The sequence below is a fragment of the Aquila chrysaetos genome, chromosome Z (genome assembly GCF_900496995.4).
Source record: "Aquila chrysaetos chrysaetos chromosome Z, bAquChr1.4, whole genome shotgun sequence".
NCBI classification, from domain to species: domain Eukaryota; kingdom Metazoa; phylum Chordata; class Aves; order Accipitriformes; family Accipitridae; genus Aquila; species Aquila chrysaetos.
This window is the reverse complement of record NC_044030.1, coordinates 17360794-17626648: the sequence shown is the minus strand read 5'-3', so window position 1 is coordinate 17626648 and position 265855 is coordinate 17360794. Positions and strand designations below refer to the sequence as shown.

The window sequence follows — 265855 nt, the reverse complement described above, 5'->3', positions numbered from 1 at the left end:
TTCTACAGCAGGGAATATTTGCACCTGAAAGCTCCTCACAGGAAAAAAATGTAGGCAATCAGGAAAAGCATGGGCCGTTCAGTTCATTTTACTGCCAGCAGGATGGCAACACACAAGGCTGATTTTGCATGAAAGGGGGTGCCAGAATAAAGTGCCAGAACAGTAATGCATTGACACTAGGAACAACACAGCGGTCCAGCTGATGGCCAGAGTAATTTCTGGGATGCAATTCCAGATCATTCTTCTGTAACAGAATTAGCAGGATTACTCTGTGCTCTGTCCCAGGGCTGGACATGGATTCTTGCTCCCTAAAGCTTGCTTATGAAGCTTGTTTAAAGCAATGTGGAGGACCCCAAGTGGTAGTCTTTTCTACCCCACTGCACTGAGGCAGGATCAAGCAAACCTAACCCATTCTTGATGGCTGATTGTCTAACCTCTCCTTGTAAGAAGAAGCAGAAGTCACCCAAGGGATCAACATCAAGCATTTCAGAGTGTCTAAAGAAAATAATAAGCTAAGAAAGTGGGTTGGACTGGCTTAGTTAAGGCCAGTTTTCTATTTATCCAATTAAAGTTAATTTCCCAGAAGTATGGCACCTGCTCCAACCAACAAGTGTTAGAGAAACACATTGTGTGTGTAATATTCATATGCTTCCTGCTGATGCGTGTGTCTGCTAATGAGTCTCTAAGCAGTCTTTTTATTACTTTTTTCCCTTTTTTTTGAAGAGTGGAGATACTTTTCTTTTCAGAATAAGTACTAAGACCATCATCACATGCCTTGTGCAGGAGAACGATGATGTGTTAGACTTCTTTGTATGAATAGAAACAGGTAAATAGTCATCTATCCCCTGACTTTGTAATTTAAACAGTGTAAGTCAGTAGGGAAAGGCTATAATTGGAGTTAGAGTAAGCGAGGTGAAAATTGCTAGGTGGCAGTACCATCTGCATCTTGTTTTAATTAGCCAAGTTTATCATCAGAATATAAAACTTTCTGCTATTCAAGTCCTTGGCTTATTTCAACCATCAGGCCGAAGCGATTGCCACATGTCTAGGTAAGCACAATTACTGATCAGCAAAGGAGAATTATCCTCCCCACTGATCTGGCTAACAGTTACTGGGAGTAGGGACAAAAATATGACTAACCAAGATCATTGTCACATCTGCTTAGTGTTTCATGACAAACTCTATTAAGGCTAACAGCACCACTGTTAATTCAATTAGATCAGTGTTTTTCTTTGCTGGCCATGATGCATTTGGAAGATCAGCAACTGTATGCAGAGTGTGGCTGGCAGTCCGCTGCAAGGAATAATAGCATCATAAATAATATATTAAGACGAAGACAAATCTAGCAGGCTGCAGTCAGAGCACATCAGCCATATAGCTGAACCCTGCAATATCGCAAGGGGGGAGGAAAAAAGTAGCTATGACAGGAAATTATGACAACTATAAATGACAGGGACTACAGGAGGGAACAAAACTCATTAGGTGAGCTCTTTAAGCAAAGTGCAGGGGAAACACGGGCCAGCCTGCCGGCAGCAGTGCAGGCACTGCGTGCCCTCACATTCATCCTCCTTAAGATGAAATATCAGACGTCTAGTGCTGGTTTTAAAGGAAGATGTTAAATAAAAAAAGGTAGCTGGCAAAGAGCTGGGTGGAAGCCCAGCTCTTTCTCTGGCCTGCAAGCTCTGCCCTAGCATTCAGCCTCATGGAGGACTTTCCCCCGCCTGCAGCCCGGGACCAAGACGGCGGATCTGCCCCTTTTTGGGGAAGCACCTTGCACAGCCAAGGGGCTCAGCCTGCAGGAGGGAATGGCACAGATAATTCAGGGCAGACGAGTCCTTTGTTCCAACCTGCTGGATTTGGGCTAGCAGGTGGCACGGATCAGCACGTGGACACAGCCACACAACTGCTAACACCAGGGAGTAAGAGCCCTGCTTGCGGAAATCCTGTTCCACCCTCTTCTGTGGTCAAAGGGGAAAAAAACCAAAATGCATCTTTGCCTCAGCCAACATGCTAGTAAAAAGGTGCTGATAAGAGCTTCCCAAAACAATTTCTGCCTTTTTTTTTTTAATACTGCCTTGCTTTGTAGAGAAATGCACTCCATATCAGAAAAGAAAAAAAAAAAGAAAACAAGAAGGTTTTATTTCTCTGACTTTTAGAAATGATGACATAATCTTATCAATTCTCAACAAATACAATCCAAAGTATTCAGGCTGCTGATAAAGGTGCAGCAAACTGCAGATTGAGCTTTTTTTAATGCTGCATAAATTGCCTGTGAAGCAACCTTTTATGAGACATGGTGGTTCAAACAGTTTTGCAAAGAGCAGGAGACAAAGAGTTCCTTTTACACTAAAATGGTTTCCTAGGAAACACTGCAAAAATGTAACGTGATACCTCTTTGTGGAAGTTCAAGGACTTGTATGTGCGAGCGCCTGTGTTTCTCCTGACCCTCTTTTTTTTTTTTTTTTTTTTGGTGTGGTGTATGGTATCACTGGCCAATTTTACCTTTTGATGGTATCACACGAATAGAACAAGCCTGTACCCCAGCAACCCACAATCTGAAGGATGCTTTTCTCTTTGATAATCAAATGAGTTCTCTAAACAGAAAAGAAAAATTTTGATCAAAACCAAGTCTTTTCATCTGTAGCACCATGGTTTCAGAATAAGGAAAAAACAATGACTGAAAATTCTCAGAGCCAAATTTCAGGTTTCAGACAGTCCTTGTGCCTGACCCAGCATATTTTCTCATCTGTATGGAGCCTATACTAGACAACATAAATTGATAGACCTAAAGCATAAACCAATACCCTGCAATGCTAATCAGAGATCTGGACATATGTGTTACAGGAAGATCAGACACATGTCCAGATCTTCCTTTTAATTAAAGCCTAATAATCTGCCCATCTGAGAGAAGCACTTTGCCCTTCCCTATGTACAAGCAGTGTGTCCCCAGAAACACAAAGTTTCTGACTGGGACAACTCAGCTGTATCCAAACAAGAGGTAACTATGTCTGAATTTACCTGACTGCATGCCTCTTTCATTAGCTGTACTACTCTCACGGATGATAATAGTGACACAGCATTAGATGCATTTCCTATGCATATTAAAAGACTGCAGAAATACTGATGTATAAAAGCCTTTCCCCCAATCCTGACTATTCCCAAGACCTTGATACTCTGACGTCCTTTGGTAGACAATACATGACCCTATGCAGTGCTCTTAACGTGTCCTTCATCCTCCCAGCTGTGACCTGGGCACCCAGACCCATGCAGTTCTGCCCAGCATTATGGCCAATTTAAAAAGCATGCTGGCCCAGCTGCAGAAGCACTACAACAGTGCATACAAGGCAACAGAGCCAGACTGACAGGGCCCAAGCCTCAGCATGGCTAGCGGTGAGGGCACGCCTCATTTCTTGCAAGATATTTTACAAGAAGTTGCTTTGCAATAGACCATAACTGTATAAAAGATTTGAAGCGAGCTGGGGATAGGAACTGGATCTTAGGACTGGTTTGGAGAAAGGGCAAGCCAGTATTTCAGAAATAATAGCATTTAGTTTAAGCAGAGCGTCATTCATAGATGACAGAGACAGTCTCAGTCAGTGAACCTCCCTGAGTTAACTGGACTGTGTCTTTGAGAAGCACACACGCAATATGTGCTGATCCCTAGTGCTGCCTTCCCACCCCAATTGCTAAATTTCACCACCTTGTTGCAGTGGATGGTCCTTCATGCCTCGAGCAGAGCCTGGGACAGCAGCAAGCTGGAGTGTGCATGGTGATGTGTCCAGATCTGGTCCTGGGAAATGTCTCTAGAGTGTTTCTATGCTGCAGGTAACTGACAAACAAGGGCAAAAAGTCACAGAACAAAGTCCTGAGATGTTAGCTCATCTTTATAAGCACAGCAGAGCCCAAGCAGCAGGTGGATTAAGGGCTGATGTTTACTGTCAGTGCGGAAATGTGAACTTTGGGGAACTACTGAATTCGGCAGCGTGACCATGGAGTAAAGGAGAGAGCAGTGTTTGGATCCAGATGTGCACCCTGGAAGAGCTGGAGCGCATTCCTGCTGGAAACATAGGTGCTGACCCAGTGAAACACTTAACTGTAAGCATGATTTCACCTAGTGACGTCCAGGTTTTAAAACTGGGCCCGAAAGACCACTTTTCTGGGCAGCGGCCCTCCTGAAGAAAACATGCTAACCACATTAGAAACGGTGCTGAACTTCTTCCAAACCAACCCAGAGCAGACAGCCATGCATCCTCCATAGGAAAAACTGCCCTTCAAGTCAGGAAACCTGAAATAGTTACCTGACAGAGCTGAGCGGGTGTAAAGCAGTGCCGTGCCAGTGAAGGTAAATTGCAGACTCAGGACTTGCTTCCACGCTCCTTGCTCATGTCCCACTAACTCCATGTGGATGTATTGGTTACCCTGTGTGGTACTCACTGGCTGTCCTTGTGGGAATGTCTGAAGCACCAAGGATACAGGATAGGGCTTGGCTGTTGCAATCTGTAACACTTGTTTTGTTCACCCTCTGCTCTACCGGCTCTGCTGTACTAATAGGACTAAAATTCATTTCAATGAGATTTCATCTTTAAGATCAGCAGGTAATCAAGCCCACAGAGATGCACTATGGTTATATAAACACTTTCTGAGTAGTCATACATCCCACTTCCCCACTGTCCTAAACTGTTTATTCTGGGTGCCCAGTTACTGAAGTTTTAAATAATTCATGTCTGCATTCAAACAGCTCTCCTTAACTTGCACATTTAAGTAGCTCCTAACTGCAGTACATCTGCCATTTAGAGATTAAAAACCCTGTATAGACAAACACATTTACCGAAATGAGTAATTCATACTAAATACTAGTCAATGCAGGGAAACCTGACTTTCAGGCAGGGGCTTTCTGAGACGGAGAAGAGCCATCAGTTAGTCAGCCTGTGATGCTGGGGCTTTGGTTTTGTCTCCCAGTGTAACCAGCTCACCACACAGTTTATTGAGACTGTCCAGAAGGCAGTAACACCCCTAATCACAGATGATACAAGATCTTCTCTGATACTCAAATACAGAATATGGAATGCATTAGGCTGACTGGCAGAAAACTAAATAGTCTCCAGAGTATTTGCTTTTAAATGAACATGCCATTTTGTATAACAAATGCAACTCAGTAGGTTTTTTTCTTCATCTTGATTTTTCAATGAAAGTGAGAAAAACAAGTCTACCTGAAGACTGAACTACTAGCTGCTACAATGCTGGGAATGACTTTACTCATAATTAGAGTTGGCCTAAAAGCAGTAAAGAATGATGTATCATCTTTGGATTCTGTGACTACATCATATAAGAGAAAGGATAAATTACCCCCTGGTCTAGATAAAGATGTATGTGGGCTTTCCGCATTGCTTTAAAAATGGAAATGAAAAGATGTCCCATTAGCACTGATCACCCAGGCAGTGCTCTAGTGTGACGTCCTTCCTGACTTCTATGCATTGCCAGAACTGCAGTCATGACCAACAGGATTTAGCATGTCTGTGGGTCCTTCGCCCCATGGGACAGGGAAGGCCTAAGAGTCACTGCTGCTCCTGTGGCTGGCACTGCAAAACACGGGTGCTGTGAGTGCTGCAGGGAGGGGGATGGCTGTGGGTGCAAGGATCAGCTGCCGGCAAGGATGCTTGCAGTCCTCTGCAGTGGTTGCACAGAAGTGGCTCTTGCTCCCTTCCAGCCTGGAAGTCTGTGGGCATGCACAGGTGATTTCAACCTGATTTGGAGAATGCAGGGAAACTTCATGTAGTTCAAAAGGGGTTTTGAATCAGGCTGTTCCTTTTTAAATCCTTCTTCTCTCTCCTCTCCCCCTTATCATGCTACCTGCCCAACAGGGACTGCTTTGATGCAGAATGGGCTGGATGACCCATTTTATGAGAAGACAAAGTAGGGACTGAAGCCGGTTTGTCCCAGGCTACCTGCAAACCAGCAGCAGAGAAAAGGGGCAGTCACAAGGTCCCAGGTCGCTCTCATCCACATTCCTCTCCGAATTGCCTGGTTTAACTGGCAGCTTTGAGGAAAGGCACAGCTCCAGAGCCTGCAGAGTCAGGTGGCAGAAACAGACAAAAAAGGAAGGGGGTTTGAAAGGAAAAGAATTCTCTTTTGTCAAAAATTTCCATATAAAGCAGGCACACGGGAACTCCTGTCTCAAGCAAAAGGAGCCAGGAACAAAAAATGTCCCTTCCTGCAGGATGGAAGAAAAATAAAAAGGGAAGCTGCGAGTGTGAGAGCAGGGAAGGAAAGCAGTGTGCTGCCCTGGGGTGCAAGGGCCGCGGGTAGCTCAGGCTTGGGTGGGGGGGTCTCCACAGAGCACTTCCCTGCCTTGAGTGGAGAGGTGCAGGTGATGGGCTGGGCAGCAGCTGAACCAGCGGCTCGCACCAGCCGCCATGTACCCCACAGCTCCTGCCCTGCCCGGATGCTCACAGCACGGCCAGCTGCCAAGGGACTGGCAGGCAAAGGGGATGCCTCCAGCATCGTGGGATTTCTGCTGTCAGAAACTGTCCTGCAGCAATTTGACCGTAAAACTTCAACTTTACTGACATACATATATATATATATATATAAAATGTATATATAAAAAATACTTATATAATTTACATATATGATATATAAGATACATTATTATATATTACATATACTTCATATATAAAAAACCCCAATACTCAGCTTGATAGTATACAACAAATTAACTGCTTATATTCAGTTCTTGGTACAGCAACTTGTTCACAGCAGTGGCAATTTGTGAAGTTTATTTTTCAAGAGCTGACGATCACCAGTCCTTTCTCCCTCCTCTCCCAGTCCCTTCAAAAGTGAGGTTTGCTAGCTGTAGAATATCTGACAGAAAGTAATCCTTTGCACCTTTTTTAGCTCCACATGGCTTTACCAGGAAAGCAAAGTGCTGCCTGGGGGTGCAGCAGGGAGCTGCCCCAGTGCTGCAGCCTGGGGGTAGGGGGTGCAAGGAGGGGGCTTCCTCCCCATGGAGCAGCATTGCCGCTGGGGTGAGGCACAGGAAGGTGCCCAGGGGGTCTCGGAGACCTCACCTCTCCCTCAGAAATGCAGGGTGAAGGTCATGGTCACGGAAGGAAGCAATGTCAGGGGGGCACAGTAGCAGGCTATTCCACGAGGAGGGTAGGAGTAGATGGGGCTGAAAAACCTGCTAGCTTCCCACAAAAGAAATAACCTTATGAGGCTAGAATTTAAGTCATTTAAGAGAGGTGGTGTGGTCTTACTCATGCAGCTAATTAAAGGTTGTCTCACGTAAAGGAAAAAAAAAAAAAAAGTAACATTTACAGCAATAAAAATGATGAGCGATTTGTTTCCAAATTGTGCCAAAGACAAAAAACCCACAGAGCCAGCAAAGTTTTTTCCGCTTCTCCTCTGGGGTATGAGGACTGCAGGCAGCCAGCTGCCTCCTGCCCAGGGGGCTGGCATTGGCCAGGAGCAATTAAAGACTAGATTATAATTGGGCTTCAGTGAGCTACCTCTCTAATCAGTCATCAGCTGTACCGCTGCTGTCAAAGTAGCTTGGACAGTCTTCACTTAGCCTTTCTCTCTGTTTATTTATGGGGGGGTTGTATGGGTTTATTTTTTTTTACATAGAAGCTAGTGCCAGAGTTGAAGGGCTACCTACCATGCACAGCTATTTCGGCTGCTGTCCTTTTCCCAGGGCTGTTCTGTGCTCCCAGCTAGAGTGGGCTGGGAAGGTCCCGCAGATGAAGTGCCAGCCGGCTGTCTGCATGACCAGCATGATGCACGTGCCAATGCAGTTCTTTTCCTGCTCTCCTCTGCTGCTGTGCATGATGGTGAGCCTCATGCCTCGGCGCCGGGGCAGGGGAGGAGGCTGCCTGCCATCCCTGACCAGCAGCTCTGCCAAGGAGGCTTGGAAGATCTTCAGTCGCAGCAACTTGGAGCTGGACCACATCCTTTTCCTCCTTCCTCTCGTCTCAGGATGGTTTTGGTCCCCTCTGTGACCTTGGCTGTGCCAGAGAGGAAGCGCTGGAGAGCTGTAACACCCCCACACAGGCTGGGCAAGCTCTGCTGGGCAGCAGCGTGGGCTGGAGGAGATAAGCCCGGGTCCCCTGACCACTTCATGAAGTCATAATTTTTAAATGTATATTTGTGCATATTACAGAATCCGGATGTATTCACAGGCTCACAGAACAGCTGAGGCTGGCAGGAACCTCCAGAGGCCACCCCGTCCAACCCCCCCTGCTCAGGCAGTGTCAGCTAGAGCAGGGTGCCCAGGACCATGTCCGCTTGGGTTTTGAGTATCTCCACAGATGGAGACACCACAGCCTCTCTCAGCAACTTGTTACAGCGTTAGATCACCTCCATAGCACAAAAAGGGTTTTCTTACGTTTAAACAGAATTTCCTGTATTTCAGTGTGTGCCTATTGCTGCTTGTCCTGTCACTGCATACCACTGAGAAAAGACTGGCTCCCTCCCATCAGGTATTTGTGTATTTATATGTATTTTTTTAATACCCTACGTTTAATAGAAAAATAAAAGAGGGTTTCTGTAACTGAAGCAAGAACTGAGCCAAGTAACACATAAAGGAAGAGAGGCAAACTGCCAGGAAAGCAAAAGTAGAATGCAAAGCTACATGGTAAAATACATAGTTAGCTTGTCTGTCCGCATATGAGAGCATCAAGAAGATTTGTTGTCAGAGGCTAACAAGCTTCCTCGGATCATATATTTACATATCTCCTAAAGTATGTGTTTCCATCAGAGTGAAAAGGACTTTCACTGGGCTAACACCACCCTAATCCCCCACTACATCGCAAAAGCTTGCGCTATTGCAAAGCACATTTGAAACTTCAAAATGAGAAGGCATTAGAGGCTTTCAGATGGGGCAGGGAGAAGCTGCCTCACTGCAGCTGCACAAACCACAGCCCTTGGCGCTTCAGAAGCAACATCCATTTGAAACACCCACCTGGCTGAGGCCCCTGTGTTCCTGCTGGGCAAAGCCTAGTTATATTGCAAAGAGCGGCTAACAGCTTCTTGCAGTGGAAAATATTGGACAGCCTTAAGTACAAGTACACATTCACCCACATCCTACCATGTCCATTAATGCAGGTAATGTTACTGCAATTAAAAACCATGCATTTTCCAAGAAACCACAGTTAACCCATCTGTTTAGAATAGCTTATCAGTATAACATCTCAGATGCCACTATGCGGTAGGCACTGGCATATAACAATATTTTTATTGGTAAGTACTGCATGTAACATTCTCACTTGAAGACCTTTGTACATTAAGGAATTTTCCTTCTGAATAGTTCCATTTAATTTCTGCATTTTCATTTAATTCGATGTGCAGTAGAAATATGCACAAGCCAGAGTCAGGTGTTTTTATTGTCCTCTGCTTAGTGTAAAGGATTACAGTAGAACAGTCTCAAAATCTCACTGAAGGCCATTTTGATTTTTCTGAACCCACCTCCATAGCTACATCTGCCACATTGCCACTTCATGAACTGCTTGCCGTCAGTCAAAGGACATTTCTATAGGATACAGCAGCACCAAGTGAATGAGACCAGTTGCTCTGGGTAGTGCATGCTGCTGAGCAGTACCATGCACTGAGCCTCAGCCTTGCTCCTTCTGTGTTGCTTTATGCCCTATTAAAGCTTAAACTCTTGTCTGTAAGTTGAAAAACCTGTTGGAAATTTTGTCTTCAAAACCTCAGACACTTGCCCATATATACTTTAGATGATGGAGGGAAATAATGCAAACTTTAAAACAAACTGAAACTCCAAGGGAGACTGAGGTTATGGTGGCTCTGATTTTCACAGCCATCCATCACCTGTTTTGTATTTGTGGGAAAAAGACTTTACAGACAATATCTTATTTGTTGGTAATATGTAAAAGAAAATATTTGCAGATGAGCCTAATCACAGAGACAGAGGCTTTGCATTGCTGCTTTATACAGAGGTAAAACCCTTTCTGCTGGCAGGCTACCAAACAGGAGGGCAAACATCCACCATGTGTAGGAGGCCTTACAAGTGCCATGGATAATGAATGCCAGTCAAGCAGGTATTTTTGGTAAAGTATGAAATAATTCTTCTGCCTAAAGCTATGAATTTCCTCAAAAAGTTTACAAGGAAGAGATGGAAACTAAGATTTCTGCTTTTATGTCCCACTTTCTTACAGACTCTCTTTTTTGATTATAGATAAAACAATTCATCTTGCTGGGAATGCATTTTCTTCCTGTTTATGGACATGCAAAATGGCTTTATTATAATAAGACATTATTATGTTTGTATCATTTATTGACATCTCTGAAGTCTTTCAAGAACCATGGATGAAAGGTGCTATACAAGTGCCAAGTACATCATAAATTATTAAATGTTTCTTCAAAATCTGCTTGCTTGGTCTTCGTTTTATCTACTGATACCAGATTTCAGAGTGAGATACACAAAAGGCCTTTATGAAACTTTCCCCTCTTCGCCATCATGCCCATGCTGCGCAGGACGAGGCAGAATCAGAATAAATCAGGATAGACACCGTTTTCGGCAAGGCGCAGCAACGACACTTCTCAAGCGACCTGAAGCCACCCTGTACCTAAGAAAATTTACAGGCATCTCAGTTCTCTTAAATTCAAACAAAGAAAAAAGAAAAAAAAAATGAAAGAAATGTGTAAGTTGATTATTTGCAGTTACACCATTTGAGTTTGTGTCTTTCAGAGCATCCCTGCAAGGAAGGGATCCTGAGGGCAACGAAGCTAAAAGTAAGCCGCAGCTGTATACAGCCCTGCCGTGCCACTGTGAACAGCCGTGCCTAAGTAAAGCAAATTATGCAGCTGCTGCTGGGCATTTAAAATGTATATGAACAAGCTGTCAGTCCAAGATCTAAAACTTATTCAGTTATTCAAACTAATTCAATTCCATCACCCAGCTCTGACACCCCTGGCACTTGCTGCAGACCATTTTAATGGGAAGTGATATGTAAGTGCAAACACCTGGGAGGCGGGCGGCACAGGGATTTTTCTAATACAACAGTCATCACTGTGGTTGTTAACAGCACTGGCATTTATGTGATCCTAATTATGGTGTAAGCGTAAGACAGGCGAGGAAGGTTCACATTGCTCTTCCTGCACTGCGCTCACACCGTCTGCAGGCTCCCACCACCCCCTGCATCCCTCCCGCCCCGTATGTCCCCCTGCTGACCTGTACGTCCCACACAGCCTCCGCTGACCCTCACAGCCGGCTGTGCTGCCTCATTCACCCTGTCTACAGACACAGGCAACACATTTTGTGTCTTCAATGTCCCTGGTAGGGCTTACATCAGTATCGTTCAAGCCTTCAGCATCTCTTAGGTCAGACGAACATACCAAAGAGTAGCCTGAAAGAAAACAGTTGTTTGCAAGAAAATGTTAGAAGCAGTGAACTTTCCCCTCTGTTAGTTAGCCTTTGTTTAACCACAGCACAGATGATTGTGACTGTTAGCAGATCTGATAACGGCTGCCCGCTGTATTTGCATTCACATATCTTGGTGAGAGCAGTAAGAGCATGAAAGGAGGTTTTGCCTTGAGACCAAGTTCTGATTTATGCTGAGTTCCCATCTGCAGATGTCCTCCAGGATTTTCAAACACCACTAAAGTCTAGACATGGACTTTTTGATTCCAAAACAATATTGCATTAATTGTGCATGAAGATAAATTACAAACTGGCTCTCTGGTAGATCCTAAAGTATGGTTATTAATGGGGCTAGATCCAGCAGGGTTCTCACAGGACTGAGTTTTGGGCCAACGTTATTTAATTTGTTTTTAATCAATATTCCAAAAGATGATATAAAATCTTCAGCGGCAGTGTCTGCAGATCCTGTACTGGTTGCCCAGCACTGAGCAGTGAGCAGTATGTGTTGTGGCTGCTCACTGAGCTGAGCTGAATGCCACATTTCAACGATTTTTCCGGTATTTGGGAACCTACCTCTCCAGTGGGATAATTCAGGTGGGGTGCAGGGAAAGGCTGGCTACCACATGCCATACAGGCTCAGTCTGCACCCCACCTCGAAGGGAGGTAGTGGGACCCACGTCTCCATAGGAAAACACAGCAGTGGTCACAGTCAGTGCATGCGTGAGATGATGGGTGATGATCATGCAGGGTGATTTTTGGCCTTGCCAAAAGACATGGTCCAGCTGCCAGAGATGTCACAGCACCATCCCAACACCTCTGTATTGTGCAAAGCCTGGGCTGTGTGCTGTTTGGCTGCTGGGTTGTGGCCTTTGGGGTGTGAGATGGCTCAGCCTGGCTAAAATCTCTGCCTGCAGGATGTGCAGGGGGGCCAGCAGACAACTTAATAGCCTGTGATTTACCAGGGGCTAGGCTGAGATTACTCATGCTCATTACTTGAACTCTGCGGGGCTCTGCTGAGATGCTGTTGCTTATATCAAAGCTGCACCCAGTAAGGTCAGAAGTCCAAGGAGGTGGAAGGCAAAATAGAGATGAATGGACTTAGTTCAGGTTTTATATCCCATTGATGGCCAAGCCAAGAGCAAAACCCGCTTCTCCTGCCCCCAGCCTTGCACCCAGGCTGAGTCTTTGACCTTGCTCTTGCAGCAGCAGCTTTGGAACAGAAAACCAGCTTTTAATGAAGTTCATGTGATCAAGTGGGTTTCTTAAATACAGTGGGAGTTTTCAGCAACTTGAAAAGCAATTCTTCATTTGCTAGTCAAGGTTACCTTTGCTGTTAAAAGGGTTGTTGTTGATATTTTCTTTTCTTTTTTTTTTTTTTTTTTTTTTTTATATATACAGAAAGCTTTAAATTCACAGCTGGTTTGTCCACACAGGCCTACTATGCCAGCTCATTTAAAATAAGGTGGAGACGCAGCCTTCTGTCTTGGACAGGAGGGGCTCCACCAAACACAGAAAGCTGCAGCTCCAGTCCCCTGCTGCAGCAGCAGTGCCTGCCAAAGGGTCCAGGAGTGCACCAGGGCATTTCAGACCCAAAGGAGCCATGTTATTCATGTTCCCCCTTCCCAAAACATGCAGCTGAAAAAGAACTGAAAGGGGAAAAAAAAAAAAAAAAGAAAAAAATGTCATCCTTCAGAAGATATTTTTGACAGCACTAATATACAGGTTAACCCTGGGCTTTGTTTCATCACAGGAACATGAAGCAATAAATTGCACAACGATGCAAACACCAGGCTCCTCTGCTTTCGCCACGCAGGCTTTCCTCTACAGTGAACAATGCCAAGGGGATCACAGAGTGGGACAGCTGCATTCTTCTGACACAACAAACATTTTGTGGTGTGGACAAGCAATGCTATATGTCAGAGCAGTAGGCAAAAGTGCTCTTGACTTTATTTTGTATCATGCATGAGTATAAACAGTGATGGTGGTCAAAAGAGTAGATCCTGCAGATCCCTCAACAGGAATTTCCTGATGAAAAATTACTTTCTTTTGGCATTTGTTGTGCATCTCAAGTGATCCATTTATCAGAACAGAAAAAATGTTCCTGCTTGTTTTCAAATCAACAGTACTTTCACTTACTATTAACATCATGTAGCTGTGCAAAAAAAGCAATAAACATGACTGTGGGGCTTGTTCATTTTACCTTTCAGAGGTAAAACCTATATGTATCTAAAATATTCTCAGGTTCCTTTTCCAGACTCACTGAAAAGAGCACTGTTCATTTCAAATGTTGATGTAATTATAATTTTCTCACATTAAAGGGCTTTATTTGCTTAGGTCTTTTTGAATGATTGTATTGCATGTAATAGGAAGAATAAGCATCATTAATTCATTATCTTATTACTATTTAACATGTAAATTGCAGTAGGGCATGAAGGACCTTCTAATGCAAACATTGGTCCTTCAGAAATGCAAAACATACAATCAGCGCGTGATTCCCAGCACAGGGACACTGGGGACCACCAGAGCAAGGGGGAACTACCCAAGGAGAGGAGGATATGGCCCCAGCAGTCTCCTAGCTGGTTTCTTTCTTCTTTCCACGCCTTTGCATACTGGGAGCAAACACCTATGGCCTGAATATCCCAGGGACAGATATGAGGGAGAGGTGTCCCTATGGCTTTTCTCCCCAGCCAGACTGCATAGATGGCCTTGAATTTAATTAGTGCTCAACAGAGTGCTGCACACTGATGCAAGCCAAACTAAGCAGCGTAGGACCAATTTGGAAACAATAATCTCTCTTTCTTAGTATGTATATAGATGAGGAAATAAATCCAAGGTTTGGGTTTCAGGCCACTTTGGGGAAGGGAGGGAAAATGCAGGTTGTGATCACATCTGGTTTTGCCTGCTTTCTCAGTAAATGAGGGGTATGAGTAGGAATAGCTGGTAACAGCCGAGTTTCACTTAAAATAGCAGTAGGTCACACTCACACGATGCTTTTCGAAGAGGGCAAGGTCTGGTGCTAGCTGTAAATGGGGAGAGCAGCATGTGGGAAGCAACTCAATTGACAGGCAAGGACCCGAGAGGTCATGTAATAGGGTTCAAAGTCTGTTTAACCATGCAAAGCCGAGCTGGGAAAGTGCCTAATAAAGCATCAGCTAGGTGAGGCACAGCTTTCTGCGTCAAATCACACTGTCTGGGCTAAATCACTGGAAAAGCAAAGCCCTCTGCACAGCGGCTGTGCTGTTAATGGGTCTCATCCCTGCACTGCCCCCCACCATCACACGCATGGGCAGGCACATACAGGCTCACAGACCCCCACCGCTCCTCTTCACATCCCCCTTTCCCCACGTCCCACAGCAAGGGGGGGAACGGCGAGAGCAGGCACCGGCAGCTGTGGCCAGGCTCCTAAGAAAACCTAGAGATTTATGTGGTTCTTGTAACCAGATCTCTGGTCCCTGGAGGTCTTGAATGCATTTTGCTGGGTGCATTTTGCCACCTGCCCGGACAGGCTTGCAGCCTGCCCTCTCTTTGCAGGCTGCACTGGAGGTAAAAGCTTTGTACAGCTGCTCGTTGTGACCACTGGAGGCATGGCAGAAGACCGGGGCTGCAAAGCATGCGGGGGACCTCCTGCCAGGCAGCTAGGGTCATGGGAAGGCTCATCATCTGCCTTTTGGGGTGTTCCAGTGTAAGGAGGAAAACGAAGCAGAAGATGGGTGGGAGGAGGATGTCTAAACACACACGGTGGTGGTGGTGGTCAAAGCCCGATGACATCAGCAGTGGCTTGTACAAAGTGCCGGGACACAGGCCTCTCCTGTCTTTGGGGATCCAAGGGCGGTGGGGACAGGGCCCAGGTCAAGGGGAAAGTCCAGTGCCTGGGTCCCACCAGATGATCTCACCAGCCCTCCTGGCTGGAAAGCTGCAAGGCATTTTTTCATCCACTAGGAGGGATTATTTAAAGGATAAAATACCTGAGGGACTTTGGGCTTGAGAGGACAGAAAACATTTGTTTAAACTTATTCCAGGGAAAATAATACATTTCCAGCACAGTGAGATGTGAAAGCAGACATCTTTTAACCTATAAAAGCACACAAACAAACCACGCAACAAGAGCAGTTCAAAGACATCTCATTTACTTAGAAGCAGAAACTGCATTCATTCAAAGACATGACAGTAAAAACCTAGGGGAAGGAGAGCTTTAAAAAGGGACATTTTAAACAATGTTTAACCTAGTCCTGAAATACTTCAGCCAACATTCAGATAAAAGTTGAAGAGAAGGAAGAAAAAAATACTAATTCCTTTGAAAACTTCCATGAAACAGCCCTACTTTTATTCCTAGTTTGTTACATTTCACAACTATCTTGAATCAGCTCTTTGTTAAATCAACTGTGTCTTTCCTGTTAGACCAAAACTATGCGTCAGATAGGAACTATCCACCCCTTTGTTTTACAAAACAGGCTATTTGCCAAATGCTGTTGTGTTTAGCAGTCTTAACTTTATTTCATCATATTATTTTATTTTGGCTGTTAAGCTTAGTCCAAATAAACCTCAGGTAACCTAGCTTTTAAAAAAATTAAAATGGTTATTATTTGAATTGCAGAAATTAATTCTTCAGTCTTCTGCAGTTCAATAGATGCTTCAGGGCTTGTGTGCATGATTTATGTGCATGTATACACACTCCCAGCACTGGCTCCAGTGTTCCCCAACCTTTGCAACTTGAGCTGCTGCATTCATGTCGCCCACTAAGCTGTTAGAGACCAGAGCAAGGAGACCAGAGTGAGCGATGGTCTTCTGGGGACCACTCACAACGAGACTGCACCTTGGGGAACGGAAAGACTCAGCAGGAGGAGGTTTTCTGCCCTAAACTGCATCTCTTATTCAAGGAATCTCTTTTGTTCTCTTTTATAAGTTGCTGTGCTCTGAAATCTCTTTAGCTGCTTCTGGTCCTGCGCAACCCCAGGACGTACAGTGTTGTGGGACGACTGCTTGCAGCATGGTTACAGCCAAGGACACCAGGTGGTTTTGATCCTCTGTAGCCTAAAGGAGAAATTCTAGTAACTGGTAAAATCCTTCTGGAGCACAAGTTCCTTTATGAAGATTAAAGAATACATTTACATGTCCCATTGACTCCCCATCTCTTTTCAAATCTCATCTGAAAACATATATTTTCTCATTCACCTGCACCTCTTAATTTCTCACTCACTTAGATATTATTTATCGCTCTGCTTTACAACTGCATTATTTAACTGTACAGAAATCTGTAATTGTAGTTTGCACAGAAGATTATACATAAAATAAACCAGAATTATATATGTTACCCTAGGGAACTATATTAAAGATGAGCACATAAAACACAGCTCCAAATGTACTACACAGCCAACTCACTTGTTGTGTTCTTAGTCCTTGTGAGGAGCAACATCTTGGGCTCCTGGAGTACAGGCAGGCTTGGCGAGCAGCTCAGGGGGGTGTGAAAAGCTGGGCCCAGGACTGAGGGGTAACTCCAGCTATGACCACTCTGCAGGTAAAAGGACTGTCTTCTGGTTCTCCACCAGGACACCTTTGGGACCAATTTCCCCATCCTTCCTTACAGTGAACTGATTACAGCCAAGTATGAACAGTGTGCTCTACAGTTGAAGAGCAGCTGAATTAGGCCTTCAGCAAACACAAGAGACAAAATATTAATGGGAAAAAAGGTAATTTTTAATTAAAGAAAAAGGTGGAGTGGCTAACTATCCAGGCACCCTGCTTTCCTTAGGGTTATACTTCATGAGTATTTGGCTCCCATAGTAATTTGGGAGCTATGTGTATGAAACTTCTGTAAACATTAATTATATACCAGGAGCTATACCCTTACACATCAGCCTACAGAAGTTAAGTTATAACTAACCCTCTGATACCCAGCAACAGCTTCCAATACATTCACATTAGATAATTAAATGGTTTCTTTCCTCATGATACCCAATCACTTTGTGATCCTTTTAATGGACTGACCCTTAACAACAGCTTTTGAGGCAGGAAAATGCTACGCCATTACATAGCCAGGGGAGTAAGCCGGGGAGAAACTGAAAGGAAGGGTGATGCTGGAGGGGGAGGTGAAGGCAAGACACAGGACCTAACCTGCCACCAGCTTCTCCTACCGCTGACAAAATCTGCTGAGCTCGCACAGGCATGGGGGACACAGCAGGATCTCACCCATGTGTGCATTAGCTAATTCAACCAGCGTAAATTGGCACACCTCTGCTGGCTTCAGCAGTGCTCTGACAGCCTACACCCACGGAGGCTCTTGGACCTATGTCTAAAAAGTATATATTTCATCTACCTTTGATAGTTCTTGTAATAAAATACTGTAAAGTGCATTGCTGGAACCAAATCTGCCCCAGCAGGACACCAGAGTGGAAAACCTAAGACTTCTTTCTGTCGCTCTGATAACTACTCTCACTCACAAACGTGGTAACATATACCAGCAAATGCTTTTTGCATACCTATGAATTTCTCTGAAGGACAGAAATATTTTGCAATTCATTTCTATTGCTACTATTCATTATGCTATTCAATTACATTAAGTGCCCTAATTACTTATTTACAAAGGGTTAGTAACTCTGTACTTTGTACCCGATGTATGTACTAAGCCTGGAGGTGACAAACACTTCTATGCATTCATCTCTTCCTAGTAGTCGTTTTCAATAGCCCTTTCTTTCCCACAAGGCACCAGGTCAGCAGAGTTTTAGAGGGAAGGCATGACTTTTGGCTGATGGTGAGCCCAGACCTGGGCAAGCCTGGATGGTTTGGTGCTTACCTGAACTAGTCTCGCTGCGGTCTGTACATTTCTGCTGGGGAAGGTAGGGACACCTGGCCTGTGTTTCCAGCAATGGCATGTGTAGACTGGGGGATGTGACCTTCTCAAGATGTCCACAGAGGACAATAGACTGGGAGGGATGTTGTGTGCCAGGGCCACTGCTGGGAGATGCCTGCCTGGCAGCACCAGCCCTGGGGCACTGGAGACCCCACCAGCACCATATGGGGGCTGGCAGCCTGCCCCATAGCTTCACTTGTCCTCCTGTTTCTGTTCCCTCTAAGATTTAGCCTTGTGGCAATCAAGTTCTTCCTGCCTGTCCAAGAATATCAAGTCCCTTCATCACAACTTGTTTGGGATTCAAGGCTACCCTATCTCCAGTTGGGCTTTTCTTTTCTGGCTAAAGAAGCAGAGTTTATCCAATTTTTTTCATGTTTTCTAGTCTACTGTACTACTCCCACTGTCCTCTTGGCTCTAATCAGGTAAAGTACCCTGGTTTTGAGGTGCAGTGTCCAAAACTGGACCCAGTAGTTCAAGGAACTATTTTCTGTGTGAAGCAGATATGTATCATGTGCCTTGCCTTCTTACAGTCCTGTTCATGTACTGTAGGCAGGTGGGTTGTCACTTAACACTATGTCTGCGTACTAATGTCTATTTCCATTGAAAGCCATATTTTCCCCCAGTGTTGTTTGTGCAGCTGGTTTATTCCTTATGTGTTATACCTTAGATTCATCCCTATTGAGTTATAACCTATTTTTTTCCATCCATATCTCTAATTTGTTGACATTATGTGAAATGCTAATCCAGACTTTCAACCTCCTCGCAGCAGCACTGATAAGCATGATCACTATTCCAATATTCAGGTAAACAGTGAATTACTGAATAGTCCCAGTGTTCAGAGCTGCTGAACAGGTAGCTCGACAGATGCAAGGCTGCTGCCGCTCTGTCTCCCCAGATCCACCCAGCAGCAAGGCTGAGCATGTATTCCCAATAGGCACAGAGCACTCATCTGAATGGGAAGCGTGCAGATGGCCTGATCATGGTCCTCCTCCCCTTCTAGTAAGTGACCTTAGACATGCAGTCTCTGCAGTAGCTGGTCCTGGATCCCCAGCTTCCCTGGCTGCCTTACAAGCCACAGCTCCACTCCAGCTACTGCTATTCAGAGCCCCTCCTGCGCAGACACACACAGACACACACAAATCCCCAAGGAAAGGTGCATACACTCTGGTCTCCCCAGGTGCCGGCACCCCAGTTGGGCAGGTGACCCCTTGGCCATGGTCTGACTCCCACAGCCAGCACTCACACCCCATGCATGTACATGCATGCAGAACAGAGTCATTTACCCAGGTAAAGTGCACTCACTGTTCCTGTTCTCACACAGTTGGCCCCTTTTATCCCTTCTTCCCTGTTTTCCCACACTCGTTCCTTCTCAATCCACCTTGATCCTCCCTTACTTTACTTCTGGTCTTTCCGCAATCATAAGGCTTGCACATCCCTGCAACCGCCCTACAAACACCCCATAGCAAGTGTTGCACTGTCCCCAGATTCCCTTCCCCAGCACCCCAGCACTGCCTGGCAGCGACCCCCGAGGCTGCTGAGAGCTCCAGGGAACCTCTCCCACCTACCCCACAGAGTCTTACCCCGCAGCCTGGGCCCATTGTTTGTCAGATGCTTTTCTGACTACCTTCTCATTTGCTCAACAGTAGAGAGCTGTGGACAGCTCACCAATGACAACTACTAGGTGACATAGCAAATACCATACGTACTGAGACACACTTGCAAAAGGAAAATGAGCCAGATAGATACATTCCTCAGATCAAACTACGATCCCTGCTGTGCTGAAGCTGGTGCAATTTTTGCCTTTACCCCATGGTGAACAAAATCTGGCCCTCAGCTCCCTGCATGGTAACTGGAGCCTCATATGGGCCCACGCACATCCCCAGGGATAGCCAAATAAGAGGGCATATATTCCCACAGCAAGGGTCTCCTATACGTTTCTAGCAGTTGGTGCGAGGCACAGGCATGAGATGTAGACACAAGCTGAGATTTCTGTGAGGCTTGGCTGCTCTGGGGCTGCCAGCCCAGGAAACTCACTGTTTCTGTCTCGGGGAGAGCCCCCGTGGTCAAGTGATGCCATGACAGGGGCATGGATGCACAGACCCAGCAGGAGCTGGAGGTGTGCCACAAAGTCTTCTGGGTACGACCCTCAGGGAGGGACTTTCTTCTCTCCTGAGCCCTGCTAACTTGAAGGGTACCAAGTCAAAGCCACATAGCGGGGAAATGGACACTTGCTGCTGTGTCCCAGTATGGACTTGGCAGCCCTTTGGTGGAAGACAGCTTGTTGTCCAATTACTCTCAACTCCCCCTTAAATCAAGCTGCGTTAATACAGAAACATTTAATCACAACCTTCAAAATAGATGGGACAGTTTATCCTTTTGAAGAGGTAGGTGAAGAAAGGAAGGGAAAATGTGCTTAACATACAGCTAGTAAAATATGAAAGGTCTCTCTGTTTCTTCCGCTTTTCTGGCTTTTCTCCAGAGCTGGCTGGAGAGCACCCAACCTTGGTAGAGCATGGGAGCTCCTACAGTTAATCTCTTCCAAGGGGATCTAACCTTCCTTTGATACATCTGTGCCTCTTTCCTCCTCCCTCTGACGTGGTCCTGAGATCGTTCTGCCATCCTCTAATCAAAACAAACATTGTTTAGCTCCTCGGAGATGCAAACACAGTTTTGCAATGCCAAGCATTGTCTCCTGGAATTGGCCAGTTAATCAGCTACTCCTGTAGGTAAAAAAGGAGACACCCTCCAGCCCCAAAAGCATTAACCTCTCAACTTGAGACAACTCTCCCTACTTGCACCTTAAAGTTGAAACTAGTCCATATATCCGCAAATGCACTCAAACATCAACATCCATATGGGACAGACATAGTGTACAGCACAATGCTGGCTTGCAGCCAGCCACAGCTGTAATCAGCTGCTCAGCAGCATGAGCTTACCCTCCCGCAGCAGATTTCTTTGGGCCAAACAAAGGCAAGAGGATGAATGAACATTTGTGCCTCTGTAGCATAAACATGCACAAGGCTCAAAGAGCTGGAAAGCCCCTTTCTTGCTGGACCACTGGATAAAATTTGGAGGGCAGAGCAGAAAGCGCCGGAGGGGAGAAGCCAGAGGCAGCAGAAAGCCCATCCTCATGCATGTGGTGAGAGTGCTGCTGTTTTCACATCTCTGTAAATATTGCTCTAAACAGAAAGTCAGTTTATTTCCACAAGCATAGGCTGTTTTGATGTTATTACCCAGCATGTGGTAGGTGAACCGAGAGTACAGATCCTCTTGTGACACATCTGTAAAGTTCCCTAAAACAATAACATGTTATTAGGAGGGTGGAAGTGAGAATATGGAAAATAAGGGCATGAAGTATGACACCTAAGCACCACAGAAATATTAAGGCATTCTAGAAATGCTAATGCTAATTTTAACATAGTTGTACTGAAACTGCCATTATTTCATTATGTGGTTTTGTGCTGTGAAGAGGATTTGATTGGCAAAAGAATTACTTTGAGATGTATTTAAACCCTGTATACAGAGTGAAGCAAATTAAGAACTATCCAAAGAGTAATACATTTAAATGAGAAGACGCCTTCCCCACTATGCACCCATGCATACCAAAGTGAACATCACCAGCTAGCAAAATCCTTCAAACTGCGTACATTTTACTTGCTGAAAATATATCCACACAAATGGACACAATGGCACACACCTAAATGTAACATATACCCAGCTAAGTTCTAAAATAAGTATCAATGGAATTCTAATTCACACACGACGCTACAGAAAATGTTAATTTGAGAAATGTCTGATACCAGATTAGAACATACTTAAAAGGTCTTTGCTTCAACATGCACTGGAGAGGTGTGGAAAATTCAGAGCAAACTGACAACATGTTTGATTTATTTTTCAGAAATCTCTGGAGCTCTGTCATCTTATCACAATTAATTCCAAATGCAAAAAGAGCTTAATATGTTGTGCAAGGAAAGAATTGGATGCCATCTCTGACTACCTTCTGACAGGAGAGAGAGAGAGAGACTATTTCATGCAACTGTTTGAGGTATTCCAGTTTCATTCCTCTGTTGTGACAGAGGAGCACAGAAACAGTATCTTGGGGTGGTGGGTTGGCTTGTTTTATACCACCAGCAAAGTGAAAAAGAAATTAGAAATATTTTTGACTTCTCATCATCAACAGTGACAGCTTAAGGAAAATAGGAGCTACTCCTCCAAAAGCTCTGTGCACCGTTAGTCCATCACGCTGGCAGGCTCACACACGTACAGATTCACAGCTCACTCATGCTGCACGAAACAGTCTTGCATTCTTGAATAATTTAGACAAAATATGTAGACACACTGGGCTCTTCACTGTAATTATTCAATGCTGATGTTATCCCTTGCAGAAATATCAGAAATGTTGGTGATGTACACTGGGAGTTTGGGTGAGGCAGAAATATCTAAATAAAGGAATTGGCCCAAAGAAGTTGCTCGTACTTGCATTACACAAATTGCCTGCATCCTTTGTGGCCGGAGGGCATCCTGGATGCATACAGTAAAGCAGTCAATAGATCTAGCTGGCCTGACTGGCACTCAGATAGCAAATCACTGCAGACCTTGACAGTATAACAGAGGTCATTAAGAAATAGAAGAAACAGAAAGAAAACTCTTTTCCAGTGTATTCATCCTAAGCAAGCACTTTCCTCAGAGCAGGTGGGTAGGTCAGCCTTTTCTGTTCTCATTTTGCATCAGGAGAAACACACCGCAAGCACAGCAGCAAGAGTTTCGGGATGCTGGTGCGCTGAGAATTCTCTTAGGACAAGCAGGGCAGTGAGGAAGTTCAGGGCATTGCTCCTGGCTCTCTTGAGCCTCTGGTACTCTAATGTTATAGATTGTGCTTCTTGTACTGTGCCACTGCTGTAGGAAGGATTGCTATTGATCATTTCCACCCTTACATGCAAAGATCCATATTATTATTTTGTTGGGTGTCTCCAGGGAGGGAAGTGGCACCAGGAGCAGATGGTAAGGGGGTAGCAGCTTTCTGAAAATCAAAGGTGGCAGTTTTGCATGACTAAACTGCTTAGAGAGATTTCTATCCTGCATCTCTCCCACAAATGCAAATTATTGCCATTGCTGGGCTGGCGTCTCTGTGGGTAAAGTGAATCCAGACAGCTGGGGGTGACAGCACCTGGCCCCTGCATGTATGGAGGCAAACAAAGCAAGCCTGTGGCCTTGGCCAGCTCTCTGCACTGAAAGGATTTGAGGAAAGTCCTCCGCTCTGGGCAATTGAGCACAATTAGCTCGAATCTCTCAGACTTCCTCTTGTGGAAGAGATTACCAGCAGGCCTCTCTGCTCAGCAGTGCTGGGCAGGGCAGGCAGAGAGATTCCTGCAAAGGGCGCATCTGCAGGGGTCTCCCCATACACACCCATCCCCTCCAGTGCCTGCTCCTGCACACATCTTGCTAAGAGCTGTGTACCCTTGGGATCAGCTCTGCTGCAGATTGAGCAGCAGGAGGGCTTGAAATGTTTCCTTTCCGTTCAAGAGCACTAACAAATTCAGATGGCCAGTTGGTAACCAGCTGCGCCTGGAGGAGCCACTCAGTGCTGAGCACCTCAACTAGGATGCTTCAAAACTTCTCTCAACACCCTCCTCCCTGCAGCACCTTGGGGGTCCTCTGCTCCCCCAGCTAAATGCCATCCAGCTTTGGCAGTGCTGTGGGACAGTTCCTGCCCCCCACATGGACACCACCGCCTCCCACCAGCTCAGAGGGTGGAGGGTCCTCAGCACCTTCCTCCACCCCACCAGCCCTGGCCCTGGTCCTGGCCCAGGCACTGCATCACCTACAAAGCCACCCTTCGCCCCTTCAAATGGGAAGCACTGGACACAGAGCCGTCATCCCCCCTCCTCCCCCTCCCCGACTGTTAGGCTCACAGACAGCTAACGCCCATATGTTTGTTTCCAAAAACCGACTTTGGAAACACAGTCCTGATAACACATCCCTCAGCAGCAGGAACACGCCCGCCTTGCCTTTGCTGCCTGCCTGTTTATGTAGCCGCCGTCTTCACAAAATATGGAACTGTGACTGCGCCACCAATGTCTGTCAAGATTATGTGATTACGCTAACCACCTTAATATGTATTTCTTTACATAACAGCTAAGCAAACACTTCACACCCCAGCAAGCATTCAGCAGAGACGAGGATCTTAACATCAACGCAGATTAAACCCAGAGCGCCATGGAAAAACATCTTGTAATTGGTGCAACTCAACCAGTTTCAATAGAAATTATCTCTGGCCTGTAAGATACAGAGAAGCTGTGAAATGGATTAGCTGAGACAAGGGAGGAGAGGCACAAAAACAGAGAGGAACAAACACTAGTGCAGACTAAACTAGGTAGGAGAGCTGAGACAGAGTACAGATGTGTTTTCAAGGGCGTTGAGTTGAGCATGCTCCAGCAGTAGTTCTTGCCTTTTCCCACAATAAGCTGTTATCTGCTTGGGAAAAAAACACAACAAAGCAGGCATAAATGTGCAGCTCCTGTTTGACACCAGAGCTGGTTATCAGCAGCGAGGCCCCATGTCCCACAGAGTACTTGTAAATTTACTGTCGGCTTTACCTGATGTGCAGATAGGTTCATTGTGCAGTTATCTAAGTAAAGACTGCCAGTGGTTTGGGGGCTTTATGGTATTGACTAAGGCTATGAAAATAAAATAAAGGGCCTGGGACTGAAAATATTAACCCTTTATGAGCCAGCAGCACCACTTCATGTTTCTGTAGAGGTTCTAGTGCAGAAGAAAAACAATGTGATCCATGCACAGGGATTAATTCACATAATGCAGCTAAAGGCCTGAGCCTGGAACATGGCAGGGACCTGGCTGCTTCCCACCCGGGATGGTGAGATGTATTAATATATGCAATTGGCGGTGGTTGTGCAATGAGCAGGATCAGCACTGTGAAACACCTAGACCCTGCTGCAGAGGCAGCTTCCCTGCGGTCTGGGCACAGCAGTTCCCACAGCTGAAAGCACCAGAGGTATTAAACGAGAGACAGAGGTATTAAATGCCACAATATCCATTGGAAAGAAACAGGGCTTCAGAGGAGACCCGTCACCTTCTCTGCTCCTCCCCTCGCACAGGAGCACAGAAGGAGCCAGCAGCAGGTTGACACCCTGAACTCCCCGTACTGCACAAGGACCAGGCAGTCCCTGAGCCCCTGAGCCAGCCTCCCTTCTCCAGGGCTGCCCAGCCCAGGGCTGCATCAGCTGCTCCTACTATGGGAGAGATGCTAAAATACCAGTGGGGGAATTCATGGAAGGGATGACATCAGGACAGAGACACCCCAGCAGTATCTTCAAAATGAAAAACAGAGTTTACTTAGCTTCAGAAGGAGTGTTTGCACATAATATAGCTGCAGAGAGAAGAAAACATTGAAATACATTCTTCCAACAGGCAAACCCCAGGCTATTGACAGCCTCTGGAAAATTAAAACATCCATAGAGGTTTTTCCCTCACAGAGTATTAATTTAAATTAAATACATAGAACACATCCTAATAAAAAGATATGTATTAGAATACAATGGAGAACATCACACAGTGTGGACATGTGCAAATGGTGTGATCTCATCGACCTTCTCAGGAGGAGAGGTACCAAAGTCAAGAGAGGGTTGTAAAAACAGGCTTTTTGTAGAAACATCCTTTTATCTCCATATTCTTTCCTAGGAAAAGAAGTACAATTTAAAAAAGGAAAGCTTGAAGAAGTCTACCATAAGTTACTAAGGAAATTGTCTTTAAGGTTTAGATTTGCATTTCATTTCAGTATTTTCTTAGTACTACCTGCAGAACTACTTTGATGATACCAGTTTATGTTAGAGGAATTACAGCTCTCTGAAAATGCCTCCCTGAGAAGCATCTGGACAGTGGACAATAAAGGTATAACAAAAAGGGAGGAGAAAAAGTGATCTTCCTATTGATCTGAAGTTACTGATCTGCCACAAGGGGCTACAACTTTGCAGGTGCCTAAAGTCATATAAGGCACGTGACATGGCAGCTCTACCTTTGTAAGAGTCTGGATACTTAATCAGTTGGGAAAATGTTATGCGCCAGCCACAGGAAACAAATGTAAAATTTCTATGGTGTGCTACATGCTATATATAAAACCTAGCTACTAAACAAAATAAGAATGCCTAGTAGAAGAAACTGAAAAAGTGGGTGAGGTGGAAGAATGACCTCTTCAGAATTTCAAAGCAATGTACAAGGAAGGTGGGCTGAGAGATGTGCTTTAGCTTACTGCTTAATGAAGCTTGTGGGAGAAGGACTGTTTGGGCAACGGGGCAGGGACATCCACAACTCAGTAACAGGCTTCATGGGGGACCTGCAGCAACTCTGACCCATGCTGAGCCCTCCAGTCATCGGACAGGGAATAAACACTTCCAGCTCTCACCAGGAAAATCTGGTGCAATGGTCTCTTTGGCGACGATCCCCATGAAAGCAAAGAACTGTCAGTCCTGCAAGTCCAATGAAAGGTTTACAACTCGTTTACAGATCTGTTCTGCTGTAAGGAAGGAAAACACTGCCCATAAAGGCTGACTTGCTAAAACAGTCATTAACAGCGGTGCAGCCTGCTATAAAGGCAGGCAAGTGGAGTCTAAGCACTCCTGACTCAGGCGAGCAAGCCATTTTCCTCTTTTTTCTTCAAACTTCCCAAGGAGGGACATTTACCAGCAGGCCCCAGCTCCCTGTGAGGCATCCTGCAGGGAAGGGGAGCAGCCACGGCTGCCCAGCAGTGCCAGAGTAAATGCAGATCTCCTGGGATTACTCACCAGCCTGTTCACAGTTTGATCCCACTTAGCGCAAGCAAATATCAAAATATTTTGTTTCTAAACAGAAGACTGAACACTGTTATGCAAATCATTCTTATCCTAATGCACAGGCAAATGATTGAATTAGAGCAATAGGATTAGATGCTAATTTGTCAATATGATAGTTCAATTTAGAATATATTAAAAAAAGAGAAAAGCTGACAGTGGAGTTTCTGGTGTACCAGTCAAACGTTTCAAGGGATGACGTCTTCTCTTTCTGGAGAAAATTCCCCTAGAGGAGGGTAATGGACTAATTAAGGCAATTAAAGACGAAGGCATCAGGGGCTTCCCTCCAAATCACGGTGATGAAGTCGCCAAGGCACTGAGCCCTCTTCTTCCCTGAGCCCACGTTGCCTGCAGCATCAGGGAGGGCCACGCTCCGGCCTTCTCTCCTTCCTGGGACCGGTTTTGCCCCAGCTGGGCAGACGGAGTTGTCGCCTCCCCCGCGCCTGCCTGTCTTGCAAGAAGATGCCCAGCCCCGGGCACCACGCTGTGCCAGAGGCGAGCCGGTGCAGCAGGGCTTACCCCCACTGCCATGCAGAGGGTATCTATGGCATTTACTCCAAGGCTACAGTCTGTGTTTCTAGTGAGGAGCCTCCTCTCACTCTTGTAGCCCTACAGAGGAAACAGCAACATTCTCCCGTGGTGTTACAGTCCCAGCACCATAAAACCTCTGCTTCTCCCTGTCTTGCCATGCAGTCCTTTCCCTTTCTATTGTCTCTGGCTGCAGAGCAAGCCCAGCCTGCTGTTTCACCTTCAGCAGAGAAAGATCAGTGGAAGTGCCTGATTGCTTAAAGTATGGTACAAGTAGCACTAGGCTCTGATATAGCAATTCCTGTCTGAGACAATTTAGCTTTTGATCTCTGGATGCAGTTAATTGCTAGCTATGCAGACTTCGTGGAGGAGAAAACAATCACAAGCAATTTTAGAAGTGAGATGCTTGATGCTTAATCTTGCACCTGTCCTAAGAACTGAAATGGGCTTTTCTTAGTCTGGATCTTGCTGCACAGAGCTGCAGATGAACCAAAGGCAAAACATTTCAAATGTCAAATAGATGCAAATCCTCTGCTCGCTCTCATGATAAAAAGAGAAAGTCACCAGGATAAAAACAATAAGCTGTTGCAACCAATATACTCTCATTAACAGTGTTATTCATGTCTTGAAAATAAGGCAATAAATCATATACAGAATAATTGGGAAAAGCAGCTACATTCATTGTTCATTTTGGTCTTTTTTTTCTTCATGTGGGTAATACAAGGGCAGCAGAGAGCCAAGTCTCACTTCTCCAGGGAGAAAAGCAATACTATTTTCAGATGGGGAAGGGAGGAAGATAAGACAGGACACCTGGGAGTGCACCTAATCCAGGTTCAAGACCCAGCATGTAAAACAAGTGCCAGCAAAAAAAAACCTCTGTCTAGAAGCTGGTTAGGTGTGTCTCACATTCCCTCAACCATAGCCACCCAGCTACAGGCATAAGCTGTGACAGACATCCCACTACCCATCACCATTTGTTTCTATTCTCCTGGGTGTAATAATGACACATCTCAAACCCTTGAAAGCCCGATAGTTTGGGATTGCCTTAAGAAATGTCACGCCAAAGCCCTGTTTAGGCCACAAACCACAGCCAGTTAAGGCTGGCAGTGAGGGCTTCAGAGGGGTATATGAAACAGGGCAAGCAACCTCTCCCTTGCTCCCATGCTGGCCCCAGTTTAGGACCTGGCTGTGCTGGAGGGTGTAGCCACACTGACCGGTTTGACTTGCCCCCTGCACGCACCCTCTTTTGGTTTACTTACCCCTCCCTGCATGTTGGTACTGCAGCATCCCCCATACACAGGAGCAACAGTGCAATTCTGTATCGCATGAAAAAAACACTTCCCTGTCTCTGCTTCAAATCTGATAACCAGCTTGCTCACTGAGCAGTGCTTGGATGCTTTTAGCAAACTCTCCACAATGACTCAAGCTGTCTTTAATTTTTTTCTGAGCTAAAAGATCATAATTTTGTATATGTAGTCACTTTTCCCCTGACAGCCCCAACACAGAATTTCATTTTAGTGCAATAAGCTATTTCAGCATCTTTTCAGAGTCAGCACTAGCTTTGGTTATCCTGAATAACATTTCATTGGTTGTAAACATTGTCACCATTTGCTTGTGCCACCTTCTCCAGCCTGTTTAGGAAGATGCTGCACATCAGGGCCAGGACTGGTGTCTGTAGGACCGCCTCCTGATGTACGAGGTCACCATTTCTTCCAACCCTCTCTTTTCTGAGGTTTAGTCCACAGGTAACCTCTGCTGGGTTAGCCCAGAGGGTAACCTCTCCTGTTCCACAATAAATGTCATTTGTTAGGAGCCTTTCTTGCTTCCCTAAGGCTGTGTTGAAAGCTACATAGCCCAGACAAGCACACTCTGTATGCTCATGAAATCCTCCCAAGAGCTCTTATGGCTGTCAGGCCTGATCTTCCTCTCAACACCCTTGTTTCTTCTCAAACCTCCAGCCAAATCTATGACCACTACAGATGAAAGCCTTGACTGACCGCTAACTCCCAGGATCACTCCTGCAGTCCCCTTCAAACCCTGGCATCATGTTCCCATTTCCATCCCTCTAAACCCAGAGCTGATTGTGGCGCCAGGTTACACACAGATAGTAATTCAGAAATTTCTTATTTGTGGTGTGTGTTTTTTCAGGACTCCTGGGTAAACACCATCTGGTGCTGAGAATTTGTTAATGTTTAGTTTATCAATTTGTTCTAACATGCCTTTTCCCAACACCTCCATTTGAGGTGGTTCCTCAGACTCCCTCCCCACTCACGGCGTCTCCATTGTAGTGAATGCCACTGCAAAGAATTTGCTCACTTTTTCTGCAATGCCCTCGCTCTCCGCCAGCAGATCTTTTCACATGGGGGTCATTTACTGGCCCCACCAGCTCCTGATCATCTCTATGGACTGTGGACTGGTGTTGTACAGCCAAACTGATCCTGTTAATATTTATACCTCAAGATAGATTTTAAATGCATTTGTACTTCAAATACATGCTGCTAAGTTTACTATGAAAATTTCAGATGGAAAACACCAAATGTGATCTTGGTACACATCCAAACACAAATGTCAATTCTTTTGAGTATTTCCAAAACTGGAGCAATTTGTATCTTAGGGATCTACCAAAACTAACTGATAACCAGCCCACAAGCACATTGTGTAGCCTCCAGTCACATCAAATGTTTGCTATTGATGGAGATGAATGGAGCCTGGAATAGCACCTTTCTTTGTGTTAAATGTTCCATTCAATCCCTGAAAGTACTCAACAGGAAAAAGAGAAACCAAATACAAGATGACCCTTGCCTCGCCAGGCACAGTGCTTTTGAAGCCCCTGTTTATCTGAAGAGTTAAGAAGATTTATGTGAAGTTGCTCATGAAAATTCATAACGAGTGTTTCAGTAGTGGAAGGTAAAATATTTATTAAAAACAGTGGATTGAAGAGAAAAGCTCATCCCTGTGATCAGTTTGTCATACATAAAATAAGCAATAAAGGTGACTGCCTAACATTTACTTACAATCCCAACTTAAGCCCTTAGAAAAAGAGAACCTGGAGATAAGGGGCAGGAGTTTCTACAGCACTGAAAGAGAAGAGAGCAGCTTTGGTGCAAATGAGAGGGAGATGAGGAGAATGATTTATAAGTGCAATGATTAATCTTTCACTTTATGTGGGAACAGACTTGGGCATTTGATTAAATATCCAAGGTAGGAGAACAACATCTAATAACATAAAATCTTGTTTTGCAACTGCTTCCAAGCTCTCACTCTTTCTTCCGTGAAAGTGATTTGAATTTCAGATTATTGAGGTTTTGATTTGGGTTTTTTTTTTCTAAATTAAAGCTGATGTCTTTGGAATAAATTTAAATGTAGAGGTGTGGAAAGGACAGGAAGAGTTTTATTTACTAACTAGCATAGTTTCTCCATCTTCTCCTCTTCTCCTGGTCCAGTAGGGAAGGAAAGCAATCATAACAATGAGGAACGTGCTCTTGGTTCCCGGGGCAAAAGACCATAGCAGGCAAATTAATTGGGATGCTGTTTAGAGCTGAAATATATCACTGTGTATTCATCAGCACTGGGCATGACGACACATAGGGAACATTACTCACATAGACGTGGTTAGGATAATAAACCAGCAACCCAAGTTTGGGAATATAAAGCAACACTTGCAAGTTCATCTGTCAGACTTCTCTGGTACTCGAGGTGAGGGGATAGGGGGAGGAACCCAGGAGAACCTGAAATAGCATACCTTCATGCGGTAAGATAATACCATCGCACAGCTCTGAACGGTGGAGACAGCTATTTAAAATTCTTTTTCATTAAAGAACATTTTTAGATGCTTAGCTATTGCTTTTCTCCTCTCTGTTTTCTGGGTATCATTTTAATGAATATGTATATTCCTGAATATTTTATTTATATACGTTCACTCCTTCTTCATCACAATTCTACCTTGTTACTAAGTGACGAGGCTGTGCTGTTGCTATGTTTTTTTCCCTCAATAATCCTGCTCATTTGGTGCTGCCATTCTTCCCCCTGTACAAACAGGCCTCAGCCAACACTGGAAGAAAGAGCTGGCTTTGTTTCAAGGTCCCAGATTTCACTTGTGTTGGTAATTGCACAAGCTATGCTGAGTTCACAGGTGCGTGGCCCTCTGAGACTTTCTTACTAATGCTGTACCGCAAGCTGCAGCTGCCGGACCTCCACCCTGCCAAAGGCAACCGAACCAAACCAAGGAACTGACTGATCTGCCAGCTCCAGCGGGACAATTCACCCAACCAGGAGACTTCACTCACAAGTACATCCATCTGCAGGCACACAGCCGTTAACGTGAGACCGTGTTGGAACCCAGGAATCCCACCAGAGCGCACCCGAAGTCTCACGCAGACAAACAACTTAGACGAGCAAAGAGATTACTCATTCAAAAATAACCCAGTTACAGATACCTATTGTGCTGGAAAAAACAGGTTAGTGCCTATGCATAAGGGTGTTTGCCCCAGGTGGGGTTGCAGCAGGAGCTGTCGGGCACTCGCAGCCGCTCCCACCTCACCGCCCGGCGGACCAGCCGTCGAGGCAGCGGGAGGAGAGGGGAGCTGCTCTGCACGACACAGCCTTGCCCGAGCCCCAGCCTGTCCTCTTGGGACTGCAGGGCTCTCTGCAAAGGAAGGGAAACTTCAGAAAAATGTGCATTTTAAGGCCAGAAGAGACTACCCATGTCATCTAGTGTAATCTGGGAGTAGCACTTCACCCAGTAATTCCTGCTCCAGGTTTATTTGGATGTTGTCAAACGATGTTGACCTTGATACTATATTGCAATCTGCATACCACAAGAAAAATACAGCTCCATATTTATAAAAGCTTACCCTGTAGTATCAATCAATTTATTTTTTACTAATACATTCACACTTCTTTCTCACATCTCAAATTCTAATTAACAACAATCAATGGTTTCATTTAAAATACAAGAAATATCCTGTGTTATGCAACTACAACTAAGAAAAAAACCCCAAAAGACCCAGAAAATAGGCCCATTTGTTTGCTCTCCTGCTGCAATTTGAAAAGCAGATGATCTGTTTTTTTACAGTTGCTTTAAGAGCATAGTTTTGTCAGCCAGACTCCCGATCTAAGCCAATTTTTCCAGTTGATTTGCAGACCCCTTAAAATGGGTGTTCCTAATCCTGTTGTAAACACAGACATGACAGATACCATCCTGGCAGATAACCTCTCTAGCAACAACATCCATTGCAGCTGTGAGAGGCGTGCTGGAGCAAGGCTCATCTCCCTCATCCCACAGCATAATCCCAGGTTTTCACACACAGTAAACTGTTTTGTATCCTAGCCCAATAGTCAGTTCACTAAAACACCAGACCTCATTTTCCTAAGCTCTCTTGCATTCCTATTATTTTTCCATCTCTGATAAAGGCTGGTTCACTGTTAGTTACCCTTCTCTCCCCCATCCCACTGCCCGGTTCCCTCACCAAGAACCACTGTTCAGGAGCTTTCAGGCCCTAATTGCTCTAGTTTAGCGTGGATAGCAATTAATTTTAGTAGGAAAAACAGGGAGCCAAAATGCACTGATGCAGACATAGAGATTTCCAGTGTGGAAACAATGAACTCGCCTTGTTCCCTTTGAAGCCTGATTCCTGGCATGTTTAATTTAAAACGAATATATCTCCTGCTGAGTGGATAGTCGGCTTGAAATTTGGACTGAAGTGGTGTCAAGCTGCTCGGTGGTAATAAGTGGCACATTTGCCTCAGCTTCCTTTCAAAAGGTATTTATTTTTGGTCTGAGAACTCTGAAGTTAATTTGGCTGCTAGTCCAACGAGATCTCAGTCACGTAAAGATTTTCATGCTTGAAAAACATGTAGAACATAGATATTTATGAATGAGGCAGCAATGGAGCTTAATCAGTATAGTACTTCAAATTGTGCAGCCTTTCACTTTTCTTTCAAGCTGAAGAATGCTTCACGTTTTGGTAGTTGTCCTCTTAAACACACCCTGTACTTTACTTCTTCACTAAGACATAACACACTGAGTTCAGCTGGCATTGTTTTTGAGAAGAGTACCAATTATTGTCCAGGATAAAGCAACAATTTTACAGCATTTTTAGCAAAGAAGAAAAAGCCTAATGAGCTATTTCTCAGCTTCCATCTTGACAATACATATATGACCTGTTTATTTCATATTTGCCAGGCTCTCCCACCAGGCTCATTATCGAGGTATAATAGCACCTAACAAGAATAATAAGAGCAAATATATAGTCTCATCAATTCAGACATAATATTCAGCCCCATAGAGATGCCTCAAATAAACTGCCAGGAAAATTACAATTATGTTTTGACAGAAGCATTTGCATGTAATATTTAATAAAAAAAAAAACCCAAACATTTACTAAACCTTAACACCTTTAACAATGACAAAGTGACAGTTAAAAGTGACCTAATGGTATGAATATTTAATTAGGCTTAATAAAATATACAGTCAAGACCAGTACCAGTAACTAATTCCAGGGACTGGCTTATTTTTTGTGTGCTTTAAAACCATTTTGCTTGATCACCAGGAGGAAAAAGAAAAATACCAGTGTTTTACAAATCACTGCTGAAAAGAAGTCGGAGCTGGCTGCCTCTCTTCGGGAAAGTCACACTACTATATCAGTACACAAACATATTTTTAAGGCGTTTTAAGATTTTTTTCCTGAGGAATAGTAAAATCACCAGGATAAACATAATTACTTTCCAAGAGGCAGCACTTTGAGCTACACAGAGGGAGGCAGAACGCCTTTTTTTCCAGTCGTCCTTACCAGCGGCCCTGCCCAGTCCTGCTTTGCAGCCTAATTTGGGAATTTTTCACAGGGCACCAGCCTGTGATTTCTTTTTTCCCGGAGTAACCCATGCCACTACAGAAATAATGGTATGTTTGTACCAGCCCCCGCAAATGATGCCAGCTGCTGCAGAATGGATGTTAGCAGGGGAAACCAGACCTCAGTTTTAAGTGAGAGAGGGGAGGGAGCCCACATTGCCACAGCTCAGGCTGGCGTCTGGTCCCCAAGGACTGAGCTAGGTGCTGCTGGTCAATGCCGCCGGGTCAGAAGACAGCCAGAGGTAACCCAGTGCGGGCGTCGCATCTCCACCTCTGCCTGTGGGTTATAAGCACTTTGGAGGCACTGCTCGCCCATCTCTTGTGACCCTTTTTGAGCCATATTCAGATGTGGTCACCTGGGAGCCGGAGCTCCCTAACTCCGACCCAGCTCTGCCCAAATTGCACTGAGGTTTCTTCTAATCGGGCTGGTGTATAAGTGCTGCGCACACTCCTGCTGCACAGTGGGCAAGTGTGTGCTGTCAGGCCTCAGCAGGCGGGCAGCCTGGTCGGAGACTCACCAGCAGCAAGGCACAGGGGAGGTGCAAACAGCCTGTGCTGGCTAGTTCTTGCCTGACAGGGTTAATGACTTTCTTGCCTCCCATAACTTCCATCTTGAGCAGTTCGATTCGTCACAGGGGTTGCCCAAGGGAGAGGGACTGCTGCAAGGAGCTGAAGCGTTACCAGAGCGAGCAAAGTGCTATCAGCACGTGAAGAGATGGAAGCAACTGGTGAGAAGAGCTGATTGCCTTAACAGAACACACAGTGTGAAAGATAGAAATAAAACATCCACCCTGTGGATGGAAAAATAGAAATAAAACATCCACTCTGTGGATGGAAGAAGTTGTAGAAGTTGCAGCAATACTTTTAACAGCAACCTGTGCTCTTCAGTGGGTGCACTGTCCAGGTGGGACCTGTCAGCATGGCCATACCATTTAGACCAAGGGAATGAGTCCAGCTTTTTTTCAACTTGTGATTCAGATGATCGTAGCTGCTCTTCCCCAAGACACCTTCCACCTTCCACTGTTTTGGGCTGCCCCAAAAGGACAGTCCTGGAGTTTCCTTCTTTGAACAACTGAGAAGATCCGCCATGCAAGCAAATTCATATCTGAGACAAAGCATGCAAGGAAGATGCAGGGTCTTCTTCCCCATCATGGGCATGCAGGAATGGGTGTTGATGGGGAAGAGGTTTTCAGTGTTCTGGTGACATCTGGCTTACAGCCTTCAGGGAATGCTTATACCAGAGACAATGTCTGCCTAGTGGAGACTGCCTGGCCATGCCTAGGGATTGAGTTCCAGTTTGGGAGGGTTAGCAAGTGGTAATTACTCCTTACCTACAAACCACCAGAGACTAGCCTCCAGGTCCTTGGCACTTATCTCCCCGTGTCTGGACAGCTGTTACTCCTGGGGAAGAAAATGCACGCCTTTGCTCCAAACAGTCATCTGTTCCTGGGTGTGAGAAATTTCAGTGAAGTTCTGCATTGAAAATTGACTGCAAACACAGCACCTTCTCACATAGCCACCCTGCTCACTCTGTGAATTGTCACATCTGCTGACTTCAGGTGACTGAAATAGATTCTTACTACCTACTGCTTGTTAGCTGCATAAAACCAACACCATTGAGAGAAAGAGAGAAAAAGATGGACTCTTCTCCCTATTTCATAAGTTTTCACAACAATTTTCTTTACCAGGGACAGTGCAGGACAATGAGAAGCCACAGCTTCACATACAGATCCCAAGTAATTATGAAACACAATAAATACGGACTCTTACAACAGATTTTTTCCAAGGTTATTTTTCAGAGAAGATCTGTACTGTAACATTTTATAGAATTACTTCCCAAAGACTGCATTTTTGCAGCAGTACAGTTATTTTTAGCATCGAAAGCAGACTCTGGAACCACCAACCTAAAAAAAGCCACGAGGTACACTGATACCAGCTCACCTGATACAGCAAATCTTGAGTCTGTAATTATGCTACCAAGGGGTCTTTTAATTTTTCTGATCATTCAGGGAATATCCCACACAAAGCATTCTAGTAGCATGGTTCCTCCAACAACATTCAGAAGTCTTGGATCAGAGCTAACATAGAAGGGAGAGAGCTATTTAATGAATAACAGGCACCACAGCAGCCAGATTTTACTTAGGGCCTTTCACACAAGAGAAGGAGTAATGAAGTCCTGGGGAAGGGAGGTCCAATGACGTCTTTGTCATCACATAGCCATGTCAAGTCACCGACTTGGTCTGTGTAGACGCTCCAGGCCCTGTGTATGTGCCCTGGCTGCAGAAATGGTACCGCTCTGTTTGCTGCTTTTCAGCGCAGGGTATTTGTATGATATAGACAGTTCTTCAGGCATAACAAGGGAAAGAGCAAGCAGATGACAGATGAAAATTTTGTGCTGTGCAAAGAAACATCGTGAACAAAGCCCAGTGAGTATATAAATCCCTGCCTGGTCAATTATGAAGTTACATCTTTATCTACCATTGTTACCCAGAGGAGGGAAACATCCAGATCTCTGGCAGTTTTGCTCCAGCACCAGCTGCAAGACATGTCAATAGCTCTAATTGCTGAAAACCTTGTCGAGGTGATGAAATCCACGCTTTCTCTTCACCCTCAGGGACAGCCAGGGATACTGATTTGAAGCCAGAGACTTTTTTTCTCATGGAGATATATGCCGCTGCAGTAAACCAACTTGCTTAATCAGCCCTCTGATTTATGTGGTCTCAGATCAGGTCCTCTGCAACTCTTCACACACCTGACACTCAAAGTGCAGATGCCTGTCATTTAAAGGCCTAAAAAACATCCAAAAACCATTACAGCTTTTTTTGCCAGACTCCTCACCTGGAGGAAATTATTTCCAAATCCCCAAACTAGGAATCGGCATAGTTGGTTAGGACTAGGAACTGGTACAGCAGGTCAAGCCAAACTGGCCCCTGCTCCCACCCATGTCGAGCTCTGCAGCAGCTGTGCCTGACGGGGATGATGCCAGTCCACTGCTGGCCAGCCTCCCCATGATGCCCTGGCACGCTTGGAGAGGTGGGGAGGGAGAAAGAGAAATAAATAATTTCATCTCGCTTCTGCTTTGTCCTCTCCTTACAATGGGGTGAGCCCTGCTCGAGGCACCCTGTGGAGCTGCTCTCCCACAGCCTCTGTGGGCTGCTCCTCTGCTCAGGGGCTTCAGGGAGGGCTTTGGGAGCTTCATGGGGAGGGAGAGGGATCTTCCTAACCATTTCTGGCTGGGAAGCAATCTACAGCTTCCAAAGCCGATGTTTTTTTCTCTAGCATTAGGTGGAACAGATTGCACCTCCACAGCACAGCCTCGCCTTGCCATCAGCAGAGCAATGTGTCCTCAGGCCCACATCCCAGGTCGAAGCAACCAAGAAGTGACCCATTACCTCCCAAGGACACTTCCCAAACATGATCAGTAACCAGCTGAGCTCCTGCAGAGCAAAACCCTGGTTTGGATGTTGTAGGATGAACTGCAAAGCCATGACCAGTCATGTTGACACCTAGTTCTCAGGATTTGGAAAAAACTGTTTCTATATTGTTTCTTCTGCCTAACACCTTGTCGGTTACTCAAGGGCATTTAAAATAAAACCAGATAGATTTTTCACTGGGAAGACTGACTTTTTTACCAAGAGTCAAATCTTCCGTGATGTTTATGAATTAATTTCTTTTTTTTTTTTTTTAGGATAATGAAGGTCATATCCCCAGGAGAGCACTTACTCTGCTCTCCTTTCATCTGCATGCAGACAGGAGGGAGAAGTAAGGTGCAGAAAGAAAAGGGTGAAAGGTGGTGCCGAAGCAACGCTGGAGAAGTAACGTAGTGAATGGTGTGAGGGGTTAGTTTGTCAATTTGTGCACGTCAACATCGGTGAAATGAAGTGAGTTGCATCCAGAGGGGAGCTGACCCCTTCACTGCAGAGACTTCCCGATTCTTGGCTGCCAAAAGGATGAAGCAGCAGGCTGGTTAAATACCCTTCTGGGTGACTGTTTCCAAATATTTCCAAACAATTTTAATGTTCCTTTCTTGCTTGTCAGGGTTACATATCCTTGAATAGGGTTTCTATAACAGGTTTCTAACATCTTTTCACATATCCTTAAAATGGCCTGTAATGTTACAGAGAGCTCTAATTTTGCATGGTTTAAACCAGTCATAACTACAGAGCTGTTACATCCTGTGCATCTTGCCTCAAGGCACAACGTAAATGAAAGTGGAGCTAAGAATAGGGCCTCGTGTCTCAGCTGAGGGGAGAAGCATGTGCCTGCCTACATAAAAAGAAGTAGGTTACGTTTGGAATAGCAAGAGATTCCCCCCCACCCTCCCAAGAAGAAAAAATAAAGTGTCAAAAGTATCAACTAAACAGAGCTGATCTATTCTCCTTGTCTCATTCCTAAGCAGGTAAACTATATATACAAGAAAAATGGACAGACAGAAAATTCCCAAAGGAGAATCTTCTCTTGTTTAAGACAATTAATTCAGTCTTCAGAGACCATGAAGTCTGAGTGTATTTAAGCTCCGTAATGTCAGTCAAATAATTATCTCACAAAGTGTGTTTGTGTAGGTGAGGTCCCTCTGGTTTAGTTGCTTTCCTGCTATGAAATACAAAGCTGCTAACCCCTTCGAAAAAAATACAGGGAAATCAGAGAACATCAAGTTTACATAAACACTGCTTTCCACTTGTATTCTTCATTTAAGTCTTGGTGTTAAAACACCTTAAAAATAATGCTTCTGTGTGACACCAACCTCTCTCCCAGTTATATGTGTAGACAACCAGAGTGAAACGTTAAAATAAAGAAAATTAAACACATTGCCAGACAGTTGAGTGTTAAACATGTCATTAACTGAAAATCTTACACTGAAGGAAAATACAGAAATTTCAGAAAAACACTCTAATCAAACACATTTGTTTTATTTTTGTTAAGTTAATTAAAAATAGAGTATTAATTCAGTTGCAAAGTGACTCTGTCATTAACTTGATTAGATATTTTCAGATGTAGAATATTTTACATTTAGGAGATAAAATCTGGCAGTGTGGCCCAGTGGATATGGAACTAGATTAAGAATTAATCCATTAATTGGCTGGGCAATTGGGCAAAGCACATAATCCCTCCGCATGCCTCATATTTCTTCCTCTTTAATACAGAGTTTTTATTCTCTCCAACTTTCACAAAGTGCTTTGATATACACAGATAAAAGGCTTATATTAATTATTATAGATGAATACTGAAATGCCATAAAAGCATTGCTTAATGAAATATTGATTTAAAAAAAATCAAGTGGGACTAACTCCTTGCCTTAGATATTGAGGCAATGCCTGTGAACTAGGGGTCTTAGATCGGTCTCCTCGGAGATGATTTGCTGCTCTGAACGGAGGAGGAGACAGAAAATAGAGGTATTGCATTGTTCAGTGGAAAAGACAAGCCCTGGGTCTCCTAAATGACCAACCAGGAGTGCCATTAACAGCCCAACCGCATACACCTAAGATGCCACCACTGCTTATGGGAAGATCCCTGGTGACTTCAGTGTCTTTGGGCTGGGTTTTTTTAAAGTGGAAATGAAACCTAGGGGAGTTGAAGATATAAATTCATCTCTTGCAAAAAGCTTCCAACTTCGTGCTCTGTCTCTTTCAGTGGAAAGTGGTCTGGACCTAGGCGTGGTGGTAGCATTTAAAGGTTAGTAGCTAATGAGGCTGTGTGGAGTCGGAGACACCAGGCGTGGGAGGAGGAGGAGGAGGCAGGAGTTTCTGCTAATGAAATGAGGGAGTCAACAGAAAGCTGTTCAAGCTTACATGCAAAGACATTTACAGGATCCCACAAACACCTACAGTTTAATGCACTGTGGGTATTTTAGGTGACAGTGGTATGCCGAAGCATTTCGGTAAGACAATAAGTTTCTTAACTGTAAGGGCAACCTGACAACAGCCTTCTAATCGGTGCTTTATCATTAGAAGTGCTTGAAAATAGGTTGGAAAGCTATCTGGAGCATCTGGGAGGTGGACAATCATGTGAGTAGCTTGTAATGGCTTAAACTAAACAATGTGATCCTTCTCCCTCACAGTTATGAAATGTGGCACCTTTCTTTTTATGTTCATATTAATGTCCTTCTCTGAATTCTGCTTTTTTTGTGTTACATTTTTCTCTTACCATTCCACATTTTTTTCCTAACGCATTTTTTCCCCCTCTTTCTTTATACCATTTCATGTACCAGATGGCACCGAGATAAAACTCACCACAACTGTGTTTCCTGAAGCTACAGTGAACACTGCCGAAAAGTTTACCAATCTCGTTTGGCTTTGCTTCCCTGCCAGAAAATCACTGGGAAGAGTGGCAGGGGATGAGTAGGGCCAACTCAGATCTCAAGCCCCGAGGCTGCGTCTGCCAGTGCACCACAGGTCACAGAGCCAGTGAGCCTGGCGGTGCTGCTTATCCACCAGAAAAAGAGGAGAGACACGTGCAAAGCCAAACTCTCACCTTTGTTTGTCTCCCAACCTAGATCTGTGGTTTCTGAAAGGAAATCTGGCTGCCAGAGAGGCTGGTGGCACAGCACAGCCATTAGCATTTGTACCACGCTTGGGCTGCAGAAGAGCCCCTGGGAACCATGGGGAGTTTGGGGCTGCATAAAGCCAGGCAAAGCTCTGACAATGCCCTGACTAGACTCCAGTGCAGCCAGGTATTTTATCACAGGTGTAATTTTAAGTGCATCCATAATTCCACCAAAATCTGCAGGGCTATTCACATCTCTCTGTTTAGGCATTTATCCATAAGTGCTTTGCTGAATCTGTCCCTGGGAGCTTATTGATTTTTTTTTTTTTTTAAACCATGTTTAGACTGCTTACCCCACACCACAGTTTGTCAAAGTCTAATTAACAACCCCACCACCACTTACGTGACCCAGAAGCACAGTTTAAAGCACAGATGGAAGTGAAGACAGATCAAGTGAAAAGGGGTAAATGTTCCCATAGGATGAAATTCAGATAACCTTGTATCAAATGCCTATGCCACGAGTAGTCCAGCTGGCTTCCACGAGACCCTTGCAGGAGTAAGGTGACATTCAGTGGGAACTGGGGTATTGGAGTTAGGCACTCCATAGCAGAGAGAGCACCCTGAGACATGAAAACACAAAATTAAGAAAACTGTAAGCAAGCAGTGAATGGCTGGCACAGCCCAGCCTGCAGAGCCCACCTGTGATACCTTTGAGGGGAGCCTGTAGAAAAGCAGGATGACTGAGCTTGTAACTTCCTGCACTGGGGGACACGTGCCCTGTGCTCAGCCTTCTGCAAGCCTCTGTGCGTGGTACATTAAGAAGAGCAATTCAATACAGCAGAAATAATAGAAGCCAACAAAAAACCCCACCACATTTACTGGTTTATGGCATGGGGGCCGGGGAAATCTTTCATCCATCTAATCTGCAGCAATGCATTTCTGGCTTTTTGTTGGTGTCAGTGAGAGAACTGCAGGCACAGAGGCTCAAGGCACACTAATTCATGTCCCTCTATCCTTTCAGGACACTCTGCGCTGAGTCCAAGAGCCACCATTAAAATGAAGTCAAGCCCAGCAGAGAGGAGCTTAGGGTTCAGTTTTGCCTTTTCTACTGGGAACAGGAGTACAGTCCTCTGTTTCCATGACCGGCCTGAGCCAGTCATTTTCTCAGGTTAGCTTGGTCTGTGCTTCCGCAACAGCAGACAATACAGTGGCACAAATCAAAAATATCTCCACAGAAATAATTTAAAGGGATGATCTAGAAATAGACTGAGTTCTCACCCAGGGCTTCAGTTTTGCCAGTGATGGTGGCTTTGATGTGCCTTCTTCAGACACCATGCTAAATTCATACATCCATCTCATTTTCAAGAGTGGGAAAATTAATCCTTATTTTAGCTCTGTCACTTCAGAGAACGTACACCAAGAAGGAATCAGCCCATTAAAATAGATTTGAACTCAAGTCAGAGAGGTGAAAGTCTAATGCTTTATGAGTATCCATTAAGTATCTAGTAAAAGTGCAGAATATTCCAGATTTTATCCATCTGATTTTATAGTTATCCAAATAATGGAGACAAATCTGAAAGCTGGATCTATTAAACTCTTCATATAAAAACAAAAGCTGGGAATCAGCAAAAAACTGGAAAGTGTGAAAAGTTTCACTTCAGTTCCCTTTTTTTTTCCCCACTGTAACTTCTCTCCTACTGTCACTTCAGTGATTCAAATTCTACTCCACCATCTGTTCTGAAAAGAAACAAATGGAGTGTGTCTAATTTCTGGAGATTCTGAAATAACCTGGGTAATCTGGTTCCAACAAAGAACCTAAGTAAGAGTCAACTTTCTGATCTTTCTGTTATACAAGAAAATGCAGCTGAGACTGGGCCAAAAGAATGCTTATAGAGCAGAATGCAAACATCGCAACAGTAAATATAGACCCAAAAATATATTTACTCCTTCACTGCATTGCTCCGCCTAATGTGCCTGTTACCTCAAGTGACAGGGTAGTGTCTCACGTCAGCTGCCAGACTGCGTAACAGTCCGAAGGACGTTCATAGCAAACTTACTCAAGAAAGTTCCCCTAAAGCTCTGGATTAAAAGCTGAAAGTTGACTACCAAATCTGTGATCTAACTTGGCAGATTTGAAACCATGTTTTTAACCTTGTCAGCTGCCCATGAGTTACACAGCATGAAAGGCATCCCTCCCCCTTGATGGCCAAGGCAACTGTACATCATCTTTTCACTGCGATGTGCGAGGGAGATGACAGATGAGCCACCTCCATGTTCCTGTTCAATGCTGAGAGATGCAATATTAATGACAATGCACAGCAGCCCCACTCCAAGAAAAAAAGTTTTTAAAAAAATACACTGAGGGAAAAAAAAATGCCTTTTAGAAGAACTCCTGCACTTTTTCATATGCATTCCTAACTTTGCTTCCTTCCACATAATAGCTTGTAGGTTTACACATAGCCAACAGTCAGATAAGAGTGAGAAGAAATAGAGCTGTTATTTCTCCCATTAAAGATAAGCATAAATAGTTACATGAGCACCCTATAAAGATTTCTGGTTAAATGTACAGTGACTAACTAGACATCACAGCATGGAGTCTTCGCTTCCAAACACCACATCTGCTGAACATCGCAGACTTACCTTATAACAGTTTATAAAACAGTCAGGCTATTAAAACAGGTAACTGCCTTTCAGATTCCCTCTGCAGAAGAGCTTGTTCTGTCAGCCCAGGAGGCTGGAAATGAACTTCTGGTGGGGGCTTTGATCACTTCTGCTGGAGATTTCTCTTTGGTCTTATAGGCTTTGGATAGGCGTTTTTTAAGTGACTATCTAGTGTGAGCAATATCTAGCATGCAGATATACAAACACAGACACTGGAAGTCTGAATCTCTGAACTCTGAAAGCTTTCTTCTTTAAGTACATCTGCAGATGTACTTAAGTCTTCCGACAGCCAACACACACCTTAGTTTTTCGTTGCTATGTGTACAGGATCCAGACAGAAATGACGACAGTGCTAGTTCTGGAGATTAATGGGTATAGGACTCACCTTAAGAGTGAGCTCTGTGGCAGTTCTTAGCACGACATTATCCTGATGAATGGCACCCAGCAGTCAGAGCCCTTGCTTCTGCCACTTTCCTCTGGGAAGCTTAGCAAATAAGAAAGCAGTCTCAGTGCAAAACAGAATTATTTCAGCATTGTTCACATGACAGTAGTACCCACAGGCCCCTTTCACCATCAGGACTTCCTTGCTCTGTCATTGTACAAGCAATCCTATCCCAAAAGTTAAAAAAACAAGTCCCATAAAAAGACTACGAGTCAGAAAAAATCAAGTGCAAATAAAAACTGCTGCACACAGCACCCTGAATCCTGCATGAGTGACAAGCTTAATAAGAAACAAAAATGGAAATTATTCTGAAGTTATTTTTAAAGTATTAGAGGGGGCTTATATATGCCTTAGAAGATGAAGCCAGCAGTGGGAGGGAGAAGAATATAAATAATTTTTGCAGAGTTGTAAATGATGAACCATTTGTCACCACTGGTCACCAAAAAATGGTGATCTTAAACCATTCTTTTGGCTAAAACATTATTCTTGTTTCAACAACAACATCTTCCAATCTGCCAAGACTAAATGAACTCTACATCATCACAGCACCGGAAATTATTTCACAAGAGGGTTTTATTAGGTTGCAATTAATGGATGACATCTTCATGGCCCACTGCAGGGCTATGCAGAGCTACCTTCACCTGCCTCTGTAGTGTTCCCATGTTGCTCAGTCTGTCTAAACAACTCTGCTGAGAAGCAAAATATATTAGCCAGGGTAGTGGGCTGCTCTTTTGTGGCTACTTCAGCACCTCAGCTAGCCCAGGTATCCCTACATACCACTGCTTGGATCTGCCTGTGTTCCCATTTTTCACTTTCATTTGCTGTGGAACACACATTGGGTATCCTTTCCTCATGAAATCTTTTGTGGCAGCACCCCAGGTTCCCTAATTAGGATAAGATTGGATGCAAATGACATAGCGAACACTAGACAAATAGATCCTTCTGCATTAATGAGCTCTACATAATAAATCTGGACTTAACTGAATTTAAGTACTGTGGTCTTAGGATTCATATTGTAACAACGTAAATTCTTAGGTATGATTATTTTTTTTTTTTAAATAGCATTAGCTACATTTATAGCATTCAATGAGAGGCATGATTTTAAAACAGAAGTCTTAGGAAGTTAGAGCTATTCTTTTCAGATATCAAGTCCACTATGCAGAAGCCAACCTGCTTGGTCAATTTCCCTTGAAAAGATTATCTGCATTGAGAAATATAACAAAGCAAACAAACATTTTATTTCCCTTTCAATTTAGGCTCCATTTTATCTAATGAGGCAGACACTGAAGCTATACTTTGCATATCTGGCTTTTATGGATCAAAGAATAAATACTGCCTTGCATGTGGATTTTATTGCTGTCAGGGAATAGTTCCTCTTGTTCTTTTTTGCTTATATTACTAGACACTACTGTCACACATACTGACTTTTAAGATTTTTACAATGTGTTAACATAGGTCCACAGATGAAGCTTGATGGAATTCAAAGTAGGAAATAATTTTTCATCTACTTCCTTCCTCTCCTGACCATTTGACTTTCTTGATCCAACAGGGGATGTGAGTACTACCTCTATTTAAGCTGATGTAATGCCTTTAAAATGGATCTTAACAGAGGCAGTAGACAAGATCCTGTAATAGTTTATTTCTCTGTCCAATTTATTAGCATTCTGTTACCATTTTAGAGATTGCCAGACTCCTGTAACACTATAATCCTTTTCTCTGCACTTTCTATATGTGACATTTGATAAATAATTTGATAGTGCCTCCTGAAAACTCCCCTCAAATAAAATTTCTCTATCCTCCCACCCCTGACCCCACCCCAACTCCAAATCAGCAACAGACCCTAAGGACTATGGTTATGAATACGTATTAATTTGAAAAGAAATAAACAGTTTAAGTAAGCACAGATAAGAAAATATCTGCCCTTGAACAACAGACAGAAACTTACATCTGCTCCAAAGCAATTTCAAACACTCTTTATGCATAAAAGTTATCCCACTTGGACATCCCACCAGATGGATGCTTCTTGGGTGTCTTCAAACTTCATCAACAAGGGCATTTTCTGTAGATCTGTCTGCAAGCTGTGAGTAACTATGTGGCTATAAATGCAAGTTTCAGCTTCATCCTTTGATCTTGCTTCAGGTTTTTGCAAGGAGAGGCAAAAATCTTTGGGACTGAAATTTGATGTGGCTTAGCTTCAGTTCAAGCAGCCTTTGGCCTTTCTTTTACGAGAAACTCCCTATCATTTTATATCCTTGCAAAAGTTTTCACAGCCTGAAGATGTCTCTCAGGAAAAAGGTGGATTAAGAGATATCTGTATCTTTAGTAGGCAGCACATTTAAAGCAATCCTTCTTTTATGGACCTCCAATATAACAGAGAGGTACTAGAGGAATAACTACAGTCTAACACCTGATACTTGGGTTCCTGCAAAAATAGAACAACCTTCCTAGCAATCAGATTAAAAGTTAAGAATAAAGGTTGTATAAATATTAATACTGAAAGCTGGTTAAAAAACCCCAACCAAACAAACCAAAAAACCCCTAAACAAACAAAAAAACCCAACACAAGAAACAAAAATGTTTCTGTAAAAATGTGCCAGTGTAGGCAATACGGAGTCAAAAGGAGTATGCCACCACACTGTTCAGCTGAGGTAACTGGCTGTGACACCCGAAGCACTAAAATTTGCTGGTTTCTCGGAGTTCAGATGTTCTGTATCCTGACAGTTATTAGGTTAATCTGCATTCAGTAAAAAGCATCAGAACAATGGCAAGCTGAGAATAAGACTTAAAACAGTACGTACGTGAAAATGAAGTATATGTGCACCTGAACTAGCTTCATAATGCAGGATACTAGACATCAAAGGACTCAAAGCCCAGCAATCGGAGTGTGCCACAAATTCACTGTAGAAAATTAAGCCATTCAAACTTCTAAGTGCCCCTCTTTGTTTCATTTAAAGCAGCAAGTATTTTCAGTTTTTAAATTGGGAGTACACACAGACCCTCTGGAATATGGGCAGAGGCTACTTGGTAGTCTGCTGTGCTGCTATCAGATCCTTCACAGCACACTCCATGAGAATATTTCAATTCAGTTCTGCATGTTTTTGGCAATACAGAATTATTTGTATCATAAATCTGAAGATGTTCTATGTTCTTATCATTTGCTGATAAGAAATGCATCAGTCTTGCAAGCTCAGCAGCTAGTATTTATGTATATCTCAGTTTTGATCATGAACCATATCTTTTAGCAGGAAATTAAAATCTCTTGTGGAATAGTATCAAATCCATGCTTACAAAACACATCAGTGAAAAGCATTGCTGATGTCTCTTCAGAGGATTTAACTTGACCGTGTCCCATTAATCACCTCTGAAGTAAAGGAATGACTCATAATTGTATTCCATTACCTTGTGTTTGCTTTTTCAGCATTGCAAAAATGCCTGGGCCAGGACCATGGATCATAAATCTCATCAGACCTGCAGACAACTCTCTGAGTGTTTTTTGCCATGCTATGTTACATGTTAGCCTTTTTTATCTGATTATAAAAATCTGTTTCAAATATAGGTACTTCTGAAGCATCGTGTTTTCAACCTTCTGTTCCTTTGAATACAATGCTCCTGTCAGTCCGTATAGATGGTAAAATTAATCTATAGGGCTGTTCCATATCCTCTAGGATACGCTCAGACCTATTTGCTTTTCAATGAAGTGACTGAAAACTACTGTGTACTAATACCCAAATAAACAGAATGTATTTGCAGCTAACAGAAACATCTTTTTACTAAAGCAACAAAACCTCTATAAAGAAAAAGTTTATGTGATCACTTAAGGAAGCAATGGAAACATCTGTTTCTTAGCAGGACTGATCTTCTAATAAAGGTGGATTAGAAATGTGCTTCAGGTGTCCAGAGATGTTTCTTTTTTCTTTTTTTTTTTTTTTAACAGGCTTTTCTTTATCTTACTGTTTCCTGATCTTCTCTGGTGTTTGGCTGGTTTATTTAGGCACTTCCCCATACCAGCAGTACTGACCTTGGGTGTCATCGTGATGAACAGTGCAATTTTACACAGAATAATCCATTTGAGAATGGTGTTTTACTGGCTTTAAGATCTGTACTGAGTCCTTCTAAAGTGCACACCAACAGAGGACTCTTGACAGAAAAAGAGCATCTCCTGATCCTTCTTTTGAAAAGCAGCTAGGGTACATATGTTACAAATAGGGAAAGAACATAGCAAAACATTAATTACAACCAAATAGTGTAGGGCAAATTGTGGGCAAAAACAGTTAGCTCAAGATGCACAGTGAGCCAGGGTAAAAACAGTAAAAGACAGAATCTGTCAGCAAAAAGGTCAAAGAAGAAACTAGTAAATTTGGAGGAAGGTTTTCACAAAATCAAAGGGAGCATCAGAACCCCAGTTCATGGTTTAGTGGGATGCATCATTCTTGCTGGGGCTTTAGAACTGTCCTCAGAGATCATGTTCATAAAATCTGATGGCTTAACAACTAGAGACTAGGGAAAGGTATCTGCGCTTTTCAGATTATGTGCTGTTAGTAAGATCCACACCAGCAGGATTTCAGCCAACTTGCAGCCAGGGAGAGGCATGGACAACCATTCCATTTCAAATCTATTAACCTAAATCTTTGGAAATCAATCTCTAATTGTTTTTTCTCCAAGCACACTTTTCCTTGAAGACAAAGTATTGTTACAGGTTGGTGCAGTTGTGTTTTCCTGTTCATGCTCACGCCCATTGAACAGTTACCAGTGGATTACCACAGCACCATATTCCCAGACTGGGAAAAGGATCAGATTTCAAATACGGGACAAATATGAGGAGAAAAGGGAGAAATAAGGAGAAAAGATTATGTAAAGAAATCTGTAGCATCTTTTCCTGGTCACTAAGTCATTGGAAAGATTCTGTCAAACCAAAGAAAATCATGAAATGCTTTTAACCAAAGCCAGTATCAAGTATTCACTGAAGTATTGACAGTCAAGAGGTAGAGCAGACCTTCATACAAGTGATATGAAGATCTCTTGCATCTATCTATACAAGAGATATGCCTACTTTATCTGGAGGATGATGGAGCTCTCAAGGGCTGGATTTTCAAGGGAGGAACTATTACTTTTGATGCAGAAGTTGGCTAACACAGCAGCTGAAGGCACTATCTGATATGAAACCATTGAAATCACTTGACTGAAGATAGCTATGACGAAGGGGCTACCCTGGCAAATAAGAAGTACAGTCATGTCTGCAGCCTGGGTTTGATTTAGGCAGAGCTATGAAATGCAGAATGGCGTTCCAAGTTCATACTTTGTGACCTTGCACGCTGGAATAAGGCTGATTAATAGGAAATTTCCTTTCTTCCAATACACTGAAATCATTATACCACAGGGATATGACCTTTTGCTCAGATACTCTTACACATTCATATCCAGGCCCTCTTGGAAGGAACTAAAGGGTAGATTTTATTCATCTAACATAGTAGTTAAACCATGAACTTTGCTCCAGGCACCCGAGTAAGCTCCACCTTTGGCTTCTCTTTCATATGGACCATTTCAACTAAATATTCATTTAAAACCCCTCTGTTCCCAGAGAGGAGACTGATCTCAAAAACTTACCGACTTCAGTGCTGAGAAAGAGACATTCACCAGTCCAAAATTTGGTTTTTCAACCCTGACAATCATAGCCTGTTCAGCCAGAAAGACATTAAAATTGCCCAAGGTGCTTTGCCTTCCCAGTTGGGTGCTGTTTGCGGAGGCAGGTAAGAGCAGCACTGCCAGCTGTGCGTGAGGTCATTCAGGGCCTTGTATCCTCTGTCCTGACATAGAAGGGCTTCAGGGCACTCCTTCTACTGAGTAGAGACAGAGAGGAGTCAAACAGTAGGCTCCCAAACAGACTTCTGATGGGCAGATGCAGGGGTGACATCTGACAGGGTATGGGAAGCTGTAGTTCAGTTGCAGAAGGACCTTAAAAGGACTCCAAGTCACTCACTGGGTGTTGCAAGGGGGAGTGCACACAGTCTGTGTTGCCCAAGTAAGAACTGAGAAAACTCCATTTCACTGCAAGTGTCGTCAGTGATATACTGCGTTTTCTTGCTTAAAGGAGACTCTGCTCTGCTCATTTTTTTCTTTTTGGCTCCTTATAACTTTTTTTTTTTTTTTAAGATTATGCTTTAAGAAATTATGCTTTTTATTTCCTAAGAAACTGAGACCACTGCTGTTGCCCGAAAACCAGATTCGTCCCCCAGTGTGCAATGAGCCAATAATCACACACTTGGGACAGACATTATTTATTTCATATTTGCACAAAGATGGGCGCGAGGTGGTAGTTCCACACAGCTAGCACACCCTGCAGTTAAACAAGCAAGCAATTCATACAGTTTTAGATTCACCCGCTTAGTTTCCAAAGTCCTTCCCCAGAATCATTATTGGCAGTGGCTTATGTGCCACCATTTCTTTTGGGCTAAGGTTTTCCCCGCTTCGAATTAAAGGTACAGTGTTCTCTTATTCTACAGCGCATGCTCAAGGTGGGGATGGTGGTGGTAAGTCTTTTAGGTCTTGAATTGAGTCAGTGGTTGCGATCCCCCCTGACGCCTTTACTTTTCCCCTAGTTCATGCTTCTTTGGCAATCATCTGGCCTTCGGTGCCTTCTGGGGCAGGATGTTCCCTTTTACCAGTCTTTAGCTCCCCTTCAAGGGCATAGCCTTAGCAAAGCCTGCATGGTTTACACAAACTAATGAGGCCTGCATAGTGAAGCCATTGAGTAATGGTCCTCCTTAAAGGACAATGCATCGTGTTTAACCCTAAATTGAGCAGTATCACCACAGTCAGGCCGTAACTCAAACTTATGACTACACTTCCCCCTCTGAGACTCGTACGAATCTTCTTCATATAAGTCTCATTCTAAATGTAGCAATTTAGAACTGTATTTAAAAGTGCATTGTATGATTACATAGATACAGACAAATACCATTACTACAACTGTTAAGATTGTTATCAATTTCTTAACCCATACTCTTAACTCAGGGAACCAGGAAGTTAACCATCTAAATACTTATTCCACTCCAGTGGAAGTGCCATCCTTTTGGGCTTCATGTAATATCTGGGTTTGTTTCCACAATTATTCCCAAAGGGAGGTTGTTTCCTCACAGACCATCGTTTCCCTCCTGGTTCCCTTGACTCACGTGATTAATGCAAGTGAGAAAAACTAACCACAACATACTTCTCATTACTAGGTTGTAAAAAGGTAGTAAACTTGTACAAACACAACAAAAATAATATTAAAATAATTCCTGTAAGACAGTAGAAAAACACTTCCCCTTGTGGACACTCTAAATGCAGGATGGACTTTATATTAATCCAAGTACAGTTCATGTATCTCTGTGTATTTTCAGCTTCAAAGGTCCAGTTTTCTCAACTTTCCACATTTTAGGAGATGCTGCTTTCATTCAGGTATAGTGAATCCATGATTCAATTCCCTGCAGCTTCACAGTGGTATTAACTGTCAGCAATACCAAATAAGGTCCTTTGCATTTTTTTGCTAGTGCCTCTTCTTTCCAAGTTTGCACATATATTTCATCTCCTGGTTTAAATGAATGCACAGGCGAATCCAAAGGTACAGGGTTCTTATTTGGATATACCTGTGGAGGGAAGAAAGAACTCTTGCCAAGGACAAGAGGTAACCACTAAGTATCTGGTCACCTTTTAGGCACATTTGATTGCCTTTTCCAGTTAAATTTTTTATCCAAGGTTTTCCATACAAGATCTCAAAAGGGCTAACCCCTTCTCTGACCCTTGGAGTAACTCTAATTCGTAATAATGCTAATAGTAAAACTTCAAGCCATTTTATGTGTGTTTCCTGACACAATTTACTAATTTGTCTCTTCATTGTTTGATTCATCCTTTCTACCTTCCCACTTGATTGTGGCCTCCATGGTGTATGCAAGTCTCATTTGATTTGTAAAATTTGGATACCCCTTGGACTATTTCTGCTACAAAGTGCGGTCCTCGATCTGAGGAGAATCCCTCTGGTACACCGAATCTCAGAAGGATTTCTTTCAATAAAATCTTTACGACTTCTCTTGCCCTTTTGATGCGATATAGGAAAGTTTCGGGCCATCCTGAAAAAGTATCCGCAAACACCACTAGATATTTATATCCCTTGCAACTAGGTAGCTCAGAAAAATCGATTTGCCAGTAATCTCCAGGTGTAGAACCTTTTCTTACCTCTCCTAGAGGGGGCCTTTTCTGAATTTTAGGATTATTCTTTAAACAAACGTCACATTTCTGTATAATCCTTTTAGCTATTAACAACATATTAATTCCCGTAGCATATCGTCTGGTTGCCTCAAGCAAAGCTTCAACTCCCATGTGGGTACTTTTATGTGTCCTTTCCATTAGCTCCTTCATTATAGGCAAAGTTACTATACACTGACCCGTCAAGGTTACCCACCATCCTTCCAGAGTCTTCTTACATTTTAGTAACTCTGCAAGTCTATTTTCCTTTTCAGTGTATACAGGTACTTCAATTTTCACAACTCTTTCTGGGATTAATGCTGCCACATTTATCGATAAAGCTGCCCTCTTTGTAGCCTCACTGGCCTTTTCATTTCCTTTAATCACATCAGTACATCCAGATTGATGGGCTTTGCAATGTGTAACTGCTATTTCTTTAAGCTTGTTAACTGCGTCAAGCAGTTCCATAATTTCTTTGACATATTTTACGGGATTTCTTTGTGAGGATAACAATCCTCTTTCTTTCCAAATCATAACATGAGCATCTATCACACCAAAGGCATATTTTGAATCAGTATACACATTAACTCATTTTCCTTCTGATAATTCCAAAGCTTGAGTTAAAGCAATCAGTTCAGCTTTCTGGGCAGATGTATTTACAGGCAACGGTTCCCCTTCTATTTCCTTCTCCAAAGTCACAAGAGCATACCCGGCCTTCCGCTCCCCTTTATTTACAAAGCTACTTCCATCAGTGAATAGCTCCCAATCAGGATGTTGTAAAGGGGAGTCCTTTAAATCTGGATGACTAGAATATACTTGCTCAATGGTCTGTAAACAATCATGTGCTAATCCTTCTTCTCAAGAGGGCAAAAATGACACTGGATTTAAAGTATTAGATATTTTCATTACCACTTCCTCTTGTTCAAGCAATACTGCTTGATACTGTACCATCCTGCTTGGAGACAGCCAATGATGTCCTTTTTGTTCCAAAACAGCTATAACTGCATGTGGCACATAAACAGTGATTCTCTGCCCCATTGTTAACTTTTGTGCCTCCTGTATTAACATCACTGCTGCAGCTACTGCTCTCAAGCATCCCAGCCATCCAGAGCTTACTTTATCCAGTCGTTTTGAAAAGTAAGCTATCAGTCTTTTCCAGTCCCCTAAAGTTTGCACAAGCACTCCCATCACTCAATGTCCTTGTTCATGCACATAAAGTTCAAAAGACTTTGTCAAATTGGGGAGGCCTAATGCAGGGGCCCTCATAAGAGCAACTTGTATATTGTCAACCCCTTTTTGACATTCTGGAGTCCATTCCAACACTTCTGGTCCCTTAAAAGCCTCATACAAAGGTTTAGCCATCAATCCAAAGTTAGATATCCAAAGGCAACATCACCCAGCCATTCCAAGAAATCCTCTTAACTCTGTTTTTGATTTGGGTGGGGCAATCTGACAAATCGCTTCTCTCTCTCAATCTCCAATTTTCTTTCTTGTTGAGAAATTTCAAAACCAAAATAGGCCAAATTTTTCTGTGCAATCTGCAACTTCTTCTGAGACACTTGATATCCAGCCAGCCCCAAAAAGTTCAAAAAACTAATAGTTGCTTCTTTACACTCCTCAACGGTATCTGCCCCCAACAGGATATCATCCGCATATTTTAGCAAGGTAATTAACGAGTTCTTACCTTGCCATTGTTTCAGCTCCTTCACCAGTACATTAGCAAAGATGGTGGGACTATTCTTAAATCCCTGGAGAAGTACTATCTAACATAGCTCCACCTTGCATCCCATTGTAGGACTCTCCCACTCAAAGGCAAACAGTTTTTGACTCTGATCTTCCAGAGGAACAAAGAAAAAGGCATCTTTTAGGTCTAGAACTGTAAAATAAACATTAGAATCAACTATCGCATTCAGCAGAGCGTACGGGTTTGGTACCACTGGATGGACATCAGTCACTATTTGATTAATAGCACTTAGATGTTGTACTAGATGATATTTCTGAGAGTACAGCTTTTTAACAGGTAGTCTTGTAGCAGTCCATGCCTCAAAAAGTTATTTATTGTAGGTTCCAGTCCTATGCAAGCTTCTAATTTCCTGGGACACTGTTTACATCTTATCAGCTCGCTCAGTGCTTTAATTCTACTTTCACTGGTTAGGCTGATTTAGGTCTTCCAGGCCTCTCTGTTGCCCACAGAAAGGGGACCACCACATTCACAGTTTCAGAGGGGATTTCAACTTGTTCATTCTCTATGTCCTTGATTTCGATTGATTCCTGTAACATATGAACTTGCGCTCCCCAGGCATTACTCTGAGGAATATGCACTTGAATTTTGTTTTTTTCAAAAGTTATCTGTGCTCCCAATTTATTTAGTAAGTCCCGGTTCCATTAGAGGTAATGGACATTCTGGTATATACAAAAATTCATGCATCAGTGTTTTATTTCCAATTTCACACACCATAGGTTGGAGAAAGGGCCTAACCTCTCGCTTTCCGCTGGCACCAAACACCGACACAGAAAACTTATACATAGGTCCCTTACAGCTATTTAACACAGAATAAGTTGCCCCTGTATCTACCAAAAATTTAACAATTCCATTCCCCAGCTTGACTGAAACCAGGGGCTCGGCTGGGGAATTAAACTTCTCAGCTCCCAGTCTCCATCAATCAGAACTCTCTGTACTGATCATTAGTAAATCAGCCTCAGGGATCAGGGCAGAAGGGGGAAACCAAGTCAGTCTTTTCTTACATTCATTTTTCCAATGTCCCCTTTCTTTACAAATGGCACATTGGTTGAACCCCACAGGGGTTCTATTCTCAATGCTTCCACCTTCTCCCCATTCTCTTCCACATCCCTGTCCTCCCGGGAAACCCCTTACCCTGGAGGATGTTTGCACTTGAGTGAATGCTGCTGCTAAAATAGCAGCCTTTTGCTTCTGATCTTTTAGTTTCTCCTTTTGCTTCTTTTTTTTTCTAACTCTTTTCGTTATTATATACCTTATAAGCAATCTCAATCAATTGAGATATTGTAATTCATTAACCTGTTTGAATCAGATACTGACAATTTGCATTTCTTTCTTGTTTCATAATCATTCCTTAAAGCAAAGAACATATCCACATATGGGATTTCATACCACTTATCTTGCCTTCTACAAAACAACATTAGCTGTAAAATAGTATTATAATTCAAAGTTCCCATTTCTGGCCATCTTTCTTCATCACCTAATTTATACACCGGCCACCACTGAGTACAGTACTTTTTAAATTTCTTTCCTGTTAGGGGATCCCCACCAAACTTGTTCCAATGTTTTAGGGCCTTGTATCCTAATGGAGAGCAAAGGGGACGCTCTGCAGACTGTCCTGCCCCTTGTCCTGCTCCCATACTGTTACCCCAAAAGAACGTTCTTATCCAAACTTTCATGCACTCCAGTCGTCACTGTCAAGCACGTACGAATTTTATAAAATACCTCTACATACCTTTATCATATACAGTAGTACCCCCCTTGCAATGTCTCTAATATGCGTGTTACACCTTTGTGTCGCTTACCAGCTCTGGAAGGGGAGAGTACTCGCGGAGTCCCTGAAACAGAAAGTTGGTGCGCGCTGGAGTCTGAAGAGCAGCTTCTCCCCATTGGTAGCCAGGAACTTGATCCGGGCAAGGTTTCACAGCTCTCCCATCTGGGGTGCCAAAACCTGTTGCCCGAAAACCAGATTCGTCCCCCAGTGTGCAATGAGCCAATAATCACACACTTGGGACAGACATTATTTATTTCATATTTGCACAAAGATGGGCGCGAGGTGGTAGTTCCACACAGCTAGCACACCCTGCAGTTAAACAAGCAAGCAATTCATACAGTTTTAGATTCACCCGCTTAGTTTCCAAAGTCCTTCCCCAGAATCATTATTGGCAGTGGCTTATGTGCCACCATTTCTTTTGGGCTAAGGTTTTCCCCGCTTCGAATTAAAGGTACAGTGTTCTCTTATTCTACAGCGCATGCTCAAGGTGGGGATGGTGGTGGTAAGTCTTTTAGGTCTTGAATTGAGTCAGTGGTTGCGATCCCCCCTGACGCCTTTACTTTTCCCCTAGTTCATGCTTCTTTGGCAATCATCTGGCCTTCGGTGCCTTCTGGGGCAGGATGTTCCCTTTTACCAGTCTTTAGCTCCCCTTCAAGGGCATAGCCTTAGCAAAGCCTGCATGGTTTACACAAACTAATGAGGCCTGCATAGTGAAGCCATTGAGTAATGGTCCTCCTTAAAGGACAATGCATCGTGTTTAACCCTAAATTGAGCAGTATCACCACAGTCAGGCCGTAACTCAAACTTATGACTACACTGCCATTCATCCTGTGAAAGACAGTGAGTGAACACAGCTCTGAAGGGATCAGCTCATGTTTATGGGCTTCTTTTTTCTACATTTATCTGATGTACTTCACTTCTGTTGCTCTAAATCAGATTCTGAGGATGATTTAGCTTGCTGCAGTCCATAAGGATGATGGGGAGAAACAGGGATGATTTTATTCATGTAAGGAGTTTGACTGCAAAAGAGAAACTGGATCACTCACAGGTTGGACTGAGAGTTTGCTCCACAAATGGCCAAATGGTAAATAATTCCCCTGTCTTGAAAGACTGGTGGTCTTGTTTTACCTCCCTTCCCACACAGACCTTTTCTGCTCTCTCTCAAAGTGAGTTTCAAACTTGGGGTGCTAGGACAACCTCCATGAAAGCTTTACCCTACCTGGAGATGTGCTGAATCCTGGCCTGAGGTAGAAGGTCCTCTTGGGAGCAGAGATGAAGCAGGGGAGGAGAAAGGTCCTTTTTTGTTCTCGAGGTCTGTGATGCCTATCTCCAGGCTGTGTATGAGCTGGAAGTGGCAGGAATGTGTTAGGAATTAGAAAAGATGGCAGAGCAGAGACGCACCATCACAAGGCATAGCTCCTGACTGAGACATCAGGGATTCTTCTGGGATGCAAAGCGCTGCTCCTCTGATGTCATTCCTCACATGGAGGAGATCTGGGCAAAAGTGCTGCATGTCATCAAGAAAATATTCTCACGCCTTCCAGATTGAAGAGCTAAGCTAACAACATTCAGTCTGGGCTTTGTTTTGCCCAATGCAGTCAGCTTCTCTGATCTTTTCCTGACTCACTGTTGTCCAGGAAAGACAAAGAGCTCACCTAACTGGCAGTCTGAGATGCAAACCAAGGCTTATAGCCTAAGCTGTACCCCAATGCTCAACAGGGAGCAGTGGGTGGAACAGGAAACATTGTCCTTTCCTCACTCCCCTGGGCTTCGCTCAGAATCATTCTCAGCTGCCTACAAGGATATTGGCTATGGCAAACACTTCAAAAGTAGAAAAAAATCCAAGAAAGCAAACCTTCTTTAAAATGCTTTAATGCATAATTTCTTAAATCAAATTGCTTTTGCCTTTTTTTTTTTTTAAACAAAGCTGCATTTCTTAACACTTGGAGGCAGAAAAACAAACAAGTGGGTGATGGAAAAAGCACAGTATTCTCATGCTGCCCATGAAATGCAATTTAGTTAAGTTGTCCTACTATTGAACCTGTGGATTGGAATGAGAAGAAACAAAGTCAGCTCACCTGTACACAGAGCCCTTCATATTAACCCTCGTGGTATGAACCTTCCAACACAGTGCAGATGCAAGGAGTCTCGGTAGCACTGACCAGGGAGTCCTGCTTCTCCTCCCTTCAGTTGTCCTGAATGACCAGAGGGTGAATTCCAAAAAACACAATCTGATGCTCCAGCATGTCCAATCCTATAACATACTCTACAGAAAAGTACTCTACAGCCATCTCAGAGACAGATACTATATTCGTCCATTGAATGTATGCTGTATATTACCATAAAGGGACAGTTAAGGTAACATTGATGACAAGAAATTAAAAGTGTCCCACTGGAAGAAGAATTTGCTCTAACAAAGTGATCATCTTATTTGAAGAGCCGGTCAAGACAGTTATATTTCCAACATGTGTAGAGCTCCACATTGCCTTTCTATGATTTCAGTAAATAGAGGAAACCTTGGAAAACCATGGAAGATACTTTGGCCTCAGTAGAGAAGGAACTGATCTTGTCAGTGAGAGGGACAAGTGCTTCCTGGATACATAGCTCAACACAACTGGACAGCATCTGATTTGTAACAGACCAATATTTTCCCCTATCTCTTGAAAAACTCAAGAAGGAATGAAGGGATCATCTAAACACTTTATTTCAGTTAAAATTACAGCATGTAATTGGGTCTGATCAACATGATTACAAAGGCCAAGGGAAAATCCAATAAAATTGATTCATTACTATGGAAATTAGAAATCACTTTATGCAAGAGTTGCAGATAAAAGCATCTTACTAGTTTATGAGACACCATGAACAGTGTATCAGACAGTAGCAGCGTAGTTCATCCACCTATATGAAATCACTGTTATTCAGAAGGCCAGTTTGGCTGCTCCATAGAAAAGGAACTTTCTCACACTGGCTGCAAATGTTGTTCATTTTCATTAGTCAAATAAGCTATACAACGCTCACAAAATGATACGATACTTATTCACTGGGCAATAGACATTATTAAGCTGCCATTTCTTTACCATAATGTGAGTGAATTCATAATCTTTGAAGATATGATATGCCAATAGAGCCAAACAGTGAAATGTTACTGATGCTGTTGGAAATCAGAGAATATGAGATGGAACAAGTGTGAAGGGGAACTTATACCATTTTATCACAATAAACACTTTTCTTCCTTTAACCAACGTAAGACTTAGCATTTCGGTAAATTCTTTATGCTTTGAAAGAACAAGACTTCAGAGTCTTTAAAATCAGACTGTAGGAAATGAAGCTGCAAGTCATAACTCAAAATTGATGTGTCAATAAACCCAGGAATTAAAGGGGAATTTGAAGGCCTCCTCTGTAGAGCCAAAGCAGGTTTGGCAATTAGTCAAAATTTGAGATAGTAAAGTTGTATTTGTCTATCTAGCTACGTATTTTAACAAAAAGAGAATGCAGAAACTTACACACATTTCATATTTTGTTGAGAAACAAGAAGTATATGCCTAAGGCTGAACTGGGCAAAGATAATCTAATGCATTTGTACTTAACAAGCACTAATGTGCTATTAGTGTTGCTAAGTGATGTACGAAAGGTTGCTGTTTACCAGTAAGTTGATATTTTTGAGGTAGTTCTCACACTGGTTTTCATTTTATGCCCAGAACTCCAAGTCTTCACATCAAAACAATACTGATGCTTGTTTACACCCAAACCGAAAGATCTCCTTCTTTTGCCAATAGTCCATTTGAGGCAGATTTTGATATTACAGCTTTGAGAGAAGTACAGTCATGGAAAATACTACCTTTAATGTCTGAACAAAGATGAATCAAATGTTTTTAAAATGCACTGAAAGATCTGAAAGTAGATTTACTAATTCTTACTCATTGAAATTTCCAGCTTTAGAGGTCAGTAAATCTCTGCAAATATTTTCCTTCAACATTATCAGAAGCCTTGGTAATTTCAGTTCTGGATCATGCCCAAGGGATATTACAGACCAATGGTCTGCTAGGACTCTGAACTGAAAAGAGCCTGGGACGTATCCCTTTCCTTTCCTGCAGTAAAAACTCCAAAATACCCACAAGACTCAGTCTTCAAAACTATGTTTCACCAGAATGCAAAACAAAAGCTTGAAGACCTTTGGCATGCACTCCCCTGCCTATGCTTCCACACCAACCTGGTGCATTCAGTTCTGAAGTGGCTACCTGCCTTCTTCCTCCCAGTAGTGTTTTTCTTTCCACTGCCTCTGAGGTACGGCATGGGTTCTAGTCCCTGCTGCAGGCAGATCTCCCATTCTCTCCAGGCATCCCCCAGTCTGTGCTGGTGCTTCTGTTTCTCTCGTTCCCTGACACTGCTGGGACACCAGGACTTTATCCAAATTAAGCAGGGGAAGCTGCTCTCAGGGTCAGACTAATCTTCCCCTCTCCAGGTCCACTCAGGCCCAGGGGAGCAGCAACCAGAATAAAAGCCTTCTTTTCTGAAAGACCTAACAAAACCCTCCTAAATAGTTCTGCTCTTGCATGGTCAATTTTCTCTCCTTATTCAGGAGCACTTAAATAAGTGACAATGTTCTTCCCTAAGATTGTTACCGAAAAGCTCGGAATGAAGAACTTATCAACACCAATTTAGTGTAGATAAGCAGACACTTCTTTATTGACGGCTGGGTGCGTGGGCGAGTCCTCTCACGAACCACGCACACCTGTCACCAAAACAATACACCTTATATTAAGACTTATTGATACATATTCATTAGATTTCCAAGAAAAGTTATACATATTCATTAAACTTCCGGGAAATCATTAGTATATGTAAATGTCCTTTACGCAGGCGCAGTGAAGGTCTCTCCGAGGCGTGGTAAGTCTTGGAGGCGGGTAGCTTTTGACCAGGAGGTGTGTTTTGGTATTATAATGAAGCAAAGTTCGTCTAGAGTTTATGATTTCTTCATCGATATTATGGCAACAGGTGCAATCCATCCTTTTTGACAGTAGCTATGCGGTTATCTCTAACGGCTCTAGCCAGGGACCTTCCAGGAGCCTTGTACTGCACATTCTATCTTTGGGGATCGGCCGCTGCGTTCCAAACAGGCCGTTGTCAGGTAACGTACTGACAAATCTTACACCACCCTGTTGTCAGGTATTTCTTTATCCTGTTCTCTAAGTTCTAAATGTTCCTACTAGATGATTTTAGCCAATTTCTCTGGCCTTGATACGGGGCTATACAGGGGATTTTGCAGCAGACACTGGTTGGTGGTTAAATATATAAAATACAACATACATATGATTTTGCTAAAATATTAAAACTAAATATGATTGATTCTAACTAATAACAAATTAATGACAAATCAGTAACAAGATGGTACTGGTTATGCCATTGCTATCTAATAATGTTCAACCCCAAAGCTTCCCATTACACACAGAAAAGTCTTTCTAAACTGTTTATTTCTGAGCGTTCCTTGACAAAAGATAACAACTGTACTTCCTACCGTGAGGTATACTATGGCTTTTATTATGGCTTCTGACAGTAAGACATTTGGTACATTTAGCAAAAAAGAAAAGGCAACCACTGCTGAAGAAATCATAAATCTCTTCATCCACCTGCAAACAAGGACAATCACTAAATAAATTTTACAGAATCCTTGCAATCTTAGGCTTAGTTTTTTCTGGCTTTCCTTTTAACATTATTTTACCACTTTTAAAATATTTCCTATTAAAGCTAGATTTAAAATGCTCTTTTTTGTTATCCCAAACTTTTCTTTGATTTTGGCCAAATTTGCACCAAGGCTGACACTTATGGGCTAGTTCAAAATACTAGATATAGTTACACAACTGGCCACAGTTTTCATAGTTAACTCTGGTTTACTTTGTTTCCCCAATTTTCTTCCCATTCCCCTAGTATATAAGGTTTTTCTCCCCCTTTGCCTAACATTTTCTTTGTATATATACTTTTGCCATCTTTTCCAGTGTTCTTCGTCTCCTCCTTATAGTTTTCCAACTCCCAAATTCCACCTTTGGGAGTATCCATCAGTGTGTTGTCTCCTTCCTTTTTCCCCCACCCAGTTTCTTCCTACTCTGTCTTTGACTTCTTTTTCTTCAGATGTGCCTGCTAATTTGTCCAATGCTTCTTGCACTCCAAACTAGTCCTGCCTTCACCCCCTCCTCCAGGATTCATCCACCACCGCCTAGATTCACAAAGATAACTTAACCCCTCTCTCACATTCGGACAACTGCCTTAGTATGTCCTGCATCCATACAGGAGAGTCTTCAATTCACTTCAGACCTGACTTCCAGAACTTAAGCTCTGGAAACACAGGGAAAACACTGAAAAGCAGTGTCCTAGCACACGACATAGTGTCCCACAGGACCAGTGGAGGAGCCACGACCTAACTGTCAAGAAGAAGGGGATTTTCCTAGCTGGGCTAACTATAAAGCACTGCTAATGCTGGCAGGCAGACGGAATGGTGGGTATGTGCTCACCTGCAGACACACAACAACCTCAGATGAGTGAGCCGTCAAGCTGCTGCTGAATAGCCAGACTGAAGATGTGATGTCTGTGGGTGGGAGTATTACATCCCCAGAAGATAAGGCATGTTTGCCACTGGTTTGAGGCAAGGCTTGATTTTGGCAGCAAGCCTCACAAGGTGTAGAGGGTAAGATTCTGCCCTGCAACAGTGACTCATTTCTTCTTTCCAACAGGGTAATAGTGTTACCTTACCAGAGTGGTACAGTATTGTCTGGCATTTCAGTTAAGAACTATGATAAATGTGTTTTTTCTCTTCAGTGCCCTTTACTCACACGTAGGCTGTTAACGACTTTATCTTCTAAATCTATTATCTCACAGCTTAGACAACTGGTGCAAACACCTTCAGTACAGCACAATCTGTAATAAAGCAACACAAAAAGCCCAAAACAACCCTCCAAAAGCAACAAAGCAAGAAATCTGGCACAAGAAGACCTAAACACATTCAAAACATACCTTTTGGCTATACTTACATCTACTATCATGAGCAAACAAACCTCAAAAGAAAACAGGCTGGTTGGATATTAACCATCCCTGGTTTAGGCATCTGGAAGAAAAAGCCTTGTTCAGGGAATCCCTTAAGGAGGAAGACAGACAAGCTAATGCCAAAGTTCTTTACTTCCTCTCACTTTTTATTAGCCTGGAGTAGAGAGTTGTATATTGTACCCATTATCAAGGTGCAGCAATGAAGTTGCCTGTCAATGAACAGCAACAAACAAGAACTAAGATGAGTGTCTTCTCATACTGCTCATGAATCTCCATTCATCTGGAATTAACATGTGAAAATACAAGTAACTTGGCCTTTAAGTCACTGTACTTTATTTCTTCCTGTTCGATGTAAAAATGGTGGTAGGATCAACAAATAGCTTTCAGAAATCTGATTGTCAGACTATTTCAGTGTTCTTTGTTATATACTCTGAGACTTCTTCCCCCAGTTATACACCATACTACTTAGATTCATTGGTATGCATGCAGTGCCAAGAAGCCATATCTATTCTCCGTGCCAAAAGTAAACACTGAAATCAGTGACATTGTTGATTATTTGGAAGAAAAAAAAACAAAACAAAAAAGAACAAAGATAATGAAATGAAGTTAAAAAAGCCCAAACTAAACCAATTCATTTTTAAATTGTGAATTTATTCTGACAAATTTGAAATAAGCATTATCAATCATATGAATAACAATTTAAAATGATAGAGATTTTATTAGCTGTGTATTTTTTTTACTACTTTTATATTCCTTTTATGTCTAAGAAATAGACTTGATTCTTGGTCCCTCACTAGTATGCAAATCTCTACCAGAATCAACTAACACACATAACACGACAAAAAAAAAATTAAAATTCTGAAGCATGGTAGCATTCTTTTTTCTTTCTGCAAGTAAAACTATTCTTCACAATTGCTCAGAAAACAAGACAAAGTCCATTAGAATCTTCAGACTCTTAAAAAAGGCTCTTGGCTAATGTTACGGGTTTAAAAAGGAGCTAAGCCATATAATTTTACAGGAAGCAACCCACTGAATCCTTCAGCAAACACAGCTTGGCAAACTATCTTCAATTCAAAATAATGAGGTGGCAGGAGTGTGATGGAGAAGTAAGTCTTCAAAAACATCACATAAGGGAATCCAGCTGTGCTTGTATAGTTTCCAGCTATTTAAAGGAACAAAAAAGAGAGAAAAAACTCCACTCATATAAAATGTTGTTTAGAAACATGCAAACAGAAAAAAACCACATTCCAATATCTTCAACTATGCATACTAAATCTATTCACATAGCAATAAAAAAAACCTGTACTCATGAATATTTGTTTTTACATGAAGCTATTAGAATTCATTGCTGCAGTCTAAATATTCAAATTTTAAAGAAACAGTTGTCTAAATACTGCCTTTTTTACATGCACAGATGTTTTTCTGTGAATTTCCAATGCATAATAACAAGAAAAAAAATAATAGAGTTCATTTTGACTGGATTATGAGCCTGGCATTTCAACTGAAGACGTAACACAAAGATGCTCTTTCCAGAGAGCTCCTCATTGTTAATCATCAGCTACTCCTCTCAATCTAACTGCCAGGTATGCTTACAATGACCCAAGCCCTGCCTATGCCAAATCTGAATGCACAGACTCTTCTTGAAAATGCTTTATGTGATCAAACAAATCCAACAGCCTTAATTAAAGTTGGATCCATTTTCGTTCCAGTTTCATTAGACTTAATTCATATAGGAAACACTTCCTGCTGAGCAGCATAAGGTGTTTACAAAGAAGCTATAGTATTGTAAAATCTACAGACCTTGTTATAGAACTCAAACAGCTCCTGATGACTAAATTCTACAAACACTTTCTTGAGGTTCTGTGAAGGAAAAAGGGAAAAAAAAGGAAGGAATAAGCATACTTTTTTTTCTTTTCTTTTTGGTATTAATTCCACTAATTCAGTATATGAGATTAAGCTACGTGAAAGGTAACGGTTGCAACAGTTAGTTTTCCCTCCATTCACTACAATGTCCCTCATACATACATAAGTCCACAGGCACATTTATTCTCCTGCTGCAAAGAATAATAATAAAATATTCTATGAAAATTATTTTGTTACCTTAAGTCAGACAAAAATGAAAGATTACATTCATCTTTCCCAGCAGTCCATCTAAGATCTGGTAAATACCATTACACAATGACAAAGTCAGTACTGTATTTGATTGAACTTGCACAGCTATTAATGTCTCACCAGCACAGAGCTCATACTTCCATTCATTAAACTAACAGCTATGATCTTAGCATGCTGACACTGCTATAAGCATCTATGCACAAATTCAGCCCAAGTTAAAAATTAACACAACAGCTTCAAAGCAGTGCTTAAACACTAAGAAAGCAAAGTAACACAACTGATGGAAACTACTGTGGATAAAACAGATGGTGGTAATAATTCTCTGCATGTATGTGCTGATGTCTGTAGAGATGGGGGTTAAATTAAAATTTCTGTCCTGCCTAATTCGCTTGCATGAAACAGGTACTTTAACGCCTGCTACTTTCAATCACAGTGCAGATCTGTCCAGACAATTTCTAGTCTTATTCCTTCCACTTCGCTTTGTCACTTTACTTCTTTTAAAATAAATTCCTAACTATTACTGCACATTCTCTGTGTTGTTGCTAGACTTTCCAAGGCTTGGAGATATTCCTGAGGATAACAGCTGCACTTCCATAAGCACTAACAAGGCTCTGTGAAAACTGAATCTCTGGACACCTCTACTCACAAAATATTATCAGCTGAAATAACGTACACATGATAATTTTGTTTAACTGGTACCAACTTCATGTACCACTTAAGTTAGTAGAAAAACACTTATTTATCAATTCAGCTTAAATGAACAGGGATACTTTTGCAAACAGACAAGGCTGCGGGCCAGATTCTGTGTACTCTTATACCAATGCAAGTCTCGATTTAAGTCAGATAATGCTGCTTAATTTGGCGCACCAACTGCACAAGAGCAGCAGAAGCCCTGGGAACTCAGGATAGGTACTGCCTGGTGCCTGCTCGTCAAAAGGAGCTGTAAGACACAGGAAAGGGATAAAATGACTGGGGCCAGCCTGTCTGGTGCAATTCCTCCTCCCCGCTCTGCAGAAAGAAGGATCCTTTCCAACAATTTCAGGAAGGCTACAAAAGCCTAGAAAAGGACCAGTGATTTGCATGAGAGACCAATCTTCCCCCTCTGGGAAGTAACAATGCAATTCTGGGAATCATATGGTGAATACAAAATAAAACTTCCAGGACAGCAGTTCTCTTTGCCATGACTCCAGCTGATCCTCCCTCCAAAGAGCATAATGCCATGTCAGGGAAGTAAAAGCATTTTTAAAGGCTTTCTAACAGCTAAGAAACAAAGAGAAAGCAAACAAGTGGTTTCTTCAGAAAAGAAAGGGGGTAGAGGAAAGAAAGATACACTAATAGCAAATGGATCTACCATTTCAGCCTGGATGTTTGTTTGGCATATGCCATTCCAGAAGGATTTTGGTGTTCGAATGGAAGGAAGTGAACTGAAAAGAGGAGGCTCAGAATGAAAGGAAGATATCATATATCTTAAAGTTTATCAGTCACAATGAATAGTCAGGGTCATCTCTTGCATGGTTTCTGGCAGAAAGCCTGCTGGATTTCGATACAACAGTTTTGCAATGCCTCCAGAGAGCGACAGTGGGCGCGTAGCACCCCCAAGCACCAGATCTCATTTCTCTGAGCATTATGTCTCATTCAAGATGGGCATCTTCTAGTACTACTTCCGATCAGCAAGCAACATCAACTTTTCACACACACACAAAAAAAGAAATTCAAACACTTGTCTTTCATATTTTCCTCTAACTATATTAATTACTGTAAGTTATAAGATATGCAAATGAAAAAAGTGTGGTACTTTTAATTCAGGTTCTTATTATACTAAAGAAAAAATCACTGTGCTTTATGAACAGGCTGAGACCTCTCTTCCCATTATTATTTAATAATCACAGCCTGATAAGTAAGACAAAATTTATGTTGCATTGTGGCAGGCAAATGTCTGCAGAGATCTAAAAGAAAGCATGCTGTGCCAGGCTGTGTTTCTGATCTGGGTGTGCAGGTGGGAGTGTCAATGGGAGAGAGGGTGTAACAACCTTTTATGAAACATGTTATCTATCTGCACTTAATCCTCTGCTAACACAGAATTGTTTCTGTGTATAAAAACCTGGTACATCTACTACACCACTTCAGCAGTGAGCAGTGTCACAAAAAAATGTGCAGAAGTGTGGCACCAGTTAAAAATGTTATTTTTACAATATTACATTTCTCACTAGTATAAGTCCCTTGAGAAAGGTGCCAAATGATCACTGTCATGTGATCAGGAGTTCCTGTAAAGACCACAAAAACATCATATCATAACTAGGTCCCAACAAGAAAAAGCTACATCTAAGCAGGCTGATGGCCCCCCATTTTTAGCTGAGTTATCCATTATTCACTTACTTGCTTTATTCTGTGTGAACACAAACAACTGTAATTAAAACAATGTGTCACAGGACTAGCTTACCATCTAGTTCTGTAATTACTCAGTAAAATAGTATTAAAAATTATTGTATAGATAGACTATTGATAGAGACTCCAGAGTAGGCAAACTCTAATCTACTTTATGGAATTTTGCTCAGATAAGGATACAAAATTACAAACTGCAATAATTTTTTAGCCATAACTAAAACATAGGGTAAAAAAAATCACTTTCAGCTTACTGACTTAATTAAATGTCACTGTGTGCAGATAGAGTCTCAGCCTATTTATGAAAAGTGCAGCTAAGCTGCCTTCTTTTATCTGCACATACAGGTTTTCAGATGTTGTCTCCAACCTAGTATGTTTTTCCCAGAAGGTAAATAAGAAAACAGTAATTTGCTGGATGTCTAACTTCTTTCTTCCTTCTATGAAGCATATCAGTCTCTTTTCTTCTTTCCTGATAAATCTCCTCCCATTCCTTGCTTTTGCTCTACTCGTTCCCTCATTTGTGGCATCTCATTTTCTCCTTGCTGTTATCATCTTCATGTGAAAGAAAACTAAACAGAGTAACCAGAAAACTAAACTGAATTTATTCCCATTGTCACACTCAGCCACTCTAATACTTTTTCTAATTACATCCTAAACTTTGTTGTTGTGGCAGTAAAAGTCCTAGCTCATACTTTTAAGAGTTTTAGCCTTGAGGGTGATAGTTTCACAGCATGAGAGAAACATAACTGAAGATGTTACTCTTATGAAGACAAAGAAATCTCTAAAATACCAAACATTCATTCTTTGGGCAGCTCTGAAAACTTGGAGACGGGCTTTTTGTCTGATTCAGTACCCATGAAGAGTGGCAGGGACAGCACTGGAGTGATATGCTCAGTGAGCATAGCTAAAGAGGTGATGTGCAGCATGTTCAGCTAAATGAAGTTGCTGTTAAGTTCAGTGTGCTCAACTCCTGTTAAACATGACAAAGCATTGCATTTACTACTGGAAAAGTCTGCATGAATTGCAGGTGTCGCCCAAGACAAATCTTTACATCACTCTGAATCCATCGTAAGGAATATGGTAATAAGTTTTCTGAAACGTACAGTTTAACATACTTGGCCACATATCACCACTGAAGGTATTTTTAAGTGTTAAAATTAAATTTTACTGCCTTTTTGCCTTTATAGATCTAGATGGAATCTGATTTCATTCTACCTCTTCTCTCACTCCAGGGTTGTATCAATTTACAATTTATAGCCTCCTGAGAACTGTGAAATTCTAATAAATTTAACTGATTAGGGTTGTTTTCTCCCCTTACCTATCTTCTCATTTATTGTCTGGTATAATTTTGAAAAATGTAACAGCTTCTGCAGTCTCTAAAACAGCTGTTCAAAACCAAATTTCCTTGGGGGGGGGGGGGGGGGGAGAGAGAAAGGAAAGGAAAATGAAAATAAAAACTTCCTGCTTCCAGTCAACATTAATATGCTATCCTATCCAAAACAGCCATTCTGAATGTATGGTTATTACAAAATAGCCACAACCATTTCATATACATTTAGCTTACAACCACCAGAAAACAATTAGGCAAATTTTTAGCTGAACGTGATCATCAGCATAAAATGATGAAGATTCAACTACACAAGATGTAAATAGAGTCTCCAATTTCCCATTGCCTCAGCTAATGATTTATTTTAAACATTAATACCTTCTTGCTGCAAAATTTTTCTGTGGAAACCACACAAAAAAATGTCTCCTTAAAATACTTTGGAAAGCAGAGGCAAATTCCTGGTTATAATCAAAGGAATTGGTTTTGGTTTGCTTTTTGCGGGGTTTGGGTTTTTTTAATCCAGTGCTCTAGATACTTCTTATTTTAATGTACTACTGCAAAAGGGTTTTTTACTAATGACAGAGTTTTGCAACCTTATTTATTGCCCAGCTGTATTCCACACATTTAACTCCCCCACCCCATGCATAAGCATAGAGCAAGGCACTAGGAGTTATAAATAAAAGGCAAACTTCTAGTTTTAAAGCTAACTTGAATATGAAAAATTGATATTGCTGTAATAGTTCTCAACTGCAAAGCTGTAACTACTTTTACGACGTTGCAAAATAAATGCCAAGTATTCTGAAGCAAGCAGATGGAGGGGCAGGCTGGTTTGTATATCTAAATGTCTACTGATAATGATAATGTTCTATGACTGAGCACATGTAAAAAATTACAGTATATTCAGTGAAGTTTGTTGACAGTAACTAGCTGAAGCAACACATATCCCAGTGTCCATATTTTAATACAGCCTTTAATACTATCTTGAGCCACATCTCAATTAGGTTTAAGAGAAGAATATTTTCACATTTGCTTTCCATTCTCCAATTTATTCCTATTAGATATCCTTAAAATCTCAGATGTAATGGAAGGATATGGATAATTAAACTAATCAGTTTATGGCCAAATTCAGATGCATTCCTAAACAGACCCCGGTTGATTCTTAGTAGCCTACATTTCCCACTGGACCTATCAGTTTCTGTGCTACATCAGTTCAGACTTCCTTTAAATTTCCTTGGAACCTGGAGAACTATGCATTCGCTTAGACACTTACAGATGGGAAGAGGGTCATAAGTTGTATCTCACAGAATTTATCAGCACGTTTAAGCTGCTTGGTCAGAAAGATTAATTGTAGCACGGTAAGAAAAGCAGATGTGTTAAAACAGACCACCATTACTTAAAAGCACACCTGTTCCTTAACTCTCTGTACATAAGAGACAGCAATTAAGACTTTTTTATATTCTTACAGCAGTAGATGGATGTAATTCAGCTCAGAGATCCAGCAGAACACAGGGAGTTAAATACTGACTTATATATTCCTAATTACACTTCTTTCACATCATCAGAAAATGTGACCTTCAAACTTCATTCTTCTTCCAAGCTTATTTCCATTTGCAATACCAAATAATTATTTTTGTAGAGAAAAAAATTTGTGCCTTATGACTGAATTACATGCATCTTCAAGTCTCAGTGTGCAACTGTTACAAAAGAGAACATCTTTCATAATAACCCCCTCTTTCCCTGATCGATACATTAACATTTAGCTTGCACATACACTGCATTCTACCTTTCAAATTTGCATTTCTTTTTCATATAAGCTTAAGAATTTCAAATTCCCTGTGGTATTTAGGGAGATCAAAATCAGCAACATACTGAGGATGTCTTTCCCTCCCTCTGCAATGTATTCATAAGCTCCCTATCCAAAGCTCTGTGTTGATTCCTGAGATCCAATCAGCATGTTACTGGAAATTGATGGTTTGGAGATACATACAGATAATCTTACTCCAGCAGATACAGGACCATCTAAGCATGTTTTCATGGAAAGTCCCTAGAATAAATTCATTGCCCAGTCCGACTGTGAGCCAACAAACTCTGCAGGAATTTGGAGACGTGCAGAAGACCTGACATGCTTCCAAACAGCAACAAAAACTGTCAGCCATTTCCATTTTCACTCCTCCTGTTCCCTTCCACCCTCATGAAAATATCCATTATTGGCTGGCTGAACTGGTGCAAAGCTACAGACAAGAAATGGGACACAACTACTAAAAAGACCACATAGGCTGGGAAGATTACAGTGCATTACAGGCAAACAGGCCCCTTTCTTCACAGTAGGGGAGAAAAAGGCTTTTAAAACTGAGACAATTGTCTGGAAACAAAGAACTACAGTTTTCACCTTAATACACCTAATCAGAGTAAACACCATCTTGCTAAAAAAAAGGGGAGATAGCAAGGCATTTTTTTTTTTTCCAAGAGTTGTATACAGGCACAGGGCTCCTTTGCCTTGAATGTGCTAGGAATTTACATACCTGTAAATAACATTAGGTTGGTTGGTCTCTTAATGATACTTTTGCATGGGAAACCTCCCCAAACCAGAAATCTAGAGTTATAGGGTTGTCACTTCTGTGCAAAGATTATGTTTAATACACTTTTACAAAACCACCACAAGGAACAAACAGGATTTTTGGGGAAGTAGGTGGTAAACGTGTATCAGTGCATGCCTATCACAAGAAATATTTAAAAGCAGGTCTTTTGTATTGATACCTCCCTGTATGTTCTACATACAGAAAATGGCTCACAGAAGATCTATTGAAAGGCTGACTCCCTTCTGTGCCTGTTCTGTATTTTGTATATGCCGTCACATGCCCTTCCCTTCTTTGAAGACAACTCTACACATTACAAGTTCATTAATGACTCCTCACTAGTCTCCACACAGGAGATCAGTCATTAACAGCATAAAGCATCCATCCACACAAATGTGACATTGTAATTTCAGGATTCAATAGGAAAACTTGCAGGTGTAATTGCCAAATACAGTATCCAGGAAAAGATGTGTTTGAAAATTGTTAGTTTCATTCACTAATAGGCTACCACACAATTACGAAGAATACTACCGATTAATCTAAGCAACACAGGTCCTAATAATGACAACTTTCCTATTTCATCTCTCACCTAGTTTTGTAAATTATACTGTACTCCTAATACTGTAGAAAGCTCTCTGAAGAAGCAACCTCACTAAAAGTTTAAAACAAATATACTGTTTCTTCCTATTGAATTTCACTGTATCACGTATGGAAAAAAGAGTCTCTGGGAAAGCACATACACACTAATTGTTGCATATTGCTTATACAGTGTACAGTCTGTAGCTGTCAGAATACAACTTTCTTCTTTAGTCAGAATGCTACTTTGATGACTAAATAATTTTACTCCCGAGAAGAAATTAAATTCTTTGATCTTCCATGTTTTGGTACAGCTCATTTGGCACAGAAATTATGATATAAAAAAAATCAAGTTCATGAACACTGCAAGGAAAAACAGGGAGTTACAACTCTGTGTTTCATTTATTTCAGCCAGGGTTATTATGTAAGTCTTCAAACACCATGAAGACCAGTGAGTTCACATTTCTATTCTAAAGATATCTCACATCAAGACTGACACAATAGTCTTACATTCACCTTGAATGATAAGGAATTCACTTTTCTTCTTATGCTTGTACTCACAGAGAACTACTGCTGAAGAAACAGAGCCCAGCAGTAAGCATGCTGGCTCCAGAAATGCTTTCAAGCTTTTCTGACCTCACATGTTCGCTGGATTTGATCACAGCCAAATTCATTTTTTACAAACTACACATGAACAAGATGTCACGTAGGCATGGTTATAAAATATTTCCATTATTGTACTCAGAAAATAATCCAGTTCTAGGAAGCTAAGAGAACTGAGTGTAAACTTTAAGGGCAACATTAGCCTAGCATTGGCATCAGAAAACTTAAGATTATGGACTCAAATGGCAAACACTGCAACTTAGATAAGTATCTTACGACAGTGAAGCTCAGCCCTACAGCATCGAAGGCAGACTGAGACAGATCTGTATGTAGATATACAACGGTCAAAACCTCCTACAGCAAGGAGAGCAGCTCAACAACATGCACAGAATGTTTCAGAGAGCTTCTCACACAGCTTGCTTGTAGCTGATGTGATTAACATGGAGTTGTAAATCCTTTACTTTCAAATCAGATAACTCATCTAATGTTGAGTCTGAAGAAAGCTGGACTTAGAGAAAGCTCAAGTTGTGATCCAAACTGCTCAGGAAGCCACCCTTTTGGTCTGAACTAAGAGCTAGACAAAACCTCCTCTGTCCAGGGGCAGAAACTTGGGTTATTGTAGTCTGCATCCACATCTGGAGCAACTGCTCCGACAGAAATTTTATATGATGTAGCCATGCAGATGTGTAACACTTTAAGAAGGTTTTAGAAGAATGGAGGAAGCTGGCATCTTTTTGTAGTGTTAGCTTCTGAGCCTACCTGGTTCAATAAGATGCTGCAACACTGCACTGTTTTACCACGGAAGGCCTTTCTTCACCACCAGAAAACCTGAAACTATCTACTGTTTCTACGGAGGCACAAGAAAAGAGGCTGGCTAAAAGATGCCAGCAGCGAGAGGAAAGATCTAAGGAAGCTCAGATCCACGTGAAATCAATGTAACTGATGTGAAAATACCCCTTCTAAAAAATCTGCACAAATATTTACAAAATGTCAAGCTCAGATAATTTGTAAATTAGTCCTTTTGTTTGGGATGGGTCACTCAGAGCATCACCAATTTGGATTTTGTTAGGCTGACAAGCAAAGATAAAATGTTTGGGTTTTTTTCTGTGCTAAAAGGGTGTCAGCAAGCATATCTCTGATCTCCAGCAGGCAAATTACTCCAGCAGCTAGCAACTGGGTGCTTGTACACAAATCTCAGCTGTTGAAAGAGACTGGAAAGCCATGTGGGAGTGAGGGGTGTTAACTAGCAGTCTAGTCTCCAGCAGGATCAAAGACAGAACTCTTATGGAATAAGACTGTAAAATAGCTTTCCTTTTTTTGTAAAAGTTGATTTTTTTGTAAAGTAGATTTCCTTTTTTTCTTTTTTTATTAGGAAGTCACCTACTATTTTTACTGTATTCTAAGAAATAGAACAGATGTACAGCTTTTGCTACAATACTCACAGTTTACAAATAAATGCCAGACTTCTAGCCAGTATCTCTTCCTCGCCAGAAGCAACTAGCAAGGCCTTGAACTTGGGCCACCTGTTCGGATCAAGGACATACTGATGTTGGAGTGTGATGAAAAAGACATCACCATGCTGACACAAGCAAACATCAACATTTCTCAGGCAACGTGGCACAGTGCAAAAGTGGAACAGGTCTTTAAAAGCAAAGTTTCTTAAATTACACAAAAAAGGTCTTCCTTTTTACAAGGATTGAAAAAAAAAAAAAAGACTGGGTGGTCTTTTCTGATTACACCTCTGCAAAATTAAGAAGAATGTGCAAACAACCACTTATTACGAAGCAATCCACCACCAACTTTTCTTTCTCAGTTTGTCGCTGAAGGTTACACAAGTTCTAATGATGCAAAAATTAGCTATTCTGGATTTTACACAGTGTAATTTCAGTGATCTTCTTGCTTTGTTACTTTTGCTGAAAAGTTATTTAAAGCTTGATGCAGTGGTGCAGAGTGGATTCTCACTGCTTACAAAGAAAACTGGACAGAGTGCTAAGGACAGAAAATACTACAAGTGTCGTGTAAGTGTTTTCACATACAGCGAAGATGAAATAAACCACTCACCCACAGTTTCCTTCAAAGCCAGAATATGAACATAAGTATACAGGTAATACCCTCTCAGGGAAGAAAAAAACCAACTTTTGGCTAACATAAGCAATTTGAAAGAAAGTATCAAATCCCTTTTTATTTTCTTCAAGTCTGTGTGCTATCTAATTACAGTTCATACAGGTTGCTTTAAAAGAGAGTGAGCAACGTGAAGGAACACACTACTAGATTTGGATTATTCTACAGATGGCTGGAGTACAATCCAGTACTCAGGCTGGCTGCAACGGTCTCAGTGAATATCAAAACAAAGATACTTTTTATGTTTTTCTCTCAAAATGAATCCATTTAGCTCCAAATTAATTACATTTTTCTCTTTCCAGCCAGCACTGCATGATGCAAACCTAAAATGCTAAAGCAAAGAATAAATAGTGGTATTATATGGTGTAATCTTTTCATAAAGATAGACATGAAATTAATATTGAACCTATGCTTAATGCTTTTCAGGTTTTTACCTGTTTAACATACATGTTCTTCAAAGGGAAAAAAGGAAAAATAAGGTGTTACAGGTCAGTTTGCAAATGCTATTTTTTCTGTATGAACAATTTTATAAACTGCTGTTTAAATCCATGTTAAAGATACTGAGTCACTTCTTCAAAAAAAATACTAAAAGCTTATGATTTGTTTAATGTCTTGTCTGCACTGATTATAACACAGGTTAAAAGTGTAATATATTGAGTTAGTCATTGATATTTAGATTTGCAGTCTAAGAAGTTTCAAAACTTTTAAAATAACCTAACATGCTTCTGGATTTTTCTTACATCTCCTCTTATACATGAAGAGAATGCTAAGAAGTATTTGCTGACTACCAAAGGTTTTTAAATTTAAAAGAAAAATAAATACAGGAAATGGTTTAAAATATTTTCTCTTGAAATAGTATTTATATGCTACTATGGAAAGGAATTTAACACAACTTTTCTCCTCATTTTAGTCACAAGAAGGTTTTCAACATGCATACTGTTCCCCACAACATTCTCATCTCTAAACAGGAGAGATACAGATTTGATGGATGGACTGGTAGATGGGTAAGGAATTGGCTGGATGGCAGCACCCAAAGAGTTACAATCAATGGCTGAAGGTCCAAGTGGAAACCACTAATGAGTGGTATCCCTCAAAGGTCTGCACTAGGACCACTATTATTTAACATCTTCATTATTGTCTTCATTAATGACACAAATAGTGGGATTGAGTGCACCCTCAGAAAGTTTGTGGATGACACCAAGCTCTGTGGTGCAGCTGATTAGCTAGAAGGAAGGGATGCCATTCAGAGGGACCTGGACAGGCTTGGGGAGTGGGCCCATGCAAACCTCATGAAGTTCAACAAGGCCAAGTGCAAGGTCCTGCTTCTGACTTGGGGCAATCCCCAGCATCAACACAGACTGGAGGATGAAGGGATTGAGAGCAGCCCTGTGAAGAAGGACTCGGGGATACTAGTGGATGAAAAATTGGATGCGACCCAGCAATGTGCACTTGCAGCCCAAAAAGCCAATTGCATCCTGTGCTGCATCAAAAGAAGTGTGGCCAGCAAGTTGAGATAGGGGGTTCTCCCACTCTACTGCGCTCTGGTGAGACCCCACCTGGAGTACATGTCCAGCTCTGGGGTCCCCAGTACACGAAAGACATGGACCTGTTGGAGCGGGTCCAGAGGAGGACCACAAAAATGATAGGAGGGATGGAACACCTCTCCTATGAGGAAAGGCTGAGAGAGTTGGGGTTGTTCAGCCTAGAGAAGAGAAGGCTCCAGTGAGACCTTACTGCAGCTGTTCAGTACTTAAAGGAGGCTTATATGAAAGATGGGGACAGACTTTTTAGTAGGGCCTGTAGCGATAGGACAAAGGGTAATGGTTTTAAACTAAAAGAAGGTAGATTTAGACTAGATAGAGGAAGAAATTTTTTACGGTGAGGGTGGTGAAATACTGGAACAGGTTGCCCAGGGAGGTTGTAGACACCCCATCCCTGGAAACATTCAAGGTCAGGTTGGACAGGGCTCTAAGCAATGCAATCTATTGACAGATGTCCCTCGCCACGGCAGAGGAGTTGGACTAGGTGATCTTTAAAGGTTCCTTCCAACCTAAACCATTCTATGATACAAAGACACATGTCTTAACATGGGACACTATTTTACAGACAAAAATACATTTTAGTACTTGTACTACAATACTCAGACAAATTAGAATGATGTCAGTTAATACTGAAATAGCTTGGTTTTAATACTGACTTCAAATATACTCAGGTCCAAAACAGCTCGATTTTCTCTTCTTAAGACATAAGTAATGAGGTGATGGTAAAGGGAACAATGAAGAATGATATACAGGTATGGTAGGTTATAAAAAAATCTGATTTCTGACCTGACATAATGACACATACAATGTTATACATATAAATGCAGTTTTTACATAGACTAGGGACCTTAGTTTAAACAGGGAAAGAAGAATATGATGGTGAAGAGTACTACCAGAGAGCTGTTAATAGCTGCTTCCCCACTGGCTAAATGGGGACTGTTAAGTCTGTCTTTCCTTTATACAACAGAAATATTTTCCAACAATTTCAGGGAAAACGTACCTATCACTGTACATTCTCCCATATTCTCAGTTGTTATACACCTTCAGGGTATGACTATCCATGTACAGTAAATTGCTTTGTCTTTAATCTTCATGATTCACCTATTCTTCTATCTAAAGCAAGATTCTGTGTTTTTTGCACTGTTTTCCTAAGAAAAATGAGGAAGTAAGGAGGACTAAACTATCTCAAGTTCAAATTAAGCATACATCAGAGACAAAATGGAGACTCTAGACTTCCTATTTCCTCCTATTTACTACCAAGCCAGTGCTCTAGTTGCATTCAACGCGTAAAACTGTGCACCAACTGGCAGCAAAATGAACTGGGAAAACAAATGCTTGACAGATGAACTGATGAACCAGAAAGATACCCTCATTAACCTGGTCAGGTAGTCAGCTGAGGCCTCAGGGTAACAGCAGTCTTATGAAAAAGCATATTACGAGTATCTGCGCTCTCTTACTGGTGAGTGACAGAATTAACAGTTGAACAGACACTAAAGGGAGATACCATTAGATTCCAGGCATGAGAAAAATTTTGTGACTGCTGAAAAGAGAGTAATTCCACAGCCCTATGCAGAGGAATGAACTACCGAAATTGCAAACCAGTTGTTTTAATGAGAACAAATAGTTGCTTTAATGAGAACAAATAGTCCAATATGCTTAGGACCATTATTCTAAAAGGATTAAATCACTACTGTGTAGGAGAATCAATTCTATTTGGATTGTTTTGTTTATCTTGGAGATAAACAGATAAACTTGTCTGCAACCATAAACTAGCCAGAACTCTGGTGGTCAGACAAAGGCAGTGTGGGATCAGAAGGTGTCTAAGGAATATGTAGATCCAACAGTTCATTTGACAGTTAGCAATCCAGTTCTCAAACTGATAAATGCAGTACTTGTTTTTTTGTGGCATTGGTTTTGCTAAAGATGCAGCCTACAGAGATATTAAAATCCAAAATGTTAGAACACAGCCCAAGATTGCAAGAGGAAGGACCAACTGAATAAACTGCATCTCCATATCAGCAAGAACTTCGGTAAATACACAAAGTCAGTTTTTTAATTTGAACTGTTTCTCCAGGAATTGTCCAGGTTTTCTGTGTGTTGGAAGTATTGAAATGTGAAAGTAAACACATGGAAGGTCAAAAACGGCAAGCCATTCAACAATAACCATGGTTGGTACAGCAACGAATGAAAACTTTTTGATACTGAAGATCCAGAAGATCCTCTATTGAAGATCCATTCCATTCCTTTTTTCTTTGGGAACTAAAACTTTTCCTTCTGAAATACATCCTTCGATAGTTCTACACGTAAGACAAGAGACTTCTTGTCTTAAAACATATCCCATTGTATGAGGAAGAGAAGAGAGCATTTATCTCTGTTAGCAAGAACACAGCCATCAGGCAGAGTCAAGTGATTCTCCTCTGCTCGACACTCGTGAGGCTTCATCTGAGACACTGCATCCAGTCTTGCACACCCCCAGTACTGGATAGATGTTAAGAAAGTGGAGGGAGTTCAGCATCATCTGGATGGTTATCATCTGGATGCACCACATGTGAGGAGATACTAGGACAAGTTCGGTTTGCTTAGTTTGAAACAGGGTTAAGAATGGGGAATCTAACTGCAATCCTATCTGTAACAGTTTTAGCATTAAATTGTATCTCTGTGACAGGTGATTTTAGTTTATGTTGTTAAAGATTACAGATCTTATCTGTTTAGAGACCCCACCTCATACAAAGAATGATTTTGGTAATAAATAACAACCATCCCTTAGCTGAAGAGTTGATAAGGAATGCAATTTCAATCCATCCATGAGGATTCAATTTCTCTGAATTTTTTTCACAGGGAGTCGACCCAAATGAAATCCCTAGAAGTTGGCAATCACACCTTTTAGATGGCCACTGTTCTTCACTCTTAGAAGACATGGAATGGGATGTACATCGAACAAGTAATCTCAACAGATATTGGCTGATCAGCAGTGACAGTAGGCAGAAAATGATCTAGATAATTTGGTAGTAGGCCAGTAAAATTCACAAGGGACAAGGCTGTTGAATGGTCAATCTTGGGATCGAAAGACTTTGCTGACCTCTTGCTTGTCTATCACCACCAGTTTAAAAGTGCTGCAACTGGAGTCTGATTAATGATTTTTAAACAATGCAAAAGTGTTCCAGCACAATCTCCAATAGCTCTGAAACTTTAAAAAGAGTATAAAACATCCATAAAGAGCAAGATAGGACTGAATACCCAAAGGGTTCGGAGCTCTTGGATAAAAAATTGCCGCTATTAGTCAGTTACGCCTCTCGATACTACCATTCAGAGCATCACCTAGCCAATAGGGCTCTTGGTGTAGAATCAAAATGCTATGGTCAGATAATACAAGGTGCTAGATTCACTTCAACAGTTAAAATGTGTTTAATAGAAAGTCAATAGGTTAATTTTGCATTAGTGGTTGCACAGCTCATTCTCTCAGAATAAAGACAGCATAAAAACACAAGGCTGGCATAAACTCTGTATTAGTTGCATATATTCTAGATAATGTGACAGAATGGCAATCATGTACCCAACAGTACAATTCTTCTGTGAGCAACCTGGTTAGTGCAGAGATACAGTACTAATGATTGTGAAATCATGCCTAGACTCCATGGCGTAAACTTAATTGTGAAACCATGGCATTAGACTTAATTTCTTCTCCAGGTACTGACTGGCTGTGAATTGAACTGAAGACGCTATTTACAGGCCAGTATGTGGCAAATTTCCAAGCAAACAAGAGAATGAAGAAGTGAAGATAACTATCAAAATGGGGCTGTAAATTACCATGCTGAAAGCTCCTACCCAAAAGCTCCCTGGAATTTTTCACTACTCTGAAGCCATACCTCAAGGAATCTCATAGGGCATTATTCAGATAATAATAATAATGATAATGGTTACTAGAAAATGCTGCATTTTCTACACTTCTGTTCAATGCAGCATGGCATCATCTCCTTAGTAGCTGCATTTTCCTATATAATGCATTTTGCTAACACTGTGTTTACAGAAACCAAGACACATTAAACACTGACAGAGATCCACATTCAAAACCTACACAAATTAATGAAATTTTAAGACAATTTACATTGGCTACCTCATAAAATCCCAGCATCCCACTGCTTCTAGCTGCTGACTACAAAAAGCTCCTAAATTCTCGCCAGTTGAATGACTACAGTTGAAAGCACAAAATAATGCAAGAATTTTAAAACAAAATATAGCTTTGCCACAAATCCTGTTTTCCACCCTGACCACAGGGGTTTAAACATGCAATGGTTTCATAGCCTAGAAAATGTGTGAGATAACTCTGACTGAGGATTACAAAGAAAGTAATTAGTTCACGCAGATCAATCCAGAAATCGACGTAGACATTGGAAAAGACTGACCTCAGGATCAAGAGACTGCAACAGCAGGTGCTGTCCAGCCCTGCCATGACTCTGTGTTCTAGGAGCCAGAAGGAAAAGATAGTCCTTCCTTCACCATCCCTGTAATTCCTAGTTAGGTGATACCTGGCCTTCGATAACAGCCTCTCCCTGTATTTCTAGACTACTACATTGGCAGCTGTGTGAAATGAGGTAGGGGGTCTCAGTCATAACCCACAGCATGCAGAAAAAAAGCAATCGAAGTTTGGATGTTTTATTGGTCTAAACACTTAACCAGTGAGAGATAAACTACTCACTCATCCGAAGAGGTAGCCAAGACAGAGTCTTAGTACAGGAAACAAACACCGTTCTTCCACATGCGTGTTTCAAGAGCAGGGCATAAAGAGAAGCGTAGTCTTGTTATGTATTAGGAACAACAGAACTGCAAAATAACAATGTATAATACAGGAAAGGCAGAACAGAGACCTTTCTTATAGCCAGAAAAGCTTACTGCTTTCCTTATTGCAAGGGCCTGACAACGGCAGATACCACCAGCAGAATTTTTCTACTCCTAAAAAGGAATTTTGATGGACTATGGTCATAGACCAACATAAAGTCCATATATTAAAAAAATATACCCACAATCAGCTTATTCCTACTGAATAAGTATTTGACCAGAGTGGTTCACTAGTACCATAGAGAAATGAAAAAAAAAAAAAAAAAAAAAAAAAAAAAAAAGAGGTATTTTCAAAAAAGTTAAATACAGATGTTATGTTTTGCAGTGATAAAAACTTTCTGCTCCATCAGTACAATAAATTTATTTAATGCCTTCAACTAAATAAACAAATTTTAAAATCCATAAATCTCTCGTTCACTTGATGTTAAAGTCTCAAAGTATGCCCAATATTTTGCCAGTATAGCTACTTTTCAGTGAACTGCAGTGAACACTGTATTATTTGGGCTTTTTTGTAGCTGCTTTTCAGTGAATTGCAGTGAACATAGTATTATTTGGGCTTTTTAATTTCTTTCTTTTTTGGTCCCCCATCAGGAAGCCTATTCATGCTATATCAGAAATGGTTCCTTCCACACTACTGTAATGTAGAAAATCTAATATCAAAGGAAAAAACTTGTTCTAAAACCTGTGGGTAAATATTAGGTGCATATATGTACCACTCGTTATTTAAAATCTTGTATTCTGTCCTTTTAAACATTTTTTCAATTCAAGCTCTTTTGAATAACAGGGAGGAAAAAGGCACCTGAAATAAGTAAATTTCAGAGATTTTTCTTTTTACCAAAAATGAAAGGTGCTCGTGGGTATACACACTTTATGTAAATGCTTAGCACCAAAGAACTTTATTATGGTTTAGATATATTTCAGTGGATGAAAGGGAGGAATGGAACAGGAGAAAAGTAAGAGCTTTTAATGTATGCATTGAATTAATCCTACATCAGTGTAGATTAAAAAAGCAACAGTGGTAAATGAAAGTTTGTAAAAATATATATATTTGAGCTTTCCAGCATCCCTGAGAATTACCAAATATATACTACCTTTGTTCACAGGTTTGCGTGTCATCTACAGCACAGCATGAGATTAGATTGGCTCTACAGCCTAATGCTTTCTTGATACATTTACCTAGCCACAGCTCTGATGTTCAGTTCTCGCTTCCGCTGAAAGATGAAATGGCTTGCACACGCTTCTGCTGACTTCATTTTCCTCTTGATCCTCAACACTAAAAGCTGAAGTTTTAAAAGTGGTACTTCTGAAAAAGCTTAGGAGACTGTAAGAGTGGTAACTTGCCTCATACATAATTTCGTAGCAGCAATTTATATTTTTTTATTAGGAGTAAAGTGCAGATTTGTATAAATGAGTGGTAAATTCAGTTCCCTCATGTTGCAGTGAAGAGCAGTAACAGCTTGACTCTTGAGATATTTTTATTTATTTTCAATCCAAGCTTGGACATGTTTTGCATGAGAGATGATTTGAATTTCTACACTACCTAGGTTCTACTTTCATACTCATATAGAAAATATATAAATCACACAAAGTAATGTTTTCTTGTGGCCCTCTATATATACTTCTACAAAAAAAAAAACCACACACCTACAATAGAAAAATGTTTCTATCAAAGAATTAAAAGTCTGAAATCTCATTTGAAAATTACTTGTTTTTCAAAAAATCCAATTAATTAACAAGCAGGTTTTAGGCAAATCCATCTGTCCATTCCAAAAGACAATTAATAGCTTTGCCCAGAATATTAAATCTTACATGACCACAGAAGTACTGACACTTAATTCAATACTGTACCATCTTGCTAGAGGGGAAGAGCAGCTCTTTTGTAAACCCTATTAAAAATGTATGAGATTTTTTTTATTTTGGAAAATTTAATTTTTTAATCCATAACCCTTAAATGTCATGCACATTAAAAACCAACATGCATTCTAAACAAAGCAGGTCAAAACCAGGCAGCATATATTAATAACAATGGGGCTATTAGCATGGAATCAGAATGCCAGTCTTAACATGAGTAGGTGACATGTCTGTACAGCGAGCTAACTGACAATATGAATTTTCTCAATATGCAAACCTTTTGCCCCAAACTACTTCTGTGGCAATTGTGACGCACGCATTTTATGCAGCCATGAGAAAACAAGTAAGTGGCATTATTTTTAAAATACATGCCTTTATTTGTTTTTGCCCAAGAAGAAGAAGAACTGGCAGAGGACAGAAAAATAAATTCAATAGGGAAAAAATTATGATTAAAGAAATCTAAGATACAAAATGCAATTTTTTCCTGTGTTAAAGATGACTTCATAAGAGACGTTAAAGCACATCATAGGAATATCTAGCATTGCCATGGAGGTCAGAGATACAAACTTGGAGAATGAAGCTATTTTCTGTTGCAATACCACAAAATCAAAGGATCTAGAAAACACAGGCATATTTAACGCTAGGCTCCACTCCTAATCCAAGGAGATCCCAAAGTCGCAGTCATACTCCCTTTAAAAACTTACTTCTCAAACTTGAAAGCACCTCAACACTCCAGAAAGAAGTACTTTTTGTCACACTCTGCTATCCATAACTTCAACTCCATATATATTCCATCAATTTCAATCGGTAACCTCTCGTCAGACTTTCTCTTCTCCCTTCATCTGTTTGGAGGTAAGTACTTCAAACACTTTGGGATTGTTGTCAAAGCTCCTTGAAACTGCTTCTTGAAACAGGGTGTCTGGCCTTCAGAAGTCATCAACCATTAATTCATTTTTAACAAATCTAACTACAGTATGGAAAGAACCCTTGCATGTGTTTCTGTTTAACTGACAAAATAAACTTAGAAATACACTCTTCATCACTGCAATTTTTGTTTAGCATTAAAGTAATAGACCCAGCTGTCCCTTCAGTTTATTTCTACCACAAAACACAAAGCCTGGTGAATTCTCAAGCAAGTCACACAATGGACGAAACACCAGTAATTATGGAACAAAGATGCAGAAAGAGAAAGGTAGCGGAAATGAGTAAGCAAAGCTTCCGTTAAAAGATAATTAGCTGTCCAGCTAAAAAAAAAAAAAAACCACCTCATTTTCAGATTTCTTCTGTTTCACTGTGAACAGTCTGAAACCAATGACTTTAGAGGTAGCAGTGTATGTACATCCCTATCAGACAACCTCCCAGACTCCAGCTGGATTTCTTGAGCCTCATGTGGGTTTATCTGTCTAATAATCCTCAGTAGACCTCTATTCAGAAGCTTGTCGCAATTTCCCTTAAGCCCAAGTAAAATGTTTGCAACCACATTTTTGGGCAAGGCTTTCCAAAGGACTATTGCTTCTTATGTAAATGAATCAACACTTCAGCTTTAATTAAAAAAAACCCACATCCTGACATATCAGCTCCTTTTATAAAGTTAGCATGAGTCAATGACAGTTGTATTGCTAATCTCAGTAAATGCCTTCCCTCCATCTGTTAATTGTCATACTATTGTCAAATTGAGGGGAATATATTAAGATGCTACTTAAAGGTTATACTACGTTTTATCCACTGAGCTTTAGAAAGACATATTTTATAATGCAGTAATAGGGGATTTGCTTCAACTCCCAAAGCACCTTATCCATTAGTTCAGTTTTTCTCCACCTTTAGTACAGCTTCTCTATACGGAAGAATCCAATTTTCTCTCTACACGTAGAACTCATGATTTGGGAGACTTTCAGTTCCTTTCAGAAAATAGAAGATGCTTAACTCCAAGAATAGGCAAAATATGACTTTGGAACAGAAATTAACTTTAGAAAAGCATGATTTCCTGCTTTTTAGTTGTAATCAATATACAATTATTAAAAGTAAGAATCACATGTTGATTCTGAAAAAAGAATTTTGAGGGTGTTATTATTATGAAATTATGTTGGTAATGAAACGGAATTACTGCTCACCATCAACCACCTTGCAAACACCCATTCTTTTCTTAATTATTTTTTTCAACACCTGGATAATTCCTTCAATTTTGCATTCCCATTCCTAAAGCCAAACCCCCTTTTTTGACAAAAAGGTTGTTGTCCCTTATAGTTAGGAATTTCAGAACATTACATTATTTTTAAGTAAACACAATTACAAAGTACAGTAACTGATTCAATTACAGTTTCTTCAGAGTAAATACGTATTATTTCTTTTACACTTACACTTTGCAAATGTATGAACCCAATAATTCCTTTTTCTATCAAATAATGGATAATAAATGTGTTAACTATTAATAAACATTACTTATTATTAAATTTACAGTAAAAATAATAAATTTAAGTAGCAGCAGGACTAACTACTAAAAATCATAGTGAGACTGCAAAAAGGATGTAATTATTTTTCTTGCTGCCAAAGCGCCAACTCTATCTCTAGATAGTAAAATATTCTTCCTTCCTCGTGCAAAACCCCTATGAAGGTTATCACTTCAATGCATCTGCTTAGTTTCTTATTTCATAAAAATGTAGCCTGTTGCCCTACTGTAGAAACCTCCCAGCAACATGCTACAAAAAACTAGACTCTGCCTAAACATAACATAACATAACATAACATAACATAACATAACATAACACAACACAACACATCTCGAGTTGGAAGGGACCCATAAGGATCATCAAGTCCAAGTCCCAAATTAATGTAATGTTGGCCAACTGCTACTGCATTGCCAGCTTGCTTCTGTCATAATACCCCTTGCAAGTTACCACTCCAATACACTTCAAAAGTTCGTATGTCTTTAGGTGACAGCCTATTAGATTAACATAAAAAGGATTTCTATCTAGCCAAATCTGGTAATGACTTGCAATAGTTGCCACTGTTTATCAGCTTATGTTAAAAGAACAGCTGATTTCTATGTATACACAACTGGTTAGAGCTGCACAATTCAAAACAGTTCAGCTGACATTTTTATCTGTAAAAGTAAACTGGGTAATGTGAGTAAACTTCTCAAATCCATGAAGAATGCAGACTTTTTGGTAGAATGTAGATGTTACATTCTCATAATAGCTTAGTGTCTTCTAATCACTACAAAGCTGATACACTACCACATGATAGGAAGTACTGTCACCTAGCCACCCTTAAATTGAACGTACCACAGATTGTTTTTCTTTCCTCTACCAAAACTTCAGAGAGAAATTTTTCAATAACAAAGCAAGTAAATTCATATTTATTGAAAGCAAAATAAAAGTATTTAATCCAAAATGTTGTTTATAGCACACAGAGCATTAGTACCCATTAACTTGCCTTATGTTTTTAACACAATCAAGGACACTATTACTGGGTTGAGGTTTCTTTGTTAGGTTTTTTCTTCTGTTTATTTCGGGACCTGAGCACCTAAAATTTTATCTAAAGGACAAATAAGCAGACTATTTAAGTTTCTTAAACTTCATTGGAGTTTATAGTAAGCTAAACAAGAATAATATTTAAGCATTCATACATGTTAACTTTTAAATCCAGATTTATTTACTTTCTAAGGTTGGATCTTTTTCCCGATCACAAGCAATGTCATGTGTATCATTAAGGCTATGTAAAAATTCTAATTAAGAACAAAGAAAATTTTTCATTGCCTTTAATAGAATTCTGTGATTTTAGCCTGCAACTGCATTAACATCACTCCAACTAACACCACTCCAACTAACACTAAACTATTTTAATAAGGGCATATACTTATGTCCCCTGTTCTTTTATAGAAATAAATAATAGGCAAGATTGTTATTCTCCTAATATGAAAAAAAAACCAAAGACAAGAACACTATAAAACCATAATTTGCTCTAACAACTTGATGAAACGAGTCATAAAATAACAATGTTTAAGTTTAATGTTCTGCAGGAAAGCATACTGTGTATGGCAGGAGAGAAAAGAGACACAAAAGAGGAAAAATTCTACATATAGGGAAATATTTAAAGATGCTGAAAGTGATTTTCTCTCCCTTAGTATCTGTCACAGCATTTTCAGAGTCTGTATCTATACTTATGCTATTGTTAATGTTAGCATAACAGTTCTCTGAATTTATTCTGGCTCATGCCTGTTATGCTTACAAAATTCAACACAACAGCAGCACAGTTCTAGTTGAAGATCTTGCTGTGTCTCCTCAGCTGTCTATGCAACAATCTCAAGCACAGGCTGCAAAAGCAATCTTTGCTCTTCGTTCAGCAAACTCTTCTTAACTGACAGCTTTGTGTTTTTCTTTTTGTCTTTGCAGTAACGAAGAAAACAAAGAACTTGCTGAATGTACATACTGCCTTAGACCTTGTGTACAGAAGTAGTTTAGTATTTGGTAACTCTGCAAATTTACTGGCATTTGTGTAATACAAAACAGCTCAACGTTTGGATGGCTTATGATTTCATAGTGCATCTGCAGAGTTCATACATAATACATATTTTTCTGAGGTTCATCCAAATAAAAGGAACTGAACAAACAGCAATCTGTGATGATGACATGGACGTCATCTTAGCTGGAAAATGTAGTGCTCCCTCAAAAGTAAAATAATTAATTTTACCACTGCATTGAATATCACTTTAGAATTACATTGCACTAGCTAGTTTGAATATTTAGAAAGCCCAAACCTCATGGATGGTCTTTGCAAATCTAGTGCCCATATATGCAGAGAAATACTATGTTTAGTCTTCTACACCGCCAAGCATAAAGCTGTGCAGGGCATCTAGAAAGAGAAAGGGAATACAGATCCTAAGGAGTACTAAACACTTCGTATTTAACACTGCATCACTGGTATAATCCTATATTACTAAAACTTGCATTGTGTACACACCAAAAGCAAAGAGGCGTGACAGGTGTAAAGGCAGAGACAAATCAAAAGTAATTAATCACTGAGATGCTTGAAGATGGTTTACATCAGCCCTCCAAATTCTTTTACACTGCAGGATTCCTTAAGTTTCTTACAGAGCATAAATACAACAGGAGTTTAAACACTATTGAAAGAGAAGGTTGTCAGGGTAAAAGAATACTGGAATGAAAACAAATTGACATAAATTAACAAAATATTCAGCTCAAATTCAAACGAAGGTTCTTAAACACTGTGACAGAGAAACCGAGAGGAGTCTTCCCATCAAAGTAATGGGACCAAAAATCAGAACTAATTTTATAATGAAGATCACAGAATTTATGAATGAGCTATATGACATAGCAATCTCATGAAAGCAAGGAAATAGTAGCACAAGGTATCACTTTAAGTAGCACAAGGTATCACTTTAAGTTCCAGATTCTTAAATTCTCATCCAAAGAGTGAAGCACCCAAAATCAGCAGTCACTTCTGAGCACTATATCACTGAATATATTGGAACAAAGCAACTTTCAAAAGTATTAGAGAATACTAGTTTCTCAAAGCATGCTAAATATTAACCCACATCAAAAATAAGCCAAAAATCCACTGTATATTGACAGCTAAGGTCAGCTAGTGCCACAAACCTCCCTTGAATCTTAAAATCATGAAGCTCAAGACTTAACAAGGAAGCAGCCTCCCACGTACCTTGCTCTCTGCCCATTGTTTGCAGTGTTGTTGATAATACTGCCCAACACAACATAAAGCTTTCAGTTCTACATCCAACACATCATAAATAGCAACATGTACCTTATCTTTATCAAACCTACAAAATCTCAGAAGCAGCTCTGAAGCGACAGAATAGTATATCAGATTGTCACACAGTCCATTTGTTTATTTTGCTTTAGTATTTGTGACAGCTGGTAAGATAAAAATCCACTCTGCCCAGACTCTCAGTTTAGTGTAGTATCCCTGGGATTAGTGGGTACTCTAACCATCATCTCTCCTACACATAATTTCCCATCAAACATCCTAAACCATGTTAGACTCAGTGATGTCAGAAATAGCTTCAGGGAATATTGTATATTGTCACTGTGAAACAGGCACAGCAGGTTACTCCAGAGAATAATCTCTTTCATTAAATTTTTAAGAAGTGAAATATCATTAGATGATTCATTCTCTGCAATCTGTATTGTTTTGTAAAATAACTGAAAAAAGAGTTCATTGATCCATGTTTTACATTTTTTCCTTTAATTATCTTGGGCACAGAGGAAAGACAAAGTCTTCAAAACTCTGAGAAGTAGTTTCAGTTTTATGCCTGGATTTGAGCTGAGCCCCAAAAGGGCCAATCTGTAGCTAAATGAACACAGGGAGAATATTTAATTTTGCTATCATCATAGGACTCATTTCCACACAACAGAAAGAAAACATTCTCAGTCAGCTCTTGTCCAAATTGAAAATCTCCAATCTTCGTATCTTTTTGCATAACACCTCATCTCTTACAGCCTACTGCTTCTGTACCAAAACCCCCCAAAGCTTTCTTTATTCAAATTTTTCTTTAAATGTAGTCTTCTGACGCTTGTTTCAGACGCACAACAGAAACTAATTTTAATTTTTTTCTTGTGCCTTCATTCTGCTAACGGATATATAAAGAACATTTAAACTGTATTACTGAATTTAGAAGATTTTGTAGAAGGATCCTTTCACACACACTTCAGTAATTGTATATAACTAAACAATCTGTACTTGACTGAAAACAGGCTTCACTGTTTTTAATGAAAGTTTCCTCAAATAGTAAGAAAAGTTTCCCATTCCTCAAAAATCGCTTTGCAAACTGAGGCACATTCTGATTTCTAAAAAGCAAACTTTTAAAAAACTGACGTGTAGTAGTATGTTTGGCATCTTTAGTTTTTTGGTTTAGAGAAAGAGGAGCTATAAATAAAACAATGACAAAGCTTGCCACAAATTTCTTGTCAGATGCCTGTTTGTATGAACAGACATGGAGTAAGTAGTAAATTCATGTATCGGGGGGATGAGCACTAAGAAAAATAAAATACAAGATACTATGCAAATTCAAGCTAAGCAGTTCATGGAAGCCACAGCTTAGGATCAAGCCTGAATAACTTACTTTAAAGGATGAAAAATAAAAGGCATGTGTGCTTTCAAAAATATTTGGAAAGGAGTAGTGTTCCTCAGCACAGGGCAAGAGCTAACACTGCACGGAACCACTAAAAGAAATGCCTAGCTTTACATGCTACTTACAAAGAGCTCTCTATTGAGAATAAGAGATGCAAAAGAAGCAACACGTAAAATACACATTATAGATATTGGTACAGAAGAAAAGAATAGTCCCAGCATGTGAGAACAATTCAGAGTTTCAAAAATCTGAACACATCTTGAAATGGTCAGGATGTTTAATTCTGTATTGTATACCATTTGCAGTTGCTGGTGAAAGATTTACAAGATTTTTTTTTTAAATTATTATTATTTTTACTTTTATATAGTTGACATTTCAATATTGTCCTCCATTCTAAATCAAAATTTACTGTATTCTTAATCCCTAGATGTGGATGTTTACATAATCACCTCAACTCACAGGACAATGAACTATGTAGTAGTAGACTCCAACATGTTCTTAGTACTAAAAAGTTACTGGACTTGCATAGAGACACACAATAAGGATGAAGTACAACAGGAAAGAGGGCCTCTGCTCTCTGGCCACCTGCCTTTTCCTCCTCTTTGGCTATCTTTCCTTCTTTGAATGATAAATCTGCTTTACCACAGAACAGCATTCACTTTTCAAAACACCCACTTTGGGATCTGGCATTTCCAATTAGAAATATCAATTCTAGGCAGACAGGGGAGGGGAAAGAAAAGGAGATATTCTAATGAGAGTAGCAATCCATTTGGGTTTTTATTTGTTCACTGTTGATATGCTTAGGGATATATCACTTAATTAATATAACACAAAGATAACAGTTGTGTTCAAGGTAATCCTTGTAAAAATTCAGTCAGGAACATGCGCAGTGATCACGGTTCAATTGCAAGTAGGTCTTGTCAAGCTTTACAACATATATGGAAACAGCACAAACTATTCTCCCCTTCTCTGGTATGGTAGTAATTAAAATACAAATAATTAATTAAGTTTTTATTATTAAACTCTGTAATTTTTACAAAACTTTAAACCAGCAGCTTAGAAGTCGAACAAATATTCAGGAATAAAAATGTAAGCATGAAAAATGTTTCGGATTTCAACTACAGAATACAGGCAAAACATCTCCGGTGGAACACCACTTTGCAAACCTCTGTTGTGATCTGATTAAAATGTGAAGAGGCTAAGAAATTATGCACAACATCATTTCTTTCTTCTCTCTCAAATTTGCAAAAAATCTTAAATGAACTGTGAAACTTTTTATACCATTTCAAGCTCCTTCTTGGCAACCAAACATGCAAACCCTTAATTTCTTCTGGATTTTCTGGTTGTTTCGGTTTTCTGACCTATTCTATATGTTACCGGAACAGTATCATAACCGCACAAATGCAAAGGAGGTATCACCAACTTCCAACCTCCTCAATTTTTTTTCTTCTGCAGGCTGAAAGAATGTAAGCTTTTAATAAGGCTGGTTAAGATTGCTCTATTATAGCAACTTCCTCCTATAAAATGCTGAATTTGACATGTTACTGCTGAAAAATTTAATTCTAATGAAAGCTTAGCTAGAAACCTGTCTGCTTTTCTGGCAGCTCCTCTGCCTGCCTCCCTGGGCCTGAAGACTGCCAAGGACACAAGGCTAATGAGGTTCTCACATCTTCCACCAATCTGTCCAGAGGGCTGCTGCAGAGTGAAAGTACCAGGACAGTGACAGTTTTGGACTTCCAAGCCAGTGCCATCCCTGGCTGTTGAATGACAAAGATATTGGGGTTTCTGAGCTCCAGGCCTAACAGCAGCACCATCAGGGGCTGCTGGAAGCTTTGGCTTCCAAAATCTTGCCAACAGGCTGCCTGGTGGCCAGCCAGACCCTCAAGGCTACCACTGCTTCTGGGTGGCAGCTGGCCAAACATCTGCTACTCTGTCATACAGGGTAGGGTACAAAGTCATCCAGGTTATCACAGTCTGATATGTTCCTTGGCAAGAAAGCAAGATCCTTTATCTCTATGTGATTTTCCCACACCTACTGTTAGACCTGAACAAGACTTTGTAGTTATTACGGTCCTCAGCCTGCTTGATAAAGACAACTGTCATTTGTTGCAAAGGCCAAAGCATGGTAAGTATCTGTTTTTCATTTGTGTTGCTGGTGGGTTTTGTAAGTTTAAAAAATAATATAAAAGAAGATGTAATAAGTTAATCTCTTTTTCTCCCTACCCCCTCATTAGGACTTGATTTCTTACTCTGCAGTGCTGTGGATTGACCCACAACTGTGGTATCACTCAAGGGAGCCAGTCTGACACCTAAAATTTGGTTTTGGACACAAAATCCAGGCTGTTTTTACTTACACTGCAGTTAAAACATTTAAATAGCAAAAGGCATTATATATACTATGACATGTTGTAACCAGAAATCCTAAGCTATTCTGTATGAAATATCCAGTAACCAAATCTGAAGGGTAAAATCTAGAGAATCAATGAATAAACAACTATTCATTAAATAACAGATTATGTTAGGTATTATCACATAAAATGGACCAGATAAGCAGGAAAAGAGCCTTATAGTCAAACATTGTATCTGTTGCAATGCGAGCAACATATAAATGGGTTTAAAAGAGTAGTAAAATCATCATTTTCTGAGTACAGCCAGTAAGCCAGGAAAAATAAAGTGGTTTCTTAAGTAAAATAAGCTTTGAAATGAAGTAGAAGTACACTGCACTGAAATGGATGAGAAGCTGGTGAGGTGTCCAGTAATGATGCATTTAAATAAGCAATTTGGCTAGAATTTGCAGTCATCTGTGAATAATTTATCAAGTTGAGTAAAGCAGCTCAAAAGCACACACTGGCTAAAAACTGCTGATTATTTTTGCTGTGTTAAAATCCAAAGTCTCCCTCAGTTTCAGTTCCTTTTCTTCTAAATCCATAAAATGGCTGAGAACACTTCTGTACACTGCCTAGGTGACAGCTGATCACAGAGTTTATTTCTCCTAAAAACATTCCTGAATAGAGACTGTAAAAATGGACAAAGTCTTTCTTCTTTCTCTAAGAAAACAAAAGGAACAATACAACTACTAAAGCATCATGCACGTTCACACTGACACAGCATGGTCTGCAGCCGTAGATTTCTACACACTCTACAAAGCACAATCGGTGCCTGAGACTCAGGTACACTTGCTTATCCCACAAGCCATACAGTCTCCTGCTCTCAGCAGCCTTTGCGGAGCCTGTATCATAAGACAGACTTCATACACTAACTACCCAGAATTAAAAAAAAAAAACACAATGGGACCAGTGGTCTCTTCACTGCTTGTCCCACCTTACACACTTCAGACACTGAAAAGGAACATTCAGACTGCTTTTGGAAGGAATTCAGATACTGGACCTCAGACTGATTTCTTTTTTGGTTTGACATTTGAATGTTTTCAATCCTAGCCTCACTGGAGAGAAGAAATGTTGCAGAAGAACAATGAATTCTACCTAGTTGTAAAAGAACTCACTCTGTAAGACAGGTGTGAAAAACTTTTGCACCATATCACTGTTCCTGTGATCAGGAATAGCATATTTATTATTTTGAACTTTAGAGTCCAGGGCCATCACGAAGAACCCTCTGCTTCTCTAATTACAACACACTTTTATTTATACCATAGGGATTCTTGTCCTTAGCAAGCATACTTACCTCAAATGTAGTGATGAAGAGCAACCTATCTCAAATATTTCAATATTGCATCCCTTCTTTTCTATCATAGTTCAGCCTTCATGAATCTGTTTTTGCCCATATACAAACAATCTACTTTCTGGTACCCTGCCTCTAATACGGTGTACCTTTTTGCTGTCCCTCACTAATGCTGCTCACCAAAAAAGTTTTATTCCCCCAGTTCCAACAAAAGCAGACTTCGCTCCAACTTGTAAAGCTCCCACCTTCCACCTACATTTCTCATATGTAGCTTCCAGAAAGGGAATCCCTTCATCCTTTTACTGTTTAGTCACCTCTTCTAATAATTCATCAAAAAAAATAAAAATTCAACCCTTAAAATTCAAGCATTCCACTTGCTTGAACCAAAAGCTTGATGCCATGCCCAACATGGAAATCCCCCCCAAAACTGTCTCTACTTTTGGCTGCCCTAGTTGCCATGCCCCTCCTCAAAGTACTGAACTTCAAGGAGAACAAAGAGCATACTGACACATTCAAAGTATTTAGCTTGACAAAGCCAAATGACTTCAACTAACAAATTTCTAGAATATTTCATTTATCAACAGAACAAAATAGCACTGCACAGTATTTCACAGGAGAAATGTGTTGTAAGATTAAGAAAAAAATAATTTTCCTAATTAAAAAAAACCCAGCAAAACCCACCCTTCTACTTTACAGCTTTGAGGACAGAATACTGAAAAGGTCCTAAAGCCTGTTAATTAAAATGCTTTGGTTCATTTTGTTGACGAAAGCATTCAGATTAGTGAATCCATGTAGAACTGATCATTATAATAATATTGAAGTTAGTGAGACAGAACTCACATTTGCACTAGGAAAAACAGTGTTTCCTGTGCATTTTTGTTTTTTTACATAACAACAGAAAAAAATCCGCCTGCTCAAGAAGAAAACATAGCATGTATTTCTTCACGGATCCCAGAACAAATTTGAAAGAACTTCTACTGACTTGACCCAGCTTGACAATATAGATCATTGCAATGATTTAAAAGAATGTATAAATATTACATGTTATGAAACACACATATGCTACTAAAAATAATATATTCAGACACTATTTCAAATAAAATAAGTTCTACTAATGCAATCTATATTGCAGCATTCAGAGAAAACAGAATAGGAGCATGATGTAGCACCCCCCAACAGCTGCTCTTAAAATGTTTTGGAAATGCAGCAAATGGAATAAAGAAGTGGAAGTTAACATAGTCTTAACTCATGAGTACATAGATCATGAGTTAATTCTATTAAAATGTGCATAGAATTGTGTCAAAATGAAGTATAATTCTGAACAAACTTCCTTCGTCGTTCTGGTTAAGTGAATTAAACTTTTCTTGATATATTCTCACTTGAGGCTCAAGAATCCATTACAAATGTCTAAACCAAGACTGGTTAACATATGTCTTGTGGCTTTTTCATATTATCATTTTAATTTTCAAAATATCTCAAGAGGTGAAAAAGCACTAAAGATGAAAATACTTCTATCAAAAGAAAAACAGAAAGAAAACCCACACAATTTAATTAGATGAGAAACCAGAGCTTTGTTAAAAGTTGTAAATATAATAAAGAAGATTATCACTCAGCCACAGAAAAATATCTCCCAGCATGCGTTTGAAGAAGGACATTTAAATTCACCAAAAGATCAATTACTGTTTGTAAGGATAACTATGAAAGTTAATAGAGAGCGTTGGCAAGCGTTGTTCTCATAATAAGCCAGCAAAGTACCATGGATAAAGTAATACAAAACATTAAAGCTTTAGAGACTATGGCTCTCCCAAAACACAGCTCAATCACATACAGAAAATGAACAGAGGAAGGGCATATTTGAGACTCTGGAAAAACGCAGTCCAGAAGTTAATATTCAAACCCTTGTGTTGGTATTACTGAGTACTCAAAACTCAAGTTCAACAAAAGTACTATTCCTCAATTGGCTGCTTTTAAGATTTCCCCTTAAGGCACCTCATGTGCTAACTCCTTCTTCCTAGATGCTTCTCCATCTGAATTACAGCCTGTAAGAACTTGCTGAGCCATGTACACAAGAATGAAGCAAGAGAACTTCAGCAATTTTACACCTGGACCTAAAAGCTTTATTTGAAGAATCCTAGTGCCCTCTTCCAGGTTTTCCTATGAAAAGTGAAGATGAAAAAATATATGGAAAAACCCCACTTTTTATATATTTTGAATGTCCCAAAGCTTAGTTAGCACAGTTCAAGTGGGCCAGTGGTGTCTCAGATCTTTTAGACTGTGCCTTAGGCAATGAAAAATAACGTACTTACCAGCCCCGCAACATGACCTTGGTTATGAAGTCAGGGAACTGCCAACAGTCCCTGGGAACGGTTCAGTGACAAGGGTTCACAGATAGGAAAACCTCTGCAATTAGTAGAGGTTGTCCATCTTTTGATTTCTTTGGAGCAAAAGGATGAACTCCTGAAGAAAGCTACCATCTGAGAAACCCATACAGGAAGGACAGCCAAGAGGCAGGACTAGATGATGGTTCTCAGGGGCCTGAAAATTGCTACAAGATACATGAATAGATATGTGAATGAACTAGAACAATGTGTTATTGTTTATGCTGTATTCACACATTTACATTCCGGCACATATTTGCAAACACTCCAGCTGCATTCACTATGTTAACGCTCAGTGTGGCAACCAGTGGAGTTGTTAGTGAGAGCAGCCTGGAAGAACTGCATCTTGTGATTTGAAAAGAGTATATATTTATCCCAAGGAATCAAGAATGCCTCCTTTCAGGGCTGAACTGAATTGATTGTGTGGGAATGATTCAGCTACAAAGGTTCCCTAGAGATGAACAAAAATGCCTTCATGTCATGGAATTACTAATAGCCTACTGGCATATATGACAATGAATCCTGAAAGTATAGTGAGGGGTAAGTGAAAGGAGCATCTCAGAATGAAACCCCAGGCAAGTCTGGTGTAATTTGTGAAGAGTAAGCCGGTGCTGGGAAAAGCCCCTACTTGCCATACCTATTTAAAAATCCAAATTTTGCCAGGAAAGAAGGACGTGTTAGGGCTTTGCCCTAGAGAGCTTAGGTGTTCTGTGCCCAGATCTGTCGGGGCACCTGCAGAGGCTGTGCACAAGCATGTGAAGATACAGTGAGGCATCATTCCAGAAAAGTAGAATTAAATCCCGCAGTGGAAGCTGAACACATTAAATCATCCACTTTCTAGTTTCTAGAGGCTTTGTATTAGCTATTCTCTACATCCTCAAAAACTACAGAGCACCAGTGAATAATCTTAACCCCATGTTAGTGAAGCTTTTATTCATTTATTTCCTTGGTCTTCAAAGCAACAAATTTCCTGGCAGGCCCTTAATTCACAGGCCTAATCCTTCTATCCATTTATGTGGATTCTTTGAGGAGATACTTCTGAATACAGAATGCTGTAATTACTCCTTTCATTGCCCTTACATCATCCTCCCATTTCTCTGTTGCTCAGCACAGTCTGGCTTACACTCCTGAGGTATCTTCCCAGAAAGGCAACCCTTAGTAAAGGTATGGGGAACTGAATATGGGGAGCAGAGGATGCGAAAACAGCAAAGGACCGGTTTGGAACAAGGCTGTATTTAAAAGGTTATGAAAGAGCAGGAACCAGCAGTACAAGAGGAAGATGGATAGAGGCAGGACTTAGGCCTTGGCAAATTCTGACTTCATATTCTGCTGTTACAAGTTTATTATGCAGTTTGGGACGAAGTGCTTAACACATACTCATGCTTAAAGTTAGACTGAGATTTGCCTGTATATAAGCCACTACCGTTAAAGTTCACAAGGAACTACAGAAATAACCCAGTCACTTTATCAAGGCTTGGACAAGGTCCAAACCATCCTGCATCACCCAGATCAATAAAGCCTTTATATTGACAAATATAACCTTCTTGCTGCTATCTTCCTTCTTTAAACCAAGAATTTCACCAGTAGTAATAACGGATATGTCTGTAGGACCTAAACTGCTAATGGCCAGTGCCTTCAGGTGGACATCTTTACACCAGAAAGGTCTGTCTAACCACACAGGCCTCGGGTACGAGCTGTACCTGAACAGGGTACACGAAAAGCAGAGGCTGAGTGCATGTTTATAAAATGCTGTTAGCCAAAACACAGAGCACTGCGTGTGAGCCCAGCTCTCCCCCTCGGTGTGGGGATTGTGCAACCAGCAGAAGGCAGGCTTTCTGCATTATGGGAGGGAGGTGCACGCTGATGGTGCTGGCTTCCGCCGCTGACATTTGTCCCTGTCCTTCAGAGAAAGGCACAGGCATATATGAGGGGAAGAAATGAATAAAGTCTCTTAAGAGCACAAAAATAAATCCTACTGGACGATTTCCACCAGACTAGTTAATGTCTATGCAGGAAATCTGGCAGACTGTTGATCACTCTTAGGAAGTGACCAGCTACGTGGAACCATCAAGTCTCAGAACTTAAAACCTCCAGAGGGGAACCAAACAGGTACTCTGGGGCTTTTTGCAAAAGCAAATGGGAAGTATTGTGGTACCTGTATATATTAGAAGCACAAAATACTGTTGCCACATTTCTCAACTTACTTTAAAAGTAAAAATATTGCAGACATCCTCACTTTAAAAAAAAAAAGTAAATGTGAACTGCCAGCACTATTTCACAACCACAAGTTTCATATTTTAGAACATTCAGGGTAACTGAAACAAAAAGTAGCTTAATTATAGCAAGTTAGTGTTCCAGAATATTAATTATTGTAACGAAATACAGATAAATGGATCAGGCAATGAGAACACAGGCACAAGGAAAATTATTCTTTCTTCAGCAATTTGTTATTGTTAGACTTCATCTCTTCTGACCTGCACAAATTGTATGTTCCTACTTTTGAGAGGACATTAAAAGAATGTTTCTCCCTTACTTTTCCTCCACAGCAGATAAAGCTTACACTTGAACAAGTGAAACAATTGGAATCAGTTCAAACAGTAGCTTGGGTTGCAAACAGAGAAAATGCAGCTTTTTATTACATTGAGCTATTCCTGTTCAATTTTAATAAATACTTTGATTAGGGGGAAAAAAAAATCTCAGCTACTGTATAAGGTTATTACACTCTTCCTGTTTTTTACAGTTTTACAGTATTTAGAAATCAATATGACTCAAGTAGCACACAAAGTACTGAAAATAGAAACACCCAATGGCTCAGCAGGATGCAGCATCCTTGAACTTTCAAATGAGATTTATAAGAAAGAATAATTCCTGTAAAACATGTAGTTTCATCCAAACTACAACTTTTGTAGAGTTTCCAGAAAACTTTTATAATTACCATTATAAAATGGCATTAGGGAAAGCAGTACTCTACTTGGACAGAACAAGGGGCAAAATTCTAGAAAAAAAATACACATATTGCTGCTTACTGAACCTCATCTCTCATGAAGATTACTGCCCTTTTGTAAGTCATACAAGCCACACTGATAAAAATAAAAAATTTCTCATCAAAACGTAATTCATTAAGGAAATGATTATTTTTCTTACTCCCTTGTTCTTTCATCCAATTTGGGGAAATTTTTCTGCTCCCAGAGTACTTCTCTTTTACTTGCATGACACCATCTTCCTAAGAAATAAGGAAAGTTGTCTATTTACGGCCACCCCTACTGTCCTGTCTACATTCTTATACCACTCAGTCTCCTGTCATCCTCAGGAGATTTGGTCATTCCATTCCTGTATGATAGTCATAGTCTAAAATTCACCTTTATTAAAAAGCTTCCATGCAAAAGGGTTTGGTTCATTGTTTACTACTCCAGTATATAGCAACACACAGCACCATGTGGCTTGGAGAAAGATGGAAAATCCCAGTGTGTGAGTTTACTCAGTGGAGGCTTGGGAGTTGCTGATTGGACAAGGAAGAGTAAGGATTTGTACAGAAGGGGACATTCAGGCTCACTGAGGCAGGAACAGCATTGTATTTATGACATACTGTCCCTCCTGTTTTATTCCATGAACTTGGACATTTTCCAAGGCAGTAGGATTGCAGCCAAAGGCTGCTGCCATCAGCCATGCACCTCTCCAGCTGCTCAGAAGAATTGCAAAGGGGATCCCAGAGGAATTCAGACTGAACAGGAAAAAGTATTTCCACTCTTGGGCATGGGACACTTTTAGTACTTCTTGTCTCTCCTCCATTTTCATTTTGTTAATCACAGTATCTATGGCCCTTCTCATAAAACATTCTTAGAAAATCCAGGGAAAAGTTACATTATAACAGACACCAATCATTCACACCATTCCTTCCACACATGCAAACTTCTTCGGATTTGCAACCCATTGTATCTTTCTCTTCAGAACCAAACAGGTAACTTTTTCAGGAACAAGTATGAATAGTACTTCATCTCATTAGTCTGCTTCAGCTTCTTATAACCTTACACAATAAAGTTAAATTATAGTTTTGCCTTCTAGCCTCAGTTCAGATTTAAATAAAACAAAATATCTCATAAGAATCATGGGACCTACAACATGCTGAAGAACAGAGTGAAAGCCAATTTTAGTGTTAGAATTAGGGAAAAAGTGATCTTGATTTGTATGGATATTAAACAAAGGCTTTATTCTTGAACGCAAGAGCTTCATAAAAGTAAGGTGAATTTGTGCTTCTCAATCCAGCTTTTAATATCTTTAATATCATTTAAATATACAAAATGCTAAGAATAAAGAATACAAAGGAATGTTGAGAATAAAAAATAAAACCATTTAGAGGACATCGTATGTATTTTTAAATCTAAAATAATTCTGGAACTGGGCTATACTTGTAGTCCACTTTCCCCTCAGTAAGACAGTAAGGCACAGATCTTGTGATACCATTATCACCATGGCAAATCTAAAACATTGATTTTACATTTATGCTTAAACATTCCCTAAGCATTACGATATCCATGAAAGACATATGAGCTAACATGTCTTAATGCTTATCTTGTAAGAGGAATTCTTGTAATACTATTGTTCACAAACTTCACTTCTGTAAAATTGCCAGCCTCAAGCACTGCTTGTTTTCCTAAGACCAAAAATAACTTCTTTTGTCTATTCTTCAAGGAAACAGTTTCAATCCCATTTCACTAAATAGCCTGACTTCTTTAATTAGACTGCTTTTCCAATATATTTAAAGTGGACTTTACATAGTGATCTATTTATTAGAGCAAAAGACAAAAAAAAAGCCCAAACAAAAAAGTCACCTGTATTGTTCATTCAGAAATTTCAGGGGGAAAAACTGAGTCTGTGTAGGGCTGGTGAGTCAATGCAGTCTCACACACAACTGGAAATTTGTGAAAAGAGATGTAACTCAGAGACAATTTTTTTTTAAATACAGCAAATGCTTAGTGTACTTTCAGAAGATCATCTTGAAAAGTGCCAGAATGTGCAAGGACTCAACAGATGCAGTTTCTGTTGCAGTAATACTATTGTATATTAACTACAGGTTTTAACAGTTCATCACTTCTAACAGAACAGCTAGTAAACTACATTTATCAAAGTATGTATCTGTTTAATATTGTCATTTGTTTAGACTAACAATTCAGCTGACCCTAAACTGTTTTGAAGCATATGCATTTAGCATCCAAGTCTCTCTTGCTTTCAGGTATAGAAGTAATATTACCATCCTAAATACCAACAAGAGTACCAAAAAAAACCCCCAAACAATCCAAACCAAAACCCAGAAAGTGTATGTCCTTATTCTCATTACTTCACTGACGTGATCAATGGATTAACTTTTGTCCATTTAAGAAAATGTAAAATGGGAACATAAATCCCCATGCAACTTTGAGGCAGATGCAATACTTTTTATCTTCTGATCCTGGTTGCTCCAATCCAATGGAGTGTACAAATTCAATCACTTTTAAATACCTGAGTACTACATGGAAGACAACAGAAGTATCACAGATGCAAAGTTAAGCACATGTAAACGGTCTGTTGGACTACAGCTCCCACACAGTAACATGTAAGATAAAAATAATGAAAACTTACTGAAGAGTTCAGGACTTCAATGGCAAGAACTTGACATTTCTTTAACACAGATCAGAAAAACAACCCAAATATTTGAAGAACTTGTATGGCAATCAAAGGAGGAAAACAGATCTTTCATACTGTTAAGTGAATAAGTAATTTTCTTGAAGAAGCAGAGAAACTAAAACTTGAAAAAATAATGTACTGATAATAATTAAGTATGGTTCTTAATGGAGTCTGTGCCTGTGTGCACACACTTGTGTGGTCCAGGTAAGACTGAGGCTTTCTTATATGGACTCTTTATGTCAGATACTATGTGACCTCATTCTGCAGCTTTTCATTTAGTCAAGGATTTACAGGGAGCAGTACGTCCTGCACTCAAAATAAGCAGGAAAGAAATTATCTTTGATACCTCTGCTCTTTTTTCCAAACTTAGAAGAAAACAAATAATAGGTTCAAATTGCTAGGGGATAGGAAGACAAACACTGACTACACAGATGATGCAAGTTTTCCTACTTTAGAGAGAAGGACTCATCAGGACAAGAGCAGGAACCCAGCTATTAAATTGCTGGAACACTTTGCAGGCCACAACACTGGGTACCAGTAAGACCTCACCAGAATTACTACATGCAAATCTGGTTGTCCATTTGCAAGAAATAGGATTCAAGTTGGCACAAGAAGAGGAAAAGGATGCTAGGAATTTCAGGGAATTGAAAGCTTTTTTATATTAGCAAAAAAACCAGCTTGGCTTACATAAGGATTGCAATACAATGAGAATTAGGGAGTCAGATTGCTCTTTAAATGTCAGAGGAAGCGTCATAAAAAACTCTTAGGATGAAAGATAACTCTTACACACACAAAAGAAAAAAAAAAAAAAGGAGGGTAGACTTCGAAAAGATACCAAATATTACAAGGTTCATTGTCCTCAGAGTAGAGATTCTGGTCAAACAGTCAGTAGCAACAGCAAAGGTAAACCACCTAACTAGAGTAAAGATGCACATAACTGTATCACACAGCTGGGAGATGTCTTTCAGATTCATTCTCCACCTTTTCATTTTTCCCTTCGGTGACACTTTGTTTTCAATATGCCGAAGTGTATCACATAATTAACATAAACATTCAAATATGTAGCCATAAAAGTTGTGGCAGTAAATACACTGAAGTACCGTGGCCTTAGTTTCTACAGTTTATTATTCTGCTATGAAAACAAGTAAATGCTATGCCACCAGCCCCCAGGATGAAAAGAAAATAATTTTTTTCAATATATGATTTAGCAACTCTTGAATCTGACTACTAAACAAGAATAAGAGTAACAAAAATAACAGGTATTGAATAACTTGGGGCAGGGGGGAGAAATCTGACTTTGGTAATTAATTTTAAAAAGTGTGTGGCTTTTTTTTTTAAACACAGAAAATGGGAAAAGGTTAGAGGACTCTACTAAGCAACCCCCAAAATATATATCAAAGTTTCCAGAAGATTCCCTTTCAGACTAGGTTCTGGAACATACACCCATTAGCAATGAGAAGAGTTACTCCAACATCTAAACTATTTTAGATCTAATGAATCAGCAGGAGTAATACATACAGTGTTGATATATCAGCCAACTCTTCTCCTCTGGGAATGGCACAGTTCGTACAAAAAGCTGAACAACTCCTTAAATATCCACTGTTGAGTAAAACTTTGAGAACCGAAAAATAAGGTATTGTTCAAAATGGCAAGGCTTCACAAAATGAAACCACAAGCATAGCAGCTGTCATAATAGAAATCCATATGAAATCTCTTTGCTGTTGGTTTCTGTGAAGAAATACAAACTTTCAAGGCCAAGATCTGGATAATAACCTTGTGGACCCTCTTAGGCATTCCTGTCCCTCCAATTCCTGTGTATATTTCCCTGCTCTGTAACAAAGGTATCGTGCTTTTTCTCACACTTGTGCACACAGTCGCTGGTAACGCAAATAATTTCCATAAACCACGAGTTTGAGTTGTCACCTGAATCATTCCATTATTGGGACCATCATACATGTTCTGAATTTGTAATATTCAGCAACTCCTAAAAAAGAGCTTATTTCAACTTGCTTTTGAAAGAGGTGAAAATCTTTGCAACACAATTACTAGTAAATGACTGAAATGCATGCAGATTTTCTGCTTTGTGTGTTTTTATTATTGGTTGAGTACTTAACCTATGTGCTGCCACTGGAAGTGATGCAAGGGACTGCGACAGCAACTACTGTAAATGAGAGCAAATATTCCTGCTTGCCAGTGGAAGCCAACTCACCAGGCAGCAGCAGCATTCCGGTGGCTGGCCTTGGCAAGGTACACAGCAAGGTCACGGTAACTTCACTGCCCACAGCAATCAACTGTCCCAGGCAGCGGCACTGAGTGAGACAGCCCCTCCTGAGGCATGAGCCTGTGCATTACTGATTCGGTGCAAGAACACTGTGTTTGCAGAAATAGTAATAGAAACTCTTGTGACAGTGGAACAGCAGGTTAAGATCTGACAATGAACTCGAGTTGAAAGAGGGGAATAAAGGACAACACTGTTCTTCAGACAAATGACTTTGATGACAAATAGGTAGAATAAAAAGAATCACGGAAAACAGAAAAAAAAATGGAGAAAAGCATTGCTTACCCCAGAAGTGAAAATTCCAGTCTGCTTCAGAATTAGCCTACCCTGCTGAACCAAGATGGATCCACAAATATTCTCCATTAAATATACTTAAGTAAAGAAATACAGTGTTTCTCCTCCACTTTGTAGGGAAAGCATTTAACTCCATCCTGATGGGATGTCCAACATCAGTGTGTCACCAAAGATAGAAAAGGATTAAAAAGACAAAGATCCAATTTTTAAAATAGATACTGCTTTCAGAGAGACACACTAGTGATACTCCATTTTGCGAATTAAAAATGCAGAATAGTACCATGAGGAAGAGACTGTTCACCATTGTTTTAAATATGTTCCATATGGTCTCTCAGGCTAGAGGTTTTCATAGCCTTTAATGAAAGAGCATGAAGATTGAAGAGAAAGAACACCTATTATTAACCTTCAAAAAACCAAAAATGCACCTTTCGGGGCATATGAAAATTCACATCCTGGCAGCTGTTACTAATGATAAAATATCAGTTATAAACCAGCATAGCTAGAGATTTTCTGGAAAAGAAGCTGCATTCAATCTGGAATTTTAGAACTCATCTGAAACTAAAAGTGTGCCAGAGGCATATGTCAGTTTGTTTGTTTGCTTTATATTTTAATTAATTAATTTACTTATTTTAAATCTGTTTTGCATGTGGGCAAAAGCCGGGGGGTGGGGGGTAAGGGGTGGGGATGGGGGACAGGGGACAGGGACAGGACAGAATTTCCTGTAACCAGGTTTGTTTTTGCAATAAATACTATGTTGATCCTTAACAGAATTCTACTCTCATAAGAACAACAATGCCATTGTTTCCTTATCCTCCCCTAAACACTAGTCTGTAAAGTGATTATAGCTGGATAACAAGCTTTAAAGGATAGGAAATTCAAAATGTTTGTAAGAGGGAAACAAAAATAAGGCTACTTGGGCATTCAGTAAAAGGCCTGCATTCAGACACTTTTTTCATGTAAAAAATGAGCATTTTTATATCCTCACACAATCCTGTGCTCATGGCCACAGAGAAGGCAACAAGCTAAATAATAGGTGTACCATCTTATTGTGAGTTTAATGAAAACTCCAAACACAATTACATTTCATTTTTTTCTGGACTAAGTTAACCACTACTTACCATTGTGCTTTATTCATCCAAAATGGGTTCTAAAGTGATCTTTTTTCATCAGAAGCTTCTGATGAGGACCCAGACAGAGTAATACTTAACACTGACATGTTTCAGCCACTTGGTTGGTACAAATGCGAGTGGCTAAAAATGAGATATGCCTTGTAGCCACTCTTTCATGAATATCAGTCCTCCATGGAAAAGCATCTTGGAAAGTTAATACAATGATGCACACAAGTAAAATCAATTGCATGTAGCTTTTACTGGGGCTAACAAATCTGTATCACTGCTTTTACATTAGAGTTATATTGCATTTGAAGTGCAATCCAGACAAGACGCTCAGACTAGCAATTTCCATCCTCCCTCCTTTTTCCCCTCTCTCATGCAGTATCCATATAACATACACACATTTTATCACTTTTATTTTTCCAAGGTTCCTGCCATAGAAGATCATTTACTCACAGTAGATGAAATCTGCAAGAGATGCAGAAAATACTAGATGCTCTGGAAACTGTTGAGGTGGCTCAGCTTACTATTTTTAATGACAATTTCTTATAAATGTGGTAGATTTACATGTAGATGTATTCCTTCCTTTTCATATGTTTCTTTGGGAAATATGATCTGAAACAGAATCCAAGGATTAGATTCAAATGCTCCTAGAAAAAAATAAAAAAAAGCTGTATTCTCCTCCATAAACTCTGACCCCAAGACTAAAGAGCCATCCTTGCTCCCATAAAATGAACGAAGAATTCTCTGATCTTCCTAAGCTGGGTTTTGTTCTTTTCAGAGACTTTCCAGTGGAAAGATTTGCATTATGGCACTCTTTCCTGAAACTCTTTTTCATTTTCTCCTTGGAAAAAAACCCCCAAGTCTTAGAATTATTTTCTCTATAGAAGAGTGACCTCTGCAGTCAGTCTCTGCAGAGCTCTTATGCTGCTGCTTAATCTTTTCTATTTCAGTGTCACAGATTTGGGGAGGTGGGGGCAATGGGGGATGGAGAAGAGAGGAAACAGGATGAAAAACAAAAGAAAATTATCAACCTCTCAGAAGTCTGATATCAAGTATTTCAAATGTAGATAGTTTCCCTCTCCCTTTCCTTTGCTACAGAATGAAAATGGTTCCAGACTTGAGGAAACAAAACCCAAAATCATCACCAACAAAGAAACCATAACACTATGCCTTCTTCTGCAGCACTGAAAGAAATTTAATCCTGAAATGTTCACTCAAGAGGTGACCTCTCTGAATCTGTAGAAAAGGATTCTGAACCTACTGCTGACCACAAGCTGAATCAACAGTGGGATGATGCTGCCCTCTCTAGTACATTAACAGGACTGTTGTATAGAAGACACATGAAGATTTTTTGGTTTGGGTTTGTTTTTTTTTTTTTTTGTAGAAGTAAGACATCAGCTATGTCCAATTTCAGTTACTTCAATTCAAATGTAGACAAACTGAAAAGAGCATGAAGTAACATTCAGAGAATGTGATTTACTAAAAAACTGAAAAAATTTATTTGTTTAGAATAAAAGAAATTATCAAGGGCATATACTTCACATCTTGATATATTCAGAAGACTGTTATAAAAGAGATCTGTACTCCACGGCCACTTCACATGGTAAAAGCTAGTAAACAGACCAATTTGCAGTAAGGGAGATTTAGTGTCAGTATCTATATAGCTGGAAAGATTCCCTTCCAGCTATATGAATAATTTGCCCCAGTAGAAAGTATGTAAGAAACTTAAAGAATCTCTGCCACTGGGAAATTGTAAAGAACAGTTAAGAACTATCTCCTGGGGAAGGGTTAAGCACAACATATCTTTGCATCAATTTGCTTTTGCTTTCCAGCCTGTCACTTACAATGCAAGTTCAAAAGGACGAACACAGGTAATGAGACCAGAGACTCCTTCCTACTTGCCACCTTCTCTATTTGCATTGAGAGCAGTGTGAGAATACAGGGTACCACAGCCAGCTTCCAGTACGACTGGGACAGTTAGAATAGGTATTTTTATATCTTTACAAAGACTCTACCTTGCTCCTTGTAGGATCGTTGCAGCACTTCAGGCCAGCCCACTACACATAGCACCCAAAATGCCTGCAGCCACCTATACCTGTATCTAGAGAAACGATCATGAGAAAACCTTCTGCAGTAATGCAGAATAAATGCAAATCCAGAATACTGAGCAGGATCCCGTTTTGCAGGTTCTTACGCTTTTTCATCTAAGCAGGCAATACAACAAGCCTTCACAGAGTCACAGAGTGGGTGAGGATGGAAGAGGCCTCTGGAGACTATACATTCCAACCTCCCTGCTCAAAGCTTCTCCCTTCCACCTGTCAAAAATGGATTGATCTGAGTGTTCAACAAGTTCGACCACTCCCAGCCTGTTTCAAATGAAGGTCTGGATCTGTCATCAAGGAGGAGCAAACAAGAGTTTGCTGAATAAATGAAGGATTTGATTAATAAATTAGAAATTATTTATTAACATGCCCTATGAAGAATTAAGAGTCACTATGAGAAATTTCTTCCTTCTCCCCAAATTAATGTATATTTTCATATGTGCCATAATTTCAGGCTACATTTGATTAAATGGAAAATGAGTAGCTAAAAAAAAAATAACATACTGTCATGACTACGTAGTAAAAGAAAAAAACTAAACAATATATTCCTTTTATATTCCAACAAAATGCAGTAAGAAGCAGCACTAGAAACAGTCCTCTTCACAAACTCTTTTTCAACATCAATTCAAAAACATAATAACCATCTAATCTAATGCAGCCCATTTTGCAAATACAAAAAGGTGCAATGCATGGGATGATGGTAAAATAAGTGTTAACTAGGCATTTGTTCAAGATCACGTTTACCATACATGGTACACAAGCCACAGAATTTAGTACAGAATAAAGAAAAAAAAAATCCTAAAGGCTTTTCTACTTGTAACTGAGTGTAAGTAGAAAAGCTGCCTTTGACTTTCAATATTTTTTGTCCAAAAAGTGTTGTATCTTTCTGATATACAACATCCTGTCCTAAACAAAGGAGACTCTGCTCCTGGAGAGAAAAACCTTAATTTTGAAAGAACAGGTTACAAAGCAATAATCAAGAAAGTCTAAGCCTAATGTTTTGTAAATCTACTCAGGACAAAGACATTGCAAAGACAATGGACTGCATCAATTAGAACTTAAGAGATCAAAAACATAGCTTGCATTTCTATAAAATCACCATACAAATTGTATTGTGGCCAAGCTTCCTCTTCATTTACTCAGCTTCTATTTTTTGCTCTCCTGTAATACTCTGCTACCTAGGGATCTCCCCTTATATTTTCCTCTCTCTCCTATAATGTATCTTTCTATGTCCCATTATCTAGCTGCTGACATTATGAGACTTTTAGTCTAAACTACCCTCCAATTTACCCATTCTTCTGTAAGTTATTTAAATACCTGAATACTGCCTCTAGACATGTAAGAGCTGTATGGTCACACCAATAAGACCCCTGCAGTCAGGCATCACTACTAGTTTCATTACATATATAAGAAACCCTATTTTTTTGTCTGACACTATAAACGTGTATTGAATTTGATTAGTCAACCTATATTCTGGGTATATCTATAAGTGAAATAAAATTGCAAAATTATGATAAGTAATGTCATACGACTTGCGTCTAAGCACTGGTCTCAAATCCCAAATAAAAAAGGCAGGGCAGCTGAAAATGCCCATATACAGATTATAAAGGTATCACTAATTTTGTTCTACTCAATATATTATCTATAATTTATTAGGGTTTTCAATTCTGTAGGGAGAGACTTTCACTATTTTTTAAACTTAGTTTTTTTCTAAAACAATGTAACAAATGGTGTAGTCAAAACAAATATCACAAAAAAGAAGAGTGAAGAGGACAAGAATAAAGATTAAATTATCTTAAAATATGCAGAGAAAGATTTTTAGAGGAAGATCTCTCCTCAGTAATAAACTTTTTGTTATTTATTGTTCCATGAAAGTCATAAACATGAATGATGCAATAGTTATGAAATAAACAAATGAAAGGCAGCTATATTTATAGGTGTGTATCTATTAAGAAGTGTTTTAATAATCAGGCAATATTTTATTACTATCAACTTCAAATCTATTCTAGACTCGTACTTAAAATGCATACTCGACAACTACCACATGAAAATCCCACGTCTCACAAATTACAATGCAAACTAAAACCTCTTCTCTAAGTCAATTCACAAAACCTGAGACTCTGTTTAGTGCTCACCACTATTTCTGTGTGAGCACAAAAAAAGAAAACAAAGTAAAAGATGTCCCAATCAGTTTTTTTTTAAAATCCTGCCCTTCTAAAAAGAAAAGAAAAATAAAACATAATTGCAGCTTCAAACTAGGAGCCTTGTGGGGTTGGCGGGGGGGGGGGGGGGGCGTTTAAACCATGTTTGAGGTGGTAAAACCAGGATGTAAATATTTCTAAAACTTTTTGTAAAGCTGTTTAGAAGTGCCATAAATTTAGTCACTAGCTACAAAGCATTGAATCTCAGCAGAACATGATGCATTGTCCCCAAAAAGTAACAGCTTCTCTCTCTAAACTGCATATTTGGTCAAACTACAGTAAACCTTAGAGAAGTATCCAATAAGTTCTTCCAGAAAGCTTTTTGCTTGTGATATATACAAGGTTCAAATGAGTAATAAGAGTTAAGGGGCAGGATGCTTGCTGGGGTTTGCACTCAGAACAGAGAATGTTGATGTCAGTTTTTCATACTTCCCTACCTTTCACCTCAGGGTTTGGTGGTTCCTGAAATGTATTTATAGTCTAGAAATGACATTCATTGTTAGCTTGCAGATTTTATTTTATGGGTGAATTTTGAGAAAAGTGTAAACAACAAAGAACATATTAAAATGGATAGTTTCCAAAAAGACAGAACTGTACTTAAAATTCTGAATTTTTATTTTTAGAGAGAGGGAGAGAGACAGAAGGTAGCTTGATTTTCAAAAGTTCTGAGTCACCAATTATTGCCGTCCGTACAAATAAAATTCTTAAAGTAGAAGTATTTAGATATTAACTAACACAGAAATCATCAGAGTGACATACACATAGACAACACTGTAAACTCAAGAGGAATGGACCAGCATGTAACACAGTTTCTTTCTAAGATTTAAGGTCTTACATACAATTTAAAATAAACTTAGATCTACTGACCTTTGAAATAAATAAATCAACTTCCTGTGAGATTACATACCATACATTCAAGCTACCTATACGTCATGTCTCCATATACTCTGCGTCAATTCATCCAATCCCAGTTTTCACAAGAATATACAAATAATTTTATTTGGGTTTGTTTTGGTTTTTTTTTTTTTCTAAGGAGAGTTTTGGCAACACTGCCAAAAAGAATAATACTTAGGCTAAAATTTTCCATGCAGGTGACTGCCTCAGACTTTGCTTTTAAATTTACTTAATCAATTTTTGGCAAAAATGATCTAGCTTTTTCCAAGAATTCTCAAGCAACATCCTAATTTCTTTGTCACAAGACTGTTAATTTCTCTTTCTGCTACCTTTTGACTCATTCACTGTACAGCTTCTACAACAAAAGAGAGAAATGCTATGAAAAACCAGCTATTGTCCTGTAGTCAAAGAATGTAGTATGATGATAGTTACAAGCAGACACATCCTCTTAACTTCTGTGCTTGAAACTGCAGCTTTAGCTCAATAATGCTATATAAGTAATTAATTCTGGATCATTTATTAAGCATGCATCGATTCTATAGACTGCTCCTCCATCAATCTACAATTAGATATTAATTGAAATGACAGCTGAATCTTCCTTCTTACAACACCAGCACTTCAAACGAGTGCACTAACTCTCAAGGTTGAGCATCTGTGGTGAAAAAACTACAGTCATTGTTACCTATAGCAGCTTCTCATATACGTGCATCTTGCATGTGGCATTTTACTTTCCCTTTCTCTTGGTGACATTTATAAAAGATCAAATTAGCATGGTGAAAAAGTACCTTGAGTTTCCTAAGTGATTCTGCCCCAGCATAATATCTGGTTCCTATTGGTTTGCAAATAATGATGAATCTGGATTATAACAACTAAGTTTTACTTTTTCTGGGGTTTTTTTGCTGGGAGTGAGGGGATGGTATTAAAGAAATCTGATACTGCAAAATGAAAAGTCTGTTTTTCTGAACTGAAAAACTGATGGTAGCAGGGAAGCCTACACATCACTGATCAGGTTATTGAAACATATAATAAATATACATAATGCTGCAGCAAATGTCACAGGTGAGACCACAAAATACAGGACAAATTAGTTTACATACATTCATTTGAAATTATAAGTCTCTTACACCTTTAGGCCAGTCACATCTTCTGTTGATAAACAGTCTATTATCCTTGAACCTAGACCCTGTTTTGACTGTAAAGCTACGTATCTAGAGATGCAATTAAGAACAAAATCTGCTGGTGCTCTCCAAAAGATAATTTATCAATATTTTTGTACTCAGAAGTAAAAAAAAGGAAACAAAAATAAATGATAGCCATAAAAAAAAAAGTTATTCTTCTTCCAGTGTTACATACAGGTGATGCATAAAGATACTTGTCTTATTCATGAATAACATAGAGAAAATTTTTAAAATTTGGAAGTAGTTTTTAAAGTCTTGAAGGTTTAAAGCAAATCTTTCAGGTAGATTTTTTTAAAGGAATACTTCAATAAAAGACAATAGCAAGGAAACAATCAGACTGGAGCAGTACTTCTAGCTTCTGCCAACCATGGGTAAGATGACATGAGCTTCTAATTGCTACATGAAAACAACATACCACATCAGTGTAATTTGACTCAGGATAACTCAGTCCTCAAGTAACTAACACATGAACTTTCAAATTAGTGAATTAAAATAAAACTTTAAAAAGTAGGTACTTCCCTGCAATTAAACTAGGAGCTCTTTTCAGCTATATGAAGCAATGAACTCAATTAAAATAATTAGTTGCATCTGATTCCATGACAGAAAGATGAAATTACATCACTGCTAGCAGCAGCAACCAAATGGCAGACAGTAAGCATGACACGAACTTTACAGTACATTGCAGGATCAGCAAGTAACACATAAGTAGATTAATTTCAATAATTTACTGAGCGACTTGGAAGCTAGTCTTTTTTTTCTGTCTACATTTACAATATATGAATGTTTATATAGGAATGTTTAACAGTGTCTACAAGTACCAAGTGTTTAAATATCTAAAGTACTAATGAATGCTTGAGCCATATGGTCAGCCCAGAATACATACACAAAGTATACCTATAATACTTATCTAAAAATGAATACATTGCTGCTAGACCGATTCTTATTAACTCTTTTAAATGGGGACTTCTTTCATCTGCACATTAAATTTATAGTAAATTAGACTTAGATTAATCCAAAACCATACAAACCTACACTTATAAGCTACCTGTAAGTCTCCTAACTTTAAATGCTATATTTCAGCAATATCACTGAAATATATTTCTCTTTACCAAATATTTGTGTAAAGGATATACTAAATATCAACTGCAAGGATGACTGGAAAATAAGACCAAGGACAATACTGATCCCGGGACCTGCCAAATTAGGAATAAAAATGTAAGTACACACTGAACTGGGTATTTTGGTGGGTTTTATGAAAATAGCTATGATGGTCAATATTTTAAATGCTATGGTCTTCTGTCTAGGATTAGAGAGAAATATAATTCCATCTTCCCTAGCTACATAAAGAGTGATAGAACTTAGGTTTTCCAATCAGTCCTTCATCTCGCAGAAAAACACAACTGGCCTCCTCTTCTGAGTTACAACAGCATAAATTTCTCACAACAGTAACTCCAGTAAGTTAGTTGTGTTCTGTAATCTCAAGCTTTCAGGGGAATTAAAATACCTCTCACACTTCTTTGATGTCCAAACTAACCTCTTGAGTTTTGCAAACTACCCATTGAGTTACATTCTTCCAAAGCATATGGGGTTTGAGTAGAAGCACATCTTGCAGTTCTCCACACCCATTTCCCTCCTACTCATGAGATAGCTTTATCCTTTATGCATCCACCTCTTTCACTCCTGAGCTCTCTTAATTTAATTTCCTTTTTCTTCATTATCCAAGATTGTCCTGAGTTTCACTTTATGATCTAGGTGTAACTTACCAGGATTCAAGGTGCTACTGTATTAAAAAGGCATATACAGTCACTTCTGTTGTCACTGCAAACAGTGGTAGCTACCAAATGCGATGAACTAAGGTCTTGTTGCTCAAGCATATCTGAATACTACTACTACTACTACTACCACCACCAATTAATAATAAATCACCTTCAAGCACATCACAACAAAAAATAAAACAATCTCTTAATGTAAGAGATAGTTGGGTGTTAGGTCTAATGGAATTACTGGCTTTTCAGGTGGAAAAACAAAAGAGACAGAAACAGAGATAGACATCAGGTTTCACAACTTAAAAAAAATCCCAAACACAAAATAAAAAAACCCAAAGAAACCCAAAAAAGAACCTCATATTTACACCTTTGTGCATAAACTTCCCATGCTTCTGAAATACTAAAAATAGAGGCTCTCTATGCCTATAAAAGACAGAGACAACTCACTGAAAACACGGCTTCATGAAACTCCCTTTTTTATCTCATGTTTCTGACAACACAGGGGCATTTTTGTGGGGCAGGACCACACAATTACTTAAATGCCCATGACAGTCTGCAGCCTAGATATACAAGGCTTAGATACACCACTTTGAGAGGGTTATTAAGGTGCAGCATCTGCAAAAGTTTATCAGCATAAATATTTTCAACCTAAGTTATATTATAGTTCTGCATTTTTTCTATTAAATGAAATTTCAGGTTGAGTAGATTTCCAAATTAATCTATTAACATTCAATTCCAGTGGCTAAAACAAACTTGTCTGAAGATACGGTTGGCCAGGCTCACTCCCTGCTACACTTGGGAGTATTTTCACAAAAGCAGGGTTACTGTTGGAGGTTAAATTGAGCTTGAATGCCCCAGAAGTTTGTTTGGCATCACTGTAATGACTTCCCCATTGTGCTTTGGGTCCTATCTCCCATGAGAAAATGTACAAGTTTTCTTCTTTTATCTTCTCCCTCTTCAGTCTGCATTTCATAATTGCTAACACAGCACTGAAGCATCACAACTTGCCCTGCCTGAGTAGAAGAATTCTCAATACAGAGGTGCAGGGACACACAGCTACTTAAAGACCCTCTGATGCCACAAGAAAACAGCATATTTGCTTGAGGGAGAGGAGGAACATACATAGATTGTATTTATATCCATAGCTTGGAGTGATACACATGCATTTTTTTAGTGTTTCTTTCTCAGAACTGTCCTGTTTTTAAACACTCCCGTCCATGCCCGCCCAAGCTCCACAAAGACCTTAGACTTACCATATTGCACTTGCACCCCTCTGATGGTATCAAGCTGAAAATACATCTTTTAAAATAGCTTTAGTTACTAAAAAATACAACCCCCCTGTCATGGTTTAACCCCAGCCAGCAACTAAGCACCACACAGCCGCTCACTCACTTTTTCCCCCACCCAGTAGGATGGGGGAGAGAATTGGAAAAAAAGTAAAACTGGTGAGCTGACATAAGAACAGTTTAATAGGACAGAAAGGAAGAAAATAATAATGATAATAATCACAATAATAAAATTACAATAATCATAATAATAAAAGAATTGGAATATACAAAACAAGTGATGCACAATGCAATTGCTCACCACTTGTGGACTGATGCCCAGTTAGTTCCCAAGCAGCGATATGCCCTCCCAGCCCCACTCCCCCCAGTTTATATACTGGGCAAGATGTCACATGATATGGAATATCCCTTTGGCCAGTTTGGGTCAGGTGTCCTGGCTGTGTCCCCTCCCAACTTCTTGTGCCCCTCCAGCCTTCTTGCTGGCTGGGCATCGGAAGCTGAAAAATCCTTGACTTAATCTAAACACTACTTAGCAACAACTGAAAACATCTGTGTGTTATCAACATTATTCTCATACTAAATCCAAAACACGGCACTATACCAGCTACTAGAAAGAAAATTAACTCTATCCCAGCCAAAATCAGGACAACCCTGCATTACTTTTTTGCAATATAGAGAATTCAAAATATTAATGAGGTTTATGTGTAAGTTTATCAACAGTTTATCTGTTTCTTCCCTTTGATCATAAGCTGCTACTAATACCATGTTAAATCACAGCATTCTTCCCCCACAAAAAAAATTGTGGAATCATAAAAAACATCAATTACATTAAGTGAAGAAATTACAGTAAGGTTGACTAGAGACAGAGAGTAATTAGAAGTGTTATTTCCAGTGTTAAAAAATAAGAGTGAGGAATCATGGGAGAGGACAAAGCATGCACTTTGTTTTCTTTGGATAGGATCAATACAGTATATGGAAGGAAGAGGTATTTTCATGCCCCTAAGAAGTCCTACTCCTGTTCCCCTTAAATAATACTCAATCCTAACAAAATGTGAGTCTTACTTAGCACAACTCCTATCCCACCAATTTCTGTTGAATAATCACTGAAATGGCTGTTTCATAGATGCATCTACGTTCCCCAAAGCAAAGAAAGTGTTCTTCACTGCTGCTTAGCATCACACGTTGTCAATGGTGTCAGTGCCACTAAACACTAAGATAGAAACAGGAGAAAAACACTCACAGCCATCTATAACCAGCAACCTTTCACTCCATCCTTACGTGTGATAGAGCAAAAACATACTCCATCACGTATGCCTGACCTCCACCTTGAATTATTTAAATCATTGTGGTGAAAAACAAATGTGAGCACATTAACAAAAATCCAGTTCATATATACTTGAGCCTAGAAAGCCTAAATGATGGGATGGTCATCACCCATTGCTCTGGCGTAGGTTTTTCTGTGTTCTGAGCACAACTCTAAGCATCTTCCAGTACCCAGTGTTTCCTACAGCACCAAAGGAGTCATCTCCCTACCCACTGCTCACTGCTCTGTCACCACAACAGCTACACTCCTCTGCACCAGCAAAACTGCCAAACAATAAAAAGTACTGAAACGAAGACTTTCATGTGACTGACAAGAGACTACAGTGAGCACTCCTGCAAGAAGAACAATGGATCTTAACCACATTCAGAATGGGAGCCTCAACCCTTCAATTTAGCTTTTCCCCTAAATGTCTCACACTTTCAACTATGAACTAATCAAGCTAAAAAGGCAGAGGGAGAAAGATTGTCATTTCTGTTTTTAAATACAAAGGAGACAGTCAGGTACTATCAAGATGAAGGCTAGCAAGATTGACACAGGTAGGATTTATGTCTAACCATCATGTTGGTTAAGGAAGGCACACACCACTACAGACCTTTTCCAGCAGATTTGCAGAGTATGTCTCTGTGCAAGAAAAACAGGCTTGAATACTGTATTTCATTAAGATGTTCTGTAATCCTGTGGCTGGCCTGTTAGAGGAATATTAGTGCATTTTTTTGTAATATTTGAAATTCTTTTTCATCATAAAGAGGAAAACAGCGTCTCACAAAAACTTTTATAAAATCTGCCTCTTCCTCACAGCATGCAGCAAGCAGCAAGCAGAACTCAATGTAGTCCTGAGTCTATCTATACATTAATTTTTAGAATCCAAACATGAAGTATCACTAGGGTTCCCAATTACTTGCATAATACATTTTTGAAAAGTAGGCCTAGACAGTTTTATAAATAAAGGCCTTATAAAAAGGCCTAGACAAGCTTATAAACAAGCATATTTTACATTCAGAAAAGTTCATAAGCTATTCAGAGAGACTGCTAAGAGTCACTTGTGCTTCTTTTGACACTGAAGAACCTCATTTTCTTCATTTGGCATTTTCATCAAGTCATGTTGTGTTTTAGTGGACAGATTCTCACCCAAACAAAGAATTCAGATATGGTCACACTCAGAAGCAGATAGTCCAGGCTAACCTCCTATATTGTGGAGGTAACTAAAATTCTAGATCACTGAAATGAATGTCTTAAAAATAGGTACCTCAGTAAGTCCTACAATGCTAAACTGTACGGACACCAGTAAATAAGACAGAAAAAGACAAATTGAATGCAAAACTGCAAGGGCTTTACTAAGAAAAAGTAAGGCTACAATGTGGAAGGAAGTTATTGGACTAGAATGAGATTAAGAGTGATGTTCCTTACAAACCATTCTGAGAACTGACCTTACAGCAAAAAAAAGGAATAAAAAAATTGGATCACAATAATGACACTTGATGATGGTTAAAAAAAAAAAAAAATTAAAAATTAGAACTACTATTTCTGCAGAGGAAGACCATCACATTGACAGAACTGAATAGCCTTCAAGGACCTAGTGATAGTAATGACACAATGCAATAGCACAAAGTCAAGGTCAAGCACTCTGGGAACAGGAAGAACTTCTACTGTAAGCTAGAGGATCATCAGCTGGAATAACAGAGAAGGAAAATGACTTGGATGCATTCATCAATCGGGATGAATACAAACTGTCAGAGATGAATACAAACTGTCAGAGAGATACAGTTGCAAAAAAAGGCAACTGCAGTCTGACTCTATCAAGGGAGAAATTTTCAGCAGAGATGGGGACGTATTAAAGCCATTTTACAAGAAACTGGTAAGATCTCAGCTGGAACTCTGTGAAAATTTCTGGTCACCTGCCTTAAAAAAACCATGATTTAAGCTGAAGCATGTGCAGAGAAAAGCTATGAGAATAACCAGGGAAGCAAGGAGAGGATAGTACAAAGACCATACTAACAGAGCCTGGTTTAATTAGACTAGTAAAATGAAGGCTGAGAGGCAATGAGAGTGCTCTCTATAAACAAAGCAGAGATGTAAGAAATGGGAAGGAGAAAAACTCTAAAGCTATAGACAACACTGGCACATAAGAAGTGGCTATTAACAAGCAGAGCTGGGAACTGGAAGCCCTTGTCATCAGGTGAACAACATTCTGAACAGTTTTTACTAGTAGTTAATAGGGGCAAGAAACATCACAGGAGTGAGAGGCATTTTTGTATGGTTATACACAACACTACTGTTGTTGAAGACCAGAAGATCCCGGCAGTCCTCTTTTCTACAGACCTGTGCATTACCCATACTCCAAGCTCGGACGCCACTTTTTTGACTGTCATTCCTTCCACGTTTTCTCTTTTCCTACATATAGTGCAGAAGCACAAGGCTATTTGCATGCACTTCCCTATAAAACCTCCTCACTCTGAGGTATTCCTAAGCTCAAGGGCTCTAGCCCGAAGACTAAAACACTAGCATTTTCTGACTTAACCACTAGTATACCTAAAGGTGTAAAAGAAATTTTGTCAGGCTCTCCCTTAAACAAAAACCCAGCATATTTTTAATGTCTGCAATACATCCCAAATACAGCAGCACCAGACAGTAACTTTATAGATCATGCTGTTCTGCATAATTAACCAGTCTGCCAGTTCTAGCCTTTTCTCCCCATTCTTATATTGTAATTCCACAGAAAGCTGGTAATAAACTAACATCTGTTCCATGCTGCATTGTAGAACAAACTAAATCAACTAGTCAACCACTCTAACCATGCTATTTAATGTAAGCAAGCTGCTGGCATCCTGGGCAACTTACGTAAAGATTTCAGTCTTTAAAGAAACACATAACTTTGTCATGTGACATGGCACTAAATAGAAACACAAAAACCATATCATACCAATAATAAATTTTAGTATTTAAATGCTAAAAAGCTAATGCATTTTAAAAATAAGGTTCCAATTTGAAGGTAAATAAATAAATAAGGGTGCTTAAAAGTAGTAACACCAGAAAAGAGTTCTCTTCAATTTGCTTAGTAAATTTTCACCACTAATTAGAACCAGCTAACACCGTGTACCTGAACAGAGACCAGACAATAGCTTGATATGAGCTGTTGCAATCTATCTCATACCTAAATCTTTCCAATCTTCTCTATACACTACACCTGTAATACTTAAATGAACCTACAGTTAGCAGCCTCTCAGGGAAGCTATTATTTTCAAACATGGGGGCACTGGACTCTCAAAACACTGCCTGTCCTACCCAGAAGTTGGACATTATCCTAAGGAAGAGCATTATGCTATGAAAAGCCATGTTATGAAAGATCCACAGCCAGAAATCCAGAGCAGGCTAGCAATAGCCTTCCTCAGCAATGACCCCAAGTATCTAGCACACTAGTTATTTACATTAGTCTGGCTAGATTATGAACGTGCATCCAGCTAAGCAGACGTGTAGGCACATCCCAAATCCCTTGTGTCCAGACCCTTCATGATTCCTACCCAGTCAGCTGTAGGAAAACACATACATATCCTAAAACTGTGGAGATGCTGGTGGAAGACTACACTACTTAAACCTGGCTGCAGATTCAGAGGGCAAGCTAGTATGCATTTTGTATTTTAAAAGTGGATGGTACTAGAATTTGGACATATCTAAACACAAAAGTGCATGCTTAGTTAAAAATGTGAACTATATGGACCACTGATACAATCACAAGCCTCTTCTTTAGGTACTGTCCATGGCAGACAGGAAAGGCGATGAGCTCTTCATCTAAGGATGGGGAGGCATCTTCATTCAGTATGAAAATAGGACAGATATACTTAACATCTAATCTTTTATTACTCCTAAATGTCACTTAAACTGCATAATTTTTTTTCCCCAATTTCAACCACTGTTGTATTGACCATACAACAGTTAGGAAGTACTTTTCCCTGCAGCTCGCTAGGGCTTGCACTTGCAAATACTGTGCTAACACACTGATCCTAATTACTGCTGTTATTGAAAACTCAGTGCCAGTTTTCGTAGGCACTTGAAGCCACATTTGGCTTGGGCAATTATGGCTTCTGTATGTTATTCCCTTGCTAGCTAGGTTTATTCCCTTTCAGTTAACTTCAGTCTCTGCATCACCATACTCTTACCTCTAATGAAAAGATCTTAAGCAGGGCATATGTCATTCATTTATAATAAAATGTAACTGTCTCCATCTAACATGCAGTCCAGCCTGATGCATGCATACAGTAAAGAGAAAAAAAACATTAAGGAGGGTAGCATGGTGATCAGGGAGAGAAAATTGACTGTAAATACTGAGTTGGTATGAGAGAGAAGGTAACTTGGAAGGGAAGGTGCACCTTGCTGCTTCAAGAGCTATATTCCTGGAGAGAAATAGTGAGCTGCTGCTCATTCAGGATGAGGTATACTTAGAAGTCTCTCTGCATGGACAATATTGATTTGGAGGCATTCCTTATGTAATGACCATCTGTAACGTTATAATTAGACTGAGCAGCATACGTGCTGGATTCCTTTTCAACTCTGCGGGCACACAGCCCTTCACCTGTAACCGGCATATTAAGTGTCTTTGGCAATGACCTTTCACTGTGTGATTTGTCCTTGCAGGCTAAATAGCATTCTCTACTTAAACTTATTTAGTCTTCTTTGGAAGTATACAATAATCTCAGTAGGCACCAGTATTTTCACTGGTTCTCTAAAAATCACTCATTTAACAAGAATTATATGATGATTGAATTTACTTGATTCACTAATTAACATTACAAAGGATTCCATGACAAGAAATAAAGAAGATATAATGCTAATATAAATGAACATATTTTTTTCTAAAAATTGCCACTTTAAAAAACAGTACACCACTGATTTTCTGTTTCACTGTAATCTTTCCTCCTGCTGCTGACCTCAGGAAAATGTTCTTGTTGGTGTGAGAGCTACAAAAAGACAGTATGTTATTTTCCTAATGTAGGGTTTGCTCATTAGTTTGAAACAGATCAAAAGAAGAGTTTTTATTTTAATGGCAGTCTTTGAAAAAAGAAGAAAGATTGAGGAAAATAGCTAAAATAATATAGCTAAATCAAATGTGACATTGAAAAACTAATAATTCTTTGTGTAGCTCTTTCTTTAAATTCCAAGAGAATAGCAGGCATTTCTGGAGAGAAAACAAAAAGATACTAATACAAGTGAATACATTTTTAAAAATTAGTATTTACACAAGAAGAAGAACCACAAGGTTAAAAACACAGGCTATCTCGGTGCTCTGCCCCATGGAAATCCAATTAGGCATTTACAAGGATTTAAATCACAGTATGGATCTGCAGAGGATCAGGTGTGAGCTCCACCCTCTGGTGGTTTCTTCCATTTGCCTCAATTTCTCACTGACATGAGAACTTGGGGGTGTTGGTTGACAAGAAGCTCAACATGACCTGGCAATGTGTGCTTGCAGCCCAGAAAGCCAACCATATTGGGGCTGCATCAAAAGAAGTGTGGCCAGCAGGTTGAGGGAGGTGATTCTGCCCCTCTGCTCCGCTCTGGTGAGACCCCACCTGGAGTACTGCATCCAGCTCTGGGGTCCTCAGCACAGGAAAGCCACGGACCTGTTGGAGCAGGTCCAGAGGAGGGCCATGAAAACGATCAGAAGGCTGGAACACCTCTCCTATGAAGAAAGGCTGAGAGTTGGGGTTGTTTAGCCTGGAGAAGAGAAAGCTCCGGGGAGACTTTATAGCAGCCTTCCAGTATTTAAAGGGGGCCTACAGGAAAGCCCAAGAGGGACTTTTTACAAGGGCATGCAGTGATAGGACAAGGGGTAATGGCTTTAAACTGAAAGAGGGTAGATTTAGATTGGATGTAAGGAGGAAGTTCTTGACTGTGAAGGTGGTGAGGGACTGGAACAGGTTGCCCAGAGAGGCTGTGGATGCCCCATCCCTGGAAGTGTTCAAGTTGGTTGGATGGGGCTTTGAGCAACCTGGTCTACTGGAAGGTGTCCCCGCCCATGGCAGAGGGGTTGGAACCAGATGGTCTTTAAGGTCGCTTCCAACCCAAACCATTCTATGATTTTATGATTCTCTAACCATGCAACGCAACCACAAGACAGCTTTACCTCATCGCAGTATCTGTTAATGTCTGAGTTGATAATATCCACCAACTACTGGTGGCTATGTAAAGCACAATCTCAGACTAGTTCCCTAAAAATGTGTATCTGCATCCCAAGATGACAGCCTTCCAAAAGATTGCCTTTTTTGTTCTCTTTTCTAAATGTAATTTATTCTGTCCAAAACACAGGTTTGAAGCACGCCAGCAAGAAGTTGTGAGAAACTGCCCATTGCATACATCTCCACTGTAATTTTCAAGTTTCAATGCCTTCCTCTAGGTCCCTGATCACGTACCACCTTATGTATACCACTTCAATACTCAGCTTAAGTAAAATATATTACTTACTTTCAGATGAAGCTATGGCACAGATAAAATGATAGTTTGTTACAAGCAGTAGAAATGCACAGCAAAGTGCCATGCTCTCCTGCTATTCTACCCAAAGGAATTTTTCAATAACTTCAGCACACCACATGACCAGAAAAAATTCATAATGTCCTTTTTCTGCAAGACCAACATGACTACCTGTGGTAAAGCTAAAGTCTCAATTACTCTGAAGATCATGGTTCAATATTTAGCCTGAAGTAAAACATACATTAATGCTGTTCTTCCTTTGTAATACTCCTTCTTCTCAAGATGGAATATAAAAGGAATAAAACTCATCCCAGAAGCAGAAAAGCTGCTGCAGATACCACCGGCTCAAAGCACAGAAAACAACTAGCCAGAGGAAGCCTTGAAGGCATCACCTGAACCACAGGAAGCACCGGCAAAGCAACCTCACTGGGATCAGGCAGCTGACTGGACAGCATGATGCATCCTACAATGTCTGACTAGGACTACCCCTCTGATGTAAAGGCTTGTGGGATGCTTTTGAGATAGCAGAGAATGGAGATCAACAGTGTGTTGCAAACAGCACCCAGACCAGTAATCCTAAACCATAACCCTTTGTGAATATGACAGCTGTTTGATAATACCTCAGCACAAAGGTGCATTGCACAATACAAACAACAATACAAAACAAATATATTCAATACCCCCTGATTTCTAGATGCCATTAAGAAAGGCTTCCCTCCTAGGATTCTTCCTTTTGAAAACATAAACACCATAATGATCTTTCCTCCCTACACTTAATATGAAATTTAACTTGGAAGCCATGAAATTTGACTAGGAGCACCAAGCTGCTCCTTAGATGGAAAAAAAAAAAAAAAAAAACAAACCCCAAAAAAACCCTCCCCTAAAACCAAAAGTATGTTTACGCTGCTGATATATTTCCTACAAAAAAATATGGTATGGAATTAAATTCCAACAAATACATCATTAATTGGAAGCTGAGCTGGAATAAGATGCACAGTAAGAACACTATAAAACTAAAATTAAAATCAGTGTTGTATTGAACACTGGATGTTATCGCTGTTTTTCAGAAAAATATATTATTATTCAATGTTAATAAGAGTACTGTGGAAGTCAAAAAAAGTATAATCCTGAAAAGCACACATGAAACAAACAACCAGCCAAAACACCCTTTCTCCTATCATTATTCAGCCTATAAAATATTCCTAATACTTTATTTTTGTTGCAAAATTTCATGAAGCGCTTCCTTTCCTACTCTTTATATACTGTGAAAACTGCAAAGCAATGTGAAAGCTTCAATGGACATGAAATATAGTTGTGTTCTTTTAAACAGAGTTCTGAAACTAATTAAGCTGAAATACTGCAGAAGATGCTATAATAGGAAAAAGCTGATGAACCCATAACTGCATTTCAACTGGGCACACTGTGGGAGAATATTTTTTTTCATATAGCAGCCAATGCTTATGGGCATTTAGAAAATTGTTAAAGTAATTGGAAGAAGTAAGTAGGCCACAACTGTACGCATTTGTGAAAGGTGGACACCCAGATAAGAAGCTTAGGTGTGTTGATAAACCTGCCTGAAAGTGGCTTTGCTTCCTATATTGCTTTTTTTCTGGAGTCGGTTTTATTTTCTGTGCACTGAAGCCTTACACTTTGATTAGAAACCAACTTTTAATTGTGCTGAACTTATTTTAAACAGGAGCATTTTAAATGCACCATTCTCTCCTTCCTATATTTAGTGGCTCTAGATGATAAAGTTCATTTTCTACCACTCCACCACCTGTAGGGTAGTGACAGTAATGGCTCAAACAAGGAGAACAAACGCCTGGCCGAAACAGGCATTAATGAAACAGCAGACAGTTCTCTGATGCACAAAGGTGCAGGTGTGAATACCAGTTCTCCACACTAAAACTGCCCCCTGCATCTGCAAGTAATTAGCTGCATTGAAGCAGTTGTACATGCAGTTTTCTTTATGTATTGTTCAGTATTTCCCACTGAAAATGCAGTTCATGCAGTTTCATGCAGTTCAAACTTAGAGCACCTAAGAAGTCCCTTAGACCTAAACCACAGTTTTACCCTTCACAAGATTAAACCTAATTAAACGCAAAATACAAGAAGGTAGAAGAAACTCTAATATGTACAAAAAAACAGAGCATGGATGCTTGTTGGATTATGAAAGCTACATGTGCCATGTATCCTTACTTTGATGAGAACATTCGCATTTTTTAAGCTTTTGTTTGTTTTCACTTTTTTAAAAATGCTACTAATCAGTGATTTATTATTTATTTTTCAATTCAGGGGGTTGGAGGCTATTTTTTCAATACAATCTTGACAGATTACAATAAATGTATTTCTTTAAAAAAAGACTACATTATCCAGTGGAACAGATTTTCACGTGTAGATTATTTGTACTTTAAAATACAACCACCTCAAATTGTAAATGAAAATAAAAGTTGTATCAACCCGTGCTGGACCTGCACAAAAGAACGTTTGAATAGCTGTTCAGCTCTGTTTCAGTAAATATTTTATCCAACTTCCAGACAACACAATGCTCAAATCATCAAAGAGTTATTAACATACTTTACAAACACATTCTAATAACCTCCTTCTTTCTTGAAGCAAATCAGACATAACATGCAAACAGAATACCTGACCTGAAAGCTTCAAATTTTTAAGAGCTGGAATAAATCCTGACCTAAATTTTACTTTTTTTTTTTTACCCACCATTCTCTTCATACAGGAAAAGATTCACTATTTTCCAACAAAGAATTGCTCCTTATGAGGAATCCAGTAACAGCAACGTGGATGTCAGTTTTCAAAAGAAACAATGCAAACAAGTACGCAAGTTCTAATATTTCTATCTGGTAACCATGGTGAAGCCTGTCCTTTTGGACAACAGGGAGAGGCACTTGGGCCTCAGTTCAGAAAGAGCTCATTCTTCTTCAGAAGAAATGAAATCTAGGATTCTCACATGAAACCTGGGAGAAAAAGGCAAATTGAAAAATTCATGTTAAAAATACCGAAGCCTGCAGCACTGTAAGCACTTAATGCAAGTGTTGCATTGGTCTCCGAAAGCACATCCACTCACATTGAGTTGTACATGCAAGCACGGCAAGGTAAACTTGCTCCGAGCACAAATCTCAAATTAGGGGAAAATGTTCCAAGATTCTCTGATATGATGATGTTTTTCAGAAATGTCTCCAAACCCAGATGGAAGTAAAAGGCCACAAATACAAATGTTACCTTGGTCATCAGTGTTCAACTATTCTTCAGGGGGTTGTTTTTTGGTTTTTTTTTTTAAAAAGTGCTCCCATGCTCCAATATTCCAGCAAATTGTGAAAGAAATCTTATTTATATCTTGTAAAAACATGAAGTACTTCGAGCTCAGCATAACAAATTCATAAGAGAGACCAAGTCAATCATAGCTGAACATGAAGACAACCTTTTTGCCTTCATTTTTAAGCTTTACTTCATGATTATTTTATTCTGTGAGTTTATATGAAAGCAAGTTTTAGTACTCACAGTAAAATTTGGCAACTGTGAGAAACCACTTGTATTCTTGTTCGTCTTACCTTACAATTCTTTCCTCCTACAGGCTGAGTTAATTAAAGCCAAAACACTTCTAAAACATGCACAGTGGATACATTTGAAGTTTATGATGAAGGAAAGTGGTAGAGTGTTTACATCTTATGACCTAAAAAGTTGGTGTTCAATAATGAATGGGCTTCTACAACTCGGCTTTGGTGCTACCAGATCTGCAGACTACCAGTGCAATGTTAATAAGATATCAGCTTATACTTTTTTTTTTTTAAACCTCCAGTGGTAATTAAAACAACCCCTGATTTAGAGTTTAATTAAGAAATAAGATAATGGGATAATAAAAGTCCTATTTAAACTGCTTAACTTTTTCAGCCTGATATCTCAAGTCAATTAGCAGACTGTACTGTGTGTCTTTTAAAGCAGCACTGTCTTATTATTGGCTCCCCACATATTTGTTTAAATAGGTTCCTTTCCTGGTACAGAAGTGGGAATAATAGATTGTGTTGGGTCTGGCTGAGAGGGAGTTAATTCTCCCCATAGCAGCCCTTATAGTGCTGTGCTCTGTATTGGTAGCTAGAAAGGTGTTGATAACACACCAGTGTTTTGGCTACTGCTGAGCAGTGCTCCCACCGCATCAAGGCTGTCTCTCCAACATTTCCCCCCCTCACTGGCAGGCTGGGGCAAGATCTTGGGAGGGGACACAGCCAGGACAACTGACCCAAACTGACCAAAGGGATATTCCATATCATATGACATCTGCTCAGCAATAAAAGCTAAGTAAAAGGAGGAGGAAGGGGGAGCATTTGGTATTTACTTTTGTCTTCCAGAGCAACTCCTCTGTGTACTGAAGCCCTGCTTCCCGGGAAGTGGAAGCAGACATCGCCTGCTGATGGGAAGTAGAGAATAAAATCTTTTGTTTTCCTTTGCTTTCAATCAGGACCTTCGCTTTTGCTTTATTAAACTGTCCTTATCTCAACCCAGGAGCCTTTTGTTCTATTTTCTCTCCCCTGTCCAGTTGAGGAGGGGGAGTGATAGAGCAGCTTTGGTGGGCACCTGGCATCCAGCCAGGGTCAACCCACCACACTGATTTATTTTTTTTAACCTCTTGAAGCAAGGAAATAAAAATAATCCAGAAATTTGGCTGTGGGTTTGGTTCTAGTTTGTTGGGTTTTTTTAATTTTCTTAAGAAATATGGCTGACTATTTGCCAGCTCTAAAAAGGTAAGTTATGGGACTAAGTCACACATTATGCAAATGTCATCCAGTATTTTAACATGAGAACCTTTGTGGGTCATCTTCTATTCAAAACTCTTGCTCTCTTTTGCTCTGCACAGTCATTGTCCACTTCCACTGTAGCCACTGCAGCACTGGGGTGCTGCATGAGTACTCCAAGTTATCACTGCATCAGTCAGCACATATGGTACAGACATACCTATATGCTTTATGGAATTTGCCCCAAACAAGGAGCCGGCCTCAGTAATGTCTTTGACATGGTAACAGTAACTATTTTCTGTACATACTCAACACTTTCTTCAAAATCACAACAAAAATTGTCCTGTTTTTTCTTGTTGCAGCACGAGAATACAATCAGCCTCTGCAGCTTCATTAGTGCTAATGCAGAAGCTGCATTTATGTCTACTTAACTAATTACATTAACCAATCGCTCGCTAAAGTGAACTCTGTGGATCCTGACAGGAAATCATGCAGGAAGAATCCCAAAACACAGCAGAAGGGAATTCCCAGTGGTTTCCTTTTAGATTAATTCAATGTAGAACTGGGGAAACGGATTACATATCGAATCATGGCTCAGCTTGGTACACAAAGACCAATTTCAGCATTTTCAATTCAAATATTTCAGTATTTTCAATTCAGTATTTTCAATATTTCAGATTTGTGTTGGAAAAAGAAGTTGAAATGGCAAGAGATTCAGGGCAAGATTTATGAAGCCAGAACAAGGGAGGAAATGTCAGACAAGGAAATGTCAAATTTTCAAACATTATTTTATAAAAAGGCCATAACTGAACCTGACAACCTAGACACCACTTATGAAATCACAACCTAAATTTAAACTGATAAGTAGGTTAAAATAACAAAAAAAACCAAATAAAGGAATAGTGAAAATCCGTGACAATAATTCACGATTACTTTCTGGAAAAGATCTTCTATGGTGTCTTTGTCCCACTTTGCCTGAAAGACAGAAACAATCAGAATTGTAGAGCTCCAATTTTCAAGTGCAAGATTATTTCAGTGTATTCTACAGCAGTGCATTCTGGAATACTTTCAGGCAATATTATAGCAGTAATCTGTATGCTCCCCATTTTACACCGAAGGCAGCTGGCTGGAAGTTCCATCAGTATGTAAATTAAGTAGTAATGCAGGTCTTCATTTGTTTGCAATGAGTGAAGGACCAAAGAAAGGCTCCAGAACTTATTCTCCTTATAGGACAAGAGGAAAAAAAAAAGTAATTACATATTTATCCTCTGCTTTACAAACTATCTATCCTCAATGCAATGTAAAAATAGTATAAACAACAGCAGGTTATCTCCTCCCCTGCCAAGTGCAGTCCACAATCTGTGGGGTCACATTGTATGCCTATTGAAATGGCAAATTTTTTCGGCACATTTTTTCTGCAAATGCATCACCTCAACGATTGCTGAACTTCCAGTGAAATCTGAACTCACAAGCAAAATAATAAGTTCTCAGTAAGACACAAGCTCAGTTAACATCACCAACACCACAGTCTTTAGCCATAAACTGTGGTCTACACCCACCCACAATAGAGAAACCACACTTTTCAAATCCGTATACATGCTAAGGATTCACAACCACTCACTGCAGAGATCAAGTTTTGTTCTTACTGACTTGTGGGCTTCTTCCAAGGCCACAGAAGTGTTTTCCAGCGGTAAAATGGTTTGCCCAGAGAGCACATCTTCTCTTTCCCTGTCCACCCTTCACCTCCTTTACTTCAACTTTTTGTCTGGTCTGCTGCTTGCAGAAAGAAAACTGAAGCTAGGGTAATACAAACATTGATTCTATTTGCCTTTTAACTAATAAGATACCATGTGCCAAACCACTATTGTAGGTGAATGGTTTTTTTTCCTTTTTCTTTTTTTTTTTTTTGTTGGAGAGAAGGCAGGGAGAAAGGAGGAAATGTGTTTACTTTTTTGCATTTACAACTCTTGAAAACCAGAAAACACAGGGGAAATCACAAACTCCATAACCACAAGAAAACATTTTCTATTGCAAGTCATTTTGTTATGTGAGGAGGAATATCAGACTACTGCTCCCTTACCCTTAAAGCACAAAGATGCAGGTTAGTCAGCCAGTCTTTAAAGGACTTTTGAGACATTAATGTTCTCTGCAAAATAGCACGCAGGTTATTTTAAGTGTCACTACAGTTTAACTGTTGCCACTAGAGAAAGCAGAAACACTTTGTTCCACTTTCTTCCTCTAGTGTGGTTTTGCTGAAAAAAACCCAAAAAACTAAGTTTTATTTCTAGTTTAACCTTCTATGATAAGCATAGCTTAACCTTTTCTCCCCCGTCTCCAACTCATGCTTCACTCATCTGAAAAAGCTCCATTTTCTTGACTTAGGTCCTTCTGCGCTTTTTCCTCTCTTTAGACCCATTTGGAGCTGTGAAGATGTCCCTTCCCCCATTTAAGCCTTTTATTTTATAGCACTTATCTATTTTTAAGACTTAAATGTTTCAGTCAATATGAGGCATTAGGGTAGAAAATAATTGTTGTGATCTGTTCCTCTGTGTTGCTTAATGAAGTAAAAAGGAAAGTTGTATAGCTGTTTGGCAGTCTTACTTGCTGTGAAGTGTCATTAAGTAAGAGATGGCAAGTTTTATCATGCACCTCTGACTACTAAATTCACAAAACAAACAGAAGGTTTACCATGGGAGGTAGAGAGAGATCAGGCAATATCCTCAAGTCACTCTTCCAGTAAAACAGCGTGTGGTTACTGAAATTGCTATGGGAACATGGGAGTTCATCAGAAACATACAGTTCTAGGTGAAAATGTTCCTTAACCTTTTACATTACCACTACTACAGAAAACCCAAGGTGTAGAAAGGCTGGTGCTCATATACCAGGAAAAACTAAAACATTAAATTTGAAACAGTGTCACATTTATTTTTTTTTATGCAGTCTTTGATGTTAAGCAGTAGTATTTGATTAAGGAAAGAAAGTCTCCACATGTGTCCTCCAGTAATGCACTTCACTTGATTTTAACACATTCTTTAACTGTAGCTGAAAAGAAGAGGCCACAGGGAAGGGGTAAAGAAGAGACAACCGTTTTCTTCTGAGCCAGTGCTGGATGCAATTCTGCTCAATGGATGACTCATATAATTTTGGAGAGAAGTAAAGTTATATTTGGGTATCTGCATTGTGCACACAAATTCTGCTCCGATTTCCTTCCATGTCTTATGGTTCCTTGATAATGAAAGTGTATTTAAAAAAAAAAAACCAGTCCTTCAGCCAAAAAAACTGCTAAATTCACCAGAATTTAAGCAACTGTCTGCCACATTATTCATAGTTCCTCTTAACCACATATCCTGTTTCCAAATATTCACAGTTTGTGAAACAAGGGCTTACTCCCTCTAAACACCAATTAAGAAGTATCTTTCAGGACAAAGTAAAACAGTATTCCTCAACAGATAGCTATCACACCACCTCCACAAATATATTCAGATTTTGTACCAGGCTCATAATAATTGTTGCACTGAGGAAACCTTAGTTCTCTGATTTCTGCAAAGGGGCCAAAATGTGGTCTGGAAATGAATATAAATGTCAATTATTAAAACAAATCTTCCAAATGCAGAATTCAGCTTACCCAGGTTATTTGAATTACAAAACCTGGCTTCTCAAAATACAAATGAAGTCTTCTAAACTAAATAGAACACCAAGAAGAAAAAAAAACACCAAACAATTTTAATTATCCATGTAGCATATTTCTTTCTGCTTCCTGTCTTTTACCCCATTAGGACAGTCCTTTAAAGTGACATGGAAGAACAGCAGAGGGCATTTGAAATTTTTATGACTTTTCCAAGGTCATGGGTATCATGGATGTGACTTAATAAACCAGTAGAGTTAGGCTGATAGAGCACAAGGAATGAATTAGTCCCTTGCTCATTAAAAAAATTCATCAAGAAAAAAAAAACCCAACATACACAAGCTTTTTGCTTTCAACAAGCAAGCTATCTATCAGATGATGAGGTTAAAAAAATTACTAGCAGAAATACAGAAAACTGCTTACACTGGTAACTCAATGTATCTGGAATATGACAGGTATTCAATCTGGCCACAGGGCCTTGGCAAACATGAAAATGACCAAACCAAGAATATAAGACTATTAGTAATGCAAAAAGATTCCCATTACACAGGGAATCTTTCTCCATAAGACATATTTTCTATAGCCTTGATATCCTCATGAGGTTGTATATAATAAATTATTCAAATAATAATGAGGATGTTTGGGATCCAAAGACCTGAAAGACAGGTTTATGTATTTGGTTAAATCTACTCTAAAAATTACACCCAGTTGTTCATTTCTGTCAGAAGGCACAGCACTCCTACACCACAAGAAGCTCCAAAACATCTCCTGCACGTTTGCCACACTGATGTAGGAACAAATGTGAAAGCAGCTCTTAGAGAAAGCAAGGTGACACACCCCAGCAATTTTAGGACTAGCCCAGCTCCATCCTCTACCCACCTCTTCCCTCACTGCTCCTGATTCTCTACTTCTATAAAACCTCATTTTACAAAATATAGCCATACTGAGACGCAAATCTGAAGTTTCACTTACACTGTTTTTAACTAAGCCATAAACATCATAATTGACAAAACCCACTCATCCACTCACCCACCAGTCTGCTGTGTATGCCATACTTGTATTGCCAAAAGTAAAACATAGAGGAGTAAACAATAATACAGTCCAGACTTGCAAATGGTTACTGCACAAAATTAAAGACAATAAAAGAACGTGTGAACTTCTCACTTGGAAGCATTGGCCGTGTCTCAGACATACTTATTTATTACTTCAGAGTATCTGACAGTGTAAGGATAATTCAGATTGCGTCAACTGTTACAACACATTATGAATATCCTTGTTCCCCTCTGTTCACAAGAGCCAGAATTAAGACATGCTGCTTCCCAGTAGACAGTGCTTGGGTTCTATTCCCAAACTTACCATCAATGCGTGGCGTAACCTTCTGCTAATATTTTACCTGTGTGTTCATTAGCCTGTTTCAGATTAAAGAATTTAAATACGTTTTTGTTGTAAAGCTTTTAACAATTTACAAACAGAAATCATATTGAAAACAATATGCCAGAATTCCAACAGACTTTATTCAAAAAAATATTCTTTTAAAAATGTAATTCCACTCCTAATTCACAATTGCCTACTACTGTTTAAGTTGTTACACCTAAAAGGTCCATCTTGTCTTTAAGAGCATTAACAGAGGGAAAAAAAAAATACCTAGATCCCTATTTTACTGCAAAGACTCTGTTTCATTATGATAAAGAAAGGGTTAATTTTGCATTTCCAAAACTTTTCGGAAGTATAATTTAAGAATTGAATCAATAAAATACACAAGACCCCAAGGGGAAGGGGGCACATATTAGAAGCAAATGGTAGAATGTTTCAGTGCGTGATTATTTTTCCTTTAAACAAAGCATAATTTTTAGATTAAATAAGTGAGAAAGGCAACAGTGTTACTACTACTCCTGCTATGTTCTGTAACAAGCACAACATACTTTTATCACCAGTGAACACTGCAGGTTAGTATGCAGTTTCATGTGAAATTTGAGCAGTACCTTCCACTGACAGAATAACCACTGTTAAAAAGTGTCCCAGCAAAATCCTGCTTCCAGGCTTAGCCTAACAATAATTAATAGGTTATATTTTATAATATGCTTTCTGTAAACTTTTTCAATTTATTAAATATAGCAATATAACATTTTACAACCATCCTTCTGTCCCTTACAGCTTATGAAAACTAAATGTGAATTCAGTCCAATAATTGGCTTGTACATTTCGGTTTTACAAACCATCATCTTCTAATAGGTTTAAAAAGAACCATACATACACAAGACAGCAATGCCACAGAAATGCAGCCACCCACTACCCTGCTTTCCCTAGCAAGCTGTCCAGGTTCTCCATCCTCATTCACCATTCTCATGCTCGTGTTTGCAGCGGACTGAAAGAAGGTAAGTGCTTTGACTGCACCTTGAAGGGAAACCACATCAACACCACCCCTTATGCCTGAATCGCTTGTAGAGGCATTACAAACATACAGGCACAGCCTCAGGTGCCACGTGATGGCACACCTCAAAGTACTGGGGACTGTGCATCCTAATTGTGGCTTATCACACCAACCTGCTGCCTGCAGACCCGTCTACAAAGCAGTATTGAGCCAGCAATGGACCACAGGTTTATGGTCATTCCTGTGTCACACACCAACTTGGGTGTAGGTGGAACTAGGTACACAGCTTGTCACACTGAATTGCAACATGCAATTTTAGCAGACGGTGTATTAAAATAAAGAATATTATGGTTTGTTACTTGTGAACAGGACGGGCAAAGCTACACAGAATCCAAATTTTCCACAGTGCTTCCACAGCTTTTTCTACAGAGCATTAGCACTGTATTAAAATTAGTATCTAAAGAAAGCACTGCAGAATTACAAGGCAAATCAGTTAGCAAGTCAAAACACTGATATGAGGAAATATGAAAGTCCTAGACTAAAATCAAGAACTGCATTTAGCAATAGTCTGAAGGAACATTTTCCAATTATGGCAAAAATCTGCTGTTTTTAAGTATAGGAAAAACGGATCCTGGCTGCAAGGAATTTATAAATGCACATCTTATTCAGACACAAAGCAACAAGTTAAAAAAAACTACTAATTTCAGACCTTCTTAAGCAAATTAAACATAAAAGTTACCTATCACAATAACATACTTTCTCAATGCAGAGCACTGCAGATTTCAGAAAGAAGTCTGCAGCAAATTAAGGTCAGCATTTAAAATGTTGAAGCTTTTCAGAGATGCACCATTACTTAATTTTAGCATATAATCTTCATGTCCCATTCACCAAATCCTACACTGTAAAATGTGGACTCAGAATACAGATTCATAGAAGAAATAGAAAAAAAAGTTTCCTTGAAATGCTACTCTGCTTATTGGTCCTAAACAAGCTTAAATCACTACTATTACTCTTAAAATTAAATAAGTCAATAATCATAAAGAGTGCAAAGACATCAGATTGCAGGTCCCCAGTTGTTTGTCTCCTGCACTACAAGTTCAGCCCAGAGTAAGTGCAACCACAAATGTATGCCCAAATGCTATTTTAATATAATATTAAATATGGAATACCACAAAATTTGCCCTCCAAGCACAGAGTTACTATTGCTTCTGGTCCTTTATCCTGTATATTGTTTTTACCTCATTTCAGTGCTTTCGTTCTCATCAAACAGCTCCTTACTGTGCATGTTTCGCATAAGTAATATAATGCCAGGTTATGCTAACTATAGTAATACTGGTTAGTGCTTGACATAGGTCCCAAGTCTGCCAGGTTATGAGCAACTCATTCTTTTCCATTATCTAGTAGAGACTGAGTGATTTTAATGAGAATCAATTTCATTGAAGAACTCATCTGCAATGCTATAGCACTTTTGTACATCTCCTGTTGAGTAGCATTTCTAACAAAAATACACTTGGACATCTTAACATAATACCCAGAATGGAAAATGTGACAAACTGACTAGAATTGTGTGGGTTTTAGAAAGAGCAAAAACAAATTAGGAACGTTTCACAAAAGCTAAGTACAATTCTGCCTAGGAAAGAGACCCTTTGATTTGTGAATTTAATGTCTCTGTTTCCTTCCTCCTCCAAAAGGGTGGTCCCACCTTTTATCCTCACTGGAATCTGGGCACTCTTGCTTACTTTTCTTGTGTAAACAGAACAGAGCAGATTAAATACTAAACTAGTCATGACCCTATTCAGCTGCTTTTTCAGTATTTTGCTTTACAGTGAATTTTCAACATATAGCTTCTCCAGAAATGTCCACTTCTGACATCTTACTCAAGGACACCACTTTTGTGAAAACTTAAATCTCTTTTAAACTTTCCAGCTACAGAACCACATAAATTGTTCCTTCCAAATTTAATTTAGCCACTTTCAGTGATGTTCTTGATTTTCTCCCCTCCAGCTTGAAAATCTTATTTAAAATACTAATTGAATACACTGAAATCCTTTTGATAATATTCACTATCATCTTAGACAAGAATCTCTGAGTTTGAGTTGTGGTTGCCTTAATCACTGTATTCCTTTTTATCTTTTCTTCATGACTTTATAATTTTTTGCTTTTTGTATCACTGCACATGTTACAAGCAACATCCTTTATTTCTATGATTTCCTTAGCTAGCTACACATCAATTATTAGTTGAGAAAACAAAGTGGTAGGCTAATTCCTGCAGCTCAAAGAGTGTTTTCCTCCTCAGCCATTCATTTCCTGCCTCAGTCAATTCCAGACATTCCATGCCACTCTTGATCCTTTAAGTGAATCTGTTTTGGCAATTTTATCTTATCTGTTACTAATGTGCACTATATCTACTCTAAATGTGTTCCATATTGACGTTTCCATAATTTCCATTCTTCTCCCCCTCCTATTTTCTCTTTCATAATGCATGTTGATTACAATCAGGTAACTTTCTTATCATTGCTATTTCATACCTGTACATTTTAGTTATATGCACTTTACTTACAAATCAAATTCTTCTTATTGTATTCTTTGGTTTATGTTTGGACACAAGAAAAAATTATTTTTAAACAGCTTCAGTAGCATTAGATAAGCTCACCATCTGTAAAACTTTATATGCAAACTTTATACATAAAGCTCTTTCAGACTGAATTGCTTGGGGTAAAAACTACATTATTTTAAGACTGAGCATATGAATGACACTACTAAGAAAAAGAATCTAATCAAATGGCACTTCAGTCAAACATACAAACACGATTACAAAAACAAAAATGCTTAGCAACGTCCTGCTTTTTAAATTTGTAGGAATTCTTGAAATATTTAATTGTCTCTCCATCTCACTGATTTCATTAACAAGAAACACCAATGCATCAACCTTAAGAAATTCCATGCAAGTCATTTCTCTCTCCTGCCTCTGAAAACAGTAAGTTTTATGAGCTTACCAAAAATCTTCCTGATCTTTGTATCAGTAGCAATACTAAAGGCACAAACATACATGCAGAAGCGTCTCACTTCTACCTACATCTGTAAAGCAAAATGCAAGTCTGAAGATGTCTGCTAAAATCTGGGACACAACTGCGATTTTGGAAAGCACGAGTCCAGCAATCATGAAAAAGAAGTGTAATAGTTAAGAACAGGGCATAGTTTAAAGTTGCATTTTCTTCACCACGTCACACCCTTCCTCATGCTAACAACTCACAACCACCTGAAAACCACAGTCTATTTCCTTTTGTCAGTGCAATTTTTTTGTAGGGCCCACTGGTAACTTAAGCACTCACGATTTCTGGAAACCTCCAGGACATTGGCTTTGTTTCATTTTCTAATTCATTTCAGGGATCCATTTTGCAGTGTAGTTTTACAAACATACCGACACAACAGAGAGTGGTGAACTTCATTCACCAGCCTTTCTTCCACCTACTACAGAAGAAAACACACAGTTGGGTTTCGATGGATTTAGAGGGAGAATGAATACACTTCTCAACAGCCAGCAGGATGAAGGGGTTTTGTTTTGTTTTGCTTTTATTTCCAAGGTTCATCTCTGCAGCCACAGTTTGTTCTACTGCTTTTATGTTTGCTTTGAAGGACGCTTCACAACTGTTGACATCGGTATCTGTTCACATGCAAAAAAATGCCATTTAATTTAAGCAACATTAAGGTCTACAGTCTGTATCAGTAACTTCAGGATAAAAACATGTTCAACATTCTAACATGGACAGCCAAGGAAATTCAATCCCATGCTGTGCTGTTCCCCGTGATGCCTGTTCCAAGGGTAACCTTCTCCTCCTTCTTGGTCAAGGATTTCCTCCCCCCTTTCCAAATTGGTTTCCAGGCTTCGTCCAGCCCACAGAGTAATGTAATTGTAAGCAAAATAGATTTTACTGTCACCCACACGTCTGCAGTCCCTCACTATATATATATATATATACACACACACATATATATATGTATATATATGTATATATATTTTTTAGATTTACAAGTTTAAATAGGGATTTTTATCACAATCAAAAAAATAATTGGAAAAATCCTTTTGGTCACCTCACCCATCTTTCTGCTCGTACACGAGTGTATTCTATCTTACACTCTCTGGAAATGGTTTCTTCTGTTTTCTGTAGAGCATTCATCTACCTGGGGGAGATCAGTCACCTTCTACATTATTTTATACGCCACCTTCAGAAAGTGGAGAGTATACTGCTGATTCCCTGTACTATATTAAAGATTAGAAGGAAGCCTAGCCAAGCACTCTCCTCCCAGGTGCATTATTTCAGCACCTGGACTGTGTGCTCTCCACAGTGCTCAAAAGTGTTATGTGCTTGGTGTTTAATGACAGCAAAGTCTGACCTTAAATCAGAATGCTCATAATCAGTTAGTGTTTGGGCGAAAATCCAGGACTTCCATGAGAAACAATCAGCAAAAATGAAATGGTAATTTTTACAGTTTAAGTCAATTAAACTTGAAAGGGATTTTGTGGGACAAACTAAAAGATACTCTTCTAGCCCAAAGGCTTTCTCCTTGACATATTCCAAACGCTTTTACACTCAGTAAAGATGTTAGCATCCTTTAACCGAAAAAAAAAAAAAAACCAACAACAACAACAAAAAAAAAAACCAAACTGCAAAGAGTTTTTAATGGAAGTGTAAGAATTAGATACAAATGGTAAAGAAATGGTGACTCCATGTAACTAGATCTATTTTTTTTAAAACTTTTACTTCCACAAAGCCATAGAATAATTTAATTTTCTCCATCTCTAAGGTAATATGAAGATATTAACATATGCCATACATGTACAATGGCAGATAAATTTTGCACCTGTTCCAGATCTGTTGGTAGAACAGCACATTACTGGATATTGTTTCCAGTGGCAATAATAACCTGCAGCCTTCCTAACATTCACACTCTCCCTACTCCTGCAATTTTTTGTGAAAGAATTAAACACATGCCAATTCCACCGAACTCTGAAAATGGGAAATGCTTATTTTTATTTGAAGACACATACTAAAGTAATAGTATTTTGGTTTCCAGCTACAAAGCTCTTCCTGCAGTTTTATAGGCTGACTCATGTTTGGTCCACAATTCTTATTTCCTTCTTCAATTAAAAAAAAGCTAATGCTGAAAGCACATTACTGAAGTGCTTCAGAAAACAGTGGAAAAACAGAATGCTGATTTTTTTTTCCATTGTCTGAAGCCACATTGCTATAAAAAGCCAGTAGTCTCTCAATTCTGCAACTGTTGAGCATCTTAAAAATAGTCAGATTAACGAAAACATTCAAGTTACTTCAACAAATTCAAAGCTGGGTTATGTTGAATTGGAATGTTTTGAAAACAATTTTATTGCAAAGAAGGGAGGACAGGATTTAGAACAAGTATCCACAACTTAATGTCTCACTGTGGTTCTTAAGTTACAGCACTGCACCTCTCACGCTCAGCTCTGACAAATATGTTTCATCTTTCTATCTATAAAGAACAGATACACTAGATGCCTTATTGGGTTTGGTTTGGAGGGGGTTTTGTGCTTGTTACATCATTCCTCTGCCTTACTATTTCCACACATCTTTGAAAGACCTGCTGTTGGTCTGTGGGTCACCCTTGGATCGCACTCCCTCAGTTACAGATGTGTCAAGGTCGTCAAAAAGCAGTAAACACAACAAGTGTACTCTGTCCTAGACAGGCATCACAGGCCTCAACCTTAAAGTCAAGGATGGCTCCAAGTTCTTTGTGACTCCCTCAAGGCCACAGGAGCGTACAATTGCTGTTTGAAATGGTAATGTGAATTTTAATGCAACTCCACTAAAAAAATAAATTCAAATTATGCTACACTTGAATTTTCAAGAGCTTTTCAGAATGACTTTTCAGATACCAGGTTGAGAACAAAGCACTGCATCATGTGGCATAACGCTTCTCACAATGCATCGCTTCCCTGCATGTTAATCATCCTCAGCCTTACCCAGACAAAGCTGTACAGGTTCACCTCAACTTCAGTTAGCTCTCAATGAACAACACTTCCTTGCTCCTCTGTTGCTGTTAATTGCGCTTACTGCCTCCACCTCCCCACAGTTGTTTCATGCACTTCTGTTCTATGTTATACCATTCTCAAACATCACTGTGCCAGCTTACCTGAGTCTGCCTGGTTACAGCACCCTTGGCAAATCAATGCACTCCAACAGAGAAGCTCCTTGCTGCTGCAGCAAAGCAGTTCTCCTGAAAAGGTTTAGTATTAAACGTTTCCTCCTATATTTTGTCTCAAATACAGCTACATTTAGAAAGAAATCAAATAGTACCAATTTCAATACTAAAAACTGGCTATTCTTGATCTCAACCATATTATCTACAAACCACTTTGGTCCTCGTCAGAAAGACTTTCATTTTCACTCAACGTGATACAAACTTAGAAAGAGTAAACTAAAATGCTCACTCAAGAACTTGTTAAATGTTAGCCTCCAAAAGTACAGATAGGAATAGACTGCCATCCAGGAACTCTGAAACTGTCTAAACACTGCCTAAACATCTGTCTTGCATTTATATCATTCCATGCTATCCCTTTAGGAGCAGAAGATACCCTACAGCACAAGAAGGGCTTTAAGGACTGAAGAACAAAGGAAACCAATCTAATAAAGCATTATAACGATACATTCTTTAATTAACTTTTGTTCAAAAAGAAAAGAAACAGAAGCAACAATGAAAAAAAAATACTAATTATATGATGGCAGCACTTGAAAGCGTGTAGAATAACTTCTTAGATATAGCACCAACCCCAGGAATTCTGTCCCACTTTGATGGCAACTCTGCTGTTAGAGGAATTTCAAAGATATTTTGGAATCTGTAGCATTTCTTTGATAGGAGCACAATCTGTTTGCTCCTATGAAGATGGGATGACGGAAAGGAAGAATGAATGGCAATGTGAAGAGGAAAAGTGATCTAGAAATGACAACAAGAAAAAACAGCTCAGGAACTCTGTTTCTCAGCTGTCACAAGGACTCTCCTGAATCTACAGGTACCTTTCTTCCTAACTTTAAATTGCAACTTCAAATGAACCTTCTCCTCCTGACTACTCTTAGGATCCCCTAATAAAACACACTTCCTTTCCAGTAATAGCTTCAGGTATTTGCAGGCAGTATTTGTAACGTTTATGCACTTGTTCTTGAACAAAGATAAGTCTTTATTTTCAAGTGTGTACAGTTAGATTTTGAAATTCCTTTATTTAGGATTCAGAATGGGAGAAAAGGAAAGACAACATGAATTTGAACTTCCTGTGCAGTTAATGAATCTTATACTCGGTTCCAGGCTCTAAAACCCTCCGGGACTACTAGGTATGACAGCACTCCTAAGCCACCAGTGGGCAGGCCCCTAAGGTATAGCGTCAGTACTTCTCCAGAAAGCTTCAGCCTGCTACTCTCCTATGCCAACACAGTGGATAATACATTTCTCCATCTCATGAAGGAGACAAGTGCACCCTTTGGTGTTGAAGTACCTAATCAAAGAAATATACATCGACCAGAGCTGCCTACAAATCTGGCCCTTGGCAACTTGTTTTGCTGTAAAATTCCCAATCTCATAACATGACTTATTCCCAAGCATAAGCACCTCCTAGCTCCTCATTTCTGTTGATGTTGGAAAAGAGGACAGATAAATAATGTAGCATTTTCAGCCTTCTTTAAAACTCTGCTGCCTACCTGCTGCACCAGAAGTAATCCAAAAAGCCTCGAACCAGGCATTACTGAAAAACTCAGTGCCTAATGCTGATGTTGTTGAGGAAGGAAAGCATTTACAAACACCACTTACAAAGCAATTTGCATAATATTTTGATTACATGCACAGCAGAAATTGTGATCCCCTTACACTGAGACACCTATAAACTCACCAAGAAAGCATCACAGTGCAGTTTTCTCTTCCATTTGACCCACTGGTGTGGTTCCATCTCATGGGCTGGCTGGACAACTTAGTTTCTGACTACCTACATGCAAGTACAAAAATGTTGCTCAAGGGGTCAAAAAAAGCAGCAGCTTTTCCTCACGTACAAATTTCAAGATAGACAAGCATTTTCACTAGCTTTGGCTCTATTTTTGGTTTTGTATTGCCCTTTCATTAGTACAAGGCTTCAAAATGTATTCTTAGTAACAAGATCTGTCTCAATATGGAAAAAAAAAAGCATTTTCCTCTCCCCCTTGAAATCTCTTTCTATTACTGCCTTGCCAGTGAGTGTGCATTCCTAGAAATATGTATTTGTTATTTCATTAGTAGTGATGTTATACAATCATACTGAACAAAATTTGCTCAGGGGATACAGGCCACACTGTGGGTTGTGGTTTTCCTGTAAAAGAGGTCATATTTCACGTATTTTAACCAGTGGAAAAGGTCACTTGTCATAGCAGCTTTTAAAGTTTGCTAAATGTTCATACAAGCCAAGTGGCACAAATTAGATGCCTCACAGTTCCAGATACCAGACTCCTGTCATTTGTAAACAACAGGAAACGAGATGAGTGAAAATTGCCACCTTTGCATATAATTGAGGTGATGACCCACCCTCTTCCACCTGAAGCATGGCTGGAAAGGGTGTCACAGCACTGTTACAGATGCCTGTTCAGTGTCAAATGCACAGTGTTGATACTGTTTGACAGCATGTATTGTATATTTATTGCCTTAAGCAGGACAGATGTTAGTGACGCAGGAGATGCTCACTTTGTACTCCTTCAAGAATATACATACTACTTCTCCAGGAAGCCAGATTTGGCAATTTCATTAGTTTGCTCGTTGACAAAAAAATTAGCAAAAGTAACAGGAACGTAAGCCCAGCAATTCTGCGAAGTGGACAGAAAATACAGAACAATCCAATTGCTTTTAAATTCAAAAACATGCTGTTAACCCACAAAGCAGCTTGGTTGGAAACTCATAATCACCGAGAGGATTACTTTTTCTTGGCAGTACCATTTTGTAGCATAATTCATGAAATAATGCATTTAAAGAACTGACATATGAAAAGCAGAGCACGGGGAGAATCACAACGATGGTGAACACAAATGTAAACTGAATGCAAATGAAGAAGCACGAGGTCCTTCTGTACTACTTGGAGCAGACCTGGCGAGATGCTTGTCACATAAAATACCTAATTAGTTTGTAACAGTCTAACTAATACAAAGCTGCTGGCAAGGTATGAACCAACAGGGTAACTGGATATGATTCTCCTCACCATAATGTTTTCTAAAGGTGCATGAGACAAAAGCAAGGTACAACCTGCACAGTATGTGAATTGGTCTGGCAGCTGCTCCTTGCCATCCTTTCACACCCGAACAATCTCTCCTGATATAAGTGTTGGGTTAGAAAGGAAAGGTATGCATGTGTGTCGTTCAACAAGACACGTGACAGGTTGTGTATAATGACAACAGAGAGGGCGGAAACACGACTGGGTGCAGGATGCACAGCCCAGAAGTGGTCCCATAGTAAGGGACCTGATCCTGGCAAGACGCAAATGCTCTGACACAGATCAGCTTCTCTCCTTTGGGCTGCACTGTAAAAATACTGTAATAGAATCTGTAATTTCCTAATCTAAATTAAAGTTTCCCATGTGATGGCCTCACTTTTTAGCATTACAAAAGAGACACCATGTTCAAATGTTTCAAACAGTTCATTTTTTCATTTCTGTGGCTAGCTCTACTCTTGAAAGGATTACAGGGAAAGTCTGAAAGGAAAATACTGCCAAGCACTCATATTTTGAAGCAGAATCTCACAATTGTTCACCTTCATACTTAGAAGAGTACTTATGGCACTGTAGAGTTAAAGCTCCTGTAAATTTACCAAACCATCCCTCTGCCCTCAGACACTCAGCAGTGCTTCTTCTGGAAGAAAGGTAGACTGCCCCATTACATGAATTTAAAGGATATCACCCAGTCTCTCAAGTCCTGTGCAGCTACTTTGACTGGAAACCTCTACCCTCACTCAACCAATACCTCTGTCCCTTCCAGTGCAGAAGATGGAGTTATGACCGCTGCAGTCAAGATGCTGAAGGGAAAGTAGGCAGCTGTTCCCAGAGCAGCTCCCTGGCTTGCTCTCTCCCAGGATGGGGACCTCGCTGCTACCTCTCTAACAGGTCAGCACACACTTCAGCAGCAGGAGATGGCTCATCTGAAGCTCCCCACTCCAGCAGTGCGCTTCTGACTCTCAAGCTGGTGCTGATCTTCCTGCATGCAAACATACTAGCTACTCAAACGCAGCTCTGTGTGCCCGTTCCAGAGCACATCCGCTGGTAAGGGAGTTGAAAAGTTTGTTGGAGAGGACAAAACAAATTAGAAATGAATTTTTAAAAAAATCCTGAGATTTGACATGTAAGAAGTTAAGGAACAATGGAAGTTAACTTTGCTAAATATTCCCAGATTTTAGAAGTTATTTAAATGTGAATTACCTACAAGATTTTTAATCCACTTGGCCCAACCTCCTTTTTGCACTTCAGAAACTTAAAAAGGCAAAATCATACTTGTTATGTAATTTATTTTCAGCTCTTCTGTCTATTATAAAGACAGACATCTTCAAGCATCTAAGGGCACTCGCACAGATTTTAAAAGCGTGTAATTACACTCAGGCTTGCAATGAAATGCTTACAAATACGCAATGGACTTTTATAAGTTTATATATCAATTCCAGCCTGTACAAGACAGATATTATACACAACTTTAGTGTCAGAACTGCCTTAGAAATGGAAATGTCTTAACTGGATTTGATGTTGAAGCTGACCTTATTTTGTCAGGACACACAGCGTAACTATACAACTATAAATAGGCAAAAGAAAAAACTTTACAAATACAAGAACTGGAATAACTAGGTCTGCTGCAACTGAAGATCAGGCGAGTGATTTGATACTGTAGGGAGAAAAAACAGAACTAGAGACTGATTAAAATTACTCGTTTGATGTGCAAAAAGATGTAACACAGCAGAAGTTATTTAGGCAGCATGACACTCAGCAAGAAAACAAATACCCCAAATATTATGGTACTTTAAAAAAAATGTTCGTTTATATAACATTCTTATCAATTTTTCCTATAAAAACCTGCCCTACAGCAATAATTAAGCAAAATGGATTGAAAATACTACATTGTACAAATCAGAAATTAGCTATAGTGGACTTGTAGTCTACGAGATTTTTTTATGAAGGTAACAAAGACTTATCACAGGAGAACAGTGAGATCAGTGTCTGACTTGGGTTAAAATATGTCAGCCTGCAGCTAGGCTTTTCAGAAGCTGCAGAGAGAATCAACATAAGTAAGACAGTAACAGGCTGAGTGACTACTCCGTGCCTCTTATACCTTTCCTGCTTATCCTCCTTCCCCTTAGAGTATCTTTCATATAATTTAAACAGCAACATAATATCACAGTTTCCAAGCTAATCCATCCACTTAACTTTCAAAGGTGAAAAATGCACATCTCAGGACAAAATAATCAAGTACATCTTAAAAAAGAAGTTGAGAAGTTTGTTCAGGTATGCTTTTTTGTGCACCATTAAAAGAAAAGGCAGGTGAAATATTGGGAAAAACAAGGACTAAAACTCCTGCCAGTGTTCCTCAAAAGCTCAAGTTCAACAAAGTCAGTATCATTATTTCTTCTATGAAAAAAATGGAATAAAAAGTTATACAAATTACTAAAGAACTGCTTAGGGTGGACAGTAAGAACCCATTTCATTGGTATTTGTATTAGATTTGTTCTTCTGTTTCTCCACAGAATTTTGTTTCTTCTGCTTACAAGACAAGAGTTCCATTTCTATCCATGCCCATCGCAGAGCTTTCTGAGCAGTGTTTCAGTAAACAGCATGTTTAACACAGGAATAGAAGGCAGAAAGTTTCCTGTATTTTCTGACCATCCTGCCACAGCTGCAGAAGTACAATGCAGTGGTGAGAAAAGAAATACTAACCAACCACAGTAAGCCTGAAAAAAACGGGAAATTATGCAGAGAAAAGGTGGAGTGCTGCAGTCAGTCTAGGAAGGTGTGGACACCATATTCTCTCTCTTCTACAAGACTGCCATTTTTAACAAATAGGCTGCATAAGACTTAAAGCTTTCTTTGAACACTCCATACTGTTCTTTCTGGATACCCTAAGCAAGGTCATTAACCTACCTCTTTTTGGAGTGTCTCCAAAAAATGCTTTCTCCGGTGCAGCTACAAAAGTTAGAGGCATTTATAGGTAAGTTCACAAATTCCATTAAAACATTCTGTATATATTTAGATCTTGCTTTTAACTCCCTCTTTTTCATATTTGCTTCTCTCCAACTAAAGATCTCATATTCAGAGAGTGCCTCCAACACAGTACACACTACCAGAAGACAAGGCATTAAGAAGAGTGCACCTCTCCCATTCCAACTCAAGAAGTGAACAGCAAAGCACAGTCTGCTCCTAAGCTCCCGCTACAGTAATGAGGAACAAGGCAACTGCTTCTGAAGCGTCAGTATAAATGAAAAACAGGCAGTAATCATGACTGTAGAAGACAATCCTACCTCTTCCAACAAGCTCTGAAGGTATCCCTTAGATGGGAACCAGCTACAGGAAAATAAAACACTGTTGGATCTTAAAGATGTGAAGTATTTTGAAGCATGAGTCTACTGAGAAAAAACACATGGAAATTCCTTTTTTAAAATTCCACATCTCTCTTAACTTTCCTCATTTAGAACCCCTCAAAGGAAAAATAAAGGATTAATAGATAACAAAACCTTCCACAAGCAAGCCTCTCCAAGTTGCAACTGCTGAGCAGTAACAAGTTCAACATTTTACAGATGGAAGAACTGAGAAGCTGAAAATGGAAAACTGAGAAGCATTTCCAATGGTACTCAAAAAACATACAGACACATGTTTATAGGTAGATCTGCACAGCTTCCCCAACACCAAGGCTTTCCATATGTAGAAAGTTAATCTCCTACTTTTATAAAAAATATATTCCACCTCTTCTCTGCTTGCTACTAATTGTCAAATAATGCAAGAGACAACCACTCATACCTGATTTAAGCATTCATACCCAATTTAAATGCCATGAAATGCTACTCACTTGATATACCTAAAGGCTTTATGACCCTCTGAATTTTATACCTTATAACATTCAGCAGAAATTTTTATGTATCCCTACATAGAAGAACTATCTGTTTTTAAACATCCACGTTAGAAAGCTGCTAACTTGGAGATTACACATTGACTTCCACTGCCTCTGCCTCCAATTCTCAAAGGCAGCAGTCAACTTCGTTGTAACAGAGGACACATCCAAAAGAGCTATGTTGGTAAGACTGAGCCTTGCTCTTAGAGAAGGTTCAACTTTTATGTTCACCTCTCCCTAATCTCACCCATTTCTTACACCACCTTATCTTTCTACCTTAGAGTCAGGTAGAAACAGACATGGGAGAGATGCCAGTTTTTAACACATTTATGAAGGGACCACAGAGCTTATTGCCTAAGTAAAAGCAGGGGGATTGGTACTGCCTGGAAGTACTGCAAAAGCATAGCAAAAGTACTGAAAAAAACAGGGTTATTTTCTATTGCTACACACAAATGAAGACAACAGTTCATTTGCTAAAGCACTGCATAGTTTATGAGAATAGCAGGCAGGAAAATATATAGATGTCTGAGAATTTGCAATGAATTCCATGAATGTTTTTTCTTCATCTGAAAAGACTGAAGGACCAAGCCTACAAAACCGGTTTGAGGCAAACAGGAAACAAATTTTGTAAGAAAAAAGGTGGCATACACAACTGCATTAAATGAGGAAAAACTCACCAGAACTCACCACTGTTTTTCAACTGCCCTCAAGGCCTTAAAGTTTAACTCTGCCTGGCAATGAAATGGGTCGCCAAGTCTAAACTTAACTTTTAAGTATTTCAGCTACTTTTCTTCTGCTTATTTGGACTGATAGTGGTAAATTTACATATTATGGACAATTCAATTTAGTCCTGTACAAAACAAGAGTTTCAGTACTAACTATAGGCTGAGGTTGCCCAAGGCTGCAACCAACTGTACACAGTCAACTGGGACCTTTTTCCTCTTTAATTCCATGACACAAAGACACATGGACAAAGTCATAAGTGTTTTAGCAGGAACAGAGCACGTGCAGAGGCTGTAGCCAGTTACACGGTTTGTAAATTCATGTGTTACAGACTGTATTCATAAATTGTGTATATAGCCAGGTGAAACAAAAGAATTCTGTAAAGAGAGCACTGTAAAGAGATCCTCACTATAAGCTGGGTAATTAAATCATGTAAGATCACAAATGGAGCCAGATAATTAACTACACCCTGCAGTACAACTGCCTGAGGTGAGTGCATACTCCTGGAGTCACACCATCTGGTAAATGGTTTTTAAGTAAAATGTCAAACTACTTACAACTTACAGGACATGGGTTGCTCTGCCATCCATTTCTACGCTCGTAAGAAAACAAAAGTCCTCTCAGCATCTTGAAAATTCTGGACTGCAGCTTCATTTCTTCCTCTAATCAGATGGATTTAATCAGAGATAATAGATATGATAGATCCAAAACAGTCTAATGCAAGAATTGCTGTGCACTGCAAGTCCAGAATTTCTGTCTCTCATGGTTGAGCAATGAAATTTCTGACAGCTTTCTGTAGCAATGTGACAGCCTGGAAGCAAATTACAAATTTCAGGTTCATTCTTCTGAGCTGCTCTGTAGTCACTTGTTTGAGTTACAGCCTAACTGTGGTGATACTGCTCAATTTAGGGTTAAACACGATGCATTGTCCTTTAAGGAGGACCATTACTCAATGGCTTCACTATGCAGGCCTCATTAGTTTGTGTAAACCATGCAGGCTTTGCTAAGGCTATGCCCTTGAAGGGGAGCTAAAGACTGGTAAAAGGGAACATCCTGCCCCAGAAGGCACCGAAGGCCAGATGATTGCCAAAGAAGCATGAACTAGGGGAAAAGTAAAGGCGTCAGGGGGGATCGCAACCACTGACTCAATTCAAGACCTAAAAGACTTACCACCACCATCCCCACCTTGAGCATGCGCTGTAGAATAAGAGAACACTGTACCTTTAATTCGAAGCGGGGAAAACCTTAGCCCAAAAGAAATGGTGGCACATAAGCCACTGCCAATAATGATTCTGGGGAAGGACTTTGGAAACTAAGCGGGTGAATCTAAAACTGTATGAATTGCTTGCTTGTTTAACTGCAGGGTGTGCTAGCTGTGTGGAACTACCACCTCGCGCCCATCTTTGTGCAAATATGAAATAAATAATGTCTGTCCCAAGTGTGTGATTATTGGCTCATTGCACACCGGGTGATGAATCCACTTTTCAGGCAAAAGTTTCACACACTCAAGATTATGCAGTCATTCTTAATACAGCTCCTACAAATATGAGGACTTTTCTCAACATTCTGAAACATCCTCTCAGGGAAGTTTCTGCTTCCTTAACAGCAGCAGTACTTACTAGATTTTAGTTCTCTGAACAAAACTGGTTTTATGATGTACCTTGCCAAAAGCAGCAAACTTGCTTCTATACCGAAGTTCAGAAAGACCTCAAACCAGGACTGTGCTTCTGAGGCTACCCAGGCCTCCAATTACCTCCTCCAAATAGGAATGAAAAAACCTCTTCTCTCAATCTCATCCTTAAACATTTTTGCATTCACCCAAGGCCACTTACTTTTTGCAATCGCTAGAGACTTACAAATCTGCTTGACAAGAAGAATAAACTCAGTTCAAGAGCATACATGCAGCTTGTTTGTGTTCTGAGAAGGAAATGGGTGATATCCTCATCAGAACAGAAAGTGATAGAGAAGTAGCTGATGAATTCAAGAAGCAATTTACAATTATTTAGTCTTTGCACCTCATCACAGTTCCTCCAGCATCATGTCTTTTAATTGTCCTCTTTCTTTGAGGCCCTACAGATGCAAACTACTCCTCTATTTTGAAAAAACTGGCACCTAAATGCATCACCCCAAAAGCTGAGGACTGAGGAGGCAAATGAAGGGGGTACATCACTGTATAGATGCCCAACCCTGCCACCTCCTACCTCTCTGCAGTGGGAACATATCACTAGCATCCACTAGTTCTCACTGTTATGCCACTCCACAAATAGAACTTCATTTCAGAAGGAAACAAAGGGCTAAACTGAGAGGGAAGGAAAAGCACAACCGTATTTCCTTAAATATCCATCCAAGTGCATGTCCTGCCTGCATGCCATACAGGCAGCACAGAATCTACAGCCTGAATTGAGTGATTGATCTAGCTCCGCTAGAAGAAAAGCTTTGTTTCTCTTCTACTCTGCTTTACTGTTAAAGCTGGGGGAAGTATTCATAATGGCAAACTCAGAAAGCAGAATGGCATACTTATTGAAGTAAACAGAGCAAAATACCTAAGGTCTAGATTTGTTCGCAGTCCAGAAATGTATAGAAAGTCTGTAAAAGCCAGGAGTAAAAAAAAAAGAAAGCCATGTCCTGTTATTTTAACAAGTAAAAAATAATCATTTAAGATTTCCAGGCTTCTATTTACTCTGTAGGATGATGAATATGTATTACAATCTCAGCTTCAAATGCAGTCAGACCCCATTTTGATTTTGAACAAATGGTTGCAGAAAAAAATAGTTTAATATATTTCCATTGTTATATTCCGCTTTTAAAGCACCTAGAAATTAGGGCAAATGAATTAAAAGGAAATAAAATTAAATTAGTATCGTAACATTTTAATATTATCTGTCTTTTGTCAAAAGCATTACATTAGCAGGCTTAACAAACCAGCATATTTATCAGTTACTCTTTGTCTTGCGTTGGCAGACAAAATCCTGTAACAAAATTCTTCAAATACATGTATAAAGAAGGAACAAAATAAACAAAGTATTGAATTCTCACAAAGAATCTATACATAGCATTCACACTGAAAAAAAAAGAGCTCCCCCAAGAAGTCCTTAATGGTTAAGAATGAAATCGTAGATGAAATAAAGAGAAGGAAAAACAAGAAAAGAGCAAAGTCCTCCATAGGACAAATTGTAATTAGATAACTGAATCTAATGAAACCTGTGGAATGAATTTACAGAAAAAAATTGGTAACTATCGAGAGACAACACTGCGCAAGAACAGTTTATTTATCCTAACAATTTTCAAGCATAAATGTTAACTACAGATTGTGTGTAAAAATACATAATAATAAATACCTTATATAGTAATGCACTTTACTGGATCTTCCTAGTGAAGAGGCATAGCAGAAACTCTTTAAGAACACACTCATACTTCTGACATTCCTCTGCAGAAGAATATTCAGCATCAATGATGTGAAATTTCTGAAGCCCTCAGACCTTTTCTACGGCCATTACCACAATTTTATTTTTTTTTAATATGGCTCCTATGGTTATAGAATATGATCACAGTTGTTTAGAAAGGTATGGACTAGGCGGCCTAAGGAGTTACTGCTATTAACAGTGAGAAAGAACGTGCAAGTGTGTGCCTATGTGGATAATTATTAAATAAATTACTGAAGGAAACAGATACTAAATAAACACAGCACGTTTTTGGGATCAATCTTTCTTTGCAAATCAAAATCATAATTAGCAGCACAGATTATCAGGATTGTTAATTTGTGCTCCCTCTACTGGTTAATTCACCCTATAGCCATAAAAATAATAAATCTAAAAAATCCCCAGATTGCTGTGTTGCAACTCAACAGCCCAAAAAATCTGAAACCAAATTATATTATTAAAGAAAACCCTCACACACAGCTGGTATCTTACACATCAGTTCTAAATGTCACCTTAGCTCGTTAAAATGTCAGAATGGAAGCAAAAGGATCTTGCAGTTCAAAAAGATGTTTTCTATCATACCAGCTTGTTTTGTGTGCCTAGTTGATAGAAATTCCACTTCCCTCAGATTTAAAAATGCAATTAAACATTTCAAATTCTGAATCATTGTAAGAAGCCACTGTTAATTGGATTTTTAATTGAAAGCTCCTTTTTTCTCCTCCTCATACAAAACACAAGCAGCAACCAAGCTGCAAAGCAGCCTAGATCACAGGACAACTTGGGCTGGAAGGCAGGGTTTGGCAGCCCACCTGATCCCCCAGCCTGCTCACAGCACAGCTAACTCCATGCTTAGTCAGGATACTCAGGGACTTGTCCCATTGACTCCTGTCAAGGCTGGCAACTCTGCAACCTCTCCGGGTAACTCATTCCTGTACTTAATCACCCCCATGGTGAAAAACTTTTCATGGCATATGCAAAATATTTGTTTAGATTGAAATCAAGCATAATTCAAAGTCTGAGTATAAGCAAACGGCAAATTTGTAACAAAACCCAGGAAAAAACAGTTTACCAAAAATCATGTCATCTGATCACAATTACTCCTAGTCATAAGCAGCATTATTTACTGGGCAATGCAAATGTCATTAGCAGCTTGAATCACCTGAAAGAATCAAAGGCCACCTTACTTTTGAATTTTCATGGTGTAATACCTATGGGACTCTGCATTTCATCTGAAGCTGACAGAATATACCCTATAAATATTTATATAGCATGTAGCAGATTCTCTGACTTTCTATTTCACGAAACACCAATAACATTTATATATCCACAGGTTTTCTGATCACTTCTCCTGGAGAGATAATTTAAATACTAATTTTCAATGTCTGCTTCTGACAAAGAACTGTTTAAATGATCTTTAAGTGGAGTGAGTTGTAGTAAACATTAATGTACTAGTACAATTACTTTTAGTTAGCAAAAGCAGAAATAATGGCCAATTTCATTTACCTTGCTCAGTATGGGGTTTTTTTAATTAATAGGCTTTAGTTTTGCAGATGAGCAAGACAAACTTCTATTGTTATATACAGATTAGAAGTGTAAACACTTAACACTCCCCACATCATCAAAATTGATTCCGAGTAGCATCTCAAAAAAGCATTCAGAGCCAGTGTGACAAAGAGCACTACTGCCCCCTAATGAGACAGCCCGCAAAAGCTCCTCTGCAACAGCGTTTTGTGTCTTTCCCGAAAAAATGCAAATTATAGCCATGAATTATTAAGGAAAAAAAAAAGTTTCGTGAGAAATGAAGACAATGATTAAGAACATATATGCTATATTCATAACCAATTTCTGCGCAGAAGACACACACACATAAATTTGGGGAGAAAAAAAAATAAGCATCTAGTATCTAGGATTTTCAGGTAACTTAGTGCAGAGAGAGATAATGAAGATGCAAAACACAGCACAAAAATTATGTTCCGATGTTTTTGTCAGTATATAAGCAGATATTAGCCAGTCTTAAACTTATTCTATACAAGGATGGAATCTCTCAGCAAAAAAACCTGTAGTTATTTTCACACCACCACAGATTTTTAGTGTCTGTAGTGTGAGAGCATCAGTATGTTTTTCTTGTTGCACTGTTCTATCTAAATGCCACCTACAAGTCTATTCTAGGCTTGTAATTATTGCAAAATAATTCTGATCTTGTGGCTAATTATACCTACAAAAAGAAATAGAGAGGAAACAATCAAAAAAATCCACTTGCTGAATTCTGTTTGTAAAAGAAACAGACAAACTTTGTGTGTCATGTGAAAGTGACATTTTTTCCTCATTTTTTTAAAAATTGTTCTGCCACAGAATTGAATCTGTATGCAGTGCTGCCCAGTGCAGCTCGGACATATTGTCTGGTTCCTGTATTTGCATTTCAAAAATATAAATTGCAGTGAACTGCTGAAAAAAAATACAACTGCTGCAAGTCCTGGTGAGAAGCAAACGTAAGCTGTATATTCTCTTTTATTCTACCATAAATCAGAAATTCCACACACATTAATAAAATTACTGTGATTCAAACGCAATGCTAAAGCAGAACTGAGTTCTGATTTTTCCCCTCAAATCTTTTATACTGACTTTTTCATAGATAAACACTGACAGGCACCACAGCAGTAAAGACTCTAATTTCCGTTAGCAAGATAAGGTTAAAAGCAAATCATGTGTTTAATTTAAAACATGCTAGCTAACAAAAGATACAGACTTTATGAATAAAAGTGGGTTTTGGCAGTGAAACACCACCAGTCACTAAAATCCCTGAACTTAAGACTTTACCTTGAAAATTCTAAATATTGGGTTTCTTTGGCTTCACATATTATGTCATCATTCATATAAATACATCATTAGCACTGAAAGGTTGCAAGTGATGAGTAGTATCTTACATAACTACACACATGGTAGAGAGCTGCAGGCTACTAGGCATTAAAAGTATAAGTACCACCAATCACATGCTATATGATAAAAATAAATTCTCTACAAAGATATTTGAGAGACCTAAAATAACCATATTGCATGATATTCCTCTATTACGTTACAGTCCAAAGAGCTGGTAACACAGCGCTCAGCTCTCAGTTCACCTAATATGTATGCTATTACAATTCCAAATGCTTACTATAGATTTATGAAATATAATTTTATGAAAACACTGGCGAGACTAACAATGATCAAGAGTTCCAACGGATGCCGCAGAACTTTGAACACAAGGCCATCACCACAACTCATTCCAACTCTGCCAGGCATGTATTTCTTACCTTTGAATCTTCGTCGCTCACTCCCAGCTCTAGCACAGCTTGAGGAGACTTCAGCTTCGCTTGCACGGACTCTGCCATTTGAAGATTAAGCTGCCATCCAATTGTTTCGAGCTATAAAACACAAATTTAGATTACAATCAGATGGTACAGAAGCACTGAGGTCAACTTTCAATACTGTGAACAGTCTGTGTCAGTGAACACGATGTCAGGCTCTATAAATGTTAAGCATTTTTATACAATGCACATTCTGCAAATTCTCCTGGACTCCAAGACAGATTTGCTTCTCCCTCTTGCCAAATTTATCAGTTCAAACTGCCTGTGACCACCCAAAATAAAGCTACTTCATATGCCTCAGGTCTGCTGGAACCAATCCATAAAATACAACCAAGGGTCCAAAATAAGGTAGTTTCCCCCTCCTTGTGGAAGTTTATCAGCAAAGCTGTGGATTCAATTTTATTTTGTATTTATTTTTCTTTTAAGAAAAAAATTACCAATAAATGGTAAACCAGCTAAAAATGGTAATTTCTTAATCAACAGATCTATTCATGGGTGTTCTACCGTATACAGATGTTAATGACAAAAATAATTCTGTGCTGCTTTATAAATTGTTATTACTGAAAAGCCAAAAACCAGCTAAGCATGTGAGCAACAGAATTTTTAATAGAAAGTTACACACAAAAAAATTCCAAATTGCTTTTTAATCATTAATCTAAAATTATATTCAAACATTAACAAGCTACACCTCACGCACAAATGAAGTACGCAAGAACAGAACTACAAGTCTTAAATGAAATAACCTACCTCACTTTCTTGAATAAAGAAAAGCCAAATTATAAAGTCTTACCATCTGGCAAGTTAATTTGCGTACAAGTTCTTTTTAATCTAGCGTCTCCCCTCTGTTAGTAAATATTGTGGCTGACCTGGTAAAAGTGAAAGCGTGCCACATCTCAGTTAATCTCTTACCAGTCCAACAATTCAGCTAAAATCATCAATAGCACAAAGTCATCCCACAGGCGCTGTACTGTGAACAGCAAAGAAGCCAATACATACCCTGCCTCCTACAGCGACAGTAATCTCTAGATGAAAGATAGGAGAGAAAGTGAGTGGCAGAAACATCTTCCATGGGCACAGCTCAAAGACAGAACTTTCAAAATTTATTGCAGCTATACCATTTACATTTACATGTTAGTGTATGTTATACTGTATTTCTTTGTATATTGCATCAGTATTATACCAATTATGTAACAAACACTGAAAGCCATAGGACTAAGCATACCAAAACGAAAATCACATATCATGACCTATTAACCACCACTGCCAGTCCACAATGGTTAGGGAGTTTAGCCAAGGCCAAACAAAATTAACAGAAGGACACAGTCAGTCTCAGACTGACTTTGTATACAGCTATAGGAACAAGACAGGAGGAAGAACTTCAGCAGGTCAGCCTGCAGTCTGTCAGCCACTCTGCAATAAAAGACCCTATTCAGGCTTCATTCTGAGGTGAAAATAAGGAAGTTTACACATTAATCAAATCAATAAAAGCATGCATACGACAAACAGACACAGCTGAAATGCTGTAAATCTGGTCTAGCTTATTTTGTGGTAGGCATACCTTTAGTTTCAGTATGCCCACAGCCTATGAGCTAAAGATGCTTTAAAAGACAAGCTTTATAAATTCTAAAAGCAGATTAATTTTTAATCATAATTCTCTGTATTGATTTCCTCTCACCTGATTACATCTTGGTTGATGAAAATAATAGGGCATTGCCCATCCAACCCAGAACTACAGCACAATCCAAAGTGGATTCTGTGAACATGCTGATGTGAATCACACTAATGGACAAGTCTGCTAGGCCCCTGTGCTGGCCAGTATCTGGAATCTTCCAGCAAATTATACCAGAATGACACAGCTGGAAAACATTTTTCTCTCTACAAACTTCAATAAAATTAAGTAAAGAAATTACCTCTGGTTCGCTCAGGAACACAAAAGTCTTAGCGTCTTGCCTGATTCTAGGTTTTAGATCAAGAAAGAAGTTCAGTTCAGTTCAGTTAAAGAACCCTATCAAAACTGATAATGGTCAACAGAGAAAGGACCCAAATGCTGACTTAGAGGTTAGTGGTGGGAGCAGCCTGAAGCAGACAACAGGGAACAGTACCACCTATTTCGATAAAACACCTAACCTCTAAGGTCAGAGACAGTGTGCAAGCTCTGGAATGCAATTCATACTGCAGTCACTAAGGTTTAAGCCCCATACTCCTCCATTTAGAAAGGACTTTCAGTTACTTAAACAGTTTATTATAGTAGTATGGAAACCAAGCCTTAGACTAGCAGCTTATACAGGATTATAAAACAATGCCACTAGAGACAAGAACAATATCCTAGGAACCCTGACTTTTAAGACTTTTCTAAAGCTGTTAAACAGTGTACTGTATATAGCATGAAAAACAAACCATCAGAAGTAAAGAAATTCAAATTTATGTCTTCTATTTCACTTCTAATACACATCTATCCAGAAATATTGTAGAGGGCTCAGAACAAATACAATATATGTGGCAGCACAGTGGCCTGAGTTTATAGCTGAACAGCAGCCATAACTCTTTTTTTATATTGTTTTACCTTAAAATTACTTTGTTTTCCTATACGATTCATGTGTCTTTTCTGTTTTAAATACAGTTGTATGAGAACAAGTTTTGATTAACAAATAGTACACTGCCTAAGGCTTCAAAATGGTCTGGCTATTTATTTTCTTGAAAGAAAAATGTAACTTGTATTTGGCCATGGTCATGTTTACTTAGAAGACATTCAACATCCTGAAATATCAATTAACCTTTTGAGAGTGGTGACATGTTTCTGCACAGCATTTGTGTCAAGGCACAGTATTTGGTAGCCACAAAGTGGTACATATTTTAGGGCCAATTTTTTAAAAAATGAAAGCACTACAAAATTATTTTCACTTCTGATATAAAAATTGTTACAGAAAACAGAACGTTGGGAGAGACTACATGATGCCAGAATCTGCAATATATTACCTGAAAAGCATTTACTGGGGAGGAGGGGGAAGTATTTCTCCATAACTAGCATGAAAATAAAGCCATGGTTTTAGTTACTATAGACCATTATCTTCTTTTTACAATTTCTTCTCAGCAGTTTAGAAATGTACAAGCTACCTTGTCACTGCAACAATAAACACCATTGAAAATGCACTATTTAGCACTGTAAGTTCTCACTAGTATCTCTGGCACTTACTTAACCTCAGGGTTATGTTTAAAACAGGTGCAAGCTGGAAAACAAAGTAAGGAAAAAACACAGATACTAAATAAAACCAACAGTAAGCACGTATGAAAATGCTCCAGATCTGCTCCATGAACCCTACGGCAAATGATTCAGGGCAACAAAGACATGAAGAAGCTTTCAACAACCACTGCAATCCTCAGTTCCCATGTCTATTTTGTTCCACTCAGGCTTCTGAACAGGATACCATGACAGCCAGGACTAACAGGCATGGAAGGACCTATGCACTTCTTTCTCCCTTCCAGCACTCACTCAGTATTAGCTGTAGAAAAGAGAAGGTGCTATACCTGCTAAACCAGCTCTGTACCCCCTACAATCATAGTGCTTCTCAGTGGCAAGCCACGCCTGTCCCAGGTGCAGATCCACACTGGAGAGCTGCCAGTTCCCCTAATATGAAAGGACCTGACCCTTCATCTTCAGATCACTAACAACTTTACAAAACTCTTCTCTGTCTATGATGAAGCCTATGATACCCACAGTCACTTTTCTCCAGTGTAAAACATGGGAGCTTCTGACTCATGCCCACACTGTCTTGTCTACCAGACTGCTTTCCATACTAAATAGTAGAGTGTAGTACTTTACATATTAGAACAAGACCGTCAGCAATCCTACTATGGTAAAATGCTTGGGTGAAAGTCACCCTCTGCAAAAAGCCCATGTGCACTAAATGTCATCAGCTTTCACAGCTTATCCAATATAAACGTTAAGCACTATCTCCAACCAAATAAAGGATTTCACACAGCCAAAATTAACATCCACAGAATACACCATTTCCCTCATCACTTACAGCCCATTACGTTTTTACATAATATTGTCTCTTTCTCACGTATTTTCACTTTTGACTGCCCATAAACATCTCTACAAATTAAACCAAAACTGAGAAGAAATTTAAGAAATCAGATAAAGACGACAAGTTTCTATATTAGTTGTCAAAAAATCAAAATAATTCTCCTTTGTCAACTACATAAAGATATTTATTTTATACTCTTTAATGAGAAATCAAATAAACGTTCTTTTGCAAAGAAAATCGGGCTAAAAACATCAAGGAGAAAACAATCTTAGCTATACAAGAGCCAGTCTATCAGACTCAAAAACAAAGGACTACGACTTTGAGAGAGAAGGCAGACTGGATGTCCAGAACAGGCATGTTGAAGGGCTCCAACCTGAGGACCAAGAACAGAGCCAAAGTGACTGAGAAACTCACACTGGAAAAAACGTTGGCAAGGACTTTGATTTGAGAAAAGAAAAAAAGTGGGAATACTGTGAAAAAGGGTAAACCAAAAGTGGAAACAGAATTTCAAAAAATACATAAGCACCTAAAATGTCTTCCCTAATACTTCCAACTTCAGCCATTCAAAACTCCTGGAGCAGGGTCCAGCATTTTTAGGGGAGGAGAGGGTAAAAGCGGTTTAAATGCTCGGTCAGTACCAGAGCAGGGAAAGGGGATATTTTCAGATTTTGGACTTGAGTGATATACTGAGATCACATCTCCTGTCTGTCTCTACACCCATGAAGACTGGAAGCTTGTTTTAATTTTAAATGGAAAACTGGAATTTTCATATAAATTACCCACTTCTAGAAGGTGAAGCTTTCAGAAGGTCATGTAATATCGTAACGAATCATTACAGAAACTATACAAAATCAGTATTACTGCCCTCAGAACTCGCCGATGTGGCACAGCTTACTTCTTACCACAAGGCAAGAAAGATGCCATAATACCATGCAAACCACTATTTCTCCTCCATGGGTAATCCATGATTTGGCATCTATTTGTCCCTTAGAAAGTGCTGTAAGCACTGACGTCAGAGAAGGTAAGAGTAACAGTGAGTAAACTGAACCTGGAAGAATTACAATACAGAAATACTGCTTGGACACATAAAATCAACATGACTGAGGTTTTTATAACCACCAGACATTAACACAGTTATGAAATAGCTGATGACATGACTTTGCAGCTCAAATTTAACACATTATGAAGATCTAATTATTTCACTCAGATTCTTGCACTCCATCCTCTCGGGAAGATTTGCTGCTTTCAGAACACCTCGCTTTCCCTAAATAGAATAAATATGATGTATTTCACTTCTCTGTAATACTAAAACATAAAATCATAATCTTCAATTAATGAGAGAATAATTATATTCAGAGCACATACACGATTCAGAACATATGGGCAAATGCACTTAAAACAGTATTATAGGTTAAATATGACTTAACAAGCCCCTATAGATAAACTGGCTACAGGAAAGATTATGAAGATCCTGGCATATCCATTATTAGCATCTCAGACAAACAAATGGCTATATGCATTTCTACAGAGAGAGAGAGAAATGCTGATCAGCATTTAGCAAAGAGCAAGAAAAAGAATTCGCAAAATTAGAGTTTGATCTTAAAGTCTAAAAAGTGAGGAAAACAGACTTCTGGGCTGAACTTGTTAACAAGCCTGATGGGCAGAGAATGCAGAAGCAATTCTAAATTAGTAGCAGTGTTCTGTACTTTTATGTTTATGGGGGGAAAAAGCTCATGAAAGCCTGGATGGGAAAGGAACACATAGCATAAACAAACTAGCATATGCAATTTGTGAAGTCTACTACTACAGTTACAACAAACATTTTCAGTATTGCCAAAAGGAAATTGGTAAAAAGGAGTGGTAACATTACCACGACATTTGGTAATGTTTGCAAATCAACTACGCAATAATACAATTTTTCAATTTTATTATTTCAGTTTGGTATTTCTCCCATTGTCAATGGGTTATGGTTTAGTTTGTCTGTTTGGACTCCTTTTTAAAAGCAACAAATCCCCCCAACAACATGTGGCTTTTTAGAGAGCAAAATGTTTTCATTACCCTGAAGTCGCTAAGGGGCTGTTGGAGCTTCCCAACATGAGTGATAAGAATTTTAAAGCAAACTGAGCTTGTAGCCCCCAGTCAGAATTAAAAGCCAGTAAGAGTAACCTTTAGAATAACTAGATGCCGTTGTGAATATTGAGAAGAACAACATGTACTAAGGAAATTATGGTATGATACTAAATCTTACTCATCTAGTTCATAATGCATGTATCAGTTCAGTCAAATTGGCCTCTAGTGATGTTACTAACTTGAGCACAGCTGAAAATAAATCTTAACATCCCTTCTGAAAATTCAAATCTTGGCACAAAACTGCGTGCTTCTAATAGTACTGCCTCTTGTGGTACTGGTGGTGCCAAAGGACTTGGTTAATATGGACATCCCTGTTCTTGGTTGCCAGCCACTTCCTATGGCACAAAATGCCGGTTTTCACTTGCATAGCTGAGATCTAACATCCAAGTCTCCTGACTTTAAGTCAATACTCAAAGAGCCGCTTCAAGGTAGTTTAAGTGCATCTATAGTTACTTTCCTTCACTGGCAGCCTGATTAATTCGAGGACAGGCTGAAGCAGTGTAATTGACTTTTCTGAGTTTTTAAAAACTGCATAATAGAAATAGCATGCCAAAAAGAACTTACTGACTCATTCTTTACAGGTACCACAGAAAACAGTCTTCTGTTAGGCAGAAGCCTAACAAACTATTTCAGATAAAGTAGGACGGTTGCAGTAATACAGAAATTAGTTTCATGCTCCACTGGTATATAGGCCCACCCGTTTGATATTCAAATAGTTTAATTAACTTAAATGTTACTGCACATGAGATTATGCCTTTCATATCCTGAGGAAAAAAATATACATGCCTGTTTCTATAAAGCTTTTTCTGTAAAAAACCAAAATAATATGCAAGTGTAATGGCACTGTTTTTCAGAGTTACACTCTCCTCATCTATTTGTACCAAATATGGTGTATCTGTAAGAGCACTGTATCAGTTTATACGCAGCAACTACTCTTGGAAGTAAGTTCAGCTTCACTACATCAATGCTGGAGTGCTCAGTTAAAAGGCTACTTTAATTCACTGTCTACAGCAAATATTGATAACTTAAGATTCCAAAGTCTAAACTGCTACTATTACAGTGTTAAGAGTGAGTAACTAACACTGTAGGAGAGGGCATAATAGGGGGATGAAAACCCAGCCTTCAGGCCATTCTTGAAGAAGTCGATGTATGATAGCTGGAGAAATAAGGTTCAAGAGCTACCCTCAAATAGCACCAGTGTGAGAAAAAACTATTAGATACTTTAAAGATGGAGCCTGACAAATTCAGAAAGTCACTATATGATGTGGCTGCTTGCAGAAACAGAGAAAATTAACAACTCAATGTCTCTGCCCACACATACCTTAGAAATGAACCTATCCTGCCCCCAAAGGCAACAATTACAGAAAGAGAAGAATTAAATCCTGTTTCAACAAATGAAATCAGAATTTTGTCTTTTTAACTCAGATACTAACTCACTCAGTTCAGCAATTTTCCCCTCTAGTTTGAGAGGAATAGTCCAACTTTAAATATCAAAACATTTCCTGGAACAATCTGAAAGAGCTGTTTATGTAATTTAAGACATCCATAGTATTACTCTCATTGAAGCTGTTACGACCAGTGAAGTGACAGATAATGGGATACGAAAGACATATTCAGCAAATCTTTTTCTCATATTATTACAGTAGTGTATATCACACTGACACAAAACATTTAAGAGTGTTTTCCAACTAACAAAATATTTTAAGGAAATAAATAATCCATAACATAAGGATTTTTCTGGTGCAGGTCTTTCACTTACAATACACTTATTTCAGTTGTTCTAACCAAATAACCTAGAGGAAAATGAGTATGGCCATCCTTTCACTCAGTTTTAATTCTTGAAAGAGTAACTCCAGTAGTTCCTCCACTGAAGACCAAGTACTCCTCATTTCACTGTAGAAAGTCAGAATACTCACATTTTAAAGTTTGGGTGTCTCCTCCACTCATCTTTCAACAATCAAATTAGACAAAATGTACTAAGTCAGAGTTACACAGATGAATACCTTTCATTTAAATAAAGTACTGCCACACATATAGATGGTTTTAATAAATTAACTATCAGTTTTGTATGGATGGGAGAGGACTAAAGGTATATTGCCTGTTAAGAAAAGCACTGGTCTACAATGCACTACTCTAACTTTAGACGTGTGTAATCACACCAACATAAAACTAGAGCAAACCATTAAGTCTGCTCTCTAAAATTTACAGCCTAAGATGCCAATTCTGTTCTTCATTAGCACACTCAGCACTGCAGAATCAAACCTCCAAGTTAGATATGAAAATGTCAATTGTGCCTGCTGTGATGATGAAAATAATTTAGGTAAGGGGCCAAGAGAAGGATGACAAAACATGTATTACTGAACTCCTTCAAAAACTCTCCCTGCCTACTTAAGAAAAGAATGATAGTGCAGAGGAGACACCAGCAGGATGAAGCCAAAAGTGTATGCAATACAGCAAACAAATATTAAAGAAGAAAAAAAGGTGCACATTTTTAAGAGGAAAGCCATGAGCGACAGGCACAATTCGCCAATCATCACAGGTAGGGTCTTCATCACAGAAATATTCTGTAATTAGGAAGAGAGTGTTTCCTTTAAGATAAGCCCCAGATCAAACATCAGTTTCGTACTGACGGGAAGCTCTAGCACTGGGGGCAGGGGCAATGACTGCATAAACACACTGATTTCTATCCTCTATTTTTGCTACTGACTTCAGTTGTATTAAGGTGGCATGAATATCTTTGAAGGAAGTTCTGGATGTTGCAGCCTCTTTTCTGCAGGCCTCCACGGGTAACAACTGCTCCATGGGTGAGGTGTCTGCAGTGAAACAGCTGGATTTTCACATTGGTTGCATATAGTTTCTGACTACAGTCTTCTACCACATTTTGAATAGCAATGGAAAAAACTGATGGTATACACTATTTCAAAAGCTGTCCCCCTACTGTACAAACATACTCAACTTCAACACAGTTCAGTACCCCCATTTTATAAATGGATTACTGAGGCATTTTGTGGCATCAGTGAAAAGTACTCTTCTGTGGCAGACTGAAAATCTGCAAGACTCAATTTTTATCCAGAAATATGAGTCACAAATTGAATGATCAGCATCTTCAGCTGACATTATTAGGCAAATCTTAAAATTAAACCCAAGAGTCAGAGCAGGCACCACAAAAACAGTATGTAACTATCAATAAAACCTTAAATACAACCACACAAAGTCAGGACAATAGGGTGTTTTTTTTTTTTAAAAAGCATGAAAGCCTGTAATTAGAGACAGTCATAACACATATGCACAGCCAAGTTAAGCAGAAGTTGCACAGCCAACTACAGTGCCTCTGACTAAATTTTAAGACCAGACTTTGCAACCTTAATGCTAGTTTTGCAATGTATCTTAGTCATGTATTCATAAGAAAGTAAGAGTCACTGGATGGATCTTATCTATCTAGTCACAACACTAGAATGTAATGTCGAATCCAATTCTGCCTTAATCTTGCAGATACTGCAAGACCATCAGTAAGCAGACAAACAAAACAAAACAAACAGGAAAGTAGCAACTACGTTTTTCACCAGTAGACAAGAATAATCTTCCAGGCTCTGAAGCAGTCCACATGCTATAATTGTCTCTAACTAGAAATAGTGGTAGCTGTAACATAAAGGCAAGGAAAGGGTTGAATTGGGTCAGGCATACAGACAATGAATTTAGAGAATCCTGTAAAAAGATTGACTGAATAGAACACAATTCCCAAAGGAAAAAATTCTGAAAGTATTTATGTGGCTTTGTGTCTTAGCCTTGAAAGAAGGCACTGTAAGACCAACGGACTGAAGATCGGTTGGGCCAGACCCCTAGTCGCACGGGACATTCAAGTGCGTGGGACAGGGAGGCACTGAAGAGTGCCACAGGCCATGGATTATGTTTGCTGTGCAACTCTCAGATCCCTCACCACAACTTCCCCTAATGATATCAGCAACTTTAGGAGGCAGGAAAAAAAAAAAAAAAAAAAGAGGAGCAGTAAGTGTTTTAACTTTGTAAACTGGGACTTTCAGTTTGTAATTAATACTAGAAAAAGCAAGAGGAGCAAGCCAAAAAGCCAGTACCTCCGTTACCTCTCAGAGAGGATTTGAATATTAAAAGGGTATTAAAAATAGAAAAAGAGACTGAGATTTAACTCTAAAAGGAAAATTTGCACAAATTATATACCTAAAGCTATCTTATTTGGTGAATATGTAAGATGAACTAGATTCTTCATCTAAGATTGGCTCTCTCCTGGAGGGTTAATTTCCTCTGACTTCCCATTTTTGTCTGCAAGGATAACGTCCTATTGCTCTTCAGCAAACCTTACCTAGCACATATGCCAGGCACAGTAGTATTTTCAGACTTTTTCATTCAATAATCAAACTAAAACTCCTCACACCTTTAATCTTTGAATTTAAAAAAGGAAAAAGACACACACCAAAAAGTACCAGTGTACTTCAAAAGGGAGTAAACAAAGGAAATAATATGACATGAAATTGGTAGAGCAAGGCTAATGCTAAGAAGCAACAATTTCAAAAGACTTTTTCCTAATTGAAGTTACTACAGGTTTTCACCTTTACATGTATTTTAACTGATAAGCAGCTAGCTTGAAAGCAAACAGAAAGGGACTGTATCACAAACATTCGAGGTTCCAAAACCCTAGTATTTAGGGATTCACTTTGTACAAAAGATAAAAGTGTTGTTGCGCTTTGTCCCTCTCTGGGAAATTTGTGGGCACAGAGTTACAGTAAAAATATGCACCAGTCTACGAGTGCTTATATGGAAAACTCATAGCTGACTGGCTCTTTTATCTAGCAAGATCCAATGGTGGGAAGATGAAGTTAGATTTTAATCAGAGATAAGGCACACATTTTTACTAACCATAAAAAATACCCCAGAAGTTACCTGTCATTTCAAGCCTTGAAATCACAACCAGACCCCTGTTTCAAAAGCTCTTTTACAGATTGAAGAAAAAAATTACAGTTTGTATTACACAGGAACTTACACAAGATAAGCATGATACTCTCTTAAAACCTTAAAAGATGCTATTTTGCATGTAGGAACAGAACAAGTGTTTCAGATGTTTTTAAACATTCTCAAAATGTACCTTCTTCCAACCTTTCTTATTTATACTTTCTTGGTAGAAGACAGAAGAGGGTAAGAAGAATAGGAAGAAACTCATTAAAAAAATCCTCAAGAAGTAGTACCTAAAAATTGTAAACAATTAAAATACCTACTAACAAAGTTGGGCGAGTGGAAGATTAAACAGACCCAGTTGTGCTGTAGCTGGCTATTAAAATAAATCTCAGTAGGTGTACAACTATCCCTTTACTACATCTTTCATCATTTGTGCTCTCTTTGCCACTGTCTGTGATGGCATCATATAATGCAATTCACAACTCACTGTGACAATGCCCATAGGTATAAAGCGGTCTTTGTGACCTCTGTTTGTCACTGTAAGGATGACTAGTGGATCAGAAACTAACAAAAAACTGAGAGATTCTTTCTGTTTGAGCTGTATTCCTCTTTATTTTGCATATCTTCTGATATCAGAACGACTTTTTCCCTCATGACACACACACAGAGCACACCAATTCTGTTCTTTTTTGTCATAACCACCATAGGATGTATGTGTTTCAGAATACTTCTACAGATTTGCCAGCGTTTAGCAGAAGGAATTTAGCATATTCACATTACATATACAGCCCTTAGCAAGAAGGCCAGTTTCTGAGAAAACTACTTTCAGAGTTTTTCCCATATGGCTTCAAACAGCCAGTCAAGATACAGAATTGACAGCTCTGTCAAGAATTTTAGGTATGTAATTTCACTAGTTGCATTCCCACGCATCATTATATTAAGTAATGCTGTCTGAAGGCTATAAAAAACTTATCCTGCTTGGCAACATAGGATTCTTATCTTTTCTATTTTTTATATATATATATATATATATATATATGTATATATATATTTTAAAGATACCCTCAGTAGTTTTCCAAGACAAGAAAGCTATGAAGCATTTAGCTTGACCTGCCTTTAAAACAGATAGAGTACTTTACACAGAGTACCAAAAAACCATACAGAGAACATAATGTAGGGGGAGGGGGAGAAAAGCAACAGAACTGATGAAAAATTGCGATGAGAATTCAGAGTGAATCCTAATAAAAAACTAGCTCTTCTTCACAGAGAGGAAAAAATACGTTTTAATCTGATCAATATGTGTCCTGATGTCTAAACTGATACATTACCTAGCAAAGACTTAAAAACTGGATCATATTGATATCAGACTATTATCACTGGCCTATCATTCTAGAGGCCAAATCAAGAACACATTCAAAGAAAAAACTGATACAAATACCATCATTCTAATTGACTAGGATTGTATTATACAGCAGAAATAATACAATAAAGGGACTGCCATACAAGTAAAGATTCAAAGAACTAATTAATGCAACAGGAGAATACATAATTAATAACGCTGTGCAGCTGAAGACTACCTATAGTTCAGTGAAGAAAATGAAAAGATGAAGTGAGAAAATAAATACTATTTAGCAGTACAGCTTTAGTTTAACTCCATAGTTTTTATTAATTTCTCAAGACAATAACATCCTATCAGCTAAGCAGTCCGCACCAATAAAATTTCAAAGACCTATGTTCAAAAAAGAACATTTTTTCTCTAACAATTAGAAGTAGTGTTCAATATGCCACAGAAAATTTCACCTAATCAGTATTCTGGGAAATACTTGTTCTGTTGCTCTAACAAACTCAGTTTGGCTTGTCACCCTAATGAAGCTATCAGCCAGCACATTACCATCTACATCTATTGCATAGAACTGACAGACCCAGAACCCAGAATACTAGTTTTTACCGAGTTGTAGTTTGCAGGCAAGAAGAAAATCTGGTTTAAGAGAAATAACATGGCAATACAAGTGAAATATCTGTAAGAAATTACTTCTTGTAATAACTAGTGGTCTGGAGTCCCAGTCTGAGCGCTGCTGCAACCCAAAGGTGCAGTGGCCTACTCTCTCAAAAATGGTGATGAGCCAAATGAATAAGTAATATTATGAAATAATAATCCCAAACAGTCAACTACCCACTAGTTTTGGCCATAAGTTAATGAATCCTCAGTTCTTCCTTCAATTTGGCCAAAGGTTCCAAAGTTTGTGTGATGTGCAAACCATACCACTAAATAAAAAAAGAAAAAACTGTCAACCATTTTATGTTGTCTTAAAACAGAAATGCAAGATTAGAGCCTGGTCCTTCTTGGGTACACTACAGGAAACAGACTTAGTGGCAGCATTTCAGTACTTCCGAAATACACAGCTAAGTATCAGATGCCAGGAGAGACTCAGAATTATTTTGCCACTTGGATTTTAGTAAAACACTTTAAAACAAAGATAAAATTCCAATTAGATCTTTCTTAGTTACATTGCAAACTCTATCTTGTAGACAGTTTCCCAGAACACCCTCTCATGCTGGAACAGAACTATCAGGATCTCAGTAATAATAAACATGACCCTGATTCTGCACTCAGAACCAGGTGAGCTATCCCATGCATACACCCACTAAAGCTGTTACAAAGAAAATCCAGAGTTGATAAGTGTACAGAGAAGCATATGGCAAGCAAAAGCATGAAATATTCACACATACTCTGAATTCTAAATTAATACATAGTCCTGCACACCACCTGAACAGGACAGTAAAAGCCCTTACCAAAGATGCAGTGACAACCAAAAAGCCCATACATATTTTTAAAAGTGTATGAAAGAAAAAAAATCTGTATTCATACAATCATATTATGGGTTGGAAGGAACATTTAAAGATCACCTAGTCCAACCCTCCTGCTGTGGGCAGGGACATCTGTCAATAGACCACGTTGTTCAAAACCCCTTCCAACCTGACTTTGAACACTTCCAATGATGGGGCATCCACACCCGCTCTGGGCAACCTCTTCCAGTGTCTCACCACCTTCATTGTAAAAAATTCTTCCCTTATATCCAACCTAAACCTATCCTGTTTTAGTTTAAAACCAATCCCCCTAGTCCTGTCACTACAGGCCCTGGTAAAAAGTCTCTCTCCATCTTTCTTATAAGCTGCCTTTATATACTGAAAGGCTCCAATAAGGTCTCCCCGGAACCTTCTCTTCTCCAGGCTGAACAACCCCAACTCTCTCTGCCTATCTTCACAGCAGAGGCGTTCAGCCCTCTGATCATTTTTGTGGCTCTCCTCTGGACCCACAGCAACAGTTCCACGTCTTTCTTGCTCTGGGGACTCCAGAGCTGGACGCAGTACTCTAGGTGGGGTCTCACTAGAGCAGAGCAAAAGGGCAGAATCACCTCCCGCAACCTGCTGGCCACCCTTCTTTTTATAGAAGCTGGGATACTATTGGCTTTCTGGGCTGCAAGCAGACATTGCTGGCTCATGTCCCATTTTTCATCCACCGGTATCCCCAAGTCCTTCAATCCCTTCATCCCCGAGTGTGTGTTGATGCTGGGGATTGCCCCAAGCCAGGAGCAGGACCTTGTGCTTGGCCTTGCTGAACTTCATAAGGTTCACATGCACCCACTCCCCAAGGTTGTCAAGGTCCCTCTGAGTGGCATCCCTTCCCTCTAGCAAATCAACTGCACTATGGAGCTTGGTGTCATGCACAAACTTGCTGGGGGTGCACTCACTACCACTGTGGCATTGAAGACAACATTAAATAGTGTTGGTCCCAGTCCAGACCCCTGAGGGAGACCTTTATTATAAAGACACCACATAAAGTATTAATATTTCAGGCAAGCCCGTATCATACTCTATTCACATTAGTTTCTTGCAAAATATAGCAGAAATATGTCAGAGACAGATAACCTGAAGGATGACAAACAGGAAACTTCCATGAAATGAGAGTGAGAAATCACAGACTATGCAGCTCAAAATAAAAACAAGACCACAGTCTTCTTTAGTATTTCTCATAATAAAAAAAGGGGATACACATTAAAATCAAAAGATAATGGATATACTGTTTTTAAAAAACTTCAATACATATCACCTTTCCCTCAAGTGGTAGAAAATCAGAAATCAGGCAAGTACACACACTGAAACCTCCAGGTTCATTAAAGTAGGATATTTCACAAGTGACAATCAATCATCTTTGAGGGTATAAGACAGCTTCTAAGTCATGAGGTGAGGCAGAAGTTTTCATCAAATGGGTTAACTGAAGGATCCCACCCCTACACTTCCATCCAAGGTGCCAAAGACAGGATACACAATGAACAGATTTTTCTGATCTAGTACAGCAACTCCCACATTTCTGGAATCTGAATCACTAACAAAACTACAAGGTACACTTGACAAAAAAACCTGATCATTATGAATGCAACTTCAACCATACACAAAGCATGAATAAATCAAGAGTCTTAAAAAAACCCCAACCACAAAACACCACCACCAAACACCACCACCACCACCAAACACCCCCACCACCACCAAACACCCCCACCACCACCAAACACCACAAAAATCCAAAATCAGCCCCAACAAACACCAATCCTCAAGATTCCTAAGGAAAACAAATGTCACTCCTATCTTCAAGAAGGAGGACCCAGGGAACTAAAGGCTGGTCAGCCTCAACTCAGTCCCTAGGAAGGTGATAGAACAACTAATCCTGGAAACCACTTCCAGGCACATGAAGAACAAGAAGGTGACTTGAAGCAGTCAGCATGGATTCACAATGGGGAAGTCATGCTTGACCAATTTGATAAACTTCTTCAACGAAATGACTGGCTTGGTAGACAAGGTGAGAGCACTGGATAGGGTCTACCTTGACTTCAGGAAGGCCTTTGACACTGCATCCCGTAAGATCCTCATAGACAAGCTGTTCATGTATGCTGATGATGCAGAGAGAGAGGCAGATTGAAAACTGGCTGAATGGCCAGGCACGGAGGGTGGTGATCAGTGGCACAAAGTCTAGTTGGAAGCCAGTAACTAGCACTGTACGCCAGGGGCAAATATTGGGTCCAGTCCTGTTCAACATCTTCATTAATGATCTGGATGATGGGGCAGAGTGTACCCTCAGCAAGTCTGCAGATGACACAAAATTGGGAGAAGTGACTGACAGACCAGAGTTATGCTACCATCCTGAGGGACCTGGAGAGGCTGGAGAAATGGGCTGACAGAAACCTTGTGAAGTTCAAGAAGGGTAAGTGCAAAGTCCTGCAGCTGGGGAGGAACAACCCTGAGAACAAGTACATGCTGGGGGCCACCCAGCTGGAAAGAAGCTTTGTGAAGAAGGACCTGGGGCATCCTGCTGGACACCAAGTTGAGCATAAGCCAACAAAATGCCCTTACAGCAAAGAGGGCTAATGCTATCTAGGAATCCATTAGGAAGAGTATTGCCAGTAGGCTGAGGGAGGTGATTCTTCCCTTCTACTCAGCAATAATGTGGCCACATCTGGACTATTACCAGTTCTGGGCTCTCCAGTACAAGAGAGACATGGACATACTGAAGAGAGTCCAGCAAGGGCCACTAAGATGATGAAGGGACTGGAGAACCTCACATACAAGGGAAGGCTGAGAGAGCTGGGACCGTTCAGCCTGGAGAAGAGAAGACTCAAGGGGGATCTCATCAATGTATACACATACCTGAAGGGAGGGTGCAAAGAGGATGGAGCCAGGCTCTTTCCAGTGGTGCCCAGTGACAGGATGAGAGGCAATGGGCACAAACTGAAACACAGAAGGCTCTGCCTGAACACAAGAAAACACTTTTTCACTTTGAGGGTGACCAAGCACTGGCACCAGGTTGCCCAGGAAGACGGTGGAGTCTCCGTCCTTGAGACATTCAAACGCTGTCTGGACACAGTCCTGGACAACTGACTCTAGGTGGCCCTGCCTGAGCAGAGAGGCTGGACCAGATGACTTCCAGAGGTCCCTTCCAACCTCAACCGTTCTGTGATTATGTTGCTGACAATTATGACAACAAAACAGTCGTATTCTTTCTATGTACCTAATATTGCTTCTGTGAGAGAAGTGAACAGCGTCAGTCATTAACGTACACACAACCATTTAAAGAAGTACCTACAGAGAGGGCAAATTTTTAGGGTCAATTGTTTTAAAAGTTATAGACATATACACATGTTGCAGATAGTACTGCTAATCGGATACACAACTCTTTTTACAAAGAAATAAGTTAATACAATTTTTACATCAATCTAAAAACCTAAATTGTAAATCTAATCTAAAAAGCTAGCACTCTGGTCTAAGTATTTTTCAGGATTCTAACTTTTTTTAACTTTAATTCCACATGTTGAAAGTTTACAGCAAGTTGGCTACTATAACAATGTATCACAAGTAAGAGAATATTTTGCCCGCCGTTTCTCAAGGTATAGAAAGATAATACAGCAAATATGTGCTGATACACAAATATTTATAGAATATAGAAGCAGATAATGAAGGGATCATGCAGTCATCTACTGCACTCATAAGACATTACAAGGAGATTCATAAGATAAGGAGATGGCAAGTTCTTCTTCCATTATCTCATGCAATTTCTAAAATATTTTATCTCTGTGTGCCTTGTCAACAGAATAAATACTTCATTTAGCAATTAGTTCTGTGAATTGAGGCTTTGGGTTAAGGAAAAGTTCTCTTGAACTTCAAGTTTTTCACTCAACTAAAATCTACAGGATTAAGATGTTTTCAAAACAAAATGAGAAAGTAAATTCAAGTTCAAACTCAAGTTACACTCACACTCAAACTGATACTCAACTCATCATCTAGGCTAGGAAAAGGAAAGAAAAGAGAGGGTGAAATGATGCTTTAAGCACATGTAAAGGCACACACCTATTTTAAACCTGCTTTCATGCTAAAAAACAAGTTGCACTGTGATATTTTGGCCGTTGCTTTTCTACAAGCTTTATTACAAATGACAGTTTAGAACTGCTTTATATGGGATGTAATACACTAGCAAAATGCCATTCCATTATATGAGACCACAGTGAAGTCACAAAATCTCCAAAACTGTAACATACACCAGAAGCATTGTGCGCTGCAGGGCTCACAAAACTGCAGGCAAGAAACAGAGCAATGTCATCGCCAAACAGAAGGACCACAGGTGTGTATGGTACTAGCTCCAAATAAAAAAGGATCAAAGGTGTTTTTATTAGTTTCTCATATGCTGAAGACCCAGCAGTCTTGCTGCACAGTCCATGTGAAGTAAATTCTCAGACAGGTGCTTGGTAGGGTATCTTCAGTATTGCCTTCCGTTCTGCACACGTATACTGTATTCTGAAAAGTTTGCCTTATCACCTTCTGTGATTTCACTTGGTTTTCAAATTACTCACCTCCTTCAATGGAGAGTCATACTTGCCTATATACTCACGGTATCGCTGATCATTTAAACTTTGGGACTTGTACGCTTGGCACTGTAAATATGTCAAAAAGACAGAAGCCCAAAGTGTCTTGTTCAGCTCAAATTTTTTTTGCATACTTACATTATCAGTCATTTACTTGGTTCGGTTCGTGAGTCACTATAATTTTGCAGATTAAAATCCTACAAATTCTGTGTCTAAAATTACCCAGTTTTACAAAGGATCAAGTTTAAATACTTTGGAAAAATCACCTGTGATGCGATTCTGAACATCTTTACTCTGCTTCACAGACATATTTTGTCTTCTCAAAATGTGCATTTTACACCTAAATAAAATTATAGGTTTATTTAGGTGTAAACCTGCTGGTATAAATTACATTGTTCTACTTCTGTCAGTGTATCATGTGTACCTTATATATAAAATTATTTTCTATCTATATTTTACTAACCAAATCATAAAGTAACAAACTGAATCTTATCCCAACGAGATATATAGCAATGATAAAAATAAAGCGAGAATAATCGAGTCAGTGTTCCACAATTCTTTTGAACCATTTGATCCTGGCTGTCACTGATGTGTTCTGTATACAATCTCCTACTGCAGTTGAAGGCTTATTATGAATCAACAGAAGGATGTTATTATACCTGCTCACAGATGTAGACATTTTGCCTAAAGACATACTGAGACTTCAACAGCACGTACCAAAGTTTTAACTGGTAACAGGCACAGGTGAAGCAAGACTTTTTTACCATGGCATAATAATATCTCAAAATCATAGTAAGTATCTCACAAAATGCACCATCCAACCACCTTGCAAAACTAAAGATGGCAGGAGCTCAGATACACTTTAAGTACAGAGAATCAACAGGCTGATGAGCTAAACCAATAAAAGTGTTCATGAGCATATTTTACCCTTGCCCTATTGTAAAGCATGTTCACAAACTTCTCCAAATGGTATGTAGGTTGCATTACTTTACATTGCTAACAACGCACATATAGTCAGGTTCCAACAGTTACACCAGCTCAGCTAACATGTAACATCTCTTTAAGACAATGGAACTCCACTGCCCCAGTCACATTTATCTACTACCTAATAAGTATCCTTTTTATTTTCCAGTACCTTGGCTTGTCACAAACTTTGTATCTTAGTCTAAACTCCTTGCTTTAAAACAAACCTACACAGCTTTATTCTCTCTTAGAAAAAAACATTACCTTCTGAGGGGTCAAAACCCTCTGCCTGAACTTTTCGATCGTATCTTGACCTGCAGCCGCCCATGCACTGGCAAATGTTTCAGCTTTGTCTTGATCCAGGTGAATGTTTTGCAGCTGTTGTTGCAATGAACCAGGTTTCAAATTATGATAGACTGCCTGTTAAAAGGAAAAATAACTGCTGTTGTCGAGCACTGCTCTACAACTTGTGCCAGATACATTCTACCACAGATGGCCACCACGTTCACACAAGATTTTTACTAGCAACTCTACTGTGGGACTGCAAGCATCCTGTTCATCTTAACCCTCTGACTGAGAAGACAGAAAGTGTAACTATTTCAATTGTATCTCAAAATGCAACATTACAAGTGACTTGTCTGAAGACAAACTGTGAAAAAACGTATATACAAGCTAGATCTGAGTATATGTATGTTTCCACTGTACATAATGCCAAAGCAGCTATCACTGAAAAAAACTGGGGCTTTGAAGTCAATTGTGACCGTGAAGAAAGGACAACATTTCCAAATTCACACTCCTCAAGTAAGCCTGAACTACAAGGTAATATTCTGAAAAGACAGGAACAGTTTGCCAAAAAAGGTGAGTTAGAGATAACCTCCCTATTAACATGAATTTTTGTGGTAAACAGTCTATATTAGTACGCTCATCTCCACTTTCAAAACAGGACTCCGTCAGCACCAGGGCAGGGAAAAAAAGAAAAAAAGAAACAACACATGCAGCAAAGACCATGCAGCATTTTTATACCTATAGTGTCCATAGACCAAAGGGCTGTTAAAAAAGTTACACTCTGACAGAACAAGCAGCTACTCTGTGAAGCATAGCTGTCAGTGGGAATACAAGAGTCCTCATACAACACGTATTCCATCTGGCACTGTTCTTTGGGCAGATATTAATATCCTTCCCTTTTTTCCTTTTTTTTTTAAATGCCAAAGAAGTAACTCCTAGAGGAAACTGAACTGCTTCTTCTGTTTATCTTCAATAATTATCGTATAAATGAAGCAGTCTGATGAAATTAGGACCAGACAATAAAACAGGTAAGTTTGCTGTTCGGTTGAGATGAAAATTCAAAATTCCAGTTTGGATGTGACCTCAGGTTTTGTTTTGACTTTTCTGTGCATAGGAGCCATAGGGAGGACTGTTTGTTTTCTTTGTAATGCTGTGGAATGTGTTAACTAAGCGAACTAATCATAAACTGACGTGTAAGAAAGGACAAGATCCAAACCCCACAACAGACCATCAGCATGCAGGCCCTCTGCATCGACCACACTTACTATACTTGCATGAAATGGATGGATAACATCACAGCTGTGACAATTTCTAAGAAAGTTACCATATTTACCAGGTAATACATTGGCTTTGCAACCTGAGTAGCGGTAGACTGTAGAACTGGAAAACCTTCCCTGTTTACAAGACACTTAGCTCTACACCATGCAGTCACCTACTCATTCAGATACTAGAGCTACATCAGCTGCGTCTGCTCACCTAAGTACAGACTGCTTCTGTACATGAAAATTTTCCAAAACTGACACGTCAGGTAACTTAAGCAGTGCTCAATAATGCCATCTAATAGTTTCCTTACAGGAATTAAAAAAATGCATGTCTGGCTTGCTTACAATGAATAAGAGGAAAGACTATAACTCACAATTATCAGCACTTCTCTCTGAGTCATGCAGAGCTCGCTTCCACCACCTATATTTACATCAGCTGGAAACTCACTCCACAAATGCAATGAGTCCAATCTGAATCAGGAAGGCATGCAAACAAAAGCAGCAAAATCATGCCCCCAAAACATATATAATATACTACAGATACATATTTTCACTAATTCCTTTTCAACTTGACTTTTATATTTTTGAAATCTACAATCAAATAAAAACAATATATTCATCTATTCATAATGATAAAAACAAGGTACCTGTTCCAAAATGAATGATATAGTTTCAAGAACTAGATGAAGATCCTGCTTTTCCAATGAAAAAGCTATTTGAAGTTTTTCTTCCTCCTCTTCACTGAAGATACTTTCAGCCTGAAGCACAAAAATGGTTAGTCCTCACATTCCATTTAGCAACCAAAAACATACCTGTCAAAACAAAAACTTTCTCCACATTTTTATAAACATAGTGGCTGTCCAGTTGTTTCTAAATAGAAATAACAAAGTAAAGCTCTTTTCCAATAGAAAAATACAATGCAATTCCTCTCACTGAAAATCAAAATTAAAAGCCAACAGTATCACACAAGAAGTTATTAGGATTACTTGAAGTAGATCACAAGAAAATGCTTTCTCTTTGCACCTGAGAGACACTAAAGAAACATTTTTCTTTCAACTATCACACCATCTCCATCAACCTTTCATAAATAAAAATTAAGAAAAGTACAAAGTGTGTTACTTTAATCAGACTCCAAAGAAAACAGAAGGCAAAACTGTAGTGAAGTTAGATACATATGCTCCTTCCACTCTGGATATTCTTCTGAAAATCACCCATGCTGTTACAAAAAAAATAAAGGCCTAATGTATGCTTTTCTTGAAAGTCAGATTGGATCTATAGCCTACTGTGTTACTGAAGATTACTAAGAATGTTCTGTACTTTTAAAATAGCATAGTTATATTTATTATACTACAGCAAATTAAATAGTAATTTAAATGCAGATATTGCCATCTTTCAAAACGTAATTACTAACAAATCTATGCTATAGACATCAAAACACCATATTTAGACCACTTAGTAATCCAAAACTGCAAAGCTACACAAAAAAGCAATTCAGCTATCAGAAAAAACAAAATGAGGCAATTACACAAAAACTTCAATGATAGCAATGTTTGTGACAAGAGTATCAAAATGGAAACATTATTTGAATCGTTAGCTGTTAGAAGGAAATGCAGAGCTCTGAGAATCTGCTTTGTTAAGGCAAGTAAGTTCAAAGTTTCCAGCAATCTAACATGCCCTAGAGTCAGATACTTTGGAAAGGCCAACTGAACAATTTATGAGATTGACTCAGCAGGCTAAATTAAAAAGACCACTCCAGCTCACCTAAACACTGATTAAAACTGTGAAGAGCTACTTAACTGCTACTGAGTAGTAAAAAAAAAAAAAAAAAGTTGGTGAGTTGGTGACACTTTCCAATTACCAGTGAATTAATATCCACGCAAAACAATTGAGAAAACCCTCTGCAATAACAGTGGCATCCAAGCTAGTAATTTTGGTAGGAAAAAAAATCAGTACCTGAATCAAATAATCAAAACAATCTTTAGAGTCTCAGAATTATGACCTTTAATACATTTGTACTTTCTACCTGTGCTGCTCCTAACCTGTAATATTTTAACGCTTATTCTGCATATATATGTTTATAGAAAACAAATTCTCTGTTTCTTCCTATATTTTTTCTAAACACAGAACATGGGAATAAACAAAATCTGACACTGAAAGATAAAGAAAATCAACAAAGTAATTTCTGTTTTAGCATTTATCTTTCCTGCAATATTTAGTCCAAAGGTTAGATTTAGTCTCCATTTCACTTTTTGGCACTGCACAGTGAAACTGACTACTGATTTTATTTCTTTCTTTATTCTGCAATTAAAAAAAAAAAAAAAAACAACAAAAAAAAACCCCTTCTGTAAAGATGAGAAACATTTTCACAAAAATTTAGGGACTTCATTTTTAATCTCAGTTCCACTGATGGCTTTGGTTGATGGAAGTACAGAAATTAAAAGAAAAAAAAAGCAAACAAACAAAAAAAAAAGCATTTAGCGCTTCCCTTGAGAGGGCAAGAGCGGAGTTTGTGCAAAAAGCCAAGGAATCACAAGGAAGCAGCGTCTCCTCCGAGAGCGTTCTCAGAGAGAGCACCTGGAGGCGATAGAAGCGGGTTGTAACAGGCACTCCTCACGCTATTCACCTCCGACCTTTCATTACTGGCTCTTATTTCATTCACCTGAAACAGCTCTGAACAATTAAGTGATGAATGAAATTAAAATCTAAAGTACTTTAAAAAAAAAAAAAAACCAAAAAAACAATTTAAAGCGGAAGTAATTGTCCCTTAGCATAGCGGAGTGCCGCCTCTGTCCCACGAAGACGACTCCGCGGCGCTCGGACAGAGGCGGGACGCAGCTGCTCCCGGCGAGGCTCCCCGTCCCGTCCCACAGCAGGGAAGGCCAGGCTGCCCACGCCGCCGCACCGAGGGCGGGAGCGGAGCGGCACCCGGCACGCCGCTGTTCTTCGGGGACACCGGTACCGCCCGCCGCGGACCCGCTCCCGCGGCTTCGCCCCCAGCAGCGCCGCCCAAGCGCCGGCGGGACCCGGCGGGACCCGGCGGGGCCCCCCCGGTCTGTGCCGGCGGCCCGAGGCCCCCGCCGCCGCCACGCCGCGCTCCGCTGCCTGCCCAACGCGGCGCCAGCGGGCTCCCAGCGGGCTCCCCCCGCCCCGCCCCGCCGCCGCCCGCCCCGCCAACCTTCAGGTGCAGCTTCTGGAGAAGGCGGGAGAGGAGCCGCGGGAACCGGCCCGGGTCCATGGCGTTCAGCAGCGACACGGCCCTGCGGATGCTGCACCGAAGGAGAGGAGCCGGTCAGGGGGACCCAGGCCGTGCCGCGGCGAGGCGAGGCGAGGCCGTGTCCCCGACCCGCCCTGCCGCGGGGGGAGCGCAGGCAAGGGCGGGAGCGGCGCTGCCGCCGGAGCGACCGGTACCTGTCACTTTCCGGGACGACGGACGCCGCCATGCCTGCCGCTGCGGCCCCGCCTCCCCACCCCACCCCCGCGACGGCAGCCCGGCGGGCCCAAGCGCCGCCGCTGCGCTTCGCCCCGGCGCGGGCAGGCCGGCGGCCGGCGCCAATCTCGCTGAGGGCCCCGAGCCGCCCCGCACGGTCCCGGCTGAAGGCAGGGCGAACCTGCGGCGGCCTGCGGGGCTTGCGGGAAGCGGTGAGAAGCAAACTGGCGGCGCCTCCCTCACGGGTCGGCAGCACCCCGCACCCGCTCGGAAGGCCGTCGTTGAAATCCTCCGGTTTGAAAGTCTTGAGGACGTACTGGCGCCCAGCAGAAAGTACCGGGGAGCGGCATTTCCCCCTCTGTCGCGTGTCGCCCGTGCCCGTACTCGAACCGTACCGCAGAATTGTGGGTGGTGCGAAGCCCCTCGGCCCTTCCCGGCCCCACAGAGCCTCCGTGTTCCCGAGTGGTAGCGCCCAGCCAGCTCCGAGCCGCCGGTCCGCGAAGCTCTTGTTGGCGGGCCGCGAACCTGTGACACGGCTGTCGCGCCCGCGGTGTTACGGCAGAGTGTTCCGGAGGCGGTGGAACCAACGGCGGCCGGCTGTGTGTCCGTCTTCCCCAAATAACCTGTTCCCCGGGTGGCAACCCCAAACTCTCCCCGTGCGGGTGTTACCTTGAACGGACGTAACGTCTGTGAGACCTCCGGTTCCCATCAGATGGGGCTGAAGTGGAAAAGTGGGCTGAAAGACCATGGGACCAGCAAACAGAGGAACAGGGAGCATGACTGTGTCAGCCTTGTTTTCCTAGGAAGCAAACTAAAAATATTAAAAATGTGCAAAGGGCTTCTGAATGTGGTTGTAAAGGTTTGTAAGATGTGGCCCGAAGGGTTAGGTGTATGGTAATAAATTATGGTAGGGTCAAGAGGCAGGTGGGAAAAGGCTGGAAATTTTTGAGGTACTGTAAAGAAACGTTTTATAAACATAGATGCCTAAATCCTGACTCTGTTGAAGAGAGGGGAATTCCGTTGTTAACTTCAGTAGGGCAGGGATTTCAGCCGCGAAGTTTGAAAAGATAATGTCTGTTTAAATAGACTCAGCCTTAAGAACCAACTTCAGGAAAAGAGTGACAAACCTGGCCGTACTTCAACAGGAATTTTAAAGCAGAGAATTCCTGTCTGACGCTTCAACAACATTTGTACTATACCTCCTACCAGAAGCTGGACCCACAGTCACTGTTACAAAGGGCAGCTACATTTTTCATGCTATTGTGCTGGGGTGAAATATAGTTACATTCAACTATTTCATCTGTTTTTCTGTAGTCTTACAAAACATGAAAAGACAATATTCTCGCAAGAAATTTATTTGGCTGGAAAAAAAACATGAGTGTTTCACTCCACACTGAAATAATGTAGCTTCTTGTTCTAGGAAATCTCCCCCGAGAGCAGAATTTTATAAAGTTTGTTCAGTCAAAATGAGCAAGAGCGAACTGGAAGTCTAGACAATTGCTTACTTATTTTAAAAAGTTCCAGCTGATATAGGTATTGGATGCGCCACTCAGGTTTGCTGCCAATTCTCTGGTTTTATAATCATATGGAGCTATTTTAAAGTGTTTTCTTTCACGCTTTGCTGCATCAAATGAATATTAAAAATGAAGAGTCAAAACAATGAACATTAAAATCTCAACTGGAGAGGATGCTGAGCAACCTCCTCCAGCTGGACCTGCTTCACACAGGAGGTTTGACCTGAGAGCTCTGGAGGCTTCTTCCAGCCTGTATTATTTTGTGTTCAAAGCCTCACTGAAGAAAGACAGGAAAGAGAGCAGCTGATTGGAAATAATAAGTAATGAAGCTAACCTGACAAGGTGCTGTCAAGTGCACAATTAAATCATTTTTTTCCAAATACATTTTCTGTTCCTAAAAAAGAATTATAAAAAGTTGTGACTTCTCATACATCCATTCCTTTAATACTGTTTTGTACTTGCATCCATGATCCATTTTTCCAATGTGAATAATAGCTTTTTTCACTGAGCTAATGATATTACACAATTTGATGTATTTTATCAGTTGTCCTAACTATCCATCTAGTTAAGAGATATTTTCAGTCAAATTGTTAGCCATATTTTGACTCAAAATACTCCATTTAGACATGCAAATAGATGTTGTGGGGGCTTTTGGATTAATCTGCTCACATCCTATGACAAAATCTTAGGCATCAGTGACTGAGACTTTAGAGTGTTCAGCTGCTAATAAAAGTTGGGAATCTTACTGCCTTACAATAGTCTTGAAAAGCTCGGTCTTCCCTACTTTGCATTTCCAGAAATTGAACTATATATTCTGTTCTTTCACAAAGACCAAACAAGCCTTCATGTTATTTGATTATGGTTTGTTTTACAGACTTTTCTCACCACCCAACCCTTCAGTTAGAATTCATGTAGGCTCTGCTTTTTAAAATACTTCTGTGGTTATCAGATGAAACTGATTATATAGAGCATGAAAAGACGTAAAGTTAGGAATTACAGAATACTTTCCACACAAGGCTAGTTAAGCACTGTAATAAATTGCATGAGAAAGTTGAAGAATCTCCTTCATTACAGGTTTTAAAGCACAAAGGGACAAACACCTGTCATGAAAAATAGATAGTAAATGTGTAGAAACTGAGTAAAGCTGATCAGCATTGAGGACTACAGGCTCTCAAGATCCTACCAGGACCTGTTTTCTTTGAGTGTATTATTTTTCTCTTTTTTCTTGGCTCCTTTTGATCCTCTTTTTATTCCATAGCCTTTTACTTGCGATGCCATTCTGTCTACACTCAAGCCTTTCCTTTTCCTGTCATCTTCATCTCTGTTATTTTTCCTAACTTCTGAAGGTACACACAAAAGAACATGTTGAACTCCTTTAAGTTCTGATTTGTACAATATCCCTGACACTATTTGTTGACTAAATAATTGTCCTGCAACTCATTGAAAATAAACCAATAATGTTTCACATAAATTTTCACTTAAACTTGCAAGTGGCTTAAGCAATTGAAGTTAGCAAACTATAAATTTGTGGGGCAGGGATTGAATTGTACCTTTTACCTAGTATTAAATAGCTCAACTTTTGAACTGTTGTTGAAAAAATAGTTCTTTTTTGTAAAGTGCGTTCTAAGTGTTTCAGTTAAGTTACGTCTATCAGAAATAAATACTCTTCTCTTGCTCTCTGTGACTGTTATCATTATGAAACAATCTGCCATTCTTTCTGTGTCATTATTTGCATTCCACTGAATGAGTAATCTCATTAAAATCACTAGGACTACTTGAACTCTGCTTAGAAAGAGTAAGGGCAGGGGACTATGAATAAAGGAGGGGCGCTCTTAATTTATTAGTTCTGTATGCTGGCTTATTGTTTGCTATTTTTGTGCTTATATGTGAAATTTCACTATTACATCTAGTCATCTGAAGGGAGTCAGACACAGGGGGTGACACAGTGCTTGACAATGGAAATCAGGGCTGCATAGTCTACTGCTTTAATCAAAGGCATCTGTGAGCATACCGTAGATTCAGCTGTGGACAATAGGCCTTAATTTATGCCATTATAACACAAACAGGTATGATCCTGTAAGAGACCAGCATTCATACATTTGCACCTGTGTAGAGGTGGAAGCAGGTCAGTACTTTGCAGGGCCAGGTCAATGGAGAAAAGATATGCTGCCCTCTGCAAATGATATGACAGCAAATCTTTCTATGGTTCATGCCAAGATTACAAATTAGGGTTAATGAAGTGCAGGTATCATGCTCTAACTAATGTTCAAAGTTGCAGTTAGCTGACACTTGATATGTCTGTTTTCCAAATAGAATGTGATCAAACAAAACAGTCTACTGGAACATGCGTCATTGGTTTTAAAATGTTTTGAGATCATGAACAATGTGTCCAAGGAGAAGCTACAATCAATATTGCTATCAGTAGCTAAGAAACCCAACAGAGCTGCAACAACTGTAATGCTTTTGGTGCAGATATTTATCTGAGGCATATTTGTCCAGAAAGTATTAGTCTATATTTCTTTAGTCAAGCTCTTCTGGTTTTCCCACTGAAGTGAATGAAATCTGTATTCTACTCTGGTGTGGACGTATATAGCGAAAGTTCAATTGTGCTTTTACAGAAGGTGTTAAAAGGATCATGAAAATTGTCTGGAAAAGAGTTCAAAGTAAATTACTTTTTTTAAATACCTTCCTGTGTTTGTATGAATCACAGAGGCTGGCAAATATTAACTGTAGAGTTCTTACCTCGACAAATGCTGGCACATACTAGTGTAAGTTCAATAACAGTATGGACGTATTTTCCTCTCAGTGATGTGGTGGGACTGAATGGCACCTTGCCATATGCAGAAGTTCCTTTTAAGCCAGGAGGAACAGTTTAGTGGTCTCAGGTTGTGACTGAAATATCTAGACTTTCTGGAACCACAAACCTAACTTCTCACAGGGCTGACTGTCCTTCATCAATTTTAAAGCCCTGTAGGTAAACTGAATACCATGCAGTTTACTGCAGTTACCTAACATTAAGTCTCCATGTAGACAGGAATCCAGTAATACTTTTCATACAAAATTTGGGAGCTTGCTTTGGGGAAAAAAAGACCTCCATTTTCTGGCTGTTGTTTTACAGTGCTATAATCTATTGTATTTGTAGTCTGTGTTTCAGACGTGCTACGCTATATATGTAACTGTAAATCAGTATGGAGCCTTTACATCAAAGAATTTATATAAATAATTCTAAGTTTTCATTGTGAAACTTTGCATGAAGGATTTGCAAACACTAAGCAAGAGAAAAGTCAGCATAATTTTGCCCATTTATTAGCATGGAAACAGAGGCAGGCACAGGAGTGGTGACCTTGTTACAGCTGACTAGCTAGTCAGCCTCATGCCCCAATACAGCTTTGGTCTACTTTCTTGTTCAAAACTCCCATCTCAACTCATCTGATAAAGCCTCGGGTGTTCTTTGTCTTTAGCACACCTTCGCATCTTGAAAGTCATAATATTTAATGGCCTTCACTTTCATTGTGGCCTCTTCTGAGCCACATGATAATAATTTTATTAATATTTCCTTTAAATTGGCTGTTGTCTTAGGAGCAGCTGTAAGTATCCAATGCAATACACAAGGACAGCTGTTGTGGCTTTTTACTCAAAGATGTGACAACTTCTGATATTGAGAAGTATAGACAAATTGTTAAATAACGAGTCTTCAGTGGCTAACTTTCTGCCTTAAAGTCTAATGGCATGCAACGAAGGCAAACAACAAGATGCTGTGCGTAACTCTTATTTTGTTTTCTGAGTTTTCAAGTTTGTAAATGGCAAGACATGCACAGTGGAGTCTTTGGAATTGAGAGGATCCCAATAAGACAATGCCCAAGCACATATGAGGTTAGTAGAGAAAGAACCATACTTATCTATAGAAAAATCACACAGGAGCACATTATTCATTTCCATGAGATTGACTTCTTTGTACTAATAATATCTAAGAAAGCAGAGGATTAATATCTCCTGGCAGATAGATATGGATTGTAAGCAAGGGAAATACAGTGGAAGGCACAATGAATTCAAACTAAACAAACTGAATCAATTTTAAGGCAAGAGAGTGAGAGGTGGTATCTTAGCTAGGCTATAGTTTAGTAGGTACCTGTGCTTTCACCTTAAGCCACAGTGGGATCACTGGTAGCCGTTAGCAAAGCAGCCACATGGACAAGGAAAAGACAGGCAAAGTAAATTCACAGTGTCACGACTGTTTAACCTGCATAGTCTAGGGTGGGAGGCGAGAGAGGGGAGAGAGAGAAGGACCGACAGACCTTATGGAACAGTTCATTGATCTGCTTCCCCTTATTTTAAACCTTAGCCTTGTAATGCAAACTTATTCCATAGGGAAAAACATATTCTGTTTAGACTGACATCTTATAAGGTAGAAAGATGATCTAGTGTCATCTGGAGAGTGGCCAATTTCATAAAAGACTAAGAAATATTCTCTGCATTTTCTGGTAAAGCATTTTATTTAAAACCACATTGTTATGCAGTGTGGCATTATGTAATTGCCTAACAAAAACTATCAGATATGGGCTCTCTGCTGTTGTTTTTATATACATGTATCTGCCACTAAGTTTCACAGTCAGTATAAACATATGGATGACACTAGAATTTTTCTTTCTCTTTCTGCCCACCGCCCCCACCCGCCATACAGCTGCCCTAATAGGGATTATACTTGTGCAGTGTCAGCTGCTCATTTGGAACTGGGGGAAAAGTTAACAGGATCATTGCAATGGTAGAAAGTCATTCTCAAACCAAGCAGAACTGACCCTGCAACATCCTCTTATTTCAATATCCTTATCTTGGCTCTCACTTCTGATTTTTTCCGGTTTTGTGCTATATTTTCAAGGTTGCACTGTGTTTGTGATGAAATTCTCTTATGCTTTGCATTTAGCTATGATTGTGACAGAGGCATAGTCCATGTTAAAAACCACAAACACCAATGAATTCAATAATGGGATTCTAAAGATTTACGCCAGTCTGGGTTTAATCACATTACTCAAAAAATTTAACATGTAGCCTTACCACAGGAATCCACCTGAGAAACTATTTGGGTTTTTGCCTTTAAGTGGAAAGAAAGTGAAGCTAATTCAAACCTGTCCATTTCAGATCTCGAGGTCATTACAAAGGAAGGCTGCCATCTTCCTGTCCACGTAAATCAACTCTAACTTCTTGAAGAGCTGCTTATTCGATCAACTTCAGCATGAGTCTGTGGCACACCTGGAACAAGAAACCAATCCCTGACTACTGTGGCAGGATTTCCACCTACCTTAAGAAATATAGCTCAGAGATGATGTGGGCTATTTGGACTCTTGGCACAAGTCAAAGGATACTTTGGGACCAGTGAGGTATATGACAGAACAGCACCAGATCCAACTGCCAAACAGAGAGTGTTTTAACCACCACAGCAAATATTCTTATGAAGTTTTTTGGTACTGGGTGTGTTTATGCTACAGGCTTAAGTACTGAGGTGTCATTAGTTGAGAGGAACAACAAATCTTTCCAAGGTATCAAGTCAGAAGGAGATTGTGGTGTTAAGGAATTCTTGGGATCTGTTCCAGGAAGTTTATTCTGCTGGGAGATATCTCTGCCTTGGAGCAGGAGGTCTCTGTCCACAGAGAATGACCTCCTGTAGGTGAGAAAAGTGGTGCCACATTTGAAGCTGGGAGAGTCTCCTCAAAAACAGCAAGCACTGGGCCCAATGAATGATTCCCCACTAGCAGCACACTCCTGGAGATTGCCTGTGGCAATCTGCAGCCTTCCCCCCTTCAAGATCCAGAGGGACCCTCACTCCTCAAAAAGGGTGTGACTGCCCATCATGAATGAGAACACCTACCTAATAAGAAGACTGGGTGTAAGTTATGGTATTTGAAATCTGTCATGTCTTGCATGAAGATGAAACTCCTGGAACTGAAGAGACTTCTCTGTTCAGAGGAAAAAATATCCAATCCGTTTATCTCCAGTTATATAATTAATGACTGGTCAAGGTTGAGTGTGCCATATGCTGTAAAAAAAATGCTGACTGAACATGTTGGTTTCAGTCTTGTAGCCTGGGCAGCAAGAAGAATTGCAGTCATTTCCACTCTCCTCTATATACAGAGGGACATGGAAAGTCGTGACCTAGTTTCAAAGAACTGTTATCTCAAATGACCCCTGCCTCATTTATACAAGACGTGAATGCATCAGAAGGAAAAGACACTTGGACAAGCATTCACAAAAGAGCGAGCAGTGTTACACATCTGAGTAAATGAACAAGCAGAGAAATTGGCAAGAAAAAAAACTCATTACAAGTAATGTGGTTCAACTTCCCAGAGTAAGAAAATTGTCTTCCCACAGCAGTCCAGTCACCTTCAGTTTTAGAAAGTAAAGATTTAGAGAGGACTGACTAGATGCCTCAGTAAAGCTCACAAGGATGAGGAAGAATGAAATGCATACTTTTACTTAATGGGGAAGGTTAAAGTCTGCTAGGTAGGCAGCAATAAAGAAGCACAAGCCCCACTGCCAGGCACTTCACTAGAGACAATTCATAAAGCCAAGATTTACTTTAATAAAATGTGAAGAAGAACTTTGCTCAGGTGCAAAAACTACCAGAAAAAAATCAGTCAGGGACAGAAAATGGCAACACACTGATCACATTCCCAGCTTCAGTTTCAATTGTATCATAAACCCATTTCCTGTTGCAGCGACATTCTGGTCCGCATTTGTTTGAATTGCATTTGGGGCAGGGATAGAAGCAACCCAGGCAGTTCTTTTCCAGGCAATCACACAAATCAATGTTATTACAAAGCAGCCTGCCATGTTTGTCATACTTCTTTGTAGTTCTGCAAAAGAGAAGAAAAAGTGATTCTCAGAGAATGCTTCAACATGTTCAAAGACTAAACCAAATAAATGCAGAAAACATCTGTCCAGGAGCAAATATTTCCTCTTTAACAACCTCACAGCGTAATGAAATACCAGCATTATATCCTAATTGCAACAGCCACTGTTATTAAAAATGAAAGGGTGCCAAAGAAGTAAATCAAAATTCTCTTGTCACACAGAAAAAACTTATTTTCCCAACACAGCTTTCATGTGTAATAAGAAATCTGTCTGCAAAATATTATGCTTTTATTAATTTAATTTATATTCAGTAAACAGCATACTAGACATTTTTTAAAATAAGTAATAAATTAGCACATCTTACTTGCGCTTATTAAAAAGACCTTGTTTCATCTGTGACATGCACACTTTCTTTTTCTGCTCTCTAGTTTCAGGATTGAAGTCAGCTACCTGAGGTCCTGGATTTTGAAAGGCTAAGCATTTTAATTGTCTCTCAAGTTGCTGCTATAAAGAAACAACAGAAAGTTTATAATTAGTACAATTAGAACAAATATTTACTAGCTGCCAAATGTCCTCACTTGCTTTCAAATGACATTAAAATTAATATTCTTGATAACTTAACACAGGTAGGAAAACAAAGCAACCTAAATTAAGATCACACTGTTTAAAATGTTTGCTTGTCTAACTGTTAATTGAGTATTCCTTTGACCGACTGTGCATCCTGACAGGAAAGGGAACCATGACCCTGAATACATGATTGGTACAGTGGTGTAGAGTATGAAAGTTGTCTTGTGGGAGGGAGAACCATGTATTTTTTTCTTCTACTTTATCCATAATGTAAAAGCAAGTACTATGATTATAAGCATCTCAGCTGGATTCACCCTTACCTTCACTGCTCCCTCAGATGCCTAGAAACCATCTTTGTCCAAATAATCTGGGGGCAAGAGAAATGTCTGGAGGGGCAACTAGTGCAGGAAAGAAGCATTTGCACAAGTGAGGAGTATGAAAAAAGCATAGACAAAAATAAAGAACCTAAACTGAGCAAAGTTTTTGAGAAATAGGAGGGAGCATTTTCTTGCCTACTTTATGGAATTCGTGTTTGCAGTTAGCTAAAACTGCTAAATAGTTTTGGAGGTTAAAACATCAGGTCTCTGTATGGCCATTCCACATAGCCCATGTAGGTTGAAAGTCATGCCTAAAGTCAATGCAAACCATCATAGGCATTTTGTCAAACAATTTCTCTTTGGACAATAACTGTGGACATTGCACATACATTTGTCATTCATTATGCAAAGGCACAAACTTACATACAAATTTATCTTTTCTCCTCTTTGGTAAATGGAGGTGACTTGCCACCCCTCAGCCTTCCTGGTATATGTCATTCCTTTCAGAGTCCACAGTCATTTTTTACAAACAAGTGAGTGCCTTCATTGCTTCTCATGAGGAAAGCAATGGCAGTTCAGTCCAATCTGCTGATACAGTGATTTGGAAATAACTGTGCACTTGAGTGCACTTATTTACAAAGTCGTTGATGCTGTGCACCTTCAGTTACATCCTCCTGAAAACCTATAGGGTTATCTCATGCACCTACACTATTCAGACTTTTCTGCTTTTGAGTCTGGGGTAGATTTTCAGTGCAGAAAATATGCCTCAGCATCATCATTGTCCATGATCCTGAATTATGCAATTTCATGTCAGAAGCAAATAATAAGCTATGGAGATAGTCCTCCCTCTAAGAGTACTCTCCTATTTCCCTACTTACTATTTCATTTGATCTCAGAAGTGCTCTTAGCCCTCTAAATGACTGCACTGCAAACTTGACTCATTTCACTGTTGTTATTACTGATATTTCCCTATTGATTCTAGCTTTTTATTTTTGTAATTATAGAAGACATTAAAGGCAATGGTAAGTATCTTGATAATAAAATGGTACTGGAGAAATCATACCAATTGTTTTTGTGATACTGAGCAGTCCTTAGCAGGAGAGACATTTCCTTCTGCAGGTGTTTCCTGGGCAGAATTGCTTTTCTTGCAGTTTTCTTCTGCATGATCACTTATTTGACTACCCTTGTGAAATACATACATACATGTGTGTTAGACATATACAGAAGTGTGAGATTCCCAGAATTTTAAGTGAAGGTTTTAAGGTGAGCAGGTGATATTCATACTATGTTTTTATGTATTCTTAACCAACAGCAAATGCAGAACAAAATGTGGCTTAGTATCAGCCTCGATTTTAAAACTGTATTAAAATAATATAACTAACATAAACAAAAGCTGTATCACCAAAGCCACTCTATAATTTGTCAAGCAAACCTCGGAAAATCTTTAGTGTTTAAATAACACAGAAAGTGAAAGAAATACTGTCATCTCTGAATCTGTTACTGGCACCGCTTCACCGCATTGTCACCTTTAATGTAAAGGTGAGAAGCGTTATTCTTACAGAACACATAAAAGCAATCGGCGATGTGCAGCGGAAATGATAACAGCACGCAGCGGCAGTCATATTTCTCTTACCAGCAGGTGACACTGTTGTCCTAGCTGCGGTTCTGTTTGCAAGGCTCCAAAAAACAGCGGCCGCGGGGACGGGGAGGGGGAGCAGAAGCGGCCTGGGCATATTCTGTGACATTATTCATAGACACCCAAAGTGTGTGTCAAAACTGTGACCATAACAACTAGACTATTCCCTGCAGATTCACAATTTTCTTCCTGAAGACTTCAACCAATGGATTAAAAGTAAACTTCTTGGCTTTTAAATCTCAGTCCTTAGCTTTGCAAAAGATTTTGTGTATAAATAGAATGTGTAACTTTTAGGTTTAATAGAAGAGAAGTGCATCACTCACACTGCTTACAAAGCACACAGAGAGGACTATGGGTTCTGTGAGTCTGTCCTACAAAGGCCATCCATCACCTCTACCCCGTCACACAGAAATGGTGGAGGCAACTATTTGGGATGGGTGTTAGCTACTTCTTCCTACCCAACTTGTGAAGCTACTTAGTTAAAACTTTTATGCAATATATGCAGTTCCAGTGCCTCACACTTTAACCCCAAACACCACGAGAAATATTTAACCTTTTGGGGAGTTCCTTCAACCCTTCCCCAGGTGCTGCCAAGTCTCTCCCATTGCCTCTGAAAGGTAGTGTAGTGGCCTCTGCCAGGTTATCTGGCACTTTAGGTTTGTTGCCCAAACCCTGTCCCAGAGAAGATCTTCACTTCACCACTGCCGAAAGGGCCAGCACCTCTCTGAGAAAAGCAGGAGAGGAGTCCAAGCCTTTAGTTCCTTCTGTTGCAGGCCCGCCCTGCAGGGTGACAGCCAAAGTGGGAATAGCAATGAGAAGGAAGAGACCTCATAACAGAAGGGGACGCTTTTTTGACAGATGAAAAGAACAGCCTTCAGCCTGTTTCGGAGAGGGTTTCCCTTTCTCCTCTTCAGTGACCTTAAGAATGACTGAGATTCTAACACTATTCACAACGGGATGTTCTACAGTAACAATTTTAGTCCTGGCACTTGAGCATCCTTTTAGGATTAGAAAAGGAAAGCTATTACCACGCAGTTAATATTTGCTATATGGGTGAGCCTGCTTTCCTACTGGAAATCTGTGAGGGACCCACAAATAAAACAAGAATGAAGGCCACTGCTCCAGAGAAAGTGAGTACTGCTCTTCATTTGTACTCAAATTGGAGTCCTGATAAGGATTTGCTTCCTACATCTCCTCTTGTGTCCAACCATGCATCCAGCATTGTTAAAGCACTTTATGAGTATGCATGACCATCATCCATGCTTGTTTTATTACAGTGTGCAGGGTCCAGGAGCAGAACAGCATCAGCAGCTACCAGTGTAAGAGGTAAGACAGAATTCCCACATGTCCTCTGGTGGTGTAAATATTTGACTCCTTTGGAAACTAGCAGTTACCTGGAGCCAAACACCCAAAATCAGAAGCCACTTTTTAAATATCAGCAGAAAAGGAGCAAGCATCTTGTTCCAAACGCATGTTTCAAACTCCCTTGCACCTCAGTGACAATATCCCACACAGAAAATGTAGTGCATTTCTGTCTCCATATATATGGTAAAGATAAAGTGTTAGTTTTAATCTCCAGGAAAGATACTCAAAAATGATGCAGAGTGTGACTAGGAAACTGTGCAAGATTCAGAAACTGCTTGAGACTCACAGGACTGGTTACCCTCCATAGCATGTTCTGAAAGAGGATAGGGGAACGAGGGAGACTGTGAGACTCAGACATCCACTCTCAAGTCTGCAGAACCTAATTATCCAAAGGAAAGTATTCTGGGTCCTGAAGCAGAGTTTTTCATCTACTGTTTTTGGTCTGGCTGTAGTGATAATCCAGGGGCAATCCACGAAACACTAGTCTCTTCCATAAAAATTTAAACTCTGAGGACAACCATCAGTTGCACTCTTCCTCCACCAAAACCTGTGTTCTCCCACACCTTTTCAACACAGCAAGTACTTCCTGGAGGTGATCATCCACATCTCAATATCCCACTGTGGCTGTAGCATATGACTAAGAACTGGCAATTTCATGCCAGACCCTTGGCACAGCTGACAAGGCTAAAAGCAGATCAAGGGAGGAAGAAAATCAGAGGCTGTGTGATATTAAAAGAGACTTGGTCTTATCCAAGAGACAGATGTTTCTGCTCAGAGAACAGTTTTAGAAGATGTTGGGATTTGGAAGGAACTGCATTTGTTTATGATTTTCATAAGAGAAATATTTTTCTCTATCTGCTCTTTCAAGAATTTAATATTTGTATTTATGATCCTTGCAGATTGCACTGCTAAATATTTCAGCTGGTGTGAAATGTGGTGACTGGCATTCCAGACACTTCAGGCTGCTTGATCTCAGCAGCCTAAAAAGCTATTATGTCTGCAAGGCTTGCCAGAGTGAAGGCACATTGTTTTCAAGTTGTATTTGTTCATGCCATTGGAGACTGTCTGGCTGAGATCTGTAAGCACATTCACCACCTTCACCAGGGCAAGACAAGATGCTGTCCCTATGGCTTTAATCTCCCTTTGCCCACATGGATTAGACTGACCCATTGCAATAGTCCCATCTTCCTCATAGCCTAGCTCTGCAGAGGTGTCTGTGGGCTCAGAAACCAGCAGTCAGGTGTGTGGCACATTCAAGTATGCATCTCGAAATCTCTATAGGACATCTGGTGCCAGTCAAATTAAGAATGAGAATAAATTAATCTTCCTCAGGATCAGCTATGGACTGAGCTGTAAAGATGTGGAAAGGCGACTTACCAACTAGTCCATGCCTTCTCTCATAGCCCCAAATGTGCATGTGTGTTCAGAAGATGGCCTTGAAGCCAGCCAGGAAACATAGACCAGATGAAGAAATAGGTCTCGTCTCTTGTAACTCATCTGGTTTCCCAGAAAACTGATCAATATGGTGACAGAGCAATGGCCCATTCTGTGACAGGACCCTGGAGGAGCAAATCCCACCCTCTCCCAGTAAAATAAAACAAATCCTCATGAGTTTTCCCTGCCAAACCCAGAGCCTTTCTGCCATATCTGGAAGTGAGGGATCCTTTAGCTGAAATCTAAAATATAATTATAAAATCATGTGCGTCTTCTGATTGTCATACAATAGGCAGAAGAGATCTGCCAGACTTACATTCTGAAAACCTGCAGTTCTAAAGGGCGTATGTTCAGTTCAGAGCAGACAGCAAGAGAGAAAGGAGGTTCTCCAGAATTTTAAATTGCACTTACCAAAGGAAGGGGCTGGCACAGCGTGGGTTTACTGCTGCACGATTCCTCTGATAGTGGAAGTACGACATTAGCCCCAGAGCGACTGAAACAGAAGACAAATAATCAAAATAGCGCTCCCCAGAGAAGCAAGCTGAAGACAGTGCCAGGTAACTGTCTTAAAGGACCTCACACTTTCTGTCTCATTAATAATGGCTTTTAAATAGTACTTAGCACAAAGAGTGGGAATTGAGAAATTATATAAACTGTGATGAGAGTCCTCATTTATTACTTGCATCTGTGGTATGTTCACAGAGCAAATGTATTTCTTAGAGCTCTTTTTTCTTAAAGGTAAGTAAACAAAAGTACTGTAATAACTACTGCATTTTACAAAAATTGAGGGTTGTTTTTTTTAGGACATGGATGTAGTAAAGGAATATTTTACCACTTCAGACAAAACATTCTGGATTCTGTTCACCACCTCCGACAGACAAAAGTTATCAAATAAATATGGTCCCCAATAGGTAAAGTGACAATGCAACCTCACAGTTCAGCTTTCTGCCTTTCAGGGTCGTTTGTTGCACTAGTGGAGACAACTTGGGCTCCTCCTGTTACCTCCAGATGCCAATTTCCATCACGCTGCAATCACTTATGGCTTTCATTACTCTTCTCTAGAACACAGCTAAATCCTAATAAACATCCAAAACTGTCAAGTCTTATAAATTCTCCTGTTGCACTTAGACAAATAGTCCAACTTGTCTTTTTTATCTTCAGCAGCAGCATCCATCCATTCTCTGAGGTATTTCACAACCCAGCCTGAGGGCAAGTAAATTTATTATTTACCACACTATTTTCTTTACCTCCAAACACTTTTAAATACAAAAGTTGATGTAACATTCTAGCAGCAGACCTTAGCTAGGTGATTTAAATGCTGCTACATGTACCTTCATTTTGCTCCACAGGCTGTTTTCCTTGTCATGAAAAATGAACCAGAAATCCCTCAAGGGAAAAAAAATTCACCATCTCCAAGGTACTCATACAGCAGCAACCCACAAACAAAAACCTACAACCTGTTTTATTCTCTTATATTTTTTCCAATGTTCTTCTGATTTCTTCATATTCTACATAATGGAGAAAACAGGAATTATTAACTCTATAAATATGAAATTTATTATTAAGCCACCTTATATTTAATATCTCCTTTTCTTCCATTTTGCTAATACTTACATATGTGTAGCTGAACTGTTTCTGAATTGTTTGTGCATGAGTTATGATATTTGTTTATCATGGCATACATGATAACGTGCAGCCTGCAATCTACTCAGAACAGTTTTTACTGAGTGGGTGGTAGGGGACAAGTAAGTGAGGATGTACATGTAGATTAAAATCTTAGGTGACATTCAGCAAGACCGATTCTGGTGGTGAAACTCCTAATGGTTCCTTCAGGGACAAGTCTTCCCCACCATGAGCATGTGACTGTAAATAAGTTTTGGAGATATGGTAAAAATGTCCTTACTATTTGTAGGGGGAAGGAGGGGAAGAAAAACAAAGAAATGGTTACAGATACGTTAAACTTCTTTTAAGCTTCCTGGGCATTATCCAATGTCAAGCTGATTGCTCCTTGTACACCTTAGTTCACTCTGCCACACGGTGTGCTCAGTAGCATCCTGTGGCCAGTACAAACGGGGCAGCTGAAGAGAAAAAAAAAAAAAAATGCATTTTTCAGTGTTAAAAATTAATCTGTAATGTTCTTACCCCATTGGAAAATGGTTTCCTGGGACTTTATGATTTCAGTGTTAAAACACTAACACAGAGTGGTCTTAGTGATGCTCCTCGCATTTTCTAATTCATTTCCCCCTCCTCCTCCCCCCCCCGCCCCCCCCCCCGCCCCATTTGTTCTAAACTGCCGGGTTTATCAGGTGTTTCTGCCTCTTGTTTTCTCCTTTCTGGAAGTTCAGATCAGAAAGGGGGGGGGGGGGGGGGGCGAGCCGGTGAAACTGACAAGGAGAAAGCACACGAAAGGCAGGGAGATAATTTTAGTGGCTGAGATGCCAAGGAGAAGAGGCTGTGAAAGGCTTGCGTGAGGCACAAGGGGAGAACAAAACACCTTCCTCCAGGGAAGACTGTAAATCCTCCTTGTCGACCAGCCCGGCACTCCCGGTGCTGACAGAGCACCTCACGGCTTGTTTAGCGCCCTGCCTTCCACGCAGCCGAAGAGAGGCGGCAAAAGCGGCCGCTTCCTCCTACCCACCGCTTTGTTACCGAGCCCGGAGCCAGAGATCTGGCCTTAGCATCTTCTTGACCGGTCTCAGGAGGGCTGCTGCCTCGGCAGCGGGCTCTGATCCCATCTCCCGACACCCCCAAAAGCTCGGCGTTACCGCCGGGAGCTGGGCGTCCGGCAGGCGAGGTCGCTCTCTCCGCTTTCCTCCTCTGTCAGTTACCTCCCTCCCCGCACGCTCGCCTTCCTCGCTGTTCCTCCCTCTCTGTCCCTGCTGTCGCATACGACGACGTTCCCTCTTCAAGCGCTATCTCCCCCTCTGTACCGGCTCTGTCCGGGCGCTGGCAGCGGGGGCCGTGGGGAGCTGTGCGGGCGGAGGCCGCGGGCAGCCCTGTGCCGGTCACGACGGTTCCAGTCAGTTGCGGGACGCGCCGGAGCCCCTGGGCCAAGCTGGCGTCGCCTCTGGGAAAGCCTACTTAAGAACGGGGGGAAATGCCAGGCGAGCAGAGGACTGGGGGGGGGAGAAAAACCGATAAAGCGAGGAACAGCACCAAGGTCAGCGAGACGGGCGCGGCAGGAGGCGCTGCGGGCGCCCGGAGCAGGAGCTCCCCGCAGCCCCTGGGGAGGACGCGGTGGAGCAGGTAGCCGTTCCCTGAAGGAACGGCGGCCTGTGGGAGGGACCCCACGCTGGGGCAGGGAAGCAGCATGAGGAGGAACGAGCGGCAGAGAAGAGGGGTTAGGGACTGACCTCCACCCCCATTCCTCCTTCCCGCTGGGCTGCTCGAGGGGAGGAGGTGGAAGAGTTGGGAGGGAAGACGAGCCTGGCAAAAAGGGAGGGTGGGGGAAGGTGGTGTTTTAATTTGGCGGGTTGTTTCGCACTCTCCAAGTTGATCTTAATTGGCAATAAATCAAATCAACTTCCCCAAGTCAAGTCCGTTTTGTCCATGACTGCAAGAGGTGAATGATCTCCCTGTCTTTATCTCGACACACGAGCTTTTTCACCACGTTTCCTCCCTGCGTCTTGTTGAGGAGTGAGAGAGCATCAGGACAGGCATCCCACAGCTGGCCAAGGTCAGCCCACCATCCCCGCTCAGGTCCTTGCCTCAGAGACCATCCCATCACAAAAAATGACAGACAACAGACCCCAAAAGACCAGAGCCCATTGTCCCTCTGTTGCAGGGAAGATTTTGACTTTTTGGTTAAAGAATCACCAAAAGTAGCAGCAACAGTGGGTTTACTGAAATAAGGTATTACAAAAGTGAGACTTAACAGATGGCAAGGTTCACTCTATTACTTACTGCACAGAACATAGAGTAATGATTCAAAGTTACCAACACAAAATCTTAGTGCACTATAATACAAGGTTATGCACGGTATCTTTCACTTACCAAAGATCCGCAGTTGGTAAGGGACCTGTCAGCCTCGAGGAGTGAGGAGATCACCGCCATGCAGCCAGCTGCTTAGCAGGGAGAGCTCAAAGAAGGCTCACTTAGGCTGTAGTATTTATGGAATGAAGTGGTTGGCTCGCAGTCAAATTACATGCGATAGAAAAGGTAAGCATGAGACTTCTTGTACCCACAACTTCCTTTGTTCCTTGACAAATGAGTCTTGGAAGAACCACCTGCTATTCTTGTGTTAATCACACGGTCAGTGTTCCGGTTTCCAAGCTCATATGCATCAGTGCTCACCATGTCATCCTGTTCCTGTGTGAGCTTTCAGAGAACAGGTTGGAACTAGTGAAGTTTTTGGCCCAGTTAAGGCCTAGGCCTTTACTGCCTTTGGAGCTTGAATCAAACTACCACCAGTTTGGTCAAGGAGTCGGCTCCATCCATCACACCCTGCTCCAGGAGCCTCTGCACCTCTGGCCCAGGGGATGCAAAGGTGACAGCTCTTTTTGTCCTCTGTGTCACTGCACAACACGAATGTGGCAAGGCTACTTCACTGTTCATTTATGGCACTTTAACCCCTGCCCCCTTTTCCCTAACCCATGATCACCCTTCTGGGACTTGCAACAACCCTGAAAGGAGCAGGTTGCTCCACCTGCCTCATCCGTGTGTGCTATCAATGCAGCCAGGGGGCATGTAGCTTGCACCTTGACCACCCAGGCTCCACAACCAGGTGCTTTCTCTTCACCTACCTGGGAGGCTCCTCGGGATGCCAGGGAGGAAAGGGGGCACAGGCAGAGTGAGGCAGCAGGGCAGCTGTGCCTGGAGGTGCAGAGGAGCAGTTGGCTGGTGCTCTTGGACCTTGATTAATACAGCTCTGAAGTCTCTCCTCCTACTGGGAACACCTTGGCTTACACTGATGGAGAAACTGGCAGGGAGAGCACATGGCAGCAGGGGGACAAGCGGCAACACAGGATTTCTTAGTGCCAGCCCTGCTGTTTGAAGGAAAGCTGCAAGCTGTGTGCTGTGGGACAGGTGGTGATGGTGGCTGCAGCGGAGACCATGGGACTGTATTGATGAGCACCGTCAAGGTTTAGGCAACGGTGGCTGCTGGTGGGCCAGGAACTGCTCTGTGCCTTAACAGCTGCATCCAGCTATCTCAGAAATTATAGAATCATAGAATCATTTAGGCTGGAAAAGACCTTTAAGATCATTGAGTCCAACTGTCAACCATGCCCACTAAACCATGTCCTAAAGTGCCTTCTCTACATGCTTTTTGAATACCTCCAGGGATGGTGACTCAACCACTTCCCTAGGCAGCCTGTTCCAATGCCTGACAACCCTCTCAGTAAAGAAATTTTTCCTCATATCCAACCTAAACCTCCCCTGCCTCAACTTGGGGCCGTTTCCTCTCATCCTATTGCTTGTTACTTTGAAGAAGAGACCAACACCCACCTCACTACAACCTCCTTTCAGGTAGTTGTAGAGAGCGATAAGGTCTCCCCTCAGCCTCCTTTTCTCCAGACTAAACAACCCCCGCTCCCTCAGCCGCTCCCCACAGGACTTGTGCTCCAGGCCCCTCACCAGCTTCGTTGCCCTTCTCTGGACACGCTCCAGCACCTCAATGTCTTTCCTGGAGTGAGGGGCCCAAAACTGAACACAGCACTCGAGGTGCGGCCTCACCAGTGCAGAGTACAGGGGAACAACCACCTCCCTGCTCCTGCTGGCCATGTTATTTCTGATACAGGCCAGGATGCCATTGGCCTTCTTGGCCACCTGGCACACTGCTGCCACATATTCAGCCGGCTGTCAACCAGCACCCCCAGGTCTTTCTCTGCCGGGCAGCTTTCCAGCCACTCTTCCCCAAGCCTGTAGCATTGCATGGGGTTGTCGTGACCCAAGAGTAGGACCCGGCACTGAGCCTTGTTGAACCTCATACAATTGGCCTTGGCCCATCGATCCAGCCTGTCCAGATCCCTCTGTAGAGCCTTCCTACCCTCGAGCAGATCAACCCTCCCTCCCAACTTGGTGTCACCTGCAGATTTACTGAGGGTGCACTCGATCCCCTCGTCCAGACCATTGATAGAGACATTAAACAGAACTGGCCCCAATACTGAGCCCTGGGGAACACCACTTGTGACTGGCCGCCAACTGGATTTAACTCCAGTCACCACCACTCTTTGGGCCCAGCCATCCAGCCAGTTTTTATGTAGTGAAGAGTACACCCGTCCAAGCCATGAGCAGCCATTTTCTCCAGGAAAACACTGTGGGAAATGGTGCCAAAGGCTTTACTGAAGTCCAGGTAGACAACAGCCACAGCCCTTCCCTCATCCACTAGGCGGGTCACCTGGTCATAGAAGGAGATCAGGTTGGTCAAGCAGGACCTGCCTTTCATGAACCCATGCTGGCTGGGCCTGATCCCCTGCACATGCCACGTGAGTGGACTCAAGATGAACCACTCCATAATCTTCCCCAGTACCGAGTTCAGGCTGACAGGCCTGTAGTTCCGTGGATCCTCCCTCTGATCCTTCTTGTAAATGGGCATCACATTGGCAAGCCTCCAGTTGTCTGGGACCTCCCCTGTTGACCAGGATCACCGATAGATGATGGAGAGTGGCTTGGCAAGCTCCTCCGCCAGCTCCGTCAGTACTCTTGGATGGATCCTGTCTGGTCCCATAGACTTGTTTGTGTCCAGGTGGCCTAGCATGTCATTAACTGCTTCCTCCTGGATTATGGGGGTATATTCTGCTCTCTGTCCCTGTCTTTCCAGCTCAGGGGGCTGAGTACCCTGAGGATAATTGGTCTCATTATTAAAGACTGAGGCAAAGAAGGCATCAACTACCTCAGCCTTTTCCTCATCTCTGGTGGCAATGTTCCCCTCTGTATCCAGTAAATGACGGATACTCTTCTTGGCTCTCTTTTTACTGTTAACGTATTTGTAAAAACATTTTTTCTTGTCTCTTACAATAGTGGCCAGATTGAGTTCTAGCTGAGCTTTTGCTTTTCTAATTTCCTCTCTGCATGACCTAACAAGATGCCTGTACTCTTCCTGAGTTGCCTGCCTTTTCTTCCAAAGATGGTGAACTCTCCTTTTTTTCTTGAGTCCTAGCAAAAGCTCCCTATTCAGCCAGGCCAGTCATCTTCCTCAGCGGTTTGTCTTGCGGCGCATGGGAATAGCCTGGTCCTGAGCCATTACGATTTCCTTCCTGAAGAATGTCCAGCCTCCCTGGACCCCTTTGCCCTTCAGGACAGTCTCTCAAGAGACTCTCTCAACCAGTGTCCTGAAAAGGCCAAAGTTTGCCCTCCAGAAGTCCATAGTGGTGGTTTTGCTGACCACCTTCCTTGCCTCAACAAAAATTGAGAATTCTATCATTTCATGGTTGCTAAGCCTGAGATGGCCTCTGTCCATTACAACTCCCACCAGTCCTTCCCTGTTTGTAAACAGTAGGTCTAGCAAGGTTCCTCCCCTCGTAGGCTCACCTACCAGCTGTGTGAGGAAGTTATCTCCCACACACTCCAGGAACCTCCTAGACTGCTTGCTCTCTGCTGTGTTGTATTTCCAGCAGATGTCTGGAAAGTTTAAGTCCCCCACAAGAACAAGGACATTTGATCGTGAGACTACTGCCAGCTGCTTGTAGAATGTTTCATCTGTCTCTTCAAACTGGTTGGGTGGTCTATAACAGACTCCCAGCACGGTGTCTGCCTTGTTGGCCTTCCCTCTCATCCTTACCCATAAGCACTCAACCTTGTCATCACAATTGTGGAGCTGTGTACAATCAAAACACTCCCTAACATAAAGACCCACCCCACCACCTCTCCTTCCTTGCCTATTCCTTCTGAAGAGCTTATTGCATCATCCATCCAGATGTCATCCATTGCAGCACTCCAGCCATGGGAGTTGTCCCACCGTGTTTCTATGATGGCAACTAAGTCATATCTATCCTGCTGCATAATGGCTTCCAGCTCCTCCTGTTTATTGCCCATGCTGCCTGCATTGGCACAGATGCACTTGAGCTGGACTATCGATTCCACCCCCAACATTGGCATGCTGCCCTCAGGCTCATCTCTGGTGAGCATAGTTTTATCCCCTTCCCCCTTCAAACCTAGTTTAAAGCCAACTCTACGAGCCCCACTATCTCATGAGCGAGAATCCTTTTCCCCCTTTGAGATAGCTGGACTCCATCTGTTGCCAGCAAGCCTGGTGCCATGTAAACGTCCCCATGAGCAAAAAACCCAAAATTCCACCGATGGCACCAGGCTCTGACAAAAACAGCCCATTGCACACCAGAATTGTAGCCAGTCAGGGGAACACATGGCACCACTGCTCAAATATATTTAAGAAAGAGCAGCTGGGGGGCAGGAGAAAATGAAAGAAACAAACTGGAGGAGACATGTGGAAGAGCTGCAGACACAGCCGGAGATGCACGCTTGGGAGAAGGTGCTTGATGCCTCCAAGGCAACTGAGGCCTGTGGGCAACGTATGCCAGGGCAGGGACACTGGTGAGGGGATATTGGCCCTGTTCTAGATGAACAACACAGGATCCGAAAGAACACAAAGAACACAACATAATCCTTCGAAATACCTCAGGTTGAGTTTCTCTGGGGAAAGAAAGCAAGGCAAGCAATGCACTGAAGAGGATCCTGAACTTCTCCCTCTTTACCCCATTCTCCTCATTCCCCTTGGATCTTCCCTTGCTCCTGTAGCTTCCCTCATTTGCTTTCTCATCTTGTCTCCTCTTTGAACCCATGGTCCTTTCACCTCTTTTCATCTTCCCTTCCCAACTATTCTGGACTAAACTTCCCATGACAACATTTTACCCCTAAACCCAGCAGGCCCAAACCATTTCCTTCCAACCATGTGTAACCACTCCACCTCTTCCTGAGGTCCTAATTCTCCCTTACTTCTTCCACTATACAATCTCTTCCCCACCCTTGCCATCTCCCCTGAGTCTCCTGCCCTGTCACACATGCATGCTGTAAAGGCAGAACAAGTGTAACTTTTTGACTTCTATGCTCTCAGGGCAGAGAGGAGGACTTAAGGCAAAAAGCTAGTCTTTTCCCATCATAGCTACTTTTTTTTCCCCTCACTACTAAATCTACTAAATCCCTCCGGTCTATCAATGACACACCTGCTCTCACTGGAAACTGCCCCATACACACACACGTCTTCACAATTACATGCCCCATAACACCTACACAGTCTGTTTAAGTTCTGTACAAGCTCATTTCCTGAAGTCCCATCCATATCCTCATACTCATTTTCAATGAACTTCCTTTCACCCCAACTCCCTTTGCAATAAAGCAGCTTTCCCAGCTTGCCCTGGATTCCTCCCATGCACCTCTCCTTCCCTTTCTGCATCTCTCAGTTGCCACTCTCCAAACCTCTGTGCTCAACTTGTACTCAACACCAGCAAGAACTGCCATTGTGCAGCTGTCAATGTTACATGCCACCAAGTGGAAATGTGTGGACTCTGATAGCAAGAGCAATTCAGATTTGCTCCTACTCAGGCAGCTTGCCTAGCAATCATCTTCACTATTTGCCTCTGTCACAAAAACTGTGCTCCTATTCTGCAATACAGAATGTCAGCCAAGAGGCATACATTAGTCAGGAGCCATTATTTGAAAATAATTCTTATTTAAAATTGTTTTAGTAATTGTTTACATATTGGCATTTCTAATTAAGAGTTTTGTTCAGTGCAAAGAAGAAAAAGATAACAAAAGAATAATAAGGAAGAGTGGTTAGAAAGGAAGAGTAGTTACTCATGGTTGGAAGGAAATGGTTTGGACCTACTGGGCTTAGGGGCAAAATGTTGTTACGGGAAGTTTAGTCCATAAATCCTGCAACAATTACTTTCTTGAGCTTTGCTTAGCCCATACGATGAGGTATGCAGAGCTAGTGATTAACTAGTGGGAATGACAGGAAATGCTGAAGCAAAACCCTTCTAACTCATCACAGCCTTGATGACTTCCTTTGCTTTCTGAATCAGCTTGATGAAGATTTGTCAAGAATGCACACAATTTTCTTTGGCATTACCCTTAACTGGATCACATGCTAGAAGTCAAATGACTCCAGCACAAACCTGGTTGCATCAGTTGGCAATTCTTGTACACTAAAGGGGTCCTCAGGTAGTCTCAAAATAGCTACAGTTTTTCTTTTCAGCCATGGGGCACAGAGAAGATACATTGCAGCCAACATGACAGTGTTTTCCTTAAATGTATTAAGAGGGTGCCAGTGAAAAATTCTTTGTATTAACAAGTCTGGGTTTTTATTCCTTGTCTCTTCGTAGTGCAGTGCTCTGGCTTCTTGGGTTTCCTGCATTCCCACATAACATTGTTTTCTACGTTAACCTGAGCACCAGTACAGTAATTTTGTCATAATAGTGTTACCCCACAAATAAACAAATTGCATGGGCTGAGGATCCCATACTTCTTCAAACACAAGCTAGTATGGTTGGCTAATACTAATGGACTGAACTCTGTCTGTCTGCCACCTCAAAATAATACTGCGTAAGCAAGATGATTAACCCTACGTCTACATCAGTGAGCAGCTCAGTCCAGTAAGAATGGAAACACTTGGTGATGTTCCAGAGGGGTTAGTTTAGACTAGTTGCATTCTAGTGCCATGGACAAAAGGACCATCAGATGGTGGTGTCTATCAGTTGCACACCAGGAGCTCATCATCTCCTAGATAAATTTCATCCAAAAAGAATCCAGTTCACACACTCCACGACTGTCCTGGGGGTTGAAGCATGCTAAATGGAGACAACTGGGAGGGTGTCCTCAAAAGCACATTCCTAATCAAACACCAATGTGAATGTAGACACATTAAGTACAGACCTGCTAAGGAAAAATAAAGTTTGAATGACAAGGTATTCATTTATTACAATGAAAATTGGAGGTCTCTTTAGTCCTTCCCTCCCTACAGCTCTGAAGTAATTCTCAAGTTTATGTTTCATAGCAGTGTTCTAAATTACTGTCCTCTTCACAACTTACAAACATAGAAGTGGAGAGAGACAGATTAAATGATTTGCCCAAGATGACAATAAAAATCATGAGCAAAGTAGAATATAAAACTTTTGCAGCTTCCTCGTGTGTTTTTTCCACAAACTTGTACCACACCTTTCATTCTGATACTCAGAAAAAACAAAGGATTTAGGACTATATCTATATGTTAGGTTATTATTAGCAACACATCCCTACTAACAACTCATCCAGTAGGAAATTAATTTACAGAAATATAATATGAAAATCTATATCTCGTTTCCTTTGCTGAATCTTTCTTTTCTTTGTGAATGATTTTAGCCTGACTTTCTGGTGGGAAGACAACCACAGGACTCATAAAAATGTGCTTTTTTAATTACATCTTAAAATGAATACCAAAATGCTAGTGAATCACACTCTAAAATATACTGGAAATTGTTTTCCAAGTCAATCATCTACATTTTTCTGTAACCAGCTGGCAACTTTGATTAGCAGTTCTCTCCTTTCCATATTTTCAAATTTTGTAAACTCCAGTAGTAAAGTAGTAGCCACTCTCTCATCCTCTTCCAGTGTAGCATTATAAAAAACCTGCAACTGAAGACATATAAACACATGAGCTTAGTTCGCATAACTTCACTTGCAGCAAGCAACTGCGTACCTGACAGATGCTTTAGACAGAAGTGTACAGAAAAGGGGGAGACAGCAGAGACTAAAGAGGGGATAGCACAAGCTTACTGATTTACACTAAGGTGGGAAAGCTCCTTGCACATCAGAAATGTGCCCTTTTGCTGTCCCTCTAAAAATCCTTTCAAATGCAGCCAACTTCACTAGTACTGGTGGTACCACACAGTGTCTAGGACTAGCTGGGTAGCAGAATCCTCTTGTGCTGCCTGTTCTACAGTCACAGAACAATAAATCTTTCCCATCAGTCTAAGGAGCAGAAGATGAGGGGACTGAAGAATAGCAAAGAGATACATGGGGGGAGTGGGAAACAAACAATAAGAGAAATGAGATAGATGTCAGCGTGACAGCCAGCAACCTAACATGCCAGCAGCCCAAGTTTTAGTACATTTCCTGGAGACATCATGGCAAAGGTGATCTCTACAGACAGATTTTAAAGACGAAAATGAGACAGCTTTGATAACATTTATTGGGACCCAGTTCCAAACATGAAGGTTAATTTAAAGGCTGGCACTGGGCTATTGCTTTTGCCATCCTGGGGAGTTAACTTGCCCCTAAAGAACAAAAGGTGAAAAACTTATAGTTCATGAACATCGAAGGGAGGTTTCTTTGACTTTAGGAGCTAACTCTCTGTATTGCTCTCCTCATTAAGCATCCCTTCTCAGTTACTCTCTGCATGCATGCATCAATCAAGAGCAAAAAAGGGAAGCAAATATTTTCTTGTAATGACAGATACCAGCAGTTTGGGGCTGGCACAGAAATGTAGATCACATGCAGACAGCACAAAAGCTGAGCTGTTGAGAAAAGCAAATAGTATTTTGGGAAAGAATCTGGGGAGATTTGGACTAGAGGTGAAAGAACAAGAAAAGAGTATGAAATCAGCAGTGATAGTTATTTATTAGTCACAGGCACTAATGTGGATTATTGTGGGGAATAAAATAAGACAGCCTACAGCCACCTCCCACAGATTTCCACCCTTCAGCAGGTTTCCCAAATTCCATCCCCTTTTTCCAGATGTACAGCAGCCCAATTAGAAAGTATTGTTCATGGGCTCATCTGGGCTGCCACACAGTCAAAAGGAATGAACTGTGTCACTCATCTAGGCCATCTCATCAGCACATGGCCAGGCAACCTCCTACACTGCAGCCACACAGAGCAGCACAATGTCCATCCCTGCACAAAAGCCCACTTTCACGCCATGCTCAACAACCAACTGCACACACAGACTGCAGGGCTGTGGGTGGATGTTCATATGTTTATTTCTCAGATGAGGAAGTCTAATTTTTCTCAATGTCTCAGCACAGCAACGTTATACAATATAGTCTATGATTTCTTTAAAAAATGAGGGATTTAAAAAGCTGTATTTACAAACTGGCAATAAAGTTAAAACTGACTGCTTCTCTGATTTACCTCTTGGAGCTGTACATCTGTATTGACATATCTTCCCATGACTTTTAATACATCATGTAATAATTCCTTCCCATACCTGTAAAATTGAGATAAAGGTCCTTCAAACAGCATATTAGCAATACACTACATTTCATCTCATTTCAAAATACTCCCACTACTTAGTTATTATTTACCATGTTGGAAATACCAGCTAAGCTGAAGTTTGCAACTCTGTACTCTTTTTCCCCTTTTAAAGAAATATTATTAACATTCAATTTAGACATTTGAGCAGGATGAAACACTAATTCCCCTTCATTTTCATTTCCCAGCAAGATCTGGTATTTCTACTTTGGTAACGTGAATTCTTTGCTTAAAATGGATAATCTTTGTGAGCCCATATAGCCAAACTGCGCTAGAAAGGCTAACCAATAATGATTCTAACAACTTCGTGTTTCTGTTCGTATCTTGAGGATGGCATATAAATTAACGCCCACACTAGTCTTTTAGTTTGAAAATAATGGATAAGTTTCCCAGCAAATTTCTCATCAGTATGGAACACAGAAGAGCTTTGTAAGGGAATAAGTTGGTGTGACACAAATCTGCTACAACTTGCCTTTTCTAGCGTTAACCATAAAGATACACATTTGAATGCTCCCAGATGGCTGGTTCTGGTTATGCTGCCACTAATGGCTCCCAATGGACTCCTCTGCCACCAAGAGCAGCAGGAACGTACTCTGTCACAGACATGCTGCTTTTCACCATTACCACCAAGGAGAGAGGGAGTCTTCAAACAGATATCAGAATACTTGCTTTGCTCGAGACAGGTAGGCCAAGCTCACCTACAGTTTAACTGCATCAGTGCAGGTAGGCTGGAGATGGGTTAGGACTTAAGTCAGGGAATAATACTGTAGTTGGTCCTTGCAGTGCTCATAACCTGTATGCTCCAATCCCCCATCTCTCCATACTCTCTTTGGAAACGAGGTTACAATCTTACTCCAGCATTTTACACCCACATTTGTGAAATGCTAGTAGATAAACCCATTTCTAGAGTCAGATTTTCCAGGAAATTTAACACTCTAAAAGCACTGAAATAGTCATGAACAGACCAATTTTTAAAGCATTCTGTGTCTGACACGAGCTCTTCTTTGACTTTAAGCCCTGACCAGAGTTGAATCCTCTGAAAACCCTGCTCTGCATACTTAAGGAATTCCATCAATCATTACAAAAAAGCTATCTCTGGAAGGAGAATCTGCACCTGGATTTTACAGCTCAAACATAAAGATGGAGGAAGAAGCCAAAGGGCCACAGAAGTAAAGGGAACCCAAAGCTGTTGCTTACCATACCTTTCACTTAAAAGTGGCCAATTTTCTGTAACAAATTCCCAGGCTATACGGTGCCCAATATCCTTAGTTACCACATATAAGATTATGACTGAAGTACAATTGGAGAAAAATAATGTATCGCTGAGTCCATATTGCAGGTATCTGTTAGAAAAGAAGGTAATAATTGTACCTATCACTTGCTGCTTAACAGTGATGGTCTGGAAATATCATGCAGTTCAGGAATATTCCTGTCTCAACAAATACCACAATGTGGAAGGTTATACCAAAGTTGGTGTCACTCTGAGCTGTGTATTCAGCTTGGGTTTTGTCTTTACACTGGTGAAATCCCCTGTTCTTGCACATCAACCCTCTACTTCTCAGTAAAGTGAGGGTGTAGCACATCAGATGGATATATGTGCTTTTCTTATCTGTGTTACAGAAAGCCAACCACTCCTACCAGCCAACCCTATGCAAGGGCAAACTGCTCCTCAGTTTCTGGAGGAAAACTTCTCACTTTGGCATGACACAGATGGAGCCTAGAGAGTAAGCTAGCAGCAAGACACTCTGTTATGCAAAAGGGACCTGTTTATAGGGTTCCCTATAACAAGACCCAATAACAAGGGGTCTTGGATGCTTTCATGGGTGTTAAGGCATGATTTCAGAAGTACTTAAGGAACTACCTCTCAATGATGTCAGTGGCAGTGAGTGCCTGAATATCTTGAAAAAGTAAGTAGCTATTCTTTGCTGCCTCAGTGTATCACCTTGCATGCTTCTACTTTCAAGGAGCACTGTTAAAGAGTTATCTTCTCATACGGTCTTGCAGGCAGCTGCTTTATGGGTAGAGTAGGTGAGCTGGGTTTTGCCCATTTGCATGCCACCACCATGCTTAACAGGATGGACAAAACATACTGAGGGCCAGGAAAAGCCCAGCTTAACATTCCTCACCCCAAAAGACTTTCAGGGTGTCATTTAGAAAAATAGACTGGCTTATCAACTACTAAGGCACAGGGAGGAAGGAGGTCATCACCACTCCTTGAGTTTGTCCAGGACCAGTGCTAGCCTGAGCCAATGAAAAAGTCAATAAAGGACCATAGGTTAGGTGGAATATCAGCATAGCTAATTGGACATCTCTTTGCAACCCATCTTGCCTTCTTCTTAGGCATATTTGTTCTGTCTTCTCAAATGACCGCCATCACAAGAGCAGGTGGCTGGCAGGAGAAACATCTCTGCTACTTTGAGAGCTTTAGACCCATTGAATTTATGCCAATTCTTGGATGATCATTCTTTAGGCCATCACTGGCAAATTTCTGTCCTTTGACGAATTCTTTAGGTAATGTGGACATGACAGATTCGAGAATTCAGCTACAACATCTTTTTACTGATGTAGTGAAAAGAGTTTATACAGACGCCAGTGCAAGATAATAAATAAAGTATTCCAAACTGTGTTCAGGAAGTGTTTGGACAACACTTTTGATATATGGCTTAACTTTTAGGTTGCCCCATATGGAGTCAGGAGTTAGACTTGAGGATCTTGTGGATCCCTTCCAACTCAGGATATTCTATTATTCTATGATTCTATGAAGCTGGAAATTTAAAAAATTACTTTCCAGTGTAAGCCTGCACTTCAAATGGTGAACAGCTTGCTATTTTCATTTTTGCCCTTAACCTGGGTGATTTGGCTCCCACACAGAGGCTAAATAGACTATGACACTTTAGTTTGGAAACAAAATAAGCAGGGGAGAAGGAGTATGGGAAAATGATATAAAATCATAAATGGCAGGGAAAAATGTCGAAGCAAATTATGATAATTACCGTTTCTTACCAGAGAGTAAGGGCAGCCAATGGGTTCCAAGTTAAAAAACAACACAAAATAGGTTTAAAACAAACCAAAAGGAAGCATGCTTTCATACAACATGCAATTATACTATGGGATGTGTTGCCATAGTCTGCTATAAAGCCTGAAGGTATACTTTTAGTTCAAAAAGGTCACTAAATACATTGACAGAAGACAGGCCCAGTGTTAGACATGACACACTAGTTACCAGCTCAGGAAATCCCTTTCTCAGTGATTACCAGCATCTGGGATGTTATACCAGCAGAACGATCATTTGTGTTTGCCCTGTTTATCATACTTTCTCCATAAGAAAACTCTTAAGATTCTTCCAGTGGTCTGTAAGACATATGCTTCTGGGGCAGGGAAACCTCTGTCAGATTTGCACAGTACAGTATTTGTGTTCTTATGATTTACTTCTATATACACAAACATATACTTTGATCAAGGTCACCTGTAAAGTAACCATGACTCTTTAGCACAGCTCATGGCAGAGAGCAGGATGTCTTTATCCTCCTTTGTGGAGTCAGTATGGTTATACATTTCCCATGCAAAATTCCATTCTTTATCACTTCCCACTGCAACACCATAGCAGCAGACTGTTCTTCTAATTAAAAAGGGAATTCTGCAAAGCAAAATATGATTAAAAGGTACTGTATTGTTGTAAAGTTAAAACCAGCAGTTAACACATAACTGAAAACAAATGTTTGTTTACAGTTAAAAGATGCACAAGAAAGGAAATATAAAATAGCAATCTAAATAAAGCTAGGAAATTTGATTGCTTTATTCATGATTTAAACATTTAAAAAGCATGCAGTTTAAAGGCAAACCAAAAACATTTTTTAGAACAACTGGATCAAGCTATCTTGTGTACATACAGTGTCACTGCCACTCTTTCACAACCGAGCCTAGGACATAGATCACACCATTAAAGAGTGTATGGCTGCATATAAGCATCATCCCAGACAAGCCCTTTCAAAGTTTCTTCAGTGAATGCATCCAGTAGGAAGAGCCATGTGCAGCACAAATGGAAACAGAAGGGACATTCTCCATGCAGCAGGCAGCCTCCTGTTACTCCCACCCCAGGGGAGAGTCCTCAACATGGTGATGAATTTCGTAACAGAAACTAAATGCAAACATTATTAGTGTAATACTTCACTTCCTGTGCAAAGGCTGAATAGAAAATTTCTCCCGTGGCAATGATGTGTCCCTGACATTAAGACATTGTCAATGCTTTCCAGTGATAGCAATGTATTACACCATGCAAGCTCTCTGAAAACAGTTTAAATTAATGGTATTTTGGACTAATTCTATGTAGGAGAATGGGTCCCATTGCTACAAATGAAATGTTTAACTTCCCAATGGCATGCTGTTAATCTGTTTAGCATTACATAAGACCAAGATTGTAAGTAGAGGTGTAAAAACTATATTCCATTAGATCAGGAGATAGAATTGGAAAAACACACAAGTTTCTAGTCACAAAAGCCATTCTTCAGGCCCAAAACTGGAAGCAGCAAATGCAAATTTAAATGTAATTTGCAAAGAACTCCTGTGAGTTTCAGTAGACCATCCTAGAGAAAATGGGGATGATACCAGCAGAAAGAGAGACAATATTCGTCAGAAGGAAGGCTATATGACAGCAATCCTCAAAGCAAAAGGTAGAGACAAGTAAGTTATAAACTTTGGAAACTAAGAAAGACTAGTGGGAATGAGGGAGAGAGTCAGGTGTTTTGCATGACAGACACCACTCGTTAACAAGTGCAAGATGCAGTGATTTTGATAGTCCTGTTGGGGATTTCACCAGCATAATAACAGAAAGCGTGGATACGTTTTATATTTACTGAAAAAAAAAGTTTAGATTCATTTAGCTGGATATGTGCTGGAACATAAGGGATTTGCCACCGAGAATGATGCTTACTGAGATTGAGTGGTTATGTCAAGGCAAAGAACAGTCCTGCGAGGAATCCTTTTATGACAGATCTTATCTGAGTTACAGAGTCTAGTAATTCGTTTAATAATCATTTCATAAGACTGCAGAAAGAGGCCACGGTAGAGTCCAGCAGAGTAAAGCTGCTTTGCCTAAAATACAGCTATTTATTTTGCTACTGCAGCTGTTCCAATAGTTTCAAGAAAATGTTGGTTACTGAGTGTAAAGTTGTGGGTTAAAGAGCAAATAGACAGCTCAGTGTATCATTTGGCTGCAGCTCTGATGTTCAGCGTTCAAGGCGGGCTGTACGGGCAGCCTACTATGGGACAACAGTCTACTGGCTGCTGACATCTACAGTGGCCCCGAAGTGGTTTATGTTGTTCAGTTCACAGAGGAAGTCCACTGTGGTCCAGAGGGACTTTGAAGCTTGAGGTTATGTTAGATGAGGGGTGGGGCTTATTAATCTTGATATTTTTTCTGGGAGTGATTGTGTGGTTTGATATTACTGGCCTGCCAGGATTCTCTTGTTTCTGGATCTTGGGGAGGATGCAAAAAAGCTGCTGGGAAGCAGGGTGGATTATTTTACGTTGTTTTCCTGAAGCCAATGCAGAAGTGACATAGTGATTTCTTAACTTTTGAGAGAAACAGCAGTATGTGGTTACCTTTAGTAAATAACTAAAATGTACAGCAACATTGTCCCTCCCTATAGACTAATTTCCTAGACATTTCCTAGACAAGCCAGTATAGCAGCACAGAGAATACATTAATTTAGCTATCTCCACTTCACTCCTAAAGCAAAAAACAGTAAAACTGAGTAACTGGCTGGGAATCAAGGCTCTTAGTTCATTATCTCCATGGAACAGATAAAAATGGACCGTATCAAGTCCAGTTAAGTTCTGCCAGGAACTGTTTGGAAATGTTCAGCTGAAAGTTGATCACTTTATCTGAAAGGGAAAAGCATTACTTCCTTCCAAAGATATGAGAATCCTACGGGGTTCTACCCGTGGCAGAACAGCTATACTGTGCTGTTATGAATTTTGCTCTCAGAATGGAGAATGTAAGAGCATATAAAGGAAACTGCCTGTGAAATATGAGTCAAAAGTTTATTGTGCCCTTTTCATTTTCTATCCAGCATATGAAAAGCATCTTTAACTGAACAGGAACTGTGATCTCTCATCTGAAACCTAAGAAGTGTCCTACCTCCTTGTATTGGGTTTGTGTGGCAAGGTTTTGGTAGCAGGGGGGATTACAGGGGTCCCTTCTGTGAGAAGCTGCTAGAAGCTTCCCCCATGTCCGACAGAGCCAATACCAGCCGGCTCCAAGTCGGACCCGCCGCTGGCCGAGGCCGAGCCCATCAGCAACAGTGGTGGTTCCTCTGGGATAACAGATTTCAGAACCAAAATAAAAAATGCTGCGGAACAGCAACTGTGGCCGAAGAGAGGAGTGAGAACATAAGAGAAACAGCCCTGCAGACCCCCAGGTCAGTGCAGAAGGAGGGGGAGGAGGTGCTCCAGGTGCCGGAGCAGAGATTCCCCTGCAGCCCATGGGGAAGACCATGGTGAGGCAGGCTGTCCCCCTGCAGCCCAGGGAGGTCCACGGTGGAGCAGATCTCCACCTGCAGCCCGTGGAGGACCCCACGCCGGAGCAGGTGGGTGCCTGAAGGAGGCTGTGACCCCGTGGGAAGCCTGCGCTGGAGCAGGCTCCTGGCAGGACCTGTGACCCCACAGGGGACCCACGCTGGAGCAGTTCATGAAGAACTGCACACTGTGGAAGGGACCCACGTTGGAGAAGTTTGTGGAGGACTGTCTCCCGTGGGAGGGACCCCACGCTGGAGCAGGGGAAGAGCGTGAGGAGTCCTGCCCCTGAGGAGGATGAAGTGGCAGGGACAACGTGTGATGAACTGACCGTAAACCCCATTCCCCGTTCCCCTGCACCGCTGCGGGGGGTTGGTAGAGAATCCGGGAGTGAAGTTGTGCCCGGGAAGAAGGGAGGGGTGGAGGGAAGGTGTTCTGAGATTTGGTTTTATTTCTCATTACCCTGCTCTGGTTGATTGGCAATAAATTAAGTTAATTTTCCCCAAGTTGAGTCTGTTTTGCCTGTGACGGTAATTGGTCGAGTGTTCTCTCCCTGTCCTTATCTCTACCCATGAGCCCTTTGTTATATTTTCTCTCCCCTGTCCAGCTCAGCAGGGGAGTGACAGAGCAGCTTTTGTGGGCACCTGGCATCCAGCCAGGGTTAACCCACCACACTCCTGGGTTTTTTTCCTTAAGACATGATCATTTTTTTCACTTAATAAAATTCACAGTTGTATTTTTTCCCACACTTACAGACATATGAAGTGTGAGGCTCTAAAGTCCCTTTGAACTTATCTCAGTGCCAGGAAGGACAGCAAAATTAATCTTCTCCATCTAATTCAAAACCAGATCAGCTAATATATTTCACAGACTTTTCAGCTCTTCAACTGAGATAAGGTATGTAGTATACCACAAGGAAAAAAAATATTCCAAATATTATTAATAGGGGAAGATAGGTGACTATTCTGAAAACAGCCTGAGAACTCAGCATAGCATTTTTTGCTTTTAGTGTGGGATAGTAAGAATATTCTGTCTGGAACATAACAATATATTTAGATTATTTAAACTTTTCAGTTTAACTGCAAAGCACAATTTCATTTTTATGAGGATGATCACTACAAAGCTATTTAAAAAAACATAAACATAAAAGTACAAGTTCAGTTTACTTAGCTAACTACATGTATCAACAGTGATACAAGTAACAACAAAGTATTTATTACAACTACAACAAATAAAAATAATAATGAACTTCAAATATTCACTCACCAGTGCCAATACTATTTGACTATTGCACAGAAAAACATCAGAAGAAAGAGGGAGGAAAAGAGAATAAGAATTTCAATACATTATAAATTTTCTTTAACAAGGCAATACTCAAATACAGAAAGTCTGCTCCTGGTAGAGCCCAGGCTCCATCCTCACAGACCAGAAACCTGACCACTAGGCTCCAATATCAGCATAAGAACTGACAGCTGTTCCCAGCACCTCTTTATGTGAATACAGAACATGCAAGGCAATTTGATGGGCTCACCATGGGCAGATGCCTGTATTATACAAACATCATTTCACTCAGTATTGCTAAGAGAAGTTTAGAAACTGAGTTGGTGTACATGGTAACCCTAAGGCTGGACTGCAGTAACAGGACTGGACAATAAAGGATATTAGCACTAATCTGAGGTTCACCTGTTATGTGGCTAAACAGATTTTGGTCTTCATGGCAAAAATTTGCATCCTCCAGCCTGTAAAGTCTATGTAAAAAGCAGTAATTATGAAATCATCATAAAGTGGGGATTTGGGAAAGAGGCGGGGCGGGGGGGGTACAGTTAGGCTTAAATTCTGTCATTCTGTCAAGGAAGAAGAGCAGTGTACAGAAGCATTTCTCATTCTGCCTCCCCTATGGAAAACCCCTTTAACTTTCCACCTCACTTATGCATGCACACCTCTAAGAGCACATTATCATTCTTACTTGTACTCAGGGTTGTCCATCCACTTAGCATACAGTTCAGATGACAGGTTCAAACAGTCTTGGAGGCCCAGCCAGCATGCTGTTGCAAAAAGTTTTTCCAAATACACTCTTGAAGAGAAGCCAAAACAGCAAGAATAAAAGATACATATTCCACATTTGGAGTACTTGAACTGTGTTTGACCAGCACAGTTTCAGCACATGATGCTGCTAACCCAGGAGAACCTCTACTAGAAACAGTTGAGGTTTAATTAAAAAAAAAAATAATTAAACTACCAATAATGGGTTCCTGACATCAATATTCATGGACATTAGTGAAGCTACCAATGTACTACAATTTGTCTTAGTTTTTTGTGTGGTTTGTATCCCTCTTGGTAGTTTTAAGAGACTAGTTGCATCTAGTCCAAATCACTCTGACATTCAAAACTGTGGCTGCAGTGGCCTTGCAAAATGAAGTATTTTAACGTTCTAGTGATTGACACATAAATCGTATCTGAAATTCATTGCTGTGAGTTTTTCCCCAACTAGCAGCAGCCTGTTGAGCCTGTTCTTCACTAAACAAAAGCTACCACTCAGATCATTAAACTATCATCTTTTATGCTCACCACATAGACTGTATATATCCCAAACTGTCCTGATACTGCAGTTTCATTGGAGGTGTCATCATAACACACACTTATAGGACAGTAAAAATAAAAACTGAGTTACATTCAAATTAATTAGAGCATTCTTCTGGTAGCTTGTATTTAAATTTACAGAGGCAAACTGCAGTGTATCAGATCCAATCACATCAGAACAAACTTTTGAGAAAACCAGAATACTTACTGAGCAAAATAGTCATCTTCCAAAGCATCAACATTTTGACGAATAAAACCTGCATAATAATGGTATATTGGCAACATTCTCTTTAAAAGGTATTTCTTTTAAAAGAAGGGAAAGAAAAATTACTTTCATTTAGACATAAGTTTTTTTATTTTACTTTATTTATCTTTACTCAGATTTATCCTAAATATTTACCACTATTAATTTCTTGACAACACAGCACATTAAAATAAAGTATATAAGTTGGGTGTAAAATTCAATACACCTGTACATCCATTCAAACTGCGAAGTTACCATTTCACATCACTAGGACCTTTGAACTCATTATGAAAGAAAATAAACTCTCATCCTCAGAGAAAAAGACAGAAAAAGAACTTCTCAACAGAAAAGACTTCATTCTTCTCACATACTTCAAACATACCTTTATTTTTACAACTTAAGAGAACTACTATTGTGGAATTGTACTTCAAACAAAAGTGAAATCTTCTTCAAATAGAAGTCAAGGAAATAAATAAGACAGTATCATCTCAGGTAGCTCAAATATGGGAGAGAATCATCTCATTTAGTATCCAAACCCGATTCCTTCTTTCTCTCCATGAAGATGAACTGGAAGGCAGTACAAACCACAGAGCACATACATACCATATACCCTTTATACATAGTAGTGTTACTCCCGTTACTTGCTACTGACTATTTACTACTGACTGATAGCTGTATTTTCCAGATCCTTGGTTTTACAAAAACCTAGGATCAAACTTAATATAAAGAATGTGAATATATTTCTGCTTTAAAATAAGAATGGCTCAAGATTCAATGATATTTATCATTGACTAATATATACAAATAAGTACCTCCTCCTTTTTAAAAAAAAAAGTTGACAAAATCATGCAAAGCGAATGACAAGAACTATCACCCATCATAGTCATCATTACATTCTTGAGAATTTAGAAAGCATTCATTTTAGTCTGATTTATTTAAATGGCCTAGTATCTTTGCTAACTAACAAAAAAGGTGGTACCTTTAAAAGTGGATATACTTCATAGTTCTTCAGAGTACTTTCCAAATTCTCAGGTACTAGGTTTAACAAGACCACATTCCATATGAAGAGTTCATCTTCTCTGGCAAGGTACTTTGTTAGTTCAAGCGCTGTTTCAATCTGAACGTATCCAAACCTATTTGAAAATAAAAAACCTCACACTTGAACATACCTATTCACATTAATTACCTACCACAAGTATCTGTTTATTTAAGAAACTGACAATAAAACATCAAGATACTGCATGGAAAGTGATCTAGAAAAGACATTGGAAAAATAAAATAAATATAAAACAATGGTGCTTTTATGAGCTGAACTCTCAAAACATTTATTACAGAGCACAGTGCTACTATCAAAGTAACAGGACAAATGTTAGATTTAACAACTTCAGCATGGCATTTCTGTGCCTTAGTGTGGAATTAGCACAGAATTAATTTCTTCCCAATAAAATTACAATTCAAGCCCCTCTCCTCCAGAACAAAAACATTTCTAGTGTACTTACATAGGAGCACAGTTCTATACTTCACAGTTACATTCCTTATTAAATACTAGTTTTGAACTCTCTTATGAGAAAGGACATTTTTATGAGAGGAGGAATGGGAATTTTTAATTCCTGGTCTCAGAGGTACCTCCACAAGCTCTGAGGGGGGGCAGTATGCTTTGGCCACCACCTCCCTGAGCTCCCACATCATAGGTGTCTGATGCTTTTAGGGTCTCTGGTAAGTTTGAGGCACAGACATATTTATTGCTTCTTCAGCTCACTACAGTACTGGTGATCTCTCTAGCACCACAGACACAAACAACCGAGTCATCCATCAGCAAGGGAAATGAAAGACGTATTAAGAGTGATGCAGGACAGCATAGCTGAAATAGACCAGAATAAATTGAGGGAAATTCAGACTGTTCATTCAGAATCTTTTTTCTGTTACAACAAATGTAGGTTCGTCCCTAAAAAACTCATGGCAGTCCCGTTATTTAAAGTATTTCCTAAGAGCAGGAACAAAAGTTAAATGCAATTTTGAAAGAAATCACTGACTACTGATGGAAGAATGGATTAAATACTTAACTCCCCCACCATTTTGTCAAAACAGCTGTTGTTTTTCTGACGCACATATGGGTAGGAATGAACAAAGCAGAAGTAGCAATGTTGAATACAGTCATGTAGTTTAATCGTTTTCTATGACAGATTCAGAACATACTTACTGTGTCAATGCAAAAACATCATCTATCAGCTGGAACCTGCTGACAGCGGGAATAGCCTGCAGAAAGCATTCAAGTGGTGTCAATAGATCTAAACATGTCATTAAGAGTTTAAAAAATCTTTACTATGTTTCAGAAGGATAAGACAAGTCCATAACACTTTTTCTAAGCTGAAATCCTCTACAAAACATCATAAAATGGATCCTGCATTTTAAGCTAAAATAATGTACGTGTTTTTAGGGATGTTTATATATATAAAAATATATAAATATACAGTTACGTAATATATTTATATATATAAATGTACAGCTACAGTACATTAAGCATGGAATTTCAAGACCCCTCTTACTTGCATGCTGTAATGAAAATTAAAATACAGAAACACTACATATCCTAAAAATATCCTAGTTATATAGTTTCAGTACATTTTTCTTTTTGAGGCTTCAGTTCAGAATATGTACTCAGATTAGTCCAGAGCAGAGTGTCTGGCTCTATCATGAATTAAATGACTGAGGCAGAGCTGTGGGTGAACCCCTGCCTACAGCTCCTGCTCTCACGAGGACTGCTGGTCCCTCCTCAACTCCACCCCTTCAGCTCAGCCGCTGCTTGAGCAAACCTTCCCACGGACCGGTGCCAAAAAAAACCACCAAGTCAGCACACACCTAATTTCCTGCTGACTTAGATATGCTGTGAAAGAAAAAAGCCTAGAAGAAAGGAAGCCAGTGTGCCGTAGAAAGGTTTTAACCACACTGCATGCTCTGTTCGGCCTCGCGTCCACACCTGGCTGCACTGATTACTATTATGCTGAAATCTTAAACTTTCTCACTGTTGTTACCAAAACGAATGAGCTGACATTACTACTAGAGCTTCTAGGGTTAGGCAACATTAAATACTATGCAACCCCATATACAGCCACAGGTATAGGCTGTTCTGTGCCACTTTCACCTTCAGCCCAAGCTGTGGCAAGTCAGAAGTGGGATGAAACCTACTCTGAGTTATAGTGTCTATAGAGGACTGAAAGAGCCCAAGTAGAACTGATTGGATCTTCTCTTCTAAGAAAAATCTCCACCAAAAAAAAAACCCCAAACCAACCAAAAAACCCAAGTCAGATGATTTTTTTTTAAATTTCACTGGCAGAAATATTGTGGTTTGAGGAAATGTGGAAATAAAAAGCTTTCTCCCAGCTTTCCTTCTCCATGGTTACCTAACAGCAGATAAAGCTCAGTCACACATCCCTACTGATAACTCTCTGAGCCAAATTTAAGAGATTGGAAGAACCACAAGCTGTTAAGACAACTCTGAAGACAGAATGCCATCTCATGTCATTTTCATGCTTATGTGAAACTATTTTGGCCTGTTCCTCTTCCACTATGGAAGGCTGCCAGTAGCTTTAGTGATGCAACAGTGGATCATTTCTTCTCAGGTGATATGTGAGTTTCTCATTATTTCAGGTTTTCATCACTGTGATTACTGGTAAGAACTGCAAGAAGAAATAGATGGAAAGACTCTGTTTAGAAGCTTGAGAAAACAAATATGATCTTACCTTTGGATCATTTTCAAGCAAGCGTGTTAATCTTTTTAAGTTTAATTGATCATAGTTCACTCTGTAGTATCCACTTAAATTTACATTGAGCAGGATCCAGTCATATTCTGACTCCGATACTTGCATTTCAGGAAACACTTCTGTAAAGTGACATTAAAATGTATCACTTTATTTCTGTGCACTGCTAAATTCTCTTGCATTTATAAACATTGGACTTGGTGCTCCTCTGAGACCTGAGACACAACTTTGAGGTTGGACTCAAAGAGAATCCCCCAAAAGCTCAGTGCATTTGTGAACTCTGCTCTACACAGCAGAAGAACTTCAACAAGCAACTGACCCCTCAGGTACTGAGCACCTTGAGATGACAAAGGGGATGCAGAAGACCCACTTTGCTCCTACCCTTTAGCTCATAGAGTTCAGAAAGGTTACCCAACAATAAACAGTCTGGAAGAGGAGCAATGCCCTCACATGCCTGCTGCAGGGCACACACCCCCAGCACGCCTGCTGCTGCCAGTGCTGCTCCAAAACACAACGCTCAGTACCTTAAGGAAGAACCGACCACCTACAAGTATTCGCATAAATGAAGATCAAGGAAAGCAAAACAGCTAAGTTTATGCAAGAGACAAGTAATCAAAAACATTTACTTTAAATAATAGTCCCATAGTCCTTTTGAGTTACATCATTCACTGAAGGCCTCCTTCTGCAGTCCCATTTAATTTCACTACTACATACTTTATGTGTGCTTGTCTGATTACTTGCTCCTGATAGCCTACAGTACCTCTGAAGGAGCCAGTGCAGCCCTGAAGGCTCTAAGCTGCCTCATCAGAAGAGGATTCAAATGCTGCTTTAACTGGTTACAACCATCCCAATTTAAGAAGGCAAACTCTCTTAAGACAATAAATCAACAGTGTTGAGTAGTCTAGACCCAGCACTGCTTTACTGTGAACAGAAGACTGAGACTTCAATGTGTTTTGACAGAGCAGGTACTCCAGGATTCATTCTCAGTCATCTTCACAAGTTAAATGAGACAGAAAAGTGGCATAAGACAGACGCTGGCTTAACCATTTAAAAACAGCATGGGTGACTAGAATATGGCACTAGCGGTACTTCCTCTATAATGGCATATTGGTTCAATGCTCTGCTAATCACTAAGAGCACTTTTAGATCCAGCTAAAATAGCAAAACTATGCTCCTCCACTCCCCAGGCTGAGTGAAACATGTTCTACCATAACAACACTATCCTCCTAGTGTGTCTTTCCTTTGCTGTGCAGACATCTTACTCGGGGGCAGTGACCAACACAATTATATGGGCAGAAGCTAAGTATGCAGGCGTTGCCTGCGGAGCCCTAAAACAACAGGACAGGCTTTTAACACTGTACAGTGCAGCACTGAATGAACATACTTGGCTGCTGGTAGCAGCCCAGCTTGGAGCTTGGAGTTTAATTTAACCTGCTTAGAAGTAAGATAAATCAGCTCCTGCAGAGCTCTTTGCAGCAAAAACACACATAAGGAAAATCACTTTTGAGATGTCTCCTCTTTATGTATTGTTACGCCACTGCAGCAACTATTCAAAAATTCAAGTTAAAACTGTACTTTGTACCAAATCCCTCATTTTCATTTATCAAAACCGTTCTGATGAATAGCTCTGAATGTTAACATAGCAGTTCTCCACCAGAAGCCATTTCAATCTCACAGGAACAAAATGGTAACTGAATTTAAAATTACCCTTAACAATTCTAGCATTGTAAGAAACCATTTGGTTTATTTATGTATGAAAAAGTAAAAAAGAAAAGTATTATCTTTTTAATCTTAAAATGTGAATGCAAATTCCTTGACTGAGTAGTCTCTGGTAAGTTTGATACATGGCTTTCAAATACAAGTGGAATGTGTTTGAAAGACTGAATTTCTACTTCATCATAGTCCCTTTAGGCAGATGCAACATGATGGGGTTTTTTAATAACTTCTGTAGCTCTTAAGTCACACAATGGGTGAGGAAACAGAATTGGTATCACTTCAATAACACAAGCTTAGCACATGACCCGGTTCTTCCAAGCAAGTGCTGCCTAACAATTCTTTTCCGCAAATTTTCTAAATTTTCACCTTAGCAATCACTGGTTTATTTAACTTTAAAACATTCAGAGGAATAAACACACTGTTTGCTTATTGTCCATATACTGTGAAATTATCACTCAAGCTATCTTATTGCCTGAAAAAGACGGAAAGTAGCTTCAAACCACTGCAAACAGAGGGTGGAGAGCTGCAATATGCACACAGCATAATTGTAGTTTTGCTTTAAGCATTCCACAAACAAATTAGTCTCTGCATTTCCTTGTAACTGATTCAAAACCTGGTGGAGTTCAGGGCTGACTTGCCAAAGAAAAATTATTACTCCACTCTTAGTAATTATATTTCTTCTTTCTCAAAAAATTATAGCTGTTTATTGGAAAACACTGAGATGAGGAAGAACTGAATTTTGTATTTGATTGGAGATGCCCATAAACCCACTTTTCTATCATAAACCTTTAAAACTTTTAAGAATCCTACTCTTTTGATGAGGGGGTTTTGCATTTAATTTGCATAAACAAATTAAACTAAATGGTGTTGAAAATATTAATTTCCTGTTTTTATAGATATCCATGTGTGACAATGTTAGGTCACTTCAGACAGATGGTTTTAATTTTTTCAGTCTTGTATCTACTATTTGAGCTGATCATTTGCAAATATATCACAGCTGAGATCCTACCTATACTCAAAAGCTGTCATTAACATCAATGGGATCTGCTGGGGTAAGAATAATAAAGAAGCATGAAGAGCTAAGAGTTTGGATTTGTGTACAAAATGACAAAATCAAAATTATTGTGGAAATCTCTACTCATGTTCCATCATATTATTAAAAACATACACTAAAGTTTGATGCAACATAGACAAAAACAATCTATTAACCTATTTGAAAATCTGTTGCTATTGTAACACAAAATTAGCACAACAGATAAACGTAGGTATTTCTGTAATAAAATTTTATCTCCCTATTCAATTCAAATATATCCTCTGTTTATAGAAGAATTAGGTGTGGTTTTGTCAGCTTGGTTTTAGCATGTGTGAACAAATACATTACTTACTGCTGCTTTTATCTAGCCACATTAAGGGTTGTGATGATCCACTTCTCATCCAAGAAATAGGAATAATCCATGTGTTACTTGATAAAAAGAAGAGATAATATCATTAATTCTTATGCTTAAAAAAACCCCTCTCAGCTGATGATCAACTAGATTGCAGATGATTTCCTTCTTACAAGAATCTCCATCTACCTTCTCTCTTCCCTGATGCACAAAACTTCCTCAGACAGTGATACTTATGCTGGATCAGCACTTAGGTTCATTAAAGATAAGGGAGTTTTAGCATGGCTTTAAATAGGCACTCCCGTCTAGTATATTGTTCGATGCTAGGTATTTGAATACCGCTGTATCTCTGTGCTCTGGCTTTCCTTCTTCAGGCAATAATTTTATTCTCCTCACTTATTACACTTCACCCTATTTCTAGAGAACATAAAGCTCCTTTTCAGGAGGGCCCCAGGCAAGCAATGCAACTGTAATTCTGACAACTACAATTTCCTTTCTGAAGGAATGTAAAACTCCTGGCAAAAACAGATGAGAGCTTCAAAACCCTGAAAAATTCTGTAACACATGTTGTGGATTTTCTTACATTCACATGGTATTGCCTCTTGCTAACTACAGTAAAGTAACATTTGTAACTTGGAACTCCTTATCTGAGCTAACCAAAAGTGCTGAATGGACCAACGCTCTGCAACTCCAGAGCTTGGGACCAAAGGAAACTCTGTGGTTCTCATGAACATTTCTTTTGGCTGTTTGTATGACCAGCAATAGCAGCCAGGAAGAAACTGCTTTGGGTTTTGCTCTCCTTTATGCTTCTTCCCCACGTGAGAACCCATCTCGTGGGCCCTGTCCATGCATCCCAACGCTCATGACAGCTGCTGAATTTCATGAAAGTTCAATCTCTAGTCATGAGTTTCCAAAGTGGGTGACCAAAAGCAGCTCCTTCTATCACCATTTTTAGGCATCTAAATAAGCAGCACATTTCAGAAGCACCAGGCACTCAGCAATGTTCACTGACAGGAAGGTTAGAGCTGCATGTCAGGTACTCAGCACTTTCTGAGAAAGGGGTCATTTATATAAGTACTTAAATGCAACCAACCCCGTTATCCTTGCCAAGCAGAAGAAGCTGAGAATATGTGCACTGGAAAGAAGCTACAGCATGGTTCATCCAGGTCCCCAGTCCATACAACTGAGGGATGAGGAAAGAAGAAAATGCCAGGCAAAACTCCTGCCCTGCAACCTATTCATGGCCTGTGGCTGTCCTTAAAAAGTCATTATGTGGCTGGAAAAGTCACTACTCCAGAGGAAAGCAACCTTTTGGCAAAACAAGCCACTTGCAGAACAATTGCAAACTCCAGTCTCATACAGATTTTACTTGACAGCTTGTGACAAGAAAAAACATAAAGTTAAAAAATCAGATGGTCAAAACATAATGTCCTAACTGAGGAGTTTCCTGCAAAAAATAGGGAATAAACATACAATAAAAACACAAGCTAAACATACTTGTAAGAATTAGTACTGTTTTCATTCTTTTTATTAAGAAATTGTTCCTGACTGATTGTGCCAGTGGTTAGATTTAATGTTAAAACTGGAAACCCATTTTGGCATGTCCAGGAATCCATTATTTGTTTTACAGATGCTGGCAACTGAACTTCATCCTGTGCATCTATGACCTGCAAGAGAAACAGGAATTAGAAATATTTATGATAGACAGGTACTTACTGATACTGCTTCAGCAACACTGTGGGGGTTATTCTAACATATTAGAGAAAATATAACTGCTTAGCAGTTTGCTATTCTTGGATTCATGAAAAAAAAAATGTAACAAAGTCCCAAGGACATTATTGACATTATAATAAAGACAGCATAAGCCTTTTTAGGAATTATGAAATACTGAGATGACATTTCTCATTCTTATAACCTGACTGCTACCCTTTCTCTTTTTAGTGTTAATATACTTACACCCCTGTATGGCTATGACAAACTTAATTTGGTAATTTCATTCAAATAAAGCTGCTGGAACACAAAGATTTTTAAGTGACTATGTAATGAACAAACTGAATAGTAAAGACAAATTGAAAAAGATATAAAGCTAAAGTCCCAACTATTGTGAATAGGTAGATTCTTTGTTGGCTTAAAAGACGTGGCTGCCTTGCATATCTGAAATAGTGGCACTCCGTTCTTAACCTAAGACTGAGTCTGCAACACAATGGAAGCCTTCTTCAGAGGAACAGGAAAGTGGAATTTTAAAAAATAAACCTATTATTAGCACCTGTTTTCTTATTCAGATTTCTGCCAAAACCAGCAAAGGTTAAAATGCTGAGCTACTGCCCTGGGTATAGACATTGCTGGATCTGTGACTTATCAGCATCTTTGATCATCAGGCCCAGAGCATCACACACTTTGATCTGGCGAAACTTAAGAAGCTCCAGAGGAATAGGCTATGCAATTTCATGTAGGCTTAAGCAATCTCCATGAAACCCAAAACTCCACCTGGCCCTGATTTCCCATCTCATCTCTCTACTCCTTGTACTTAGCTCCACTGATCTCAGGTGCAGTAAAGCAACCAAATAAACACTTGTGAAGACAATAGCCAAAAGAGCCAGCAAAGCAAATTCTATAGAAGAGAAAGACTGCACTAGGAATAGCCAAATTCCAGTGCAGTCTTCTACAAATAGTATATGCCCTAAATTTGGACTGTGCCAAACACCAGAGCAAGAATAGTAGAGATAAAATTAGTACCATCTGTACATGGGTCCAGAGATCATCCTGGTTAGCATTTGAAAAGGAAAATTCTTTCAGATACAACTGTAGGGAAACAAACACAAGCATCAGAATTCATGAGGGTTCAATGAAAAACATCAGCAAGGCAAACAGCAATTTGTACAATTGTAATTTTCAAGATTGTAAGTCAAGATGATGGTGTTAGTTTTTCAAACTTACAGTAAGTGCTCTGATAAACAACTTCTGAGTCAGGAAACCAGAAAGCATCCAGGTAATAGAAGCCCCCTGGAGTACAAAAAAAGCTGTGAGAAAACATGAATTATTATTGCAATTATTATTGCAGTATTTTTTCAAACTACATTCCAGAGAAGTTGGGCTACTCCTACGTTTCATATTTCATGGGAGTTAAAAATGTTTTCACCATTTCTTTCATAGCCAAATGGATCTGCAACATCCAATAAACTTGTGTGCGCAGCAGAAACAAATTCTGAATGACAAATCAACCTACAAAAAGCATTGTAATTCAACAGTTCCTCTCAAAACTACTTTGTACCATTAGTTTAGAATATACAAGAAACAGGAAGAATTTTGTATTTTCTAACCTTGTTGTATGTGATGCTGTCAAACAGAGACATTAAAGAAAATGATCCTTTGATCTTGTCTTCACTCTCTGACAGTGATCGAACTCCTATTTCATTGTCTTCCCTTAAGACAGGTTGTACAACACGATCATAAAAGATTTTATCCTGCAAGAAGAAGACAAATCTAAGTGAGCTGAACAGATTCTTAGGACAGAATGTAGATTATGGGATTAGCACTAACAGAAATAGTCTGTCAATAAACAAGGAACGATCCATTTCCCCCCTCCCTAACTTTCCCATGAAGTAAAAGGGACCGTACACCCAATCCTAACACTTTCCAAAAGAAACATTAGCAGTCAGTGAAAATTTGACATCTGAGAAGACTGTGAGCTTGGGTCTGGCAAAGACAATTACAGTGCAATCCTGTATTGGGTTTGTGTGGCAAGGTTTTGGTAGCAGGGGGGATTACAGGGGTCCCTTCTGTGAGAAGCTGCTAGAAGCTTCCCCCATGTCCGACAGAGCCAATACCAGCCGGCTCCAAGTCGGACCCGCCGCTGGCCGAGGCCGAGCCCATCAGCAACAGTGGTGGTTCCTCTGGGATAACAGATTTCAGAACCAAAATAAAAAATGCTGCGGAACAGCAACTGTGGCCGAAGAGAGGAGTGAGAACATAAGAGAAACAGCCCTGCAGACCCCCAGGTCAGTGCAGAAGGAGGGGGAGGAGGTGCTCCAGGTGCCGGAGCAGAGATTCCCCTGCAGCCCATGGGGAAGACCATGGTGAGGCAGGCTGTCCCCCTGCAGCCCAGGGAGGTCCACGGTGGAGCAGATCTCCACCTGCAGCCCGTGGAGGACCCCACGCCGGAGCAGGTGGGTGCCTGAAGGAGGCTGTGACCCCGTGGGAAGCCTGCGCTGGAGCAGGCTCCTGGCAGGACCTGTGACCCCACAGGGGACCCACGCTGGAGCAGTTCATGAAGAACTGCACACTGTGGAAGGGACCCACGTTGGAGAAGTTTGTGGAGGACTGTCTCCCGTGGGAGGGACCCCACGCTGGAGCAGGGGAAGAGCGTGAGGAGTCCTGCCCCTGAGGAGGATGAAGTGGCAGGGACAACGTGTGATGAACTGACCGTAAACCCCATTCCCCGTTCCCCTGCACCGCTGCGGGGGGTTGGTAGAGAATCCGGGAGTGAAGTTGTGCCCGGGAAGAAGGGAGGGGTGGAGGGAAGGTGTTCTGAGATTTGGTTTTATTTCTCATTACCCTGCTCTGGTTGATTGGCAATAAATTAAGTTAATTTTCCCCAAGTTGAGTCTGTTTTGCCTGTGACGGTAATTGGTCGAGTGTTCTCTCCCTGTCCTTATCTCTACCCATGAGCCCTTTGTTATATTTTCTCTCCCCTGTCCAGCTCAGCAGGGGAGTGATAGAGCGGCTTTGGTGGGCACCTGGCGTCCAGCCAGGGTCAACCCACCACAAATCCTCAGAGAAAAGTAAGTCAACTATATTAAACAGCAAATGAACAAATACTGGAAAGTGAAAACCTGTATCTCATTTAGATCTGTATGTCATTAATATGGCAGTATTTTCTTCTAAATTCTGTTTCCCTGCTGCAACCCTGAGCAATAACCTAAAAACTAAGCTACTGAGAGTAGTAAGGTTTAACAGTGCAGCATTTCTGCTGTAATCCGGTGAGAAATATGGAGGGGAAATGGGTCCTTTGGTGTCAATCAGCGAAGTTCTCTTTTTGTCAAATGATGATTCAGTTTCCCCCAGCTGAGTATCTGTCCCACGATGGGATGGAAAATGACATAATTACAAAGGCAATGAAAAAACCCTAAATTTTTAAAACACTGCAGGCCACTTTGAGTACTTCTGCTTCTTAAGGAGAAAAACACAGGTTTCCAATTAATGGGATCAAATTTGTTGACCATTTTTCTCCTTGTAAACAGCCAGTAAATTTAATTTTCATGGTTCAATTTGTAACTGGGTGGTGATCAGGGGCACAAAGTCTAGTTGGAAGCCCGTAACTAGCACTGTACCTCAGGGGCAAATGTTGGGTCCAGTCTCATTCAACATCTTCATTAATGATCTGGATGATGGTGCAGAGTGTACCCTCAGCAAGTCTGCAGATGACACAAAACTGGGAGGAGTGGCTGATACACCAAAGGGCTGTGCTGCCATCCTGAGGGACCTGGAAAGGCTGGAGAAATGGGCTGACAGGAACCTCATGAAGTTCAACAAGGGGAAGTGCAAAGTCCTACAGCTGGGGAGGAACAACCCCAGGCACCAGTACATGCTGGGAGCCAGCCAGCTGGAAAGCAGCTTTGCACAAAAGGACCTGGGGACACAAAGGACACCAAGCTGAACATGAACTAGCAATGTGTCCTTGCAGCAAAAAAGGCTAATGGTATCTAGGGCTGCATTAGGAGAAGTATTGCCAGCAGGTCAAGGGAGATGATCCTTCCCCTCTACTCAGCACTATTTGAGGACACACCTGGAGTGTTGGGTCCAGTGCTGGGCTCCCCAGTAGAGGAAAGATACAGAGCTACTGGAGAGAGTCCAGCAAAGGTCACAAATATGATGAAGGGACTGGAGCATCTCTCCTATGAGGAAAAAGGTTCAGAGAGCTGCGACTGTTCAGCCTGGAGAAGAGAAGACTCAAGGGGGATGTCATCAATGTATATAAATACCTGAAGGGAGGGTGCAAAGAAGATGGAGTCAGGCTCTTTCCAGTGGTGCCCAGTGACAGGACGAGAAGCAATGGGCACAAACTGAAACACAGGAGGTTCCCTCTGAACATCAGGAAACACTTTTTCATTTTGAGGATGACCAAGCACTGCACAGGTGGCCCTGAGAGATGGTTGAGTCTCCCACCTTGTAGATATATTCAACAGCTGCCTTGACATGGTCCTGGGCAACTGGCTGTAGGTGGCCCTGCCTGAGCAAAGGCTTGGACCAGATGATCTCCAGAGGTCCCTCCTAACCTCAGCCATTCTGTGATCCTATAAATGTGTATGGCCCACGAAACTGCACAAGAAAGCCCTGTATTCTCACACCTGTGTAATTTACTCTGGATTTCCAAGACACACCACATAACTGTAATTTATCAAATGGAATTACTGCCCAATATTAAAATTTACTTTATGGACATAAATAAAATGACACTTGTTGATTTTTAGAAAGGCAAGCTTCTAAATGAAAAGATTAAAATTAAAAAGGAGACAAGGATTTATTTCCAATTTGAAATTTGGTGGCCTTTACACTTTTCAGTGATACTAAAATACCGCATTACAGAGATTAAAGTGAGCTGTTGTTGAAGTTCAAAGCAGGTTAGCATATCCCATGACCTAAAAATCCTTCTGACAGAATTTGTTTGGCATGCCTGTATTAGTTTCCAGTTAAGCATGTAATTAATGACTTTGGTGAATTAGATAAGCAAAGTGACAAACAGTATTTCATCTGAGCCAAATAAAAAGCAGACTGGATTGACCGCAGTCTTGGGCCTGCCCAAACTAAAGGCTTCTCCTTTCTTCAGAAGCTGAGGGCACTGTGCACAGACATATGTGATTGCACAGGTTGAGTACACCTCATCTCATGGCTACAGTTAGCAGCACCCATCCTCTCTCAGAGTTTAACAATTGATGGAGTTTTCTAATATGCTATGGGATTTACGCATATTCCCATTTGTGCAGAACAGGAGGCAGTTTTACTCTGCTGTCAGATTAGCTATGTGCATTATATTTGCCTTACCTACAACCAGACATCCATAGACCCAGTGGGGTAAAGAGACTCAAAATGGCACATCTTAGTCACTGCCTGGTAAAGATCCCTGAGCTACGGGATGCTTGGAAAAGAGCTTGGACAGGCAGGGAGACAAACCACCAGCTACGGGACCCAGGAGAGAAGGCTGGGTTTGCTACATGACAGATCTAGGGCAAAACACCAACTCGTTGTCACTGCAGAATCAGAGCTGTCCACCCATCCTCTGCACCAGCTGTAGAAGAGCTAGGTATGACCACAGCCCCCAGCAGATGGAGACCCTCCAGGGAAGAATCAAGACCTGCTGGGCTTTCCCCAGGGAGTTAAATTACTAATACCATGTGTGTACGGAAGGGTTAAAAGATGGAATTTTGGTCCGTGGATGAACACTGGATAAGAAGTAGATAACTGAGAAAAGCGCAGTCAGCACAGGGAACAGACAGTTTATTGTCTATTGTTTGAAATGCTGACCACAGGAGTAAGAAAGTTGAGGGGAGGACGTGCAGCAATGGAGGAATACAAGGCTTAACACATAATTTTGCTTACCTTGTAAAAATCCTGTGATTGGCTAGAGCATAGTGGATGTGACTGATGGATTATGGTAATATGCCGCGTGTACAAAGCCCATGAACCAATAGACAGGATGGCTGTGGCATGTACAGCGCGCCTGACCAGCGGGCACATGTGCCATAGGCTCCCTACGTTGCAACTGAGACATGTTTCAGCACTCATTGGTCACGAGTGTCGACACCCGTTCCTCCGCAAATGTATAAATACCAGAGTTTTCCGAAGAGCAGTGGGCCGGTGTACGGCAAGGTCCCTGCTGCCTCCGTGGGGATGCCCACGTAAAGCTGGCACCTACCGACTGCTGGGCTGAGCTCGCAGCACAAGACGGCACAAGAATGTACAGATGGTTCATCTTCTTCGCAGTCCTTGGGTCGGTATGTTAATTGGTTTTTTTTGCTTTGTAAGATACCCTTAGTGTAATGCACGGCCATAGTTAATAAAACGCTTGCTTTTTCCCTTGTAGTCAGTGTATGTGTGTTTACCTTCTCAGGAATCCTCAAAACCACCCTAAAACACCATGGCTTAATTAAATCCCATCTCCTGCACCCTCCTCTTCTTTGTACATGCTGGAACTTTGCTACTTTAGCGTTACTACTTACCAGTGAAATCTTAGGTTCAACAAAGGTAGCTCCCAGGTACTCAAAGTAAGATGCCAGTCCCTCATTAAGCCACAGATCATTCCACCAGTTCATTGTAACCAGATTTCCAAACCACTGAAATAGAAAGAAAAAATGTCTCAACATCTCTTTGGACTGCTGTTTTCATTTTTACAGGTTAAACACACATACCTATGCTGAAGTAACTTTAATGTGTACACATCAATTGAATAAGATGCTGGATATTCCTTCAGATAGTCAAAATACAGTAGAAAAAGATGCACCTTGGAAAAAGTCAGAGGTTCAGGGCAGTTATTTTTTAATTGTTTCATCCACAATTTCATACCATGAGTATGGATGTCAGTGCTTTATGTCATTCTTTTACTCTATGTAATTTTAAACACTTCACAATAAAATTTAAATATCTGAAAGATCATATGAGGCTATGATTAAAGTAGGGCATTTATCAAACAATTACAAAAACATTGCTCCATGTTCTTCTTAACAGAAGGAAATTGTCAGGGGAATGATAAACAGAACTGGGGAAATAACCATTTCCAAAATCAGCAAATCCCTGCCTTGGCAAGCAATAAAACCTCCACAACAGCTTTTACATACTTATATTTGGCGGCTCATATTTAACAAAAAACTGATCACTTGTGGATTTGGATTTTATTCATTAGTTCTTAAAAACTTGAACTACTGCTTTGTTTTAAAATAGAGTTTAATTAAGTACTGACTATTGTTTCATTGGCCTGCAATAAAAACACTCTGCTCATCTGAAGGTCTGCTAAGTTACAGACCTTGTCAGAAGGGCATAGAAGTGCACTAGTCAAGTTAAACTCTTTCACTAACTTTGTTGACTAAGTGCAAACAGTTGTTGCTGTGGCAAACAACAGTAAATTAAACAGTCAATAAAAAAGTGAAACTGTATTATCACTCCAAACCAAGTAAGAAAAATTTTGAAAATCTCTACGAAAACTGGACCAAGGTCCAGCTACGGTGTAAAATGTGTTCATGTTAATTTTGTTCTATCATACCATAGGCTGTTTCTTACAGAAAAACAAATACCTTTTGCAATATGTACATGCACTGCCACTACAAAAGAATACTTATCAAGTCCATTAATCCTCTCACTGAAGCACTAAGTATACTCTATAGAGAGAGCACTGTGTCATTCCTACATCCCTACAGTATTTTCTAGTATGGCATCCAGGTACTGCGTAAGAAAAAGAATAAGTAGCCCATTAACAATTTTGTAACAATGAGTCCTGTGCAGTCAGTATGCAGTCTGTGATATGACAGAATCTGCTTTTAATATTGATTTATCAGTGGAACATATGATCAAATAGTCTTTCAGTACTCTAGTACTCACACCCCCTACTGTCAAACCACGATTTTTCTTCTATTAATCAGTGACTGCATCACCAGCAACCAGAAGGAAACAACCTCATAGGCAAAAAAATGTACAGAATTTTTTACCACATGCCTGGTGTCCTAGCTCATGTGAAACAATTATGGCAATCATTGCCTTTCTGCTTGTGAATTTATCACTTGGGAGGAACATCAATGATGATTCTTGGAAAGTCATTAGTCCCCAGTTTTCCATAGCACCTGCTCCAAAATCAGGCAGTGCAACCAGATCTAAATTGATTCAAACAGAGAAAAAAAAATGTGTCTTTAAAATATTTGGAAGTAAAGTGCTCACACGATTTTAATGCTCACACTGGCTCAGTGTGCAATTAAAGGATACTACATTTTAGTGGTTCTTTGCAGTATTATGGCAACACTCTTGCAAATGGTCTGTGAAATTTCTTCTTGTCATACTTTTCATCTATGACTGCCACTCTTTCAGGGAGCCACATAATAAATTCCCACGAAGCCCGGATCTGTACTGTATCTTGTACACACAAGTGTTTTGAACAAAAATGAAGGCTGTATTCTACCAATGCTAGGAGAGAATATATTCACTTCTGGCTCTCAGAAATCCTTCTCTGGATGAGTTTCTCCTGTGTTTGGGAAAGACCATACTTACATCTTTCTTCAGTCTAGCAACTGATAAAAAAAAAATCTTGCTCTTTCAGCTCTGTGAGTAGAGGGATCCTTTCCACTCTTAGTTGAAAGGTGCCTTAGAAATATCATCTCTTTGTTTCCACAGCATGGCTGTTACCTATGTCCTCCCCCTCTGCCTCATGCACAGGGAGCGGTTTTCCAGTTCAAATGTGAGAGAGAAACATCAAGGATCTCAAAGAAAGATATAGTGTTTAAACTCAGAAGCAAAGAGCAAAATTTGGAAAAGATACACAGAACATTTTGGAAGCAGACACAAGCTTGTACTCCAAGCCAGCTGACCATGAGCCAGTTTCAGTCCGAAAGCTAGGCAGTTAATGTAAGCATGGTGCTGAACCCAAGCAAAGCTACACTGCATCTCAGCAGGGCTTATCAGCTCAGCCTTACAGCAAAGGTATGTCACTTTTCAGTGAGGCAGCCCTCATCTAGCCAGCCTGGGGCAAGAGAGCTCACTTATAACTGTATCAAGATCAGGTGAAGACAAACCCTTAAACATCCCTGATTTTAAATGTGTTTATTCTTAATTTCACATTTTGAGTTTGCAATAGAAATGTCTAGCATTTACAAGGAGCTATTCTTCGTTGATCTAATCCCATTGATTTGTAAGCAAAACTTCAAAGAAAGTGGGAAATGCAGTTGGTATTGCATGACATTACAGTGGGGATTCTAATGGTATTACAGCATTCTGCGAAACTGAAATCTTACCTAAGAGGAAGCCTGCAATGCTGTTCTTCTACTTCAATTTTGTAATATTTTTATACTAATGAATTAGCGTATTGACACTGACGCTAAACAGAACACAACCATCAAATAGAATTGTCTACAGCCCTTGAGTAGCTGGTATGATTACTAAGATAACAAAATTTAAAGAGTGAAGACTGCATATATTACATTTTCCATAAGAAGTGTAGTGAGTAATTCTGCAAGTTATTCTAAATACACTGGGAGATAATACATTTACAAAGATGAAAATTTATTTCTTTCAAGTGCCAAAATACAGATTTGACAAATCAACAAATTACCTAGTCAAGAAAGGAGGGAAATTCTTCCCCCACAGTCCTGCAATCTGCTAAGATCATGGGCAGGTCCAAAACTCATTTTAAATAAGAACTGCTTTCTGTGTCCTCACTATTGTACAAATTTGTTTAAAAGAGCATGTTTCCTGATAATATTCATGCTGAAGGTCTTGGGAATCCAAGTACAAGTAGTGGACAAACTGTACAGTGGAACTACGTGATGGCACCCTTTTTTCTTGACTGAAACTTGACTTAACTGACTTACCTGATGTCCATTTTAAGTAGAAACAATGTTTTCTTGCAGGAGTCTTTTTTCTGGGGAGGAATGTGCAGGAACATACAGCCAACTCACAGGTAAGACAGGGGCATATTGAAGAAAGCAAGGAATGCTTTGAGGACACATGGGTTACAGCAAGCGTGGATTTACTAGGAAGACGTAGGGACTAAAACATCCTTGCCTGGTATGGTCTATGCATCCCAGAAATAGCCACGTGACTTAACAACTCCTTTCTATCCACTTTGTAGTCCCATCTGCCCCTTTATTAGGAAATGATGCTTTAAAAGAAAGAGTGGGATGTAAACCTAAGAGTGCTGAGTTATGGGTTAATAAGAGCCAAAATGCAGAAAGGAGAATTCAGTAAGCTAAAGCTTAAGGGGTTTACTCCATGAATGTGGTAAGCTGTAAAAAGAGAATACTGCAAAAGAACCCATTGCTTCTGTGAATGTTACACCATCAGCAGCCAATTCTGGTCCATTTAAGAAAATAAGTAATCTCACCTGTCTTTGGCAGAGGGTAGCTGACATTAAGTAAGTCTTCCAGAAATGAAAATACCGGGCCTGCGATATTTAAAGCATAGTCAACGTACCCATTTTTAACTGCCTCCTTCCGAGCCCAAATACGTATCTGCAATAAAACAAGGCAGTGCTACTTTAGACAACCCTCATATTTTCATTTTCTTTGTTTCTCTTCTGTGAATCATTGTTTGAAAATGCTGTCCATCCACACTAGACCATGCAATGAAGCTTTTAATGAAAAAAATCCCAACTCAAGTTTTGCTGGACCTAACAAAATGTGGCACAGAGCCTAACCCTGCTAAAATCTAGGAGAGGCACCAAAAGGGCCAAGATTTGAATCCAGCTACACACTGCTGGAACAAACGGACTCCTGGTTTTTCTTTTATTAAATGAGAAATGCTGTAAAACTATTTAGAATCACACATCTTAAACCAATGTATTCCAGCCAGTGAGTCTGGGTGACAAACTTTCCTTCAGCCCACCACTCGTTCTCTGAAAAGAGAGAAATGGATGTTCAGAGAGCATTTGCTGTCCAAACATACACATCTCTCCTCTTGAACTTTCTCACAGACTGAAACAGACCACTGGCCTCTCACTGCTGCTGGAGAAAGCAGATGACATCTCAGCAGATGACATCTGTACTTCTGAGTAATTGAGACAGAAGCAGCAAGCAAAGCTTTCCACTGACGTGCCCATTTGCTTTGACACAGTACTGAAAAGGGCAGGTGCTTGTCCAAGGTGACGGAGTAGACTGAGAAAAGGTTTCTGTCTCCATCATGTATCTCTGGACGTGAGACCCCTCCAGGTGCCTAGCAGCTCAGAACTCCCACATTTCTTGCATCTAAATGCAATACATTTGGTCTCACAAGTAGTTGCACAGCCAAACCCCAAGAGCACAGTTGGGAAGCATCAGGATTTAATTTAAAAGGGAAAAAATAAAGCATATTCAATCAACAGAGTATCCTCAGCCTCTGAGCCCCTCTTTTCAGCCAAGGCTTCAGAGGAAATTCAAAGACCAGATCACTTCATTTTGCAAAACCTAAACACAATGGGCAGACTTAAATCCTAATCCTAGTATAATGTCCTAGTTTCAGCTGGAATAGAGTTAACTGTCTTCCTAGTAGCTGGTACGGTGCTATGTTTTGAGTTCAGTATGAGAAGAATGTTGATAACACCGATGTTTTCAGTTGCTGCTAGCAGTGTTTAGACTAATGTCAAGGATTTTTCAGCTTCTCATGCCCAGCCAGCAAGAAAGCTGGAGGGGCACAAGAAGTTGGCACAGGACACAGCCAGGGCACCTGACCCAAACTGGCCAACAGGGTATTCCATACCATATGACATCCCATCTAGTATAGGAACTGGGGGTGGGGGCGGGGAATCGCCGCTCGGGGACTAGCTGGGTGCCGGTCGGTGGGTGGTGAGCAATTACACTGTGCATCATTTGTACATTCCAATCCTTTCATTATTGCTGTTGTCATTTTATTAGTGTTATCATTATCATTATTCATTTCTTCTTTTCTGTTCTATTAAACTGTTCTTATCTCAACCCGTGGATTTGCTTCTTTTCCCGATTTTCTCCCCCATCCCACTGGGGGGGGGGGGGGAGTGAGTGAGCGGCTGCGTGGTGCTTAGTTGCTGGCTGGGGCTAAACCACGACATATCAGCTTTGAGTTATAATACCTGTGTTTCAGGTTGTAAATTACTTACCAGAAATGACAAAACAGACACAATGAACATGGTGGCGTTGGGCTGACGGTTGGACTTGATGATCTTAGAGGTCTTTTCCAAACTTAATCATTCTATTCTATTCTATTCTAACATGCTCACACAAATACTGTGGAGGCGTAAATTGAGCATCTCCGTCTGAAACCAAGGGGCAAAATACCCTCTCCCCTCTATCTCACAGAACACAGGTGGTGCCTCTTCCCTCTGAATAACGCTCATGTGAATGCTTTGCTTTGCTGACTCCTGTCAGTACACATCAGCCCAAGGAAAAGACAACACAGTCAGAGCTGTAAGCATCCAACATGTTCTATACAGATAATGACATACCAAATCCAATCTTCACTTTAAAAAGGAGCTAATATTGTGCTTCCTAGGTCACCTCTGCACTGTCCTCCCACCTTGTCCCACCTTTCCCCAGGAGGATGACAGTGAAGTAACCATGAAGCTAACATTGTGCTCTCATTTATTAAGGAGAGCAAGTATATGCTACCCCTAATAGCTTTATGCTTCAGTCTACTATTCATTTTGGAACAACTTGATACATCTTTTCCCTGTTGACTTTCAGCGAAAGAAGGAAAGTGGAACAACTGGCGCCACTGGAGTACATTTTTTACAGCTTCCCTCAAGAAGCTTTGGTGATTGTAGTGTAAGAGAAAAACTAAATACTCACAAGTGAGTAAGCTTCAAACACAAAATAGTCACTTTTGGAGGCTAAAAAATATGTCCATGCAGAATAAAAGGTTAAAATACTAGTATTCAAAATGCCTGGAGTACAGTATTAGTCCTACTGATGTCATGATGCTGGTCCCCAAAGGGCCTTGAAGAACAAGGCACTGAACTTCAGTGGTTTGTCACAGCAGTGGAGATGGCTATTTATTCCAACTAAGACAGCTAAGAAGATAAGAAGACCCTGAATTATGACCAGTACTTTCTGCAGTGTAGCTGCTCCTAAAGTTTTAACATACAGAGCCCATACCTACTTGTGAACTTGTATGAAACAGGACAGGACAATAAACTAATTGTCCTAAAGGAAAGCTTTCCACAGAAATATCTGCAGGATAAATGTTAGTAGTTTTGCCACATAAGCAAATAGGTTTGGAATGGAAAGCACAGTTAATGTCTGTGATATCTTCTAAAGCACGATGCACCACAGAGCCAACTTCTGTTGTAAACTGCTATAATGCGTTGTGCAGCCTCCTATTTACCTCGTTTCCCCGCTCAGTTCTGGTGACATAATCAAAATCACAAATCACAAAAGCAGTCAAGTAAGTTGACATTTTCAGCGAAGTGTTAAATGTGGTAACAGCCCACAGGCTTCCATTTTCATCCTTCATTTCAGATACATCTAGAAAAAATATCAAAGACATATTCAAACCATTGCTCTTCCATAACAAACAAGGAATTTTGTGTTTTCTGCATGGTTTTTTACACCTCTCTTCAATATGCTGTATTTCTGCACTAACTTCATGTGTTTCTGGTAGAAGGCAAGCAGCCAGACTGTTGCTACTGCCACGTATCTGAGTCGTGACCTTCCATGCAAACACCAAAAATTCACTCTTGAGCTTCCTAACTGAAGTCTTGGAAGTATATCAAACTGCATCAGTTTCAGGATATGGGCAAACTGTGGACAATTTATCCCATGCTGCATATCTCTAAAATGTATGATCTATTATGATTCAAATATAGGTCACGTGTGCCCGAAAATTATGAAATACTTAATCAGATACTTTCCTTCTAAATACGGGGGACGTGGACAAGATTCTCAGGGGAGGAAAATGCTTCAAGTGATTCTCACAGAGATACAATCTATTATAATTCCTAAGTTACTTAGCTTCCCTGCAAATCTCATAAAACTTCCTTTTACTGGCTGAAAATTATTTAGGTGAAAAATAAAGATTCATGGCACTGAACTGCAGAAAAAAGCCATTAAGAGAGAGGCAAGTAATCTAACAGATTTCTGTAGGAATACTAATTTATGGAATTTGTTTGGAATTTTATACCCCACCTGCATCCCACACAAGATCCCAGCAAGGGACAGGAAGAGCATCTCTAGATGACAGTCCTCTTGTTCTTATTCTGCACATACACAGGAGGCTATAGTGCCTCTGTCTGGTAAAACAATTTTTCGTATGTTGTAAATATGTCTTAAAATCTACTTAGAATGAAAGGAATCCCTTAATACCACAATTACAGGCTTTGCATACTGGGGCTGCCATTTTGTTTTAAGCAGATGTCACACTGTACGACAGATACACTGACTAAGCAGTAAATGCCAGGAATCAAACCCTGCGCAACCACAAGTCCAGCACCCACAGGAGAGCACATAGCAACTGACAAAACTACGGAATTATTGCCATCAGAGACATTAATTATGAATAACTGCCTCCAAATTTTTAAGTTCATACACACAGATTTTCTGTGCATTTTCAAGGCATTAGTACATGGACTGCTGTATTGGATGATACAGTCTGTTTAGAATTACAGCCTTTTAAAAAGTAATTCAGGGGGGGAAAAAAAATGTAAGTCTACTTGCTGTTTACCTACCAATAGCAGGCATGTTGGAAAGAGCCACATAGCTTGGGTCATGGACAATTCTGATATTAAATGTGGCCTTCATGGCAGGTTCATCAAAACATGGGTAAACTGTCCTGGCATATGTTGGTTCCAGTTGGGAGGCAATCACCATACTGTATTAAAAATACAAGTAAGATTAATCCAGCATGCTACAGCTGATCAAAATCAATATATAGTGCATAAAAACACCAAATCAGAAAAGCAAGAAGTGAATCACATAGGTATGCAGATTTGGAAAAGGTTTGTTTATTATTTAAAGCCATGATTAAATCCCCATGCCCAACAGACAGTTCAGTTTGGATGCTTCTAGAGAAATCAGTCTTTTTTAATTAGGTTGGGGTTTTTTTTTTCCTCACAGGCCTTTTCCAGATATCATATTTTAAATATTTGAGCTTTTCTAGTTTGCTTATTAAGATGGAGTTGATTAAACTTTTGCAGGCAGCAGGCCAGTGCTCAAAAGTGATACAATGTCCAACTTTAATTTCATAATTAGGATCTCTCCGTACACCTGCTCCTCACTCTAATTCATGCACTCTTACTTTAATGGTACATTTTAATAAAAAATTTTAACTGTTAGGTAACTGGGTATACATGCACTCGCATACTTCTGTCAAATCACGTGGAGAAGAACCCAAGCGAAAGCAGCACCAGCGCTGTCCCAGTGCACTGGCAAGCCCAGGAAAATATTCAAGAGGATCCTTTTCTACCTTATGCTATGGAGCCTTGCCTCACTTGGGGCAGATCTCCGTGACACACTGTGACAGATGTACTCCTCCTGTTTGAACTAACTGAACTTTGGTCCAAGCAGATGCCCAGCCAGTACGCCTAGCCAAAGTTAATCCTATTGCGTGAGGCTATCAGTGAGAACTCAGCACCAAACCCAAAAAACAGGTTTGGCTGGAGACTGGGCTGGTAAGTGTCTGAAACTGCATTAACAGCAGAATATCTGACTACAGATCAACAGCTTTACACTATAAATATCTGCAGCCATCAGGGTCCATTGAGCTCTCCCTCCATAGCCGCTGGCTGCACAGCATTGATGTCCCCTTGAGTAGGGATGCCTCTCAAGGTTACCCCTCGAGGCTGAGAGATCCCTTACTTCACACCAGACATCGATGGGTTGGTAAGTTACATTTTTTGCATGCATGTAACATTTAAGATACGTATAGTAAGCTTACGTGGTAATCTTTGTACCCCATACTAACTTGAAGTGTAGTCAATAGTGGAGTATTGACCACCAATCCATCTGTACTTATTAAATATTTTCCATGCCTAAAATTACTGATTAGAACTCAATAAAATAACTACTAGATCAGATCTGTCTGAGTGATCTCTGACTCTTCTCCTGTGACACACACTGGCTGGAATCAAAAGATAAATCACCATGTCCCATAGCCAAAGTTTCAAAGAAGAGCTGTACATCTGGGCTGTTCACATTAGGGCATCTTTACCAGGAATTAGAAAAAATACACACGCAGTGGTTCTCAAAGTTCCACACCTGTCAGTCAAGTAGCAGCCAGCAGCTGGGCATACAACAATGGCCTAATCTCCTGTTTCAGTGACCTCAATACTATCACAGGGCTAGTATTTTTCAGCTGTAGTTCAGGTGTTGCCTAACAGTGTATTCACACCAGGTTCACAAAGGCTTATACTTAGCATAGAGACATCCCAAATGAGCCAGTAGCCATCAGGACAGCATCCATACATTAAGTAACATGTAATGCGTCAGATCTGCACTACAAGCACAGTGTGACTGCGCCTGATTGTGATCCGTATTGGGTCTGGTTGAGATGGAGTTAATTCTCCCCATAGCAGCCCTCGTAGTGTTGTGCTCTGCATTGGTAGCTAGAAAGGTGTCGATAACACACCAGTGTTTTGGCTACTGCTGAGCAGTGCTGGCACAGCATCAAGGCTCTCTCCAACTTTTTTGCCCCCCTCAACGGCAGGCTGGGGCTGGGCAAGATCTTGGGAGGGGACATAACTGACCTAAGCTGACCTAAACTAACCAAACAGATATTCCATACCATATGACGTCAGCTCAGCTATAAAAGCTAAGTAAAGGGAGACGGAAGGGGGACATTTTTGTCTTCTGGAGCAACCACTACACATACCGAAGCCCTGCTTCCCAGGAAGTGGCTAGACATCGCCTGCTGATGGGAAGTAGAGAATAACATCATTTGTTTTTCTTTGCTTTCACATGCAAACTTTGCCTTCACTTTATTAAACTGTCCTTATCTTGAGCCTTTTGTTGTATTTTCTCCCCCCTGTCCAGCTGAGGAGGGGGAGTGATAGAGCAGCTTTGGTGGGCACCTGGTGCCCAGCCAGGGTCAACCCACCACAGACTGAACCATGTCCGACACCTAAGGTTGCATGTTTTAAGACTCCCTTTTCTTGGGACCTGAAATGAATGGATTAGCTTTCCATTGATATTTACATCACTTTGCAGAAAACATACTGCATTGTGTGCCATCCGACCCAAGGAACAGAGTCATTAGCTTCCTGCTTCCATTGACAAAAGTCAACAATGCTTTCCACCCAGTTGCCAAGGCCAGGCCTCCAGGAGCCCTCTTCTTTTGAAAGATGTTTGGCTGTTCCCACTTTAATAGCTGTGCTATCTAACCCTGCTCAAAGCTGATCTAATCAATCCAGTGCTGAAAGCATCAGTAGCTCATCGACACTACGTCATCCTCACTGCTGATGTTGGAGAACTGAGTTAATATCAACAGAACGACCCTGTAAAAGCACTATACTCTCAAAACATGGTATATTTTGCATTTAACAGACATATCTGATGCTGTACCATAACACAATTTATGACATTTAGAAGAACCCATGTTGAACACATGCTGATGCACAGCGACTATCAGGACCATGACGTCTATTTTGAAGTGAGGAACAGCTAGAGAGAGAGCAGCACAGTGTATTTGACTTCTTGCCTGTCAGTGCAGGAAGATTTTCCTTATGGACCTGATTCCCTGAAGGGTCAAGTGTGTGCTGTGCCAGCCACCAGCTGCCTTGCTGAATGCAGCTGAAGCTCCACCTGAGACAGAACTATCACCTCCTCTCCTCCTTTACCCTGTCCAATGACAGAAAAGTACTTAAACTTCTGCCAGGGTTGCACAGGAGCAGCAAAAGTGACAGGCCACTTCATCGAGTGAATTCATCACTGAAAATACTCTTATCTCCTTCCACCCATGCAAAGTACGCTTTTGCGCATTCAGTTATGCAATCACATGCAGCTTCGTTCCAGGAAACACTGAGCAACCCCACGACTGCAAATTCCCCCACACCAGTGCAATTACTGCCTCAGGAGGCTCTGAACCAGCAGAAACTGATGCAGACACTTAGCAAATTTGCCCACAAGACATTCTTGTTCCAGAATACAAAAGAGCATATATTGGGCAAAAGCATCATGATAAAAAAAGAAATATGAGGACAGATTAAATGTTATTTTTCAGCAGGACTCCAAATAAAAAAGAAAAATGGGAATGTTTCATGCATGATACACAAATAACTGGTGTTTCAAAACACACATTACCTCATATCATTTGTCAGAATGAGTCATTGTTGGGGCTTTTTTCTTGGTTTTGTTTGCTGGGGTTTTTTTTAAGGTGAAGGTATTAGCATGAACTGAATTACTAGCAAACTTTTTTCCACAAAACAAATTACCCAAAAGGAAATTAATTTTTAAAAAAGCCTAACATTGCCTAAGCAGACAAATAAATTCCTCTCTTAAGCCTACAGTTTTGTGGATAGATTTCATTTTCTTTTTTCATAAGTATCATATAATGCCTCCTTCCCCTAGTAAAACAAAATAAAAGCCACAATACTTTTAAATAATGAGAAACAAACAGATAACAGGATATCTTAGCCTAAATGTTTGACAATTTATACTACACAGGTTCTTTTTTTTTTCAGTTAGTGTCTAAAAACAAGAAAAGGAAAGTGAGGAATGCATCCTGTATAGTACATGAACATCCAGTGGAGACTGTTTAACCTGATAAAAACCCAGCATAATTGTAGAAGAAATGTTTTATGCTGATGCAAAAAAAGGTCATTCTTCTAAAAATGCCTTCTCAAAATAATGTTATTTGTCATACTGATAGCATAACAGGTTTTTGTGTTAATATCTTTTATATCTGATTTCTTCCATTTTTAAAATACATAAGAATTAAACTGTAAAACAAACCCTGAAGTGGCTCGAAGTAAGGGAGTTTTACAGTGAGCAGAATCCTATTCTGTGCAGCGGCTGTCCCCAGCACCTGGTCCCTTTTTCAGGTGAATGGTGCTCAATACTAAGATGCAGCCCGAGAAAACACCAAACCTGTTACTTGCTCTGATCTCTGTCCTATGCCTTTGATGGTCTTACCCACTGACTGATATAAAACAGAGCTAAGAACTTCAGATCCCCTGCTCTGAGGCACAATTAACTGTACCAATGCTGTTCTAATCCCCTTCACCCTCATTCTAGTAACTGGTGCAGAAGCAATTGATAAAAATCAGCACAAATACTGTGTTTGATTACATTTTGGGATGCCTGTTAATACCAGCCCTATGCAGTCAAGTATTTCATAGAAGTTGCAGAGGACATGTGCAGAATGGCTACTGAGCAAAATTCTCAAAGGATTCTGAAACACTGATGTAAACAGTGACATAGAGCCTACATTTTATAGTACACTGCATGGGGATCCTCTGACCCTGGAGTAGCATACATGAGCTCATTCACAGCAGAGTAAGATCTGTATGCAGAATGATGCTACCACAAACCTCCTGCATCGTATATGTTTGAGCCAGCACTGCTAGAAAAGGAGGGCAAAGGTGGTTTCTGTATCTTTCTGCCTACCCAGATCCTGGCATGGACTCTCCCAGCTATATGCAGAATACAGATTACCTATTTCAACAGGAAAGCCTTCAAATACTTAGTGCTAGTGAAGTGGGAGCATCCTCCTTTTTAACTTCCTTTGCTCCTGCAAGCACTGCAGATATGGGCTGTGCACTATCCATAAAGAGTGCTCCCATTTTTCAGTTTTCTTTCAGTTTTCAGTGTAAGACCTGATCAGGTGGGTAGTACAAACTGTCAACAACAGTAAAAACATGCAGTCATCAATGATCAAACTGATAACAATTTCCACGCTGGAAATTTAGTGAAGTTTGGGCTTTGGTTTCTTCTGCTTTCCACGGAGGTGAGGTTAACACTTCTGAAAATAGCTGTCTCTGCCAACAGCTTTCCCACACCACCTTGCCAATGTGCTCCAGCTCCAACTTGGAGAGAGGACAGGGAACAGTACTTTGTGTCAGCTAGCTAATTCTGCCAACCTGCCGAGAGCAATGGGGATATCTGACCAAGAAAAAAGCTGGTGCCAATGCCCAGATGGAACAAACATTTCAGGGACTTCACTTCCCTTTAGGATCTAGCTGTCTACTGAAACCTTGCCCTTCTCTGCTTAAGCTCTTCTGAAACAAGAGGTCTCTAGTGGTTCCATAAGCACAAATTACAAAAAACACTAAGGCTTCTAGTGCATGCAAGAAAAACGGGAGTCTGCATGACCACAGATAAATGGCACATTGTCTGTTACAGCTGATGGTTTAAGTTAGGTGCTGCAGTCAGAAGCCTGTGCAGGAATCAGACCCTGAAAGTCTGCCAGAGCCAGGTACAAGTCACTTTAAAAGAGCTACAGGACAGTCTGCTGGAGATTGTGATTTCCTCGCAGAATAGTAATGGGCTTCATACCGACAGCTGAAGGGCACTGAATGTTTTTAAATCGCTCCTGATCTATATAATCCATTAGAATCCAACTTTTTACATCATTAACAGCTTGCTAGAGCTTACAGACTATATCCCTCAAAACACACCTCCTCCAAAAAAAAGAGGAAGGCAAAATCCCTTCAGTGTAACTGGACCCCATCAGATTAGGAAAATGGCCGGTAAGGTGATGAGTTAATTTTTAGTGAAGAAAAAAATAACAAGATACTGTTGCACACTCTCGATCCAGAGAAAGCCTTTTTAAAGCAGAAAAGATAAGCAAAATCCATTCAAGAATATCAGCAATGTAGGCAGTAACAAGTAACCAAAACAATACATTATATCTGCAATCGGTGGATTTCCTCTGATTTATTTCAGTGTCTGAACACCACTAGCATCTCTTTAACCAGACTGCGGTCTCACATTTCATTAGTGCTTCGTGATGAGCTAAGAATGAAATGGAACAATTGTCATAAATCCTATAAACAATGGGAAATTGAACTATATACATTAATTTAATGATTTAAAAACATTTTTTTCTTATTTTCTACTGTGGCAGCACAGGTGACAATAGCTTTTTTTTTTTTTTGATCCCCTGAGTTTTACACAGTCTGAGTCAAAAAATGTCATAGTCTAATTCAGTGTTTCTGAGACAGGACTTGACTGAATTAATACAGCATTGGAAAGCACACTGATACAGTATTAAGTAATTAAGTGCTTGTTCCTTTCTTACTTATTTGGATTTTTTTAAAACTATGTAAACTAAGCACAGTGTTCTAGATTTTCCTTAACTCAAAAGTTGCACAAATAATCCCAGTGAATGAAGAAATAGCAACTGAAGAGAAACAGAATATATTTCCTAAAAAATACTTATTACCATACTTCATTTTTCTCTAAGGCTAACCAACTTATCTCTTTTTCTTAAAAAAAAAAGTCTGCATAAGTTAAATTTTCCAGATGTGGCAGACAATGGTATCAGTGAAGACTGACATAAGAGCTGGCAGCTGAAAAGCCAACTTGTTGCAGAAAAACCACGCAGTCCTCCATCATTTCAATAAAAACTATTAAACTTAATTTTGTGGTTTCATATTATTCCTACTGAATATTACCTGCTTGAACAAGAAATCTATGGACTGCTGAGATACCATTTACTTTAGTGGACTCATCGGTAGGCTGGGAGCCAAGAGCACTTGAATTTTAACTCCAGTTTTCCTTTCGACTCACTGATTGCTGATCCTCAGCAATTCACTACATCTTTAATTATTAAAAATTAAATCACTTTAAAATAAGCAATTTATCTGCCTCTTCTTTAAACACCTATTTTGAGAAACTTGTCTTCCACTGGAACTATTTAAACCATAATCTTTAGTTTTACTTTTCTTTAGCAAGTTTCACATCCAGAAGTTTATAATGCAATTCACCATGAGAAGATTCCCAATTAAAAAATAAACAAGCAAGCATTGTTTTTAAGAGTGAAAATATGTTTTAGAAGATTGACTGCCTGACAAGCTCACAATGCCCCAGTGCTGATTTTGCAGTTCAAAAGAAAACAAAAAGGAAAGGATCCTAACAGCACTTACTAAGGAAAACATTGGTTGGTTGATGACAGCCAGACAACTTCATGTGCAACAGCACCTACAAAGTCCAGCTGTCTAAAGGGGCCAGCCATCCCACTCCATCATACTTCTGAAACTGCATGGGGTCAACGTCTCTAAACTCATGCCCAAATAAACATCTGAAATCCTGGGTTCTAGATAAAGACGTGCTCCCCACAGACACAGGCAGTGGACATGAGGTCAGCTGTCGGCTCTACACAGATGTGTGTGGTGCCGGGATGAAGACTCCGAGGCAGACTGTGGCTCCCAGGAACTGGGCGTAGGTCCTGTCTGAGCCCTCGCTGCCACTCAACAGCACGGAAAGAGAGGCTTGAAATCGTCCAGAAAGCTTTGCTTGGCCAGCTGAGATAGGCTCTTTCCTCTGCCAAAGACAGATCTCTGTCTGACAGACCCTCAGTAAGCCCTCCCAGACTAACTCCGGCGCAGTAGCTCCTCACCAGCCTCTGCAAGCAAGGAGGGTCTTCGCAAACCATCTCAGCATGGTCTTCCCAAGCCGCCGCCACCAGCCATTGTTGCGGATCAAGGCAGCTGCTGAAGGAAAGCCAGGGCAGCCTAGCTGGTGCTCTCGGAGAGGAGAGCGACCATCACGGAGCACGGACCCGAATTTCCGAGAAGCTCCCTTCGCAGCCCGCGACGTACACCCGGGGAACGGGTGCGGACTGCGCCAAGGCGCTCACCCCGCCCTGGGCAGCCCTCCCTCCCGCCGCCCAACGCAGCGAGCTGCTCCCCCAAGTGCCGCCCTGCCCTGGGGTACCACCCGAAATGCTCTCCGCGGAGACGCAGCAGCTCCCGGCGCCGCTCCCGCGTCCGACGGCGCCGCGCCACGGGTGACGACGCTGCCGCGGGGCCGGCGGGCCTCCGGCGCCGTCGGCGGAGGGGCGCGGGGTCCCCGGGGCGGCCGCCGCCGCCTACCTGCTCCGTCCCTGGTCGGTGTAGCGGGTGAGGAAGAGCCCGTCGAGGTCCTCCTCCAGCCGGCCCTGGAAGCCCAGCTGCAGCACGTATCGGCGCCCGGCCCGCAGCCGGCCGCGCAGCTCCAGCACCGCCACCCCTCGCCCGCCGCCTCCTGCCGCAGCCCCGCCACCTCCACGGCGGCGCCCGGCTCGGGCAAGGGACCGCGCACGGCGGCGGCCCCGCGGGTCCGCAGCCCGGAGCTGTGCAGCACCGCCGCGTCCGTGTCCTGCCGGCAGCGCACCGTGATGTTCACCTGCCCGCTGAAGGCGAAGGGCCCCGCCTGGCCCGGCCGCACCCGCGGCCACAGCTCCAGGTCGTAGTGGAGCGGCACGAGGTGGCGAGGCAGGCGGCGGCCGAGGCCGGCGGCGGGCCCCGGCGGGGCGGCGGCGGGGCCGGGGCCGGGGCCGGGGTCGGCGGGCGAGGCGGGGGGCGGCGGCGGCGCCTCCTGCCGGCAGCGCCCGTAGAGGGCGGCGAGCGCCAGCAGCGCGGCCAGCAGCGCCAGCAGCAGCGCGGCCAGCAGGGCGGCGGCCCTCCGCCCCACATACAGCCCGCGGCCGCCGCGGCGACCCATCCCCGCCACTCTGCGCCGCCCGCCGGCCCGCGCCGCCCAGCTACTTAGCGGGCGGCGGCGCGGGGGAGTGAGCGCGTCTGAGGGCAGGGCGGGCCGGGCCGGGCTGGGGGACATGGGTCCCTCCCCGCGCCGGGGAAGCCGCCGCCGGGAGGGCTGCTCCGGCGGAGTGGGTGGGCCGCCCGGCGACCCCCGGCCCCCTCGCGGCGGGCGGAGGCAGCGTGGCGGCGGGGGAGCAGCCGCCCCCCGGGTTGAAGCGAGCAGCCCGCGGGGGGACGCGGCGGCAGGCAGCTGAGCGGCGGCTCCTAAAGCCCGGGGAGGGGCGCAGCCGGCGGCGGGGGTGGACGGTGATGCTGGGTGGGCTCCGCGCCCGAGGACCGCCGGGGGATGAGCGATCGCGGCGCTGCCCGGAGGGACGGCCGTCCGGCCGGCCGTCGGGCCGGAGCTGGGGGATCCCCGCGCGCCGGCGGGGAGCGGAGGCCGGAAAAAGGGAAGGAAACAAACCCCCGGGTATTCGTGCTTTTTCACCGCCGTAAGGAATGGCAAGAGAAAGGATGAGGAAACGGGGGTTCGCTGCTTGGAAGCATGCAGAGTCGTAGTTGGAGCGGATCGGCTCTTGAGGGAAATCTACATGTTGAAAGATGTGGGGGAAAGCCATCGAGTCTGAAGGATCCTTGGCACATAAAAAAAGCACGACCAAAGTGGGTTTCTGATAAGTCGTCCTCGTTTAGAGCCTCACTTCACTGCCTAGTTCACTCGAGGCTATAAACATCACCGCGCTCTACGTGCATAGTTAACCCCGTTACAATCAATAGGATTAATCCCGTGTTCCCAGTTAAACACGTACTTAAAGGGTGTGCCGAGCTGAGGCCGGATTGCCAGCCAGATTGCAAAATTAAACCTTCGTCACCGTGTAAAACTTGCCTGTTGGTTTTGCTCAGTTGCAGCTCCTCTTTTAAATCACAATGAGCCATGCGTTAACAGGAGCAGTAGCCAGGAACAGTGGCCCTTGCCATGCCATTGCCCCTGACAGTTTTTAATCTGGATTACAAGCAGGTTTTCCCCCTCCTTTGTTTTTTAACTTCACTTCCCCCCTCACCCCTCCCCGCATTGAGCCCAAGTCATGTCCCTTGGGTTTATAGTTCACACAACAGCCACCCTCAACACTAGAGAGCTCTGTTTGCAAAATCGAGGCATTGGATTAGATATTACAGTCTGTTTTGTTGCCAGACTTAAAGCTAAACTGACTAAAGTAAATTCACCTCAATGACTTAATACTAAAGGTTATGCCTCCTGCTAATTTATTTGTTAATTGAGAGAGAGACCTTTTTCATGGTCCTGTACAGAATACAGCTATTGCTTTCCTCATCCTGGGCACAGCAGGGGTGGCTGTTACAGGTCTAAAAAATAGCTTGGAGCCACTGAACAGAGAACGTGTCTGGTTCCAGCAGAAGACCATAATCTGTTGTTTTCCTGTCACTTGAGGGGTGGAGGGGATCCCCTCTGCCAGCAGGTCCTGCTGGTTGTGGGCTCCCCCACTCTTCTCACCTAATCTGCTGCCTGCCCCAATGCCTTTGCTGCTGTTACCCACTAGCTTCCCAACAGGCTGCCTTTTGGCACTGGCCCATCTTCCGCTGTTTTCTTTCACACAGTTTGACTTGTATGTTTCTGTTTCTGTGCTAGTTTTCGCATTTTGTTCTCATTTACCCCAGTCTTCCCCACCCATGCCCTGGGACCTGTTTCTGTTTCTTCAGGCCTCTGTACTCTTTCCACACAACCCATCATCTGTTCGCCCTTCTGTCCTTGCACATGCCTCACATATCTTTACTCTTCATCTTGCACATCATCAGCTTCTTCCTTTTCTCCTAGCATGTTCTGCAACATTCATTATATTTCTCTAATATTAAGACTTTACAACAATCTCCAACAAACTTCTTGGAGGTTGCTGGACCTGGAGCCACACAGCAGCCCTGAACTGACTGCCCTTAAACAAGTTTGACCTGCTGCATGTCACTTAAAAGATTTCACAGAAAATGTTTTCAATTGTTTAGGAAAGTATCTTTTCCCTTTTATTGTAAGTGTAACTTTGGGAAGCAGTTTGTTGTGCCAGTCCACAGAGTTGCTCCATCCCATGGGAGTGCTGACACACTACAGAGACTGGGTAAGATGAATGATCAAGAGCTCCGACAAAGATCAGGAAAGACAGTGCTGCAAAAAAGGAGGTGACGGGAAGAAGAAACCACAGAAGTGCACCGGTATTTCTAAGCCAAGAGCCCAGATGTCATAGAAGATTATGGAGGGTTTCAATGCCCTGATTTCCAAATGTTTTTTATACACCCTTGACTTTGTTCAGTAAAACCATGCTCATCCACTCACCCCCTCAAAACAAGACACAGGCAAAATCAAAACTGTGAGGCATTTCTTCCCATGTCTGTGAAAACAAGCAGAACTGCTCAGTAATAAGCCAGTAAGTAGTGCAGACCCTACCAGAAGGTTGCCCTTCTTAATGATGCAGGATATGTTTTAAAGTTTACAGTGCATATCCATAAACTGTACTTTATTTTCTCTTGTTTGCAGTGGGGAATTCAAGCCTGCTCCTTTCCTCAATTAACACATAATAAAAATACAATAGTTACGACTTACAATAAATATTTTAAGAAGTGCTGTTTAACTACCTTTTCCTCCCAAATAATTTGTAACAGTTACCTTATCAAGCAACTGATAGGTGAAGCCTTTTACCAGCCCATGACTGTGGATTCCCGTCCTGGTGGGATCACACACACTGACGTGTTTGAAATGGGAAAATACTTTGCATGCAGTACAAAACTTGTGAGTAGCTTCTGTTGCATATATTACAGTTCACCATCCTGCTGAACTTATTTGTGGAGTTAAGATGTCTGAACAACACATTTCTGAAGCCAAAGCTGCAGGAGGTCCTGGGCCCAGACAGGGACTCTGACTACAGCATGTCAGGCACAGTCTTTTGTTCAGGCCACAGCTCAGCCCAAATCCTGACTTTGGATGGAAAAAGTAGGCTTGTATTTAAGTCAGCAGAAGCCTCTAGTACACATCTGAAGGTAGAAACAAATCACCTGTTATAAAAGAAGTCAGACAGCTCTGTTACTCTGAAGGACACCAAAGCATCTGACAAACTTTACTATCTTGTTCCAGATGAAGGGGTCTGTGCCATGCTTACTAACTGTTCAAAGTCCTGTCGGTGTCCACCGAATTTTAAACAGAGAAAGGTCACATGTGACAGCACGGCATCTACTATCCTTTAAGTTGCAGCAAGGTAAACAGCACTTCATGTGGCAGCTGGCTGGGATATTCAACATGTAATTTCAGTTAGCAAAATGTTACAATGACCCATTCTTAAAGTTCATCAAGATTTTCAGGTTAATAGTATTGTTTTCATAAAAAATACTGTGATATCATCATAAATCATATATACTGAATGCTAAGAAAAAGGATAATCATGTGTTTAAGCAATGTGAAGTAATTGTTAGGCTGAAAGATGCTTCCCTAAATCACATTATTAGTGATTTGTTCAACCTAATTTGAGAAGTTCTGAGTGATGGCATGTATGGCAATTCCAGCAGTGGGAGTTGGGGGTCATCAGCGCTCCGGAAACTTTGTTTTTAACAGAACTGTAGATCTTGTTTTCCTCTTCAGGTTTTGGGGAGGTGCCTGATTTTTTCTGTATTTAAAAAGTCAGACCAATGGTCCTTCTAGGCATGAGGGATCTGTGAACTCCCTATTTTTTTTTTTTTTTAACTTGGTCTGCTCATTTTATGAACTGTAATTTGCTCTGCATCATTTATTCTCGTTCTTTAACAGAGCCAATAATCTATCAGAGTTGAAAATGTAATGCCTGGAAGTATCTGTGGCGGGAGCTATTCCATAGGAGATGCTGAAGTCGCAACTTTTACTATTGCTCTGGAGGTCTGATTTGGTGGATATTTCAGGTTTCCCAGCCATCTGAATTAAGAAGTGTGAGCTATAGGTGGACATGCATAGTTAGCATAGCTGCAAATAAGTACAATACACATGAGCCAAGCATGAGCAGTTGAGGACCATAACTTCTTACTGGACATGTAGAAGAAGTCCTCAGCTTTCCTGCAGGCTCAGGATGAACACTTTATGTTATCCTTCATGGAGTATGTATCTTCAATATCAAAGTCAACACAGGTGATACTAGTTACCAAGTAACTGTAATTAGACTTGAAAGAACGAGGTTTCCTTTCACTAACGATAAAAAAAACCCACCTCCAAAATCTCTGTTTCAATGTTTCTGTCCTAAAGAGATTTTGTACACTCCCTGTACAGATCTGTCAGTGGATATAAGGTTTATAAGCTGGCACAGTAGCAACTGAGTGTGGATCTATATTTGTGTTGACAAAATTGTCTTAACTGGCCGGTACAGGACAGTACAGAAAGGCAACGTGGAGACTTCCAATTTAAAAGGGTCAAATTTGACCAAGCATTGGAGTATCATCAAAAAACATGACATTGAAAACTCAGATTAACAGTTTGGAGTGACGTGTCATTGCGTGGTGGTCACTATGTGAGCAAGGAAAGTGCTTTCACCATAGAAAGTTATGCATTTAATTAAAAAATTGTATGTAGGGAAGCATGCTTGAAACGTTGCCATTATTGGTAATGATGTCTGATACTGTAATTGAAGCAATTTTTCACTGCTGCTTTAATTAAAAGATGTTCCTTCGTGGTTTGGACCAGCAGGCCACTGATAATCCTCTGTAGTGCAGACTACCAAACCATGCAAAAATTTGTTTGCAAATTCTGTTCTCATTCGATGGACCAGCTGTGAACTTTTTACCAGGGCCTCGTTGACTGCCTCCATGGAGCTACATACCAAAGTGATGGTTTGGATCTACATAGCAAATGGTGGGTAGTAGCAACAATTCTCACCAGTTAAGAAAAGACAGCAAAGACAGCAAAACCTGGTGATTTCTTTGGGTACTTCTGCTTGTGGAGGACAGCAGAACAATCCCTAAATGGTATGGGTAAAATGGGGTAGTGATGAACCATAAAACTGGGTGCTAACAGAATGATCTATGTGTCCAGTGAGCAGAGTTGAGCTCAGAGCTGGAGAGGACTCCCTCCGAACAGCTCAGGGTGCTCAAAGGAGCAAGAGAGGCCTGCAGCCCTGTCCGAAAGTGTATGATACCTGGGAGAGCAACCTCCTCTGAGGGTCGGGTCAGGAAAGCATCTCCAAGGAACAGGAGGAGATCCACAGAACAGTATGGAAAGTAACCAAAAAGTAAGAACAGCAGACGTGAAAAACGCCATCCAGAATATGAGCAGGAGATAAAAATTATACCAAAGCAGGAAGTAAGGTGGCTGCGGTTTTATCAGTAATTTTTGTGTATAGTTGGTAACTCTATCAGTTGGCTTCTAAGCTGTGGCAGGCAATTAATAGGACTGATAAACCAAGTCTTGCAACTGACGATATGTGGGAAAGAAGTATATCACTTTTTCACCAGTTTTCTTAGCAAGAAAAAAACATGTAACCATGCACTCTTAATTGGAATGAAGCTTTGAAAAAAAAAAAAAATTAAGGATTTAATAAGAAAAGTTGAGTGGATGCACAAATCATTTGCAGCATGTGAAACTTTGTTCCAGATGGTGTTTAACTTTTGTTTAATGATTTCTGATTGTTACTGCACTTAAAAACAACTTGAATAGGTATCAGCTTTTCTTCAAATATGCCAGCATTTTCGGGCTTGTGTATGAAAGTGAACAAACATTTGACCAGAAATAACTTGTAAGTTTTTAAAATGGCATTAAATGTCAGTAGATTGATACTGCTTAATATGATGAATGTGGGTGTATTCGAAGTTGTTGGCCCTTTTTATTAAGTGTTTTACAAGCTTTCAGATGCCCAGTATTTTTCTGGCAGCTTCACTGAAATGAAGCAGGAATGTGGTATTTGTCCCCTGAGTGCTAGTCATACTGAGATTTATCAGCTCTCTAGGACGAATAGGAAGTTAAATTTTGAAGAACTGACACATTGAGATACTGTAAACCATTTCTCACCCATGGAGTTAGACCAATGGAGTTGGACCAAGGACACATGTGTCTCCTCTCATCTCATCTGCTTCTGTTGCAAGTAAGTCTCTTGGATGGTATGCAAGCCTGAGATTGCAACAGCCAAGTATAGGAAATGCTTCACGAAGCTTACTTCAGCCCTAGAGCTGCACAGGGAGCTGAAAGGGAAATAAGCAAAACCTTAAAGCATCTGGCTTGCTCTCCTGTTACTATGAGGAGGATAGCAGAAGAGAGAGCAATGGCTGATCCTGCTGGAAGTAACCTCTTTATCCACATTTGGCAGGTGTCAGTCAGCCTGGCTGTCTGGAATGGTGGGCAATGTTCAGTCTTTGTCAGGACTTTTGAAACTGGTCTCCTGGTGCACCTCATGCGCTCCAAACAGTGATGGGCATTCAGTCCAGAACACCAGAAGAGAGAGGTCCTGGACACCACAGCTAATCCGAAGTTAACTCCCTGAAAATGCATATGCTTTGAGGACTGGGTCCTCTGTACCAACTGCTTTGCCTTACAGATCCACTCCTTTTGGGCTACCCTATCTGTATATCTCAATTTAACCTTTCTTGCTCCAGTGTCCTAGGAAACTACCTGCTTTTTCTGTGCTGAGAGTTAGCTCTGCAACAAAGTGTTATTGTTGCACACCTACAGCAATCACCACTGGCTCATGATCATCATCATCAAAAAAAAAATTATATATATCCATTTCAGGTACTGAAAGATTGTTTTTAAATGTTTTCAAGATGTTTCCTACATTTTGTGATGTGCCAAATTTTCCAAAATTACTGAGAGATGAGGACAATTGCTTCCTCACTGGTTTTTTTCCTATTAAAATCTTCATCAAACCAGTCAGACTACAGAACACCTGAAAATTACTGGTACGAATTCGCATGCTGGCAGAGAACTAAACACCCAAGACTTCAACAGCTCTAAAGCTTACAGGTAGTCTTTATTGCCAGAATCTGGGTATTTTGCAAGATACACTTCTTGAAGAAGTTCACAAAACACTCCTTGAATCCTTATTTGTCCAACAAACCTGTGCTTCACTGCAGAATGTGGCTACATGTCGACTTGTGATCAAATTGGCCAGAGCACAGTGTATCCCTACAGAATCTAGACAGCCTGTTTTCCAGGGCCTCTTTCTGGAAGACCTTTGGCGGAAACATACTAAGGCTTGAGCCTGATTTATAAATGGAATAAAACAGGTCTCAAGTTTAACCCTTTAGTATGTTGTTGTTGCACCTCAGAGCACCGTGCCTGTTTGTTTAGCATTCTTGTCTTGGCGGAGCCTGCAATCCCATTGTAGTTCTCTGTTCCTACTCGCCAGGTTTGCTCTTGCAAACCCTAAACCTGATCTCACCTGATCCCTAAACACTCTGATCCATTCAGACAAAAAAGAGGAAGATCTCTGCTGAAGTCTGTATGATTGGCTGGAAAATAATTTCAGTATTTTTGGCAAATGTCTGTACTTGGTGGCATGCAACATGGCACAAGAAAACCTATATGTGATGGAAGTCATGGAATTGTTTCAGAATGTATGAATTACAAAATATAAATCATAAATCTTTTGTGTGGATAGACCTGGGAAGGGCATGTATCCTGTGCTGTTGTACAAATCAGTTTCCTACAGCAAATGTGATATAGAATAGGATATGGAAATGGGACGTCCCTACTTACAATAGGATAGGAATAAAGTTTTCACCTAAAATTTATGTGTGTAAAACAATAATGCTGCTGGCTACTACACCCTGTCTTAGGTGCAGAAAAGATCATAACAGAGTAAAGGATGCAGATCAGCCTCTGAATGGCTCCTTCTATTAATAAAAAAAAACACTTCTGTGCATTTGTCTGTATTCTAAAAACTATAGTTACAAAAGCCAGAGCTTCTTGCAAGACTAATTATATAGTAGATGCCTCAGAGGCATTGCTCAGTGGCAATAATAGGGTTGGGGAAATATTTCTGATCTTTCTTTTTTGCGTAGCTGGGACTGCAGGCTGATCCATGCCACTGACTCCTAAATGTGCTGTGGTGGTTTCCGAGGTGATACTGGAAAGGCATTAAGAGAACACAGTCAGGATGCATTTCTGAGGAAGATGGAGATGGTGATATGATGATCATTGAGAAGACAACTCCCAGCTGATGGCAGGTGAGGAGAAATGGTAGGAAGTCACAGGGCTTAGAAAGCAGCAGGCTGTATCACTAGTTTATTCAGGGGATAGTTTCTGACTGATTAGAGTCTAGCTGCAGGAATACTACAGTTTTACTAGAAAGTCAAGATGGAGAACCTGTGCCATTTATAATCAACTTGCAGCATCACATTATCAAATCTCTATAAGCGACAGAGAGACATGTCACAAAAAGGAGGATCCCAAATTCTTCATGTCTGCTACAGGGATGACAGAAGCAGAGTCCTCCCCACCAAAAAAAAAAACAAAAACAAAAAAACCAAACAAAAAAAGAAGCGACCAAAGACTAAGGCAAGTTCAACCTGAGAAAGTTTGGGTGCATACAACATATGTTATTAGTTTGTTCTGAAAACAGAAAAAATGATGTCAGTGAAGTACAGAAATGGACTGCTGGCCACACACTTCACTCTGAAATTAGAAAATCTAGCTGCCAGGCAAGAAGAGAGGGAAGCCAAGCAGGCAGATAAACCAAAAGAAATACCAAAGAAAACACACGTACATTGTGGGAAAGCGTTCAAAGCTTCAGGCTATGAGGAGCTCAGTGCTGACACTGGGGAAGAGCACAGTTTTGTAGTGCCAGCCACTCGGAAGAAGGGTGGCCCCGGGATTCTTCCCACCCCACCACCTGGCAAGCCTTTGGGATGATCTGCTAGTGGTGATTGGACCTCATGCAGTGAGCCAGTCAGACAGGTTTTAGAAAATTGCATTGTTGGACTCAGCATGAAGAAAGAGAAGCTGTTCAACAGCAAACTGGATAAGGCACCTTCCTTCTCTTATGGCTTGTTTACATCACATACCAGTATTATTTCTTACACTGTTAGCTAGTGACTTCTGGGAAATTATATAATCCACTCAGTTACTTGGAGAGAAAAATGTTTGCTGTATTCTTCATGAACTTTAGTCCTCAAGGCATTTTTCCCACAGCTGTTCCAAACTGGTTTCATTCATATCTTGAAGAACTTCTTTGGTTCACTATACTTCCTTTACTGCTCTGGTATCATACTGACTCAGTGTCACGTCCATCTTTAAATACCACCACGCCACCAGATCTCCCTCTTTTTCAAGGACTTATTGCTAGCATCAGACATCACTCTTGGCCTTACATCAGTCACACTGGGTTCTGGAGTGACCACTGCCCAGACCATATATTTCTTTATGGTTTGGGGAAAGGAGAGGATCACATCCTGTCTCAACAGCATCACTGTTACGCTAGATCTAGAGAAGTACCCGGCAAAATGAAGAAAATGGATGGAGGCCTTTCCAGGGGAGGCTCCAGTGCTGTGACAGAAGAAAGGGCTCTTGCGTAAGAACAATAATGGACAACAATCAGACATATGCACACATTTTCAGTTCCTGCCCCTAACATTACAAACGGGTCTTATTTTCTTCCCTGGGGTCACTCCTGTTGGGAATGAAGTAACCCTACAAACACAACTGCAATTTTAATCAGAACTTAAAACCTGAATCCCACAAGATCTATGTTCTACCCCCTGAAGAGATAAACCTCAAAGCCCAAGCAGATGTCCAACATAACTATACCAGGATTATCATGGGCTCACTTACAAAAAGGAATTTTAAAATAACTTTCGTTCTGGGGACCTCATAGGAAGCTATTGGAAGCTTCTCAAGCAAGCTCAGTTTTTATTACCAGCCCCACACCCATTTCATGGTCTCTCCAAATGATGTCCAGGATGAACAGTCTATGCTTTGTAGTGTTCCTTTTCTGAAGCATCAAACCCTTCTGGTTTTGATTACCCATTTCAAGCACTCCCTCAATCCATCTACTCATTTAATATTCCCTCAGTCCCTCTTTGTATGACTTCTTCCCTCACCATGTGCTCAAAATATTGCCTGTGCCAATAAAATGTGAACTCTGAAGTGTTTATTTGTGTAATATAACAAAGCGTTCTCTTTCCCTTTCAGATGGCTCCTGTTCCATACTCTACTTCAGCTGATAGCATCTCGGTGTAAATAAACACTTGGTGTAAAGACACTTCACAGCAAAGGCTTTTTTCCTGCTGTGGTTGATGCACAAAGATGAATCTCAGCATAGAAAGTAGATGGCTTCACATCTCAGCAACATCTTGATTTTACAGCTACCTTGAGCTTCGATGGGGTATGTTTCCATAAATCAAGACGTTTCAAAATGCAGAGGAATAAGTGACAAGGAAAGTGAAAGTACAAAAACACAGAATGATTTTGGCATGAATTGTGGAAAGCAAGAAAGTCATTCCAGGGCTCACAAAAAGTGACACCAGCGCTGGCCTTCTACTGCAGCAAATTTTTGGAGACCACTGTGTAGAATAACATCACTCATATTTTGCTGATACTCCCATTGCTTTCTCTGCATCTTGATCAAACTGGAGATAACATATTACAAAGTGAAGATGACCCACAACATGTAGTTGGGACACCCCTATTTTGCATGGATTACATAAAAGGATATTCAGCAAATGTTTTCCCCAAACATTGCACCAGCAAAGGCTGAGACATCTCACCTACATTGAACAAAGAGTATTACCTTTCTTGTCTTGTATTCACTTAGACATATATCCCATTTATTCCATCAGATTAATTTCTGCTCTATACTGGTATGCAAGAAGAGTATGTATTCTGTAAAGGATGAAAAAACACTAGTCAAAAATAATCACTTTGTGTTTTATGCATCCCTTTTGTCCACCACTCTTTTCTCTCTGCTCACTTTCGTGTGTTGCTAACCCAGGGGTTAGGCCCTGAGAATTCATTTAGGCAGACAGCTCATTACGAACTCTTCAAAGGCACCATCTGCTTCATGTTTGTGTGAGCAGATCTTTGTGAGTCACAAAACTCATAGGTGGAGCTGAAAGATCATGATAACATGATTCATGAGCCATGATCTGAAAACCTCCGTTTTCTTGTCTCTGGGTTTGTTTACTAGTATCATACAATGTGGAGTAGCCATTACAGATGTTTCTTCAACTCCCAGGATGGCTGACTTTGCAAAACATTAATAACCCCAAGTGCAACCTTTGACCCTTCTGCCAAATCTGGCTCTATTCTCCTTCATCCTTACTCCCCTTTTCATATTTTTGTTGTTCTGTCTGTATTTTCTTAAAGTGGATATGAACAACAATACATTAGAACCCAACCCTTTACAATAATCTTTCCAATCTCATTTTAAAAGACATAGAAATCTCAAATGTTGAACCCTAACATCTTGTCCTCATTTGGATTTGGGAAACACAAAGGGCAAAAAGGAGTCCTCGCATCAACTGTGTTCTTTCCACAAGTGTCTGGGTCGTAATCCTTGGCCAATGCTGTCATAAGATACAGAGTGGGTGCAGACTAGTCAGGAAACAAGTATAGACAGCAATACAATTAATATGGCATTATATAGGTGTACAGTATTTAACCACTGCTTCTCTGGGCCAGAAAGATGTCAAACTGAAAAAGCAACATAGAGCATAGTGGACAATACGCCTTCCAAAGAAAGATCTGCCCTCATCTTACCCAGTCCATTACACCTTCAGGAGCTACCTCTCCTGATAGATGTTGCTTTCTTTCCCCCTGGTAATTAAGTTTCCCCTAAATAATTCTGTTTGAATGGTAATACACACCAAGTTACAGTGTTTTACACCATTCTCAGTTTCTTTACTTCCCTCTGTTCACATTCAGTATATTATGGGATCAATCCTGTTGCTAGAGAATCTTCTCAGACAGTGGGTAATTTTTCAAGAGACTATTAGGGGAAATATCCCAAACAAACTTGTTCGACCAAATGCAGCCATACAGGACTCTGTCTCTGAATAGAACAACTGCATATATTCACTTTGATGGTTTTTATTTCTCAAACTGGAAATATTTTCAAAGTTTAGTTAACATAATTGTATTTTAAAAAAACCCAAGTGAGCCAAATCCCTGGCAGCATGCCACTTTTGTTCTGCTGCTTAATCATTCTTCTCCTTCCCAATAAGGGATACAGAGGGGAACATTGCCACCAGAGATGAGGAAAAGGCTGAGGTAGTTGATGCCTTCTTTGCCTCAGTCTTTAATAATGAGACCAATTATCCTCAGGGTACTCAGCCCCCTGAGCTGGAAAGACAGGGACAGAGAGCAGAATATACCCCCATAATCCAGGAGGAAGCAGTTAATGACATGCTAGGCCACCTGGACACAAACAAGTCTATGGGACCAGACAGGATCCATCCAAGAGTACTGACGGAGCTGGCGGAGGAGCTTGCCAAGCCACTCTCCATCATCTATCGGTGATCCTGGTCAACAGGGGAGGTCCCAGACAACTGGAGGCTTGCCAATGTGATGCCCATTTACAAGAAGGATCAGAGGGAGGATCCACGGAACTACAGGCCTGTCAGCCTGAACTCGGTACTGGGGAAGATTATGGAGTGGTTCATCTTGAGTCCACTCACGTGGCATGTGCAGGGGATCAGGCCCAGCCAGCATGGGTTCATGAAAGGCAGGTCCTGCTTGACCAACCTGATCTCCTTCTATGACCAGGTGACCCGCCTAGTGGATGAGGGAAGGGCTGTGGCTGTTGTCTACCTGGACTTCAGTAAAGCCTTTGGCACCATTTCCCACAGTGTTTTCCTGGAGAAAATGGCTGCTCATGGCTTGGACGGGTGTACTCTTCACTATATAAAAACTGGCTGGATGGCTGGGCCCAAAGAGTGGTGGTGACTGGAGTTAAATCCAGTTGGCGGCCAGTCACAAGTGGTGTTCCCCAGGGCTCAGTATTGGGGCCAGTTCTGTTTAATGTCTCTATCAATGGTCTGGACGAGGGGATCGAGTGCACCCTCAGTAAATCTGCAGGTGACACCAAGTTGGGAGGGAGGGTTGATCTGCTCGAGGGTAGGAAGGCTCTACAGAGGGATCTGGACAGGCTGGATCGATGGGCCAAGGCCAATTGTATGAGGTTCAACAAGGCTCAGTGCCGGGTCCTACTCTTGGGTCACGACAACCCCATGCAATGCTACAGGCTTGGGAAAGAGTGGCTGGAAAGCTGCCCGGCAGAGAAAGACCTGGGGGTGCTGGTTGACAGCCGGCTGAATATGTGGCAGCAGTGTGCCAGGTGGCCAAGAAGGCCAATGGCATCCTGGCCTGTATCAGAAATAACATGGCCAGCAGGAGCAGGGAGGTGGTTGTTCCCCTGTACTCTGCACTGGTGAGGCCGCACCTCGAGTGCTGCGTTCAGTTTTGGGCCCCTCACTCCAGGAAAGACATTGAGGTGCTGGAGCGTGTCCAGAGAAGGGCAACGAAGCTGGTGAGGGGCCTGGAGCACAAGTCCTGTGGGGAGCGGCTGAGGGAGCGGGGGTTGTTTAGTCTGGAGAAAAGGAGGCTGAGGGGAGACCTTATCGCTCTCTACAACTACCTGAAAGGAGGTTGTAGTGAGGTGGGTGTTGGTCTCTTCTTCAAAGTAACAAGCAATAGGATGAGAGGAAACGGCCCCAAGTTGAGGCAGGGGAGGTTTAGGTTGGATATGAGGAAAAATTTCTTTACTGAGAGGGTTGTCAGGCATTGGAACAGGCTGCCTAGGGAAGTGGTTGAGTCACCATCCCTGGAGGTATTCAAAAAGCATGTAGAGAAGGCACTTCAGGACATGGTTTAGTGGGCATGGTTGATGGCTGGACTCAATGATCTTAAAGGTCTTTTCCAACTTAAATTATTCTATGATTCTATGATTCCTTCACTCATGTAATAGATACTTCAGTTGCATAAACATATTTTATTGTATCATACAATGACAATCCAGGATTGCTTCAAATATCTTAATGGTTCTTTGTTGTGGGTAGTACGTAGCAGAAATAATGAAGCCTGGAGTGCATCCCAAGAATTATCTCAGTACTCTCCCCAAATTCATTGTATCATCCCTAAACAAAGTGGTGTGATTATAATAGGCAAGAATTAAAGACTTCACCATGGGGAATGGTGACTTCATTTTAACATAATGACTATCCTTCTGAAACTGCAACCAAGCTGACTTTTGCCTGACAACTGTGTTTATTGTTGTTGCCATCTCTGTTGTCATGTTGTATCCCTTACTACCATCAGAGTGGTTTGTATCAGGTAGGTTCCCCCCTACCCCAGCAACTCACAGCTCAATGGACCAGTTGCTACCACAGCACAGGGAAGACAGGGCCAAGCTTAAAGTCCATCTAGGAGACATCTTCCACTTGCACAGCAGTTAGTTTTCCTTGCATGAACTCTCATTAGAGTTTTGCTTATATATCCAGTACTGAAAAGCAACTCAAAATCTTTATCATTCATAAATGATAGATATCCAGCAGTTGTGAAATAATGATACTCACCAGCAGCCTGAAGCAACCAGCAGGACTCAGGAACCAAAATGATTCTATTGCCTCATCTACCATTAAACCTGCCACAAAACCAGTATCTAATCACACACAAATGCCTCACATGCAGAAATCTGAGGGTACCTGATGTGGTTGGTACAGTGGTTTGTCACACCAACACTTGCCATTGCCATGATTGTTGTGCCAAAGGTCCTTTCCTGAAATTAGCAGAAGGGGAAAGAGGTACTGTGGTGGGAACTGAGTGACAAATTTGGAATTGGAGAGAAGTATGGGATGAAGGAACTGCAAAGTATGAATTTTATAGGTAAGAGGAAGGTTTCCTGTATCTCTAAACAGGGAATGTCATAGATATTGCCAACAGAGACAGCAAAAAATTTCTGAGAACCCCTTTTTAAAAGTTTAGCATTGCACTGCTCTAAGTACATATCCATTATTACTTTTCTACTGGCTGATCCTGAAATAGATCTCAGGATACCTTTACAAAATGCCACATCTTTTGCACACACTTGATTATTTAAAAGAAAAACATTGAATGTGAACATACACAGCTGGTTACAGTCATTTAAAGATTCTCTTATTCCGTATTGTAAATACTGCCAGCAAAGCACTTTTGTTTGCAATTGCAAAAGAAAGAGGCAGACAAGCAGCAAGACAACATTTTTTGAATTTTTAACTTAAAAACAAGAATTCCAGGAATGGTCCAAACAATCAGAGAACTGGAACAATAGATTTCCAACAGGAGGGGTAAAAAAAAAAGAGAGAGGAAATTCTGAACATCTGCTTCACTTATTTACATGTTTTAATATGTGTAGAAAGATTGTTGCCTCAAAACCAAAAGAGAAATTAGTAAAGGTCTACTCTTACATCTTTTATGCTAAAAACTTTGTGCAAACACTCTCCTTTCTAGTTAACCTAGAAAGGCTTTGTGGTTGCTTCCAAAAGTATCTTACCTTTTCTCTTTTGTGTAAAATTGATTACCACAACAAAATGACTGCAGTACCAGAAAATGCACACATAGAGCTAACTAAGCCTCCTATCATAGAGAAAGGACCACCCCCTCCAATAGCCTCAGAAATCACATCTTGACCATGCAATCCACTGGGATCATGTGGTGAAATGAAGAAAAGCTGTGCAAGTGGAGAGCTTGCTAGGTTCCAGCAAAATAAGTAAGTACAAAATAGCTCAGCGATACAGGCTGTAAGTAGCAAAATAATACCAGGGGCTTGCATTTGGCATGCTAATATTGCTGCTTTTTCTTCTATTTTTTATTTCTTTTTTTTTTTTATTCTATTGTTTCTTTGCTTACTCTTCAAGAGCCTCTCAAAACTGAGACAGCATGCTCCAGGTTGAATCCTTAGCTTTAATCTTGCCAACTGTAGACAGAAGTTCATAGGTACAGCTGTTAGCACACCTACAAAGGCCAATCTTGCTACACAGCAGTGGTAGGATATGTGTGTATCTCCAGCAGCAAACAGGGGTAGAATATGTGTATATCTCCAGCAGCAAACAGGAAACATTAATTTCGGTGAAAAATATGAAAATGACACTTTGAGTTAATATGAAGTAAACCATTTCAAAAGTATTGGACTGTATACTTGCAAAACTATTTTCATTTTTAAGTGTGTTTTAAATTGTTCACATTTTAATTTTATACAGTCATTTTCTTTGTATTCTCTTTTTTAATATGAATTATGAAACAGTGAACAATGAAATACCTGAATATAATTTCCTAACCTCCATAACTAATTTACTGAGTAAAATTTAATATACTTATTACTAAAATACCTACAGTAATTCTAATAACAAAAGTAATTATGAACAGATATAATACAATGATAACTTAAAAATATCTACCATAAAAATAAGGAATAAAAACATATCTGCAAAGATCTAAGTTCGAAGTGAACCGTTTAAAGTTCAGACAAAACACTTCAACTAAAGTGAAATGAAAAATATGGAGAAATGTTGAAATTTTTCACCAGTTGGATTTATTGTGGCATCCAGCTCTGTGCTTTCTGGGGATGTGATATATACAGGCAAGAATGCCACCATGTAACTTTTGGTATGTTTGCAAATCTTCATCTCTGTGGTATCAAGGAGGGTGCAATTTCATCTTTTGAGTTGCAACACTGGTTTTAAAGTTTCCCGTCCTCTTTCAGTCTTGACTATTTTTTTATTCCTGCCCCCGTGCAGCTGTTCACCCCCTCCCATGCTGAGCCAATGTTATGGTCTGTGAGAGCAATGGGAAAGAATATGAACCCCCCCATCACCTTAAAGAGGAAATATAGAGAGAGGAAGAAGGGAAGCAATGATGAAGTGTTGATTGTGCCCTTTCCATTCATATTTAATGAATTATTTGCTTCTCTAAAGTCCATGTAAACATTGTCAATGCCTGTACAGTATCACTCTCTGAGTGACCACATGGCATGGTACTCTTCCCACTTAAAAACTAGACATCTGTGGGCTGACAAGCCAGAGCGAACCCTGGGTTAGCATAACAAAACCGGACTCTTATCAGGAATATTAGGATAAAGCCAAATTAGTGCAAGTGATATGACTTTTCCTTCTAAACTTCGTGTTTAGACTCTGTTGAATTAACGAATTAACGACTTGCACGCGGGTTACACCCACTTCTAGGCAGCATTGGCTGAAGAAGACACTTGTCAGTTACAATAATGTTAAAACAAAGCATTCTCAGAGGAGCAGATGGAAAAGGAACCAAATCGCCTTTTTCTCAGCCACATCAGTATTGCTATTTCTCCTGAGCCCAGAAAAGTCAAGAAAAAATACCATCTTCCACCTTTGAGGTCTTTGACTGGGAAGCACTGTTGGAATCCCACATAAATTATCCTTGATTCTTAACTTACTGTATGCTGTTACAGAGTCTACAATGAATACTTCATGTCAACGAGGTTTATATAGTCCTAAGATTTCTAAGGCAAAGGTAATAAGCTGAAAAAGCATTTTACAGAATCTTTCTCAACTGAAGAAACATGGTGTAATGGATGGGTGTTTATTTTTCAGCTGAAGTCACTGTGAGATAAAAGACTTTATCCCAATGCAGATATAACAGAGAATGGAAAATGTAAACCATCTGCCTGTGAAAAAATGTAAAGGATTTATGGAATGATTGGGAGGACTTCTGCACAATGTATAGGCCATAGCAAGCTTTTGCTTTTGATCAAGAGACAGGATATGCTGAAACAGTCACAGACTCTTTGCCAGCACATGGTAAGAAAAACACAGGAGTCAGTGGAGACACAATTCTGACTTTACCATGTGTTTGAGGACACATGGTCCCGACCTAGCATTTTACCACTTTAGCATTTATCATCTTAGGCTGTTTAACACAGCGCGCTTTACACTAGTCTTAGATATACTTAAATAAACCATCTGCATGCCCAAACTTCTCAGAAGGATTTTACAGCATATACTGCCATAGGAGCATCAGAAGGCAGCCCACCATTTGGCTTGCTAGATATTAACTTGGTGTTGCTTAAAATGGACATCACAGGACAGATGTAAGATTCAGAAAAGCACCTAAAAATTGCTCTGGTAAAATGGCTGATGTAATCATCAGATTCATTCATTTGTAATACCAGGAAAGACAAGAGGTCCCTTTGAGTTCAGTGATCCTACAGTTAGTTCATCTGGATTTGACAGGTGAGAGTAAGACTGTGGTCAGAGGCAGCAGGAGGTTTTGCAGACAGGAAATCACGGGAGTAGAGTCTTGGGGAGAAAGCTTAGTCCAAGATTTACGTTCTGTTATTGTTACTCAGTAACCAATCAAGCCAAACCCAGCAAAACATAGCTAAGCTATACAGTTATATGGCACACTGTATTTCACAGGCCAGCAACTCTTTTCTGTGCTCTGGGGTCATGGAAAAGCAGAGATACTGTTCTGAAGGCGTATTGGCATGCTCCAAGTCTTATAAAAAACTGAGGAGCAGCACAGGGTTATTGTCTTGAATTACCCTTTCATGCTTTCTATAGTGTATCTGTCTCCGTATCTCCTCTCAGGAGCCCCTTTTCATTTCCACTTTTTCTTGCAGCTTACCTGCCTCACCCTTGCACTTTTTAATGGGTTGCTAAAGCTGAATCTTCCCAAGACTGGAGACAAGAGGCAGGAGACACTCTGGCACAACGAGGCAGCACAGATCCTCAGACTGATGGGCAATCTGGCGATCTGTCACATACAAATGACAAAACCTAGGAGGAGACCTTATAAAGGAATAATGTCATGTGTTATGGTAAAATCTATCCAGTTCTGAAGAGCATCTTATGACACAGACAGAGCAAGCTGCTGCCCCTCTCCAGGCAGGTAAGTCAAGGTAATAATGAGTAGAGGCAACAACTACTACAGGCTATTAAAATGGTACAATGGACATGGATGGTCCATCCATTTGCCAAACAGAAAGTATTTGGTACAAAAGGAAAGAGAAAGGCAGAGAATGGAGGGTTTGAGCGTTAGAAAAAGTGATCAGAATTTTTCAACTGTACAGAGTAGTGGATTTTGCTGTAGTCTTAATTCAGAGAATGAATTGAGTATCTTAGTTGAAATAGATACTTAATTCTCTCCACAATAAATAGGTAGATGATAGATAGATAGATACTTAATTCTCTGTAATTTTGAACTCCTCTGATGCCAAAGGCCTGTCAGTTAAGTAACTTTGTCATAAACAAGTGACTGAAGCAGAAACACAGTTTATCTGTAACTGCTGTAACAGCATTTATTAAAAGTTA

The 265855-nt window shown here is 40.5% G+C and overlaps 3 protein-coding genes across 14 annotated transcripts; all 3 read right to left on the bottom strand.

The window, feature by feature from the left end:
• Window positions 1–51342: 51342 nt before the first annotated feature.
• COMMD10 (COMM domain containing 10) lies at window positions 51343–178340 on the bottom strand. 11 transcript variants are annotated; one of them, XM_030004507.2, is made up of 8 exons: window positions 178208–178340; window positions 177975–178065; window positions 175447–175557; window positions 173517–173672; window positions 153740–153850; window positions 150366–150454; window positions 64599–64658; window positions 63429–63960 (listed from the first exon to the last, which is right to left on the bottom strand). In XM_030004507.2, the coding sequence occupies exons 1-7, from the start codon at window positions 178237–178239 to the stop codon at window positions 64637–64639; spliced, it is 612 nt and encodes a 203-aa protein (XP_029860367.1). In that variant the 5' UTR covers window positions 178240–178340; the 3' UTR covers window positions 63429–63960; window positions 64599–64636. The 11 variants fall into 11 exon arrangements, 6 of the variants coding, with proteins under 6 accessions (XP_029860367.1, XP_029860368.1, XP_040976676.1 ...); XR_003921943.2 differs by lacking the exon at window positions 150366–150454 and adding an exon at window positions 73817–73897 and having other exon boundaries at window positions 63940–63960; window positions 178208–178320; XR_005931540.1 differs by lacking the exons at window positions 63429–63960; window positions 64599–64658; window positions 150366–150454 and adding exons at window positions 51343–51656; window positions 53936–54085 and having other exon boundaries at window positions 178208–178320.
• Window positions 178341–186294: 7954 nt separating this feature from the next.
• Window positions 186295–193975, bottom strand: ARL14EPL (ADP ribosylation factor like GTPase 14 effector protein like). Of its 2 annotated transcripts, none has more exons than XM_030004769.1 (5): window positions 193860–193975; window positions 192317–192398; window positions 188534–188653; window positions 186951–187090; window positions 186295–186588 (listed from the first exon to the last, which is right to left on the bottom strand). In XM_030004769.1, the coding sequence occupies exons 1-5, from the start codon at window positions 193886–193888 to the stop codon at window positions 186366–186368; spliced, it is 594 nt and encodes a 197-aa protein (XP_029860629.1). In that variant the 5' UTR covers window positions 193889–193975; the 3' UTR covers window positions 186295–186365. The 2 variants fall into 2 exon arrangements, with proteins under 2 accessions (XP_029860629.1, XP_029860632.1); XM_030004772.1 differs by having other exon boundaries at window positions 186951–187087.
• An 8771-nt stretch (window positions 193976–202746) lies between these two features.
• On the bottom strand, window positions 202747–246557 carry LVRN (laeverin). The gene is given in 21 exon segments (XM_030005502.1): window positions 202747–203470; window positions 204968–205043; window positions 206290–206430; window positions 208554–208724; window positions 213567–213674; window positions 214389–214483; window positions 215404–215557; window positions 216625–216680; window positions 218165–218304; window positions 221284–221360; window positions 222781–222950; window positions 224020–224085; window positions 224221–224286; window positions 224604–224747; window positions 229500–229613; window positions 230986–231140; window positions 233360–233486; window positions 236308–236447; window positions 237647–237789; window positions 245948–246081; window positions 246084–246557. Coding segments are annotated over 21 exon segments (2898 nt in total). The 3' UTR covers window positions 202747–203323.
• Between the last annotated feature and the right edge of the window lie 19298 nt (window positions 246558–265855).

Coding starts and splice junctions, on each gene's coding strand:
- COMMD10 (XM_030004506.2), bottom strand. CDS start 178,239: ATGGCGGCGTCCGTCGTCCCGGAAAGTGACAG. Junction 178,066..178,207: donor GTCGTCCCGGAAAGTGACAG/GTACCGGTCGCT, acceptor CCTTCGGTGCAG/CATCCGCAGGGCCGTGTCGC. Junction 175,558..177,974: donor TCCAGAAGCTGCACCTGAAG/GTTGGCGGGGCG, acceptor TTTGTGCTTCAG/GCTGAAAGTATCTTCAGTGA.
- ARL14EPL (XM_030004769.1), bottom strand. CDS start 193,888: ATGCCCAGGAAGCTTAAAAGAAGTTTAAC. Junction 192,399..193,859: donor AAGCTTAAAAGAAGTTTAAC/GTATCTGTAACC, acceptor CTTCTGTTTCAG/TCGCTCTGGGGCTAATGTCG. Junction 188,654..192,316: donor TGTGCCAGCCCCTTCCTTTG/GTAAGTGCAATT, acceptor GTATTTCACAAG/GGTAGTCAAATAAGTGATCA.